This window comes from Rhipicephalus microplus, chromosome 2 (genome assembly GCF_043290135.1).
Source record: "Rhipicephalus microplus isolate Deutch F79 chromosome 2, USDA_Rmic, whole genome shotgun sequence".
Taxonomy (NCBI): Eukaryota; Metazoa; Arthropoda; class Arachnida; order Ixodida; family Ixodidae; genus Rhipicephalus; species Rhipicephalus microplus.
The window spans coordinates 297,964,098-298,207,890 of NC_134701.1; the positions used below are offsets into that span (position 1 = coordinate 297,964,098).

At 48.2% G+C, this 243,793-nt stretch overlaps 4 protein-coding genes across 8 annotated transcripts; 3 read left to right on the forward strand and 1 right to left on the reverse strand.

The window, feature by feature from the left end:
• The first annotated feature begins 31,384 nt into the window (after positions 1–31,384).
• LOC142795541 (uncharacterized) lies at positions 31,385–34,944 on the forward strand. The gene is made up of 3 exons (XM_075886076.1): positions 31,385–32,236; positions 32,368–33,368; positions 34,669–34,944. Exons 1-3 carry the CDS (start codon positions 31,933–31,935, stop codon positions 34,942–34,944), a joined length of 1,581 nt encoding a protein of 526 aa, XP_075742191.1. The 5' UTR covers positions 31,385–31,932.
• A 10,465-nt stretch (positions 34,945–45,409) lies between these two features.
• Positions 45,410–47,833, forward strand: Rcd1 (Reduction in Cnn dots 1). The gene has a single exon (XM_037429849.2). It carries the CDS (start codon positions 45,595–45,597, stop codon positions 47,758–47,760), a length of 2,166 nt encoding a protein of 721 aa, XP_037285746.2. The 5' UTR covers positions 45,410–45,594; the 3' UTR covers positions 47,761–47,833.
• Positions 47,834–49,035: 1,202 nt separating this feature from the next.
• On the reverse strand, positions 49,036–63,882 carry LOC119178637 (UDP-GalNAc:beta-1,3-N-acetylgalactosaminyltransferase 2). 2 transcript variants are annotated; one of them, XM_037429866.2, is made up of 3 exons: positions 62,928–63,882; positions 53,697–53,960; positions 49,036–53,596 (listed from the first exon to the last, which is right to left on the reverse strand). In XM_037429866.2, the coding sequence occupies exons 1-3, from the start codon at positions 63,776–63,778 to the stop codon at positions 53,443–53,445; spliced, it is 1,269 nt and encodes a 422-aa protein (XP_037285763.2). In that variant the 5' UTR covers positions 63,779–63,882; the 3' UTR covers positions 49,036–53,442. The 2 variants fall into 2 exon arrangements, with proteins under 2 accessions (XP_037285763.2, XP_037285755.2); XM_037429858.2 differs by having other exon boundaries at positions 49,036–53,631.
• On the forward strand, positions 63,092–242,418 carry ND-39 (NADH:ubiquinone oxidoreductase subunit 39). Of its 4 annotated transcripts, none has more exons than XM_075882384.1 (10): positions 63,092–63,131; positions 72,947–73,108; positions 125,544–125,641; positions 134,588–134,679; positions 145,212–145,374; positions 193,145–193,253; positions 212,448–212,592; positions 241,134–241,238; positions 241,299–241,368; positions 242,209–242,418. In XM_075882384.1, exons 1-10 carry the CDS (start codon positions 63,107–63,109, stop codon positions 242,386–242,388), a joined length of 1,149 nt encoding a protein of 382 aa, XP_075738499.1. In that variant the 5' UTR covers positions 63,092–63,106; the 3' UTR covers positions 242,389–242,418. The 4 variants fall into 4 exon arrangements, with proteins under 4 accessions (XP_075738499.1, XP_037285782.2, XP_037285789.2 ...); XM_037429885.2 differs by lacking the exon at positions 63,092–63,131 and adding an exon at positions 63,863–63,997; XM_037429877.2 differs by lacking the exon at positions 63,092–63,131 and adding an exon at positions 64,209–64,299.
• Positions 242,419–243,793: the final 1,375 nt, after the last annotated feature.

Below are 243,793 nucleotides of genomic sequence, written 5' to 3' on the forward strand. Positions count from 1 at the left end.
GACGGAAGTGCGACGCAAAAGCTTGAAATTTACATCAAATGAAGCACTGTGTTTTTGAAGGATACCCAAAAGGTCTTGCTTTTGCGCTGACGTGAGATCGGGATTTGTTGTGGCTGTTAAAGCAGCCGTCACAGCATCGTCATCAGTACTCGTAGAGAAAGATGGTGCGCCTGCGTGAAGGGGCACCAGAGAAAGTGGTTCGTTATCTGTGAAGCAAACCGCACTGGTACCCTGGGGCAGTGCAACAGGCAAAAAAGTAGGGTTAACTGCCGTAACTAATGCTCTGCCATCATGAAAGCGCACCAGGCTAGGAGTGATGGTAAGTCCACCAGGGATGTAGCGTCCACACGGTGCTAGGAACACATTACCAGTATTGATCTTATCTGATGTCAGGGTCAGAATATGCTCATTGCCTGGAGGAATAAAACAGTAATCAGCGGTGACAAAGCGCTGGCTATGAGCATCTTTATCGGACGAAAGCGCAGTATCTGACATACGAATGACCCTCTGACGGCAAGATATCACGGCTGAAGCTGAGGAGAGAAAGTCCCGCCCTAAAATGAGCGCATTAGTACACGATGACAGAACGAGGAATTGTATATGGTGAAGGATGCCCTCAATAAAAACTCGTGCTGTGCAAACACCAGAAGGCTTAACAAAAACCGCATTAGCACAGCGAAGGAAAGGGCCATCATACGGTGTCTTCACTTTGCGTAAACGGGAACACAAGTCCACACTAATAACTGAGAGCGATGCACCTGTGTCCACCAAGGCTTCAGTCCATATACCCTCAACTCACACTGAAAGTACATTTGAAGGGCGTTCCGGAGGAGTTTGATGCAGTCCGCCAAATGCAGCTTTCCCTCCTGAACCTGCACTGCTTAGTTTTCCGGGCGATGATCAGACGCCGTGGTAGCCGGACGAAGCGGTGACGAGGAACGGAGCATAGGTGACGGGGATCGACAGCGCGAGGAGCGGAAGGTACTGGCTGCGTCGAAGTCCTGGGGAGATGGTGAGCGGCATTGGTACAGTTGGTATCGGTGACGATGTTGTGGAGCAGGGGCGAACTCATCCCTCTAGAAGTTACCATAGCGCCGCCTTTCGTCTTGTTGACGTCGACGACAGAACCGTCAGATGTGGCCACGTGTTCCGCAATAATAGCAAATCGGTCGAGTTGGACGCCCGGCATGGAAAGAAGGAGGTGGTGGCCTTGGGGCGAGGGCATTCAGTGAGGGCTGCGTAGTTGACACATACTGTGACGATTGCTGAGAAGGTGACGCTGCAACTACCTGAGCGTATGTCGGCTTTGGAGTGGTATGCAAGCTCGGGACTTGCTCACACGTCATGGATGCCAGTTCTTCCCTGACGATGTTGCGGAGTCTGCCTGCAGAAGGCGTTATGCGGAGCTCATAAAACGACGAGGTGGCCTGGAGTTGCAGCTCCTAGTGGGCCATGGACCGTATCAACGCACGGAGCTCATTGTCATGCGTTGGCCTGAGATCTCCTGTGTCAGGTTGTAAACGTATAATTTGAAGGTCATCGAGTCGCTGACACGTACTGATGATATCCGCGACCGTGGTGGGGTTCTTTGCCGCTAAAGCGTTAAATGCGACGGCGCCTATGCCCTTGAGCAGGTGGCGAACGCGGTCATGTTCCGCCATCGAGCTGTCGACGCGACGGTATAGGGCGAAGACATCTTCAATGTACAAAGTATAAGACTCGCCGGAGTGCTGAACACGTTCAGCAAGCTTCCGTTTGGCTATGTCTGCACGGACAGAAGGGTTGGCAAATATCTAACGGAGCTGCTGCTTAAAGGTAGGCCAGTCCGGGAAATCTAGTTGATGGTTGAGAAACCATGTCTTAGCGACCTCCGTCAGATGGAACGGTACGCGGGACAGCTTCACAGAATCATGCCAATAGTCAATTAGCGCACTCACACGGTCGTACTCATCCAACCAGTTTTTAACGTCTTCACCGCGAAGGCCAGCGAACATCGGGGGATCTTTTTGAGGGGCGGCGACAGTCCATGAAGGCATGCCCAGGGGTGTAGGCGGTGTAGATGGAGCCGTGTTGTTGTGCTCGTCTTGAGACATGACCGTGGGCTGACGGCGGAGACGGCGACCCGACCGGAGCTGCAGGGATGGTTAGTAGTCGAAGTTAACGAAAAAGCGCGGCAGGGAGAGGACCAGGGGACCGGAAAGCACTCTCCACCACTTGTAAGGCAACGTTTTGGCTGCAAGACACTTCTTTTACTTGCCGCGCCTCTGCCCCACAACACAGGTCAGACTGATGATGATGAGTATGTACATATGATAAGATGACGCGCGTGAATAATGCTCACAATATATATATATATATATATATATATATATATATATATATATATATATATATATATATATATATATATATATATATATATATATATATATATTGTTACGGGAAGGAGACTGACTCAGAGGGGTAGTCACCGATGTATTTACAACCGGTTAGGCGGGCAGCGCCAGCCACACAGATTAGCTCGTGCCAGTCTATCTGCTTTGTCTTCTTCAGCTCCATGAACTGGCACGTAGCATTACCCCCGACGGCGGAGGCACCGTCCCGGTGCTTTAAAGGTCGTTATCTGACGCATTCTTGTAGGGCTTGATCCGCGAGACGTGTACGATATCACTGGGCCGCATAGTAGATGATGATGGACAGATGGCGCTGATCTCGTAGGTGACAGGTGTTACTTGACGCAAGATATGGTAGGGTCCTGTGTAATGAGGCAGAAGTTTTTCGGATAGGCCCAGCTGACGATGAGGGGACCAGAGTAAAACAAGGGTACCGGGAGCGAAATGTACATCTCTATGTTCCATATCGTACCGACGGCATTGGTTAGTTTGCGACGCCATCAGCCGAGCGCGAGCGAGCTGACGGGCATGATTGGCTCGCGCAATCGCGTCGCGGGCATACTCGCTGGTGGACGAGGTGTGAGCTGAGATGACTGTGTCCAGTGGTAAAGTCGGCTCTCTTCCGTACAATAAGTAGAACGGCGAAAAGCCCGCTGTGTCGTTACGGGATGAATTATACGCGAAAGTTGCGTAGGGTAAGGCAAGGTCCCAATCTCGGTGGCCGGGCGGCACGTACATAGCGAGCATATTTGTTAAAGTGCGGTTAAATCGTTCCGTGAGACCGTTTGTTTGAGGGTGGTAAGTGGTTGTCAGTGTGTGTTGCGTGGAACAAGAACGCAGAATGTCGGCGATGACTTGGGATAGAAATGTACGGCCACGGTCTGTGAGAAGCTGTCTCGAAGCACCGTGAATCAATATAACGTCCCGTAACAAGAAGTCAGCGACGTCGGTTGCACAGCTGATCGGTAGAGCTCGCGTAATAGCGTAGCGTGTAGCGTAGTCTGTAATAACGGCTATCCATTTGTTTCCCAATGTTGATGTGGGAAAAGGACCAAGCAGGTCTAACCCAACACGGTAAAATGGTTCCGCGGGTATGCCAATTGGTTGAAGATGGCCAGCGGGTAGCAGCGACGGTGTTTTACGACGTTGGCATAGGTCACACGTGGCAACGTATCGGCGTACCGAACGAGCAAGGCCTGGCCAGAAAAAACGGCGCCGGGCGCGCTCGTACGTGCGGGATGCGCTAAGGTGTCCAGCCGTGGGAGCGTCGTGAAGTTCGGCAGAACACAGCGGCGCAAATGCTTAGGCACAACAATGAGAAGGTCGGGCCCGTCTGGTCGGAAATTGCGGCGGTATAGCACACCCTTTTGAATGACAAAGTAGCGGACGGAAGCATCATTTGTGGAGGATTCCATACGGCTGATGATGTCAAGCAGCTCTGGATCACGCTTCTGTTCTTCCCCAATATTAAGGAAGTTGGACACTGACAAGATAGAGTTCTCCGTGGGCTCGTCAGTGTCCTCAGGATCATCAGCAGGGTACCGGGAGAGGCAATCGGCATCACGGTGTAGGTGGCCAGATTTGTAGACCACCGAATAGGAAAACTCTTGCAGGCTCAAAGCCCAGCGACCAAGGCGGCCTGATGGAGGTCCCGCCTGCGGTTCTTACCTTGGGACCTCCCAGTAAATCTGTACCCATGCACTTTTCCATGTTCACACTTGATGAATAAAGATGATGATGATGATGATGATGATGATGATGATGGATCTTTCAGGGAGTTGAGCCTGCAGAGTGCGTAGTGGTCGGTAACTACCGAAAATGGGCGTCCGTATAGATAAGGTCGAAATTTCGCCACCGCCCATACAAGAGCCAAGCACTCACGCTCCGTTATCGAATAGTTACGTTCAGGGGCGGATAGGAGGCGGCTGGCATATGCAATAACGCAATCATGGCCATGTTGTTTCTGAGCCAGCACTGCACCAATGCCATGCCCACTTGCATCTGTACGGATTTCCGTAGGGGCAGCAGAGTTGAAGTGTGCCAGATTCGGAGAGGTAGTGAGAAGAGCGACGAGAGTCGAGAACGCAGAAGCCTCTTCGGAGCCCCATGAAAACGGGACTTCTTTCTTGAGGAGCTGCGTAAGCGGCCTGGCTATGAGCGCAAAATTTTTCACGAAGTGTCGGAAGTGGGAGCATAGTCCGATAAAGCTGCGTACATCCTTCGCAGATCGCGGTACAGGAAAGTTTTTGACGGCGCTGATTTTTGCTGGGTCTGGTTGTACATCGTTGGCGTCTACTAAATGGCCAAGCACTGTGATTTGATGGCGTCCAAAGTGACATTTGGACGAGTTGAGCTGCAGGACAGCGCGACGGAAGATTCCCAGGATGACTGAGAGGCGCTCTATGTGAGTTTCGAATGTCGGTGAAAAGACGATGGCGTCGTCCAACTAGCACAAACAGGTGGACCATTTGAATCCTCTGAGCAGGGAGTCCATCATTCGTTCGAAGGTGGCTGGAGCGTTACAAAGGCCGAAGGGCATGACCTTGAACTGATATAGTCCATCGGGGGTGATGAATGCCATCTTTTCACTGTCCATTTCATCTACCTCTATCTGCCAGTAGCCGAAACGAAGGTCTACGGAGGAAAAACAGTGGGACCCATAGAGGCAATTAAGCGCATCATCTATTCATGGCAGAGTGTAGACGTCTTTTTTGGTAATTTTGTTTAGGTGTCGATAATCCACACAGAAACGCCATGCACCGTATTCCTTGCGGACTAGCACTACAGGAGAGGCCCAAGGACTGCAGGATGGCTCAATGATGTCCTTGGCGAGCATTTTGTCGACCTCACTTTGGATGATGTGACGCTCGGCCGCCGATACCCGATATGGACGCCTATGAATAGGATGCTCATTACCAGTGTTTATGCGGTGGCTCATACCGGTAGCTTTCCCCAACGGACGGCCGCTGATGTCAAAAACGTCGATGTAGAACAGCAGAACCCGGTTTAGCTCATCAGTCTGCTGCGGCGTTAAGTTGGAAGCGATCATCGTAGTAATAGCGCTGTCGGAGCAAGTGGCAGATTGATGTTGAGCGTGGGGGTCAGAAGGGGCGGCCATCGCGAATACATCTACCGCAGTGTCTTCTAAGGTGCAGAGCAACGCCAAAAAGATCCCTTGTGGCAAAACTTGAGGTGTCAAGCTAAAGTTGACAACTGGGAGGCACGTAGAATTTCCTGCGACGGACAGAATGATGTGTGGTAATGTAATGCCACAGCTTATGAGAACATCGGTGATAGGGGTCAGAACATAGTCACCGTCAGGAACTGGTGGTATTGAGACGTGCTCTATGTAGGTCAGTGTCTGTGGAGGGAGGCGCGCGTGTCCCGTTGTGCAGAGGCGACTCAGCCGTTGTGTAAGAGGTTCTGTTGCGGGCAAGATTGGCGACATTGGGGGGATGGAGCGGGAGTAGCGGAGTTCAGAAGCAGGTTTCTGGGCAAAATGGTCGCGGCTGGTCTCATGGCGATAGGCAGGACGTGCATAGAAGGGACGAGAGGACGGTTGTGGTTGTGTATCGTGCAGCGTGTATCGGGGCTGGTAGTCGGTGCGGGGAGGCGGTGAGATAGAGTGAATTCCCAAGCTGGCGATTTCCTGCCGGACGACTGCTTGAATGAGAGGCAACGTAATTGGTGGAGAGGGGTCAGGGGACGTTGGTCCCACCTTAGCTGGAGCAGCTGCTTCAAGCTCCCGCCTGACGATTCGCGTCAAGTTGTCACAGGTGCCTGGTGGATGATATCTGTCGAGACATGAGGACGCCGCGGTGGTGTTCGGGAGGCGCTGGAACTGATGGGAGACGCGTCTGCTTTTAGCTTGTTGGAACCGCCGGCATTCTTGAATGATCGCATCAACAGATGACACATTGTTGAATACCAACAGGTTGAAGGCATCGTCGGCGATACCCTTTAGGATATGCGCAACATTTCAGGTTCAGACATATTTTCATCAGCTTGGCGGCATAGTGAAAGGACAGCCTGAATATAATCGATGTAGGGCTCCGTGGAAGATTGTGCGCGAGTCGACAACTCATTTTTCGCAGCTTCACGACGACCAGAGATGTTGCCAAAAAGCTCACGGATCTTTGCCTTGAAGCTGTCCCAGCTTGTTATGTCATGCTCGTGGTTATCAAACCAAACACGAGGGGTTCCGTCGAGGTAAAAGATGACGTCTGCGAGCATAAGAGTGGGATCCTAACTGTAAGTGGCGCTGACGCGTTCGTAGAGGCGTAGCCACTGGTCGACGTCGGAACCCTCGCTGCCCGAGAACACGCCGGGGTCTTTGAGCGCGGGAAGCGTCACGAAAGTTGTTGCGGGCGCTGGGTTGACAGGTCGGGCAGAAGGGGGAGTGACCGAAGAGGATGTAGCTGAGTCTTGAGTGGTCATGTTGTAAGCCGTGAGGGAGCGTCCGCTTCAGAGTTCCGTGGCGAGGACGGGGATCGCACAACTCCACCAAATAGGTTACGGGAAGGAGACTTACTCAGAGGGGTTGTCACCGATGTATTTACAACCGGTTAGGCGAGCAGCGCCAGCCACACAGATTAGCTCGTGCCAGTCTATCCGCTATGTCTTCTTCAGCTCTATGCACTGGCACGTAGCAATTTTGTGTGTGTTTAATGGGTACATTTAGAAATTAAATGGCTTGAAATGGCGTCACGCCAATAGATTATTTAGAAAGCTGCACAATTTCAGCTTTCGATACAAAATGAGAACTGGTTACAATGAATTTATGCATATTAGCATACATGCTATATTGCCACGTTTCATTCCTCAAGCTTTGTTATCGCCCCAATTGAGGCACTCTTTAATATGTTTGTATGCTTATTATGTTTTTAATAAATTTATTAAGTAATAAGCCTTTCAAAAGCAAGAACTATTATCTTCCGCAAAACTGGCATCATAAAACAGAGTCGTCACCAATTAATGTTGCCCCGCCGCGGTGGTCTAGTGGCTAAGGTACTCGGCTGCTGACCCGCAGGTCGCGGGTTCGCTCGCAGGTCGAGGTGTTCGAAATTTCCGGAGCCCTCCACTACGGCGTCTCTCATAATCATATGGTGGTTTCGGGACGTTAAACCCCACATATCAATCAATCAATCAATCAACCGATTAATGTTGTGACAACGTTACTTATACTCGGGTTTCTCGTGAAACGATCGAGCTCATGTAGGCTCATATAAGGAACACTGTGCTCTGCATATTGTGGAGAGTGCCGACAAAACGAGCGTATCATTTAATAGCAGTATTTTTACTTCTCTTCTCTTTGTAGTTAGCTGTATCCACGTATAATGCAATGCAGCTCAAAGCGCTGCTTGAGTGAGAAGGTAGGTGGATCTGTGCAAATTCCGATTGACATTTTCTTTTTTTTCGTAAGGGTCAGCAGGCTCTTAAAACAATGAATGTATCGACGCAATTTCATTGTGCCTGCATATTCACTCGTGCACCTTAGCGCGTAGCAGGTGCGTCCACTGATAAAGGCTCAGAAACGCATTAAATACGCGAAAAAGGAGCAATTAGACGCTTTCGCACGCTACGGTGCCCATGCTCCCAATGCAGACGCTCCGGAGATCTTCAGTACCATAGGACAACAGCGCCGCCGCTACTGTCACCCGCCGGAGAATCAGCCGAGATGCGGCGCGGCCGCCTCGTCCACTTTACTGCCCCCTTCTAGTACACTGTAACACCGATTCCAAGCCGCTGTGGCCAACATTTCTAGAACTGATTGATTGATATGTGTGGTTTAACGTCCCAAAACCACATTATGAATATGAGAGACGCCGTAGTGGAGGGCTCCGGAAATTTCGACCACCTGGAGTTCTTTAACGTGCACCCAAATCTGAGCACACCAGCCTACAACATTTCCGCCTCCATCGGAAATACAGCCGCCGCAGCCGGGATTCTAGAACGTTTCTAAAACTAGGTAAGTTGCAAAACTGATCGATGTTGCGCGGCGCCGCCACTGCCAGAGACAAATGTGGCGCTGCTGTCGCATCCGGATTCACTGACTGCATGCTCGCTCGTGTCACTCCCGTAACTTCTGTCGGCTGTGCATGTTACAGTGCGTCGCTATCAGTGGAGGCTTGTTTCTGCGTGAACAGTTTTGTGCTTCAGCGTGCCCTGTTCTGCTTTGTACGTGTTGCGTTCTCGGCTGTACGAATGGCTACAGGAAATGAGAGACACCACGACATTTCTTTTGTGCCCTGTGTGTACCTGAGCAGCGAGATGCATGGGACCTAGCTATTCCTCGTGCAGATAAAAAACTGCTCAGCACATCACGCGTGTGTGATATGCACGTTCATGAGGAGGGCATCCCGAAGACTTTCACTCACGTCATCGATAGTTAGGAGGTACAAATTACCAGAGGAAAGTGGGACCTCATCGGAAGATGCGTTCCACGGATATCCCAAGTTTGCCAGCTTACCTTTCAAAACCCGCGAGAAAGAAGCGAAAGCTGCCCAAGAGTGGGGTACTTTCCAGAATATCATCGGCGAAAAAGAATAGACTATCTTCGAGCACTGAGCTCGAAGACGGTGAAATAAGTTCCGACATGCCGTCAATGAGCGGCGTCATAATTTCGCTTCAAGGCATATAAAACGCTTGTTTGCCTGCTGCATGTTGGCGGAAAGTTGTTAAGAATGGTGATACAAGACGTCTTGTGGTGTTTATAGTGCTCAAAGAAGAAAAATGGTGCTATTTGTGGAGAAATGCGTAGTCGTCGCAGAAGGCATGACAGTCACCATTAGTAGCCGCCACCATCGCTTAGCCAAGTCGCCCGGCATTGCAGATACCATCACCCAAATGGCCGAACTTCTAGAAAAGCCGAAAGTGTGTTCATGGTGTCCCAATGCGTCAGCAGGAAGCCTCGTGAGTAATGACTAAGAAGTGCTCACCGACACCCTAAACTGCGGTTTCTGCTTGAAGCTTTGGCTTCAGCTGTGTTAAAAGGTTTCATTCGAGGAACTCAAGAAGAAGCAGAGGAAAGACATGCTTAAAAAAACCGCCGCACGCGCAGCTTTTCGACGGCCCAAGTTGCTAAAGAATGCGATTGACATGAAAAACAAAAAAAAGCTCACTACAGAACCAGACAAAAGCCACGGGATTGTGCCACGTAATTGTCATTTATTTTAGGCACGAAAAACACAGTCACAAGCGAGGATACAAGGCATTTAATTGGTTTTTTTGCCTAAAATTAATTGCGAACGTACACCAACTAGCAACTAACCGACAGATTCGTGCGTTATGCTATCAAGTATCGTTTATAGTGGGCAGTTCAGAAAGCCATATTTATGCTGTATTTGCCTTAAACCGCTAAAATATTACACAGTATCAACTTTCTACGACAGCACAACAAGAAATACCGATAATATACTGTTGGAAAAGTTCTTTCAAACGGCCGCCACGGCGTCCTGCCACGACGACAGCGTGTTTTCGACTGCTAGCGGAAGCTTGTTGCGCCGCCAGCGCCACCAAACCATAAGGTGTCTTGGCGCCGTGTGACGTGTCATCTGACGCGGGAAGTTTTGCAACACACCTAGTTCTAGGAACAATGGCTGCAGCAGCCGTCCGCCGGAAATTGTGAAGTGATCTGCTACTCCGCTAGGTGGTAGTGCGCGTGTTTACGAAAGTTCGGGCTGTCACGGTGGATGGACGTGTTTTTTAGCGCTCCGGATCGACTGCGCAGATAAATGTTTTTGCATGTTTTGAAATTGCCTTTAAAATTATAAGGCAGCGGTTGAAATCATCGTAGCACTTATTTTATGGTACAGCTTTTTCGGGGGCCAGTCACCAGGTATTTATTAGTTAGTGCGGGTGTGTGTGTTTGAATTTTCGTTGTTTTCTTCTTTTGCCACCCCGTGGGGGAGGTGCGCGTACATTGAACACGCAAATTTTTGTAGTAGAGCTTGGACTTTCTTTTTTTTCGTAGTGCAGGGCCCAAGTTTAGTCATTATCGAGTATAGGGACAATTGGTGTCAGAAAGACATAAATAAAAAGACTGTAAAGTGTTCAGGATGTGGAGTGGGTTTGAAAGTGGACCCAAGCGTAGAAGCGGATGGAGAAGAGGCTGACGCGAAGTGTAGGCAATGAGAAGTCGAGGAAAAAATTGAGAAAATGATGGTTGCCCAGAGTGAACTGCTGATGAGAATCGCCGAGCTCGAGACTGCGTTGGCAACAAAGCAAGAGAAAACGAGGGCAATGGGAGAAAGACTGAAGTCCGCCGAGGAAGCACTAGCGAAGCTGAACAAAGAAGCGGCCTACTGTGAGAACAGTAGGGAACCGGCCACCAGAACCGTGGAGAAGGAAGAGCAAGCAAGTTTGGAAAAAACAGGTTCAGCCGGTTCAATTGTCGCAAGGCCCAGCTTCAGCGAGGTAGTGGTGGGGCTGGGAGGGGACAAAGCAGCCGGCGTCACAGGTGCAAGTTGCCCCCATGTGCAGGACGCTCCAGCTGAAAAGTCACAGCATGTGATAACCGCCGGGGACTCGAATTTAAAGCGATGCACAGAAGCCATCAAAGAGAGGATACGAGGTGACAAAAGGGTTGGAGTAGGGGCGTTCCCAGGACGCAAGCTTGAAGCAGTCATGAGGCAAGCGAGCGCGAAACTCAAAACTACAGCTGATAGACGAAACCTCGTGATAATTTCAGGCGCTTTAAACGATGTCATAAATGAAGATACAGCAGGACTAGCAACCACACTGGCGAAAGGCGTCGATGACATGCGCGCCATTTCTCCTAAGGTACAGGTAGTGATATGCACGATACCGGAGGTACCGGTGCGTGATAGCAACCTGCAAAGAGCGATTGTCAACGCAAACCAATAGATATGGTGGATGAGTCGAGAGAAAGGCTTTGAGGTGGTGGAAATAAACAGAGAGGTGCATAGGTGGGGTGGTTTTCAACGAGACAGAATTCACTTCGATGTGCGGCTAGGTCATGAGGGGGGTTGGCGACTTGCAGGACGCGCAGTAGCTTTTTTGGGGGGCAAGCGAGCCCTTCGGGGTGCAGGATAGCTAGTAACGAGGAAAACAACCAGGGAGACTCTTCGACAGGTGGTATGGACAGATACGATTCCAAAGTGGCACCAATATCTAGATAGGTAGAGTCCGGGGCATAAATAGACGTAGCCACGAGCGCCGAGCCAATTCAGACATAGGGTATATTAACATGCAGGGTGGTAGGAACAGGCTGAAGTGGGAAGAGATAGAAGAACAGTTAAGGGAAGAGAGGCCGATGGTATACGGTTTTGTAGAAACACATCTCAGGGACATGGAACAACCTCCGAACAATCCGGACTACGCATGGGATTATTGTAATAGAACAGAAGGCAGCAGAAAGCGGGGTGGTATTGGGGCATTCATTCATAAAAGTACAGACTGGCAAAGGGTCAAGCAGGAGTGCAAGGAACATTTATGGATAAAAGGGAAAGTGGCAGGTGAAATGACACTTCTTGGTTTCGTGTACTTGTGGACGGGAGCAAAGGCCAGAGAGGAAAACCAGGCAGTGGTAGAGTGTATATCAAAGCACATTCAGGAGTTAGGAAGAGAGTGCGAGATAATTATACTAGGAGACATGAATGCGCACATAGAAGATATTGATGGGTATACCGACCCGACAGGCAAAATGATCATGGATATGTGTGAAAGGCTGGATTTGATCATTTGCAACAGTACCGAGAAGTGTGAGTGTGTAAATAACATGGGAGGCTGCAGTCGACGATAGATTACGCACTGCTGTCACATAGGATGTATGATAAGCTCAAGAGAATGCACATAGATGAAGGTGGCTCCAGAAGTCTGGGTAGTGATCACAAACGTATCACGCTAAATTTTGGAAGAGCAGTGAAAGTGGGAAGGAGACAAGATGATCAACTACAGAAAATTTTTTATACAGAAAGGCAAATTGAAATAGCCACTAAACAAATTGAGAAAGTAATCACGGAGGATAATAAGACAGTGTGGACATACACGAATCTAATTAGACTCTTTGAGCTAGAGCTTGCTAAGACAAGTCACCCCGGAAAAGAAGACACAAACCCAAAAGTTGGTGGGATGAGGAAGTTAAGCGAGCCATAGCAAAACGTCAGGAAGCGTCTAGGGAACACAGACATGCTAAGCAGCGGGGTGAAGCGACAGATGATGTTGACAGAAAATGGGAAACCTTTCTAAGCTGTAGAAGGGATGCATCCCTTCTGATCAATGAAAAGATTAGAAGAAAGGGAGCTCAGTGGCTGGCAGAAGTACATGAAAAAGATAGAAAGGCAGCTGCGAAATTTTGGAACATTCTAAACTCCCTAAGAAATGAGACGAGCCTAGAGCACAGTTTTATAACTACAGCCCAAGGTGCTAGGCTAGAAGGGGACGAAGCTATTGAATATATAAAAACATGGGTGACAGAAAAATTTCAACAAAGTGTAGTGGAGCATACGCACCAACGCGTATGCGCCTTCGGAAGACAACGAAAAGCCCGTGCTCTGATTGCGCGAGAACCTGTGCCGCTGGACACGCTGGACACGCTGTGACACGCTGGACTGGACTGGCACTGGTGTTCACCCCAGAAAGAGAGCGTTCCAGAAGCGTCTTCGTTCTGAACCGGGCTCGTCCCTTCGGACTCTTTCGGACGGTGGTTTGGCTGAGTTTTGGGTGAATTTGACCTGTTGAAACTAGCTAACGTTGCATATTACTTCTTTAAGCAATCGAATTAGTGCTAATGTCTAATTCATCTCCTGGCCAAGGGCATAGCCCTTGGTCAGCCTCCTTGCCTAATGATGAATTGCCATTGGAATATTTTTTCCGCAGTGGTGTTGGAAGCATCCCTGTTGCGCTGGTGCCCTCGAGTGGTGGGTTTATTAGGCTCAACAACCCGAAGGCGATCCAGGTGGGGTTGCAGGCCATGACGCCGCACTTTCAGATGATAAGTGATGTTCGTCAGTTCGGAAGAGGTGGTTTGGTATGCAGATCGTCAGATCCTTCGTGCGTTTCTGACATCCTAAAATGCAAGACATTTGCTTCGGTCCCGGTAAGTGCATTTATCCCGCCTCATTTAGCGTGCACTAAGGGAATTGTACGAGGAGTCGACTCTACACTAACGCCCGCTGAGACTCTGGAAAAGCTGTCTGATGCTGGGGTCATAGCTGTGTACCGATGCAACCGATTAGTTAACGGTGAGAAAGTCCCCACTGAGTCGGTTATTGCTACCTTTGCCGGCACTTCCTGTCCATCCGAGTTGAAAATATGGCCGCTAATTTTCAGAGTCGAACGTCTCGCTTCTCGTCCTCTCCAATGTCAAAACTGTTGGCGTTTTGGTCACAGTGCAGGGGGCTGTAAATCAAATTCACGTTGCCGCATCTGTGGCGATACCCACCCATCGAAGGAGTGCATCGCCGAAACCGAAAAGTGCTGCCTCTGTGCAGGAAATCACGCGGCCGATTATCTGAACTGCACCGCAAGGTCTAATGAAACGCAACTTCTAGAAATCATGGACAGACGTCGTTGCTCGCGGCGAGAAGCAATAACAGTTGTGAAGGATAGATCCTTTGGATATGCCGGAGTCGCGTCGAGGCACGAACAACTGAGTGAGACGAAGATTCTTAATCTTATTGAGGCTGCAGTAGAAAAGGCGATGTCGAAAGCGCTGGAACACATAGTTACGAGCGTGAGTGAGAGCATCTCTCAAGTGTTTTGCTCACAGATGACACAGCTGGCTTCTGCAATAGCAGTACCGATGGCCAAGTCGGCACCTTGTGCTGTGGAAGTTATACCGAATTCAGCCCCACAGCGACAATCCCGCGAGGAGAAAACCCCAATTTTGTCCGTACCTTCTACGTCGACCCACGTGGAGGATCAGAATGAAATGGACGTATGCCAAGATTTCAGGCGTCAGAAGCGCACTGGATCTCCATTAAAATCTCCTTGCCCAAACACAAAACCCAAAAAGGTCAGCGAAAATGCCAGTGCACTTTTTAAGGAGGGTATTTTAGAAGCTGCCGTTGCTGAAGTGTTTCGCTCGTCAACATAGATACCTTGAAAGTACTACAGTGGAATTGTAGGTCTTTGATTTCTGCTTCTACTGACTTACTTTGCTTAATTAATCAGTTATATCCGGATATAATCTTATTACAGGAAACCTGGCTTAACCCTGTTAAGAATTATCATTTAAACAATTTTAAAGCATTTCGGTTAGACCGTCCATCACTAGGAGGTGGTCTAATTATACTAGTCTCGAATAAATTTTGCCGCACAGCGAGCATAGCTTTTCAGCTTATGTCCACAGACTGTGAAATTTTGGCAATAGACCTCTGTCTGCCCGGGCACCACCCTTTTTCACTTATAAACGCATATTTTCCAACGGGTTTGCATACTACTCAACAATTAGATACTGCCTTAGCTAATTGCAAGAATGATTTCCTTCTGACTGGTGATTTCAACTCACATCATGTTTCATGGGGATTTCGAACAGACCATTCTGGTACTCTTCTGTGGGATTGGATGATTAATAAAAATCTTACCTGCCTAAATGATAGACAGCCTACATTTATTCGCGGACGGACACGATCGGTATTAGATCTCACGATTTGCAGCCCAAGTGTTTCAATAAAGTCTTGGAAAACAATTGATTTCTCTTCAAACAGTGACCATCTTCCTGTATACTTTGAAATCTCATGTGCTGTGAAATCTATTGAAAGGACAGAGAAAACATTGATCAATTACAAAAAATTTAAAGACTGCTTGCGTTCCAACATTAGGGCAGTGTCCAGTGGTCAAAATGAAGACCTCGGCAGAAATCTCTGTTCTGCTTTAAAAAACTCCAAGAACACTTCAGAATTTGTAATTGCTTCGTCGTCATCCAAAAGTGCCCAACCTAGTAGATGGTGGAATGATGAGTGCACACGAGATTATAGAAGAAGAAAAGCTGCATGGAAAAGACTTATATGTAATCAGAGTCCAAAAAATTGGAAGGATTATCAGTTCATTGCGGCAACATTTAAACGCACTGTATCGCGAGCGAAAGAGCAATATGACCAAGAACATTTCGAGTACCTGTCTAAATCAAATAACAAACGTGCTTTATTCAACTTCCTTCGTGGTAGGAAGAAGACCCCTATACCAGGAAACGTTGACTCAGTAGTTTACACCTCACAGGAACTACAGGAATCATTGAATCAGTTGGCTAAAGAATTAGAAAACAGGTTCTCAACGCATCTTCCTAATTCGGCTTACACAACAACCATCTATGACTACACAGAAATATCGGCTTCCGAATTAAATCAGGCTATGGAAAGATTGCCAAATGCAGCACCAGGCCCCGATGGAATAACAAATACAATGCTAAAAATACTTCACAGGGAATATCCGAATGATCTGTTAGGTCTCGTCAATTATTCCCTTAGAAGAGCATGGATCCCTTCTGAATGGAAGATTGCGAAAATTATACCATTGCTTAAGAAACAGGGGGCAGGCTATAATTTAGACAACATACGACCGATAGCCTTAACATCTAATGTAGTAAAACTTATTGAAAGGGTACTTCATGGTCGTATAATTAGGTTTATTAACGAGAAACAACTGTTGAGTTCTTCCCAAATTGGCTTTAGATCTGGATATTCCATATGGCATGCACATGTAGATCTGGAAAGTCGTATTCATATTGCCCGTCCCAAAAAGCACTTTGCGGCTTTAGTAACGTTAGACATATGTAAAGCATATGATAGTGTAGAGTATTCTATCTTGACTAATCAGTTATGGAGTCATGGACTTCCACCTTATATAGTAGCATGGGTGACGGAATTTTTAAGTAGAAGAGAATTCTATTGTTATCAAGGCGGTTTCTCTTCCTGTAAGCACAAGCAAACCCGAGGTGTACCTCAGGGGTCAGTACTTTCCCCGGTTTTATTCAACATATTGCTTAGTACCATCCCCGTTCATCCAGAAGTGAAAACCTATGTTTATGCCGATGACATTGCTTTCTTTGCTATGGCACATGACTTCCACTGTCTCTACACTATCTTGCAAACATATCTTAATAAAATAGAACATTGGTTGGATGGATTGATGTTGAACCTGAATACCTGTAAATGTGCTATTCTCGTTTTTCCAATTAAAGATCCCGTGCACATATCTATTAATTACAAGCTTCAAGATATCCCACAAGTACAATCATTGAAATATCTTGGAGTTATGTATAATGAGCATCTAAATTGGCGCCCTCACATTGAATACATCGCGACAAAAGCAGTACGCGCGATGGGCGTATTGCGGAGGTTGAGCAATTGTAGATCAGGTATGAGAAGAAAGGCACTTTTGATTATATATAAAATGTATGTCCGACCTGTGTTGGAGTTTGGCTGCATTCTTTTTTCTGGTGCGCCAGCCTACAAACTTCGGCCGCTCGTTCTGTTGGAAAGAGAGGCTTTACGGCTCTGCTTAGGACTTCCAAAGTATACTGCAAATGCAGTGTTATACCTTGAAGCACGAATACCAACCTTATTATGTCGCTTTAACATTCTTACTGTGCAGACCTTTTTACGACTATATGAAGCACCGTTTAACCCTGAACAAATTATTTTTATTTCCAATCCTGACCTTTTCTTCTCCGTGCATTGGCCCAGATTTACCAAACCACAAATAGTATTTGTTCAATCGTTACTTGAGCCCCTAAATGTACACGTTCGTGATCTGATTCCTTTAACTGAGCAACAAAATTCTCCAGAAATTGTTTACCATGATATCTTCCCAACTCACGCAAAGCTATTACCTACAGGCATTTTAAATGGTTTATTGCAGGACCATTTAAGTACTCTGCCAACAAATGTCATTATAGCAACGGACGCATCTCAATCACATGAAAAATCAGGCGTTGGAATATATTGCCCCGTACTTGATTGGTCATTTTCACTTCGCTTACCGGACTTTCTTCCTGTCTTTCTGGCTGAATTCATGGCAATAATGTTAGCTTTGCGAAAGGTAAATATTTCCATTCCAGTTGTAGCAGTCATAACTGATTCATTATCAGTGTGCTCTTCTCTGTCCGCATCTGGTCACTCACCTATAGTGAAACTTTTTAAATCGTTGATCCCCTGTCATCTCCGAAGTATTCATTTAATCTGGACACCTGGGCACAAAGGTTTGTTGTTAAACGAAATAGCTGATTCTCTTGCGAAGGCATCCTTTCGACACCAATTATTCCTATTTTCCCTCATACAGTATACATTACGGTGGTGCGATTTCGCACACTTAAAATCAGGCAAAATTTATCTGACCCTGCACTGACGGCTTCTCCAGAGTACAAACACTTGTTATTTCCCTGGCGCAGTGAACTGACTAAATCAAGGATGATGGAAGTTGTCATCACGAAATTTCGTTGCCGCGTTACCTCCCTCAATTTTTACTTGCATAGATCAGGCATATTGAATTCCCCTATGTGCATTTACTGTAATCAAGAGGAAACGATCAGTCATTTTTTATTACATTGTCGCCGTTTCGATTTATTCAGGCAAAGCATACTAGCACCACCTCTTCAAAGACTGGGCTTGCAACTATCACAACCTGATCTTCTTTCATTTGGAGCCTCTACACTGGGTTTCAGCCACAGGGATGTTTTATTCGCCGTTCAAGAATACATCACTGCGACTAAACGATTTTCTTGCTAAATTGCTGTCTCACTATTTTTCTTTTTTTTTCTGCAATCTTGATATCGGTATTTCAAATCAAAATTAAGTTACAAAAAAAATTGTAGGAATGACGCAATGCTGAAAGTTTAGGGCAAATTCACCTTATAATCGGCCAATCCCCTTCTTTGGGTACGAGCCATTTGCACAGGGAAACAACAACAACAACAACAACCTGTGCCGCCTTTGCCAGACTTGCTGTTCGCCCATTTTCCGTCGCGACCTCGTTGCGACTCCTCTGTTCGAATGAACATTATCGCATTTGGTGGAGGCTGCTGAGATCCCTAAGCAGACCTGGAGCTCCGCTCTCACAAGTTGGCCGAAAGACCACCGTACAACATTACTGACGCAGTCGCCAACCAGCCCATCCCAGCACAGCCAGCACCATCGGCTGCCTCGTCGAACTGCCCCGGTGCTACCCGTCAGCGGGACCCACCAATCTTCAGCAGCAGTGGTGAGCAAGACGTCGAAGACTGGCTCTCCTTGTACGAACGCGTGAGTGCCAGCAACAAATGGGACAACGACTCTAAGCTTGCCTATGTTATCTTTTACTTGGCTGACGTCGCCAAGCTATGGTTCACCAAACGCGAAACCGCCATCGCCAGCTGGTCCACCTTTAAGATCCTCGTGACCGAAGCGTTCGGCCGACCAGAGGTCCGCAAGCTCCGCGCTGACCAGCGTCTGCGCCACCGAGCCCAGCAGCCTGGCGAGACCTTTACTAGCTATATTGAGGATGCGCTCGACCTCTGCAAAAGTGTTAACTCATTTATGCCTGAAGAAGAGAAAATTCGACATATTCTCAAAGACATCGAGGATGGCGCATTCCAGATGTTGCTGGCGAAAAGCCCGACCACGGTGGCAGTCCTCGTAAGCCTGTGCCAGAGCTTCGATGAATTGCGTCGTCAGCGTTCCATCGCCCGACAGAGTGTCCTATCAACAGATTCGATCTCGGCCGTCGCACTCGCAAATGGCAACGTTCACCAAGGAACTCTGTCGAACCAGATTAAAGACTTCATCAGGGAGGAAGTCGCCCGACAGCTCTCCCTGCTGCCGCATAGCGACGCGCCAACGACAAGCCTCTCTTCGAATATGCAGCAGGCCATACGCACTGAAATTTGCAATGTACTCCCTACAGTTCCGGCCTCTTACCCATGCACTTCGGTGCCATCTGATCTCTCAACTGCTGGCTACGCACCAACTGCGCCGCCTTCACCTTTCAGCTACGCAGCTGTGGTCGCGCGGCCCCCACCGCATCCAGTCGCCTTATCGGCTCCACCTCCTCCGGCCTCGCCTCCAGTTTACAGGCCCCAACCTCGCTTTTTCCGTCCATCTAATGAGTGGCGCACCCGAGACAATCGTCCCATCTGCTTCGCGTGTGGCATCGCTGGCCACATTGCACGCTTCTGCCGCCGCCGTCCCACACCTGCGCACGCATACTTCGGAGCTCCTACCTACGCACCGCAGCAGACCACCACGTCTGCATATGAACAGAGGCACTCCGACTCGGATCGCCACCCATCGACTGCTCGTTTCCCATCACCTCGTCGCCGATCGCCATCGCCTATGCGTCGTCGACCACCTCCTGAGGAGGGAAACTAATCAGTGCAGTTCCGGAGGCAAGAACTGCACCTTGTGCGCAATTCCCAAGGCCTCTATTTTCGCCGCAAAATGTTGTTGATGTGGATGTTGAGGGAGTCGCCACATTAGCGTTAATTGATACCGGGGCCGCCGTTTCTGTGATGAACGCAAAATTTTGTAGGAAACTGAAGAAAGTGACCACATCTCTCACTGTCTTGGTGTTGTCCGCGGCTAGCGCGCAACGCATTCATCCCTCGGCTGTGTGTACGGCGCGCGTCGTCATCCGAGACGTTTTGTACGTCGTACAGTTTTTTGTTCTACCATCTTGCTCTCATGACCTTATCCTGGGTTGGGATTTCTTATCACGTCATGAATCATCGATTGTTCCCGTGCCGAAGTGTCCCTTGTGCCAACATGTGAATTTCCACCACCCGACCGCTCTCTTCTGCTCTGCAAACTCATCGCCGTTGACGACATCACCTTGCCTCCTGAAGCTTCGGTCCCTATTAGCCTTTCATGTGTGGCGCAACCTGACGGCACGGTGGTGTTTACGCCATCTCCGGTTTTTACTGAACGCAAGGGCATCGTTCTCCCATTTGCTGTTTTTACGATTGCGTCTGGTTTAACCGTAATGCTGGTCACCAACCACTGCAACTACCCCATTGGCTTACTTCGTGGTGAAACGTTAGGATATGTGCAACCTGTCGACCATATCGATGATATTATTCTTCCCGACGAAACGCCATGTCACATTGCTGCAATCACTCATGCGTCTGAGCCATCACGTTCGTCAGCCTTCGACAATGCTATTGACGCAGACCTTCCCCTCTCGCATCGCCGCCAACTTGTTGCTCTCCTTAACAAGTTTCCTTCTTCTTTCGACTTTCAAGAACCTGCTTTGGGCCGCACCACGACTATCACTCATACCATTGACACCGGCTCACATTTGCCTCTGCGACAGCGTCCTTACCGCGTTTCCGTCGAAGAGCGCCGCGTCATTACGGAGCAAGTAGATGACATGCTTAAACATGTAGTCATACAGCCTTCTCAAAACGCTTGGTCATCACCTGTGGTTCTGGTCAAGAAAAAAGATGGAACCCAACGATTTTGCGTGGACTATCGCCGCTTAAACAATATTACGAAAAAAGATGTCTACCTGCTACCACGAATAGACGATGCTCTTGACTGTTTACAAGGCGCCGAGTACTTTACATCTTTGGATCTGCGTTGTGGGTATTGGCAGGTGCCAATGGCTGAATGTGATCGCCCTAAAACAGCCTTTGTAACGCCGGATGGCCTATATGAGTTCAAAGTCATGCCATTTGGGCTCTGAAACGCGCCTGCCACATTTGAGCGCATGATCGACACCATCTTGCGTGCCCACAAGTGGAAAACCTGCTTATGTTACCTGGACGACATCGTAGTCTTTTCATTTGATTTCCCGACACATCTTCCTCGCCTCCACGAAATTCTGACGTGTCTAACTTCTGCAGGCCTACAACTTAACTCCAAGAAGTGCCACTTCGCAGCACGAAAACTAACTATCTTGGAACATGTCATCACAAGAGACGGTGTTCTTCCGGATCCCGATAAGCTTCGAGCTGTCGCTGACTTTCCGTTGCCCACATCACTGAAAGCCCTAAGAAGTTTCGTCCGTCTCTGCTCCTACTTTCGTCGCTTCGTGCGCAACTTCGCGTCCATCATCGCACCTCTCACGAGTCTGCTTTCCAACAGCAAAGGCATATCTGCATGGTCACCTGCATGTGACGACGCATTTCGCCAGCTGCGCCTCCTGCTGACCTCACCACCTATTCTTCGCCACTTCGACCCTGCTGCGGCCACAGAAATTCACACCGATGCAAGTGGCATCGGTCTTGGTGCAGTTTTGGCACAACGGAAAGGCACCCAAGCTGAATACGTAGTCGCCTATATGCAAGTCGCGCTCTCAAGAAGGCTGAATAGAATTACTCCGTGACAGAGAAGGAGTGTTTGGCCATAATCTGGGCGTTGACGAAGTTTCGCCCGTACCTTTACGGCCGTCCTTTCGACGTGGTCACAGACCACCACGCTCTATGTTGGCTGTCCACCTTGAAATACCTGTCCGGGCGCCTGGGGCGTTGGGCACTTCGATTGCAAGAATACGACATCCGTGTCGTATATAGTTCCGGTCGCAAGGATGCGGATGCCGATGCACTTTCGCGATCACCATTAACACCAGATGTGGCTTCTCTGTCTCCCCCTTTTACCACCTTGTCACCACTCGACACGACTGACATGCTTTCGGAGCAGCGTAAAGACCCATACCTTGCCTTGTTAGTCGACTACTTTACCGATCCGTCTGCTGTCCCTTCCACGAGATCGCTACGCCGGCAAGCAGCCCACTTTTCCTTACAAGACAACATTCTGTACCGCCGCAACTACATGCCTGGTGGTCGGAAGTGGCTCCTTGCTGTCCCAACTCATATGCGCTCTGACATCTGCATGAATTTCCATGCAGATCCCCAAAGTGCTCCCGCAGGTGTCCTGAAAACCTACGAAAGGCTGCGCCAACGCTATTACTGGCGAGAAATGTATCGCTTTGTGCAGAAATACGTTCAGTCTTGCACCACTTGCCAACAGAACAAGACACCTCCGCGGCACCTTACTGGCATGTTACAGCCGCTTCCGTGCCCGGCTCGCCCATTCGACCGCGTGGGTATAGACCTCTATGGCCCCCTCCCATATAGTAGCTCTGGAAACCGGTGGATTATTGTCGGAGTCGATCATCTGACACGCTACGCTGAGACTGCAGCTCTACCGGCAGTGACCGCCCACGAAGTTGCGCTCTTCATTCTCCGCAGCTTCATTCTACGCCATGGTGCTCCGCGGGAATAACTCAGTGATAGGGGTCGAGTGTTCCTGTCGGAGGTCGTCCAAGCTATCCTCGCTGAATGCAACATTATCCACCGGAAATCTACCGCATACCATCCACAGACAAATGGTCTTACTGAGTGGTTCAACCGCACATTTGGTGACATGCTGAGGATGTACACCTCCTCCGACCACACTAACTGGGACGCTGTATTGCCCTTTGTTACCTTCGCTTATAACACCGCGACGCAAGCGACTACCGGTTTTTTCCGTTCTTTCTATTGTACGGCCGCGAACCTTCCCACCCACTCGACACTATACTACCGTATCGCCCTGATGCATCTAAGTGCTCCCCGCTTTCGTAAGTCGCCAGATACGCTGAAGACTGCCGTCAGTTGGCTCGGTCTCTGACAAGTGAGGCTCAAGGTATACAAAAGACTCGACACGACGATGCTCACCGCATAGCTCCTACCTTTCGTGCTGGCTCCCTTGTGTGGCTTTGGGTGCCCCCGCACGTTCCTGGCCTGTCTTCTAAACTTCTGGCCCGGTACCATGGTCCCTACCGTGTCATTGATGTGACCTCCCCGGTGAATTACGTCATCGAGCCATTAACACAATTACCAGATTTGCGCCGTCGAGGACGCGAGACCGTACACGTCGACCGTCTCAAGCCCTACTACGACCCCCTCATTGTTCCTACTCCCTGAGTCGCCAGGATGGCTACCCTTCACCCCGGGAGTATTGTAGTGGAGCATACGCACCAACGCGTATGCGCCTTCGGAAGACAACGAAAAGCCCGTGCTCTGATTGCGCGAGAACCTGTGCCGCCTTTGCCAGACTTGCTGTTCGCCTATTTTCCGTCGCGACCTCGTTGCGACTCCTCTGTTCGAATAAACATCATCGCAAAAGAAGTACTTTATGCACCACATTAGACAAGGACGAATCAAGTGGTGCAATGGCTCCATTTTCACAACGAGAGTGGGAAAGGGCTGAGAAAAGGGTTCCTAGTAGTACATCAACAGGCCCAGATGGCATTCCAATTATGCTGATAAAGACATTGGGTCCGAAGTCCAAACAGGCTTTGAGAGAGGCAGTGAGCAAAATAATAATCGACGGTGAAGTTCCCGATGGATGGAAACTAAGCAGGATGAGCATGATCTATAAAGGAAAGGGGGACAAAGCTGACATAAACAACTACCGTCCTATAACAGTGACATCAGTGGTCTACAGGCTGGCGATGCAGATTATAAAGTAAAGACTGCAGGCATGGATAGAGGATGAAGGGGTGCTGGGGGAACTGCAGAATGGGTTTCGGAAACACAGGAGGTTGGAAGACAATTTGTTCTCACTAACACACTGCATCGAAATAGCAGAAAAGGAACACAGGTCCCTGTGGCTAGCATTTTTGGATACCAAGGGAGCGTACGATAGCGTGGTTCAAGAAGAATTGTGGGGAATATTGGACACACTAGGCGTGGAGCACGTAGTCACTAATCTTTTAAAGGATATCTATAAAGGTAACAACGTAGTTATAAACTGGGAAAAACAGGTATCCAAGCCTGCAGAGGTAAAACGGGGGCTTAGGCAGGGGTGTCCCCTGTCACCCTTATTATTCATGAGGTACCTACAAGAATTATAGGCCAAATTAAAGGGAAGTGGACTGGGCTTCAACCTCTCTTTAGTCAAACAAGGAAAACTCATTGATCAGGCACTACCAGCATTAATGTACGCAGATGATATAGTGCTAATGCCAACAACAAGGAAGATTTGCAGAGATTGATGGACATCTGCGGTAATGAGGGAGATAGGTTAGATTTTAGATTCAGCAAGGAAAAACCAGCAGTAATGATTTTCAATGTCAACAACGGTAGTGAGCTTAGAATACAGGAGGTCACGCTAGAGATAACAGATAAATACAAATATCTGGGCGTATGGATAAGCAATGGGACTGAGTACCTGAGGGAACACGAAATATACGTAACGACTAAAGGTAACAGGAATGCAGCAGTCATGAAAAATAGGGCACTATGGACTTACAATAGGTATGATGTTGTGAGAGGAATATGGAAAGGGGTCATGGTTCCTGGGCTGACGTTCGGCAATGCGGTCTTGTGCATGAGATCAGAAGTTCAAGCAAGATTAGAAATTGAACAATGTGGACGAGGTAGGCTTGCTTTAGGAGCTCACGGGAATACATCATATCAGGGAGTGCAAGGTGATATGGGATGGACATCATTTGAGGGCAGGGAAGCTAGCAGCAAGATAAAATTTGAGAAGTGATTGAGAGAAATGGGGGACGAGCGTTGGGCTAGGAAGGTTTTCAGCTACTTGTACATGAAGAATGTCGATACAAAATGGAGGAAGCGAACCAGGAAGTTGACTGGTAAATACTTAGAAAACAGCAGGTGGCCAACCCAAAAAGAACTATCGGTTAAGAAGAAAGTTAAAGAAACGGAGACTGCCATGTGGAGAATGAGCATGATTAAGAAGTCCGCACTAGAGATCTATCGAAGTTTTAAGCAGGAAATTGCCAAGGAAAGGATTTATGATAATACTCGGGGTAGTTCTCTACTGTTTGAGGCGAGGACGGGAGTACTGCGAACCAAGACATATCGGGCCAAATACGAAGGAGTAGAAACAGTATGCAGTGCGTGTGGAGAGGAAGAAGAAGCTGCCAAACACTTGATAATTTTCTGTAAAGGGCTTCACCCTATAGTTCAGGATAATGGCGCAGAGTTTTTCAAAGCACTGGGGTTTAGGGACCGGGAGGCCAAAATAGACTTTAAGCGGGTAGACTTAACTAGAAGGAGGTTATCTGATTGGTGGATAAAGTCAAGGCACGAGTGAAAATTAAACTCTTCACTGCACAGTACGAATTCTCAAACTCACTTTTTAAAGAAAAAAATTAATCTAGTTTTTAGTTCATTAAGTATTACGGCTTAGTGGCGCTAGCCACCGCCCGATCTAAAGGGTACAGCCATATCCATCCATCCGGGTACCCTTGCGAAGGCGACATACGAATGAGCGCGCGCTGCTCTCCGCTGAAATGCGAGTGGTTCTTAAGATAGAGAAAGAAAAAGAAAAGTGAGCCCCGTTATCGTCTGCTTCAGGAGCGACACCGCCACAGAGCTCACAAGGGATGGGGGTGAGGAGGGATAAAAAGGGTAGAAGTAAAGGTATAGAAAAGAGGAAAAGAAGCAACAACAAACTCAGGGGATAAGAGAGACAGGAAAGATGGAAACACGGTCACTGGAGTCCGAGGACGGGGTACACTTGCGAGAGATGTTGTCGGCGTCTGTAGATGGCGTAGAGCAGGTCCAGTAGGTCAGAACTGCACTGTCGTCGAAGACCGTCGGTTACAGGAGGTGACGTAGGGCCAGCCCAGTCGGCCAGAGCTACGATGATGCCGAAGGTCGCGAGCGCGCGGGCGCACAACCGGTCGGCACGGAATCCAGCGAGCGAGCCCCGCTGAAATCTCTCTCACGCAGTTACCCCCGAATGCAGAGATGTTACTTGACTCGTTCTTGACTCAAGACAGCCTTGCCGGTCGCCATAAATCGTTCTCAAACTCAAACCTTTTTTATTGAGTCAGTGTACGACACTACTTAAGATACTTAAGCCACGTAATTTCTTACGTGGCTTAAGTATCTCTATATTTTCTCGCCTCTGAAAACAATTCTTGAGAAGGCTTATGAGCGAGACCCGACACCAACTTTTGTGGATTTCGCAATATTGCGGTTTCTCACGGCAGAACTGCAGGGTTGTTACGAGATGTTGCGATTACTGGAAGGCTTCATATTACTTAGAGCATGTTAAGTTCGTTCATCCACGAGCAGAAACGTGCTGCTCCGCCGCGAACGCTTAAACTTGGGCGAGTCGCAGCTTAAATTCTCAGATGGCATTCAATTATTGGTTCCCGAACGTAGAAGTTTTAGCAGCCTACCATTGCTCATTAACCATATCCGTGCTGCAAAGGGTGTCCAGTGTAAACATCGTTGTCTGACTGAACGAGCCAAGAGAAAGTTGCACAATTTCAGCGGGTAATTTTATTAAGCAGATGCCTATCACTGTTTTTTTTTTCGGGTATTGTTCAACTCTGTCAGAGACAGCGTTTCTTGTTTACATGTATACTGCTGCATTCACGATTGTCAATAAACAAATGTAAGCTTACTTGCTTGGCGTGCTTTTTGCCAGTTGTGGCGTCTCGGTCACCTGGCGGCGTAGCGGAAATATTTGTAGTAACGTTAGAGAGCCGTGCACGCGAATACTACACCGCAATAGCAGCGAATATACGCCCATAAACCTGTGGGCGCGACCCCCCCCCCTCCCTACAACCAAAACAGCCACCCGATTGCCTTAGCGCAATGATGATGATGATAGGCCTACCAACGCCGTCTCTAGGCAACGCCTCCTATAGAAGATGCCTGCCGCATGAGAAGAAAAACGGCTGCCACACCCTTTTCCTCCTTTATTTTAGAATGTTCTCGGTCGCTAGCGTCACCTGTGGCGGACGGTGCAACAACGCAACACTTTGCATAGCCTCCGAAATAGCGATGTACAGCTGCAGGTCTTCAACTACTTTCGACTGACGCGCCCCTAGGGGCCGCAGATGAAAAACGCTCAGCTGGTACCATAGAGTTTCCCACAATACTTCTAGAAAGAACTCTGGCGCCAGTATCTAGGGGAGTTGCAACATACGGCGCTTAAACGAGCATGGGAATGATGGGTAGTACACACATTTGTCTAATTTTCATACTTCTGGCTCCGTGTGTGTTCGTGTAGCTTGGACCTGTTTTTTTACGAAAACATAAGTTAGCAATTGTTAACCGTTTGCACTTCACAACCTTATTCTTTTAAGCTTACTATTTTGATTCAAGTCCCTAAGTTCAAAAGGTTTCGTTTTTTATTTCTTTAAAACAAAACCGAAACATAGCAATAAACCAAGCCGCAAGTACGAAGACTAGGCAAATGTGTGTACTACCCTCTACCCATCACAGAGGACTACCCATCATTCCCAAGGTACAGTGCACTAGAGGGGGGCTTTGGGTAGTGTGTTCAGGAGCCGCGCGCGCCATGCATAGCAACGAAGCGGCGAATGTAGAAAGTCTCGGATGCAGGTGGCGGCGCTGCAGTCGCGTGGGCTAACCGTCTAGCTGAGCATATAGGGCACCGATTGGCAGCCCGCGCGGTGGCTTTTTTGGGGGGAGGCCAAACGTTCAAGAAGAAGGCGGACTGAGTGGAGGCGGTGGTGAAAGGCAGGAAGGAGGGGGCACTGATGCACGGCGGCGGGATCACAAAGGAAAGAAAAGGAAAATAAACCGGGGGATGAAAATTAGTTATATAAACATGCAAGGCGGCCGCAAGCAGGAAAAATGGATTGAGATACAAACCCAACTCGAGAAAGAAGAAATTGACGTGTACGCCCTGACGGAAACCCACCTGAGAGATATGGAGGAGTCACCAGTAATGGATGATTACGAATGGGTGGGGTGCAACAGGGCAGCGGGAGAAAGGAAAGGTGGAGGCGTGGGCATGTTGATTAGGCGAGGAGGGAATTGGCAGAGGGAAAATCAGGGCTGTAAGGAGCACTTATGGGTTAGTGGAACGGTGGGGGGAAAAAAGACACGGTTGGGAGTGGCCTATCTGTGGACAGGGAATGACGCCAGAGAACAAAATAAAGAGTGGGTGGACTGCCTCAGGAAGGACATAAAAAAATTTAAAGAATCTGGCGAGGTGATATTAGTAGGAGATCTAAATGCCCACATTGAGGATCTAGATGGATATACAGACTATAACGGTGCAATGGTTATCGATATGTGTGAAGAACAGCAACTGGTAATAGTTAACCGGGAACATAAATGCGACGGGCAGATAACGTGGCAAAGCGGCAGTAGACAGTCTTGCATAGACTACGGCCTGGTCTCAGAGCACACGTACGAGCGGTTGAACCAAATGACGATAGATGAAGAAGGAGAAAACAGTCTGGGCAGCGACCACAGGCGTATAATCCTGATATTTGACAGTGGGGGGGGCTAGGAAGAAAACACATGAGGTTCGGCTCCCAAACGTAAGCGAAAAGCAGATAGCAGACATCGTCAATAGCATCGAAAGAGAATTAGAAGCACAGCCGACAAAGGTGTGGGAATATGACGAGGTTGTTAGCTGTATACAAAAGGAAATAAACAAAGTAAGGAAAAAACACCGCTGGAGGGGTAAACGGAAACCACGAAGCTGGTGGGACAAGGAAATTAAACTGGCTATTGAAGAGCGACGACGGGCCTCTAGACTGCACAGAAAAGCAAAGCAAATGGGATATCAGGATGATGAGGTGCAGTTACGGTGGAGCCGGTACCGAGAAAAGAAATTTGAGGTGCAGAAACTAGTACAAGCGAAGATTAAAGCTGCGAGTGACAAATGGGTATCAGACATACGTAAGAAGGATAAGAGCGTCCCCCGAAAATTCTGGAACCATTTGAAAGCATTGGGAACGACGACTAAAGAGATGCAGACTCAGATACAGGACGGGGACAGTGACGTTCTCCTGGGGGACAGAGCATTAGAATACCTACATGGAGTGATAGGAAATACTTTCGGCCAAGCACGCGAGAGGGCGGCTAACTGGACACAGGTGGCAAATAAAAGAGTGGCAGATGAAAAATTTAATATCGAATTTTTGGACTGGAAAAAGGCAGAACACAGTGTTCCCAAAAGTACGGCAACAGGACCGGATGGAATCCCGATAGAGATTATCAACCATTTGGGACCAGCGGGACAGGCGCACTTGTATGGAGCCATCGAGCGCGCTATAAAATCCAAGAGGATTCCTGCGCACTGGCGCGAAAGTAGAATGAGTTTGGTATACAAAGGCAAGGGAGAAAGGGACAAGGCGAGCTCTTATAGGCCGATTACAGTCACGTCAGTGCTCTATAGATTAGCTATACAAGCCATCAAAGCCGAGTTGTTGAAGTGGGTTGAAAGTAACGGTATTCTAGGGGAACTGCAAAATGGATTTAGGCCGGGTCGACGCTTGGAAGACAATCTTTTCGTCATAACCCAGGCCATCGAAATTTCGGCAGCACAGGGCAGACCAACATGGCTACTGTTTTTGGACATAAAGGGTGCCTATGACAACGTGGACAGGGGATTGCTGTGGCATATACTGGAAGAGGAGGGAATTCGGTCGGAATTTGTAGGGCTGCTAAGGGCAATATATGAGGATAACAAGGCGCACATTACATGGGAAGGGCGTACATACACAGAGCCCGTGTACATTCGAAGAGGTTTAAAACAGGGGTGCCCTCTTTCGCCATTGCTGTTCACACTGTACATTAGAGGAATGGAAAGACGACTAGAGGAGAGTGGATTGGGCTTTGATTTGTCACACCGAAGCAATGGAGTGTTAGTGGAGCAACGGATTCCGGGATTGATGTACGCAGACGATATAGTGCTGCTGGCGGATAATGCGGAAGAACTTCAAAAACTGGCTGACATTTGTGGTGTTGAGGCAACGTACCTAGGCCTACATTTTAACCCACAGAAATCTGGAGTCATGGTGTTCAACGAGGAAGCTCATGTAGCACCAATAAGGATACAACAGGAAGACATACCATTAGTAAATAAGTACAAATACTTGGGGATCTGGCTTAATGAAGGAAAAGGCTACCTGAATGCTCATGAAGAACACCTCAAACTGAAAGGGAGCCGAAATGCAGCAGTAATGAAACATAGAGCACTTTGGGGACACAATAAGTACGAGGTAGTACGAGGCATCTGGAAAGGGGTAATGGTGCCGGCGCTCACGTTCTCTAATTCCGTATTATGCTTAAAGTCAGATATCCTGTCGGGGCTGGAGGTTAACCAAAAGGCAGTCGGCAGGTTAGCTCTGGGAGCTCACAGTAAGACTACAAACGAGGCTGTACAAGGCGATATGGGTTGGGCTTCATTTGAGGCGAGGGAAGCACAAAGTAAAATACGGTTTGAGGAGCGACTTAGACATTTAGATGAGAACTGGGCAGCCAGAGTGCACAGATACCTGTACCTGAAAAGTGTGGACACCCAATGGCGGAAGAGGACGCGAAAGCTGGTGACTAAATATAACTTGACCGCGGCAAATAAGCAAAGGGGGCCAGTAAAAAAGCAAGTGAGGGAAACAGAGACGCTCATGTGGAAAGAGAGGATGGAAAAGAAGGGATCGCTGGGAATCTACAAGGCAAGCAAACAAGAGATCCAGAAAGAGAACTTTTATGACAACAATAAAGGTAGTGCGTTGCTCTTTGAGGCGCGGGCTGGCTGCTTGAGAACTCTAACTTACAGGAGCAAATATTCGTCACAGGATGAGACATGTGTTGGATGTGGCATAAATGAAGAAACAATCGACCACATAGTCATGGAATGCCAAAAGATTCAGCCGGATAGAAATGGGGGGAAGGTCACACTTCCTGAGGCGCTGGGCTTCGCGGTTGATGGAAGCATTAACTGGTCAGCAGTAGGTATTACTAAGCAGCGGCTGGAGTATTGGTGGAGGAAAAGCAGAGAAGTCGACAAAATAACATTCCAGCCAAGAGTAGCAGCTGGGCAAAATTAAAAAGACGTCTGAGTTGAGGGACAAAATTTAAACTCGAACTATTAAGGTAGGCTAGATAGCGCATGCCGTCACCCCGATTCAAAGGGGAGGCCTTTAATCATCATCATCATCATCTGGCAGTAGCGGCTAGCCGCGGAACGGTGGCAGCGGCTTCCTCGGTGCGCAAACAGCTCGCGGTGTGCATGGGTGTCGTTTGGTTTTTTTGAAGTTTGAGCAGAAATGGCGAAGCGGAAACGAAAACGCCACTGCTTTGCCCCGGGGTGCCAGACAGGGTACAAGTGGACGAAAGGTCGGCAGCCGTCCCTGTTTTCTGTGTCAAAAGACGAAGAGAAGCGAAAACTGTGGGAGCGCAACTTGCACCGGCAAGACAAGAGCCTGGACGAAACATGTGCCGTGTGTGAGCTTCATTTTGAGCCATCGTGTATTATCACAGACTATGTGCACGTTGTGAATGGAGAAGAAGTGCGGATCCCGCGTGGGAAACCGGAGCTCGCCCCTGACGCGGTACCCACGGTATTGCCAAACGCTCCGGCGTATTTGTCAAAAAAAAGCAACGCAGCCGCGACCGCCTAGGAAAAGGTTGAACAATGACGCCCCTTCCCCAGTCGCCACGAAGAGATCCAGAATTTGCGCCCACGAAGAAGCCGGCAATTTGGATTCAAGTAGTGTCTGCTCGACTGGTGTAATGTCAGAACCTGTGCCCACTGTTTGCGGGGCATCATCCGCTCCCGAATATCTACTGGCCCTTAATGTGCCCTCCATATATTAGAGTTGCCATCGTGTGGCTGATCGCACATTTCCTCTCTACTGAAAGCTGAAAATGGATGGAAATGAAATTGCATCAGAGAGAGTAGTTATCTTTTCACACGACGGTGAGGATAACCAGCCCGGCGTCGCCTACACTGCCTACCTCTGGGGTCGAATGGTAGAAAAGGGACACGTCGCTGGACCTGGAGAAGCCGAGGATGTTCTACGAAACGTTGACTCGTACGCTGCGTGCAAAGGTGCCTTGTCAACAAAAAGCATGCAAAAGTGTGACCTGACAAGACGACTGCACGAGCAAGTGACTACCCACGAAGGCACCTATTTCAGCAAGTGCTGCGTAGGAAAAGGGCCATCAGAAGGTACGATTCATTGTTGCTAATTGGTTCTGTGAATTATCGATCAATTGCTTAAGCTTTCAGCTTCAAATATGTTAGTCTAGATGAGTGTACACTACGTCAGCAATGTCTCATTTTGTTACTGTGTTTTTCAGGTCAAGCATGCATCTCTTGCAAATACCTCAGAAAGGCCCTTTTGACGAGGCAGTCAAGGCTCAAGAGGTCAGTCAGGAGGCATGTCGTAAGCACTTCTCAGAAGCTCCGTTCGGCCAGCCAAAAGATCAGGAGGCTGTCGTCTCGATCAGCTAACCTCAAGGACGAGCTCCGCAGAATGCAGGAGGTAAACGCCTCGAAACCAGAAGACGTACTTCATGCTCAGATTGAAACTTTGCCACCAAAACAGCAACAGTGCGTCATGCGGTGTTTTTCAGCTGCGAAGAAAAGGAGCTCCAAGGGAAATGCCTACTCCAAAGACTGGATTTTAGAGTGTATTCTCATAAAGATGAAGAGTGCGAAACTCTATGAGCACCTTCGCAAACACAACATTATTTCCCTTCCAAGTAAAAGTACCTTGAAGCGATACCTCAGACTGTTCAAAAGCGGATTTGGATTTAATGAGAAGGTGCTGAAGAAACTAAAAGAAAAGACGACACACATAAGTAGTTTCAGAAGACGTGGTGGGCTCTTGGTTGATGAAATTAAGCTCTCCGAACATTTGACAGTAACTTCTACTGGACATATCGAAGGGTTTGTCGACATGGGCCCCTTCACGACTGATGGTCAAAACGTGCCCTGTGACCACGACATGATTGTCATGTTCGTTCCGTTGACAGGAAAATGGAATCAGGTTATTGGCGCCTTTGCAACGAGCTCCAATGTCAAAGGAGAGATGCTTGCAAAAATTTTGATTGAAGCAACAATACTTGCAGAAGCCAGCGGACTATTTGTTGATTTTGTAACGTGCGATGGAGTCGCGTGGAACAGGAAAATGTGGGACATCCTGGGAATTGGCGTGAAGTCGGGCAAGATCACCAGCAAGCTTCAGCACCCCGTTGATTCTTCCCGTTACCTTCACTTCATGTCGAATTTTCCCCATCTGCTGAAATGTGTAAGGAACACACTCCTCAAAGGTCCTCTCAGTACTCCAAATGGCAAGGTATGTGGCATGATATTGTGTTGTAATTGTGTGACACAGGGAATTTTTCGGGAACTTTTTGACAAAAAGCAACTTGAAGAAACATTTTGCTCTCTAAAGCCATGTTTATTAAGTACAATAGAAGAATGTAAATCAGCGTCTTGCTATACAGTGCTTCTATTTCATGTTTCCATCGAGCCTGTAAAGAAAGCGTACGAAATGGATTGCAACAACGTCACCCTGAAAGCTATGCCTGGCCTTACATCTGTGCACCTAAATCCTAACAATTTTGAAAAGATGAGAGTGAACTACGCCTTTCAGCTTTTTGGTGACCGTGTGATCACTGGTCTCCAGTTTTACAAAGGCAGATTCGAGCCTCCATGGGACAAGATTGACGCAACGTTGTCATTTTTCAGGTAAGGATGAAAATTAGAACTTATGTGTTGATTTTATCATTCTTGTTGTTCTTGCTGTTCACATAAAAGAAAAAAAAATAAACATTGCAGTTATGTACTTATTATCTTTCAGACTCATCAACAGCCTGATCACAACTATGACCTCACGCTTCTCTGAAGAAGCTCTTCGTCCTGGCTCCAAGGGTGTGCAACTGCTGAAGGACTTTCTAGATTTCTTGTCTCATTGGGAAACTCATGTAAAAGCAGAAAAGAAATGCATGCACGGTGCAGTGAATGTTGAAAAGGCAAAAGAAGCCAGTGGATTTTTAAGTTAATCAACTGCCGACGGTTTGAAGGTGACAATAGCGAGCACTCTTCACTTATTGGATTACCTTGCAGTGCATGGATACAAGTACATTATGACATCTCGGTTGAGTCAGGACCCCTTGGAAAACTTTTTTGGAATTATCAGGCAATCATTCGGCTCCAACAACCACCCCACACCGACACAATTCCTCATTGTCGTCAACTGTCTTTTTTTTTACAATCTTGCTAAGGTAGTTGGTGCAGGTAATGCCGAGCAAGTGCAAGGTAGTGAGGATTTAAATTCTCTTCTGAGCGCACGTTATGTTGGTGTTCCAGAGACTAGTGTTAGCACGCTTGATAAGTTCATTGAGTCAGGAGACTTGGCTTCAGCTGAACGCCTACTCCACAGGGTTCCTGTTGATCACAAAGCATGCATTGAACAAAGGAGTGACAGCCGACTCGTACATTATATGGCAGGGTATGTCGCTCGCAAGTTCCTTTACCGTAGCAATTGCGAGGAGTGCAGAGGTAGTCTTTTGGACAGCTCTGTCAACAACAAATACGAAGCATGCCAGTTTACCATAACGTGTGACAAGGAAGGATTGGTGTACCCCTCACAGGCAGTGTTTGAGGCAGTGAAGCAGTTAGAAGATATCTTTACTGTGCATTTCAGTCAAGAGAAGCTGTGCAGTGATAGCATTCTTGATGTGATGTCACTAGTGAAGTCGCAGTTTGGAGACAGTATCGGCTGCTCGCAGCATGAAGATGACCTCACAACTGAACTAATCAAGTTTTATGTTCTGACAAGACTTCATTTTTATGTGAGAGGACTGAATCAGTCACGAGCAGATCGCAGGAAGAAGAAACTGCACGGGAAGATCAGTCGTTGCTCATGAGTTTATTGCTTTACCTGTGAAATAAAAAGTTCGCATTGGTTACGAGGACCTTGCTTTTTTTTGCGCCATCTCAGCTTGTAGTCGCCCCAACAGCTAACTTTTGTTTGCGGGGTTTAATAGATAATTGCTTAGCGGTAGCTGGTCGAAGTTTTTTTTCCCCCAACCGGGAAGAGCCATAACCGGGAAGAGCTATTCTTAACGAAAATCAGTTGAATAGTAATTGCTGCGCAAATTTGCCGCGGTTCGCATAGCCGCCCGAGGTCGGTCGCCGCCAACGCGTACAGCCGATGCAGCCGTGGCGCCGCCTCGCGGCGTCGACGCGTAACGCGTCAGCCGACAACCTTTCCTGAGCACACTACCCAAGAGCCCTCTAGTGCACTGTACCCAAGGTCACTGAACGATCGCAGCGCCAGAGTGCCCTTTAGTTAATTTTGAGAAACTCTATGGCTGGTACAGCCCGTCGCCGTGATAATAGTCTCGATCGCGAGCGCTACCGCACTAGGTCGGATAAGTTAGTTCACAACGCCACCGCTACCCTTATTTTCGTTTCAATGTTATAGCACAGAACACCTACCAGTTTAGAGAACGGAAAGTGTACCTTTGGGCTGTTGTAACAAAATAACATGTAAATTAGCAGCGGTGGCGTCCTGAATTGCGATACTGCGAGGACAGATGGCGCTGTACAAACAGAAAGCGGAAACCACTGTTTTACAAAACGGCGTCGTGCATGGATTTTGTGCAGCACGTTGGGCTAGGGTTGCGTTGACGCCTACGGTTCTACAGGTTCCTTTCTACGCTTGCATGCCATCACAAAATTATTAGGTACAAGAAACTGTAAGCGACGACACAATGTGATCGTCGTTATCGCATTCCTGTAAAAGAATTGTGCCAGGAGACCCGACAGGGCCTCAACTGGCGTAGGCACAAGCAACGTGGTAGGTGAAATCATTTTATTGTCTGCGTAAACAAATAGACACAATTAAACAGTTTGTTTCAAATTATACAAAAATCAAAATACACAACTGAAAAGCTGCACAAGTGCATACACGCGTCGAAAGAGCTCTAAGCAAGAAATGGCGCTGAAATATGCGCGCTAACCGCTTACTGAATGACAATTTTCCTTCGGCTGATTGTTGGGTTGCTCGCTAAAGAAAGTATAAAAATAAGCACATCATTCGCCTACAACAGAATTGTAGGCAAAACGAGGCCCGTGTGCCTAATTTTAGGTGTACGTCAAAGCAATTTTCGGGGCCCTCCACTACGGCGTCTCGTGCATGTCCTGGTTTTGGGACGTGAAATGCAAACCTTTTAATATAATGAAAACTCGGCCCGGCTTCTGCACGGTAAACCTTATCGAGACGTACTAGCATGAGCATGATTGTATTGATCGCGATTGGCTCCTTGCGCATGCTGCGAAAGAAGCTAATCGCGATACATAAAAAAAATGCTATCAAAAGTGACCGGTGTAAGGCCAGAGTTCTGCTGGGCAAGGAGTCGAAATTTGAGCAAGGAGTCGAAACTTGCTGCAATAAATCCTGCTCAGAAAGCTCAATGAAAACAAGCCTTGAGGAAATAAAACTGTGCACGCTAGCTGGCGATGGCATTGACTGCAATTAAGTGGGCTGAGAGGAATCTCATCATGCATGCTTAAGGCGCCGCTTGGCAGTACGGCAAGTGCCTGGTCATGAATGAATTCCAGTTAGAATTGGTCCTGCAGTTGTACATTTTTCTTACAATGATAACACATTTGTCCAAAAGCACAAGTTCAAAATATACACTGCGAGAACAGCTTGCAAAATACACCACACATTTGATTGCCATTTAAACAGTACAGTAACAATACTCATGCAGACTCCTGTACAATAAAAAAAAAAGGAACACGAGACAAAGAACTGTGCAAGCAGCTTGCAACAGCACTGAAAATATTGCTTGGTTCACTCATTGCTGGTATTCCAGGGTTCCTGAATTTCTTGCTAAGTTGTCTCTTGCTTTCAGAACTTACAATGCAGTATTGAAGTTACGCTCGTGTTAAAACTCTCAGGTGATGAAACTGGAATAGGTTACAATTGGGGAAAGAGAGCAGCGTCTCAGTCGTGGAAAGCTCCCAGAGAAGCAGAAGAGTGGCACATAGTTCTGACCTACACGTGCAGGAGACTTATGAATATTAATGTTGTCAATGAAAGAACACCACATGCAGCAGAAAAACTGAATAGCAGTTACAAATTGAACTACCAACACTAAACCACGACACCAAGGAGGTGAAAGAGCAGTACAAATAGACATGGTGCTTGTAGTGTCTAAGAGCTACTCAGAAAATGAATGCAGTGACACCATCATGTAACTAAGAACAGTTACTACAGCTCAATACTTATGGAAGACTTAAATGCAAGAATAGGAAGAAAAGAAGTAAATGAAGCATTATAAAACTATGCACTTTAGTTATGGGTTAGGGAACGTGAAATATTAAGAAAAAGTAATAATTATGGTATGTAATGAACACCTCCAGAAATTGTGGTCAGACGAAAGAGGACATGGAAAAGCCTTAGTGAACAAATAAAAAGTGAAATGGTCTTCTGCTATGGTAACCCCAGCATGATGCACACCATGGAGGTAGTGGGCACAGGCTAAAGAGGTATATTGATTGATTTGTGGGGTTTAACGTCCCAAAACCACCATATGATTATGAAAGACGCCGTAGTGGAGGGCTCCGGAAATTTCGACCACCTGGGGTTCTTTAAACAGGCACACAAATCTGAGCATACGGGCCTACGACATTTCCGCCTCCATCGGAAATGCAGCCGCCACAGCCGGGATTCGATCCCGCGAGCTGCGGGTCAGCAGCCGAGTACCTTAGCCACTAGACCACCGCGGCAAGGCAGGCTAAAGAGGTCAAAGACTGCTTTTAACCTGAAGAGAACATGAACAAAAAAAAACTAGGCACCCTCTAGACAGCCTGCACAAAAGTAGGGATGCAGGAGTGGCATTAAGAACAAAATAAGATACATCAAAAGAATAACTAAGTATAAAAAATTAACGAAACAGTCATGCGATGAAAACTTGTAGCTAGCTAGTGACATTTCATGACATTGAAGGAGTAGACAACATGCTAAGCTATATAAAGACAAAAGCACACAACACTGACATGTGTAAAATTTCTGAACTTATTCAAGCAGTTTCGGAACATGAAAAGTAAGCTTTCCTAAAATACTGAAGACAACAATAACAGGTGAAAGCACTGTACCTCAAGAAATAAAGGAAGCACCAAAGCGGCATGAACCAAATGCATGCAGCAAAGGGTAAGCAAGGCAGCTAATTTGAGTTTTGCTAAAACCAATGCACTTATTAAAGTCCTGGTCACCTAAGTCAAGGCAAAGTCTGTCCCACACATTGAAGGGGGTCATTGTATTGAACGCCCCCATTCCCCACCTGGAGGGGAAAACAGTACATGCCTGTGCAAACAAGGATCAGCTGGAGGTATGGAATGGATACGAAGACATCAAATGTCATTATATAGCACATTTTGACCTCTAATTGCTGTGCTGATCATGGTTGGTGCTAAGCGTAGTGTCAGTGAAATAAGCTTAACATTTGCAGCAACTGTGCAGGGACAAAGATAGCACCTGGTTGAGTGCAAATAAGCAGTTGTTTACTCTAAATAAGTGCATTTTGTCAGTTCATGCACTAACATCAGTATTGTCCTAGCACAAGGCAAGCAGTGTAAAAAAAAAAAGCAGCACCCATACCAAGTAGGCTGCACTTTGCAAAGTGAACACTTAAAGCTGATTCCACAAAATATAGAAAAGCATGGTATACCTGTTATATTAGATTTTGATATTTCTTTTATTATGACCGAATAGCTAAAACTCACATTTAGTTTTCCCATAAAAATTTCTTTAAACCAAGGAAACGAAGAGAATCATTGCCAGGTGACAACCATTTCACAAAAAGTGCTTTTCGTGAATTCATGACCATGCTAACAGTGATGCAAGCTATATATCACAAATATTTTATTGATTCTCGAAAAACATCATATTTATGAAACTCTCATTTTTGGGGCACGATGTCTGCTTTTGTGAACTTCATAACTAGAACATGTTTACAGCACTGTTAGTACCTAATCGAGGTAATTATGATCTGCATTTTCATTTGTCTAGTGACTTTCGATGGAGTGAGAAAGATAACCGTTCGTAATTTTGCTGAAACGTTTTGAAGCTGCGCTATCACATTCTGGAAAAACATGTTGCATTATTTTGACCAGCACAAACTTGCAAAGTTTCCAAAATCGAGTTTTCATAGTTTCATAGCGTAAGTCACATCTTTTTTAGGAATAAAAGTACAAGAGCGCACTTTTTTGCTCAGATTTTACATAATACGTACAGTTATTTACGACAAGTAAAATGTGTTCCTTAAAAAAACTACTTCTTGAATGAAATCCAGTTTGAGTAGTTCGCGGCTTGGCTTGCATTCGCTATGAATGAGTCTAAAGGGAGCCCCTCCCGGCATGCCCTCCTTTTGTTCCTGTTGTTCGGCTAGACCAAAATTTATATCTTGGATACTAATCAGTCGGCTTTGCTAATGTGCTCGACAAGCCTTTGTAATTCTGGAAGAAAGAAGATATTTGCGATATATAGCGTCCATCGCTGTTAGCAAACCCACTTTTCGTAAAATGGCAGTCAGCCGACGATAATTCTCGATTTTTCTTTTGTTTGCTAAATTGTTTGTTTGAAAATAAACTGCGATTTTGAGCTGTTCGAATACGGGCATAATATAAAAAATTTCTCGAGAAAAACCTGAAATAACCATACCTAGATTTCTATCTTTCATGGAATCGACCTTAATTAACTGTGACTGCATTTATAGATTTCCTGATTCTGCCAAGTGATGTATCGCTTATTGTCACCTTACCAAGTGGCATACCCCTTTTGAGGAGCCCATTTTACCAAAACGTGCTAGTAGCTCCACCACAATCAGCACAACAAGTATGAGTCATAAAGCACCATTCAAATGACTAGGGACTTTGGAAAGTATAACTTTACTTGAAACAAAATACAACCTGCCTTCCCTTTTTCATGGTCACATGACACATGCAGCCCTTGCCTTAGAAATAAAAAATGGCATACATTTTGGTATGGCCACCAGAAGGCCTTCAGATTTTATAGGCTTTTCATTTTGGCGATCTTGGTTGTCTTAGATCACCACACAACTCTCCAGCTTCCTACCATAACCTAATAAAGTTATAGGGATTGAGTACTCTAAAAGGCAGACTCTGCAGCTAGCCTATATTGTAGTGAATAAATATTGCATTACATGCGCACAAAAGCATGGAATAGCTCGCTGTGAGGGTAGTGCACCTTCAGACACCAGCAATGAGTGAAACAACATTGATTGTGTGATACTGTAAGTGCAATACATATTGGGACTACTGAGGCACATAGAGGCGCCAAAGAAAATGCAAGAATGACTGAAGATCTGCAAATGCTAAGAAAACATGGGCATCCTGAAACATGATGAAGCTGCATACTTCAAAAACACTATAATTGGACAGTACAGGACATAAGTTTCCCACTTATGGCTGTTAATTAGGTGATACTGTAAGTGCATTATATATTGTGACTACTAAAACACATAAAAACCCGAACAAAATGCAAGCTTGACAGAGGATCAGCAAATGCTTAAAAACATGCACAATCTAAAACATGATAACAGCGCGTCCCTCAAATACACTAGAATTGGACAGGACATTTCACTTTCCCACCTAGGGCTGTCAGACTAGTTTTTGAAGTTTTCTTTTCGCAGCTGATTTCAATGTCTTAGCCTTGCTTAACTCAATGTTCTTGAATTTCAGGAACCACAGTATCCTTATTCGTACATATATTTGCAGGAACAATTTATGGCAGTCTCCACTGCAAAATGGCCCTTCGGGGATCTCCAGAGCCAGGTCGAGGAGTGTGCGAGATACTCCTACAAGGTGTGCAACAGCACTAATTTGTGCATTGAATAAGGCTTCCAGTTTATGAACAAAAGACAGTGCTGCCTGAGTTGGTACAGTGAGATGTCCTAGTGGCTTGCCCTCTATCTCCACTGCATGAAACATCATGTATACCTGACTATTCGAGGACAGTTCTTGGCTGCTATCCTTCAGCAGTACTGTACACTTCTCGCACGCCTTTTTCTTTAGGAAAGTGTGAACCAAATAGCCTGACACATAACAAACTATATTTGCCTCAAGCACATTAACTGTTTCATCTACTGAAAAAGAGGCTGTAATGTCTTCAAGGCTCTCTGTTTCGCTCTGCGCGAGATCTTGTTGCACAAATCTGGATAGTGCACAATCTGATCGAAAGAGCAACATATTCCTCAGCCTACTCAGAAGAGCAGCTTTGTCCTCCTCACAATTACTGTGGTCTGAAAGTTTAAAAAGTTTGCCCACAATAATATGCCTCAAGCCAGCAGCGAACTGGTATGTGTTAGGAGTTTCATTGCACCCATGCTGTTGGCGAACAATGCCGAACATATTCTCCAAGACATCTTGGTTCAAATTCTGTGTTAACAAGAATTCAAAATTGAACGATTCGTGGAGGTCTGACCAGAGCATGATTACAGCCTTTATCGTTATTTGCCAGCCCTGTATGGTTCGTGGTTGGCGAGGTGCATCAAATTTCTATGATTTTATCCAGGAAAGGCAGGATTCGAGGAAACTTATATGCTCAATTTTTTTACTGATAGCATGCCTCATCTTCCTTTCTTCAATTTTGACACACGAGCTATTTAAGGAGTCGAATATCTGGTCCATTCTTTCAACGAATTCTGCAGTTTTCATGGCCTGTGGTGGAAGAACTGTGAAGGCTACAAAAGCTTCCATGGCTAAATAAACACTGTTGCTGAAAACCTGCACAGCGAACTTCACTTTCATATTCCCAAATGGGCTCTCATATATATGTTTATCGGTCAACTTTGGGACATACTTCAACTTCAAGTGGTGGCTAGACTCGTACAATGTTTTTATGTACTTCCAAGACACAACATCTTCACCGATTTTAAGGTCATGTTTGCGCAAGTTGTTCCTTGTGCATTTTAGCAAATGAGGTACATCAAAAATAAAGTACACTTTTGTGCCATCCACAATAAAAAATGGACTATTGGGACTCGCTCCAAGTGTTTTGGCTATCACACAATTGCTCCCCCCTTGGTCACATATTACTGCTTTTACAGAGAGGTTGCATGATTTTAAGTTGCCAATTAGCTGCTTGAGCAAGAGAAGAAGGGGTCCCAAATGAACAGTGCCGTCCCCAGTTAAAAATGCCAGGGGTTGGACCCATTTTTTGCATATTCCTCGAACTAGCACAAGCACAGCAGTATTTGCCACACTGCCTGTCCTCTCTCTTCCATTATCGACGAACCCATGAATGACATCTTCCTTAGGGTCATACTGCAAGTTTCTTTTCAATGAAATTCATCAAATACCAAGCAACAAGCTCGTTCTATTAATGGCCAGTTTTTAGTTTGTTCTTTGATTAAATCGAGGATAGCAGGCAACAAACCAGGTTTAATGGTAATGGCAGATAGCCATGTCCTCAGCGTTCTCACAGTTGGAAGGCTCAAAAATTTGGAAAGATATTTATATGCCTTCGGACTTGAGAAGTATAGATTTAGGGCAAACTTCCTAAATGGCATGGGTCAACGCCTTCCATGTTTTCTGAGGGGTTGCAAGTGCACTTGTACCTTTAGCAGTTTTAAGAAGTCCTTGCTAAAGCATTTCCCAGCTTTAGCAATGAGCTGTGTATGCAAGACAGTACGCTTCACAGGCCTTTTCGTTCTGGAAATGACTCGACGAAGCCTTGTGATTATGTTGCTGTAGTGTTGTAGCTTTTGCTTCGTACGTGGGGTCCGCATTTTCCGGACTCTGCTCCTGGCTGCTCTTGGTGTGCCTGGAAAATAGATGTTGAAAGCAATGTAATGGAAATGTATAAAGCTAGCATACTTATTATCACTGTTGTCTCAGCAAAGAAAGGGGAAACTTACTCTGTATGGGTGAGGTGCCCACAAACTGCTGTCCTGTAGGTTCTGGGGAGGCTGTTCGAAAGGATGTAAATGCCTCGGATAGCACTACAAGGAGAAAGCCAATAGACCATTATTTGCATTGACTCAAGCAAGAGCAAGATTCTCATATGAAACACTGTATGAAGACAAGCAAGTATGACATGAAACTCACAGTCAATGGAAACAGGAGCCTTTGAGCCTGGTGGGTGTGGCTCGAGAGAGTCTGGTAGTTCTGGAGGAACTACATGAAGAGAGGAGGAAGGTCACATTGCACTCCTGCTCGAGCAGCTACACAGTAATGATAGAATCATTTCTATAGTTAAGCAAGCAAGGCATAGAAATTACCAGGCGGAGAAATCCTCGTCGTGGACGGCTGGGACTGGTAGTCTGGCACTTGTGAGAGCCCTAAAAAAAGAGAAGAGGCAGGCCGCATTGTGCAACTACTTGATGCAGCAAGAATAAGATGAGAGATAAGATGAAGGCATAGTAATTAACTGGCACAAAGGGCATGGGAGCCTGGGTAGTCTGGCATATGTGGTCGCTCTAGTGAATTAAAGTGGACATGTTAACATTGCATGAATCATTTCACAAACAGATGTTAGTGCATAAAAGGGGAGTCTTATTGGAATAGACTAATTATTGGATGTAAGGATATGTGAGCACTTAGATGTATTTCTGAAACTACATTGTTATGCAAGCTTTCGTAATGACCAAAAACACTAGGCCTGTGTATTGTTCAGAATTCTGGGTGTCAAAACTGTCAGCCAAGCCATCTGGTCTAAATTTGTGCATTAAGAGATTTACCTAGAAGATATATTTATTTAGAGGATGCGCACCCCGGAATAAAAATGTATAGGCACTGAATATGCTCACCTGAAGCACTTGGTGGTTTGCTATAACTGTGGTCAACACACACAGTATGTTGCTGTTGAAAGTTTCCTATGCCGAGTCGTGCAAAATGAAATAGAATGTCGGTAAGTGCTGTTGGTGGTGTTTTTTTTTCTTTGTCTGTCATGAATGCGAAATGGAGTATACTAAACGTATATAATGGACCGACAACCTTTCCCCTTATTTCTTACATGTGACTATTGTAAACTATACCACCCATAAATACTTAGCTCTGGTATCACATTTATGTGTGCAACAAATTGATTAGGTACCAGCCCACTATTGTTGGAGTGATCTGGTTCTTAAGGAGGTCATGTTTTATCACGCACGAAGTTTCCTCATATACACAAACAATCGACAGCAACTAGAGTTCCAAGCAAAGCTAGGTCGTTGAACAGAACGCAGGTTTTATTGGTGACATTATTGGTGATTCCGGAGGTTTCGCAGGCAACATACAAATAACGTTAATGGTAGCAAACAGACTCACCGGGGTGTGTATTCCCGGGCTTGAGACGGGTGTTCATCGGGGGAAAGCTTCAACGATCCCTTCGTTGCCTTGAAGTCAGCCGAATGCGCTTCACGAAAGCATTTAAACGTGTCGAAATAAACAGAACAAAACGAGTGTGTTAGACGCAGTGGCTCGAAATATTTACAGTGAAACGAAACATCGCGAGACCATTTCGATTGCATCGAAAACCGTAGCCTTTCGTTGGCCGCCACATATTTTGAAATGAGAGGTCCCATGTCGATAGGCTGCTGAAACTACAAGTCAATCGGAGCAAAGCTATTACAAAAAAATAGTGACGCAGCACTTAGCAAGGCAAATGAAACTGGTGTAAACTGCACTTTTTTTGTTTACGTGTAGCAATATACTAAGTAATAATATTTGGTTATCTAAAGAATATTTAGAGTTGAAACTTGGCCCTGACGAGGGCGCCTCTACAAGAAAGTCATCAAATACATCAAATACGAAGGTGTAGACACAGTGTGCAGTGCGTGTGGAGAGGAAGAAGAAACTGCCGAACACTTGATAATGTTCTGTAAAGGGCTTCACCCTATAGTTCAGAATGATGGCGCAGAGTTTTTCAAAGCACTGGGGTTTAGGGACCGGGAGGGCAAAATAAACTTTAAGCGGGTAGACTTAACTAGAAGGAGGTTATCTGAATGGTGGCTAAAGTCAAGGCACGAGTGAAAATTAAACTCATCACTGCAAAGTACGAATCCTCAAACTCACTTTTTAAGGAAAAAAAAATAAATGTAGTTTTTGGTTCATTAGGTAGTACGGTTTGGTGGCGCTAGCCACCGCCCAATCTAAAGGGTACAGCCATATCCATTCATTCATCTATCTAATAGCGCGAGTGGCAAGAGGGGTTAGTAAGTCCACTCAGGGTGTTTAAAGCACAAACGCGCCGTAGTTTTTTTTTTCTCCCCCTACAGGTGAGCACTTGAACTTGAGAGTTTCCGGGGCCTGGTCATAGGTACAGTTTCCCTTCTCTAAGTAGTAGTGTATAGGTGTTCTGTGGAATTTCGTGTAACTGTTCTGTGGTAGTAGTGTATGGTGTTCTGTGGTATAGGTGTTCTGTGGTGTACTACTGGTATATAGGTGTTCTGTGTGGGTACCGCTATCCGAACATGTCTGCGGTAGCTCACAACAGAGCTTTACTGTACCGTTTCCCTCTGAAAGTTATGTCGACGTTTGTGTGACCGTACCGCCATTCGGATATGTCCGCGGCAGCGCACCACTACCACTATGGCGATGGACGTGCATCGAGCGCCGAAATGTATCTGCATCGGCTCTCGGGCCAAGAAAAAGAGCCGCACATAGTGAGCGTCGATCACAGCTACGCAAAGGCGTGGAACGCCCACCCAGACTCGCATCATGCGAAACCAGCGAAGCTCCTCTTCATGAAGGATGTGTTCGTTTCCGAGGGCAGGAGCGGAGGCGAAAACGTGCTGGTCAACGTGGAAGCGTGGAAAGGCGCGCGCACGCGTCCGTACGATGGAAGCAAGACGCGCAACCTGATGAGCGAGTGCGAGCGCAGCGCGTCGCTTTCGTGCCGGCCGGACGCCTCGTGGGACTGTGCTGTGAAGCGGCTCGGCTGGACCGGTTCGCAGCAGCGGCTGTTCAACCAGGTGATGCGGCTGCTGCACGCCGACCGCTTAGCCAGATTGGCGTACTGCGACAACGCGAACGAGCCCGTTCTGCGGCGACTAGCGGTGGACCGCACGGCTCGCCGCTTGAGGCGCATCGTGGCTAGCTGGGACCTGAAGCTGCTCCAGTGGCTGCATCAGGTCCTGATGGAGAAGGCCGGCGTCTCGTATGTGGCGGCCTACTTGGACGCCCTGCAAGCCCTGCGGGCGCACCTGCCCCATCTCGTCGACCGACTGGTGGGCCACTCCATGGGCTCGGTACTGCTGCGCCGACCGTGGGACCCCGTGGCGCCGTTCCTGAGCCAGCACAAGCCCAAGCGACTGCCGTGCGCCCCCCTGCTGCTGGTGTGCTCCGGCGGGCCGCGGCCCCAGGTGCCCGGACTGCCCAAGTTCTGGAGCTCCCAGCTGTCGGTGCTTGGCAAGCTGGTGACCGTCGAGCCGACCATCGCCGCTGGCCCCGGCGCCACGCTCAACCAGGTGCTCGAGGCTACGGTGGCCGCGGCGCGGGCTAAGGTGCTCGAGCTCCGCAGCAGCTTCTCTTCGCGTCCCATCGTGCTCGTAGGCTGGATGGTGGGTGGCCTGGTGGCCTGCCAGGTGTCCTTGTTCGAATCGGTGGCGGCCGTGGTGTGCTTCGGCTTCCCACTGGTCGGACTGGGCGGACCGCGGGACGTGGACGACCCGGTGCTGGACAGCCACACGCCCACGCTTTTCGTGGTTGGCCAGAATGCCCTGTCATGCAGCATGGACGAGCTGGAGAACTTCCGAGAGCATATGAAGGCCGTCTCAGGCCTGGTGGTCGTCGGGGGAGCCGACGATGCGCTGCACATGTGCGCCCTCAAGAAACGACTCGAGGGTGTCACGCAGTCAATGGTGGATCGGTGCATCTTGGATGAAGTTGGAGCATTCCTACAGTGGGTGCTTAGTGCCCCCCTCATGGGTCCTGCCGGAAGCATGGCAACCACCGCACGACGGTGTTCGCCGGAAGTTGCCCGTCGTCAGGGCCGGCCATTCTATCACCCAGGTAGCAGCTTGAACGTGGAGCCTGGCTTGAAATCTAGCATCGTGGCGACAAAGCGTGGCTCTGGCCGCCGCATCGGCCGACCCCCCAAGCAGATCATCGAAAAATCCATGTTCAGTACTTTTGCAGCGTCCCTGAAAGTGCCCCTGCATGGCAAACGTGCTCCATCCTTGCAAAGTGACCCTCCCCCTGACGTGCCACTCAGCCAATCAAGTGAAGTTGACCTTATGCCGACATCCTCACTTTGGTCGCAGTCCCTTATTGCAGACCCTCAAAGCAGTCCCTGCTCTTCGCCAATGTCCTCACCCCTGAGTCGATTTCAACACAAGGACCTGAGCAACACGATACTGCCTGATGAGGCAAACCCAGCAACTAAAGAGGAAGGCAAATTTGTCAGCTTGGCAGACGGTGGTGTACGCACAAGCCAGCTAGAGAAGCCACTGAGTCAAGCCACGACAACACAGGCAGCGTGCCAAATGGTGTTGCCAGCCAGCGGTACTATCTCCATGGTTGTGACACCAACCAAGATGGAATTGCTGTCAGGTCATTCAGCGAGTGAGGCAACAATGCAGACAAGCAGTGCACTAGAAATGCTGGCAGAGGCCTCAAGCAATCACAGTGACACTGTGCAGGTCGGCATCCGACAGAAAGCTTCTCTACCTTCAACAGCAGCAACAAGAACAAGAAAAGTTCGAATGCCGCGCTTTTACGACAGCTAAAACAAACATCTGGGTGTTATTGTTTGTAGTGTAAGTTTGCCACAGTAAAACGATATCCCATGTCATACTACAACACAGTTGATTCTTCTCAGCTCCATCTATTGGGGCATAAAATTGTTCTTCAGCTCGGCATTCAACACAAGACAGTACACAATGCAGGAAGCAGCACAACAGATAATCTTTTTTTCTATACTACTGCAGTACTTGGCACTAACACCATTATTCTTGAGTAAACACTTCCATATTCTTTATTAAACATTAATATTGTTTGTCAATGATTTTATGAAGATAGCAGTGGTGCCTCCCTTCGGTGCTATTGTAGTTGTCAATTTTGGAATTGAGATCTGGACATCCATCCCCGACAACTACTTAAGTAAGTAACATTGAAGTATGTTTTTAACATGATAGAGCTTGTTTCGTAGAAATTCTGGTGTCTGTGATTGCGGGCAAAAAGTAATCTTTTCCGTGACCAAAAAATTAATAGTGTAATTGAGTAATAAAAAAATTAGGGGACCTTAAATATTAACCTTTAGGAATTGAACCCGATAGTAATATCCTGTTCCTAGTGCGTACTTCAAACACTTAGTGTATGAAACCTTTTCGAACTTGCTATGCACCCAGTACGTGGCCTTAAGGGAATAGGCGGAGTAGAGTGTGTGCCTTTTGCAGTTCGTGACCGGCTTTAAACCACGAGGCCATTATGATAATCACATGTTCTGATGCACGCTGGCAATGAGTGCTTGTACCACACATTATTACTGTAATCATCCATGTTGCATTGTGGGGCATGTATACAGTACGCATGTGTTTTTAAATCAAGAAAGCTACTTTCACTGCGTTTCCAAGTAGAGGAAGTTCTTTTCACTGTATTCACAAGCAGATGCGTGGTCGTGCGGTAGAAGATCCTGTTGTCACGCAAACGAACCGGGTTCGATCCCACTCATACCCAAAATTTTTTTATTTATTTTATTTTCAATATTCTCGATTTTTTGGTCGTGCATAAGATGATTTTTCACTCACAACCAATGATGCCGACGCCGGAATTTCTGTGGAACGAGCTCTTTAACGCTAGCGGGTTAAAAAAAGTTTGGTTCAGGTGAGACGTGAACTCGAGCCGTATGCATGGCAAGAAGGTGTTCTACCACAGAGCCATGCAATTGCTTAAAACTAGTTCAGAATGTTATGCGAACGGACGGTGACTGTGCTGTAATTTGAGTTGAGCAAAACCTTCCGACAGGACGCTAGATATGTGTACAAATGTAGCACGCACTGACATTTGTTGAACAGTCGCACATAATTTTATTTCTGCCTCAAGAAAACACTGCGACAGAGGAGCTACAGAAAAAGCTGTTCTAGACAGCGTGACCAAGCCACAGTTTCGAAGTACAAGGCGACAACAAAATGCAGTTCAAAGCGAAACCATATCACATGATCTCATGTAGGGAAAAAAATGCACTGCAAAATGAACTAGAAATATGAGTTATCTATGCTTTCGCGAACACAGTGTAAATTGCTAATTCATAGTAAAGGAAATATACTATTTTTAGTGCACAGAATGTTTGAAAGAAATCAGATAGGTTGAAGCGCTCTGTCCGGTGACTTCTTTCTGAAATGTTCTGCATGCTAAATAAACATGTTGGTTTTCTTTTTAAAATGCAATACCAACCAGCCCAAGTAGCCACTTTTGGTAATAACCGCAATAGCACATCTTAAAGACCATTATGTATCAAATGAAAGAAAAAAAAACTACAGAGGAAAGATAAGGGTGCTATTTGAATTTTTGCCAAACCCAAAATATATTTTCAGACACTATCTGCATCAAATAAAACTCAAACACCGGCAAGCTTTTGCGATGGTATAGTGCGCACCGTCCACTTATCACCATTGACAGGCGCGCACATCCTGTCGGTTGCTCTTCACGTATATGTGTGCCTTACACTGCGATAAGTGGATGGCGCCCACTATACCATCGCGAAGGCTTGCCGCTTTTAGGTTCTATTTGATGCCGATAGTAAATCCTTATACAAGGTAAATTCTTGTATAAGAAGTGTCTTGTGAGTGCAGGCAAACAGCTACTTCTGAGTGTATGTTGTGTAAATTGACCGTTTGTTTTCCACTAGATAAGTAAGATATCCTTTATATAACCTGTTGTGTAATGATGCCAACAGCAAGATGGGTGTTGCCTTGTGCTTGGGAGGATGGTGGCCCTGGCTAGTGCTATGCGGACCAATTTCAGTGGATGGTGCTTAACCCGACGTGACCCCTGTATTGTAAGAGTACGTATGTACTGTTTATAAAATTAGATAACCAGCACTGCAGCCACAATTGACATTTCATCAACATTACGCATGCATAGTTCTTTTTTTTTTTTTTTCAAAACTAGTTTCGAGAGCTGGTGTGGCTCTGCGGTAGAGCACTTGATTGCCACCCAGAATACTTGCGTTTGATTTCTGCTGTAACCCTGATAGTCATTCTTTTGATTCATCGGGTGAAAGGTTTTCTTAACGGTCTCACATTGAAATTACCGGTGTCTATTCTCGCTGCTTCTGAGTAGATGCAACTATCAATCACCTGTGGCACATACCAATGCCTGTGGTATTCGCCCATTGATGGATGGATGGATTAATATGGCTGTACGCTTTAGATTGGGCGGCGGCCAACTCCACTTAGCCGTAGTGCTTAATGAACAAAAACGAACTTTAATGGTGAAGTTAAGCACTGGCGCTTTGCAGTGAAGAGTTCAATTTTCACTCGTGCCTTGATTGTAGCCACCAATCAGATAACCTCTTTCTAGTTGATCCTACCCGCTTAAAGTCTATTTTGCCCTGCCTGTCCCTAAGCTCCAATGCTTTGAAAAACTCTGTGCCATTATCCTGAATTATAGGGTGCAGCCCTTTACAGAACATCATCAAGTGTTCGGCAGTTTCCTCCTCTCCACACACACTGCATACCGTGTCTACCCCTTCGTATTTGGCCCGATATGTTTTGGTTCGCAATACTCCCGTCCTGGCCTCAAACAGTAGAGAACTACCCCGAGTATTATCATAGATCCTTTCCTTGGCAATTTCTTGCCCAGAGATCGAGCGGAGTTACCGGCTGGTGGCCACTGGCTGAAGTGCACCTAGTATGTGGTGCACTTCAGCCAGTGTGTGTATTGCTCCCTGCGTTTTCTGCTAGACACATAAGGCTAGCAAGTGCGTGTATGTCATGCTCGACCTCGAAGGGTGGTTTGTGCCGTTCTGTTCGAGGAAGTTTAAAGGAGTACCGTATCAAAAATTTTGGCCTCTTGTTTTTTTTTTTTTTTGCTGCAATGTGTTTCTGGGGGCCTGTTACAGTTAGTCGTAGCACGACACATTGTTTTCTGCAGTGTCCTACAGATAATTGATTACAGGCTCAGTATTACGACCAGTGCTGACCCGCAGGTCGCGGGTTCGGTTCCCGGCTGCGGCGGCTGCATTTCCGATGGAGGCGGAAATGTTGTAGGCCCGTGTGCTCAGATTTGGGCGCACGTTAAAGAACCCCAGGTGGTCGAAATTTCCGGAGCCCTCCACTATGGCGTCTCTCATAATCATATGGTGGTTTTGGGACGTTAAACCCCACAAATCAATCATCATCAATCAATCAGTATTACGACCAGAGTCGGTTTCGGTTTCAAAAACAATAAGCCACCGAGTGCAACTATCACCCACATAGTGAGTGTAACGCTCGTCCATGTCTGCACACGGAACTGATACGCACTTCTCCGCAGTTTGCATCAAAAAGTTTTTTTTTTTTTTTTCGAACAGGAAATGGGACAGCAATGTCATTAAACACAAAGCTTTCGCCGTGGTCACAGACTCGCGAGAAGCTGCAGAGTCTTCTGGAGCAAACACGACCAAAGAAAAAGCAAGCTATGACGTCGTCATAACTTGCTCCAGCGTGGTCACGTGAGGGAAGTAGGGGGTCTCCAAGGGTTCCCTTTAAGGGTGTTAATAGCGCGATGGAGTTGATCACTCATGAAAGCTTCAAAATTGCTACAAAATACGTTCCAAGCTATGCTCATTGTTGATATTTTACAGATGATATATGCATGTTCACGGTAATTGATCCGCAGGCTATCTTGGCTGTGAAATTTTGTGTCAGTACCCCTTTGACTGCTTGTACCTTTGCCTGGCGCATTCTAGAGAAACATTTGGCCAGCTCGGCTGCATATGCACTGTGCGATAAGATCAGTTCGGGCACTTGCCGAGACTGCTAATGTGAGGGCAAAAGCTGGCTTCACTTTTGTTGGCAAGGTATTACGGGGACTTCCACTCCAGCAATTGCTCAGCATAGCTGCCACGAAGCAGATATTGAGACGGGAGCCGTGTTGAGAGAGGCAACTCTAGCTAATACCAACAGCTACTCTACTTCTACACAAGTGCAATGATACTGTCAGAGGCATCAAACCGAGACTCACCAGTGCTGTTTGCCGCGTGCCTAGGTGGAGAAATAAAGAAAGGATGGGGATTAATGAACAGTATCTCTACAATCTAAGATTTGCAGATGATGTAGTGCTCTTCAGCAATGGAAGTGACAAATATAATTATTGTCTTAGACTGCTGAAGACAAAGGTATGGGTTAACAGCCTGGCAAAAAAAAAAAGTGTGATTGACAGCCAACCTCTGGAGAAGAGCATGTATGCCTAGATCAATTACCAAAAGAAACTTCACCAAAGCATAAGGCTGCTGTCCCTAAAATGTAAAGTACATGTTCAGTGTATATTTACTGTTCTAACTTAGTATACGGTGTGGGGAAGCAACCATGGTTCCTTTCCCTCTTATAGCAGCCTAGTTGCAAGGACATGTCTGTCCCTCTTTCGAAGGGACCGGTCATCCCACAACCGGCGCACGCTATTCCTTTTCCTTAGCGAGGGAACGAACCCTCGTTGGGGAAAGGGACACTGGCAGGTTGAGATAAATGAGCGTGCCGACAGCAGTCTCTTGCGCCGGCCACCAGACAGAGAACCCCCGGATACCCCTGCGAGCCAAGAAATTCAGCTACCAAAAGCATAAGCGTCTACCCTTTATTACCTTAGTAGGGTGAACAGTCCCTCTACGCAACATTTATGCCTTATTGCTAACATAGCAATAAAAGTTTGTTATATTGGCCTAGCCTGTTGCCTTATTCGCTTGGACCCGTGTAGCTGTGATGACTCGAACTACAAGAAGGGGACACTAATCGTGCACGGTACGACAGTGTACGGCAGGAGCATTAGCTAGGATTCTGCACTAGCCGTGCATAGGGCGGACCCTCTTCAACGGCAGGTGTAACATCAAGAGATCGGAAAGCAGTAGAACTAGTCAGAGAAAAAACAGAGGTGGCTGATGTTGAGCATAAGGGTGTCATGGGACTGGTGGTCATGCAGTGAACCAGAGAGACGAAGGGAAAAGAATCCGAAAATGGAATTACGAAGTTTGCACTGAGCTAGCTTGCACAGGATGGGGTAAAATCACTGGGAGAGGAGTGGACATGAAGATGCAGTCAGGAACCAACATTTTTCATTAATTATCAGCAATTCATGGCTAGAGAAAAGGCCTCAAATTGATGGCATCGTGCCATCAGCAGAGCTTCTTGTGCTTTTTGAAAGTGGCCCACACTGTCTTGAGTTCAGTGGGTGAGAGCTGAGCCCTGCTGTAGGGTCGGTGCATGCCGTCTGGGCAGCTATAGCTGCATGACCAGTTGCGGGGCTCGTGGATGCGCCGCAGTGAGAGTGCCGCCAGCCAGATGCCCATGGAGACGTCCTCGCCCTGATAGCAGTGCAGGTAGTCCTTGTTCCTGGCCAGCCAGAGGACGACGTCTCTCGAGAGCACATACGCTGCACCACATGCAAACGCAGGGTAGATGGGTGCACTGCAAGAGCAGCACAGGTTTTTCAGCCCCTCTGCTACCATACATAGCATACCTAGGCCACTTACCTGTACTTGTGCTCAGCCCACTTGCCATAGCGAATCACTGGCCAATTGTGCCTGAAGTGACTCCACCAAATGTTTTGCTGCTGCGGCTGCTGCTTGGGCACACTGTTTCGCAGCCCTTCCAAGTCGACCAAGGAGTCATCATCCGCCTTCACAAGGAAGTCAAATTCAATTGAACGTTGCAGCAAGAAGTCAAAGAAATAGAGCAGCTTGCGTGGCAAATTACGGTACACATCGGTGATGGGCACCAGGGCAATGTCTCGATACCTGCACAGGCAGAATAATTGTTCGACCACTACAAATCTGCATTAGGAACACTTGGTTGAGATGCACAAAAAGCTAGGTTATAGCACAAAATGTGTTGCGCATTATTGAATGTGCTTTGAATTGCAACTGTATGGCTAGTGTCACGAGCATATGGACGATACTGACAGCAGCGTGGTCGCAAGAAGGACAACGGTGTTTATTGGAGCTCAGCTTATAAAGGCACCAGCGAACGCACTTGAGCAGACTGCGCATCACTGACGCGTATTCATGCTGATACAATCGGCACATGTGCCCGATACATCCTTTCTCAATTCATTGGACTCGTTTTATTGGTGAAAGCCAGACACAGCAAGGTCTGATAGTCCACGTTCAAGCATATTACAGTGCGACTCTTCATATGTGTGCTAAAATATACTCAAGCCAGAGAATAACATTTCTATTGAACCTTCGCACACTCTGCTAACATCTTAACACACGCACGCACACACACACACACACAAAAGCGTGCACGTACAACACAATATTTGGTTCATCCACCGAACTTCGCTTGTGTGTGAGTGTACAATATATTGATACATATATTTACTGTGCCCTAATGGCTAAAAAAACTCCAAAGTGTCTGATGACAACGTTGCAACACAGGCAAATGTGCAGGCCAGCCATAACCTTAGAAAGGCCTACTAGCATACTCATCATGTAACTAAAGCTGATAAATAAAATGATGGTGGTCATACCTGATTGATTAATTGATATGTGGGGATTAACGTTACAAAACAAATGCCGTAGTGAAAGGGTCCGGAAATTTCGACCACCCGGGGTTCTTTAACGTGCACCCAAATCTGAGCACACGGGTCTACAGCATTTTCGCTTCCTTCGAAAATGCCGCCGCAGCCGGGATTCGATCGCGCGATTTGGTGTTCATAAACCTAAAGCAGCCTAAGCCTAAAGCTGTAGTGAGCACAATTTTTATTGTTCAGCAGTGTGGAAAACAGCACTAGAATGAGGAACATAAAGCTGAAACAAATTTAACCCTTTCGGCCCTGGCGGTGTCAATGGACACCACACGAGAAATGGTACCGCCACGCCGAGAAATCGAAACAAAAACTCGCAATTTTTTGCCCAATGTGAAGTCTCGGCCCACCTACTGCCATGGACATCAGTATTCTCGTGTTTTCTCGAACACCGAATTCACAACGAAGAAGAAGCAGCGGCGACATCATGGCGAAAGCGGAGCCGGGTGAGTTCCGATTTTCTGCAATTGTAGCTACGTAATTCTTTTGAATTATGCGCCCAGTTTTTTGTATGTTGTGCCTTAGTAATACGTTAGTTGGAAGACGTTTGAGTTTTTTTGTTTGCACGTGCAGCATTTTTGCAGTGGCATGCTTTTGTCATGTACGATTTTGACACCATCAGCGCTCAACGGTTGCAAATGGCGGTGTCCGAGTCGATTGTGGTGCGTGTTTTAGACAAGCGATATCTGAACGAATGCTGACGTGGTATGTTAATTAACCTGTTTTTCTATGTTCGCAGGTGCGGGTATACCTGTGACTTTGTTTTATTCGTGTCACCGAACCCGTTACACACGGCTAAAAGCAGCAACGGACGCGCTGTTTGAGGAGCTCGACAACGGCAACCTATCCGACATACGACGGGGCATTCGATGAATCAGATGACGAAAGTGCGGTGCCTTGTGCTCCTGAAGAAGATCCAGTGGAGAGCGACACTGAAAGCTCCGACGACGAGTGTGCACTGAACACATCTGGCGGCTGGAGACGAAAATTATTCAAGGCGCCAGACTCAACTTACAAAGGCGATGTCCACGAAGCATCGGAACTCAGAGAGTTGCAGTCCCTCTACGAATATTTCAAAGGGTATGTGCCAAATCGTGTATTTCTGGAGCTGGCTGAAAAAACAAACCGGTACTCAGTGTTTCACGAAGGAAGCTCCATCAACGCCAACGAGGCAGAGATAAGGCGTCTAGTCGCACTACATCTTACAATGGGTGTTCTCCATTACCCGAGGCTCAGGCTCTACTGGAAGCCAAGCATGAGGTGCGATATCGTGGGGTCTGCAGGAATGTCGCGCAATCGCTTCGAAAAGTTGCGAAATAACCTGCACTATGTGGATGTGAATTACCCTGACGCTACTGACCGTCTCTGGAAAGTAAGGCCATTGCTTGATATCTTCCAAAGAAAGTGCAAGTCACTTGTAGCAGAGGAGCGCCTCTGCATAGATGAACAGATGATGCCCTTCAAAGGACACCTCAACATCAAGCAATATGTCAAAGAAAAGCCAAACCCATGGGGCATCAAAATATTTATGCTCTGCGGCGAATCTGACCTTGTATATGACTTTCTGCCCTATCAGGGGTCCACAACAAAGATCGAAGACCACACCAAATAGCAGTATGGTGTTACAGGCACAATAGTGCTGCGTTTACCTAACCGAATTCCATCTGGTGTGGGACACAAGCTTTTTTTTGACAACTGCTTTACGTCCCTGCCACTGCTCCGTGAAATTCTGGGTAAAAAAATATTTGCTGCCGGCACTATAAAATCGAACAGGTGTGAAAAGTGCCCCTTGAAGACTGAAAAAGAACTGAAAAAAAGCGGCCGCGGTTCTTCAGCCTTTCTCGCTATCCTTCGCAAGTTATGCGAAATGGCATGCACGTAGGGCACTACAGCAACCTTGGCTGCCTTAGTGGTGGCTGTCTGGTCTCCGACGTTTGCCCTTCCTTTCCTGCTTATATTTTCGGTGACGGTGAAAGGTTTTATCGGTCTACTGTTACTGTATAAATAGCATGTGTGATCGCAAATAAAACATTAGTTGCAAGTTAGCGCTGTGTGTGTCTCTCTTTTTGTGTCCTGGTCGTGATGCGCTATACCCTTATAAATGATGAACTGCAACCAACTAGCCCAGGAACGTGCCTTAGCAAATGTACTCTCGCTGCTTATGTGACATATTTAGGTGTATTTAAATATACTGTACCTCTGTTATGGCTTTTATTGCGAACAAGGTCCTTCCCATATCAGGTGCTGGAACGTCAGTAGACTTTGTGTTTTATGGGTCGGTGTATCCTTTCGTGTTTATGCTAAAAGCAAGAGTAATGCACCGTCTATTTTTCACATGCTTTTTAGCAGCTCACTGTAGTTGCAGCTGAAAGAGCGACTCCTTAAGCTTTGATCAATGGTAATGCTTACTTTTGTGACGGTCGCACAGACAGGTTTTTTAGAAATTCCCTGACCTTCCCATGACTTTCAGAAGGGTCCAAATTCTCTGACTTTTCCAGGTTGGTAGACACCCTGCTCGTACTAAAAGCGCTCGAAGGATGATATACATAGGTAGGTCATTACGTTTACAGTCAGATCATTTCATTACCTTACCAAATACCATTTTATCGAGTGCAATTCCAAAAGCGTCTTCTGAAAAAAAATTGTTGTTTGACGCCCCCTAGCTTAGTCGGCGCCCAACCAAAAACTCTCATAAGCAGGGAGGAAAACTTTTGGCAAAGAAAATAAACTACCAGGACGGGTTTAGAACTTTGAGAAACATGTGGAAATGTTTTAAGCCATTATCGTGATGGTCGGGAAAACCTAGATGATTTGGCATGGAATGACCCTACGGAGAAAAAGGTTCGTGAGGGGACGGGTACGTGTATGGTGCGCTGTGCCGCCCCTGGTTATGCCACTGGTCAACACGCTGTCTGAAGCAAAGCACGAGAATATGCACTCCTTGAGCTTCACAGCTGTTGAGAAAATGTAAGCTTTCAAGTGCCCTGAGGCACACTATTATTTTACTAGCGGCTGGGTCAAGATCTTAACGAACAAGATCTTAACAAGTGGCTCCAGGAAAGAAAAGCGGTCCTGTTGGGGAGCAGAGTGGACTACCTAACAAAGTTAATGAAGATCACAAGCTTACGAGATTTCTAGATGGCTGCAAACCAGGCTCATTTTTGTCCATACAGCATCTGTCTTAAGGCTGGCCAGGGTCGTTATCGTCCATTGGGTTTTTGTCTTCTCGCAGGAGCTCGCCTTCCACTGACTCTTGTAGTGTGCACATATCCCAAACGATTACGGTCACTAGCGTGGGTCCGATCTTAACGAGCCACAGGGCACGCGTTAACCGTCATCGTGGCAAGGACACGGTACTGCTCAAGGTCGCAACACTTTATTGTCTACGGTAACACCAAAACCCAGTACAGTCCCCGTTGCAACAGGGGCAGCGGGAATGCAAATAGGCTTATCCATGCCCCGGGCAAGAAGTACTACACAGGGTGCCGTAAGCACGTCTTCGTGGGCAAAAGTGACTCATGGGGACACCGGGACAAAAAAGCCTGATCGCTCGAGCAAGAGCGAAAAAAAAAACACCACTCGTATTGGCTTCCAAGAAGTACGGGCCGGCGTAGTATGATCATGCACTAGGACACAGCACCACTCTTCGGCCTAGCATTCGAAGAGTTGGGGGGGCGACGACAAAAGGTAAGTGTTCGCCGCGGGTGCAAGGTGCCGTAGGCGAAGTCTAAACGAGCCCCAAACAAAGCAAGCCATTGGACGGAAAAGAAATGCGTGCTTACCCCATTTCGTCCCGCAGGGATTTTTCCTCACAACCCGACGCATGCGCACAAAACGTCCGGAGGGACTTTGCGCACGGCGCCACAGTCGACATCCGCTACCTAGTGAGAGGGGTTAATACTTACTCCCGCTCTCCCAGCACGGCAGAGGAGAGGAGAGTCCCGCTACCTGTTGAGAGGGGTTAATACTTATTCTCGCTCTCTCAGCACGGCAGATGGCGGAGGAGAGTCATGTCAGGACATGAAAACGCAGAAAGAGGTGGCAAAGCCCGCGCAAAGGCAGCGGGCTAGCCTCGATTCCCACACTCTGTGACTGCAGCCACTGCCGCTTCAGCCTAGTCTTTTAGTAGGCGCCTAGTCTTTTAGTCATCGCAGTATGCACGGGCTTCGTGAAGCGTGGTGCATCCGAGCAGAAACGTCAGTGCTTAATCGAAACTCGTCTGGTCCCACAGCAATTTCTTATGCAGTGTTCCAGGATTTTGATTTATCAATGAAAGGCTTTCGAGCTCACCTGATTTGAAGTGGGCGCTGCAAACTCGGATCTTAGCATGGCCGATGCCGAGATTCGTGCGCCTGATAAGTGCCAGCCACAAACTAAGCCGCTTCGCGTTCTCGTGTGATCACACTGATTGAGGACGATATTTGGCAAGTGGAAGAAAGTTGTGTTTGAAGATTCCTGTCCCTTCTTCATTTTGCTGCAGTTGTGGTACCTAAATATAGTGTCAAGCCCCATGAAGAGTGATCACAGAAATGCTGTCATAAGTAATTAAGTGCTTTCACTGCCGCGGGGCATCCCTCAAGATGGAGGAGTGGAATCCCCAATCATGATGTAGGCGCAAGGCATGTTTACACTAGAAATACATAAAATAGAAACCCTCACAGTAAGAAATTAAGGTTTAATCAACACGACAATGGCAATAGCATTAAAGGTGGTAGGCCACTTTCAAAAGTAAAATTTTTTTCGCGAGATAGTTTTTTTATTTTTGTTTTTTCTACATGCTTGAACATTTTAAAATATGTAGCAACAAAAATGATCCTCATATCATCATTAGTTTGCGAGTTACAGCTAGATTTCTATACCCCATGATCGTATACCTAAACCACAAGTTGTTAGTTACGAAAGTAAGTGTTTTTCGTCTATATTAATAATATCCAAAATACTTCATGAATTTCATGTTGACTGTTACTTAAGAGGATGTCATTATATATAAGTTTGTGCTTCTAATTGTTTTTGAATCTCTAAAATCGGCTGCAACGGAGACGCAAGATGCTTGTGGTATGTTTGTTGTTCACCTTGGCTGGGCTACGCCAGGCATCGTTCTCCATTTCTTCCACCTGTCAATGCTGCAACGTGTGTGTTCTTAGGCCACCTGGACCATATTCAGACCAGCATAGCTAAGTGCAGAACTCAGAAGACAAGGAAGCGCAAGTTTGGTGGAAATTCCTACACGACAACGAGGCTGCCTCCTGACACGGGCGCGGCCGTTTCGGTGACCATGAGGAAGCTTGTGGACATTACGAAAACGTACGAGGCTCTGCTGGAGAATTCTTCGCTCCAAAGGGAACAAGCTTGTGGACATTGACATTCTTTCTTCGGTGTTTTCATCACTGACATGCCCTGGATGCATGAACCCAACGCTGAAGCTCCAGGAACACTCTCACCAAGGGATATGCTCAACCTTGTGGGGGTGCTGACACCCCACCCCTGTAAAGTTGTCTGCGCCGCGTGGCGCACGTGTCTCGCCCCAAGGCTTTATTTTGGTGGTGACCACCGCCAGGCGATAGATGGCGTTGTGTTCGCTTTGAGTACCACTGTTGGTAGAGTGGTAGCGCCGGTGGTGGCCCCTGGCGGAAGGCAGGCCTTGGTGGTGGGCGAGCGTTGAGCGAGCCTCTTCTGCGCGTGGCGGCTGCTGCGAACGGTTGTCTGTAGCGTGGGCCCCTGGTGTTCGGCACCGCGGGCTTCGCGCCGGGGTCCCACGTGGAAAGTCAGGCGTTTGGCGACGCCGCCTTGGGTATGTGTTAGTGTGTTCGGTGTGTTAGTGTGTGCTTATGTTATTGTGCGTTTAGTGTGTTACTGCGTTATGTTGTTTGTATGGTAGCGTGTTAATTGAAGTTTGTGTATCATTTGGTGGACGATATCGTCGTCTAAATTAGTTAATAAATCTATGTATGTGGTGTGCTTTGTACCGACCGCGTCTGCTTTGTCCGTTCACTCCAAGAGCGTAGCGTGGCGAGGCGCGCGTTTGCCTTGCGGAGACCCCACAACCTGTGCGGTAGTGTCTTCTGACTGTGGGTTCGAGCGTCGATTTGATACGTCTAGAAAGGTGGGACATGCTAATGCAAATAATGTTCGTCTTGTTTACGCGATGCGCCAGTTACGAAAAAAGCATGCAGACGCAGAAACGTTTGTTAGAGTCATAAACATACACGCTCCTTCTTGTCACTCTGCCTACCACAAATTATCGTCTCGGCTTTCTGCAGCGGCAAGAGAAGAGGCGTCAAAATCTATGGCTGATGCTGCTGTGGAATTTCGTTGTGTGGTGTTTCAGGTGATGACACATTGCACAAGCGTAACCATTAATCTTTGAACGGATGTGTGTCTGTAGTTTCTGTTGACACGGGAAAAGTCATTGATGTAAGGCCCTTTCTAGATCGTGTAAGTCTTGTTGGTAATTCCAAGAACTATGCCGCGATGAAAGGCGTGTATGGAAAGGAGAGTGTCCAGAAACGGGAATGCATTAGGCATGTCTAGAAGCGTGTTGGCTGCCGCCTCAGAAAACTGAAAAAGGCAGTGCGTTGTCTTGTGGGGGTACAGGAAAGCTCACTGATGCTCTCATTGACCGCCTGCAAAACTATTATGGCATTGCCATAAGGGCTAATGTGGGGAACCTTTCTGCAATAAAAAAAGCTACCCTTGCTAGTCTTTTTCATTGCAGCTCTACCGACAAGCAGCCGAGACATGGCCTGTGTCCACTTGGACCAAACGGCTGGTGTGGGTACAGAAGGGTTGAAGCACTCGGCCAAGGAAGGTATGTGCACAAAGGAGGACTTCCGAATAATGAGCTCAGCAAGGTTAAAACTGTGCAGCGATTTGTGCTCGGATGAACTTCTGATGAAGTGTTTGCATGGAAGGACACAAGATTCAAATGAGTGCTTCAATGGTGTGACATGGGAGCGGGCTCCCTAAGAGGTCTACGTAAGCTTGCTTACAGCAATATTTGCCTTGCGTGATACTGTGGCACACTTCAATAATGACAGTGTAAGCCCCCAAGACATCCTGAGGCAAGCTGGCATAGAGCCAGTGTACTACACGACAAAAGCTTGCATTGCCAGAGACCACAAGCGCATGCAGAATGTCAAACGCAAGTTAGCGGATGGAACGAAACGGGCCAGAAAGAAAAGAAGAGCAGCCACACAAAGGAAAGGAGACCATAATGCTATTGAAGAAGGACCCACCTATGAATCTGGTGCATTTCAGGACTTTGTGCAATGTTTCTAACACCATGTGCCCACTCTGAAATCTTTGTTGACGTTTTCCTCAAAATAAAAATTTGCTCGGAATCATGTGACACCAACTTTCATAACTTTTTTCTCAGCGCATGCTTTGAACTGAAATTTTGTACAATGTTTCACCACTTATATATCTGTGAAGTGAACTAGGAAAAGAAAATTTATCGATTAGTTTTGAATTCACAGCTGATATTGCAAACAAGTTCAACCTAAATTGGGACTCTTTTTTTGTCTTTTGGAGTTTTTTTAACATAACTTCCTTATTAATATTATTCATCCTAGTTCACTGCATAACTCCAATCTTTGGTTACAGAAATGCCAAAACTTTACTGAATTCAGGCACCCGTTAGTCACTTATCATGACTGGTGTAACTACCACTTTTCATTAAATTTTTGACAAAAATGGGCACCTAAAAAAGAAAGAATATTTTTCACTCTAAATGCCTAGGCAAGGTAAATGAGACAGGCTTGTTCTGACAAAGTAGTTATTTTAATCCTGGCTCCTCCGGTTAATTTTTTTTGTTTTTTGGGGGCGGCCTACCACCTTAGGATATGTTGAATTATTAGTTGTGTACATGCCACGTATTTGTTAACAAGACACATTTTCTTTTTCCCCGATTTATCCACTCCTGGCAGCACACATGGAACAGACCTTTTGAAGCCCATGCTCTATTTTGTGTATGTGATGTCACTTGATCTGCTCAGTCCAATAGCACACCTGTTTGTTGTTGGGCAATATCAACCGGCGTCAAAAACAGAGGCAGTGACCATGTATGACTTGTCGGAGGAGGTGGTCCCAACATAGTTGCCTACAATGACAGCACTTGTCTGGCGACGGGTTTCCTCGGTGTCAGACGAGGGGGCAGTTTCAGCGCGAGCGAACCCACCTGCGAGCCTCGCTGTCCAGCCGGCGCTGCTCTTCGTCCACCAACTGGTCCCAGACGGCCTGGCGCGTCTCGGCGTCGTCCAGGTGGTCCAGCAGGCTGGGTAGCGAGTCGGATACGACCAGGTGGACGCCGACGCCCGACACAGCGCCGGCCGTCCACGCTACGCTGTTCCTGTCCTCATGGTCCACGTACAGCCTCTCGAAGGTGACCAGGCCAGAGCCGTTGTTCCAGGCCAGTGGCGCCGAGCACGTCTCGCCCACGATCTCGCCAGACAGGCTGAGCACCCCTTCGAAGTTCCTGGCCAGCACGAGCCGGTCCACGCTGCGGTAGTAGTAGCCGCTCTGCTCGGCGCCCGTCTCGGCGCTGACCACCACCCTGCGCAGTATCTCGCGCGTGTTCGCGTCGATGAGAGCCACGGTGACGCCCGTGCTGCCGCTCAGGATGTCGCCGAGCACGCCCAGCCGCGACACGGACAGCGGGTGGTGCACTTGGAAGGCGAATCCCGTGTAGAGCGGTCGCTTGCGAGGAAAGCAGTCACGCGCCTGCGCCGCGGTCGCGTAGAAGTCCAGGTTCTCGTTGATGGCTGTCACGTTGGGCTCCCATCGCTGGCACACGTACGGATCGACGCGGTCCTCGGGCGGCACACGGCAGCCATCGCGGCCGACCACGAAGAAAGACTTGACGCGCGAGGCGCCGCTCAGCCATGTTTCGCGTGCGGCCGCGCGCCTCTCGAAGTTCTCCCGAGCTGAGAGCACGGCAACCAGAAGCACGGTGCGACGCGTGAAGTAGGCGTACAGCAGCGCCTGCACCACGATCGCCACGCACAGCCAGCCGACCGCGCGAGGGTTCATAGTGGCCGCCAACTGGACCGCACCACCACTCAAAACAACGCACCCTCGACTGCCGACACACGCTCTTTTTGAGAAAAAAACACAAAACAAATTAGCCAGCGCTTTCTTTTCTTGTACTGCACGTCGCTTATTTGCTTAATTTGACCCCGTTGCAAATGCTAGGTCTGCAGCTCAAAAACATGGCGGCTCCAAGGGTGCGACCGTGGATGTGCCTTCCGAGTGAGGTTACGTTTGCTAAATACCTCGGTACTTGTTCGCTCCCGATGGCTGTCATATTTCCCCAATCGTAAGGGAGATGTAGGCAGCCGTAAACTGTCGCATTAGTTCTCGAATTCGCTACCACATTGTGTCTTCGCCGTGTCTCGCCCAATACTATTAAGTTCAGTAGAAATTGGTTTCGCTCGTAATGTGGTACACGTGCAGTAAAATGTGTGCGCGCATTGTCATGGTTCAAATTTTCGTTCCGCAGTTATTTGAGAGAGCCGCCGCGCCTGTGTTGAGGGACGACCTTGTCCTGGAGGGTACGCCAGAAGCCTCGCATTGACCTGTTTTTATTGCGTATTGTACATTTTATTCATATACAAATTGGATCCCAGAGCCCAATCAAGGGCAAGGGTCTGTTTTTTTTTCTTCAGTAGTAGTTACATTGAGCTACCGAACAAATAGGTCATCCCCGGTGCAAAGCATTACAATAGCTTCATATATAATAGATACATAGAAACACAACACCAAATCCAAGTCATATTTATAAGTACAAACAATACCCTCGTAAGTTTTGTACTATGATTTGAAGGTACAAAGTGAAGAGTTAGAGAGTGCTGGTGCTATATAAGAAAATAATATAGTTTGTCCTCATGCAGGGTATACATCATGGTGTAGATAAGGTGGAATGTAATGAATAAGTGGACTTTGATATCTCACTACGCCAATGGCTGTAGGTTGTATGTCTAGCATGCATATGAAACTGCTCATGGTTCTGTCTTTGGCATGAAAAAAAAAAGAGCACCTAGTGCTCTGTTCTGTGCTATTGCGAGGGGTTTAGTGCATATGATGGGTGAAATAATGATATAGTCGGGAGGATTGGGACACTTTCATCATTACATATTGTCGCTAGGTGAAAATAACAGAGTACAGGACGACGGTGCGACCAGAAAAACGAGGTCTGTATTAACAGAACAAAAGAGCAGCCACTTCGACTTCTTCTTTCTCAGAGGAATCGTGGGTGCTGTCCACGCTCATCACTTCGTCGTCCTCTGTCTTCTTGCCCGGCCTTTAGCCGTGACATTAGCCTCCCATTCAAGAAAGCATCGTCCCGATGCTTTATAATCAAAGCGGTTTGTACTCGTTGGAAACGCATGAGTTCATTCGGCGAAATAAGGCTTCATGCGTACCACGTGCACAACTTCTGGAGCATACCTTCGACGCCTTGAAGAGTGCGCAGTATCAGGAACAACCTCATAATTAATGTCACTGAGACGTCGCAGAACTTTATAGGGACCGAAGTACCGTCTTAACAGTTTTTCTGAGAGGCCACGGCGCCGAATAGGTGTCCATATCCAAACTTTCTCTCCTGGCTCGTAGGAGACTGGTCGGTGACGAAGGTTGTACCGTCTTGCATCGTTCTCCTGCTGGCGACTAATACGTAGGCGTGCGAGTTGTCGGGCTTCTTCGGCCAGCTGAGTGATATAATCAGCATCCGTTTCAGCGTCTTCGCACTCGTGCGGCAGCATAGCATCCAGCATAGTGGTGACTTCACGACCATGAAGAAGGCGGAATGGCGTTGTTCTTGTTGTTTCTTGATAAGCCGTGTTATAGGCGAACGTGACATACGGCAAGATCTCATCCCAGTTTTTATGCTCCACATCGACGTACATGCAGAGCATATCCGCTAGTGTCTTGTTGAGACGTTCCGTAAGACCATTCGCTTGCGGATGATACGCCGTTGTTCGCCGGTGGGATGTGCCACTAAGTCTTAAAACTGTCTGTAATATTTCGGCTGCGAATGCAGTTCCCCTGTCAGTTATTACCACTGATGGAGCACCATGCCTCAGCACCACATTCTCTACGAAAAATCGGGCTGCTTCACGTGCCGTGCCCCTCTCCAAAGCCTTGGTTTCGGCGTAACGAGTGAGGTAGTCGGTGGCTACTATAATCCATCTGCGACCTGCTGATGAGGTTGGAAATGGGCCCAAAAGATCCATTCCGACTTGAGCGAATGGAGTAGCAGGCACGTCAATAGGATGGAGGAGGCCTGCTGGTCTGACGGGTGGAAATTTTCTGCGCTGGCAATCAAGGCACGTCCGAACATAGTGTTGAACGGTTGCCGTCAGTCGTGGCCAGTAGTATTTCTGCCTCACTCTGTACAACGTACGCATGTAACCCAGGTGGCCGGATGTTGGTTCATCGTGGCATGCCTGTAATACTTCGCTTCTTAGAGATGTTGGGACGACGAGTAAGTAGTCGTTTCCGTGTGGCGTGAAGTTCATCTTATACAGGACGTCGTTGCGCAAGCAAAATGACGAAAACCCTCTCGCAAACAGTCTAGGTACAGCTGAAGTGCGACCCTCTAAAAAACGTATTATGGGTTCTAGTTCGGGGTCGTCTCGTTGCAGCTGTGCGACAGTTGCCGTGTTTACAACTCCGACAAAGGCTGTATCGTCGTCATCTGCCGTCGCAGGTTCGTATGGCGCACGAGAAAGGCAATCAGCGTCTGAATGTCGCTTCCCCGATCTGTAGACCACCGTCATGTCAAATTCTTGAAGCTTCAGGCTCCAGCGCGCCAACCGTCCTAAAGGGTCTCTTAAATTTGTCAGCCAGCAGAGGGAGTGATGGTCGCTGACAACATTAAAAGGACGACCATACAGGTATGGGCGGAATTTTATAACCGCCCACACCACCGCAAGGCACTCTTTTTCCGTAGTGGAATAATTTTCTTCCGCACGTGAAAGAGTTCTGCTCGCGTAAGCAATTACTCGTTCGGCGCCATCCTGCCACTGCACGAGTACAGCTCCTAAGCCGACATTGCTAGCGTCGGTGTGCACTGTTGTCGGTGCGTCATCATCAAAGTGTGCGAGGACTGGTGGCTTCTGAAGGCGTTGCCGCAGCTCATCGAATGATTTTTGCTGCTCTTCATTCAATACGAATGCGACGTCTTCTCTGGTAAGGCGAGTCAACGGCGAGGCAATGCGCGAGAAGTTCTCAATGAAGCGTCGGTAGTAAGCACACAGTCCTAAAAACCGTCTGACGGCCTTTTTGTCAGTTGGCGCTGGAAAATTCGTAACGGCAGCTATTTTTTCAGGGTCAGGCCGCACACCTTCACTGCTGACAAGATGCCCCAGGAACAGAAGCTCTTCGAAGCCGAAATGGCATTTTTCCGGCTTAAGTGTTAGTCCGGCGGAACGGATAGCTTGAAATACTGAGTGCAGTCGCCTGACGTGTTCGTCGAATGTGGCAGAAAATACGATGACGTCATCTAAATACACTAAGCACGTCTGCCACTTGAGGCCTGATAGTACGGTGTCCATTAGCCGCTGAAACGTTGCCGGTGCTGAGCACAAGCCAAATGGAAGTACCTTAAATTCAAAAAGGCCATCAGGTGTCACGAAAGCTGTTTTTTCCCGGTCTCTTTCATCGACTTCTATCTGCCAATACCCACTCCTTAGATCCATCGACGAGAAATAACGCGCGTGCCGTAGTCGATCGAGTGAATCGTCGATACGTGGAAGTGGGTAGACGTCTTTTTTTGTCACCTGATTCAGCTTGCGGTAATCCACGCAGAAACGTAAGGTGCCGTCTTTTTTCTTCACTAATACAACCGGCGAAGCCCAAGGGCTTTTCGACGGCTGAATAACGTCGTCTTCAAGCATCTGTCGCACCTGCTTTTCGATGGCTTCACGTTCTCGCGGAGCTACCCGGTACGGGTTTTGCCTGATGGGTCTGGTCACGTCGTTCGTTATAATTCGATGTTTTGTCAGCGGCGTTTGACGGACCCTGGAAATCGAAGAGAAACAATCTTCAAACTTGTTAATAAGCGCATGATACTTTGCTTCTGCGCCGGCAGCAAACTTGGGCCAATATCAACAGATAGAGGTGCAGGGGTGAGATCAGTTGAATTATCTTTTTCAAGAGTTAGGCAGTCTGTCATCTCGGCGAGCTCTTCCACGTACGCGACTGCCATGCCCCTCGTTAGATGTCGGCGTTCAGAGCTGAAGTTCGTAATGAGGACGTGCGTGTGTCCGCATTTTATGCTTACGACGCCTCTTGCGATAGATAAACCATGGCTGAATAGCAGTGTTGGAATTCGCTCGGCGATGTTTTCAGAATCGCTCGACGTGTCACATGTCACAGCCACGAGTGCACTCGACCGCGGTGGGATGGTCACGTCGTCTTCGAAGACACGCAAGGGCTGACGTCGCTGGTCTGTACAGGGCACATTCGAAACTTGATCTGGGGCCGTCCAAAACGTAACCGATCTCTCAGGAATGTTGATAATGGCACCGTATTCCCGCAAGAAGTCCATGCCCAAGATCAGGTCTTTGCAGCACTCCGGTAAAATTACGAAAGTAGCGACGAAATCTGAACTGCCGATATTAATTCGAGCTGTACATTTGCCTGTCGGCGTCACCAATTGACCCCCTGCGGTTCTAATGTTTGGTCCCGTCCATATTGTTCTTACTTTCTTTAGGCAGTCGGCGAGTTTACGGCTGATAATAGAGAAGTCCGCACCAGTATCTACCAGTGCTGTTATTGGGCGTCCGTCTATACAAATGTCTAGATTGGCGCTTACGATTTCCGTTGATGTCGGTGACGTCGTATCGTCCTTGGTATCGTGCGTCGTACGATCCGTGGTATCATTCGTCATATCACGTCGTAGAGAAGATGTTGGGGGCATCTCGACGGGCGGCAACCTTCCCCCCAAAGGTCGCAGCTGTTAGTTTCCCCGACGAGGGCTAGGAGATCTGCCCCGGACCACCTCGGAGTACCTGCGCTGCGGCGGCGAGTTCGGTGCAGGTGAAGGAGAGCAGGGTCGACGATACGGCACTTCGGGTTGCTGTGCTTGCGGGCCTGCACTGCTGTCACGGCGGTTATCGAAATAGGCACGAGGGGAGGTTTGTAGAAAGTTTTGATGTCTACGGTCACGGTACGGGCAATGGCGAAAAATATGGCCGGCTTCTCCGCAATGAAAGCAAAGTGGTCGACGGTCGACGGTGCGCCACAAGTCCGTCTTACGGATGAATGGTCGACTGGTGGGCATACCTTGCGACCAAGATGCAGATGTCGGCGGAGTGTACATTGGCGCCGTTTGCATAGGCACGTTGGACTGTGGATACGGCTGCGGCGGATTGGGAGCTGGGGCCCACGGCTCGTTGTAAGGCCCTTGGCTCACGTCACGATAAGCCAGTGGTGACGAGTTATAGGACACTGGAGTGTGTCGACGGACAGCTGATGCGTAGCTCACAGACCGCTGGTCTGAGGGCGATTCGGGCAACGAAAATGCCTGGCGGAGTTCTTGCCGCACAACTTCTGCAACGCAAGCCATGGTATTTTCTTGCGGAGTCACAAGGAGGTTTCGGATCTCCTCCCGAACGACCTCACGAATGAGTTCGCGCAGAGAACACTCACTGCCGGCACTCAAAGCAGAGAGACTGGGGGATGTTCTGATTGGTTGGTCATGGTATCGGCGCCGTTGCTGCAGTGCTCGCTCGATTGTTGTGGCCTCTTTGACAAATTCGGCTACGCTTGTTGGTGGGTTGCGTAGGAGACCGGCAAATAGCTCTTCCTTGACGCCTCTCATCAAATGTCGGAGTTTTTTACTTTCAAGCATCTCGGGGTCAGCCCGCTGAAATAGGCGGGTCATGTCTTCCGCAAACATGGCGACGCTCTCATTTGGTTTCTGTGTGCGTGCCTCGATGAGCTGCAAAGCAGAATCACAGCGGTCGGTGTTTGCGAATGTCCCGAGAATTTGCTGCCGAAATTCTTCCCACGAAGACAGCGTTGACTCGTGGTTCTCGTACCACGTACGAGCGCTGTCTGCCAGAGCAAAGTAGACGCGCGATAGCTTTTGTTCAGTTGGCCAGCGGTTGGCTTTGGCGACTCGCTCATACTGGGCTAACCAGTCCTCGACGTCTTCATAAACCTCACCGTGGAAGGTCTCAGGAATTAGAGGCTGATCGACAGTAAGCTGTGAAGGCCCTCCGGTAGCCATTTCTCCCGGTACGGTGTGTTGCTGGAGAAGTTCGAGCGGGATCACCTCGGGACTAAGGCCTCGCTGTCGGCGACTGTAGCGGTGGACAGGAGTATCCACTGCAGGAACGGATTGCGGTGGTGGACTCGATGTGCTAGGGCGCGGAGGTGTCCCAAGCATCAGTTGGAGAAGTCCAGCACCTCCACCAATGTCGCTAGGTGAAAATAATAGAGTACAGGACGACGGTGCGACCAGAAAAACGAGGTCTGTATTAACAGAACAAAAGAACAGCCACTTCGACTTCTTCTTTCTCAGAGGAATCGTGGGTGCTGTCCACGCTCATCACTTCGTCGTCCTCTGTCTTCTTGCCCGGCCTTTAGCCGTGACAATAATTAGTTTTGTTGAATTTGAATGCGCAATGATGTTTGACTGGTTATATATAATGAAGATATGAACAAGTTGCAAAACTTGTGAGAAGCGCTGGTTCGTATGGCTTCTGGTGCAGCTGTAAAAAATAATTCGTGATGACTAAAAGCTGTCCGATTCCACCCGCCTCTGTGGGTGAAGTGAGACATCACTTAAAAAGATTAGGACCTATGTAATGCAGTGGTTTCTTCAGCAAACATTGTAAGCGATAGTTCAACATAAAACATTAAAAGGGGGTTGCACGAACTTTGTTGCACCGATAGTTTTTGACACTGGCTGCTTGATCACATTGATGGTAATTGATAAACCACCCATGTCTTTCTGAAAGGAAAGAACTGAGGGTTCTTCGTTACACAGAGACTGTGCACTGATGCTGACTTTTCATTACTGCCCTTGATTCTAGTGATGTAATGAACGCAGGTTGCGCACGGGTAATGTGCAATAAGCAGGCCCACTCGTTACACTATTCGCATTGTGCGACGACTTGTTGTTCTTTCGCTGCTGTAAAACGCTTTATAAGTCATATTAACGCGATTGCTTTCCCAACATCAAGCCTGCCTAAGGCAAGTTTGACAACAAGTCATAAGCACTGGTGTAGCTCAGTAATATAATACTGGGCTGGCACCCAGCGGACCCGGGTTCGAGCCCCACTGTGCCATTGACGCGTTTTTTTTTCCCTATTTCGTGCAATGTGGTTACAAACACTGTCAGCGGCGGCGGACAACATGCAACTGCACGTGACCCGAAAAGTGATCTCATAACAGCTTTCGCTGTAATATGCATACAAGAAGGCATAAACAGACCTTGACACCCCCCACCAAATGCGTAATCAATAATCCTGTAGATACGTAATCTCAGCATCTGTGAGAGCGATTGAAGGTTGGCTTATGCACCTGTCTCTAGCTTTTATGATTTTATGCACTTCGGCGATTTCATGTGTGCACTGGTCTCTGTGCCTCATTAATACAGTGGTTTGCCTCATTAATACACTGTGCCTCATTAATACAGTGGTTAATACAGAGTGGTCTCTGTGCCTCATTAATACAGTGCACTCGACTGTGCAGCCGCACTGCCAGCAATGGAGGGCAAGATGTTGGGATGGTGTATCTTTCAGAGAGCTAGCACGCTCCTTTAGAGGGACGTTGAAGCAACGTCCCGTCTGCTTAATGTCCATGCACCCGCATGTACAACCTTGAATCGCTCATACAGATGCTTAGATTACGTATCTACAGCATAGTTGATTACATGCCTGGGGGGGGTGTCAAGGTTTCTTTATGCTTTCATGTATGCATATATATGACACTTTTCCTCCATTGAACTTTCAGTTGTTTGCGCTTTTTTTGTGCACTTTGTTGTGTTTTTTTTTCCTTTTTGTGCGCGCTGATCGTGATCAGTATGTGCCAAATAGCTCAATTTGCCACTTTACTTTTCCCATAGCGCTCCACGCACCCACAGGGTATTCTGGGATTAGTTGAAAAAGGTCTGTTTTTATACATACTTAGCCAACTCTCGTTTGGTAGCTGGCAACGAATGACTTAATGGGAGTATCCGAGACAGTGTTCACCATATACATGTTCAATATATATAGTTCAATACACTCCAGCCAGTAAGTATGAATGATTCTAAAGGGGCTCTTAAATCCATTTGGTATGGTATATACACAACGAAAAGCTACTGCGAGTTGCCTTGAACTTGCCATTGTTAACTACTAACAACCAGTTCGACAACCGGGATTCACGGACACATGTACATTTTCACCTCCCCATGCTTCTTCCTTATTTTGTTTTTATTTACAAAACACCTGTTCCATCCTCACTTATAGAATTCGCCACAGTCCCCCTTTCCCCACTCTTACACCCAAGTATCCAATGTTGCCCCCCCCCTCCATTGTTAGGATGAAGGAGAGGGTACGAAGTGTAGACACGCAAGCGCTAAAGAAATTAGTTTTGTTCTAGCCTTGATGAAGACAAGTCCACTTGTCGAAACATCGGCTCGACAGAACCACTGTTTACGGTTTTTTCATCGCAAGCTTCAATGTTCCCCATCCTACCATTATGTGGTGGTTTGTCACTCAATTGTTGCCTGTCGATGTTTGCCAGAATACAAGAATTAAAAGGGCCCTTATTCCGACGAGTTTTGGCACGGCGTAGAGTGAATGCCACATACCATGACCAAATAACATTTCTTCGGCAGTAAGATGGCAAAAGAAGCATCTGAGGTCCCATCATGGAGAGCTCAGCTGAGGTGGCAGACTTTCAGTGGCCTGGTGGACTTTAGACGTTCCAGGATGGCCGAATGTTAGAAAATAGTGAGTGCGTGCACGAGAGCCACGTGCCCTGAGGTAGCTAGTGAAAGGGGACGATAATGTTGACAGAAACACTCATGCGCGTTTCGCTTGTGTGGCATTTGTAGCCTACATGGCATGTTGATTATTCTGTGTTAGTAAATTATTTTTTTTTATTTGAAGGTCTTGTGTGCTTCAAAGATGCCGCGATGACAACAAAATGATTAAGTACTATTAGTATGTACATTTGCTGATTAAGTAATAATAATTACAGAAGCGTTGTGCCAGCGGACGCACAGTTCGTCTGCCCTCGGTGGCGGCGGCCAACTCTCGTCGCTGCAGCGGGGCACTGGCGGCAGGAGCTCATTCAGTGGAGTCGTCTGCACTGTGTTTGGAGCCTCGGGATGCCTCGGCCGTTTCCTGGTCAACAAGCTGGGTTAGTAATAGCAAACACTACATCTTCTGCATGGCAATTTATTATCACAAGCATGGCGCATCTGATGACTTGGAAAATTCCTGACAAGGTGGGAAAAACATCCAGCTGAACTTGTGGAGCACCGAAGTGGTGACCTTAGCAAACAGCGATTCTACCGAAGTGCTGTTTCTCCGTAACGAGATTAGGTTGTCATCGTAGTTCGACGACCCTGCAGGGGCGCCTGCACAAGCACGCATTTGGTAAGTGGCGCCACCACGAACCTGAGCCAATGGAGGGTTTTGACCCCCTTTCATGCTTAGCCGTGTGGGGTCTTGCCATGTCCGAAGAAAAGGGGATAGTGAAGGTTGAGCTAATGCTGGGTGATTAGACCTTTAAAGGCCAACTCCGACGATTTTTTGAGGTCAGTGGATCTCAATAAAATTCACTGGTTACGTTCATTTGTACATTTGCATTATTCATGCCAAATTACAAACTTGAGAGTTCCACAGATTCTTTTCAAATGAATTTTATACCTTACCTCAAAATGCTCACCTTACTGCCAGTATTAATGACAACATTGTGTGTGTGACATTCAGTTTTGCCTGGCGGAAGTGACGAACTGATGTGCCACTGCAGCATCTGCTTGTCTGCTATGGATTGTGTAGGTTTGGCTGGAACTTTCTTGGTTGAGCGTGCGATCTCCTTTTAGTGTTGGTAGGCGTGCGATAGGTGCCAAGTGGTGTTGCGTTGTGAGCCACACACAATTCACCATTTATTCACATAGCAGTGTAAGCGTTTTAGCTGATCGCCTCGGACGGCGTGGGCAGGTAGTGCCATGTGGCAGGCATATGCGCAATCAGGCTGGTTCCAGCAGCGTCAGGCAAATCATTAGGTTACCCATAAAAGCACACTCGATTGGGATTCGGTTTTGGTATTGCGTTTTTTGAGTAATTAAAACTTATTCTCAAATTTTTTTCGCATTTCAGTTATCGGGCACACGAGAAGAGTGTCTAAAGAATACAAAAACACCATTATTCTGACATGGTTAAAAAATCGCCGGAGTTGGCCTTTGAGACCCTCCGGCAGAGGCAACACTCCCCTTTCACATAGACAGCACCTCTGGGCTGACCCACCCGGGAACCCGACAGTTGCCGTTTTCTGTCCCTCTCTCCATATCTTCGTCTTTCTCTCCTTTCGCCTTTGCTGTTTTCTACTCCCTTCCATTTACTTTCGTGTTTCATGGCGGCAAGGGTTAACCTTTTGTAGCTATACTTCTTTGCATAAACCATATTTGGTTTATGGTGACCCCGCTACTAACTGCAGTGGATGATCACCGCGAGTTCACACTTAGCGAGCCACAGGGCCGCGACTCCGTCACTTACTCCCGTGTAGCGCACCGCTCCGCGCGCTCAACTAATAAGGCGTTTAGTGTGGCGGGGCAAAACAGACAGTGTTACAATACAGAAATACACAACACTTCATTGCCTTAAGCGGCACCCCGAACAACAGTACAACGTCCGCTCCCGAAACGCGGTTGCAAAGGCACCCGCACGCGGACGTTCACAATAACGGGAAAACCGCGAGCACGTCGCAGCTGGCAATGGCGAGCTTTGACACGCCGGTCGGGAAAACGTCCCTCGCGGCTATGCTGCGCACTCTCACGATAGCCAATGGGCCTGGTCGCGAGTGTTAGGGCAAACCTCGTACGCGTAGGCCTACGGCAAGTGCGGCTCGTTGTGGTACGACCACTTCAAGCACTAGGCACCACTCTGGGCTTAGCATACGCTACCGAAGCCAGCACTCAAGTAAACACGCCTGCCGAGGTGTCAAAGGCCACCCCAGGCAGGCTACAGTCCGGCGATTCCCAAAGGGAACGCGGACGAAGGAAAACACGTGCTTAGCCGGCGCCGACCACGGAGAAGAGAGTCAGCTCCCTCGGCGCGCACGTAACTCGTGCTGCCCGCACGTGGCGCCATCTATCGCCACGTGTCGTTAGCAGAGCAGAAAAGCAAAAGGGTGTGGCCGTGGGGCGGAATGCCCGCGAAATGGTCGCGGGTGCGTCTCAAATCCCCACAGGGTATACAGTAATACCTCGTTAACTCAAAGTTGTAAAAACCAGAAAAAAATTTCGAGATAGATTTTCGAAATAAGCAAAGTTGCATTAATCGCTGGGAAAAACGAGCGCTTTTCAGAAAAGTTTGTTATAGGGCCTGGTGAGCGGCCCTTTAAGATAATGTTCTGTCTGTTTTGTTCTTCCTGTTTTCTTTTGTTTTTCTTTTTTTCTCTTATTGCTGTGAACATATATATGCTTTATTTATATGCCAACTTTTGTTTACTTATCCTTATTTTGTTCTATACTTGCACTGTTGCTTCATCTTTTTTATATTTTTATGTTGTTTTTCTCGTGTCGCTCCTGCTTTGGCTCTTACTTGAGCCTGCAGTATGTCATAAATAAATAAATCTAATGCCACCTTTCAATTTAGCCAATGTGACGGGCGTGAAAACTGCTGCCTGCTGTCAGTTGCTTGAGCTCGTCTGTGTATTTGTTGATGGATTGTTGTAGCATCAATATTCGGCTCTGTTGAGATGATTGAAGTTTTAAACATGCTTCAAACAGCACATGTTGCTGCTTGTTTTACCGGGTTTGTGGTCATTTTGCAACGATGTGAACGGCCTCGATATTTTCGTAACTCTTTGAGTTTCTCAAGTTAAAGGGAAAGTAGAAAGAAAAAGAAAAGTCCAACTGGTTTTACTGCAAGCCTCGATGCTCACAGCCTACATACACTGTGATGAACAGTAAGCCTCCCATTCAAATTAGCGCCACAAAAAGCCATGAGTGGTTAAAGGGGGTAAATTTAGCAGGCAAATAACTAAGGCCTGTGACTGTATGCAGCACCCAGTTTGTGTACAAATGCAGCAACTTCCAGGTTTGCAGTTGTGGGGGTGCTGACACCCCCCCCCCCTGTAAAGTTGTCTGCGTCGCGTGGCGCACATGTCTCGCCCCAAGGCTTTATTTCGGTGGTGACCACCGTCGAACGATAGATGGCGTTGTGTTCGCTTTGAGTACCATTGTTGGTAGAGTGGTAGCGCTGGTGGTGGCCCCTGGCGGAAGACGGGCCTTGGTAGTGGGCGAGAGTTGAGCGAGCCTCTTCTGCGCATGGCGGCTGCCGCGAACGGTTGTCTGTCGCGTGGGCCCCCCGGTGCTTGGCACCGCGGGCTTCGCGCCGGGGTCCCACGTGGAAGGTCAGGCGTTGGCGACGCCGCCTTGGGTATGTGTTAGTGTGTTGGGTGTGTTAGTGTCTGTTTATCATGTCATTGTGTGTTTAGTGTGTCACTGCGTTATGTTGTTTGTATGGTTTAGTGTTAATTGAAATTGATGTATCATTCGGCGGACGATATCGTCGTCTAAATTAGTTAATAAAGGTATGTATGTTTAGTACCTTTGTACCGACCGTGTCCACTGTGTCCGTTCACTCCAAGAGCGTGGCGTGGCGATGCGCTCGTTCCTCTCGCTGAGACCCCACACTGGCTGCCCAACGTGGAGCTCTTGGAGAATCGGACGATGGTTTTTGCGGTTCGGTACATAAATTTTGTTAGAGCCGGAGTAGAGTAGGCCTAGGGGGGACTTCTTTGCTAGCGTCGGTGGTGTGCTTTGTTGAGAAGCGAGGAGATTGGTTTTGTAACGTGTTTCAATTTGTCGGCAGGTTGACTTTCTATTTATTTTTTTTTTGCTCGCAAGTGTTATGATTTTTTGTTGTTGTTAGTTTTCAAAAACGTTGTTGAATTAGGACGAGAGCCATGCGGTCTGCATCCTGGGGTGAGCAAGGCCTAGAGCCCGTGGTTTGTAGGCCAGGCCCGAAGCGAGTGAGTACGGAAGCCTCGTGGGTGGTCCGATTTTCTGTGAATAGCTTCTTCTATCTCTTTGGGCTCAGGGAGCCGGGCCTCGTTTCTGACTTGTATTGCGGCTCGACGCCGAGGCGTCGTGACACCGCCCGGGGCGGTGGACGCCGGTCGCTCGGTAAGCTGCTGTGTGCGGCGAGCGATAGGGCCACCTCACAGAGTGGACGTCTCCTCGCGGCTGCCTCTTCTGCGCCTAGGCTGGGTGGATGCCGGTTGTTGTCGAGCGACTCATTAGGCCTAAGGCTCTGCGCAGCCGCCTGTCGCACGTGGCACAACTAGGTGGATCGTGGCGTTGAGGTGTTGCGCTCTGCTTCCCTCACTTTTTTTTTTTAATCTTGCGATGCAAGGGTTAGGAAAAGTGATTTTTGTTTTATTTTGATGGGCGTCTCGGCCGCCACCGATGTATTAGCTAGCAGTACTGACCACCGTACCACGTGGCTGAAAAGCCTGAAGCTCCCTCCCTAGGCCGCGCTCCATTGTTTCTTTCGAGTTTTGTTTTTTGTTGATGTATTCAGCGGGAGGGATGTCATCCACGGCCGGCTGTCCTGCACATCGTCAGCGTCACTGGCCAGGAATGCGGTCGTGAGGTCGCGCGATGGAGATGCCTGGGACCTGCGCAACTGCCTGCAGTCCGGCGCCCTCGCGAGTGCTGGTCGCAACTGCAAGACGTGTCGGCGCTAGCGACGGATCGTCGCGCCGACGGCAACGTTGCTGTTGCGGGGCCGGTACTGAGGTGAAGTCTAGCCGGACAGTGCAGCAGTGTCGACCAGCGGCGGTGTCGTGGTGCAAGGACATTATGGTCGTGCGATATGATTTTTTTTTTTGTTAAAGCTTGTGTAGCTAATTTCTAATTTCGGGATATGGTTTCATTTAAGGTTGGGAAAATGTGGGGGTGCTGACACCCCCCCCCTGTAAAGTTGTCTGCGCCGCGTGGCGCACATGTCTCGCCCCAAGGCTTTATTTCGGTGGTGACCACCGCCGAGCGATAGATGGCGTTGTGTTCGCTTTGAGTACCATTGTTGGTAGAGTGGTAGCGCCGGTGGTGGCCCCTGGCGGAAGGCGGGCCTTGGTAGTGGGCGAGAGTTGAGCGAGCCTCTTCTGCGCGTGGCGGCTGCCGCGAACGGTTGTCTGTCGCGTGGGCCCCCTGGTGCTCGGCACCGCGGGCTTCGACCCGGGGTCCCACGTGAAAGGTCAGGCGTTGGCGACGCCGCCTTGGGTATGTGTTAGTGTGTTGGGTGTGTTAGTGTGTGTTTATCATGTCATTGTGTGTTTAGTGTGTCACTGCGTTATGTTGTTTGTATGATTTAGTGTTAATTGAAATTGATGTATCATTCGGCAGACGATATCGTCGTCTAAATTAGTTAATAAATGTATGTATGTTGTGTGCTGTGTACCGACCGTGTCCACCGTCTTCGTTCACTCCAAGAGCGTGGCGTGGCGAGACGCGCGTTCGCCTCGCTGAGACCCCACACAGTTTTTGCGTTTAGTTCGTCAGCTCAACATGGTCGCTGTGCAAACAGTACCAGAACTAAATTAACAATGCGTTCTTCCTCTAGAGTAAAATGAAAGGACTGGTTTCAAAACGTTCATCATATCATTACACATCTGGAGCATTTGCAAAGTGCCTACAATGCGTTCACATCTGGAGCAATTTATGTTCGGTCTTGCTTGCTGATGGCGCTTTTTTTTTCTGCCCCGTCGCACCATGCTATCTTTTGTACTTCTCAAACACCAAAACGTAGAATAGTAAGGGGAATGTCACCTCATAAACGGGAAAATTGCGTATTAAAACTGGTGTAATTCGCTAGTTACTTGCCGAATCCATTCTCTTGATATTTTGTTGATGTTCTTTTATTCAAGAAAACAGCCTAAAATCTTATTGCGAGTAATATGACGTGCCTCTATTGGTGATTGTGCTAAGCTATTGAAAAACAACAATTTTTTTCGTCTGCTTATTCTACAGCGTGCTTTTAAATGAGATGAACAAGCTTCAGACAGAATGTAATGCAAGCAAAACTTTAAGGTAAAGCGTATCTCTGGAAATGTTTCTGACATTACTGAGAAATTTGTACTAAGGCTCTTGCTATAATACTTTTCCAACATGACACCATGCGTTGCGCGCGATCACGCACAGCCAGTAATGTGAAGAGTGTAGTGCTGTCGTCTTTTTTTTTTGATGAATCCTAGGTGGCATCACTTATACTAACACTAGTAACCCGCTAACGGAGGGTGCTAATGAGTATTTAGAGGTGTGTGTGCACATATGTATATATATATATATATATTTATATATATATATATATATATATATATATATATATATATATATATATATATATATATATATATATATATATATATATATATATATATATATATATATATATATATATATATATATATATATATATATATATATATATATATATATATATATATATATATATATATATATATATATATTGTGGGCATTTAGTATACCAATCCTCTTCATCTGTGCATTATCATCATTATCATGTGTTGCTCATGCATCTTCATCGTTGTCACGTATCATCATCATCTTGGTTCGTTCATCTCAGCTTTCGGCTGCCGGTTCCTCGGGCCTAATAAAGGCCTTCAAAACCAAGTCTTCATACGTGGTGGAGCGTGCTGTTAGATCCCTCGTCATCCTCTCGACCACTCTACCCCCTGGAGCTACGTTCAGGTCGCCGCTTGGGCCAGGTGTCCGGAAATATGTCCCACCAAGAAGAGGTCGGTGCTGCAACCGTTCCCACTCCGCCACCACGTGCCGCGCTTTTTCACGTCATTAAGAGCCTCCAGCGTGAGCCCCATCCCTTCGCTGGTATGCGCGGGGAAGATGTGGAGGAATGGCTGGACGATTTCGAACGTGGCGGCGCTGCTAACCGGTGGGATAACACCTACAAACTCGCTTAAGTGTCATTCTACCTCACGGGTGTCGCGAAGACGTGGTTCCTCAACCACTTCATCGACATCCCCGACTGGTCAGCCTTCAAAGATCAGCTTCGCCATGTCTTTGGCACACCGACTGTTTGTTCGGCTCTCGCAAAGAAAGCTCTCGCGACTAGGAAACGGCACATCGGGGAGTCGTATACATCCTACATCGAGGATGTCCTTTCACTTTGCCGCCGGGTTGAAACCCCAATGACAGAGTCAGACAAGGTACGCCAGCTTCTTAAGGGGATTGCACCCGTCGCATTCAATGCCCTTGCAATCCAGAATCCGGCTACTGTTACTGACGTTGCGACAACCTGTCAGCGCCTGGAAGAACTCGAGTATATGCGCCTACAACCGCACAGTGACGCGGCCCGTATTATGGCAGATCCAAACCTACGAGACATAATAAGAGTGATTAAACGCGAAGAATTAGAATCAATGGGATTCACACTACCTTCAGTGTGTCCCATTCAGTCTTCCTCAACGTCATTGCGGGATGTCATTAGGGAGGAGCTCACGTCCATGACCCACATGGCCCACCTGCAACCCACTGTCGCTCGTACTCTCCCATCGTTCTCGCATGCCGTCGCCGCACCATCAGGCACCGTCAGCTCGACGTCGCCGCCACCAACGTACGCGTCGGTTGCTGCCGCACCTCCCAGAAGCTTTCCCACGAGCTTTCCATCACCACCGCCTGAGCCATCATCTGTCCCTCTCACTGCTCTCTCTCCCGGTGCATCTAACACAAGCTACTACCCTCCTTATCGATCGACTCGCCCTACGTGCTATTATTGCGGCTATCGTGTTCACATTTCACGCTTTTGCCGCAAGCGCCAGCAAGATGAGCGCCGAGGGTACGAAATACGCGAACGAGGCTATACTGCAGGAGCCTTGTACCAGGGCCGTCGTTGTTCGTCACCGCCGCGTCGGTCTCCATCTCCGCCAGCATCCGGTGAACTACGCAGTAGTCATCGATCAACCAGACGCCGTTCACCATTGCCCTACCTCCGCTCCTCTTCTCCTCTTCAGCCTGCTTTCCTCGCTTCTGATCGGCGTCTGGAAAACTAAGCGATGCAGTTTTTGGAGGACAAACTGCATTCCAACACAGTACTCCAATTCCTCCAGTGCGCCCTTACAATACGATTGCAGTCTCAGTTGAGGGAGTGGATGTTGATGCTTTGGTGGACGCTGGGGCTGGGTTTTCTATTATTCGTGCTGATTTGTGTACCCGTCTTCGAAAAGTCACGTCGCCTTATGATGGACCAACACTGGTTACAGCCCAGGGAACAATGATTCGCCCTTCTGCTCTCTGTACTGCCCGTGTGCCAATCGACGACATTCTTCATCATATACAATTTGCTGTGCTATCTCCGTGCTCCCACGAACTCATTTTAGGCTGGGACTTTCTTTCATCTGCTTCCGCGGCTATTTGTTGTGCACAATGTGTCGTCCATCTTACTGACACAGACCACTTGCTTAGTGACGAAACCTACAGGCCACTTCGACTCATGGCTGCTGTAGACATCGAGTTACCCCCAAATGAACATCAATTAGTCACTGTTTTGTCCAACGACGTTGACCCTGGTGACATTTTGGTCACTCCATCGCCCCGTTGCCTTAATAAAGGCATAGCTCTCGCATCAGGTGTGGCTCGCTTCAACAATGGATCAGCTGTCCTCGCTGCTACGAACACCACACCAGATAAAATTTTACTGCCGCAAGGCACTACTGTCACCTGCGTTGCCGATCTGGAGCCTGTGTGCGTAGTGCCTCTTACTCCTGCCTCCCCTAAAGGTCATCCTGGAGATCATGCTGCTTCCTCGGCCTTTACAGCAGCCATCAACAAGGACTTGACAGACTCGCAGAAGCAGCAGCTGCTTGATTTGTTGTAAAAGCATGCAAACTCTTTTGACGTTCATTCATCCAGCCTGGGCCAGACAACTGCTACAGCACATCGTATTCAGACCGACGGAACATCCATTGTGCATCGTCGTCCGTACCGCGTCTCCCTAGCCGAACGAAAAATCATTGAGGAAAACGTAGACGATATGCTGCAACGGGAGATAATCCGACCCTCAACCAGTCCTTGGTCGTCTTTAGTGGTTCTGGTGCATAAAAAAGACGGTTCCGTACGATTTTGCGTCGATTACCGAGCGCTCAATAAGATCACTAGGAAGGACGTATACCCCATGCCACGTATCGACGACGCCCTCTATTCCTTACAAGGTGCTGAATTCTTTTCAAGCCTCGACTTGCGTTCTGGCTATTGGCAAATCCCCATGCACGAAGATGACAAAGAAAAAACTGCGTTTGCAACCCCGGATGGCCTATACGAATTCAATGTTATGCCGTTTGGTCTATGCAATGCGCCCGCAACTTTTGAGCGCTTGATTAACACCGTGCTGCGTGGCCTGAAATGGAAGGCTTGCCTATGTTACCTCGATGACATTGTTGTCTTTTCATCGACGTTTCCTCAACATCTGCAACGCTTGGACGAGGTCCTGACTTGCCTTGCGGGCGCTGGTCTTCAAATTAACACCAAGAAGTTCCATTTCGCCAGCAGATCTATCAAGGTCCTCGGTCATGTTGTGAGCAAGGACGGAATTCGTCCAGATTCTGAGAAAACAACAGCGGTGCTTCGCTTTCCTCGCCCTGACAAGCCGAAAGATTTGCGAAGTTTTCTTGGTCTCGCCTCTTACTTTCGGCGATTCATACAAAACTTTGCCTCCATAGCCGCACCACTCCATAAGCTACTTGCTTCTGGTACGCCCCTTCAGTGGTCTTAGGAATGTGAATCGGCTTTCGACAGGTTGAAGAGTGCCCTCACGACTGATCCTGTACTTTCTCATTTTCACGATGGTGCACCGACCTTCCTCCATACAGACGCTAGCGGCCACGGTTTAGGAGCCGTCCTCCTCCAGCGCGACAACTCTTCGCGAGAGCGAGTCGTTGCGTACGCCATCCGCGTCCTCTCCCCAGCCGAGAGGAACTACACGATCACCGAGAAGGAGTGCCTCGCCATCGTTTGGTCAGTGCAGAAATTTCGTCCCTATCTTCACGGCTGCCATTTCACCATTGTGACCGACCACCACGCTTTATGTTGGCTTTCGACACTCAAGAACTTGTCGGGACGCCTCGGCCGCTAGATTCTACGCCTACAAGAGTATGATTTTGACATTGTATACAAGTGTGGCAGAAAGCACAGCGACGCCGATGCTCTTTCTCGCTGCCCACTACCAGCGGCTCCCCCCAGCGTTTCCGCAATCACTTTGCACAACACACCCTCGGAGTCCACGTCTACGGCGGTTTCCTCTCTCGCTTCTATGGACCAACTGCCTTCGGACGACCCGCACGATTTTTCTTCTCGACAGCTGGCTGACCCATACTGTCGACGTATTATAGGCTACTTCACTGGCAGTTCCCGTCCACCTAATGCGAGGCTGCGTCGCCAACTCTCGCAGTTTAAGCTGGACAACTCGGTGCTGTACCGCAAAATTTACCATCCTGACGGTCAGCGCTGGGTTCCCGTTCTACCCCGATCGCCTCGGTCCGAACTCCTCAGAGCACTTCATGACCATCCGACGGCTGGTCACCTTGGTTACCACAAAACCTACGATCGCCTTCGAAGTCGGTCTTATTGGCCAGGTATTACCACTAGTGTAGCTCGGTACGTTGGGTCCTGCACTACCTGCCAATGTAGAAAACTACCCACATCTGCTCCAGCCGGTACACTACAGCCTCTTTCATGCCCAGCCACACCATTCGAAGTTGTAGGCATCGATCTTTATGGCCCCCTTCCAGTCAGTGCTGCTGGAAACCGATGGATAGTAACAGCCGTTGACCATTTGACGTGCTACGCCGAGACGGCATCCGTCACTACCGGTTCAGCTTCTGAAATTGCCGACTTCATCCTCCGAGCCATTATACTGCGTCATGGTGCTCCACGTGTGATGCTCAGCGACCTTGGAAGGGCCTTCCTCTCACAACTAGTGAACGAACTTCTTCACGTCTCGGGCACAACTCACAAGACTGCCTCTAGTTATCATCCCCAAACTAACAACCTCACTGAGCGATTCCACCGCACTCTTGCTGACATGATCGCCGCCTACATTCAACCAGACCACAAGGACTGGGATGTAGTTCTACCATTCGTCACTTTCGCCTACAATACGGCTATTCAGCGGACAACCGGCTACTCACCATTTTATCTAGTTTATGGACGCTCCCCTACTTCTTTCCTGGACGTCTCTTTCTTTACCTGCCATGCGGATTTATCTCCATCCTCTTCAGAGGAATACGTTTTACGACTCGCAGAGAGCCGCCAACGTGCTCATATAAACACTGAAGCCCGACAGCAAGACAGAAAGCTGGTTAATGATGAATTGCATCGTGCTTTATCCTTTCAACTGGAGACGAAGTGCTCCTTTTGACGCCTATTCGCACACCTGGTTTGTGCGACAAATTCCAGACACGATTTATCGGGCCGTACACAGTTCTTGAAGAAACTTCACCAGTGAATTATCGCGTGACGCCACTTGTAGCCCCAGCAGATCGCCGTTATCGAACTACTGAGGTCGTCCATGTCTCCCATATGAAGCCCTTCATGCGACGTTCTTTGTCCCCTTGACTTGCCGCGGCCAGGCTGGCCGCTTTCACGTGGGGGGAATCAGTGTGGGCATTTAGTATATCAATCCTCTTCATCTGTACATTATCATCATTATCATGTGTTGCTCATGCATCCTCATCGTTGTCGCTTATCATCATCATCTTGGTTCGTTCATCTCAGCTGTCGGCTGCCAGTTCCTTGGGCCTAATAAAGGTCTTTAAAAACCAAGACTTCATACTATATATATATATATATATATATATATTGTCATGACCAGGAAAGACGCTGGCGCTTCGGCGCGCGGGTAGCTAGAGCAAAGAAGAGAAGAACGAAGTCAGAATAAGAACAGCTGGCCCTGGACCGGGTGTTGTCTCTTGTTCTCTGTCTCACTCATCGCAATGGCGCAGTCGACGAAGAAGAAGTCTTACGTCCCGGCTTCGTCATCCAGGACAGCCGTGATAAGCGCCGCTTGAGAACGGCGTCAAGGCCTCCTCGGTGGCTGCAGTACACAAGGGACGCCGTCCACGCGTCCTTGGCTATGCATTCTGCCGTCAGCGCAAGCCGACAAGTGAACCCTCTGCGGGAAACCACGAGTACGTGTCTTCGTAGTTCGTCGGCAGTGCGGGCTTCTCCATCCAGGAACGCCGTTCACGCTTTTTCGGCGATGGAGTCAACAACCCAGCCGCCGCTTCAGCTGCCCATCGGACCATCAGTGGACGATGTCCATGCCTCCTCTGCTGTACCAGGGCATCACCCAATGGACACTATGCTACCACTTTGCGGCCATAATACGCAAGGGCTCCTGTTCTTTGGGAATGCTGTTCAAGCTTCCCACGACCTGCATTCCCTGTCCGGTACTCTTCCAACACATAAGTCGCCAAGAAACGCTGTTCATGCTTCCTTGGACATGCGTGTCACCACCGTGAGTACTACTAGAACCAGGTACTTCACGGACGCGAATCAAAGCGGTTCTGAAGCCTCATGCGACAGTGCCATGGAGCTGCGGCGTACCATCGCACTGCTCCATGCCGAGACTAACAAACTGACAGCGTTGATCGCTGAGCGAGCTCCTACAATGTTGCCAGTATTGTATGACATTAACGCAGTGTTGGATGTAGCTGCCTCACACGACCTTGAGGCAAGCACACCGAAGCAACGGAGGGAGCTTCGGTCTTCCCTGTCGAGCTCTCACACCAGCTCGACTGCTTCGCGTCGGTGATCTCTGCGTTGCCACCTGCCACCTCACAATCACCAGCTGTCTGCGAACTACCGGAATTCCACGGGGTCCGGAACGACGCCGACAGCTGGGTGGCAACCGTCAACGCGATAGCAATGCGCGAGGCCTGGACGGAATCTCAGAAATGCGTGTCACCACCGTGAGTACTACTAGAACCACGTACTTCACGGACGTGAACCAAAGCGGTTCTGAAGCCTCGTGCGACAGTGCCGTGGAGCTGCGGCGCATCATCGCACTGCTCCGCGCCGAGACTAACAAACTCACAGCGTTGATCGCCGAGCGAGCTCCTACAATGTTGCCAGCATTGTATGAGATTAACGCAGTGTTAAATGTAGCTGCCTCATACGACCTTGAGGCAAGCACACCGGAGCAACGCAGGAAGCTTCGGTCTTCTCTGATCGAGCTCTCACACCAGCTCGACTGCTTCGCGTCGGTGATCTCTGCGTTGCCACCTGCCACCTCACAATCACCAGCTGTCTGCGAACTACCGGAATTCCACGGGGTCCGGAACGACGCCGACAGCTGGGTGGCAACCGTCAACGCGATAGCATTGTGCGAGGCCTGGACGGAATCTCAGAAATGGACCGTGGCTGTAGACCGTCTTCGGGAAGGTGCAGCAGTGTGGCATCTGTATGAAGGCTTCAAGCAGCAGTCCTGGGTAGAGTGGAGCTCCAAGCTTATAGCTGCTTTTGGCCGGACACTCTCCGATCTCCCACCACTCAGTCCAACCTGACCGGTGCCGAGGATGGAGTTCAAGAAGGGTTCCTTCTCGAGGCTCCAGCTGAGCACTCCAGTTCTCCACATGAGCTTCCAGACTCGTCGCTGGTACCGGACCCAAATTCGTGTCAGCCATCGGCCACCCCGTCCTCTTTCGTGGGGGGAGATACAGAGGGGCACAGGGTAGCTGGACCCTCTGGACCCTCTGTAACAAGGAGCGACAGAGATGGCGGCGCAGAGGCTCCTGCGTCAAATCATGATGCCCAAGCATCGCAGCCTGTCCAGAACGCCGACGGCAATGAAGACTAGCGCCCCAAACTGTACCAATGGAATTGCCTGCTAAGCGTGCTGCGAGCGCCACGAAATAGCCATGGTCACCAACCAGAGTGTTCGACAGCCCCGCAAGGTGGGTCATCGCGTCCACGAGAGGGACCCCACAGACGCAGCCAATATGATGACAGCTTCACAGAATCTCTTGCCGCTGATTGCAAGACCGGCCGTGAATTATGTTTTCTGCCACACATCACAGAAGTTGCGTACCCACTCTCGACACCAGTCAAGACACCTAGCGGGTCTTTTGGGATACGCTTTCGGCAACCCTTGTCCGGCATTTTACGCCAGCCGCTGATTTTGCGGCCCATCCGAAGCGCGCTGTCAGGTACATGTTTGGCTGCTTCCCACAGAGAGTTTCTGCATGGCCGAGACCGACCAAAACAATGCAGCCAGTCTCGACTTCCCGATAGACTTGTGGCAGACTCCGGCACCCAGCAGGGTTCCAGCATGGCTGAGGCCGACCTCCGAGATGCAGCCAGTATCGACCACCAGATCTACTTCTGGCAGATACCCGGACCAAATCGCAGCATGGCCGAGAGCGTCGGCCACAACGGGGCAGCCAGTGCCGGCCGCCTGAGTCTACAGCACTCTTTCAAGAGACATCGTGGTGTGCAAAAAAGCGACCGGCTCGAGGCAGCCAGTGCCATCTACCGGAGACGCTTCCCCCAGACCGTCGCTTTATGTTGCATTGTGGTCTGGGCTGACCACCACGATGCAGCCAACCTTGCCCACCAAAACTTTGCCGCCAGCTGCGCGCACGCGCAGTCGTGGCCGAGTGTCATGACCAAGAAAGACGCTGGCGCTTCGGCGCGCGGGTAGCTAGAACAAACAAGAGACGAACGAAGTCAGAATAAGAACAGCTGGCCCAGGATTGGAGAGCGAGGGGGTATGAATTAATGCTACTGGAGGCTCTTGGTGTCTAGCCCAGCTGAACGTCGCATTCTCCTTTCGTTGCACACGACATGGTGTCAAAAGGAGAATCTGCATCATAGTAAAAATGCCCTTGGGCGAGAAGAACACCTAGGACAGCGAACTAACTGCGGCGACTGGTGGGAAAGCCATGGTCGCTTGGCCTAACTTAGTTTGGCAACTGGTCTTCATGTGGTGAACGATGAAGTTCGCATCAGAATGCTGCTCTACTGCATAGGAACTAAGTCTCTGGACATTTTGCGTTCATTCTAATTACGCGACGAAGACTATGCAAAGTACAACGTCAACATCAGTAAGCTCGACGGATACCTCATACACCCCGCCAAATAGCTGTACGAGAGCCTAAGGTTCCACCGACGTGTTCAACAGGCAGGCAAGACAGCTGACACGTTCTTCACGGCACTGGGGAATATGGTGAAACGCTGCAATTACTCTGCACGGGACGTAGAGGAGTGACTGGTCCGCCACCGTATCGTTGGCCTTCGTGACACGAAGTTATCGGATAAGCTATGCCGCAATCCAAAGCTTACGTTAGATGAAGCACTCATTTGTGTCCGTCAAGTGGAAGATGCAGAGAAGAAAAGAGCAAATCTTTCAGCGAGTTCGCCAGCGGCAATAATGCATCCCGAAGCGATAAACGTGGACGCAGCAAGAGGTGGGCAATGCAGTTGCCCCATTGATGCACATTTCTTCCCCTTGTGGATTTTGTAGCCGTTCCTTGCATCCACGCCCAGAATGTCCCGCACCCCGGGCAACATGCAACAAATGTGGAAAGAAGGGCCATTTCACAGTGGTTTGCCGGGCTAGCAAGCACTTTTCTATTGTGGAATTGGGTGCTGTGAGTTCTAAGAGTGAAGCGCGGGCCAAGTTCGTCTATGTTAAAGTGGACGGTAGGCCTTTACGTTTCGGAGTTGACAATCGCCCTGAGGTAGCAGTCGTCCCCAATACATTTCCTGGACTTCCATCATACCTTGAGGCGCCAGAAGGGAAACTCTCGGGACCTGCGTGACAATCATTGTACGTGCTGGGAACGTTCGTCGCCACTCTGCAGTGGAAGAACAAGTCGTTAACTCAACGACTACTTTACGGGCTTTAGTCACAGGTCACGCCATTTCTTGGGTTTCCAGCTATCTAGGAGCGGGGGGGGGGGAAAGGGGGTCAATTTCGTGGATTCAGTTGTCAAGACTTAAGGCAACCAGGCGGCATCAGACAAGCTTGCTGCTGTCAAGAGCATCGAACCTCCTGTCAACGTTGGTGGCGTCCGCAGGCTATTGGGTATGGTAAACCACGTGGGACCGTGTTTACCAGATCTATCAGAGGTGACTGCTCCCATTCGAGGACTGCTCTGCAAAAAAAGTGACTTGGTGTGGGGACCAGCCCAGCAGGTTGCCTTCCAAAAGTTGATAGACATGATGTCGTCCAACATCTGCATGGCTAACTACCACTCACTGTACCCGACCATCGTAACCCCAGATTCCAGTTCGTTTGGTCTAGGTGCCTTTTTGCTACAAGACCAGCTGTAATGGTAAGGGACGTTCGTCACTATGTTTGTTAATAGCGGACGAGAAAGGATTAACATCAACAATTGATGCGAACAAAAGAAGCTTTATATTGCACACTAGAGAAGGAAGTGACACTTTCTTGTTGATGAGCTGCGCGAACCAATGGCTCTGCGCCTCCTGCGCGGGGAACACGCCCCCAAGCAGCTGCAGCAGCCCGATGAAGGCCAGCGTCGGGTGCGGCAGGTGCGGCGGAAACACGTACTTGTACAGGCACACCTTGTTCTTCTCGGTTTTGTGCACTTCCTGGTCCAGGAATGGGAACGTCGCAGTTTGGGTCCCCGTCGTCCTGACATGATGCGGTCGTCGACGTGCGCGAGGGCAAGGGTGGCACGGCTGGAACGGCTGACGGCACACGGATGCGCTACCGTGTGCAGCGCCATTGAGCCGGACGTTGCGGCCAACCCAGCAGTCAGGGTCGCAACTCCTGAGGTCCAGGATCAGGCCACCGCTCACGAGGACCACACCCGGTAGGCCTCGCCCACGAACCTGCTCCCGGCCACTGCACCCAGGCAGGAGCCGTTTAGCAGGTCTCGGCCTTGGACCTTGTACAGGCTGACGGACTCGACCCCGAACAGGCACACCGGAGCTCGACCTGGCCGACACGTACGGGTCCCACGTCCGGCTCAGGAACGCTGCCAGGAGCTCGTCCTCTCGAGCGGCGCACCCTGAACCTCGCCCGGCTCCGTGGTCCTCTGTACACACGCCCGCGTCTCGCCAGGCAGACATCCCTTGCCGATGTGCGACGCTCTGGTGACACCGGTGCTTGATGGCATGGGTGCGACTACTGAGCAGTCAACCCGCATCGGAGACGCAATGCTCCATGCGGGGAATGGCCAGCCCGTCCAGCGAACAGCTTGCGTCGAGACGCGATGCTTGGCGCAACCGTGACCATTAGCCAGGCCACGTTCATCGCTGTGCCCAGCGGCTGACCGTGGAAACGCCTCGCCGAGATCCGCGATGCCCTCGCCAAGAAAGAGAACAGCAGGCCAGGCCGCGCCCCGAGATGCAGTACTCGTGCCGGCAATGCCGCCCCAGCTGGTAGTTGGACGACAGTAGCGTGGACAGCCGCGTTCCCTGGCCGGAACCTGGATCGCCTGCGTCCGACGCTTCGGCCCGTTGTCTCCCGTCTGCCGCTGCTTCGGCTCGTCCCCAGCCACAAAGCCTGCTGCCACGTAATGATCACACGTGGCCCAATCGTGGCATGCCACTTCTATGGGCCACCGCAAGACATCAGCTGATTGGCGCACAGCTGCCTCGTAATCGCACGTGCCTTGTCCCGCACCTTCGTCGTCGTCGTTTTTTCTCGAATCCTCACACCAGCCAAGCAAAGAGCTCCGAGCCGTGGCCTATGCATCACGCTCCCTCACACTAATAGAGCAAAGGTACAGCCAGGTGGAAAAGGAGGGCTTGGCAGTTGCATGGGCTGTCAATCGGTTTGACGAGTATGTCTGGGGCTTACACTTCATCATCGAGACTGATCACTTACCACTCAAGTCATTGCTTGTTTCCATGGACGTTGACGCTTTACCACCAAGGATTCAGAGGATTCAACTGAAACTCATATGATGTACCAGTACACAGTTCTGTGTGTTCCGGGAAAGCTGCTGGCAACAGCAGATACTCTCTCAAGAGCGTCGGTCGCATCAGCGTCCCCAGTGGAAGAAAACCAAGTGAAGTTGTACATCAGTGAAGTCGTCAGCAACATCGAGAAAGGCACACCAGTTAGCCTTGGAGCGGTTCGTCAGCACCAGTTGATGGATGGCGGGTGCGTTAGCTTCATGAAGTACTGCAGACAAGGTTGGCCCCGAAAAAACAAAAGTTCCATCAACCCTCTCGAAGTATTGGAAGTACCAAAGCGAGCTGACTGTATGCAAGGGACTGCTCCTGAAAGGAGGGTGTTGGATGATTCCGAAGGCTCTGTATAGGGACATGTTGAATCCTTTTCACGAGGGTCATCTGGGAGTTAACTATGTAAGACACGTGCGCGTGATGCTGTTTGGCGGCCTCATATAGGCAAACGTACTGTGTCCATGGTGGAGTCATGTGAACCTTGTGCAACTACCAGGGTCCAGCGTGCCAAGCCTTTGCTGCTAACACCTTCAATGGAGTACCCATAGCAACAAGTGGGTGCAGATTTGTTTTACATGGAGGGACGAAATTTCCTGCTGCTTATGGACTACAATTCATGCTATCCAGAGGTTATCACACTATGCAACACTTCCAGCCAGGCAGTTACAACGGCTATCAAGAGCGTCATGGCTCAATTCGGCATACTGGAAGTGCTTCGAAGTGATAATGGCCCCCAGTTCTCATTACACGAGTTTGCCAGTTTTTCCCAGAACTATAGCTTTTGTCACATCACTAGCAGTTCTGATTACCCTCAATCGAACGGTGCGGTGGAGTGGGCTGTCAAGACTATGAAGGATCTTTTCCGCAAGAGCAACGACCAGTTTTTGCACTGGTGGCGTATCGTAACACATCAGGTATCACTGGGTACTGCCAGTCCCAACTCCTCATGGGGCGAAGGTCACAGACACGCATTCCCAGAGACCAGGGCAAGCTTTTACTGGAACTACCACGACCAGATGTCGTCATCCAAAAGGACGCCTTCGCCAAGAAAAGACAAGCTAGGGCCTTCAACCATCAGCATGGGGCAAGAGAGCTCCAACGGCATTTCGTGCCTTTTTCCCCAGATCTCAGTACAACATTCCCAGTCTCTCTTCAGAGCCTGGGGCCAAACCAGGAGCACCAGTCAGTCAGGAGTAACCATCGCCTTGCCAGCACGATACAATTACCAGGGCAGAACCTGAAAACATCCCGCACAAGGTTACCAGATACGGGAGGCGTGTGGTCCCACCCAAAAGACTGAATTTGTAGATCCTCGAAGGGGAGATGTAGTGTTGTTGTATTTTGCTAGATGAATCCTAGGTGGCATCACTTGCACTAACACTAGTAACCCACTAATAGAGGCTGCCACTGAGTATTTTAAGATGTATATATAGGGTATTAATAAACAGTATCGGGGGCACTTTGTCTCCGGCCCAGCTGAACATCGCATTGTCCTTTTCGGCTCTGTTGAGATGATTTTCGTCTCTGTTGAGATGACAACAAAAAGCGTACGTATGTGCCTTAATTACAATTTTGCACATATTTATCCACCCAATGTGCCACCCAGCGTACTTAATATGATATGTTAGCGCTCCCATACTTTCTTAAAAAACATAAATCAAAGGGCCACAGAAGTGCAAAGAATTGCTCTCCTCTCCAAAAGTGTACCTTCCAGTACCATCTCTCTCAGGGCAATCTTTCAATGTCTGCCATGTTGTATTTACAGCCCTATAGTTCAAGAAAGCTGCGAATAGTGTGCAAAGTAGAGGCCGAACAGCTGTCAACCTGGATGCTTTCGTCCCATGGGACACCCTGCTCATCCTTAAGCTCATGTTCATTACACCTCTGTACATGATAATTGTGGCTTGTTTCACCGATGACTCGTGGGGCCCGTGTGCTCCCATTCAGCTTCGGGACGTAATGCTAGCATCGTATGCGGCAGTGATTGTGAAGCAGTGGTCCTACTCAATTACTGATAGACACATTTGTTAACTGTTCTGACGCTATGTGGTCACATTTAGGGATACCGATAGCCATGCTTGCACATCAAGGGTAGTCTTGAGTCACCACTTCTTGTAGGCTTTAAAATATTCAGGTTGTGAATAACAGCAACATATTCGAGTGCAGTTTGAAGATGTATTACAAACAGTGGAACCCCCGATTATACGACTTTCAGGGGACCAGGCAGAACCATTGCATAATCCAAACGTGATATATTCAGAAAACTTAGATTGCCGGCAGTCACACTCATGCTTGTCCAAAAATCTGGTGGTGCAGACTGCCTGAATAAGCCCACAACACGACCATGTGCCTATGCTAGGAAGGTAGATTAAAATATTCTTGCCAGTGGGAGCAAATGGCAGCATTACTTAGTTGAAGGAGGTGCAACCAAATCTTTATTGTCAACCTTAAAAAAAAATCAAATTCAACGCACATCTTTCTACCAGTGAATAGAGTCCGAAAATCGCCTACGCATTAAAATAAAAGTGAAACCATGTTGCCAACTGCTTTCCCTCTGAAGAGTCAGACGCAGTGTCATGGCTATCACATAATGGAGACGGACCACGAGTTTGTGTAGAGTGCCTTCGTGCGCTACTGAGCTAGAGTGTACTAGAACTGTTCAGTGGCATGACGGCACCTCGCCACCTGATGCCTTCTGTGTTGCCCACAGTGATGGCACTGCAGTCGATTAGTACTCAAAGCGCAGCACTCCGCGCGCAAGAACTGCTATGTGTTTCGGCTCTCCCGGTGCGCTTTTTTTTTAATGCAGATTTCTTGTTGCCTGCTCATCATTCATGTCAAGTGCATGCTGTCGTAACCCTTGAGGGATGACATGCCAAAGTACTGAATTTCAGCTCAGTAAGCCCTTGTGAGAGATTGAAAATTATTTATTTTCTTGAGGTTAAATCATTAAAATGGTTATTGTACGCATGGAAACTATGAAAAAAAAAAACCCGATTGGCACAGTGAGGCTTTATAGTCTCGGTATTATTACACACATTACCTGAAGTTAGATGTGCTTCAAGCAACTTTTCTGCTGTGAACATCGGCAGAAGTGCATGGTTTATACAGCTGGCAACACATTAATTAAAGAGACCTTGGCTTCGGTGGTTCTAACAATCATGTATATTGGGTGCTCAAATACCCTGTCAAAAGCGCATTGAAACAGGAGGCCGTAAGTACAGGGGAGAGAGGAAGGAAGTATAACCCCTTCACCCCAACACTTTTCATGCTTGTCAGGACCAAAAAAAAATCCTCTGCACTGAACGTTTACTGTTGTGAAAGCTGAGCATAGTGTGTGTTTTTACAAATGCGCAATGTAAATTTGACTTTTTTTACAGTATGAGGTTTCAAAAATATTTCAAGTCTGATGGGGTACATGACTGCCTACAAATAGCGACCATTCTAAGGGGGCATTTCACGGATATTGATAATGGGCGTGGCAGGGATGTGCGACTTAACCGCACATACTTTTGCATATATATGCTGTTATATAGGAAGACGTGCGGCATTTGATTTTCTACATATCTTATTTATCCTTGCTCTGGCATAGACGTCCACAGACGCTGTCGTTCTTGCTGGCGTCGTCTTCTCTCGTGCTGGCTCGAACACGCGGAGCAGCTGCGGCACAAATTCTTCGTCTTCTCCGTGACGACGACGGCTTGCCATAGGCATACCTGCCAAGTCTCCTGGATTGGCTGGGAGGCTCCAGGATTTTGACCGTTTTTCCGGTTGTACGGTTGTCATGAAAATCTCCCGGAAGTCGAAATTTCTGTGCGAGACCTGGCTGCTTAGACAAAAAAGCAGCTCAATCCACTCAAGGCTTTCGGACCTACCCCATTTTATTATAAATAAGTATTAGAGGCGTTCACATAAACGTACAGTAGAATCTCAGTGATGCGAAACGGCGGCAGCTACGAACTCTTGAAATTCGCCAGCCAAATTTTACTATGTTCATATTATAGAGTTTCCTGAAATTAACTAGAGGGGACTCTGGCGCTGCGATCGTTCAGCGACCATGGCTGTGTTCTAATTTTTAGACAGCACTACAGTGGCTAGAATAGGAAAGTGTGATGAGCGGCAAGCGGCACCTATGGAGCGCACTGAAGCCTTCAAGGAGGAGCCGCAGGGGGGCGCGCAGTCGTTTATACGTTATTTGCACGTGTCGGGCAGTTTCGTCGGGCGCGTTTGTCCACGTTTTTAATTGCTGTGGTATTCTGACACCAATTCTTCTGTATGCACTCTCATGGCACGAAAACAAAGTCATTGCTTCGTCCTGAGGTTTACTACAGGCTACAAGTCAGCTGAAAAAAAGCATGCGTTGTTCAGCGTTTCAAAGGATGAAGCTCTGTTAGCGCAGCTGCGGAGAGCGATCCCGCGCGCTGACAAGCTGCTTCAAGAAAACTCGGCTGTGTGCGAGCTCCACTTCGGCGAGAGGTACATCTCCCGGCACTTCGAGCACACTGGGAATGGCGAAATCGTCCTCATTGAAAGGGGTAGGCCCATAAGCATGCTTGCCATTAGGGGGGGGGGGGGGGGGGGCGAAGGTTCATTGCAGGGTGCCTCTTTCCTATTAAGTCAGTGTATGAGGCAGATTTTACACCCCCCTTTTAGATGACTAAAAGAATGCCCCTTTGCCTAGTCAATGTATAGAACAGATTTAGCGCCCTCTCCCAGGTGGCCAGCCCCATTTGCCCCCCTCGTGCGGACACCTATGGGTAGGCCTTTCGAAGAAGCTCTTCGCATTTGTAGATGCCCTTGAAATCACTTCTTCAAAGTGGTTTAGCAACAACAAGCTTCACAGTTACAGCTTGGAAGAGCTTGTTTCCTGCTTAGTATATAAAAAAAAATGTTACACTGGGCTGCGCACAACATGGTCCGAGCCTCACCAATCAAGTGACCAAGTTTTTTTTCTGCTCACCCGTTTGCCTTTTTACACAAAGGTACTCCACAAGGAGCGAGCATCTTCCTGTGAAAAAAAAGGAAGTACCTGAAGCTCAAGCGCTTCACCAGGCTTGCAGCGTGGTGGGGCACTTTCTTGTTCTGTGGGGCCCTTGTGAATTTTAAAACTTTTTCTTGGCGATAAAAAAGGACACGTGACGAATTATTAAAAATGCATTGTTGTAAATAGACAGTGAGTCACCACTGGGAAATGCGCTGTATGACCTGTTTGCAGAAAATGAAAGGTTTTCATCCAGATATCGCTCGTGATTCTAGTCTCTCAGTATGACGTTATGAATGATGGGGCTTTATTTATAGATTTGTGCTTGAGGAAATGTTGGTTCGCCGTGGAAGGTGTTGCAAGCAATGGCTCACAACTGAGTTCATCGTTCCACTCTTCTACCACTTCACATTGATATGCCGTCACGCGCTCGCTTTCGGCATCCTACTTGACGATATTTAAGTTCAGTCGCGCACCCGTGTAAGCGTCCTGTTTTTCAGAACCTAATTAACATATTTTCTCGGTCATCATTTGAGGCCATGCATGAGCAAAAAAAATATATTTTAAATGTTTCACATTGCCCGCGCGCATGGTTGATTCCTGTCTCTATGCAGCGCATCGCTGCCTTGGATGACGTGCAAACGTGTGCCAGCGCCATCTGGCAGTTTCCTCCCAAGGCATTACGCGCTAGCCGGTGCGTTCATCACTCTTTCCTATTCTAGCCACTGTAACAGCACGTAGACAGTCTACGCATACTGCTTAGAACATGGAGAAAGAAAAAATATCGGAGAGGTCACGACGTCATATTCGTGAAGCCACCACATTGCTAACACCCGCACTACCTTTTACCGGAGAAGCAGATAAACACTTCGCGATTTCCGGCGACCAGCTGCCGCAGCAGCCTTGAAAGTGGTGTTCTCTGCTCGCAGCGAGTCAATCCACGAGTGCTGCTTCTTTTGTGTGTTTCTTTAGAAAAACTGTGTGATGCCCAGTTGTAGTGCATACTTAGTGCAAATCGCGTGCACTGCCGAATGTACCTGGTGGCATTTTTCACGTTTGTTCGCTTCACTGTTGATGGCATTTGCATGCGGAGCTCTCAACTGTACGCCCCGTCGATTCTTGCTCATTGTGTCAACTGAGAACACGCACAAACTTTTTTGTTGTTGTAGGCATCGTGTCGCATATTTAGAATTGTGTCGTTCATATAGAAAGACAATGAACTTTTCTTGTTACCGGACTAAGTTTGTATGCATTGTACGGTGTGTGCTCACTGCATATTAGTTGTGTGCGCACTGGAAATACACACTTTACGTGCACGATCACGTATACAATACAGCTGTACCTTCTTACCGACGTGAAGTACGTCAAGTACTAGGCTGGCATTGCACGGAATAGCTACAAAGCAAGCTCTCAAAATTGTGCATTGCCACACTGACACTATATACGAGCAAAGAACTGCTAATCGGCCTGTAGATCAGGAAACATGGCTAAGAGAGAAAGAAAAAAAAGGCCTTCCGGCGAGCAGAACGCGAAAGTCACTGCCGGGTGAGTTCGAATACGATGATGAAAGGGCTGAATGATTTTCATTATGACACGTACCGATGCTTTCTGTGCCGTTGCGCAAAAACACTCCACAAGGTATTTCAGCACGCCACGCTCGGGCCTTCCACGCACGAACAGTCTTGGAAAGGTGTGCTCGCAATATTTTACTGCATGCAAATCGTACAATACGCCCTAACGCCGGTACTATAGAAGCGAAACAGGGCTGAGAGCACGCCGCGGTGCGTGTGCTGTTTTGTTTGCCCCATACTGTTTTGTTTGCTCCATAAGTTTGACGTCACTTCCGCCACACTTCTCGCAATGCATTGTGATAGGATAGGGCCTCTCGTTAGTTTTATCTTCCTCCACGTATCTGAGTGATTTGCTGAGCCGCCATCTTGTTTAGGCAGCAAATTAGCCTCCATCGTATTTGTTGTGGAGATAGGTTTGCACTAGGCTTACCTACTATGCGCAACCGTGTAGAGATGCGACGTCCTCCACTGCCGCTGCGTGCGAAAACGTTGCGGCCGGGTTTGTCGTTTTCTCCGGCACGACGCAGAAAACACGCACGAGGCAGGATAACAACAACAACGGGTTTATTAACCCAAGATGCAGCACAGTGCGACACTCACGGGCTTGCAGGCCGTATAGGGAACTCCGCAAGACCGAGCAAGTACGCTTGCCTAGGGTGCTACGACTCCCGCACAAGGGCCGAAGTCGTACGCACGAACGAGAAGCCGTGTGCTGAGCAGCGCGTCAACCTCTCGTGGAGGCCTGAAAGCATCTGTCGCGATGAGCGAATCGTCAGGCGCGACATAGCTCGTAGGAGAGAAGGATTTCACGCGCGGCACAAAGGGAAACGGCGCTGCGTTTTGACGTAGGCCCGCGCAGCGCACCAGCGTAGCGTGCCCGGACATGCCAGCGCAGGAAGGAGCCGACGGTTGACTGGTCCAGACCAAGAGGCGTTCTGGCAGTCCTCTTGGCATATGCCGGTGCTTATGCACGCCTGGGCTACACTGTTCGCGCGCGCACGGCAGCTGGGGAACGAGGCGCCAGGTAGGAGGGTGCTCTCGATTCCCACATTTTCTACGATGCCGTCTTCTCGAAGCTGTCTATTTTGGCCGGCTACATGAATACTGGAGTAGGACTTAAGATGGCCGCCATGGGATGGTATAGCGTACTAGAATATGGGGTATTGTGTTCAAGCACCCTTTTTCACCATGGATCGTGTGAAGCGGCGCACATGGACAAAAAAATCGTTTCTCAAGGTGGCGCTGCCGTAGCATGGGCTGGCAGGATTGTCAGCTCCGCGCCGCTCTGCCTTCTCGGGTGCTGTTCAGTGACCTGTTGCTTTTGTTCGCGCCCGCTTAACGAAAGTTTTTCTGGCTGTGTTTTTGCTTTCCACGCGACAGTGAGGCAATGCCGAATCATCGGCGGCAATGACACTGCTTTACACCTAGGTGGGAAACCGAGTATATCACTGGAAAAAAGGTGAGCAGCCGCCGCCTTTCGCTGTACCCAAAGACGAAGCACGGAGGAAGGTTTGGGAACAGAATATACATCGAAAGTATGGGACCTTGAACGAAAGCTGCTGTTTATTTGAGCTACACTTCGAGCCTTCATGTGTTCTCGGAGACTACGTGCACGCTATAAACGGCGAAGAAGTTCGTGTACCACGTAGGAGACCAGAGCTAATGCCGGACGCCGTGTCGATGTTACTGCCCAATGCTCCAAGCTTCTTATCGAAGAAAGCACCGTATCCAAAACCTCCGAGAAAGCGGAAGAGCTGGTCGGTCGAATCTACCACCTCCAAGAAAACTGTAGCACCATGTTTTGACAGTGAGGCTACTGATTGAGGTTCATCGATAGCCCTTCCTGCTGACTACATACCCGAGGTGGTGAACACTACAGGGACTGCAGCTTCGCTGGAACGCTTATTCAAGCTTTGTTTACCTTCAATTTATATGAGCTCGATCGCATTGCATCTCGTGTCAAAGAGAGCGGTAATTTACGTGCTGTCACGACTTCATTTTTTCTTGAAGGATATCAACCAGTCTTGAGAGGCAAAATGTGAAAAAAAACAGCACGTGAATATCAGTCGGTGTTCATAAAGGCACCATCGTGATGAAGTGATCATAAACTCATAATTGACGGAATGGCGACGAATTTGATTGGTGTTACTGCTCACTGCAGTATGCACGCTTGTAAATAAAGGGTTTTTTTCTTACAGTCTACAGTCTGACAGTGGTGCCAAGTGATGTTTCCTCTTGACTGTGCAGTGCAATATCCCGGCCACAGCAGCATTATTTTGGCGGGCACGTGATCGTTTAAGGACCCAAGATTGTCAAAATTATTCCCAAGTCTTCAGCTACAGTGTGCCTCTCAATCAAATGCCGGTTTTGTCACTTTAGCCACATAATTACAATTGCATGATGCAACTATCGGCAAGAATGGTGCCGTGCGCGTAACGAAGGAAGTCGAAGCTGTCGCAGTGTGCAGACTACGATTCGATATAGCAGTAATATAACAAGAACCTTTGGGGTATAGATGCTCCTTCGATACCTCGATCTTCCTCATTTTTTATTCGTTCATCAACTGACCTTTAAAAACTGCAGGCAGTTTCCTCGGGGATTTCTGCTTAGCCGTGGTTTGTTAATTCCTGCATTTGGACCGCGCATTGCAGCCTTGACATCTTGTTTGTTTTGAATGCAGTACGAAGACACCCATTCAGAAAGCTTTCTGAACACACCCATTCTCGGTAATATGCCAGGGGTCAGAGGAGTTGACGATCCGGATCCCCTCTGGAGATTGCCTACTGCAAGGTCCACTGAGGGTACGGAGTTCCAACCTCATAAGGTTATGGATAAACGTGACGAGAGATGTGTCGATCGGCACACCAGGGAAGATTCAGCCTATGCCGTGGAGAGAGCTACGAGGAACAAGAGTGAAAAGGAAAAGGAGGGCATCAAGGAGAACAACTCAGTTGCAGCCATGGACATAACTGCAGCAGAAATGGGGAGAATGCAGGAAGTGGACAGTACGCTGCGACAGTGTCGAGATTCAGGGCAAATGGATCTACTGTAAGAGGAGTCGGATCGTGCATAAGTTTGGGAAGCTTTCAGGGCTGCTGTGCAGAATAGTCAAGACCCATGAGGGAGGTGAAAAGAGACAGTTAGCAGTGCCGGTGAGTTTACAAAGGGCTGTTCTAGACTTGGCACATGATACTATTATGGCTGGCCATCAGGGAGTAGGAAAGACAACTAGTAGAGTCGCTGAAGAGTTTTTTTGTATGTGCATGCAAAGCGACATTAAAAGGTTTGTGCGATCTTTTGACACATGTCAGAGAACCACACCAAAAGGTTGGGTCTCGAAAATACCTTTGAGGACTATGCCTATTATTGAGCAACCTTTTCAAAGAGTCGCAGTGGACATTGTAGGACCTATAAAACCAGTATCCCATAGAGGAAATAAGTACATACTCACAACGGTAGATGTGGCTACTCGCTACCCGGATGCGGTTCCAATGAAAACCACGGATACGATAACAATAGCGGAGGCCTTGTTGAAAATGTTTACGCGGTATGGGGTTCCGAGAGAGATACTAACGGACAGAAGAACCTACTTCACCTCGGAATAGATGAGGGAGATATGTAGACTGCTGTCTATGCGACATCTCTTGACGACACCATATCACCCTATATGTGAGGGCTTGGTTGAAAAGCTCAATGGCACGCTCAAGAATATGTGGCGCAAGGTGTGCCAGGAGAAACCCAAGGAATGGGATCGATACCTACTGGCACTCTTGTTTGCATATAGGGAAGTGCCGCAGGCTAGCACCGGCTTTTCGCCGTTCGAGTTGATTTATGGAAGAGCGATCAGAGGACCACTAATCGTTCTGAGGGAAGTCTGGTCGAACACTGAATTGAAAGAAGAGCAAAAGTGCTCGTATGTGTATTTAGTAGAACTTCGGGACAAGCTTGAAGAAACTTGTCGCATCGCACGGGAGAGCCTCGCCGAGGCCCAGACATCATACAAGAAGTACAAGAAGCCGAAAAAGGGTCTTGCAGGTTGGGAACAAGGCATTGGTACTCCTACCAAGTGACAACATTAAGCTCACAATGAGTTGGAAGGGACCTTTTGAGGTGAAGAAGAAAGTGACTGATGTCGACTATGAGCTTGAAATTGGAGAAAGGCGAAAGGTACTGCTTGTCAACATGCTGGAAAGATACGAGGACAGGCAACCCAACAAAGCAGAGGACGTCGCAGGCATGGTTGTTACGGAGATGGAGTTGGGAGATTCATACGAAGAAGAAATACCCACATACAGCATAACCAAAACAATGGGTCGAGAGAAGGTGGTTATAAACCTCGATCTCAATGAGGTGCAGAGGAAAGAAGTGGAAGATGTGTTACAAGAGTTCGACGAAATCTTCTCAGACCTCCCAAGCAAGACGACGTTGCTCAAGTGCAGTTTGCGATTAACCACGGCGAGGCTAGTTCATGTAAAACAGTATCCTCTGCCACTAGCTGTACAGAAAGACATAGATATGGAAGTCAAACAGATGTTGGACCTGGGGATTATTGAGCGTTCCACATCTGTGTACAACTCACCTCTTGTGGTGGTAAAGAAGTCTGACAGGTCTAACACAGTCTGTGTGGATTTTCGGCATTTAAATAAGGTACTGGTTGATGACTCGGAGCCCATACCACGAGTTGACGCAGTATTTGCGAAGGTCGCGGGAAGAAAGTATTTTTCAAAGCTGGATCTAACTAAAGGGTACTGGCAGATACCCTTGGATGAAGCATCAAAGGAGAAAACGGCCTTCTCATGTGCACGAGGGTTATTTCACTTCAGATTCATGCCCTTCGGACTGAAAACTGCGGTGCAGACTTTCACTAAACTCATGCAAATAGTGCTGCATGGACTCCAAAACGTGGAGCATTATATCGACGATATGCTAGTGGCGACAAATTCTTGGCAGGAACATGTGAAGACATTACAGGAAGTGTTTCGTAGGCTCCAAGGGACGGCGATCACTGTGAAACCGACAAAATGCCAAATTGGGTTTCAAGCGATTACCTTCCTTGGACACACCCAGGGAATGGGACACATCGCAGCTCATCCTGACACAATTGAGAGGATACAGTCTGCATCGAGGCCATTGAACAAGAAGCAGTTGAGATCCCTCTTGGGCCTTACAGGCTACTATAGAGAATTTATCCTTCATTACGCGGATATAGTGAGTCCCCTTACCGATCTCACCAAAAAGAACGCGCCTAAAATACTGCCTTGGTCGGAATGTCATGAGCAGGCATTTGAGCAACTGAAGAGGTGTATAGCTGAACCCCCGGTCCTTATGGCTCCGGATCTCAGTAGGACGTTTGTTTTGCGAACGGATGCATCAGAAAGGGGTGTAGGAGCGGTACTTTCGCAGGAATCTGATGAGATCTTGCATCCAGTCTTGTACGCAAGCCGGAAGCTGAATGACCGGGAAAGAAACTACGCTACAGTGGAGAAAGAATGTTATGCTTTAATATGGGCTGTTAAACGATTTCACATTTATTTGTATGGAACCCAGTTTGTGGTGCAAATGGATCACCAGCCGCTGGAGTACCTGAACCGGGTGAAGCATAATAACGCTAAAGTCATGCGGTGGAGCCTTATCTTACAGTACAGTTTCTCGGTCCAGTAAATAAAAGGGAGAGACAATGTTGGCGCAAATTTTATGAGTAGAGTGATGAAGTAGGAAACTCTGTGCGGACACATTCCTAGTATCGTTGTTTCACTGCTGATGTAGGATGACAGTGAAGTGACTGTGACTCATGAAGATGGATGTGCGCGTTAGTCTAGGCAAGTTTAGCGGTGTAACAGTGAATTTAAGTGTGCCGTGCAGTGACGTGATGTGCCGTTAGGTGAAGTGTTGTGTGATGAAGGGAAGTGCTGAAATGTGCCATGAAGTGAAGTGCTGTGTCGTGCAGGGAAGTATTGTGCGGTACAGTGATGTGTATAGTGCTAGTGGAGACGACAGTTTTCGTGGAGCGAAAACTAAAAACACTGAGGGCCATTGCCAAGAATGACAAGATGAAGAAAAGAAGAAGAGAAAGAAGTTGTCTTGAATAGGTAAATTAAATGCTGGAATAAGGGAGAAGAGGACGAAAAAGAGGGCGCGGGGCGAGTGAGGAACATGAGAGCCGGGACGTGGCGTTCGAGGGGCCAAGGGCTGCGTAAATTCGGTCTGGGTCTCGCACCAGGCTCCCGCCCGAGCACCTGACTCGGCGAGCAGCGCAAGGAAGTACCGCTGTCCCTGGACGGCAATGGTTCTCGCCCGAGCACTTGACTCGGCGAGCAGCTCACAGAGCAACCGCTGATTCTGGGCTGCAGTTTCCCGCCCGAGCAACGACCTCGGCGAGCAGCCCCGGAACCACCGCCGACCCTGGTCTGCAGTGTATCCCGCCCGAGCACCTGCTTCGGCGAGAAACCACTGGGGCTACCGCTGTAGTGGTTATTCAACATCGTCGCCACCGTTGAGCATCGATATGGCGTGTCATCACGCTTGAGAGGGGCTCCCAGCGGACTGGAGGCCACGCCACAACAGTAAGCGTGAGAACTAGAAAATGCAAACGGTATCGGACGTTGAAACGCGCATCATTAAGACATTTCCTTTTCCTTGTTTTTCAATGTGTGCGTGTTTTGTTGTTGTTTTGGTTTGTGATATTTACGGTAATGAAGTGGGAGTTTCACCATCAGCCTCTATGATTCATTTTGCAACACCCGACGAGCCAACCAGGCATCAGCATATACGCGTGACACCGTGCCACTCCAGTCAGCCATCATTTGGAGCAGCCAGTCCATTACATTGATGACAGGAGCGCGTATCCTCGGAAGTCAGATATTTGGCTACACCCGACTGCGGGCCTCTGTGCTTTCACTGTGGTGAAGCGGATTTGTACTGCCAGTTTCTATACCGCCGCCTTGGGCTTCGCAGCTTCTCTGCGTACCCGCCGCCACCCCGCTACGGCCAGCAGCCCCGCGACATCTAAAGCTACCTCGCCCAGCATCCTGCACCACTACCCGCCAGGTGCCAGTCTCATTCGCTATCGCCAATGCTATTTTTATTGCTTCCCCAGTGGTATTCTACAGCGGGCTTTCCCAGTTCATGCCGGGAAAACTAAGCGACCTCTAGGGACGGGGTCACCGAACATCCAAGTACTGAAGACGTCCGATCGATGCAGAGACTTAACGATACTGATCTGACATCTCCTGCTGTTGTACAATACGACCGGCTTTCTCTTGATATACCAGTGACGATTGATGGTTATGCTGTTGACGCTTTAGTGGACTCCGGTGCCGACTACTCTATATTAAGTGAGAAACTGGCCTCATAGCTAAGGAAAGTAATGGCACCGTGGCACAACTTGTAGATTTGGACGGCTGGCAGCCATGTTATTACTTCACTGGGCGCCTGCACTACTAGAGTTCAGATCAAAGGATATACCTTCGTCACAAGCTGCCTTGTTCTACGCGAATGCTCCCATGACGTTATTCTTGGAGTTGAATTTCTGCAAGAATATGGTGCGATTATTGACCTGCAAGAGCATCATGTCACGCTTTCAGCTGACCGAGCAATCGATGTACAGGACGACGAACGGCATCACAACATACTTCATGTTTCTGCAGACAGCGTCGCGCTTCCTCCTTGAGCAAGGATCATGGTCGGCATCACATGCTGCAATTATAGCGATGCCGAAGCAGTGGCCAAAACGTACTTAGAGCACCTACGGAAACAAGACATCTGTGTAGCCAGAAGGGTCATACAGTCTAATGGTGGCCGATAGCAGTTGTTTCTTATCAATTTAAGCAACGAGTATCGACACCTCTTTCGCGGCTCTTCGACTGCTTTTGCCTACGAAATAGAAGAGATTCGCAACTGTTTCATATCGAAGGCCGCCGACACCACAGACACGACACTCGGTCATATCGACATCAATCCTGCGTCGTCGACCGATAATCAGACTGCGCTATGCGCGCTCTTGTTCAAATTGCAGTCCTGCTTCACAAGTTCCTCAAAGGTGCGCCAGACATCCATCATTCAGCACAAGATAATCACTTACGATGATGCACGCCCGATCAATCAGCATCCCTATTGCATGTCAACAAAAGAACGCGAAGCGATACGTTTGCAAGTTGGAGGAGTAAACATTTATTGAAACGGCATACTAAGGTTTTTGTGGGTGGAACCCTAATTCCAGGGCCCGACTGACCCACTCAGCCTGGTCCAAGGTTGCCCAATGGCTTCCCAGGTCCTCCTGGGTGAGTCACACCTCCCACGACCTTTCAAATTCGTTTCGTGTGATGAGGGATGAGTTGCCCTCTGCTGGTCTTTGTCGGCAAGTCCACGTGATGTGCTAGTGTGTCGGTGTGTCGCCTCACCAAGGGCAGCAGTCAGATAATTGAGATGGCCGGATTTCGCTAAGTGTGTGCATGTTGGGATATGTGTTCGTCTGTATTCGTCTCCAATCCCTGGATTGCCAGCGGGTGAGTTTACGGTGGGGTGGTGCCATCGTCTTCAGGGCTAGTCTGTAGCTCTCAAGGATATCTCATAGCAGCGTAGGTGTGAAGTAATCCGCCCGGGTCGGCTTGTCCGCAGTTTGGAAAGTTAATGCTCTAGCAAAGCGGTCTGCCCGTTCGTTTACTCCTACACCTTTGTGGGTGGGGCACCATGTGATGCCGTAGTCTTCTTGGAGGGTGGATCCTAGCATAGCATGCGTAGGACGCTCTTGGGAAGGACAAGCCTCTTGTGAATCTGTGAGAACATGTGCAGACTGTCTCTTGCACTCTGTTGCAGGGATGGCTAGTGCTATGGCTGCTGCTTCTGCTATGGCCGTGCTTTTTGTAGGTATTGTGGCCGAAGTGATCGCTTGGTTTCGGTTGGTAACCACTGCAGCAAATGTATTTTGCCTCTTTGGCTATGGGCTAGTGTCTGTATAGTCTGCCCGTTCGTTTCTTCCTACACCTTTGTGGGTGGAGCACCATATGATGCCGTGGTCTTGGAGGTTGGTTGGATCCTAGCATAGCATGCGTAGGATGCTCTTGGGAAGGACAAGCCTCTTGGGAATCTGTAAGAACATGGGCAGACTGTCTCTTGCACTCTGCTGCAGGGATGGCTAGTGCTATGGCGGCTGCTTCTGCTACGGCCGTGATTTTTGTACGTATTGTGGCCGAAGTGATCGCTTGGTTTCGGTTGGTAACGACTGCAGCAAATGTATTTTGCCTCGTTGGCTATGGACTAGAGTCTGTATAGTAGGTATCTGAGTTATTGTGTAGTCGTTCTACTGCTGCCGCCCTTGTTCGTCTGCGGCCGGCATTAACGTTGGTGTACATGTTTCTCGGGATAGGGGCGACGTATATGTGTTCCCTGTCTTCTCTGGGTATTTGATGCGTCTCCTCACCGCAGAACTGTGGTGACAAGGGGTAGTGCAGCCTCTTTAGCAATAGTCTGCCTTGCATCGTCGAGTTGAGCTTCTCTCTCTGCATGAACAATACGGCTGTGGCGTGTTCGTCATATGTATTATATACACACAAGCATTCTAAACGCCCTATGTCTGTGCAGTCTAGGAGGCCTAATGCAGCTTTGTAGGCAATGTGTTTAAGTGTGTTGGCCTGCTCTGCTTCCCATGTGCGTGTGAGTTGGTGCAGGAGAGCGCATGTAATGGGGCTAATGATAAAGGCATGTACCGACCTTCTGGTGTCTTCTTCCGTCACGCTCTCATTACTGCTATTGACTCGCTTTATGAGTCTCGCTATGCTCCTCGTTGTGCGTTTCAGTGTTTGTAGAATTAACGATGTCCTGCCTGTCTCCTCTATCAGCATTCTCAGCACCCTGAGTTCTGATACTTGCTTTATCTGGTTCCCATTTAGCTCCAGATTGAAGGTTGCAGAGCGTGTCCGGCGGGTGTTCTTGGGCCGAATTCGCATGTATTCAGATTTTTACGGCGCGCATGTCATACCTGCCGTCTTGGCATATCCCCCAATTGTATCGATTGCTTGTCGAGTGCCTTGGCGGTCTCCATAGGATCCTTTCATCGCCCAAAAAGTGATGTCGTCAGCCTAGATGGCTACTCCAAGTTCTTTGTCTTTCTCTAACATTAGAGCTAATTTCCACATCCCTATATTGAATATTAGGGGGGACAATATAGAGCCCTGTGGAGTGCCTTTATTTGCTATTTGAATATTATTATCTCTTAGAGTGCCCCATCCTATGGATGCTGTTCTGTTATTGAGCAAACTTTGAACGTAGTTGTAGATTATCTCCCCACAGTCTATCTCTTGTAGGGTAGTCAATATAGTGTCATGAGATATGTTGTCTAAAGCTTTGCCCAGGTCCAACGCAAACAAGATTCTGTTCATGCTTCCAGGTGGTGGTTTTAGAACTTTGTCGCGAAGGAGAAGGAAGATGTCTTGCGAGGAAATTTCCTTACGGAAGCCAAACATGCAACTTGGTAGGAGGTTGTTGTCCTCTAAGTACCTCTCAAGTCGTGTATGGATGACCTTCTCGAAAAGTTTCTAGAGCGATTTTGGTTTTCCAGACTTTAGTATCAAAATTATTTCTTCCTCCTTTCATTCAGGTGGTATGGATCCTCCTGTCTTCCTAATAGTGTCATTGAAAAAATTTGTTAGGTGCTCTAGTGTTTCGCTAGCTAAGTTTCTAATCGCGACACTTGTGATGTGATCCGGTTCAAGTGCAGTGTTCTTTTTGAAAGGTGCGCTGCAGTGCATACTTCTGCGAGTGATATTGGTTCATCAAGGGCAGGGTCTGCCCGACCCACATAGGGTGTTATAGTTGTTCGTGTCGGGCTTTTGCCCATGCACGTGGGTTGGAGTTCGTGAAAAAGGTCGCGTCTGAGCCTGCGTAGTCATTAAGTATATGCCTCAGCGTGTGGGGTCTCAAACAGGCAATCGCCACCATGCTCTTGGAGAGAAAGAAGACAGTAGACACGGTCAGAAGAAACCAAACGATGCACGCACATTTATTTAACTCAATTTAGAACGAAGATATCGTCAGCTGAATTATTATAAGATCTATTGTAAGAAACATGCTAGGACATCCTTACGCAATATTACCATCGCTTGACTTACCAAGAGAGCCCCCGACGCGCAACCCAAGGTGCCACGCCACACCATTGGGGACCCACGCTAGAGACAACCGTTCGCGGCAACCGCCATGCGCCGAAGAGACCAGCTTATTTTTCGCTCGCCGCTACCAAGGCTTGTCGTTGTTGGCGCTATACCATGATGATGATGATAGTGGTGATCACCGCTCGCATACATGCCTCCTATCACCCAGTAGTTGTAACCCGAAATACGGCTTTTGGGCGAGACACCTGGGCCTCGCAGCGCAAACAACTTTACAGGGGGGTGTCAGCACCTCTACATTCTCTTAACCTTAATTCAAACCATATTCCGAAAAACGAAGAAATCAGCTACACAAGCTCTAACAAAAAAATTACAACACATGTTCCTTCATAATGTCTGTGCACCACGACATCGCCGCTGGTCGACATTGCTGCACTGTCCGGCTCGACGACTTCGCCTCAGTACCGGTCTCGCAACAGCAATGTTGCAGTCGGCGCGATGACTTGTCACTCGTGCCGACATGTCTTGCGGTTGCGACCAGCACTCACGAGGGCGCCGGACCGCAGGCAGTTGCGCAGGTCCCAGGCATCTCCATCGCCCGCCCGACCTCACGACTGCATTCCCGGCCAGCGGCGCTGACGATGTGCAGAAGTCAGCCGGCCGTGGATCACATCACTCCCGCTGCATACATTCCAAAACACTCGACAGAAACAATGGAGCAGGGCCTAAGGAAGGAAGCTTCGGGCTTTTTGCCCACATAGTACAATGGTCCGTACTGCTAGCTAATACATCAGTGGCGGCCGAGACGCCCATCAAAATAAAACAAAAATCACTTTTCATAACTCGTGCACCCCAAGATAAGAAGTGAGGGAAGCAGAGTGCAACACCTCGACGCCACGATCCACCTAGTTGGGCCACGTGCGACAGGCGGTTCTAATAATATTAGATCTTATCACTATAAGATCTATTGTAATCAACACACTAGGACATCTTTACACAATATTACCATGCATTCCAAAACACGACAAACACAATAACACACCCGAGGCGGCGTCGCCAACACTTGACTTACCACGAGGGCCCCCGATGCGCGACCCGTGGTGCCACGCACCGGGGACCCACGCTAGAGACAATCGTTCTCCGCTACCGCCACACGCCGAAGCGACCAGTTTATCTCTCGCTCGCCGCTATAAAGGCTTGTCGCCGCCGGCGCTATACGATGATGATGATGATAGTCGTGATCACCGCTCGCGTGCACAACGCCCAGTAGTTGTAACCCGAATATTTCTTAAGATTGCCGATCTCTGCAAACAAAAGTAAGAGTTGGGTGGTTGTCTCCGGTCGTCCTTGTCAAAAAGAAAGGTTTCTGCGTTGACTACGGGAAGCTTAACAACGTGACCAAAAAGGACTTGTACCCGCTGCTGCATCTTGACGACACGTTGAGTAGACTTCGCCGTGTCCAATATTTCTCTTGTCAGGATCTGAAAAGTGGGTACCTGTAAATCAAGGTAGATGAGCGAGACCACGAGAAAACAGCTTTCGTGATTCCAGATGGCGTCTACCAATTTCGAGTGCTTCCTTTTGGCTTGTGTTCAGCGCCGGCAACCTTCCAGCGAATGATGAACACTGTCCTCACAGGGCTGAAGTGGCAGACTTGTCTGCCTACCTTGACGATGTGGTCATCTTTTTTGCCACATTTTAGAGTATCTTCACTGCTTGTGCAGTGTGCTGGAGAATATTCTATTGGTAAACCTCACACTAAAGCCACAGAAGTGCCACTGCCGTTATGAGGAACTCAAAATTCTTGGACATGTAGTGTCGAAGGTCAACACTAGGTTACTTTAGCTAGGTTCCACTGTCATCAAGAGGTGGTGGCACCTCTGACTTATATAAACACAATATATAAACAGGACTGTCACCAGAATAAAGGAGCTCTTGTGTAGCATGTGTCGAGCGATTTCGTTTTTTTCAAACGTGCCGTGTTGCTGACACTACAATCTGGCGATGAGTTTTTCGATCACACCACGATGGCTTCCGCCGCGCTCTCGCCGCCGCCTCCTTTTCTCGTCACCCCGGGCACTCTAGCCATGCCATGGACCCGCTTGAAACGCCTCTTTGAGAATTTTCTTCTCGCCTCCGGAGCTGCTGACGTGCCTGCGGCCCGCCGTCGAGCTGTGTTTTTACACTGCCTTGGCCATGAAGGACAACATATTTTAATGCGCTTACACCAACGCCCACTGCATCGCAGCTACCTACGACTGAGGTGTTTGTCGCTGCCTCTACTTCAACCGGTGAAGGCAAAGACCGTGGTGTGGCCCCCAAGCAAAAAGCGGCAGCGAGTAGCCCTGACGTAAACGACACAGCCTGCGATATTCTGGAACGACATTTCGCCGGCGCGCGCAATATTCGCCTAGAACGACATCACGTCCGAGAGCGCCATCAGCTACATAGTGAGTCCATCCCCGACTTCACCCTCGCGCTTCCCGAACTGGCAGCTTCTTGCAATATTGCTGAACAAGCCAACGATAATATGTGCGATCAGTTCGTTACCGGAGTTGCAGCACCGCAGTTGCGATGACGGTCGCTCTTGGAGGGCGACACGTTGACTTTCGACCGTGTCGTTGAAATCGCGCTACTCAGCGAGTGAGCTCAGCTGCAGTCAGAAGCTTTTTCTAATTCCATTGAGCGCATCACACGCCAACACCCACGTCAGTATGACGCTTCGGAACGAAGCACGCACGGTAGTAGCCGGTACGAGGCACGCCCCCCTTATCAGAGCCATCCTAGCTTGCCGCACGCTCGCCAAACAAGCTCGCCATCTTCAGATACCAGTGCTGCCGATGTTCAGTACACCGAAAATATGCAGACTTGTAATAATTGCGGCACATGTCACTGTGAACAGACGGCATGTCCCGCTCACGGTAGAACCTGATTCGCATGTGGCTGGTGTGGCCACTTCATGCGAGGGTGTCGTAGCTCACGCAGAGCATGAGGACAATGCCTGACTTGCTTCTAAGAAGTAGTTCCTGAACAAGATGCATCAGATATCATTAGCCTACTCACTGTTCACGAAGATGAGCGCAAGGGCGCTTACATTGATGTAGTAGTCATGCCAGTCGCCTCGAGCTCAAAACAGTGCGATGCTAAGTTTTTTGTCGACACGGGATCAGCTGTGTCAATTATAAAAGAACAAGAATTTCGAAATATGTTCGAAAGGGTTCAATTAACCAGCTCTGCCCTTACATTGTTAGATTTCCAACGCCAGAAAATCCCCGTAGTGGGCCAAGAAGAAACGGCCGTGATAGCATTTCGTATCACTCCTGGAGGAACTTCTCTTCTGGGTCTGGACGCGGTGCAAGCTTTAGGACCGGACATTGTAGGCCCACAGCTGCGCTGCCTGTGCATGGCTGCCGAAGCGTCAGAGACCATAAGTAAGAAAACGTCAACATCTGCGCATACGAGCGGCGCAGTTCCTGCGAGCCCACCAAAGCTCAATATGCCACCTTGGTTGTTGGCTAAGTTTTCACATTTATTTTCACCGGGCCTTGGCCAGGCGAAAGGCATCCAGCTTCAGGTGAAAATGAAGTCGTCAGTCCCTCCAATGGTGCAGAAGCTGAGACGCTTCCCTCTATTCCTGCGCAAGCCAGTGAGCGACCAGCTTTAGCGGCTCCTCTCCGATGATGTAATTGAAATGGCCAACGCCTATGAATGGATCTCTCCTATAGTAGTCCGCAAGAAAGATGACAGCATTTGCCCATGTGTTGACCTCAGAGAGCCCAACAAAGCAATTGTAGTTGATAGCTTTTCCCTGTCTCATACGGAGGAGCTACTGCACTCTCTTTATTTCTCAAAGCTTGACTTGGCCTCTGCATATTACCAAGTTATTCTTCATCCAAAAAGCTGATACCTCACCTTTTTTATTACCCACGACAACCTTTTCCGGTTTAAAAGAGTGTGCTTTAGATTGGCGTCTGCTTTAGCCGCATTTCTACAATTCATAACAACAATCCTGCTGGGTGGCAATGGGGTGCTCTGCTACTTAGACGATATCATAATTTTTGGCAGAACCGAGTCGGAGCATGTGAGAAACCTGGAGCAAGCTTTGCTGCGCATCTCTGAAGCTGGACCCAAGCTCAACGATAAGTGCATCTTTAATGCATCACGGGTATCATTTCTTGAACATCATGTCAGCGCAGAAGCAATAGCACCCCTTCAAGCAAAAGTTGACACAATGGTACGCACTGCCACCCCCACAGATGTAGGCATGCTGCATTCATTTCTCGGTCTTGTGGAGTATTATTCCAAGTTTATTCTTAACCTTGCTGAAGAGGTAGAACCTTTGTGTAGGCTACTTCGCAAGGAGGTTCATTTTCAATGGGATCTGGCTGCTGAACAAAGCTTTACAAAAGTAAAGGAACTCCTTGTACTGAGAACAATATTGCGAATGTTCGACCTAGCACTCCCAGTTGTTGTAGCCACAGATGCATCTGCATATGGCCTCAGTGCAGTAATACATCAAGTTGATAATCCATTCATTCGAATAGTTTCATTTGCATCTAGAACCTTGACAGAGACAGAACGGAAGTACTCGACAGGAGAACGCGAGGCCCTGGCCTGCCTATGAGCATGCGAGAAATGGCACATTTACCTCTGGGGACGATCATTCACTTTGGTAACAGACTACCAGGCCTTCGTATCCTTGCTGTCAATACAAAGCCCAGGACAACGACTACTGCGCATTGCAAGGTGGACTGCTTGGTTGCTGCGTTACAACTTTTGTACAGTTCTGGCGTGGGGAACACAACCAAATAGCAGATGCTTTGTCCTGGCTTCCTGTACCAAGCACAGAAGATGGCCTTGAGATTGGAAGAAATGGTGTCCATCGTAACGCCCCGCCGCGGTGGTCTAGTGGCTAAGGTACTCAGCTGCTGACTCGCAGATCGCGGGATCGAATCCCGGCTGCAACGGCTGCATTTCCGATGGAGGCGGAAATGTTGTAGGCCCGTGTGCTCAGATTTGGGTGCACGTTAAAGAACCCCAGGTGGTAGGAATTTCCAGAGCCCTCCACTACGGTGTCTCTCATAATCATATGGTGGTTTTTGGGACATTAAACCCCACATATCAATCAATGTCTTCAGTTCACATCAATGACCTCCGTATTGCCACAGCCAAGGATTGCAAGCTCCAGTAGGTTGCACAATTCGTTCAGGCTACATGGCCAACCATGAAAACATTGCCGTGTGAACTAAGACCTTACTATCAGGTGCGAGAAGAACTATCCGTGGTGGATGGTCCGTTGATGCGCTCAGAACGGGTTGTAGTTCTAGCCAAGCTCATAGCTGCATTCGTTCAACTGGCCCATGAAACGTACCCGGAAATACTGAAAACAAAGCAATGTCTCCGTGAAAAGTACTGGTGGCCAGGTGTAGACAAGCAGGTTGAGAGTGCTATCGCTAGCCGTGCAACTTGCCAAGCTGCAGACAAGAGTGTTAAGGGCTATCCCACTCCACTGCAGCCAGTAGCTCTTCCTGACCGGCCTTAGAGCAAGATAGCTATTGATGTTGTTGGGCCATTTGAACGTGCATCAGCTGACTGTCATTTTGTCATCTCTGTATTCAATTACTTCTCAAAGTGGCCGGAAATAGCCTTCTGCCGTGAAGCCTCCTCCCGCACAGTGCTTGACTTCCTCTTGTCGATATTTGCACGAGGAGGCTATCCAGTTGAATTCGTCTCGGATTACGAACTGCAGGTTACATCTCAAGAATTGAAGTCTTTTTTTCAAGACAGGGGTATCAAACACAGGTTTTTAGTTGTGTATCACCCCCAAGCCAATGGAGAGGTCGAAAGGTATAACTGTGTCCTCAAATCATACATTCAGTTGGCAATACTGGAGCAGCGCCCAATAAAAAATACTGTTACAGAGTACTTAGAAATATACAGAGCCACTCCTCACAGTGCCACTGGACTCTCTCCGTCAGTGCTTCTACATAGCCGGCACTTGAGGGCATCTTTGGATGCCATTGGCTATCCCACTGCGAACATCTTCGCAGATACCGCTCAAGAGATTTCTTCACTTCGCAAGAGGGTGAAAGCGCGCCAGTGTAAAAGCAAGGATTATGTTGACCGGCAGAGAGCTGCCTAAGTACCCAAGTTCGAAGTTGGAAAGTACGTGAGGGTCAGGAAGCTAGTCCCTGGTTCGAAAGGCACTCCCACTTTTGTACCTCCTTTGAAAATTCTCTAGCGAATAGGACGCTGGTCATTCTGCCTTGAAGAAGGTTGCACGTGGAACGCCTCTAAATTGACTGCAGTTCCCAAGGAAGCTTTGCCGCACCATGCGCTAAAATGGGACGACAACGGACACTCCAACGACACCGTGCGAAGTCCACAGACGCCTGGTAGAACGACTCGCTCTTCTGAGCTTCGCCTGCACCCTGCTCCTAATGTTGACGATTGTGATGGGGATAGTGCTTCAGTGCATGGTGATAATGATAATGCTCCTGTGGAAGGTGGTGGTGATTGTGCTCCAGTTGCTGCCGCCTAACGTGCTGGTGGACCACCAACTTTGCGTAGGTCCGGGAGAAACCCAAGACAACCCACAGGATTTCAGGACTATGTATAATATACCATGACATGGACAGTGACTCTTATGGTGACCCCGCTACTAATTGTAGCGAACGATCACCGCGGGTTCACGCATAGCGAGCCACAGGGCCGCTACTCCGAATTACTCGCGTGTAGCGCACCGCTCCGCGCGCGCTCACCTAATAAGGCGTTTAGCGTGGTGCAGCAAATAGACAGTGTTCTAATGCATAAATACACAACACTTTATTGCCTCTGGCGGCACCCTGAACAACAGTACAACGTCCGCTCCCGGGACGCGGGTAGCGAAGGCACCCGCACGCGGACGTTCACAATATGGGGAAAACCGCGAGCACGTCGCAGCTGGCAATGGCGAGCTTCGACACGTCGGTCGGGAAAAGGTCCCTCACGGCTATGCTGCGCACTCTCACGATGGCCAATGGGCCTTGTCGCGAGTGTTAGGGCAAACCTCGTACGCGTAGGCCTACGGCAAGTGCGGCTCGTTGTGGTACGACCACTTGAAGCACTAGGCACCGCTGTGGGCTTAGCGTACGCTACCGAAGCTAGTACTCAAGTAAACACGCCTGCCGAGGTGCCCAAGGCCATCCCAGGCAGGCTACAGTCCGGCGATTCCCAAAGGGGACGCGGACGAAGGAAAACACATGCTTACCTGGCGCCGACCACGGAGGAAAGAGCACTCCCTCAGCGCGCGCGTACCGCGTGTCGTGCCCGCACGTGGCGCTATCTATCGCCACGCGGTGTTAACCGAGCAGAAAAGCAAAAGGGTGTGGCAGTGTGGCGGAATGCCCGCGAAATGGTCGCGGGCGCGCCTTAGATCCCCACATCTTGCTCTCCTTAATTCACCCTATATACCGGTCTGCAAAGGCAGCCGGTCGTTGCCCATGCATGCAAAGGCGTCATGCAATAGGCAACAGCTAGCCTCAGCCTTGCTCTGCAACTGCTACTGAAGAAAAAAATAAAACAACACAAGAATACACTTGAAAAATACAATGGCTCCGCGGAAGAGGGGTAACGGGAGTTCATGATGGTCACGCAAGAGCGCGGCCACGGCTCGGAGGGGCAGCGTCACGTAATGTTTGACTTGGGTGACTGCGTGGGTGCGAGAGTGCAAGGGGAGGGTTCTGGTTGAGGCCCTGATGCGAGGAACGGGCTCACCTTCGTCTCGTCGATGTTGACGACAGCCCTGCGAGTCCGACCAACGCCGCCTCGGTGGAGGTTCGGATGGACCTCGCTGCGACAGCCGGCCCTTCTGCTGGAATAATGGTCGCCAAATCCACTGGCTGCGAGGCGTCCTGTGGCGTCGGTCGAGTCGTGCACAGCGTCTGCGACAGCTGGCCCGTGCAGGAGCCGTGATAGAAAGGCCAGCAGAGCTTATCAGCGACGGTCGGGAGCAGGGCACAACCGGGCTACCTAATGATCGCAGGTCTCCGAACATCTCCAGAGTCCAAAGTCGTGTAGGGGTCGGTGACTCCTTAAATTGTCGCCAAATGCACGCACACACGCACACACACCTCCGATGGTCGGGTCTTTTCAAAGGCGCACCGCAAAGGAAGCGCAGTGTGTCCTTTGTCCCTCTCCCCACGCTAAAGCACTAATTCACAATCCCCTCCTCCAGCGAGAAGAAAAAAAAATTCCGTCATATCCACGAAGTGAATGATGATGAGTGAGCGAAGCTCCGTAGGTAAACCTGGTAAACCATGAATCCTCTGTACATTTTGCCCACTCGATTTTATTACATCGCTCCCCCTAGCGTACGTCGCCGCACTAAATCGAACGATTGCCTTCAACCAATGACACGCGCCATATGTGACATCATTCCTATTTTATAAGACCTCGCGTCTTTCATCAACTACAAGTACCGCTTTCTAGTTTATAACATCTTGCATCTTTTCATCATCAGCTACAAGTACCACCATCTAGTAAACACTACAAGAACTAAACGAGAGGTGGCTACATACAGGAGACGCTACCGCCATCTAGTGAACACTGCAAGAACTAAACTAGAGGTGGCTACATACAGGGGACGCACAGCCCACGCCCTAAGGAGCTTCGCCCCTAAAAAAAAAGAAAACACGGAAAAAAACATCAAGTAAACAACAACACTCAAATGACAATCAGCAGCAATAACTGGGCAGAACAGACTTCTTTGCAAGCACTGGCTGTAAAGAAGTTAGCTAACTGAGACTAGAAAGTAAAAATGAGGGCCTTCGGTTGCGGAAATAAGCCCGCCGTTCGGCGCGAAATCACTAAGGTGACCGCTTGCTCAGATATTACCGGTGCGTGGTCCAAATGCGGTCCGCCGCGCCGGGTGTGCGCTGTTGCTTGCGCGAAGAGCCACTGGGCGCTGGCGCAGGCTCGTCAGACCTTGAAGCAAAGGCTTTCAGGTCTGCAATGTGGGCACGGCTGAGTTTTCCCGAAAGCGGGTCTTTTAGCAAGTATGCGAGTGGAGTCCAAGCTTTCTCCACTCGGTACGGACCAAGCCACTTCAGAGCGAGCGAAGTTGAAAAACCCTTGCTCGCATCGCTAAGAGCGTGGTTGCGCTTCAGGACGAGGTCACCTACCTTAAATGAAAGGTGGCGACATTTGCAATCGTACTGGGCCTTTTGCTCGGCCCTGGCCGATGCCAAACTCTGCCTCGCTCTACTGAGAGTTCGATAAGGCCTGTCCCGAAGTGTGGAATCGTAGGCAGAACAGTCTGCCGGTTGTTCTTCGTCTCCGAGCTGGCATTGCGTGACACTGGTCACCGGATTTGCCAACTCCCTTCCGAAATTAAGGAAGGCGGGAGAGAAACCAGTAGAGCGACTCTCGGAGGTTCGGATTGCAAATGTGAGTTCACTCAAATGGTCTGCCCAGTCCTTTTGACTTTCGGCAAAGGCCGCCAACATCGGTTTGAGCGTACGATTGGTTCGCTCCGTCAAATTGGACTGGAGGTGGTAGGGCGAAGTGGTGCACTGATCTATTCCTAGGGAACGGCACGTATCACCAAACACCCGAGCGGTGGAATACGACGCATTGTCCGTGATCAATCTTTTCGGAAAGCCGAACCGAGAAAACACTTCCTGTAGCCTCTCTAGCACCACTCGCGCTGCCACTTTCCGCAGCGGAAACAGCTCCACCCATTTGGAAAAATGATCAATAACTACCATCAGATGTATGAACCCCTGCTTACTCCTGGGGAACGGCCCCATTAGATTGCAGGTGGCTACTTGCCACGGACGCTCACTGACAATCGGTTTCATCAAGCCGGGCGGCTTGCCACCCCTTGATTTCACCGTTTGACAGACGTGGCAGGAACGGCAATAGCGAAAAATAACATGCTTCATGCCAAACCAAGTCACAACCTTGGTCAGTTTCGCAAAAACTTTACAGCCACTCAGGTGACCGGCAATGGGCTCGTCGTGAGAGGCTCGCAACAGTGCACCTTTCAGACTTTTGGGCACAACCACCTTAAACGGGTCCACTGACTCCTCATCGGTGGCTATGTATTTAGCAGGAGTCCATCATGGTCCAGCAAGTATGTATCCGCGGGGGACCCAGCGACACATGCCAGTTCCCGTCCCCCTGCGCCCGCCGCACTACCAGCAGCGTCTCGGCGCTCTGTCTTCCTTAGACCGTCGCTCAACTCGCGACAAAACGGATCATCTTGCTGGGCCTTCAGTAATTCTTGTCTGCTGAAAGCGATTCCCATTCTCCCATAGGGGAGCTTGGTATCGTTCCCACTCGGGACTGCAGCCATCGCCTCCGCTCGCATTGGCGTCGTGGGTTCGCTTCCCTTTCACTCCCCCTCTCGCCCGCTTCGCGGCGCGCTGCTTGCCTGGCCCGTGGAAAGGGTTTGCTCGTCGGCGCACTCACCCTTTTCTCCACTCGGCGGCTCCGCCGCCGTTTCGCCCGTTCCGCTCGCTTGCGCAAAGGCATCGTTAGCGGTTGTCGCACCGGGATCCAGGCTCCTGGTAGACACTGGGGCACGAGATAGCACGTCAGCTACCACGTTAGTGCTCCCCTTCCTATACTGCACTGAAAAGTTATAATGCTGTATTAGGAGAGTTACCCCTCTTCCGCGGAGCCATTGTATTTCTCAAGTGTATTCTTGTGCTGTTTTATTTTTATTATTTTTATTTTTTAATGCAAAAATGCACAACACTTTATTGCCTCTGGCGGCACCCTGAACAGCAGTACAACGTCCACTCCCGGGACGCGGGTAGCAAAGGCACCCGCACGCGGACGTTCACAATAAGGGGAAAACCGCGGGCACGTCGCAGCTGGCAATGGCGAGCTTTGACACGCCGGTCGGGAAAAGGTCCCTCGCGGCTATGCTGCGCACTCTCACGATGGCCAATGGGCCTGGTCGCGAGTGTTAGGGCAAACCTCGTACGCGTAGGCCTACGGCAAGTGCGGCTCGTTGTGGTACGACCACTTCAAGCAATAGGCACCATTGTGGGCTTAGCGTACGCTACCGAAGCTAGCACTCAAGTAAACACGCCTGCCGAGGTGCCCAAGGCCACCCCAACCCCAGGCAGGCTACAGTCCGGCGATTCCCAAAGGGGACGCGGACGAAGGAAAACACGTGCTTACCTGGCGCTGACCACGGAAAAGAGAGCGCTCCCTCGGCGCGCGCGTACCGCGTGCCGTGCCCGTACGTGGCGCCATCTATCGCCACGTGGTGTTAACCGAGCAGAAAAGCAAAAGAGTGTGGCCGTGTGGTGGAATGCCCGCGAAATGGTCGCGGGCGCGCCTCAGATCCCCACACTCTTTTGTAATTGTTTTTTGTGTAAATATGTATATATTTAGGGAGAGATAGATGTAGTGTCGAAGGTCGACACTAGGTTACCTTAGTTACGTTCCACTGTCATCAAGAGATGGCGGCAGCTCTGACGTATATAAACACGACTGTCACCAGAATAAAGGAGTTCTTGTGTGGCATGGGTTGAGTGTGATCGTGGTTCCCAGACGGGCCGTGTTGCTGACACTACAGTAGTTTGCGCCGAAGGGGTCTGGCTCAATCCAAACAAGCTTGCCGCTGTTGCTGAATTACTAGCTCCTGTCGATAAGAAGACCATCCAGCGCTTTCTTGATTTGTCTGCCTACTATCGAAGATTCATTCATGACTTTTCACAGATAGCGGAATCCCTGACTTGCCTTACAAGGGACGACTCACCATTTGTGTCGGAAAACGAGCAACAAGCAGTGTTTGCCGAAATGCGACAGCGCATGCAAGCAGCGCCCGTTCTTGCTTATCTCGAGGATGACGCTGACACGGAGGTGCATACTGACGCTAGTAACATTGGTCTTAGTGCAGTGCTCCTTCAGCGTCAAGATGGCATCGGAAGAGTCATAGCCTACGCCAGCCACTTCCTATCCTGTGCCGAGGCGAATTGTTCCACTACGGAGAAAGAGTGTCTCGCAATAGTGTGACAATTGCCAAATCTCGCCCGTACTTTTATGGTCGCCCAAGATAGTGACGGACCACCATGCCCTCTGGTGGTTTACAAACATGCGCGACCCTTCGGGACGACTAGCATGGTGGAGCTAGCGACTGCAGGAATTTGATGTCACTATCGTTTATAAGTCTGGCCGTAAGCATGAAGACGCTGACACCCTGTGCTGTACACCCCTTTAACTCATGAGTCAGGAAACAGAGGACGACGAAGGCTGCCTGGGAGCCATTAGCTCGTCGGACTTGAGCAGACAATAGCATGACGACGAAGAATTTCGACCAATCATCGATCATTTAGAGGGCCATGACACAACTAGCACCACGCCATCTGTTCTGCTCGTAGACGCCGTTTTGCCTGTGAGACAGTGTGCTATACAAGAAATACGTCCGTTCGAACGACCGTACTTACCTCCTGGTGGTTCCTCGAGACATGCGAGATGCCTCTACATGCCTTTTCGCTTGCCACGACGAACCCACGTCTGGACACCTAAGTGAGCGAGAAGTACTGTTGACCCGGACTTTTGGCAACTGTAAAACAGTACATCAAAGGCTGTCGGAAATGCCTGTGCCGAAGGCAACCATCTGTTAAGCCGGCTGGCTTACTTCAGCCAATAGAAGTACGTTACACTCCGTTCGACCAAGTCAGCATGGACATTCTCGGACCATTTCTCCTGTCTGCTGACTGTAACAAATGGGTGATCATAGTGATCGACTATTAACACGCTACGCTGAGACACAGGCAATCATACGAGCCATGACCTCTGAGGTTGCGCAATTTTTAATCTGCCACATCGTGTTGAGCCACAGTGCACCTTCTAGCATAATAACTAGAAACTGGATTATAGGCAAATGCCTATATTGTTCCTTGTGTTCCTGTCGTGCGATTTTGATATATGAGCATGAATTAGAGGTTAAGAAGGGCTTTCAGGGTGTTTTTATAGTGCCTATAAATGCCTATCTTCCAAATTCATGCCTACACAAGCGCTATTCAAGGCCAAACTCTGTTTTCGAGCATGGTGCTAAACCTTTATTCACGTAAAAAAGGCAACATTGATATTTCCAAACACTATAATAAAGCTGAACGAAGACAAAGGTGACATGCTGGGAGCGATTTGAGAAAGAGCATGAGGAGTGCAAAAGGCGCTATTTCTGCAGCTCTAAGTGGAAGCATGTCTCAGCGTCTGCAGGGGAAGGAGGAGAGAGAATTAAGATGGAGTAAGAAAATAAAAGCGACGTTTATGGCCGAGGACGTGGCGACCGCCTTCTACAGACAGTTATCCAGTGCTCTGAAGGAACTGAAGAACAGCCCTGAAAACATGGGTGTTGTGGTGGGAAAGGAGGAGTGGGTTTTTCTGGGCAGTTGAGGGTAGCTGGAGAACGAATGAAAAACCATGGAGAGCCATTCATGGATTGCTCTTGTTGATTCAGTAGTGGCAAAGGTTGCCAAATCGTTGTACTTTATACAGCAAAGCCTGACAGGTGCCGGCGTGTTTACAATCAACGGTGTATTTAGCATACGTTCACCGTATGCTTGAATATGCTTGTTTCGTATGAGATCCCTTGTCATATGTCTCTAAGTGACAAACATGAAAAAATATGGAACAAGGCTTCAAAGTTTGTCCTAAGCCATTACTAAAAAATGACAGCTGTAACAATATGAAAAATTAACTAGGATGGGAATTACCATCGTCGCGTCGTTTCATGACAGAATGAAATAGCTTATAAAGAGAACAAAGTGTGTGTTGTCAATGGAGGCGTGTTTTTGTTGACATTGTAACCCATCTGCTGGAGCACCTTCAGGTAAAAAATGTGATGTGCATGTGGCTTTTGTTTGTAATTTACTTTTTAAGCATCCCTCTCTAAGTGACATGATAGGTTGTAGTTAGACACTAGAAGTTCTTGTGTGCCCAATGAAAAGCATTCTACCACAGTGATTTTTCAAATTGGTTCGCTATGAGCCACCAAAGCATGATGCGAAAAAGCAAGCTTGAATTCCTCGCTTCTCATCCCATGTAGTCATCACAAGACTCATTCCCTCTCTGTTCTCTTTGGTATCGGGGCTAGAGAATCACATGATGAATACGCACCAAGGACAACATGCGTAAGCAAGGTTACGCGCGCGTGATGTGCCCCAGTCTACTTGTGCATGTATGCCATAGATGTTATGTCGTCTCCGCGTTCTCTGTAGTGTATTACCAGTTTCTGTGGAATGGATCAGTCAGTCCATGTACTTTAGCAAAGATCATGTATTGTGACCGCATTACGCCACGTCACTTCGCTGAAACTGCGTTCAGAGGCTACGCACCAAATACGAGCTAAGCGTTGTCGGGGTTAGTGAAGGCACAATGTAGGAACAACGACAACACGAACGCAAGCAAAATGGGATGGTACTAGTAGTAGTCACAGCAGCAGCATAGCAGAAGCAGCAGCATAGCAGCAGCATAGCAGCAGCAGCAGCATCATCATCATCATAGCAGCAGCATCATAGTAGTAGTAGTAGTAGTAGTTTTTGGCTCTCGTTTCCTGTCTGAGAGCCAATTAGTGAATAGCATTTTGAGAATATTCAAAACAAAAATAAAAATCATAACCTGAGATTATGTTTGCGTGTTTGTTTTATCATTTTTCACAGCCTTCATTCGTTATACTGATCTTGGAAGGGCAATGCTAAGACACAGGGAAAAGAAAGACATAGAGACAAAGAATGCTGTCTTTCTTTTTCCTTTGTCTTTGCGTTTACCTTTCAAAATGATATGAAGCAGCTAGCCCAAACCAAAGTACTGATCTTTCATGCTACACAACAGAACACACAAATCACACATGCCAAGTAATGTCACGTGCAACGCTCTTAATGACATACCATTTAAAATGCAGGATATAAAAGAGGCAGGACATTCTTCATCTGTTTTTCTAGATATAGCTAGTATTTAACAAAGTTCTGATGAAGAGCATACGATATTCGGCGTCAGCCCACCAATGTCAACAAAGGAGCGACATAAAAACAGGACCATTCCTTGCTGTTGTAGGTCACTCCCTAGATCGTGGTGTGCATGCCCGCGAGAAGGGAAGGTGGCATTCTTTAGAATTGGGCATTTTTCGGCGACTTGTCATTTTGCAAATCTTAACAAGAATGATCCGGAGTGCTCAGTGCACCATTACGCTTGTCAGCTCGAAATTCCCAAACCCAGTGATGGGCTCTTTAGGGTGTTCACCGATAGGAGAGGAATCGGTCCTACGCGATTGGACTCCTCTCTTCTTGGGTACCAGTGGTCTGGTTACCTGCTCCTGCACTGCCCTTCCCAGCGACAACGAAACAAAAAATACCCAAGAGAGTGTTAATTGAATGGTGGACACATGACGCACAATGCTAGACGATAAAACAAAAGACCATATACTGCAAATCACGCGGAAAATGCACGCCAATGTTCAATCGTTAGTACATTTATGCTATCATAAACAGTATACTTTTTTTTTTTGCTTCGTGTCGTAAATACAAGCCACCGACGTCGTTGTTTTGGGATATTTAAATTTTTGTAGAAATTTATTGTGCTTATAATTGGGATTATGAGGGCCTAAAACGTTATTTTACCTGCCTGTCTTTGGTGCCTAAAAAACACTTCTTTAGTGCCTGAAAATCCAGCCTCTAGTAATAATAGATAGAGGCACAGCATTCATAGCACAGCTTATGGATGAAATTTTCGAGCGAAGCAACATTAGACACCAAAAGACAACCGGATATCATCCGCAAACCAATGGGTTTACCGAGCAGCTTAATAAGACATTTGCAGACATGATCGCAATGTATATCGACGTACAGCACAAAACATGAGAGCAGATCTTCACTTGCGTGACCTTCGCGTATAACACCGCCACGACCACGCGATTCACATCATTTTGGCTTCTCTATGGCCGCGAAGTTTTTATGCTCGACTCCATGCTACCGTGTCAAGACGATGACGAGTTGGCAACTGACGCTGAGGAATTCGCAGAGCGTGCTGAGGAAGCTCAACAGCCTGCACGACTGCACATCGGCCAGCAGCAGCATGCAGACGCACGTCGCTATAATACACGCCACAGGGAAGTGTTCTACAACCCTGGAGACCAAATTGCGTGTGGACGCCCGTTCCCCGCTGACGCCTTAGGGAAAGGTTACTTAGCCGGTATTTCGGCCCATAAAAAGTGCTATTCCGTGTCAGTGACGTGAACCATGAAGTGGTCCAAACACAACTCCGCAGGCATGGACCAGGACATGACCAAGGTTGGACTTAATTCGGGTTGTGCACGTGGAACCGTTCATTGCGCGCTCGTAACTTTCTTTTTTTTTATCATTCACGCGTTTTTGTGTTTTATTTATTTTTTGAACTTGCTTGTTAGTTTTTAACTTGCCTGTTAGTTCATTGACCTTACTTTTCTTATTGTCATGATTTTTGTTTTCTACTTTCCTTTTATCTGGGTTTTCTATTTCCTTTTTTTTTGTTCATGCGCCTATGTTATAGAGCATCGGGGGGATGCTATGTTTTTTTCTTTTTCTCTCTTGTTCTTTTTGTCTTTTTTCGCTTTTTTCGGAAGGGAGGATAATGCCACCTGCATGTAATGGGTTGAGAGCAAGAGCGGCTCTCGCCTTAAAAAATGAAAGATCATCTGCTGTTTCTTTGCTTGAGAGACAGCCGCGATGGACGTGCTTTTCGAGAGCTGGCTAAATCTTTGTTAAAAGACCCCTGCACTTCTGAAGTCTTGTGACAATAGGATGAGGTTTGTAAATTATTAGGTATTCTGATTGTGTACGAAACTATCTAGCATTGCATGGGAAAGCTGTAGGTTGAAACTTTGTGCGGTGTTTGAAAGTGGCTCATCTCTACTCCTACTGTGCCACCAAGTGGTCAGTTGATATGTTTTGCTGTTGCTTCTGACTACTGTGTAATTACTGTAATTGTGAATCAAAAGAATTTTCCTTTTTTGCAGGCAAGATTGGCACCCAGCTTGTGTTGCCAGCGAGAACAAACCTCTACGATATGCAGCGCTTGAAACTTTGTGGTGACCTTGGCCAGGTGCTGTTTATGGTGAGCCTGCCATGGATTTAATCTTTCTCTGAAAAGAATCTAGAAAATGGGCTTCAACACATTGTGGACTGCATACATTAGCATACCTGCCAACTCTCCCGAATTTTTCGAGAGACTTCCGAATTTCGACCTAATATTCCAATATCACAAATGCTATTTCGAGTCTCCCAGAAACTGACTGCCACAGCTGAGCTGTTTTTTTAGATCATGTGCGTACGTTAGCCTTTTCTGCTGCAATAGTTGCGGCGCTGCGAAAGAGCACTGGCCCCTACACTTCTAGTTAGTTGTAACCATACTGTGAAGTACTGCTAAGGATATTGTTATGACCGCCATCGGTAGGCGCCATGCTGTCGCTGAGAAGCGTGGCCGGGCAGCGTTCCCACGCATGGAACCCCAGTTTTCTTGGAACCAGCGTCGAGAGCTGACGGGGGAGCGGCGCTCTTTTAATCCTCAAAAAGGTAGCCGACTGGTCGGCTGCCTATGCCCGCCAGGTATTGTCCCTGCTAGCCGGAGGATGAGACGTCGTGTCGCCACGAAGCTGTAAGCCGTTCCAGAGAGGACAACAAAGACAGCGTCTTCCTTTGAAGAAACGGCGACCGCCGCCACAAAGTGCCCTGCTAATTGAGCGGACAGATTGGCGGACCGTTTGATGTCTGCTGTCCGAAGCTTGGGACCCCTCGACCAGCGACACACACGACGAGCAAGAGCCCCTCTGGCGCCACCTTTCAGTGCAGTGATCTCGACTCAAAATTGGATGTTCACGTGCGCCGTGCATGCTCGTACCCCTCACCTGTTGTGTGTGTGTGATTGGTGTTCCCATCAAGAAGGAGGAGCCCGACAGGGCTTATAAGGACGCTGCAGAGTGCGGGACGTCGCTCTGAACCATGTAACGGTTTAACCACCACGCTCGTGGTTTGTGAACTCTTAACCTCATGCTGTAAATATTTGTAAATAGTGCCATAAACCTGTTTGTTTTTTCGTATCCCCATCTCGTAAGCGCTCGTTTCCTCAACCCGAAGCTACACCACGCTACCACAAGAGACCGGGTTTTGTTTTCGTATCCTTCAGCGACCTTCCTTCCGACCCGCAACAACTGGTTGGCAGAGGTGGGATACGACTCAGCACCCCGAGTCACAACAACTGGTGATCAGCGGTGGGATCCACCACAACTGGGCGCAGCGGTTGGATTCGAAGCTACGAGTGACAACAACAGTCGGCCCAAGGGAAGCAGCTGGCTCGAGACATAGATCACGTATGGGTAAGTGCTTGGTTTTTCCTTTGAGTGAACCAGGTTCTAAAAGAGGGTTAAAATTTATAACTGGTAGTTAACTTTGCCGAAAGACTCAGTTTCGCCGTTTCGGAAAGTTTTTTTTGGAAGTAGCGAGCACTCAGTACGATCATGGACTTACGGGAGCTGCAGAAGTCAGACTTGTTGCTGTTGTGTGAGGAATTGGGGATCGATACAAAGGGTTTAGCACGAAAACCCATAATCATTCAAGCGATTAATGATTTGGGGGCTGATGATGAGGAACTAAGTGAAGAATGGGACCTCATCATCGAAAGAAAACTAAGAGCCGCTCAGATGGAAGGAAAGAGTGGAGACGAAAGAGAAGGCCTCAAGAGGAAGTTTTTCAAACAAGACTATGAGTTGAGTATGAGGTTGGGACCCCAGCAAGGAGTACTTCTCGAAAATGAGGCAGAGTTCGAGATGTCTAGGTACATGCAGCCATATGAGGTATCATGGGATATGGGCCTGTATCTTAGACTCTTCAAACGAAAGTGTAGCCAACTTAAGTGTGAGCGAGACACCTGGTCTCAGAAGCTACGCACGGTTCTGCCCTGTGAGGCAGTGGATGTTGTTGCGCGACTCAGTGAGCAGCACGCGAACAACTACGAAGTTATCAAAGCAGAGCTGATCAGAAGATTCGGAACTTCTGTTAGCAAAAAGAAAGAAAGACTCGCACCGGAGTCTGAGAGTGAGGCGCGTCTCAAAGCGCCCGAAGTTGAGGGGTGTCATGAAGCGCTAGAAACAGAGATCGTGCCAGAGAAGGGCCCGCGTATTCTAGAATCCATCAAGGTAGAGTATGCTGAGAACAAGGCCGTGGCCGGTCTGGAGGTGGGGACGATGTCGAAAGACGCTCCTTGTGTGGATGAAGAGGGTGCCAGCAGCCCTAATGGGCCCAGTAAGAGGCTGGAAACCTTCATGCCTCAAGAGGACGTTTCGACATCGTCAAATGTAGGCATGGATAGCGCAGTGGCCGGTGAGAGCAAGAACGCCATGCTTCAGCAGTGCAGCCCTATTATCGAGGTGATTTGCGAACATCGCAGAAAAAAAAAGAAGCGGAAGCGTTCGTCACTGCGTAAGCCTACGACAGGTCCCACCTTGTCACGAGAAAGGCATAGGGGTAAGCCGTTCATCCGTTTCAAGAGACGTCAATCGTGGCATTCATGGAGGCACAAGCGGCGAGCCAGGTGTGGAGGGGGAAAAAGAGGGACGTCACCCAAACGAAGTGCGCGGTTCAGTTCGACGACTTCGGAAAAGCGGCCTTTCCCGAAGGGTATAAGTCGAAAGGGCAGAGTGGCTAAATACCGCGCAGGGGTGAATACAAAGAGAAAATGGCACAGGTTCCCCCCCAGCTTCTGGCGTCACTTTCAAATTCCTGCGGGGAATAGGCCCAAGTGTAAAATGAGGTATGACGGCAGTGCACTGCTTAGAGCTTGTGCATTTTGTAGCCTCTGGCGTGCTCGACAACCGCCGGGAACACGACCCCATCGTGTGCGATTAAAAGAACCATGAGAAAAGGGGGCGGTCAGTATGAGTAACTTTTGCACAGGCGGGACAAATATTGTTACTCAGTGTTGCATCGGAAATGCAGACTTGAGCCACTTTAAATTTGGTAGGTTACGTGATGCGGTGGAAAATTTTCAGAAAGAAAACCGCCGAGCCAAAGGCTGAAAGTCAGCATCGAATTAGTTTAATCACGAGTGCGAAAATTTGCGTAAGGTAAAAACAAAGAAATTGTGTCATTTTTCTAGTTTTTTCAAAGGTTTAGTGTGACATCGTATGCCTTCACTGCCATGGGGATGTGGTGTGAATGAGCATTTGAGGAAGATGTTAGCATAAACCGAATGATTTTATAAATTGATTAAGTTTGGCGCGACACAGTGAAGTTGTCGTTGCGCGCATTAAGAATTGAAGGTCATTCGGGCACAATTTTAGCATAAAACCTGTGCATTATTGTGAGGTGCATTTGATGAGTATTGCACTTAGCATTATTTTTGTGTTGTACACGGTGTGTTGCAACGTAATGTAAGGATGAACGTTTAGACCATGTGTGAAGGCCTAAGCGTTTGGTTAGTAGTGCCATGAATTTGCAGCGCCGTAAGAATGAGAATAATTGAAAGCGCTCAGAAGAACTCAGTGTTTTGTTTTCTAATCAAAGGTGTTAGCAAAGGCAGGTAACTAACCTGCTAGAAGGCAGTGTTTGTTACTTTTTGTTGTTGTCTTCTTTGAAGAATGATTGATCTAGTGATCATGAGCAGATCCTCAAGCTTTCCCTAACCGTTGAGGTAGACCATTTGGTCACAGCTTAGGTTAAGCTTTCGGGAGGCTGGTGAGCTTTATGTCTCAGTGGTAGACAATTATGGGCGGCCGCAAACAAAGACGGACGTTCAGACAAAATTAGCGCTCACTGAATCCGAGTTACTGACTGATGCTCTCAGCGGGACAGAACCGATGAAAGTGGTCAGCGATGAAAGGGAGCCTGCTGTTTTATATCAGGACGACAATGGTATCAAGCAAAACTGCGCTTTGCTTGCGCCAGAATTTGGGCTCTCGTGAGATAATGTACTGCGCTTCAGGAAAGGAGTGCGCCTGCATTGTGTAGAGCATTCATCAGTGGCAGTGTTGTCTCAAGGGGGGGGGGGGGGGGGCTAAATTTAAAGTAGAGACAGACCAGTGTCTCCTTACTTGGCTGCAAACCGTGACATCAAAGAACAGTCGCCTTGTGAGGCGGAGCTTGATTCTTCAAAAATATCATTTTGACATTAGGTAAAAAAAGGGCAAATTGAATGGAAACGCTGACGCGCTCAGCCGCTCTTCATAAGCCATTCTGGGGTGCTCTTGATGTATCGAAATTGATATTTTCGTTTTTTTTTGTGCATCTTATGTAAATTTGTAAGGTAGCACGTCTGGTTTCTCAGCGCAAGTGAGTCCTGAGAGTTCTGACTGTAAGCTTTTGTTAAAGCTAGTAATCAAAATTGGTTTGCTATCCCTCTTTTGGCTTGGTTTGTTCGAAGGGGGCCGAGTGCTTGCTTGTACAGGTGGTCGAGTATCAGAGATGCTGTCGAAGATTCGGCAATCATCCGGACCATGCCACAAGCGAAGGCCAGTTACTGGCATTCAACTACTGACCCTTTCGTCGTCCCTGCGAGCAGCAGTGTTGACTGCTGCCCTCCGTGACTCATCTGGCGAGGGGGAAGCTGTTATGACCGCCATCGGTAGGTGCCATGCTGTCGCTGAAAAGCGTGGCCGGGCAGCGTTCCCACGCCTGGAACCCCACGCCTGGAACCCCAGTTTTCTTGGAACCAGCGTCGAGAGCTGACGGGGGAGCGGCGCTCTTTTAATCCTCAAAGAGGTAGCCGACTGTTCGGCTGCCTATACCCGCCAGGTATTGTCCCTGCTAGCCGGAGGATGAGACGTCGTGTCGCCACGAAGCTGTAAGCCGTTCCAGAGAGGACAACAAAGACAGCGTCTTCCTTTGAAGAAACGGCGACCGCCGCCACAAAGTGCCCTGCTAATTGAGCGGACAGATTGGCGGACCGTTTGATGTCTGCTGTCCGAAGCTTGGGACCCCTTGACCAGCGACACACACGACGAGCAAGAGCCCCTCTGGCGCCACCTTTCAGTGCAGTGATCTTGACTCAAAATCGGATGTTCACGTGCGCCGTGCATGCTCGTACCTCTCACCTGTTGTGTGTGTGTGATTGGTGTTCCCATCAAGAAGGAGGAGCCCGACAGGGCTTATAAGGACGCTGCAGAGTGCGGGACGTCGCTCTGAACCATGTAACGGTTTAACCACCACGCTCGTGGTTTGTGAACTCTTAACCTCATGCTGTAAATATTTGTAAATAGTGCCATAAACCTGTTAGTTTTTTCGTATCCCCATCTCGTAAGCGCTCGTTTCCTCAACCCGAAGTTACACCACGCTACCACAAGAGACCGGGTTTTGTTTTCGTATCCTCCAGCGACCTTCCTTCCGACCCGCAACAACTGGTTGGCAAAGGTGGGATACGACTTATCACCCCGAGTCACAACAATATGTAGGCACTCCAGTACCGCGCATCTGGGCGAAGGCCGGCGACCCCGCTCACCACCCTACCGAAAGAAGGCGACCACAACTTTTGCATCTGTGTGCCTTGCGGGATACGCTAGGCCTACGCTACGCCACATCCCTAGGCGTCATTTCTGTTGGTTACGTGGTTTTGGGAGTTTCATGTTTCCGCCAGTTCAGTTGGAAGGTCAATAATAGTTCCAAAAGTAAAGCGGTACTTGCAATTTTATCTGGGCTCTCACACAACTGAGTTTCTATGCTTTTTGACTTGGTGGAAAGGTGGCAAGTATGGATTCTGTATACCCTGAGCACCTGTGATGTAAGTGTTTCGCACCGTGGCAAGGCTGACATATATCTTCACAGAAGCATCAGAAGTATGTTTGTGCTGCAGAAAAGCAGGACAACAAGGGAAGTTTCTTCCAAAAGAGCTGCAAGAACAGTGAAATCAGCGTAGAATGCCTATCCGCAGGATTTCTTGTAAAACACAACTTTCCGCTGAACATTAGTAATCATGCAGGACCATTGTTTCGAAAAATGTTCCCGAAGTACGAGGGTGCAGACGCACAAGAACAACTGCCATCGTTGGGAAAATGGCTGCAGATGCTGAAAACAGTTTGCGGAGGTTTGAACTGAACCGTTGCGCATTCGTACTCGCAAAGCAACGACAGTGCTTCGCAAATGTCTCAGTCTCAATAATGTCAAATATGCAAAAAAAAAAATAATCCCCCCTCTCCTTTTGCTGCGGTCTCCCAAATTTGAATTCTGCTTGGTTGGCAGGTATGGATCAGTCTTTATTAGCAGTATAGACTTTTCCACCCATTTTTCGTGTGCATAAAATGCATACACTGGAGCAAGGCTTAGGGGCGGGGGAATTGTGTCTTCACTAACAGATGTTGCGATAAATTTGAAGAAAATGTATTGGTTTTGTCTGCTGCATGCTTCTGTGCAGTGCAGCGTAGGGACCAAGAGTTTATTCACAGGACAAATGCCTTCACATTTGCAGTATGGCTCTGGTTGTATTGTGCTGGACATAGACCCAAGTCACGTGGAATCCCATTTCTGTTGCTGCTTCATAAAAAGGTTCAGGGATGACAACAGCATATATGCCAACCCCAGCTTCAGCCATAAGTTAATGTGCCAATTGAAAAACATTTCTTAGCATCATTTCTGGCTCTCCTGTAACAGTCGAAAATGTTTGCCATTCTGTCCACACTTGTTTACAATACAACCTAAACTAGGACATATACTGCACCCCTTAAAAACATTTTGTCACTGGTTCTTGCTTGATTGCCTAAAATTTGAGAATCTACTTTGTGCGAATATGGAGCCAGCAGGCACAACAACATGTGGCAATTTTAGCAGAGGCTTTTCACAGTGGACCTTGCCAGTGATAGTCGCATGTAATGGTAGAGGGCTCCGGCGTGTCTACCGGGACAACACATGCCTGGCCTCAAGCACATCTACCGTCATCTAGTGGGAACAATGGCACCTAAGGGCCAGTCTTGTGTGTGTGAATGCAGCATCTTCATGTCAATTGGGCATTAGTTGCTCATATGAGGCATTATTCCAACTCAGAAGTGTCCCTTGGTAGCACCCATGTGTGCCCATCTGAATCGGGATAGCATGCGACACTGGCAATTTGTGACATCTGGTTGTGCCACAGTTCGTCACTCGCGTACTCAGCCAAGTGTTTACAGAAATGTAGACATACTTTCGGTAGAGATGGGAGTGTGCTAAACCGAGCATTGGTATCGAAAACGCCTTTTAGTATCCGTAGTCTATCAACGAAGTGGGAAGACCCGAAGCGTAAACCAGCAGCATCACTTATCGTGAACCAACAAGTTCTCTAAGACAGCAGCACACGATGGTAGCTATGAAGCGGGCAGTCGTTATTTAAAGACGTGACTTGGCAAGCTTTTGTGGTCATGCATCCTTCATGGTGCATGTTTACGTAGTTTTGTCGTTACCATTTAAAGAGAAAACTCTAAGTGCAGAGCAGAAGATTTACCTACATTGGTCAGCCAGCTGTTGGGCTGCTGTCTGCGTGACTTCTGGTCAGTTGTAATGGTGTAGTTTTTTTTTTTTTTTTGCTTGGGTATCGAAAATTGCACTGTGGGCAAGTTTTTTTTTCTTAGGCAATCACTTGCATTTCGAAGGTGAAATTTTGCTGGTAGCATTATCTCTAGACTGCCTATACAATGGCTTTCAGAGGTGTGTCCAATGAAAGGATGACGGGGCAGATGGTAGTGGCTGTGCAAAGACATGTGTTTTGTTGGCAATAGCACAACCGCGGTGTCTGCTTGTCATTGTCATGAACTACCACCTGGGAAATTTGCACGCAGAACTTTGGGCAGTTTTTCATTCACAGCCATGTCATGTGGCATATCTTGTAGTTTGCGGGCATATGTGTTAAGCAGAAAAACACTGCCGTTTAGTTCTGAGCAGGCATCCCCTCAAATTTCGCAGCGATTTCTAACGTGTGAGGTGTTCTGGCGAAGTGCTCCTCCCCTTGCTCATCTTATCATGCTCCGCACCCTGATCACACACTGTGTCTAGGCTGAATCTCGGAGCCCCTATATCCAACATTGGAGGAGCCTTTTTTTCGAAATTAGCCGAATTCTGAGCCGAAACTCGCTCAAATTAAGCTGTATTAGCACATCCCTACTCTCAACTTCTATCAAAACCAGTAATAATAAATTACTATCTATTAATCATTTACTATCACTAATTAAAGGAAAGTTGAGAGTAAGTAATGTGTATGCCAATAGAGCCCTATCTGAGATAGTTTCAGTTCTGGTCTTTTCCACATAATGATGGTACCTCAAATTGAGTGCACGGCGCTCAAGACTAGTATTTGCAATAAGGTTATGGCTTCTGTGATCTACTAGTTAGCAAAGGCAAGGCCTCCAAGACTCGTGCCTCTTGCTTAGAGCTGTTGCATAGTTGTGGGCTCATCATTGAAGGGGCTTTCATGCCATGCTTCCCATGGACTAATCGCATCACATTGCCTTTGTGTTTCTTGAACTGGTGTAATGTGACCTGTAATGAGCAAAAGCCAGAAGGCTTTTGAGGAAACCTGTGTGTACTTTGTTTTCAGAAATCCTGGCTTGCCACTGGGATCTTGAATTTTCATGCAGTTTCGAGAGAACAGCTTCCTCTATTTTCCCAGTAGCTTGGTGTGATCTGGAATTTTGTTTGAGGGAGGTTGAGATTGGGTGGTGGTGGGGGAAGGGGGCTTGTTTGACATTTTATGGTAATGCTAAAGAAAAGTTACAAGTTGTTCAAATGCATATTTTGCAAACCTGTGTATAACTTAGTCATTGGAATTTTTACTTAGCTTTGTTGCTTCAGAACATAGGTAATGAAACATGCCTCATGCAGCAGTTAAGCTGAACACCAAAAATAGTCCGACTTACTCTGTGCAGTAGTCAGCGACATGCATTTGGTTGAATTGTGACAGCATAGCAATTAAGACTGGCTTGGGCACCCTGCATATCATCATCATCATATCATGGACAAACTTTTTTGGGACTCACTGTATCTTTTTGGCCCTCCACAAGTATCTGTGCAGTGTGCCATCACTGACAATATTCGTTTTTTGTTTACTATGCAGCCATTTCACCTGAAAGATGAACTGAGCATTGCCAAAGCAATGAAGTATTCCAACGTGGTCATCAACCTTATTGGAAAGGATACGGAGACTAGGTATGCATTCAATAATGACTTGGTTTGGTTGTCAGTAGCTACTGCAGAAAGTGTCCATGGTGTTGCCCTACCTTCTTTTGAAGCCGATATGTGCAAGATGTTAAAGGGACATCAAAATCCCTCAAACACCACTCTTACCGTGACACGACCATTGGTGAGCAAGGAAACGCTCAAAAAGAAACTGCAGGTGGAAACGCAACCTTGAGATTCCCGTACCAGACACTGAGGTGTTAAAAGTATTGAAGGCATCGACTTGGTCCTATGCACCTTCTAATTAATGAAATTGAAGTACATTGTCATCAGTGAGTGCCATAGACTTAGCATACAAAGTTTTAGAAAATTTCATCGTGCCACTGTCACGAAAATACATTGTAGAATTTCTTACGTCACGTGCAGAGATCATGGTGTGAAACTTAGAAATGAAACTTCAACCTTGATTTTCTTTCGCAATTTATCAATGTCATTTTCTCTCTCTAGTGTCCCTCTAGCCTTTCGGATGTCGACTTGTGGGAAGCTGTTCTTCTTGTCCTGGCACCATGCAAGTGAGCTATTTGGAGAGGCTGAGGAGAAAGCACAGAGAGAATGCTGATTAGTGCCCAGGTTTTCATAAAGTGTTTTGTGGTTCTGCTGGCTCAATTTAGGGAAGTGAGACCTTAACAATGTACCTGAGAGAGGCACACTATTGTTCCATCCGGCTCAGAATCTAGCACAACTGAAGCTGCCTCGATGATTGTGTCACTGCAGGAGTGAATAATTTTTGTGGCACAAATGTTGGAACGAAGAATGTCTGCCTTTACAAAGGGCTGCCCCTGCAGCCTACGTGTGATTGTTCCACAGTCGATGCACAGCCCACTTGAAGAATCCCAGAGTGTGTGCTTCTAATCTTCTCTTCCCCCATCGCCCAGCTCACACTTGTTGCCAGCTCGTTGAGGGGGCACGGTTAGCGCACCGGGTGCTTTAACGCGCACTGTGATGCTTGCCCTTTTCAGGAAGTTTCTCTTGGGCCTTTTTCTTAGTACACTTCCTTAGGTTCACCAGTAGCACTATAGGCATGCATGCATACTAAATCTGCTGAGCCCCATTTTTGCCTTCAGGTCATCGCTGTCCGGGCTTAATAAACCCACGTTTGTTGTCGATCTGCCTTGGGTATTCTGTACTGTGTCGTAGGTGGCTCTGTAAAACTATTGACACACAATAGATTAGAGCTCTTCGTGTTTATACATCTCGGTGAATAGTGGAACCCTATGCACTGCATTTCACTGTGTTGTTTTTCGGTCAACCGTACTGTGCAGGTGACAGCGAGTAAGGGTGGTTGCAATCAGAAAATACAGTCACGATACTGAAGAAGTTGGTGGCTTAGTTTGCTGTACATATTAAGTGTGGTGCAAAGCTAACAACATGAAAAAGACAAATGAGCAGTGAACTACCAACTGCTGATTGCCAGCAAGGCTGCAAATGAAGAAAACTTGGGCGTGTCAGTACGATAGCTGTCACTTAAAGAGGGGTATCTCAGATTGATATAATGTGAATGAACTATTGCTAACCCAAACAGACCCACTCTTTCCAACATGAAATATGTCTTTCGCCGTTTGGTTCCTGCTCTTGCCAATAATCCGAGTCTGCTTGAAACGCGGCGTACATGGTCATGCCCTAACGTGCACCGGAAGATGTGCACCATCGCTTTTACCTATGCTATTGGCATGCTCCCTCAGGCGGTCATTAATACCTCATCCTGTTTGTCCGACTTGCCGTGGCTTAAGGGAATTCGGTAGACATCACCCATGGCGTACCACCCGAAGGGTTTCACAGGCCTCTTTTGGCAACCTTGCTGCCGAGCATGAGAGGTTCTCTGGCACAATTTAGTTTATTCTATATTGGGATCGGAAAACACTACAGGAATACCACCTTTTTCAATTGGCATACAAGAGCAAAGGCTTGGAACAAAAAGATGACTACCTAGAAGAAAAAGGCTAGTCTTTTCCTTTTGCCCCAAAAAAAAAAACATTCGCTATTTTGAATCGCCTTTTTCAACCTATGGCTCACTTTGTGCACATAAGGCAGCACTTGTGGTTTTGCACGCTCTCATTCTCTCAAGTACCCTTCCTGAGTACTGATTTTCAGTTTTCGTAGTAAGCACTCGGCGACGCTAATCAAGACCGTCCGAGGGAATCTAGCCTTTTCGAGTCTGCCAATCCGAGTGCAAAAGCTAAATTTTATCATGTGCACACATGACCTGTGCAACACAGATTAAAGGCAATGCAGAATGATCCCACACTTAACAGACTCAGAATACGCAAAATAATAAGGCAATAACGTTTTTGTACTGAGAGACAAGTATGCACAACAAACGTGATTGCTTTCCACAGCTAAAGAAATATCTAAAAATGGCAAACTGTTAGTCTGAAGGTCATGAGTCAAAGTTAGTCTGTTAGCATTCATCTTAAAGGCATCTAAAATGAAATCTACAATTCCATGTAAAGGCACAGGTCACATTTTATCTAAAACAACAAAAAAAACATTGACATACCTGAAAACAGAAAATGGACGAGATGAAGTAGAAACACATTGTAGACTAGTGCCTGGTTCATATGAGATAAAAAAAATGTCAGATAAAAAAATGGCATTTGTCTTGGGTCTAGTGTTGTGCCGGTTTTATGTGACATTTCTTATTATTTATGCACCCTCAAGTTTGTAACATAAAACGTGGGTCGGAAGTAAGCGGGGTCATTTCTAGAGGAACCTTGGAGCATGCATTTTCACTCCTCGGCTTCCTAACCTCGAACCCTCCCTCCAGATGGTGTTAAAAGAGGGATGTCTGGTTCCTGCCATTCGACATAGTCCGTAAGGATTCTCCAGTTCCTGCTCTCGCAGACGCTAGTTTTTGGAGCCCGGCTCAATTCTCATTTGATGGTGCCGGCGAGTGGCTGCCCAGGTGTGATGGTTAAGGACGTTCGTCACTATGTTTGCTTGTAGCGGACGAGAAAGGATTAACATGAACAATTTATTTGATGGCATGGGTGGAACAACTGACGGCGCACGGATACGCTATACCGTGTGCAGCGCCGTTGAGTCGGACGTCGCGGCCAACCCAGCAGTCAGGGTCGAAACTCCTGAGGTCCAGGATCAGGCCACGGCTCACGAGGACCACACCCGGTAGGCCTCACCCACGAACCTGCTCCCTGCCACTGCACCCAGGCAGGAGCCGTTCAGCAGGCCCCGTCCTTGGACCTTGTACAGGCCGACGGACTCGACCCCGAACAGACACACCGGAGCTCGACCTGGCCGACACGTACGGGTCCCATGTCCGGCTCAGGAACGCTGCCAGGAACTCGTCCTCTCGAGCGGCGCACCGCTTCATCTGCCTTCGTGGTCCTCCGTGCACACACCCGCGCCTCGCCCGGCAGAACGTCTCGCTCGTCCCTTGCCGATGTGCGACACTCTGGTGACACCGGCGCTTGATGGCATGGGTGCGGCTACGGAGCAGTCAACCCGCATCGGAGACGCGATGCTCCATGCCGGGAATGGCCAGCGCGTCCAGCGAAGAGCGTGCGCCGAGACGCGATGCTCGGCGCAACCGTGACCATTAGCCAGGCCACGTTCATCGCTGTGTCGAACGGCTGACCGTGAAGACGCCTCGGCGAGATCCGCGATGCCCTCGGCAAGGAAGAGAACAGCAGGCCAGGCCGCGCCCCGAGATGCAGTACTCGTGCCGGCAACGCCATCCCAGCTGGTAGTTGGACGGCAGTAGCGTGGACAGCCGCGTTCCCCGGCCGGAACCTAGATCGCCTGCGTCCGACGCTTCGGCCCGCTGTCTCCCGTCTGCCGCTGCTCCAGCTCGTCCCCAGCCACACAGCCTACTGCCACGTAATGATCACACGTGGCCCAATCGTGGCACGCCACTTCTATGGGCCACCGCTAGTCATCAGCTGATTGGCGCACAGTTGCCTCGTAATCGCACGTGCCTTGTCCCGCACCTTCGTCGTTGTCGTTTTTTCTCGAATCCTCACACCAGGTTACAGCAGTTCGAGGACTATGCCTTCTGCACTGGCATGCACACAGCCCTGGATGAGACAATAAATAATTAGGACCCTCCTTCACAGCATGAGTCGTCAGGCATGCATCGTCCTCACTTTATATTATGTCCATTGAAGACGGGTCTTACACGGAAGTTACCAGGTGGTTCACAAGCTACTTCGTGCACATTGTAAACGGGGTGTACAAAAGTGCTTGGTTTCGCAAGAAGACCCAACAACCAGGTGAAAGCAGGCTGTTTTCACGGACTTTCTGAACATGGTGCGCAAGTGTAATTATCCATCACTAGCCATAGAAGAGCGCCCTATATGCCAACGCTTTGTCATGGGTTTGGCAGATTCCCATCTATTGGACAAGCTATGCTGCATTCGAGCCTCTCTCTGGACGACGCACTCGTGCGAGCACATCAGGACGAAAACGTCGAATGTGAGAAACAACGCCTGTTCCTCAGCGCTAGGCAACTGCTGATGGCAGCTGTTGTGGACATGGCGACTTTGCATAAACTCACGCAGCACACAAGTGGACGACGCGACAGAGGGGACTCCGGCAACATTGCGTCACTGGACCGGCCTGACGGTTCACACACACAAGCAGCAGATTCCTTGGGAAGGCTCGTAGAGTTTCGAAAAGTAGCCTTGATGGGCAGTGCCGATTCTGTTCAGCAAATGAGGATCAGCGACAGGCCGAATGCCCAGCTACCCAAGTTGTCTGTCACTACTGCTGGAGGCGAGGCCATTTCCTGCAGTGTGTCGCTCAAAGAAGAACCTTAGATCCTCTTTGCTGCGGCGGTGTTTCAAAATGGGCTCTATGTTGAGGTCAAGTCAACAAGCACCCTCTGGACTTCAAAGTGGACTCTGGTGCCCGTGTATCTATGGTTCCAAGTACGTTTCCTGCCTGTCTAGTTATCTTCGATAAGCCATGTGGTGAATATTTTGTCAAACCCAGGAAACAATTTCTGAAGCTTCTTGACACCTTCGACATGGTGCTGTCTTAGAGAGGCAGGCTAGACCATCACCTCTATGCTGTAATGGACAAGAGCAGCCCCTTCTCGGCTATTCCGCTATCATTGCCTTTAAGCTTGTCGGCACTGTCACCCCAGCTCTACCAGATGCACCACCTTGTCAAGTCCCTCCGGCCCTTTTTGCCGGTCTGGACACATTCCCAGAGAGCATATGATCCGTATCGTGTCTGACACTGTACCGTATTATCTTAGCACATATTGGCATGTACCGATACTGCTACGAGACTTGAAATGAGCTCGACAAGGTGGAGCAGGAGGGCATGATGCGGTGTATTGAGAGCTGACAGACTGTTGCGCAGTACTTGTTGCCCCAAAGTCAGTGGCAGGCCTGTGTGTCATCATTATCATCGTCATCATCAGCCTGACTACGCCCACTGCAGGACAAAGGAATCTCCCATGTTCCACCAGTCAAGTCGGTCTTGAACTTGCTGCTATCCCCTGCAAAGTCGTTGCGCCTTATGGCGCAAACAACTTTACAGGGGGTAATAGCACCCCCATTTAGGTTACATTTTGGTTTAACAAGCGCCGAGCGATAGGTAGTGCTGTAATTGCGTGGGTTCACCATTATCATCATTATGGTTAGCGCGGTAGCGCTAGCAGTGCCGCCCAGCGGCCGTACAGAAAAGGTTCTGGACTGTCTTTGGTGTTGGGTCAGCGATCGGGATGCACGTCTCCTGCGGTTTGCGGGAGATGATACTGATGATTGGCTTCTGTGGGTCCTTTAGGGTAAGAACATCGATGATGCCGTCTTCGTGTTACCTTGTGTTCACTTGTTATGTTGATTGAGTCTATTGAAATATTGTATGATGTTGTTTTAGCGTGTCACTAATGACGTTTTCTTTTTATACGGCTGGCAATAGCGTTGTTTGTAAAGGTAGTTGTATAAATGTACCTGATGTTTTGGTTTGTCTGACTCTGTCTGCCGTGCCCGTGTGCTGTAAGAGTCAGCTCTCATTTCACACAAATTGCACACATTGCAGACCTTTGTCCGTTTTTTTCATGCAAAAGAAGCTTCGTAAAGTTTCCATTCCAGAAAGGGCTTCAGCAAAATCAGCTGGCCGGCACACGCTTTCATTCTCGCCACTGTATTACGGTGTCTCATCTCCCACCTCTTTCTCTGTGTCGCCCCACACAGCTCCCGCTACAATCTCGGCGACACTTTGCAGCTCGCAAGTCTGCACATTGTCGTCTATCGAGACAAACTCTGCGAACGGTGCGTTGGCATCACTGGAGAGGAGCTCCTCATCGATGGCCTCATCGATATCAGACACCAGAGAGTCATCTTCGCTGCATTCTGTAACCTCCTATGCAAGCTGCCACTGAAAACCGCACTTCCTCAAACAGCTGCTGACCGTTTCACTAGTCACACTGTCCCAAAAAGTGCTCAAGTCGTGCATTGTGTCGAGAAGCGATAAGTTCCTAAGGTCATCACCACATGACATGCGAGCAAGGAAGCGTCACACAATACATTCAATGCATGGAGGTCCAATCCAAGCTAAGCGAAAGGGGCAAGTGCTTGTGTCTGTGCTGTGGTTACACTATGGGGGCGATACAGGAGCTACACGGCTGCTTTCAAGTTGAAAGTAAATAATCATGCACTAAAAAACGGCGACAGGACTGCTGGTAGGCACTTAGGAGTTGACGCGTTTTGTGTTCGCTATTGGTGACGGCAGTAGCTGAAAGCCACCAAGATGCTCTAGGCCTTCAGTGTGTCTAAGACTGGGATGGATGGTGAAATTTTATTTTGACTGAAGGTAACTGTGGATGATACAGTGTTAGATGGCCATCAACCCAAGGTTGGCGTCATACACTAACCTTTTGCTGGCTCCCATTGAATGACAAACGCTAACACTACGCCTGCAAGCTTTGCGTACGAGATTTGAAAACTTTCTATTTGCTTGCAGCTTTTGTGCCTTAAATAAATCTTGCCTTGTGTTGAACCTGTGGTTTTATTGTCAAGTCTCGATTAGTACTGTTATGCCTGCGAGTCCACATCGAATGTCCGTGCCTCTGAAAAAGGCAATCTGTGTCAATGCCAGCACGCAAGCCCGCCTGACGCAAAAACTCAACGGCGTCATCACGCGGCGGTGCTTTTCTGTCGCGCACGCACAGCGAGCCCGTTGCAGCAATAGGCGTCTTTCTGTCTGGCAAGTCTTACGCAATGCCTGGCGAAGTCACTCGTCCTTGGCTGCAACCTTGCGCAGCGGCTCCGGATTCAATAAGAATGATGCGGCCCAGTGGCGACCCCATTGGAGGATTCTGACCTCACGACCAGCGGCGCTTCTGGTTGGACATTTGTTTACTCAAAGAATCCTCCCGGTGCATATAAAAAAAAGCCCTGCGGCGCGTTGCGAGCAGTAGACCTATGTGTCAGAAGAGAGAGCTCGGCTCTTCGAGTCTCTAAACTGTCGGCCCCAGTGCCGAGTTTGTAACGCCTCTGTATATATGCTGTACATAAACCTTGTTTAACTCGCCGTCATCTCGTCCGCTCGTCTATCAGCTCTGCGCAGAACCAGTCGCGAGCTGAGAAACCTACGCTACCAAACGACTGGTGACCTTCCCAGCGGAGTTCGAAGCAGTGGCACCTTCGGGACCCTGTTGGCGTCGCCGTCTTTCGTAAAAATACTTCTCAAAGCTTTTAGTTAGTTGCTAGCGTGAGAATCCCGATTTGTGGCCATTTTTTTGTGCGTCTTCGTAGGTTTTCGCAGAAAACGTCCTTTGCGTAATTCTCGCACACCCTATTTTTTTGTTGGTTTTCACGAAAAAATAGGGGTTGCAAGGATTATGCGAGTAAATACAGTATCTCAAGCTTTTTTTGCCAAGATGCCAGCTGAGAAAAACAAAAAAAACAAACACTGTGCGACTGAAAATAACAGGCGTTTTTTAAAAACTATTTGAAGACTGCGATGGCTCAAACGGGTCTGTGTGTGTGCATTTGTCTATGTTAGGGGTGGGGGGGGGGGCAATTGAGCACAGCAAAAAAAACGCTATTGCCGCGTGATGGCAGTCTGCCACTTGACCCTTCACAAGCACACAAGAGCTGTTTTTTCCCTACTCCTGAGTGAGAATTTTTGTTTTCGGAACGTATCATGTGACCACAGTTTGCCGCAATGCCGAATGTTGCTGCCAAATAATCGTATTTTCTGGGAACATCTTAAGCGGAGCGTATTAACACGTAGCTCCATGAAGGAATTCCCAGTTTTTGCAATTCCGAGTGTAGAAGCTGGGAAATCGTAATAAATGAGAACGTATAAATGAGGTTCTACTGAATCCAACACAATTCAAAAGGTGGGAGCAAGCTATTTATTGCAAAGATGGAAAGCTCACTGCCCAACAGAAAGTCTATGCCATTCAATTTGAGTATGACGACATTGTAAAGCAGCACTACTGCCATGTTTTGCTGGACAATGTTTTGATCTCATGCAGAAAGTTGGAGCTCGCACTTGGGACTCTACCACGCTTGTTCTTCGCATTGTCACCCCATATATCGAAGCCAAAAAGGTCATAACCATGGCGCTAATGTCCTCAAAAGTGCACGGTGCCCTTCCAAAGCCAGGTGCCCACTTTGGAGGAGCCGCCAGAAATCTAGACAAAGGGCAGGCGATACTTAGAGTTGCCTCAGATTGACATTTGATGAATTTTAAACTGTTGCGCTGCCTTCAAAGCAGTGAATTTTTTTACGTTAATGTATATTGCCCTGTGAACCAACACAATCGTCATGTGTTGTCCTCATCTTGCACTGCTGCCGCTTTACCGTCCCTGGACTTCCTGACCTCTTCGTCATCGTCGTCGCTGTCACCTGAGCCTACTGCACCTGCTAGAGAATAAAAGGTTCCAAATTGTGAAAACTGTCAAACGATACTCCAAGAGCTCCACGTTAGGCAGCTATTGTAGGGGTCTCGTAATGAGGTGCACTCTTGTAACAAACATGCTTGAGCAAATCAAACAAACATGTATATCTGCTTTTGCAAACGACAATATTGCCAGCCAAATCAAATATATCACTAGTGACACGCTAAACAACCGTATACAATATGTCAATATAATGCACAAACAATATACCAGCAAGGTACCACGAATGTGGCATCGAAGACGGTTTGCGCACCATGAGAAATCTATCAGAAACGACCTACGGTTACCATCTCCTGCCGGTCCTTGAGAAGAAGACCATCCATACGAACTGTCTAGCCCCAAAAAGCCTCCCTACTGTTTCTTGTGTGCTGGCCTGCTCTCTCTGTCACAGCAGTGCTGTGGCACTACTGGCTCCACTGCGCGAACCCTAACCTGCACAAACACAGTGCCACTTGACTTCTCGCTTGGCAGCCTTTAAACCTTACTGGGGTTAATGTGCGAGATGCACGTGCGCTGCATGGTGCAAATGTCTATACTGGGGCACAATATTTAGGGTAAGAGAGCAGAATCTAATGACACAAGTTTGCACTGTGTAAGTTTGCATTCTCCTGCGTTCTTTTGTGCTAAACCTAAAGGAAAAAAGAAAAAAAATGCCAGGTCTGCGCTGAAGGTGCAGGAGAGTCATGGCGAAAGCTAGAAGAGCATCGTTTCAGCGCCTTTTCTAAACATTCATTGGGTAACTGCTGCAATCACATTTGCTTGATGTCCACTGCGGCATTCACAATAAACTTTCAAGGTAGTAGGCCGGAATTTGCTATGCTATGTTTCGTGATTCTTCGGGGAAATGCGGTATTCACTAAAGTATTGCAAGGAATTTTGTGCCAATTATTCATGCAGTGGCTGACGACGATGAGGAATTATGCCTGCAATGGGTATGCGCCACAGTTAACAGTTGAACAAAAACAAGCTTTTGTAATGGGTTGGAGTATTGGACGACCCACTTGTTGCGCTACTTGTATTGTGCGACGACCGCTTGTTCTTTTGCTGTTTTAAAACGCTTTATAAGTCGTATTAATGCGATTGCTTTTCCGGCATCAAGCCTGTCTAAGGCTAATTTGCCAACAAGTCACAAGCACCAGCGTAGCTCAGTGGTAGAATACTGGGCTTGCGCCCAGCGGACCTAGCTTTGAGCCCCACTGTGTCATTGGTACTAGGTTTTTTTGTAACTTTGCGCGATATGGTTACGGACACAGGCGGCGGACAACTACGGTGTTGTGCGAGGCACGAGTTGTGATCTTTTAACAGTTTTCGTTGTAAAAGTTCTGAGGTGATGACATGGCTCTCTCCAGCAGCCAGGCAGGAATGGAAATAATACTGTTAAGCAAATTTTCGCAGCTGTGCCACAGCTGTGCTTATACTTTGTGCATTTGAAAAATTATTTCCAGTGAGAGGTCCCTTCAGTGGGGTCATTTGACGATGATTTGGATTGGTAAAAGCACTGTTTCAGTGAGTGCAGGCAGGCTGAGTCAGTGGCTGCCTTTCATGCTCATCACTGATGAGGAATTCAGAGCTTGCATTTTGGGCTCATACTTGTAGAATGAATTTGTCTGCTCCCTCTTGTGTGCAGCAACTTCACCTTCAACGAAGTTCACGTCAAAGGTGCTGAGAGGATTGCCCGCATTGCCAGAGAGAGCGGTGTGGAAAAACTCATCCACTTCTCTGCTCTCAATGTCACGGAAAATCCCAAGCCCATCATAAAGATTGGAGGGTCAAAATTTTTGGCGAGCAAGGTGAGACTTGTCTACATTCGTCGTTCTACAGTTAGACCATATGGTGTACTACAACATAGAGACAACACGCAAAGCATTAATCTTTTAGAACATTCAGCGCACGACTTTAAGGTCATAGGGCAAGCATGTACTACATCTCCTGTGATACTCCTCACTCGCCTTGAAAAACTGGCATATTTTGACTGATGATATAAGTAAACTAATGAACTCAAAGTTTTTTGTAGTCCTTATTTACCATACTGATGCTCTTTTTTGTCCCATATGCTGATACTATTTCACATTGTCCTGCGCACTGTGCAAGGTATGTCGTGCAGTCGACTCCGCTTGTGCTAAACATCAGCTATTCTGTCACCATAAAGCTGCTCTGCGCAAGCTTGAAAGGGCACTAAAGTCAAATAACAAATTATGTCAGAGTGAAAGCTCATTGTATGGCAGGGTCTAAAACGACAATATCATCTACAGCAGTGCTCTACTTGCCGAGAAATTAAGGTAAATGCACGAGAACACATGCGTTACGATAGGACATTCGCAAAATGATCCCAATTATGTCAGAGGTACCACCTACAATTAATCAATAGTAATCAAACTAGCTGCACTAAATAAAGAACCTTCCGTGCATCAAGAGACATAATAAAATGCTGCCTGTTTATTTCTATTTGATTCATGGAAAAAAGAACTGCCAGACGTTACTATGGGGAATGGCGCGAGTGGTTCAAAAGTTCAATTTTCGCCTGGTGAAACTGGTCAGATTGTGCCATCTAGCAGGGGCCAGTTGAACCAAGCACGTCTGCCATTTTACAAGCCATGGCAGGAAATTGTTCAATGGCTGTTGTTGCTGTTCTGGCTCCCACTACTTTTGTTCTGCTGCTACTAGTGTCAGCAGTCACACAGTAAAGCCGGGCAAAGTTGTGCACGGCAACAGTGACATGACACGTTCTGCTTGAGACGAGTAACTTGAAGTGCGCCAACCCGATTCAGACCACTTAAACGGGATTTTATTTCAAAATAAACACTTCCTTGGCACAAAACACAGCGAGGTTTCTGGACCGCTATTTCAATAATCGTTCACTTAATAGTAGTTGCGTCTAGTGTCCCTTTATGCTTTTTTGCCCTAACATTATAAAAAGAAGCTTTTGTGCACCTACACAAGTCGGAAGATTCTTGCAAGGACATCTGAAGAAGCTTCTGACCGAGTGGGAAGTTCTGAAAAAATTCATGTGTAGACCAAGTGTTCTCTGTGTCACAAACTGTAATAGTGTTTCTGAGTTTCCATGTTTACATCAAAGATTTGTTTTATTTGCTTCCAAGGAATGGTTTCCTGGCTACTATAAGTAAAAAAAAAACAGTGAAAGATGCAAAGGTGGAAGTGCTTCGCCAATTGCACCATTCTGCGCCAATCTCACCTGTTTTACTTGCTTCCATGTAATGGTTTCCTGGCTACTTTAAGAAAAAAAAAACAGTGAAAAAAAAAACAGAGGTGGAAGTGCAGCCTGCGCATAAACAGCAATTTTCGTGATAATTGTTGATTGGAAGTTTAAAATGCCAAGTTTAGCGGAATATTATCGTTAACCGAGCAACAATGAGCGTTGGCTACACCAATGACGCAGCCGCATCTGTATCCAGTAGAGTTTGATCACGTTGTAATTCGCTTCATTCGTGGGGCTCTTATTAGTGTATTGCCGTGGTTTCCCTGAAAAAGTGATTTCATTAATACGAATAACTGTTTATTATCTAGTAATACAGTGAAACCTCGATGATTTGTACCAGTAGAGAATGTGGCACAATCATGCACTAAATGGCACTGCGCGTTTACAAGTGCAAATGTGCATCTCCAGGTGTGCCCCTTCACTACCAATAAACGGACACAGTACCACAGCAGATGTCATTCAGAGTACCTACCAGAAAGTCTTCCTTTTCGCCAGAGTGCAGAATAGATAGTACGGCACTTCTGCACGGTTTGTTTTATCGCGCGCAGTGGCGACGTCAAGGGTCTGGGATACAGATAGACTGAAATAGTGAGAGAATGGACAATGTCGGCTTTTCGCGATACATTTGTGTGCTTATTTACAACGATATAATGCTAAGCGACATTTGCAATTTCATTGATATACAGAGCGGTCGCCTAGACTTGGATCATCTCCTGGTTAGTTGTGTGCAGCGCAGCTCTTACACTTCCTGCTCCGTCGCTGCTGGGCAGCTTCCTGTACTGTGCCCACAGATTCGCTGTACGAATTGCTCGTCCCCACTTTGCTCCAGGCCGAGCACAGATGAGCAGAGTAGTGTGCTAAATTGGCGTCGGTATAACAAACGTCTGCTAAGCGAAGTGTGCCGCAATTAGGGTACAGTACGTTTCACACATCAGGTGCAACGCTGCGGAGGCCAGTGACACTCCTTGTAGTAGATACATTCCCATAAAGAAATAGCTCTATGTTTTAAGCACCGAGAATATATTTCTTTTCATTCCAGGCTTAGTATGAATGGGCATGTTTTGTATCACACATAAACACATACACGCACGCATGTGGTAAGTATGTGTAACTCATTAGTACTGATTGTTTAGCAAAAACCATTGGAACTTTTTCAGCAGCAATAATTTTGATTGACGATGATGTTTGACCCTAGAAAGCTTTTTTTGCAGAAGAAAAACTAAGGCTAATTCTCCCAAATGAAGGTCACTTTGTTGTGCTGTCAGAAAGCTTGTTCGCTAGAAAGGCCAGTGCAGTCATTGAAAAGAATTTTTAAAGAGCGATGGTGGAAATTGCCAAAGTTAAGAAAAATGCACTTCGTCCACTCTCGAGTCGGGACTGGACGCCGTAGCAGTGAGTGTCTAGGAGGCAGAAGGAATGCAGCTTGACATGTTTTTTATTGCCAAAATGCACAGGAATGACCTTCATTTTCGGGCAATAGTATCAGAGAGATGCACGTGGCTGGAAATGGTTTTCCACTTCCTACAAAGACATTTGACTGGTTTGAAAATTGAATCCCTTATCGCATCCACAACTCCCAAGCCTTGGTCGATTTTCTTCGGAACTATAATCCTTTACACCTGTGTGCGGCGAGCATCGACGTGGAGGACCTCTGCTATTCGCTTCCACACCGTAAAAGGGTGTATAACACAACATAGCGATGAGTTGGAATTTCGGTCAAGGGGCTTGTTAACGATGAAGTCTTTCTTGGAACGGCTCATGATATATCTACTCTCTACGGTAGTTGGTGTAAGCAAGGACCTTTGTGTGCACAGGGTGGGGGGTATGTGTATTGGGTTGGCTATAGCACCCATTCTCAGGGACATATTTCTCAGTTATATTGATAGGAAAGGGTCAGAACATTTAGCAGGGACCGCAGAACACATCTTTCATTGTGTCGACAACAATCTAGTGTTTGTACAGAAGGATAATTACAACCAGAGCGTTATTAATGTACTTGAGGTTTTTAGAGAAAATGCTCGTGAGTTGAGGTTCAAAATAGAAATTCTAAGAGACAAGTCGCTACATTTTTTGGATATAAAAATGCCCTTTAAAGCAGAACATGTGTGCTGGTGTTACAGTCCACGAGCCAAGATACCGCAGCTAAGTTTCGCATCCGGTAACACAAAAGTAATCAAACGCATAATAGCATTGTCTTGCTTGAATCCTCGCTGCTCCGATAATGTGTTCATGAGCTATGTTCCAGCTTTCAGGACCAGATACACAGACTTGGGGCAGCTGGGTGCCACACCTATGTTTAGAACACTGTTTGTAGAAAACATATTGCAGTAAATAGAGATATGGCAAGAATCCCCAAAAGGTTGGAAAGTGGACCTAAGAAGCTTGTAGTTTTCCCATATGTTCAGAGGATGTGCCATGGCTTGAAGAACATAGCAGTGAGGTATGGCATAACTTCGGTGTTTACAGCACCCAACAAGCTCTTAAAGTTGTGCCCACGACTTCGAAAGATGGTGGAGTCCTGCAGTATGCAGAGTGAAGACAGCTGCCAGATAAGGCACAGCCATTGTTACTGTTCTTGCAAAACAGGAGTGGTCTACCAGGTTCTGTTCAGTTGCGGCCGGTCCTGCATTGGGCAGTCTGGAAGGTGTACAAATACCAGGTTGAGGGAATGTGTGATAAAAAACTAGACTACTTGAAGAGCTCATGTAATCCTGTGCTGCAGATGTGTGAAGACACAGCCTGAAGCTTTTTTTTTATCTTGTTTGTTTTTTGATGAAGTAAAGTTGTTGAACATGAGCACTTAGTTTTATCTCGTTAGTGTTCAGGCCCCATTCAAGTCGACATCTACGATTCTGGTAGATGAAATGCATCTGGTTGTTTCAAATGAAACATTTAGTAAATGTTTTCACTTGGGGTGTCCATTTTTTGTTGGTCTGCGTGTGTGTGTTGTGTGAGAAAAGTCTTTGCTTAAGAAAAAGCACTGTCACGATGTGCTTATCTCAAGTCGTGCATGACGCTGACCACTCCGCCCACTCTTTGCAGGAAGGGAGGCAATTTACCATCAGTGTATGCACACTGCCTGTGCGATATATTCAAGGTTACATTAGGCGAACCACTCAGACTCATGTCTTCATTTTACTTTTAAACTAGGCTCCCGTATAGGAGCCCAAACATATTTTTTGTGTGTGTTTTAAAATTCACTTAGCCCCGGTTTCTTAGCTTCACCATGCACCTATTCCTAGTCACATATTTTTATCTGGCAGTTACAGTGCATTTGCACTGCTTAAATTGACTCCCCAGTTATTTATGAAGAAAAGATCTGTTCACTTAACTCTGTTGTTACCGTGCGAAAACAGTGATATTTCATATGTCTCGGGAAGAAAGTTTTTGCCAGTTTGAAAAGTACTCCAGCACGCATTGCAGCATACCAATCTTTGCGGAATAAAATGCTCTTTCTCAAAAAGATATGTTGTAGAGCAACAATAATATAATAACAACAACAGAGGCGACTCGGCCGTTGTGTAAGAGGTTCTGTTACGGGAAAGTGTAGACGGAGCGTACTGGTCGAACAGTTTATGAGGGCAGAATGCGCGGGCAGGAAGTCGAGGCCTATTACGTCATGGGGGCATTTATCAAGGACGGTGAAGAGAACAACTGTGTGTCGATCCGCAATGCGCACACGAGCGGAGCACATTCCAACGATAGATGCTATTCCACCATCCGCAACACGAACGAACTGAGTGGTCGCAGGTGTGAGAACCTTCTTGAGCTTGCGGCGAAAATCACTCGTCATCACGGACAAGAGCAGTGACATGTACGTCGTCTACTTGTACGTCTATGAGGTTCTGTTTTTTCTGTATCGTCAAAAGAGGATTTTCGGTCAGTCCGAGCGATGCAGCGCCACCTTCGGGGGTTGCAACACTTAGTTTTCCGTTGGAGAACCTCGTGGGAAGGCGGGGGAAGATGGTCGGCGAGGCTGTGGAGAACGAGACTGGCGACGTTGGGGGGATGCGACGAGACTGGCGACGTTGGGGGGAGGCCTAAGATTACGTCGTGGGGGCATTTATCAAGGACGGTGAAGAGAACAACTGTGTGTCGATCCGCAATGCACACACGAGCGGAGCACATTCCAACGATAGATGCTATTCCACCATCCGCAACACGAACGAACTGAGTGGTCGCAGGTGTGAGAACCTTCTTGAGCTTGCGGCGAAAATCACTCGTCATCACGGAAAGTTGGGCGCCGGTGTCGACAAGAGCAGTGACATGTACGCCGTCTACTTGTACGTCTATGAGGTTCCGTTTTGTCGGTATCATCAAAAGAGGATTTTTGGTCAGTCCGAGCGATGCAGCGCCACCTTCGGGGGCTGCAACGCTTAGTTTTCCGTTGGAAAACCTCGTGGGAAGGCGGGGGAAGATGGTCGGCGAGGCTGTGGAGAACGAGACTGGCGACGTTGGGGGGATGGAGAGCGGGAGTAGCGGTGTTCAGGAGCAGGTTCTTGGGCAAAATGGTCGCGGCTGGTCTCATGGCGATAGGCAGGACGTGCATAGAAGGGACGAGAGGACGGTTGTGCAGGAGGACCCCAGCGACTTCTGCAATGGCGAGAAATGTGCCCGATTCTGTGACACGAGAAGCGTATCGGCTTGTCATCGTGGGTTCGCCATGCGGACGGATTACGGAACGTTGAGGGAGAGCCTGTCGGGAAGGGAGGTGCAGGCGTGTATCGGGGCTGGTAGTCGGTGCGGGGAGGCAGTGAGATAGAGTGAATTCCCAAGCTGGCGATTTCCTGCCGGACGACTGCTTGAATGAGAGGCAACGTAATTTGCGGAGAGGGGTCAGGGGACGTTGGTCCCACCTTAGCTGGAGCAGCCGCTTCAAGCTCCCGCCTGACGATTCGCGTCAAGTTGTCACAGGTGTCTGGTGGATGATATGTGTCGAGACACGAGGACGTCGCAGTGGTGTTAGGAAGGCGCTGGAACTGATGGGAGATGCGTCTGCTTTTAGCTTGTTGGAACCGGCGGCATTCTTGAATGATCGCATCAACAGATGACACATTGTAGAATACCAACAAGTTGAACGCTTCGTCGGCGATACCCTTTAGGATATGGGCAACTTTTTCAGGTTCAGACATATTTTCGTCAGCTTGGCGGCATAGTGAAAGAACAGCCTGAATATAACCGATGTAGGGCTCCGTGGAAGATTGTGCGTGAGTCGGCAACTCATTTTTCGCAGCTTCACGACGACTAGAGATGTTGCCAAAAAGCTCACGGATCTTTGCCTTGAAGCTGTCCCAGCTTGTTATGTCATGCTCGTGGTTACCAAGCCTAACACGAGGGGTTCCGTCGAGATGAAAGATGAGGTTTGCGAGCATAAGAGTGGGATCCCACCTGTAAGTGGCGCTGACACGTTCGTAGAGGCGTAGCCACTTGTCGACGTCGGAACCCTCGCTGCCCGAGAACACGCCGGGGTCTTTAAGCGCGGGAAGCATCACGAAAGTTGTTGCGGGCGCTGGGTTGACAGGTCGGGCAGAAGGGGGAGCGACCGGAGAGAATGTAGCCGAGTCTTGAGTGGTCATGTTGTTAGCCGCGAGGGAGCGTCCGCTTCGGAGTTCCGTGGCGAGGACGGGAATCGCACAACTCCATCAAATATGTTACGGGAAGGAGACTGACTCAGAGGGGTAGTCACCGATCACCGATGTATTTACAGCCGGTTAGGCGAGCAGCGCCAGCCACACAGATTAGCTCGTGCCAGTCTATCTGCTTCGTCTTCTTCAGCTCCATGCACTGGCACGTAGCAATATTAAATGCGAAGCATTCCTTAGCGAACTTCGGCGAATTTGAGCATATATATCTATCTATCTATCGATATTATGTAGCTAGATAGATAGATAGATAGCTACAGATAGATAGATATCTATCTATCGATAGATAGATAGATAGATAGATAGATAGATAGATAGATAGATAGATAGATACATGCATGCATACATACATACATACATACATACATACATACATACATACATACATACATACATACATACATAGCTGTAGACAGACAGACAGACAGGCAGGCAGGCAGGCAGGCAGGGCAGGGCAGGGCAGGGCAGGGCAGGGCAGGGCAGGGCAGGGCAGGGCAGGGCAGGGCAGGGCAGGGCAGGCGTATAGATAGATAGAAAGAATAGCCGTCTACGACTTTTAGCTCTCCTGGCCGTTTTAATAATGGTATCGATACCCAACTTGGTATGGCATAACATGACTGTATAAAGAACATATTTGACAAGTCGTAACATGAAAATCATGACATGAATGTCATGACTTACATTTCATGGTCCTGCACCTCTTGCAGTGGTTTCGTTCACATGGCATGTTGCAAAAGTGGTATGGTATGACATGATTTCATGGCGAACACAAGCCACACACTCTAACATGAAAATCATGACATGTATGCCATGTAACAACATGACTACATGCCACGTTCATGACGCGCTCGTGGCCACTTCGCAAGCGTGACATATGCCAAATTTGGTATAGACCCTTTTCGGAAAAGGGCGCCCCTAGTGCCGTGGATGCAAACTACAGTCTGCTGCTTTGTGAGGGCACCGCAGCAGACGACGCAGGCTGTGTGTCCCAGCGACGCTGATGCACGTTTCTTGCAGGCAGGGCAGGCACGGAATAGCGATAAATAGCACGCTTCGTGCCGGGCCAGGTCAGTGGCCACGAGTTCGTCGTGAGAGGATCGCAACAGTGCAGCTCTCAGACTTTTTTGGGCATAGCCACCTTAAACGGATCGATTGACTCATCATCAGTGGCTATGTAGTTCAGCAGGAGCCCGTCATGGTCCAGCAAGTTGATTCCGCCGGGGACTCAGCGACACTCGTTGTTTCAGCCCCTATTCGCGCCGGCTGTAGAACAAGCAGCGTAACGGCGCTCCATCTCTCAGAGTCTCGAAACGAATCACTTTGCTGGGCCTTCAGTAGCTCTTCACTGCTGAAAGCGATTCCCAATCTCCCAAAGAAGGGAGTCTGTTTTCGCGCCCATTCGGGACTGCAGCAACCCCCACGTGCACAGCGTCACAGGTTCGCTCTCGGCACAGTGGCCTTCAGAAAGTTCTCCCGCTCGGCCGATTTGCAGTGCGCTGCTAATTGCACCCTATCCATTCTAGAAATCACTCCCCCGCAGAAAAGGAGTCATCCTCGCGACCTAAGGCACAGGTACGACTGGTGAGTCATAGTGCGGCTTCAGTGCAGCCCAGAGTGTATTAGGGAACAAACGGGGGTTAAGGATATCATAGTTGAAATCAAGAAGAGGAAATGGACATGGGCCGGGCATGTAGTGCGTAGGCAGGATAACCGCTGGTCGTTAAGGGTAACTAACTGGATTCCCAGAGAAGGAAAGCGGGTTAGGGGGAGACAGAAGGTTAGGTGGGCAGATGAGATTAAGAAGTTTGCGGGTATAAATTGGCAGCAGCAAGCACAGGACCGAATTAACTGGCGGAACATGGGAGAGGCCTTTGTCCTGCAGTGGTCGTAGTCAGGCTGATGATGATGATGACTTGCTTAGATAGCAGCCAAGGTCGTCCTCTTGGGGACTCCCCCTTTTCGCCGCTCTTTCGCCCCCAACGCTTGCATGTGCGAAGGCACCGTGAGCGGCCGTCGCATCGAAATCAAGGTTCTCGGCAGACAACAAGGGGGCACGAGATAGTGCGTGAGCTACCATGTTGGTTGTGTGTTCATCACAAAATGGGGCGACGACACGGATGGGTGCCCCATCGATAGAGGCGATGGCCTTTTTGTGCAACGCGGCATCCCTGTAGAAGGGTCAGTGGACAAAATGTTACGAAGCATGCATGTCGCGACGAGCCCGAATCGTGCAGGTGAACTGACTCGCTCAGAACTCAAAAGCTTTGAGTTTTTGATATCGCGTTGGGCGTCAGTGTAGTGACACGTATCCCGAAGGAGCACGGCCACAGCGTGGGTCCGGTCTTAGCGAGCTACAGGGCATGCGTTAACCATCGCCGTGACGAGAACACGATACTGCTCAAGGTCGCAACCTTTATATTCTGTGGCAACACCAAAACGCAGTACAGCCCACCAAAACACAGTACAGTAGAAAAGGCGACAAAGCCCACGCAAATGCGGCGGGATAGCCTCGATTCCCACAAACTGAAAGCAAACCTGCTGGAGATTGACTTAGAAGCCCCCTTCCCCACTTTATACATATGGTGAACCTGTTGAAAGGTCCTTTCATGGAATAATGTTTCCCTCACTCCTATCAAGAGCTCCCCATTTATTAGTTGGCACAAATTTCTGGCAATTATTTCTGCTCAGAAGTATCATTTTGCAAAAGTGACACCTTAATTTCACATTAGACTGCCACACATTCTTTTGATTACAGAACTTTGATGTTGCTGTAACACAGGGATGAGGGGCACGCGAATCTGTCAAGTTCACCAGCCAAGTGGATTTTCCTAACAACACACGCACATTATTTTCCACAAAGGTCTTTCAAAACTTGCTATGTTGCCAAAACGGGCAAATTCAGATTGATTTTGAAAGTTGAGTGCAGTGGCATACCAACTTTTTTGCAGGTGGGGGGGCACACCTACCTCACTCGTCAGCTAGGATATATTTATATATATATATATAGAATCAACAATGGGAGAAAAAGGTGGAAATAGTGATGATATAACTTCAGGGGCAAATTCAATCCTCACATACTGCGCCGCCGCCCCTCGGGTGAATTCTATACTAAACCGCCACTACAACATACTTAAACAGAGTAGTCGCCTCTCTGCCATTTTTCAGACTCCGCCCAAGGTGGTCTACCGAAGAAATAAAAACCTGAGAGACTTACTGGTCAGGGCGAAAACACACAAATCCGACCACCATCAGGGCTGTAGACCGTGCGGGAAACCTCGCTGCAGGGTGTGCACACACATGGTGACCACAGATACGGCCGAAGCCTCCTGTTCAGACTATGTGTACAAAATTAAAGACGACCTTAACTGTGACTCAGCCAATGTGGTATATAAAATTCGCTGTGAGGTGTGCAAACAGGAATATATTGGACACACAGAAACCGCGTTCCATTTGCGTTTCAACAACCACAGGGCACACGTAAAGGGCCTCCCCGATTTGCCGTTCTCCAAACATATCAATCTTCCTGGTCACTCTTTCGAATGCGTAAGTGTCATACTCCTACAATCCGGCTTCCAGAACACACGGGAGCGCGAACAGCGGGAGTCATACTTTATAAAGAAATTCAGATCACTTACCCACGGAATCAACGAGAGCCCTGGGCGACTGACGTGCCTCCGCGACGTTTCGTGAAACACAGAAATTGAATTACTCAATTAATTTATTTATACATACGTGAAGTCGCACACGCAAGTTGGTCAATATAGTGCGTGAAACTAAACGAATTCGATGCTACGTGAACCAAACGGCGTGTGTTAGTATTATTAGACTTTATTTTCATTTCTGAGTACTTTTTTAGTATTATTTATTTTTTATATATTTTTTTGTTTACGGTTTTGTTTGTTCATCCGTTACAAGAATACCCATTCATTTATTTTCAGTATTACTGGTTGTACATTTTTCTGCAAGAGAGGGCAGGTGAAGGGAGGGGGAGAGGGCACATTAGCTTTCCAACGTGGCCATTATTTTCCGAAAGCTGGAGCGGGTCGTATGCTTCTTGTGTGTGTGTGTGTGTGTGTGTGTGTGTGTGTGTGTGTGTGTGTGTGTGTGTGTGTGTGTGTGTGTGTGTGTGTGTGTGTGTGTGTGTGTGTGTGTGTGTGTGTGGCCCGATGCCGCGGGCCAGCCGCCGAACCACGTGAACTTAAACTCGATTCATGTGTGGGATGCGAGTAAGCGGCAACATGTTTCACATTTTTCCGTTTTTCTTGGTCGCCTCCGTTGGCGGCGTGTCTCACCTATACCCAGTAACAATGCCAGAATTACCCGCTCGTTTCCGGCGGCTCTCCGTCGCTCCTTTCTAGTTCCTCTCCTTCTTCTGCTTCTTGTTGTCTGTTGCTACCTCGTTCGCCCGTTTGTCTCTCTTTTTTTTTTCTTTGGAGGGTCTTTAAACTGTGAGGGTGACCCTCTGCTACGGGAACTTGTATCATTTCACTTACATCCTCCGAAGAAGGCTGGTCCACCAGCCGAAACTGTTAGGAATAAATAAATATTTTATTGTTTTGTTTCCTATACTGCACTGTTCTCGAAGATTATAACTTTTATTACGGTAGCCGGAAGGAACTCTGATCATCTATTTCATCTATATATATATATATATATATATATATATGTATATATACATATATATAATGATAAGAAGTATCACTACCAGGAAAAACAAGGGAAGCGCGGGTAGAGAATGAAGACGACGTTGCCTCCACTGCGATCCCTCTGAGTGGGTACGAGCCATGGCGGTGGAGATCATCATCATTATACTGTGATCGCGGACTCAGGGCCCATTAAAAACCCCCATTAAGTTACCTTGCCTTGTGTAACAATTTGGTGGAGGTGCGGGGTAGGACGAACCTAAAGACGGGAGCTTCACTACCAGGACTTCGTCGCAGCCGCCGCCTTGCCAGACTTCCACCTTCGCCGATCGTAATGGCCCAAGAGCAGTCATCCAACACTTCGAGGCCAACTCCGATGGGTTCCGTGCCGTACTACAGAGTGCCACCAAACTTCGGAGGGACATCAGGAGAAGACGTCGACGTGTGGCTCAAGAACTACAAGCGGGTGAGCAGAAGCAACGGCTGGGACTCGAACGAACAGCTCAATCATGTTGTATTCTCGTTGACTGACACCGCCCTCATGTGGTACGAGAATCATGAGGACATGTTCATGACTTGGGAACGTTTTGTTGAAGAAGTGCAGAAGTGTTTTGGTGATTCGGACGCAAAGAAGAAACGTGCGGAGCAGACATTGTCTCAGAGGGCACAGCTTCCAGGAGAAACATGTACGACGTACATTGAAGAAATATTGAAGCTGTGCAAGATCGTGAATGGGAGGATGTCTGAAGAAGACAAGGTTGGTCACGTTCTCGAGGGTATAGTCGAAGACGTGTACAATTTCCTAATTGGGAAAGACTGCTTGAACTCCGTGTCCGACGTGATGAAGCACTGTCGTATCATTGAATCCCTCAAGATGCGACGAATTTCTCCGAAATTCGGCCGCCTGTCCAACGTCCCCACTGTGGCTAGTGGTGAAACATTGCCGCCTAACGACCTTGCTTTGACCATACGGCAGATCGTCAGAGAAGAGCTGCTTCGATGTCAGCAGACCTATCATCGCTCCAGCGATTTTCAGGATGTGTACGTAAACGAACCAGAACGTGTGCGGACTCCTGTTTCTCTTCCACCATGGCAACCATCGATCAACGCAGCAGACGCTTATAAATATCAAGGCACACGGCAGGCTGGATTCCCCCGTCAACCAACTCTCAACTACGAACGAAGTTTTCGCCCGCCTGTTTACCCAACATCGCCTGCCTACAGTGCCCCTGAAGGGCGGCACCACTATCCCATGCCTTCCGAGAGGAGTCGTTACTCTGAGCAGCCACGTGCCCCTCGACCAATTCCGGTATGCTACAACTGTGGCGTCCCGGGTCATATTGCACGTTTTTGTAAGCACCGCCCATATCAGCGACAGTCTTGGCGCATGTCTCACCAACCTTTCGACCATCCAAACTTCACGTCACGAAAACCACGCGCACCTACCGGGTCACGCTGTTCCTTGCCGGCCTCTGATCGAAGTTTGATGCCGCCACCAGCTCCCCGTGCTCCACGATCGTCGTCGCCACGGCGACGCGCACGTACACCACCGCCGGAAAACTAGTCGTTGCGGCCAGTGGGGGTGAGGCCGCGAGATCACAGGTGCTATCTACAGATATACCCTGTCAGCGCTTATGTTGAAGAACAAAGTTCATGTAGTTGTCGATGGAGTGGCTACTATGGCACTTGTGGATACAGGTGCGACAGTCTCGGTGATGAGTGTAAATTTTAGGAACCTGCTAGGACCAAAAGTGATGTTTTGCCTGAACCGTGGGGTGACATTTCGTGGTGTAAGTGGTGACATGTTGTGTGCGGTGGGATATTGTACTGTGGGCGTCTTGCTGTGTGGCAAAATGTTTTGCACCAAGTTTGCGGTTATTCCGCAGTCTACACATGCGTTATCTTGGGTATTGACTTCTTGTGTGAGTGTGGGGCTACTGTAGACTGCAGAAGTGGGCATCTTTCTTTACACGGTACTTTCCCTACGGCGCTCTTGGAAAATTCCTGTCTGGAGGAATGCATCTTTTTCGTCTCCGTGGATACAGTCGTTCCTGTATTTTCTGCTGTGTGTGTTCCCGTGACATGTTCCAGTAACAACTGTGGCGCGTTTGATGCCACGCTCGAACCGATTCCCTTGGCATGCCTGAAGAAGAACATTCTCATTCCCTATTGTATAGTGTCAGTCGTTGACGGACGGGCAGGTGTGTGAACAATGAACAGATCCATGGAGCCTGCAATTCTGCCAGGCGGCATGAAAGTTGCGGCATTTAGACCCGAGTCATGTACGGCGCTGGTTGTGCTTCTTGATGCTACAAACCAAAATGAACATCTAGACTTAGAAGGTTCAGAAGATGCCCAATTGCTACAAATGGTCAGCAAGTCACTTGACCAAAACGAACGTCATACACTGCTCGACGTTCTATCTAAGCACTCGAAAGTGTTCGATTTTTCTAAAAATAGCCAAAGGCCTTTAATCCCAGCGTCCCGGATACGTCATCAGATCCACATTGAGTCAGCGCATCCCATTAGGCAGAAACCTTACCGAGTGGCATCATCGGAGCGCAAGATCATCAATGAGCAAGTCCAAGAAATGCTGGAAAAGGGAATAATACAGGCATCGGCAAGCCCTTGGGCTGCTCCCGTCATTCTAGTGAGGAAGAAAGATGGTACATGGAGATTTTGCGTTGACTACCGCCGACTGAATTCTGTTACCAAGAAAGATGTCTATCCACTGCCGCGCATCGATGACGCTCTAGACTGCTTGCATTCCGCGTCCTGTTTTTCATCTGTCGACCTGAGATCAGGTTACTGGCAAATTTTGATGCACGCAGCTGACAAAGAAAAGACGTCATTCGTTACGACCGACGGACTTTACGAGTTCAGTTATGCCATTCGGATTATGTAATGCTCCTGCAACATTCGAAAGGTTTATGGACTCTATAGTGCGTGGTTTAAAATGGCATATATGCATGTCTTACCTTGATGATGTCATAATTTTTTAACGTACGTTTGAGGAGCACAACACTCGCCTAGACCTCGTGCTCAGCTGCATTGAAAAAGCTGGCCTTGTATTGAATTAAAAAAAGTGCCACTTGGGCGAGCGACAGACATTGGTGTTAGGACATCTCGTTGACAAAGATGGCATTAGACCTGACCCACAAAAGACAGCGGCTGTTGAATCGTTCAAGCGTCCTAAATCTGTGAAACAACTGCGTAGCTTCATCGGGCTCTGCTCGTATTTCTGCCGGTTCGTACCCAAGTTTGCGGATGTTGTTCACCCCCTGACGAGCCTTCTACGCAAGAACAGCCCGTTTCAGTGGACTTCGGAGTGTGATGCCGCTTTTCACAAGCTGGAGTGTTTGTTAACTTCGCAGCCATTAATTCGGCACTTGAATCCTTCGTTGCCCACGAAAATTCACACAGACGCAAGTGGCACCGGTATCGGTGCCGTTCTCGTTCAGCATTCTGGCAAGAAGGAACATGTTGTGGCGTACGCAAGTCGTTCTTTAAGCAAGCCTGAACGCAACTACACAGTGACCGAACAGGAATGCCTTGCGGTAGTCTTTGCCGTGCAACGGTATCGCTCATACATCTATGGTCGCCCGTTCACTATCGTCACAGATCACCATTCCCTGTGTTGGCTGGTCAACCTTCGTGACCCATCCGGCCGCCTCGCACGATGGGCCATTCGTTTACAAGAACATGTCTTCACCATTTCATACAAGGCTGGCCGTCTACACACTGAGGCGGATTGCCTCTCCAGAATGCCGCTACCATCGACAGATTGTGAAGGAGATAACTTTGACCACCTTATCGCTTCTCTGTTGTCTGGCTTTCCTGATGCCGTGACTTTCGCCGCTGAGCAGCGTAGTGACCCAAGCTTGAAAGCTCTCTTCCCTGGAGCGAGAAATTCATTAAGCGAAGGCCGATTCTGCATCCGAAATGGTCTTCTTTACCAGAGAAACTTGTCCTTGACGGGCGCCCGCTTTCTGCAAGTTGTTCCTGCGTCCCTTCAAATGTCTGTTCTGCGTCTCACGCATGATGACCCCATCTCTGGCCATCTAGGCACCCCATGAACACTTAGTCGCACGAAAGAGCGGTTCTATTGGCCGAAAATGAGCAAGACAATTCAGAACTACGTGGCCAGCTGTACGCAGTGCCAGAGCCACAAGCGGCCCTCCTCGGGTCCAGTTGGTCACCTGCAACCTGTAAAGCCTCCCGGTTCCCCTTTTGAAAAGGTCGGCATTGATCTGATGGGACCATTTCCACGCTCCTCAAAAGGTAACCGGTGGATAATTGTATGCGCCGACTACCTGACGTGGTACTGCAAGACGGCTGCCTTATGCTCCGCCACGGCAGTCCAGGTTTCGGAGTTCCTGTTGCATTCAGTCATCCTCCGACACGGACCTCCTCGCATGATAATAAGTGACCGTGGACGACAATATACCGCTGATATTGTCGAATCATTACTTCGTTTGTGTGCCTCCAAGTTCCGACACTCAGCTGCGTATCATCCGGAAACTAACGGCCTCACCGAGCGCACAAACGGAACGTTGATCAACATGTTGTCAATGTACGTCGCCTCCGACCACAAAAACTGGGATGAAGTTTTACCATTCGTCACGTACGCCTTCAACACGTCGAAACACGAAACGACAGGCTACAGCCTTTCTATCTGCTCTAAGCTCACTCACCTCGACATACGCTGGACACTATCTTTCCTTTTGTCGTCCATGACGATTTAACAATTGCGGAAACCTTGTGTCGTGCGGAAGAGACACGTCGACTTGCCTGCTTACGTACACTGGCAGCACAAGAGCCCTCCAAAACTCGCTACGACAGTCAACACAGGCATGTAACCTATGCCCCCGGTGATCTAGTGTGGGTGTGGACCCCAATATGCAGATGTGGCTTGAGCCAAAAGCTACAGGCACACTACGCCGGTCCTTTCGTGACACTCCATCGTCTCAGCGAGGTCAACTATGAAATTGCCCGTGTCACCACTAGTGGCCGACATTCATCCAAGACAGAGGTGACTCATGTTGCCCGCCTGAAGCCGTTTACACGGAGGATGCAAGAATGACTCGCCCAGAGGGCTTCGTCTGAGACCGGAGGAATGATAAGAAGTATCACTACCAGGAAAAACAAGGGAAGCGCGGATAGAGAATGAAGACGACGTTGCCTCCACTGTGATCTCTCTGAGTGGGTACGAGCCATGGCGGTGGAGATCATCATCATTATACTGTGATTGCGGACACAGGGCCCATTAAAAACCCCCATTAAGTTACCTTGCCTTGTGTAACAATATATATATATATATATATTGTCACGTTACAACGTAACTGTAACCTGCTGATAATGGCACACAAGGACGTCAAACAGATTTGAACAACGGCAGTACGACTATTGTTTTTCTCTGCACGCGCATCCTTGTCCTCTTCTGAAGAGCGGCACATACAAGCATGCACATACAATCTGAGCCCTTACTCGGAAACTACGACGAATATGCCGACACTGAACTACACACAGACGCCAGTAACATCGGCCTTGGTGCAGTCCTCGTCCAGTGGCAAGGCGGCGTCGAACGCCCTATTGCTTATGCGAGTCGCATTTTATCATCTGCGGAGGCGAATTACACAACAACTAAAAAGGACTGCCTAGCTGTTGTCTGGGCAATAGCTAAATTCAGACCGTACCTGTACGGTCGCCCGTTCAGAGTTGTTACCGATCATCATGCGCTCTGCTGGTTGGCGAACCTTAAAGACCCTTCCGGACGTCTGGCCAGGTGGAGCTTACGCCTTCAGGAGTTCGATTTGACAGTCGTGTACAAGTCTGGCCGGAAGCATACTGACGCCGACTGCCTTTCCCGAGCTCCTCTTAAGACAGTGTCAGGTGATCACGATCTCGACGGCCGTTTTCTCTGCGCCGTTAGTGTATCCGACTTGGCCGAACAGCAGAAGAATGACTCCGAGCTTCGACAATTTATCGAATATCTCGAAGGCCGTACGCCGAATCCACCACCAGCATTCGCCCGCTCATCATCATCGTTCTGCGTCCGCAGAAATATCCTCTATAAAAGAAACTTCGACTCTTACGCGACTTAGTACCTGCTCGTTGTCCCGCCAGCGTTACGAGCCGACGTCTTGTCCGCCTGTCACGATGAGCCTTCCTCAGGCCACTTGGGATACACACAGACCTTGGCCCGGATTCGCCAACACTACTACTGGCCTAAGCTCAGTCGAGACGTGAAGCATTACGTGAAGACAGGTCACGAGTGCCAGCGCCGTAAAGCACCACATCAGCGCCCAGCCGGCTTTTTGAAGCCCATCGCTCCTCTGACACAACCGTTCCAACAAATAGGCATGGATCTACTCGGACCTTTTCCCAAGTCTCGTGACGGCAACCGCTGGATTGTAGTCGCTACTGATTACATGACGCGCTACTGCGAAACGAAGGCATTACAACGTGGCACCGCCATTGAGACTGCCCACTTTTTTATGAAAAACATCGACCTCCGGCATGGAGCACCAGCAGTTGTCATAACTGATCGTGGCACAGCTTTTACCGCCCGGATGATACAAGACGTCATGCAGCTTAGCGGCACAGTACATCGAAAAACTACTGCATACCACCCACAAAGCAACGGCCTTACAGAGCGACTAAACAAGACGATCGCCGACATGCTATCCATGTACGTTGACCAAGACCACAAAAACTGGGATGACATCCTCCCTTACGTCACGTTCGCTTACAACACCGCTGTGCAAGAAACAACTGGATTCACACCATTCCGGTTGCTTCATGGCAGGGAGGTCACTACAATGCTGGATGCCATGTTTCTACCAGACAGACACCAGATTAGTGTCAAGACGAACGAATTTATCAGACTGGCAGACGCGGCTCGTAAGCTTGCAGTCGAACGAATCCATAAGCAACAATGCATCGACTCGCTGCGGTACAACGCTCGTCGTCGCGATGTCTTTTACCGACCCGGAGAACGAGTATGGTTGTGGACGCCCATTCGACAACGGGGCCGGTCGGAAAAGTTCTTACGCCGCTATTTTGGTCCCTATAGAGTCCTCCGTCGTCTCAGCGAAGTGAACTACGAGGTTCTTGACGAGGACATGGCTCGTAAATCCCGCCGTTCACAACAGCCACACGTCGTCCATGTTTCGAGGATGAAACCATTTTACCAACGCTGACTATTCGTCACACTCCCTTGAGTAGACTTACAGTGATTGTGAACACCCCCTTGTGTACTGCTTATCGTGCGTGTTTTCATCTGGCAATAATGTTATGACATCGGGACGATGTCCTATGGGAAGGGGGGTAATGCCACTAGTACAAGTTCTGAAACTATTATTTCCACAGATGCTGGCATGCTTGTATGTGCCGCTCTTCAGAAGAGGACAAGGATTCGCGTGCAGAGAAAAACAATAATCGTACTGCCGTTGTTCGAATCTGTTTGACGTCCTTGTGTGCCATTATCAGCAGGTTACAGTTACGTTGTAACGTGACAATATATATATATATATATATATATATATATATATATATATTCCTCAAGAGGAAGATATATAACAGCTGTATCTTGTCGGTACTTAACTACGGAGTAGAAACCTAAAGACTTACAAGGAGGGTTCAACTTAAATTGAGGACAACGCAGCAAGCAGTGGAAAGAAAAATAGTAGGTGTCCCCATAAGAGACAAGAAGAGAGCAGAGTGGATTAGGGAACAAACGGGGGTTAAGGATATCATAGTTGAGATCAAGAAGAGAAAATGGACGTGGGCCGGGCATGTAGCGCATAGACAGGATAATGGCTAGTCATTAAGGGTAACTAACTGGATTCCCAGAGAAGGCAAGCGAGTTAGGGGGAGACAGAAAGTTAGGTGGGCAGATGAGATTAAGAAATTTGCAAGTATAAATTGGCAGCAGCAAGCACAGGACCGGGTTAACTGGCGGAACATGAGAAAGGCCTTTGTCCTGCAGTGGACATTGTCAGGCTGATGATGATGATGATATATATATATATTGTCGCGGGTTATAAATTACAGGGCGTTTATTTAAAAACACGAACAGTGGAACTTGTAGAGACGCTCTCAGAGAAGGCCGCTAGGATTGTCGTCTTCTTCACTTGCCTGCGCTGCGCCTCTTGAGCAAAACCGCGTTCTTCGTTGTCGTTGCTATCTCTCCGCTAAATGCACCTATGCACGCGACATTACCCTTCCGCCAGAGTGAGCGTCGTCCCGATGCTCAACAGGTAGAGATGCAGCCAGCGGGTGTTTACATCACTGAGAGTGGTAAAGTTTCATGCGGACCACGTGCACTGTCTCAGGCAGATGCTGGCGACGTTTCAAACAGCAGGAGGCGTCGGGCACGACTTCGTACGTCACGTCGCTAAGACGGCACAAAACCTTGTAGGGTCCGAAGTATCGGCGTAGGAGTTTCTCTGAGAGGCCTCTTCGTCGTACAGGAAACCAAACCCATACTCTATCTCCTGGTTGATAAATGACGAATCGATGGCGAAGGTTGTACCGTTGGGCGTCAAGTTGCTGCTGGTTCATTATTCTGACGCGGGCAAGCTGCCTTGCTTCCTCGGCGCGCTCAGTGAAGTCTGCGGCGTCTGTCTCTGAATCATTGCAATCGTAAGGCAGCATGGCGTCAAGCATTGTCGTAACTTCTCTGCCATGAATTAGCACGAACGGCGTCATTTTTGTTGTTTCCTGGTGCGCCGTATTATACGGGAATGTGATGTACGGCAATATTCGGTCCCAATTCTTGTGTTCCACATTGACGTACATGCAAAGCATGTCAGCGATTGTCCTGTTAAGTCGTTCTGTAAGCCCATTCGTTTGTGGGTGGTAAGCAGTCGTCTTCCTATGCGCTGTGCCACTGAGTGTAAGCACAGTGCGCAAAAGCTCGGCTGTAAACGCGGTGCCTTTGTCTGTTATGACGACAGCTGGAGCACCATGTCTCAGGACAATGTTCTCAATGAAGAACGTGGCCGCTTCAACTGCAGTGCCACTCGCGATTGCCTTGGTCTCCGCGTATCGGGTGAGGTAGTCCGTCGCCACTATAACCTATTTGTTGTCGCTGTCCGATGTTGGGAATGGGCCCAGCAGATCCATTCCGATTTGAGAAAACGGCGTTTCTGGCACTGGCACAAAATGTAATAGCCCAGCGGGTTTGACAGGTGGTACCTTGCGCCGCTGACAGTCAATGCATGTTCGGACGTAATTTTTAACCTCTGCTGCTATTCTTGGCCAGTAATATTTTTCTTTGATGCGTGTCAGTGTTCTTGTGAAACCGAGGTGGCCTGCAGTGGCTTCGTCATGGCAGGCTTGTAAAATTTCGCTGCGGAGAGCTCCAGGAACTACCAGCAGATAGCTTCTACCTGTTGATGAAAAGTTCTTTTTGTACAGAATTCCGTCCCGTAAACAGAATGACGATAAGTTCTTCGAAAACACTCTTGGTGCATTGGCGGCTCGTCCGTTCAAGAATTCTATAAGCGAGTTGAGCTCCCGATCATCTTGTTGTTGCCGAGAAATGATAGCTGCATCAACAACTCCTAAAAAAACCTGGGAAATCATCATCCTCTATAGCCGGTGATTCAATTGGTGACCTTGACAAACAGTCGGCGTCTAAGTGTTGCCTTTCGGACTTGTACACTACGGCCATGTCGTACTCTTGGAGCCGTAAGCTCCATCGTGCTAAACGTCCAGATGGGTCTTTCATGTTGGTCAACCAAGAAAGAGAATGATGGTCGCTTACGACTTGGAAGGCGCGGCCATATAAGTACGGGCGGAACTTCGCAACTGCCCAAACGACGGCCAGACACTTCTTCTCCGTTGTTGAGTAGTTGGACTCGGCGCCTGTCAACATTCTGCTAGCGTAGGCGACCAGTCTCTCCACACCATCTTGGCATTGGACAAGAACAGCACCTAGGCTCACATTGCTGGCGTCTGTACGGATGGCTGTTAATGCGTTCTCGTCGAAGTGAGCGAGGACAGGTGGAGTTTGTTGACGCTGTCGCAGCTCGTTGAACGAAGCTTCTTGCTCTTCACCCCATACAAATGCAATGTATTCCCTTGTAAGGCGGGTGAGTGGAGAGGCAATGTGTGCAAAGCCTGCTATAAATCGCCGGTAGTAGGCGCAGAGACCCAGAAAACGCCTGACCGCTTTCTTATCAACAGGCCTTGCGAACATTGCGACGGCTGCCGTTTTATCTGGGTCAGGCTTCACACCTTTGTGACTGATCACGTGTCCCAGGAACTGGAGTTCCTCGAAGCCAAAGTGGCATTTTTCCAGTTTGAGTGTGAGTCCAGCGGACCGTATGGCTTGAAGGACTGACAGTAGTCGCTTTAGATGCTCTTCAAACGTGGCCGAAAAAAACGATCACGTCGTCGAGGTACACAAGGCATGTTTTCCATTTCAGGCCGGACAGAATGGTATCCATTAGTCTCTGAAACGTGGCTGGGGCTGAGCATAGACCGAAAGGGAGGACTTTGAATTCGTAAAGCCCGTCTAGCATCACGAAGGCGGTCTTTTCTCGGTCGCGCTCATCTACTTCCATTTGCCAGTATCCACTTTTAAGGTCCATTGACGAGAAGTAGCGCACATGCCGTAGCCTGTCCAAAGAGTCAATGATCCGTGGTAATGGATAAACGTCTTTTTTTGTAACATGGTTCAGCTTACGATAATAGATGCAGAAATGCAAGCTACCATCTTTCTTTTTCACGAGTACCACTGGCGATGCCCAAGGGCTCTTTAATGGTTGGATTACATCATCCTCTAGAATCTTCTTGACTTGCTGCTGGATTACCTCACGTTCTTTCTGAGCGACGCGATATAGGTTCTGTCGGATCGGTCTTGCTGTGTCTTCCGTAATTATGCGATGCTTAGTCAGAGGCGTTTGACCCACTCGTGATGTCGATAAGAAGCAGTCCTTGAACTGGTCGAGCAGCCCCATAAGACGGCATCTTTCAGTCGGTGTTAGACTCGGACCGATATCAACTGGTGGTGTATGTGGAGGTGATTGAGCTGTGGCTTCCCCTTGCATTAGAAGACAGTCGTGAGAGTAGTCGAGCTCTTCGAGGTACGCCACAGCTGTGCCTTTACCGATGTGCCGGCGCTCATTCGTGAAGTTGGTCAGAAGCACCTCTGCGCGCCCATCCACTAAGCTGACGATGCCGCGAGCGATGGCGATGCCTTGGCAAAAAAGATGGGCAGTGATGCGTTCGGCTATGGCGTCTTCATTACAGTGCACGTCACAACACACGGAAACAAGACTACATGACAGTGGTGGCACGCAGACGTCGTCGTCGACCACACGTAACACCCTGGGTTCTTGGTCTGGATCTTGGGTCACAGACTTGTCTGCGGCGAATGTGATCACACCATCGCGTATGTTGACCACAGCACCGTACTCTCTTAAGAAGTCCATTCCCAGTATCATAGATTTGCAGCACTTCGGTAGGATCAGAAATGTGGCTACAAAAGCCACATTGTCAATCGTGAGTCTTGCTGTACGTTTTCCGGTGGTAGTCATTATCTGGCCTCCATCATTTCGGATATAAAGGCCCGTCCATTCCATCCTGACTTTCTTAAGTTCGTCTGCCAATCGTTCACTCATTATGGAGAAGTCTGCACCCGTATCGACTAAGGCCGTCACTTCAATGCCGTCAATCGTCACAGCGAGGTCGGCAGTCACAGTTTTCTCGGCGGAGTCTTCATCGTCATCTCTCGCGTGTTTCGGCAGCAGTGGGGGATTTTCGGCAATTCGACGGCTTGCAACCTTCCTACCAGAGGTCGCTGCTTTCAGTTTCCCCGCCGTGGGCTGGGAGACCGACCTCTGACGGCGTCAGCAAAACTACGGCGGCTTGGTGAACCAAAGCGAGCCGGGGATGGTGAGCGTGTCCGGAAGGTAGAAGAGCCTTCCCGCCTGCCAGCCTGGTCGTCGTCGATGGAGGCATGGTTTTCGTCGAACTGTCGGCGCGTAGCTGTAGGTGCACTACCGCGGTATTCAGCTCGGCGATGTGGGCAAAAACGGTAAATGTGCCCTGGCTCTCCACTGTTGTAGCAGAGTGGTCAGTGATCCGCAGTGCGCCATATGTCGGTCTTCCGCATGTAGGGTCGCCTGACAGAATCCTCCTGAGCCCAGGCTGCAACAGGATATGGTTCGAGGTACTGCGGCGCTGGCATGGGCGTGGGTCGACGATTAGCGTCTGCATAGCTGTATCCGTTCGGCTGGTAGGATACCTCTGGAGCCAATGGACGACGCACAGCGTCTGCATAGGTACACGAGTTTGGACGGTGCGGTGGAGCGGAATACTGCTGAGGAGAGGCAAACGCTTGTCGAAGTTCATGGCGAACGACTTCAGCGACGGAGGCTACCGTGGACTCCTGCTGCGGGGGCGCTTGTGACTGCAATGTGTATTTTGCGTTCTGCTTCGCGATCTCCTCACGCACGATCTGTCTAATCAGGTGGCGTAGACAAAACTCGTCGTTTGCGGTAAGCGGCGGCACCTGCAGCTGCGCCGGTGGCCGGGCGATCAGACTGTCGGTACCGTTGCTGCAGCGCACGCTCTATTGCCGTGGCCTCCCTGGTGAACTCGTTCACTGTTGTCGGCGGATTGCGCAAAAGACCAACAAATAGCTGCTCTTTGACGCCCCTCATGAGATGGCTTAGCTTTCGAGCCTCGGGCATTTTGGGGTCCGCGCGGTGGCACAGACGCACCATATTGTCAGCAAACATGGCGACGCTTTCATGCAGCTGTTGGGTGCGTCCTTCAAGAAGGCATTGTGCGTTTTCGCGTCGGTCCGTGTTACCAAAGGTGTCAAGAAACCGACGACAAAACTCCTCTCATGCCGTCAATGTTTCCTCCCGGTTTATAAACGACGTCTTCGCGCCGTCTTCAAGGGCGAAGTATACGTGGAAGAGCTTTCCCTCGAGGCTCCAGTAGTTCGATTTAGCTACCCGTTCAAACTGCTCAAGCCAGTCTTGCGCATCTTCGTTCGGCCGGCCATGAAATGGTTCAGGAATGCACATATTCTGGACCGTCACCTGTGCAGCACTCCTTGCCATTTCTTGAGTAGGGGTGGCTGTCGAAAGTGTTGCTCCCTTTAAAAGGCTGAATTCCGGTTGAAGACCTTGAAGGCGACGGCTTGAGCGGTGCACAGGCGTCTCCACGCGTGGCAGTCTCGTAGGGCTGGACTCGGGGCTTCTCACAGGGGTGCTGACCATGAGGTGGTAGTACCCAGCACTTCCACCTGTGTCGCGGGTTATAAATTACAGGGGGTTTACTTAAAAACACGAACAGTGGAACTTGTAGAGACGCTCTCAGAGAATGCCGCTAAGATTGTCGTCTTCTTCACTCGCCTGCGCTGTGCCTCTCGAGCAAAACCGCGTCCTTCGTTGTCGTTGCTATCTCGCCGCTAAGTGCAGCTATGCACGCGGCAATATATATATTGGTAGTACGAGTTGAGCGTTGAGTCCGCGACACGTTTATCAAGAAAACGAACACAGGTCATGCGCTCAGCTATCCAAATCACAGCTATCACGAGCACGAACCACGGTCCTCTTCCTCGTCTTTTGCATGCACTGCTAATTGCACCCTATCCATTCTACAAATCACTCCCCCGCGGAAAAGGAGCCATCCTGGCGCCCTAAGGCACAGGTACGACTGGTGGCTCATAGTGTGGCTTCAGTCGGTCGACGTGAACAGTCTCACGGCCGCGACGGTGGCGGTCTGTGGATGACTGTACGGGCTCAACAATATAGTCTACCGGGTATGCTTGACGCAGGATGTGGTAGGGGCCTTCATACTTATATAGTTTACCGGGGATGCTTGACGCAGGATGCGGTAGGGGCCTTCATACTTAAGCAGCAGTTTTTAAGAAAGGCCAGGAGCTGAGGAGGCAACGCGAAGCCACACCAATGTTCCAGGCGAATATGACTGGGAATGCAGGTTGGCATCATGGCGGTCCTTTTGGTGTGCTTGGTCTTGTGTAGTTACCGAACGTGCTAGCTGCCTGCATTCCTCCGCATAGGTGGCGACTTCTGAGAGAGTTGCAGACTCTGAAGTATCCGGGCGATACAACAGAATGGTATCCGTAAATGAGGAGGGTTCACGGCCATATAGAAGAAAAAAAGGGAGAAAATCAGTCGTGGACTGAGTGACGCTGTTGTACGCATAAATGACAAATGGTAGCATGCGGTCCCAGTTGGTGTGGTCAACAGATACATACATGGACAGCATGTCGCCTTATGTGCGATTGAAGCGTTCAGTCATGCCATTGGTTTGCGGATGGTACGCACTGGTCGTTCGATGAACAAGATTGCATTCACGCAGGAGGTCTTGTACGGCTTCTGAAAGGAACGTGCGTCCGCGGTCGATGAGTAACTCGCGAGGAGCGCCGTGGCGAAGAACAAGTTTGTGAAGAATAAATAAGCCGACTTCACATGATTTAGCCTCTGGCAGCTCGGCAGTCTCAGCATACAGTGTCAAATGATCAATAGCGACAACCACCCAGCGATTCCCGTCAGGTGTGTATGGAAGTGGGCCGTATAAGTCAATTCCGATGCGATCGAAAGGTCGGGATGGGCAGGGCAACGGCTGAAGCAATCCAGTGACGGCATGCGGTGAACTCTTCCGGAGTTGACATTTTGAGCATGAACGCATGTATTGGCGAACAAATCGGTACATTCCACGCCAGTAGTACTGCAACCGGAGGCGTGCATACATCTTCATTACACCAGCATGGCCGCATTGGGGGTCCGCATGGAACGAGGCGCAAATATCAGCAAGTAGATGGCGAGGAATCACCAACAACCACTTGCGACCTTCACTGAGGTCATTGCGGTGGTAATGTAGCCCATCGCGCATGGTGAAATGGCGAGCTGTGCGCCGCAGCGAGCGTCTGGCGGCACTCGGTGATTGCTTCGATAGGAACTTCATGAAAGACACTATCCAAGGGTCTTGACGCTGCTCGGATGGCATGTCAGCCCTGACCTGCGCCCTGACCTGTAGCCGATGCGGATGTCGTAGTCTTGGAGTCGTAATGCCCAACGGGCTAGGTGACCAGATGGGTCTTTTAGAGGCGACAACCAGCAGAGGGCGAGATGGTCAGTCATAACATCAAATGTCCGACCATATATGCAAGGTCTAAATTTAGCGATTGCTCAAACAATGGCTAGACATTCTTTCTCCGTGACCGAATAATTTTCTTCAGCTCTGGTCAGAGTGCGACTCGCGTAAGAAATGACGTACTCATCAAAGCCGGACTTTTGTTGCGCAAGGATAGCGCCAAGGCTGACTCCACTAGAGTCCGTGTGGATTTCGGTAGGGGCGTCTGGGTCGAAGTGATGGAGAATCGGCGGCGATGTTTATTTTGTTTATTTGTTTATTTGATACCCGCAGCGCCATAAGGCATTACATTGGGGGGAATACAACATGATTACAAGACAAAACACAAGCTCAATTTGCGGCAAGTACAGTACAGCCTATCGAGATAGTAGGAAGTACACTGAATACAGAACATAATGGAGATTGACAAAAATGTACGAAAAATGCCAGTGGGTAACATACAGAAAAACAAATACAATATGTATACTGCACAACAAAACACCCGTCATCAACTGAACAATTCACTTGATTCTAACAAAGAAACAAATGAATCACTATCAACAGCGGCAACGATCGCTGAAGGTAATCGATTCCACTGGGAAACCGTTTTAAGGAGAAAAGAATTACTGAACGCTGCTGTCTTACATTGGTACTCCCGCACTTTGTAAATGTGATCGACTCGTCCAGACACGTAATGAGGTGGAAAGATGTAACTGTCACGAGGAATACAAGTTCGAGATAAGTATACATCATGGAAAAGCTTCAGACGGTGCTTAGCCCGGCGTGTGACCAACTGTTCCCATCCTAAAGCTTGCTTGCAGCGCGTCATGCTGAAGTTGTGGCTCTTAATAATGTTTCTCAGGACATAACGGGAGCCTATGTTTTGCACTTTTTCCAATTTATCTTCATTGAGGGCAGTGGGCGGGTCCCACACGCTACTCGCGTAATCAAGTATCGATCGCACGCATGATTTGTACAGTAATTCCCGCGTGGGCTGGGGAAACTCACGCGTGTTTCGCCGCAGGAACCACAGCGATCTACAAGCCTTAGCTGTCGCATAATCAACATGACGGTGCCAACACAAAGTTGGCGTGAAAAATATGCCCAAATACCTGTACTCGGAGACTATTTTTAAGACCTTCTTGTTTATAGTATACGAAGGCGAAGTTTCAATCTTCTTTCTAGAAAACGTCATACACATTGTCTTCTTCAAATTAAGTTGCATTTGCCATTTTTTACACCATGCATTTATCTTGTCCAAGTCGTCTTGAACTGCGCCCCGATCACTTTCGCAGTTTATTGCTCTATAAACGATGCAGTCATCTGCAAACATTCTTATCAACGATTGTACGTTCAGGGTGATGTCATTAATATACATTAAAAACAATAATGGGCCCAATACTGACCCCTGAGGGACCCCGGACGTCACATTGGTAGTGGATGACTGTTCACCGTATAGACGACATACTGCTGCCTGGAATTTAGGTATTCTGCTATCCAGTTAATAACTTTCGGGTAAATCTTGTATTGGGTCATTTTCTGCAATAATAAATTATGGGGAACCAAATCGAACGCTTTTCTGAAATCCAAAAAAATGCAGTCAATATTGGTTCGGTTGTCCAGTGGGCATGCTACCTCATGATTAAATTCAATGAACTGGGTCACACAGGAATGGCCCTTGCGAAAGCCATGTTGGCGTTCATTTAACATGGAATTGGCTTCTAAATGCTTCATTATTGATGAGTATAAAACATGCTCGAAAATCTTGCATCAAACGGCTGTTAACGATATAGGACGATAATTTGAAACAATTTCTCGTGGTCCCGATTTGTGAATAGGTACAACAGCAGCCAATTTCCAATCACTAGGTAAGGCACAATCGCGTAAAGATGTTTCGAAAATTATTACTATATACCGAGACACTATGTGCGCACAGGATTTCAAGAGAGCGTTAGGCAGTCCGTCAGGTCCAGAAGCTTTTGATACATCTAGGTGCTTTAGCAGGGTTTCAACTCCTTGGCTATAAAATGCAATATCGTCCATCTGAGTCTTACCCAGAAAAGGTACAGATAAACGGTACGCATTTGCATTCGTTCCTGGTTCGGAAAAAACAGAGGTTAAATACGAATTGAAGCTTTCAGCTTTCTCAGCCGCACTTTCAATGACAACGCCATTCTGTTCCAGAGCAGGGATTAAAACAGAGTCCTTTTTCTTTCCTTTCACATATTTCCATAGTTCCTTTTTACTTTGCTGAAGTTGTGATTGAAATGACTGAAAGTATGCAGCTGTCGTAGCACATTTCAATTGAGACGCAGTTTCCTTAAGCTTACAAAAATTTTGAATGGACGGATTGCGCAAATGGTGGTGATAAGCCCTTTTCCGTTTCTGTGCTAAGGCATGTAACTCTTTTGTAAACCATGGCTTGCTTCTTTGACGCCTTTTAGATAGCAGCGAAGACGGCACGTGATGGTCACGTAATTCCAAAAACTTATGTTTGAAATTTGACCTAAGCTGCTGTACTGAAAGTGATTCTGCAAGTGTCTCAAAGACTACAAAGTAATTGTCAAGCTCGGCCCCGATTTCATCAGTATTTGCCTTCGCATAATTGAATATACGCCGGTTCTTAGTAGCAGTAGTATTTTGATAGCTCATGTTCATGATGCCCGCCGTGGTGGTCTAGTGGCTAAGGTACTCGGCTGCTGACCCGCAGGTCACGGGTTCGAATCCCGGCTGCGGCGGCTGCATTTCCGATGGAGGTGGAAATGTTGTAGGCTCGTGTGCTCAGATTTGGGTGCACGTTAAAGAACCCCAGGTGGTCGAAATTTCCGGAGCCCTCCACGGCGTCTCTCATAATCATATGGTGGTTCAGGGACGTTAAACCCCACATATCAAATCAATATCATATCATGTTCATGTTACAGACAACAGCTTCGTGGTCGCTAATTCCTGGTATGACTACTGTGGACAAAACTTTATTTGGTGCATTTGTGAAAAATAAATCAAGAACATGATTTTCTCTTGTGGGCTCCAGAACAGTCTGCGTAAGTGAAAATGAGCTAACAATACTGGCCATAGCAGTATATAGCCTGCTAGTAATTCCTAAACAGGCAGGCGAGCTGTGCCAATCAAGATTTGGAAGGTTAGAATCTCCAACGACAACAATGTAATCAGTTTTAATTACTTCTAATTGGCTCGTAAGCTCCGATAATGTTTCTACAGAGGCTTGCGGTGGGCGGTAAAAGGAGCAACCACCGCGGTAAAAGGAGCACACAGATAACGTTTTACCATTCCGAAGTCTTATTTGGCACCATACTGCTTCGCATGTGCTTTCCCGCACTATGGTTTGACACGACGCAACGCTTTCGTCAACCATAACAAATACGCCCCCACCACGGTTATTCCGATTTTTTTCTGAAGCATACAAAGTTGGCTGGGAACACTTCACTGTCAGCTACGCTCTCATCAAGCCACGACTCTGTTCCTATTACGACTAACGGTTTAACAGTTTCTAAGAGGCTACTTAGTTCATCAACCTTATTCTTAATACTGCGGCAATTGATTACAAGAAAAGATATTTTGCCGGACGGATCGCTGCATGATCACTTGCTTCGTACGACTTCTTCAGTACTCTTATCCTAAACATATTTGGTTTTGTTCCAAGTAGAGGGTGTTGTTTTTTATTATAGCCTGTGTGTCGTCAGTTTTTTGTTCCTGTGCGAATTTCCAAATCCGTCGCCTTATCGTTCGCCTTTGATTGATTTGTGGGGTTTAACGTCCCAAAACCACTTCTGATTATGAGAGACGCCGTAGTGGAGGGCTCCGGAAATTTTGACCACCTGGGGTTCTTTAACGTGCACCCAAATCTGAGTACACGGGCCTACAACATTTCCGCCTCCATCGGAAATGCAGCCGCCGCAGCCGGGAATCGAACCCGCGACCTGCGGGTCAGCACGCCTTTGAGGCGAGAAATCTTCTGATAGGCTGATATCAGTTTCTTTTAGATTCTTTGCACTCATCAAAAGCTCTTGTTTTTCTTTGTAAGATGCAAAATTAGCGATCACAGGCCGATTTTTTCCCGGGATGAATTTGCCGATTCTATGTGCTCGTTCGATGAACTGCGGTGTGATTTTGAGCATGCTTGTGGATATGTTTTTGACGTGCTTTTCCGACTCTGACCACGGTTCCTTGCTATCACTGTCTGCTATGCCATAGAAAATAAGATTGCATCGCCTACTGCGATTATCTAGGTCATCTACTTTTGACATCAGAGACTGCATACTGCGTTCTTTTGAGCATGCTTGTGGATATGTTTTTGACGTGCTTTTCCGACTCTGACCACGGTTCCTTGCTATCACTGTCTGCTATGCCGTAGAAAATAAGATTGCATCGCCTACTGCGATTATCTAGGTCATCTACTTTTGACATCAGAGACTGCATACTGCGTTCTTGATGGTCGCACAGCTTTTTACATTCATCCACTGCTGCTTCTACTTTCCGAAATCCAGCAACTGCAGATTCCAAGGACGACGTGCGCTTCGTCAAGTCTTCTAGGGCAGCTTTTTGTGCAGTTTGGTTTCTTTCAATGCTATTAAGCTGTACCCTAATTTTGCTTTGTCCGTCCAAAATTTTCTGCAGTGTTGCCGCATCAGGCCCCGGGTTCATTTTAATATTTCCACACAACAAGAGCAAAAGTAAATGAAAACTCCATCGCTTCAACAACTGGAACCACCGTTTTGTGCGACAATGTACAATAGAGTGCGACCTTACACAGTCATACAACACTTGGGGTGGAACAGGCAAAAGGAAAGGAACGAACTTCTCGTGGAGTCGTAAGTGACTAACCTGCATGAACAGCAAAAATTGCGTGACCGGCTGATCCATCGATGTGCCGGTTCCACGGCCAGTTTGTCGTCTGTCGCTTGCTCCCTTATCTACGGTGTAGTCGCAACAGGCCGCCTCCGGATCATCCCATTGTTTGCAGACTGGTATTGGGCACTGACTCAAATCAGAGGCTGCGCAGGTCTCCGTGTATTCTCGGTCGTTGGTAGATTCAACGCTGAAACTTGAAGAATCCTGGTTCCCTTGACTGTAAATAGGTGGGTGCTCCGACGTTGCAACACAGATAGCCTGCATGAACAGCAAAAATTGCGTGGCCGGCTGATCCATCGATGTGCTGGTTCCACACCCAGTTTGTCGTCTGTCGCTTGCTCCCTTATGAACGGTGCAGTGGCAACAGGCCGCCTCCGCATCATCCCATTGTTTGCAGACTCGTATTGGGCACTGACTCAAATCAGAGGCTGTGCAGGTCTCCGTGTATTCTCGGTCGTTGGTAGATTCAACGCTGAAACTTGAAGAATCCTGGTTCCCTTGACTGTAAATAGGTGGGTGCTCCGACGTTGCAACGCAGATAGCCTGCATGAACAGCAAAAATTGCGTGACCGGCTGATCCATCGATGTGCCAGTTCCACGCCCGCATGTCAGAAGATGACGTAATTTCACAAATGCGTTGTCACAGGTGGATGACCATGCCGAGATACCTTGGCTCTCAGCAAGAAGACGTGTTATACTTGCTGAAAGCCAAGAAGCAAGAAGGGATCATTATAGATGCCAAATCACGAATAAATCGTCGAAAATACGAGCATAGCCCTATAATGCTCCGGAGTTCTTTGAGTGTCGACGGCTTAGGAAACTCAGTGAGGGCGCGGAGCTTGTCTGGGTCTGGTAGAACGCTGTCCTTCCTGACAACGTGCCCTAAGATTGCAAGCTTCCGTGTGGCGAAGTGACATTTCTTCAAATTTAGTTGTAGCCCAGCCTGTGTGAGGCATTCCAAGACACTTGCGAGGCGCTCGAGATGGCTATCGAAGTCTTTTGAAAAAACCACGACGTCGTCCAGATAGCAGAGGCATGTATGCCACTTGAGACTTCGAAGTATGTTGTCCATAAGACGCTCGATTGTGGCCGGGGCATTGCAAAGGCCGAACGGCATCACATTGAACTCGTACAAGCCGTCAGGCGTTACGAACGCAGTTTTGGGGCGGTCGGCTTCATTCATGGGTACCTGCTAGTATCCTGACCGAAGATCAAGCGAAGAGAAGAACTCCGCTCCTTGCAAACAGTCGAGTGCGTCATCAATTCTGGGGAGTGGATGGACATCTTTGCGCGTGATCTTGTTAAGGCGCCTATAATCAACACAGAAGCGGATGCTACAGTCTTTCTTTTTCACGAGCACCACCGGGGATGCCCAGGGACTGTGGGACAACTGTGTGACTCCCCGACTAAGCATGTCAGTCACCTGGTCTTCAATAACCCGACGTTCGGCTTGAGAGACGCGGTATGGATGCTGGCGCAGAGGTGCATGGCTGCCGGTGTCTATATGATGAGCGATCGAAGTTGTTCTGCCCAAACTGGGTTGTTTGTTATCGAAAGACATCCAAAAGTGGCTGAGAAGCTTTAAGAGTTGCGTCCGCTGAACGCTGAGAAGGTCCGAAGCAATAGATGGAAGGAAGGCATCTGGGGTAGATGTGTTGGCCGTGGTATCGAGCTTAACGCTCGCGACATGGAGGCTTGCTGTGTGTCCAGGTAGTGAGTTAGGGCAGACTGAATCAATGTCCTCAAGTTTCCCTATACATTTTCCGTGGAACGTAGTGGTTGGGACCGAAAGCAGGTTCGTGACATAAATGGTTGCGGAGGAGTTTTCGATCATGATAAGAGCAAATGGGAGAAGAAAATGCTCACGGGAAGTGAATTTCGCTGACGGCGGAAACAAGGCATTAGAGAAAGCATAGTCACAGGAGATTGGCACAATAGCAGACAACATAGGTGGGATGTCCGTGTCCTAGGCGATGACGACGCGAAAAAAAGATGACTTGGCAGGAGCGATGTCCGAGATTGCTGATGATTCAAGCTGATAATTCTAGCGAGATTGCTGATAATTCAAGCGGTGCGTAGAAGACATGAGGGCGTTTAGAAGGGCCTGTGCTGTATGGCACTGCATGTGAAGGCCTTCTCGCGACGCCGGCATAGGTCAACGGCGTTGATACAGGCGGTGGCTGGTGCGTAGGCAGGAGAGCTTCGGAAACTTGCTCCTTAAAGGTTTGGCACATTGACGAGGGGAGTCCATGACTATTACTAGGGAGAAAGGGAGCAATAGACAATTGGCGGCAATTGGCGGGTAACCTCCTCGCAAATGAACTGTTGTATTTGGTGTGTCAATACTACCGGATTTGGAGAGATTGCGCCAACGGTCAGTGCTGACGTGCTGGTCGTGTCGAAATTGTGACATCGCGTAGAAATGCGCTGCTTTCGCAACTCGTTGTAGCTGTGGCAGTGCTGAATGATGTCTGTGACGGTTCGAGGAGTTTTCGCCACAAGCTTGTAGAGTGCATCGTCCTCGATGCCTTTCATGATGTGCTTGACTTTGTCGGCTTCGGACATGGCCGGATTGAAGCGCCGGCAGAGGCCTACGACGTCCTCAATGTAAGACGCGAAACTTTCTCCTGCCAACTGGGCACGATCACGCAAACGCTGCTCCGCGCAAAGCTTGCGCACTGCCGGTCGGCTGAATACGTCTGCCAAGGTCGTTTTGAAAGAAGCCCAGGTGGTAATCTCAGCCTTATGGTTGTTTTGTTTTCCTCCCGCGTAATAAACGCGCTCCATTTGTCCACTGCAGTCCACCTAACTGACAGCTGGTGCCTCCTATACCGTTGATCTGCTTCGTTTATTCTTCTTATTATTCTTATGCCATTTATTTTGCCCACCTCGGCTCATTCAACCAAAGCTCCGCGACACCCCTCAGGTAGAAGTGGACGCGACCGAGTTTGTCGTTATTGTCCCACCGGTTGTTGACACTCACTTTTTCAAATGAAGCCAGCCAGTCCTCGACGTCCTGTTCATCAGTGCCGTTGAATAGAACTGGGTCGCGCTCCCTCGGAATGCCGGGGCAGCGGAGAGCGGGAGGTGTGGCAGCATTCGGCTGTGCTGCAACGTCGTCAGGCATGATGGACGGCGGAGGTAGAGTCCGGCTACGGAGTTCCAGGGTGAAAAAGAGAACCAGCACCTTTACCACTTGGTAATACGCGTTCAGTTCGCGACGCGTTTATTAAGAAAACGAACACAGACCAAGCGCTCAGCGATCCAAATCGGAGCTATCACGAGCACGAACCACGGTCCTCTTCCTCGTCTTTTGCAGGCACTGCTAATTGTACCCTATCCATTCTATAATATATATATATATATATATATATATATATATATATATATATATATATATATATACATACCAAAAACAAAAGTGATGCTGGGTCCGGGTAAGATTATCCGTAGGAAAGAAGACGCACGTACGAAGCGATCTTATTGACGTTTCGGCCGCGGGTCCGGCCTTCATCAGAATACAGTTTATGGCACGAGTGCTGTTTCTATACATGTGCATATCAATAAGATACAAATATGAAGACCGGCATGAAAGGCGATATATGGGCATATATATATGCAAGTCACACAACTTGAAGGGCACCTGATACACGAGTAAAAAGATATCGTTTCCATGCGCGAGCACGTTGTTTACAAATAAAAGATAAAACGCATAAAAGATAAAGCACATAACATGAAGAGTAGTCCAACCGGTAATAGCAAGGGGAAAAAGAAGAAAAAATAATAAAATAACAAAAATCATAAAGATGTTACAAAGCTGCTCCGTAATCAACCGATACAGACAATGTAGTGCGACTTGCTGAGCAAGGTTGAAAAAAGATGGACAGGGTGATACAGGTTACGCAGATAAGCAACTAAGTTTTCCTACGTTTTCATTTAGACCAGATGCGAGGGCGTCAAACTTATAGATGAGGAATGATTCACAGGCTTCTCTATCATAATTTGTGCGGAAACCAGATTCTAGTAATGTGACCTGTAGATTTTCAACAGAGTGGTCAGGGAGGTGCAGGAGTCTTGAAATGGGCAAGTGGGGCAAGGTGTTAGCATGAGATTTATAGTTGTTAAAACGCAGTCTAAACGGCCCTTCTGTTTGACCAATGTACTGTATTTCACATAGCGTACATTTTATCATGTATATCACATTCTTAGAATCGTAGTCAAGATTGCCTTTGATTTTTAAGGAAAAGTTGGAACCAATACTGTTGACTTGTTGGCATGTGCGCATGTACGGGCATACTTTGCATGGCGATTTTCGGCAAGGATGGCACCCGATCGTGTCAGGACTGTCTGCTTTCGACGATGATGACGATGAGAGCATGTCTCGAATAGTTTTAGCTTTGCGATACATTGCTTCAGGTGGTTCAATGAAAATGGTTCTTTAGCGTTCACTTTGCATTAGAATATTGTGGTGCTTTCTCAGCACATTCGAAACACGCGGAACTGACGCAGAATGGGTAAGGACTAAGTTTGTCTGCGGTGAGGGAGTCGAGTTTTTAGCAGGGCACAACAACGTTCTACGATTATGCATGTCGGCATGCTTTATTGCGTCATCAATTAATTGCGGTGGATATTTTTGTTTGACTAGAGCATCCTTTAGTGTTCTGCAATTTTTTTGAAACTGATTGCTCTGAACAGATTTTTTTAAAACGTAAGGCCTGATTCTGAGGGATGCTAGTTTTGCAATGTTTCATGTGGCTACTGTCAAAGTGCAAATACTGTTGCCGGTCTGTAGGCTTCCTGTATAGAGCAGTGGATAGCTTATTATTCACAACCAAAATGCTTACATCAAGAAAACTAAGCGGTGATGTGGAATAGGTGTGAGAAAATGATATTGATGGATGGGCATCATTAAAGTCAGATATGAAGGAAAGCAACTCCTGTTCACCATGCGGCCAAATAAGGAAAATGTCATCGATGTAACGTTTATAATAAAAAGGTTGCAGTGCGCGGGTTCGCGAAAATTCACTTTCAAGCTGGCCCATGAATATATTGGCGTAGTTGGGTCCAATACGCGTACCCATTGACGTGCTGCTAACTTGGACATAGTGTTGCCATTCAAATTGAAAGTTATTTAGATCTAAAATGAGCCTGAGCAATACTGCTAATGTGTTGCTTTTGATAAATTTGCCCGGTGATGCTGCTTCATAGGACCTGGCGACTGCCGCTATTCCGTCTACATGCAGAATGTTGGTGTATAAAGACGCCACGTCTAGCGTGACCAAAAAGGAACCTTGAGGAATAATCAGATGAATTATATCAGAAACAAAGTCGGTAGTGTCCCTTACGTAAGACGGAAGTAATGCAGGGATACTACTGATCAGAGAATCGACATAGCTGGACAATTTTTCTGTGACAGTACCTATACCTGAAATAATTGGACGGCCGCGGTTGTTTATCTAGTGTATTTTAGGCAAGAAGTAAAAACGACCGGGAACAGGACTTAGGGGAATAAGAGAATGAGTCGCATTGTCAGGCACCTTTTTGTTTTCCAGAAGCTCTAGCAAAGTGCTCTGAACAAGAGATTTAAATTGTTCAGTGGGGTCTTGATCCAGGCGCTTGTAAAAACTTGTGTCTGCGAGCTGTCTTTGGGCCTCTGCTTCGTAATCAGACTTGTTCATTACGACAACAGCCCCACCTTTGTCCGCAGGCTTGATGACAATGTCGTTGCGACAGGACAAGGCATTTAGTGCTTTCATTTCAGTGGTGGATAAGTTACGACGAAACGGCGTTTGCTTTCAATACGACTATAGTACGTCTCGTTGTACAGCTTTGATATATATATCTAAGCATCTGTCTCGTTGTGAGGTAGGTACCAAAGTTTTCCAGAAGGTAGTGCGCTTATGGAACCATTTGTATTTTGCCGGTCATGAAAAAACTCGCACAAGCGTAACTTGCGGACAAAATTATCCAAGTCTTTCAGTAATTAAAATTTACTGTGTCCTTCTGTGGCGGGACAGAAATTGAGACCGCGGCACAGAACACTGCGCTCCTCAGCAGTTAGTACAATGTCTGAAATATTTGCTATATTGTTCTGCTCCTTGACGATATGTTTGTCAATGGAAGGTGACACAGAAGTATCGGGGTAAGCTTGTACCGGATTCGTTTGCAGAGGAACGTAATTGCATGCATTGTTCTGGCTAGGGCACCAAACACCGTCACGCGACATTTTCTTGACTTACAATGCGTAAATTTCACGATGCTTTTTAGATGCCAATGCCTCTAGTGCGGCGGATTCATTAGAGAAGATGCTAAAATTTGCTGATATTTGATTTTGTTGGTGCAAGATTTTTTTGCTTGAAGAACGATAATGATCAAGGGTAACTCGCGTGAGTTTTAGTGAAGCATTTCCTGATATGTTGTCTCACCTATCTATATTTTGCTGAGACATTTTAAATAGGGCTGGTTTCACAAGGATACGTAGACCCCTAGGTGCAACAGACACGGTTAAGTAGGTGTTCAAAGTATCTACATGTAGGTCGTTGCGAAGACGTTTTTCTGCAACCTTCCGTAGCCTTAAAAATTTCTTTGAACAGAGGCAAGAAGTGTTTTTACCGGGTGACAACGTCTTTAGTCAATCGGCAGGTCCCTGTCGCACGGCTTGGGTATGGCTGCGAAGCTTGTAGCGGTGACTACTGGCTGAGGGATCTGGAGGGTCCTTTGTTCAATGCGAAGGTCCAATTGACTAACCTCTTGTAGCGGAGTCTGTCAGGCAGCTTTTCGAACCAACCTTGTTGCGATAGTCCTGCATCACTCGCTCGTGGGGTGATGGTGGCTTCTGAGGGGAAGCACAACTTCTTGTTTGGCCAGTCACCAGTGCTGTGTCAGACGACTCGCGCACAACGATAGGCCTCCTTGCGTGATGCTGAGGTGGATCGGTGGGCACACTGTCCAACCAGGAGTAGGACATTGCGCTGGATCACTTGTAACAAATGTGCCGAATATGGCTCGCCATGAGCGAAACCCCTTCAAAGTTAGGATGCAAGCCATCAGCGGCCAGTACGCGGTGCGAAAGCAACCATTCGAAGCCATGATCCAGAAAAGATAACAGTCGAGAGCGGCAACACAAAATCTTTAGCAGAGCGTTGAAATAACACGCTTCACGGTTGAAGCAACGCATGACAGTTTCACCGGTGTGCTATCGGCGGCGGTTTCTGGTCCTTAATAGGATGAGGGTGGCACAGATAAAGGTGACTTCGGGTCGTTCCTTGGTAATATGGTTGATAACTTTACAGTAGCTGTCGAAAGCTTTCTGTGCTGAGGCTCGAAGTAGGTTGTTGGTACCTACTTGTAGGACGATTCTAGTGGTGTTCCGAGGCACTAGTGGTGTTCGGAGAAATAATAGTTTTCCGAGCGTTCCGATTCTAGTGGTGTTCCGAGGAATAATAGGACTGAATTTTCAGATACTAATATTTGTTTTCATGCTTCTAATGAACATGTTTGCTAGCTCTATCAACCTAGATAGAAGATGGGCATTCTACCGTATGAGAGGGTGCACTTGCAACAAGTGAATAGCCATTGCGCACATGCGCACACACATGTACACGTATCTTATGAGCGCTAATTGAAAGACAGCCTACTTCTACAGACAGAATGCCTTATATTGTTTGGTAATCCGTCTTCCCTCATCACAGCTTTGTGTGTGAAACACGACTCGCTACAGAGAAGAAAAAAATGAAGAAAAGGTCGGGAGAAAAACTGATGAGCAAGAAAAAACACCGTTTCACATTTTACGTTACGTTCATAGATTATTTCACCACCTGATGAAAGCTGCCAAGAGACACCAAGTCCTCTTTGTGTTTTCTACTACCTGTTAACTTTCGATGCACTGCATATCATGGAACGAAATTCACCACGTGCACCATTCCTGCTGTGATGCCACAAATGCTCGTATGCAGTTTCTGCAACGCCGCTGGTTGGGTGGCTGCTGGAAGTTACAGGCAGAGTCGTCGGCAGAGCAGTCCCTCCCTCTTCATAGTAGAGCTCATCTCTGCAATCCTAACACTTATGGTGACCCCGCTACTAACTGCAGCGGACGATCACCGCGGGTTCACGCTTAGCGAGCCACAGGGCCGCTACTCCGTTTACTCGCGTGTAGCGCACCGCTCCGCGCGCGCTCAACTAATAAGGCGTTTAGCGTGGCGCGGCAAATAGACAGTGCTCTAATGCAAAAATACACAACACTTTATTGCCTCTGGTGGCACCCCGAACAACAGTACAACGTCCGCTCCTGGTACGTGGGTAGCAAAGGCACCCGCACGCGGACGTTCACAATAAGGGGAAAACCGTGAGCACGTCGCAGCTGGCAATGGCGAGCTTTGACACGCCGGTCGGGAAAAGGTCCCTCGCCGCTGTGCTGCGCACTCTCACGATGGCCAATGGGCCTGGTCGCGAGTGTTAGGGCATACCTCGTACGCGTAGGCCTACGGCAAGTGCGGCTCGTTGTGCTACGACCACTTCAAGCACTAGGCACCGCTATGGGCTTAGCGTACGCTACCGAAGCTAGCACTCAAGTAAACACGCCTGCCGAGGTGCCCAAGGCCACCCCAGGCAGGCTACAGTCCGGCGATTCCCAAAGGGGACGCAGACGAAGGAAAACACATGCTTACCTGGCGCCAACCACGGAGAAGAGAGCGCTCCCTCAGCGCGCGCGTACCGCGTGTCGTGCCCGCACGTGGCACCATCTATCGCCACGAGGTGTTAACTGAGCAGAAAAGCAAAAGGGTGTAGCCGTGTGGCGGAATGCCCGCGAAATGGTCGCGGGCGCGCATATTCCCACACACTTCTGAGCAGATTGGTGTTCTTTTCTCATCAACCATCTTGTACATACTAGGTGTTAATCGAAAGGGTTCTGACCACAGCTGTTTGCACAGCGGAGGGGTCGAGAGTGTCACAGGGTGTTTAAGAAAGCTATGAGTCAATTCAAGAATCACACAGGGAGCCATCTTTCTATGACCATTTTTAACTTCTTTGTCTTCTCTCGTAGTCCTAGGTTGCACTCGTTTATTCTTCTTTTTCTGTGTACTCCCACCCCAGAGAGTTGCCAGCAATCTCTAGTTTGTAGAGTTTCGGCACCAGTATCTGCGTGAGTTAATCATTCTGTCTTTCGACTCGGCAGGCTCATTCCACACCGTCTTGTCCAGGAAACACTCCTGCTAAGAGACATCTTGAAATGCAAAGCTGCTCCACAGATACCGGTTCGTTCACCTTCAGGTTTTAAGTAGTATCTAATGGATAGTGGTGCGTGATCGCAGCTCTTCACGGTACGCTTGTTTCCGTCGTACTCAAACGTAATTGAGTAGCTTTTGACGGCACCTCAACTTGGTACGGCCCTATGGAGGAAAAAACGAGCCGCCATCCCCCATGGCAAAGCCCGCCGTCAACCTCTTCTTTATTCGAACACCCTGATTCTCATCTACTCCTATTGATTATAGCTCAACCCATGTGCCTTTAAACACGTTGACCATGATAACCTTCATTCTCACTCAGGAAGTTTTCTTGGAATGAAAGCTCGCAGATGAGACTATTCTAGAAGGATCTCGTGAAGCTATTTCTGAGGAACTTTTTCCTTGGCTTTCTCTTGCTTGCGTTTACCTTGCAAGCCTCAGCCTTGTGCCTCCGCCTTCATCTGGTCTGTCTCATTTGCCGCTGTGACACTGTGTTGGCATTTCGCAACTTCAGGGAACTAGAATGTGCTATACACATTCCTTTGAATATTGGCTTCTGCTGCTTTCTCGAAAAGTCAAAAGTTTCAGCAGTGCAAGGGGCTTGCTTTTGGGTCGTCATGGCTTTTTCTTTTTTTCTTCTATTTCTTCTCGCTTTGTGAACTGGCCTTGGTTTTCCTTCGTCGTTCACTTGTACGCAGGACAATGAGGACTATGTAATGTCTGCATCTGCCAGCTTTCACTTGGATGCGTCATTAATATCTCGTGGATGGCCGTTTTGGATCTACAGTCTTCCTCCTTCTCAATCATGTGAATGCTCTCTACCTCGAACATCGAAGTTGTTGTAGACGTCTTTTCATTAGCTTAATGGGTACACTCAATCATGTGAATGCTCTCTACCTCGAACATCGAAGTTGTTGTAGACGTCTTGTCATTAGCTTGATGGGTACAGCTTGTTGATGAGATCTCTAACGGGGGGGGGGGGGGGGAGGCCTTCTTTGTAATTGATACCCTAGCTTGTATGCTGCCATTTTGTCCTGTGGTTGACTCATCCAAGTTCTGTGGGACAAGATTGCCGTTGAAGATGTAATTGCTAGATTGCTGTGACATTGTCAAAGAGAGTACTTTATTCTGTGCTTCTGTTCTCGTACGTTGTCGTATTAAGTCTAAGTGTGTCTGCCGAGCCTTTGATGTATCTGCGATCTTATATTCTACTGTTACTTTCGCTCGAATAATCTGGTGAACGTAAACATCTGCTTCTCCCATCTCAGCTTCCAAACGATCGATATAAACTGTGTCCTCTACTTCTTTGTCAATTCATCTGAGCTAATCGTACTGGCCAATCGAAATTCAGTGGAAATTTTTCAACTCACATATTGATGGGTGATCAATATGCCGAAGACGTTCGATGTCTGAGATGACTTGCTTGACGACCTTGCGTACTTGACTCTGCCTTTCGAAGAAGGCCTCCATAATCCGGTTCAGTGTCGGTAGAGGGGAAATAAGTGGCTGGCCATGTCACAAGGTGAAGTCAGAGTCAAGCGGCAGCCGTCACAAAAGGTTCGCACAAGGAAGATCCGTCAGGTGTCGGACTGTTATTTTTTACGATCTGGGTCTCAGCGGTAGTTAGGCCTCGTATACAAGCATCACATAACGGCAGCTTCACGAAGTCCTCCATGCTACAGATGCGGTTGATACGTCATGAAATCTGCATGGTCTCAGCTTTGAAGGCGCTTTTTTTTTTCGCATTTCAAGGCACCAAAATGATGTGGTGGAAAAGATGAGTTGTCGTTGACCTCTTCTTTATTTGAACACACTGTTCTGATCTACTCCTAACAGCCCCGCCGCAGTGGTCTAGTGGCTAAGGTACTCGGCTGCTGACCTGCAGGTCGCGGGATCGAATCCTGGCTGCGGCGGCTGCATTTTCGATGGAGGCGGAAATGTTGTAGGCCCATGTGCTCAGATTTGGGTGCACGTTAAAGAACCCCAGGTGGTCGAAATTTCCGGAGCCCTCCACTACGGCGTCTCTCATAATCATATAGTGGTTTTGGGACGTTAAACCCCACAAATCAATTAATCGATATACCCCTAACGATGATAGCATCGCTCGTCATCGTTTACACAATATTCAACAAGTCCCAAGCTTATACTGTGAGCTTTCTAATCCAGAAGAAGCACTGAGTGAGCGCTTCACCAGCATATGGGCTGGGCATGATGAATATCCTTCTGTGGGTCTTCTCAAGTTTTCGTATCCTTTCTCTGAAGTATGCCACTGAGTCAAAACTGCTTACACTGGTCGATGAAAGGTTGACAATCTTGTGAGAAGGAGTGTTGATGAGCAGCTTTTCTGTGTCTACTAAAGAAGAGCCTATTGTAGAATACGACTGATTCCATGCGTTTTGAAGTGTCTAATATTGCATTTATTGGTGGGCACTTGCCAATAATGTACGACGATGGCAGTCAAGATGGAGCATTGGCTCCCAGCACCAGCGCTGTTCTCTCGGGAAGGAGCTGAAGAAAATGACCCACTAGGAAGGATTAAAAAGAATGGCTTGATACTGTGTTTTGAAGCTTTGCTACAATTACCCGTACTGAAAGGGAGCCACCTTACTACCTAACAGCTTGGCACCATGAGTGGTAGGCGTTGCGATGCTCCACCTTGACAATGTCATGCCCTCGATAGAACATGTGGGGAAATGGTTCAGTGGGCTCAAAGCAGTATTTGACTGCGTATGTTCATTTGAGGACAAAGTAGGGGCTTGTAGTTTTGAAGAGAGGCCAGTGGCAGGGGCCAAGAGCCATATGAGCACTCCAGAGAGGAAGAAAAGGGTGCAAATCTGATGGTGCCAATGCAAATGCTCTTCTGCCACCCTTGGTCATGTGTAGTAAAAGTCACATGCTTGCACTCTTTAAGGGTGGCTGTGGCAGAAACAGATGCACACTGAGATCGATCTGGCTTGTACGAAAGGATTTTGTCAATTGTGTGTAACAGGTGTCCGGGGTATACAGTCGAAGCCCGCAATAACGAAATCGCCGGGGAAACTGAAAAATTTTGTTTTTGCGAGAATTTTGTTGCCGCGAGTATGAAACACAAAAACAGTGATATGGCCAGCAGAACGAAAATTTATTGCCAGAAGTCAGTCAACTTACTTTGCTGACCCTTGCCATGCAACAACTTCAAAGCTCTCCCTTCGCACTGCAAAAAGTGATCCATTGCTACGTCGTCGTCATGTGCACCGAAGAAGGAGCGAAGAGGGTCCAGCGCATCCAAAACAACAAACAACTCGCGGGTTGTTTTGGATGCGCTAGCGCGTCATTTCTACCCGCAGTCTCGCTGTCAGCAGAGTTAGGGCTAAAGCCGACTCTGACGACGTGCCGCGCTCGTAGATTGTGCGCCTGTTCGTAGTAATCTGATCGTGCATCCGGTGCGGCCACTCTAAGTAATCTGACCGTGCCGCTGTTTACAGTTTCATTGCTTGCGGCGAAGCACGTCGTTACGAGTGCACTAGCGCGTCGTTCCTGCCCGCAGTCTCACTGTCGGCGGAGTGAGGGCTAAAGACAACTCCGATGACGCGCCGCGCTCGTAGCAACCTGACCGCGCATTCGCCTACTGCTCCTAACTAAAGCGTAATTATATCTTAAGTGATCATCGAGCCATGAACACAGCACAAAGTAGTAATTTTCTAGAGCCATGCCCTCACGACGCACAAGCAGCAGACAACAATCTCCTGGGGCGAGCATTGGGCCAATGGCGAAGCCAGCTGAGGCAACATGGTGGCCACAGCCAATCAACGGTCTCAAAACCACCTTCAAACATTTGCTTTTTGTGCGCTTGTTTTTAAAAGGAGGAGCCAGCTGAGGCAAGAAAGTTACACGGAGAAATGCTCTTTCCGATGAGCCCAAGAAGCCAGCGCCCCGCCATCGCGAAGCCATAATTTTTTGAAAATCGCTGTTTTCTCCCGATTTCCAGAACAAGTTTCGCTACCTAGGTTTGTGAAATGCATTTTTCGGAGCACTTCTGTGCGGTTTTTAGTGTAGATATTTTGGAATCAGGTAGAAAAAAGGTTACAGAAGCTGAAAACTTGATTTTCAAAAAATCTATTTTATTGCCATTTTTCGCGATCCCAAAGCCGCGTCCTCCCTTAAGTAAACAAAAATGGCGGTACCCACGCTAGCGCAGCAAAAGCAGACGTTTAAAAATTTTGAGCGCGCATAACATGCATACGAGCATATTTTCGACAGTTAACCTTTGGCGGGAGGGTAAAATAAGGCCCGCACAGTGGTAGAAAATTCGCTAATGCGGGATCACTGTCCAAAAACATTTTGTCGCCGCGAGATATGCAATACATGGGCTATGAACGTTCGTCGGGGATCCGGAAATGTTACGTTGCCGCGGGAATATCGTACTCGCGGGGTTTCCTTATTGCGGGTTTCAACTGTATTAGGAAAAAGGGTAGTGCTCAGAAGGGTAGTATTGTAGGCGTAGATGAGAGCAGAATGGCATCCTGATTTGTGCATCAGTGGCAACGATACATTGAGAGCTTGTCGCTGAGTGCGTGGTTAAAGCATTCAGGGAAGCCATTCGTAGGGCGATAAACAGCAGTTTTACAGTGAGCAACATGGCACTTTTTGAGAATGGCGTTGACAGTTTACAACTAAAAGACGTCGCACAAATAGGGGGAACAAGAAGGAGACACTATTAAGGGGTGGTGCTTCTGGACATATACTACTACGCGGAGCCATCTGGTATGTCGTGAGTTCCGTATCGCTGTGTGAAGTGGTGATTTGTGCGACCAGCATTTTATTTCAATGCAGATACCGCTTGGCGTGCTCGTAAAAGGTGTGGCTTCCTCATGGGTTCAAAAATGCAAATTTACAGTGAATAAAGTAAAATAAATATGACTGTCTTACTGGTGTGAGCTGCGTCCTGTGTCAAAGAGCTTATGCAAAAAATGAAGGCAGTGTTTTTCATATCTAACGTCGAAAATAAGAACACAACTGTAAGACTACATTCATTAGCAGTAGGATATGCGCAATTTCGCCCTGTAGCCTTCGCTTCATTTAAAAGAAAAAGTTGTTCGCAACTTTAGTTATTGGCATTCAGCTTTACAGGCTGTGATCTCATTTATGTATCAAGAACTGGCATATAAAGCGTATTGCCGATTTAGTCTTACAGGCGACTCAATAATTCAAACACGAAGGGACCTCTGAATTTCGTTTGAATTATCAAGAAGTTTGAATTATCAAAAGTTCTCCGATGACTCTGGGTGAGGTGACATCACAAATTTTGTTTAGGCATTGGTTTTATCTTATTTAAACATATTTCGTGTGTTTTTAAGCCCTAAATTCATACACTGAACAGAAAGCAGAGATGCAAAGCCCACAAATTTATTGGCCATTTACTGCTGATAAGACCGTCTTAAGAAACGGTGAATTGCAAACTGTTTCATTGCTATAGGTATGTGCATTCAACACAAAGCTCTCTAGACCAGTCGAAAAGCATCACTGTTTACCATGACTGTGCTTCGTTTCAAACATTTGTTTACTAGCAAAGCCTTTTTAATTGAAGGCCTCAGGTGCCTATTTTTATTTTTAGACATTTAGGATGATATAAACACACAATCTTTTAAATAGTAGTGGGAAAGCAGCTGATATTTTCTGTTATGGACCTGCAAAAAGTATGAATTAACCGAAGGATGGAGTTTGAATAAAGAGACTTTTAAATAAATTGAAAGAATAGTGGGCCGACCAAGAAATTGAATTTTGTTTGAATTAACTGAAAGTATGAATTGTCGCGAGTCTACTGTATTTTCTTTTTTCAACTTGACATGCAGGTCATTTAATCTGTTATCAACTGCTGCTTCAGCAATAGTTGCATATTACTGTTCTGTAATGTGGTGCTCCGCATCACTAGTTCTGTCTGCCAGAAGCACTGGCATTATAAATGTATAGCTCATTTTATGACGATAGTTCTTTCAATTTATGTTAATTGTTGTGTGTGAAATACCTTTCATAATAAACAATAATATTTAAGAGTTAGGGGAGGCTCAATTCAGGAAAATTCAGACAATGCGTTGAACTCCAGCCGTTCCGAAAATCCTGCCATCTGCTCCAAAAATGCCTGCTTCAGCCTAGCATTTTTAGGGGCGAAGCTTCTTAAGGCGGGGGTCTGTACATCCTCGACGTATGTAGTTGTGGGTAGCCACCTCTAGTTTAGTTCTTGCACTGTTCACTAGATCCGTGGCACTTATTTATGATGAAAAGATGCGAAATGTTATAGAACTAGATGGCGGTACTTGGAGTGTTCACTAGATGAACGGACGCACAAACGGTTCACGATTTACCGATCAAACCCTCGGAAGCCTTGCCCCGTCATCATCATTCACTCCGTGAATGTGCTGTGATTTTTTTTCTCCTCTAGAAACACTTCTGGCTGCTCTGTACTTTTCTTGCAACAAAAAGTAAAAGTCATAACTGCACCATGTGACTAGTACTTTGTATTGCGCACCTTCAAGCAAGCTCGGTGGCCAAAATTGAACAAAATTGTCAGCTGTGGTTGTTATCCTCACAGCAAATGCGGAGGAGATGCTTGTATAGCAGCACAGCTACTTTTACAGAGCCAAAGGGAGAATGCCCTTTTAAATGGTTGTCCGACTTTTTTTCTCTGAGTGTTCTCCATTAATATGTTTCGTCAAGTTACTGTTTGGTTTGTATTCACACAAATCACTGTGCTGGTGCTTAGATTTATTTGCCTGTTCAGCTGGCCAGATAGGATTCATGCAAAGGCACATGTCCAAAGGGGCAGAAACACCTTCAATCGATTGCCTCTATTCATGATGCAGTGGCTGGGAGAGCAGCTGGTTAAGGAAGCATTTCCTGGAGCCATAATTTTCCGTCCTGCAGACATGTATTCCCATGGGGATCACTTCCTGAGTTACTACGTCTCCAATTGTAAGTGTTACTCATAGTGCATGTGTGTTGTTTGACTTTATACGGGATGTGTGGCAGCATGTTCAGTGTACATGATGTTGTTCCCTAGCCAACCATGCCCATGTGGGGACAACTAGTGTAGAAAGTCGTGACGATGTGCCAAATGTTTTTGGGGAAACGGAGTGTCTGCCACCCTGCCTGTTTGGTGTGGAACATAAATGTTTGCTGTAGGTCAGTATGTGACAAAGTGATGTCGTTCTCCCATGGGAGAAAGAGCTGCGCTATTTGTACCATTGTGTGGCAAACTGGTTTACCTGCGCCATCCTGCTCCGACCAGCCCTGTTGCACCCAACTCTCTTATCAGTGCCATATTGTGCTGCGGCATCTTAATTCAGCTGCAACGGGCCCCCGAGCCTAAAAACGTGGCTGTTCATCAAAACAGTTATGTTATCCGTTTTATCAAAACTGTGATCACTAGAGCAGCAGCTGTAAACACTGATTATAATTTCGAAATGGATGCCCTATGCGCTATTTAGGCAGGCATCAGCCCAAATGGCTCTTAACCCTTTGTACATGCTGCACTCTCAACGAGGAGAGGCAGCCAGAAAAGCATCTCTCCAATGATATGTAGAGTTACGTGATATCAGATTCATAGGAATTAGCTGCCAGCTGTACTTTGTATAACGTAATAATTTGTTGCTATTGCATTCATTTCTTCGTCTTGCTGCTAAGCTGATTTTCTTTTAAAGCTTAATGGCAGCATTCAGAATAGAAAAAAAAATTGATGACGATACAATGATTTCAGGCTCCTGGAACAGTTTGGAAGACTGCTCATCAAAGTGTACTCAGTTCACCACAGTGCTGCAGTATACAGCGCTTTTAGACTCAGTGGTTCACGCTTGCGCATTCGGGTAAAGAAAAAAACGTTGTGGTCGGCTGTACATAACTAAAGAAGTTACAGCAACGGATCAACAACGAATGCGATAGCATGGTGATTCCACGTAATATCAATCAAAGCATGGCTGGTCGGCCTCTTAAATTTCTTTCAAAATTTTATGTACTGTTGCCTGATGAGTATAAAGAAGAGATCCGCGATTGGTTTTGCTGGAAAACATTATTTAGAAGCACCGTAAATCAATAACGTCGACGAAAAGATGGAGTGCCATGCTTACCTGCTCTTCTGTTCTTTTTTCGACCTTGGCAATGAATTACACAAAATATATTATAGCTATGTCCCTCAAATTTGTTTAGCGAAATATAGGCAAACTTGCGCTTAGGTTCAATTATATTTATATTCTCTGCATATTGTGCATTTTTAAATAAAAATTCTCCCTAAAAATGTTTTTTTTTTGCTTAGTTTACAGGCCTCTATATCGAAAAGGGCTGAATACAGAGCGGTGAAAATTCTGCATTCCTTTCTCAGCATGCTTATTTATAAAACTGCCTGAGCTTATAATAACACTTTTCAGTAAAAAGATGTAATCACGCTAAATTAAAAAAAAAAGAGCATGCAAGAACTTCTGACGACAATTACAAAAAGATTTTTTAATATTTAATAAACTTTCCCCACTTATTCTTCTGCACATCAGCTTTCACAGTTGATAAAAACATGTTGCATAATGTGGTTTCACTTGCAGTTACGGCCCGTGAAAAAATGGCCTGCGCAAGGTTAGGCAATTGTAGTTCGGACTTCCTGCCCGCTAAGTATGGAATGCAGGCGTATACTTCAGTTTATTAAAAGGCGAGCAGCTTTGAAATAGCTGTCGACTGCACTTAGGACACTAATTTCCAAATGATTTGGTCACGGGAGTGGCCATGAGTGTGGGATTACAGAGCAAGCGAACGCACACAGTCCGTGATCCGGTGTGAAGGGGGCCCATAGAATAAATCCTTTGCAGAAGGCTGAGCACAACATGTGGATCTGAAAATAGTATGAAATTGGTGATTGTGTACGGCTTTTCAATTTGTCATGACATTTGTGGGGTCTCGGCGGGGCGAACGTGCGCATCGCCACGCCACGCTGTCGGAGTGAACGGACACAGTAGACGCAATCGGTACAAAGCACACAACATACATACATTTATTAACTAATTTAGACGACGATATCGTCCGCCGAATGATACACCAATTTCAATTAACACGCTACCATACAAACAACATAACGCAGGAACACACTAAACACACAATAACAGGATAAACACACACTAACACACCCAACACACTAACACATACCCAAGGCGGCGTCGCCAACGCCTGACTTTCCACGTGGGACCCCGGCGCGAAGCCGCGGTGCCGAGCACCGGGGGACCCACGCTACAGACAACCGTTCGCGGCAGCCGCCACGCGCAGAAGAGGCTAGCTCAACCCTCGTTCACCACTAAGGCCCGCCTTCCGCCAGGGGCCACCGCCGGCGCTACCACTCTACCAAAAGTGGTACTCAAAGCGAACACAACGCCATCTATCGCCCGGCGGTGGTCACCACCGAAATAAATCCTTGGGCGAGACACGTGCGCCACGCGGCGCAGACAACTTTACAGGGGGGTGTCAGCACCCCCACATTCCCCCAACCTTAAATCAAACCATATCCCAAAATCAAAAATTAGCTACACAAGCTTTAACAAAAAAATGATATCGCACGACCATAATGTCCTTGCGCCACGACACCGCCGCTGGTCGACACTGCTGCACTGTCCGGCTAGATTTCACCTGAGTACCGGCCCCGCAACAGCAACGTTGCCGTCGGCGCGATGATCCGTCGCTAGCACCGACACGTCTTCCAGTTGCGACCAGCACTCGCGAGGGCACCGGACTGCAGGCAGTTGCGCAGGTCCCAGGCATCTCCATCGCCCGACCTCACGACCGCATTCCTGGCCTGCGACGCTGACGATGTGCAGGACAGCCGGCCGTGGATGACATCCCTCCCGCAGAATACATAAATAACAACAAAAAAAACTTAAAAGAAAACAATCGAGCAGGTCCTCGGGAAGGAAGCTTCCGAGTTTTTCGTCCACGTGGTACGTTGGTCAGTACTGCTAGCTAATACATCGGTGGCGGCCGAGACGCCCATCAAAATAAAAACAAAAATCACTTTTCCTAACTCGTCCTCACAAGAAAAAAAAAGTGAGGGAAGCAGAGCGCAACACCTCACCGTCACGATCCACCTAGTTGTGCCACGTGCGACAGGCGGCAGCGCAGAGCCTTAGACCTAATGAGTCGCTCGGCAACAACCGGCATCCACCCAGCACCCAGCCTAGGCGCAGAAGAGGCAGCCGCGAGGAGACGTCCACTCTGTGAGGTGGCCCTATCGCTCGCCGCACACAGCAACTTACCGAGCGATTGGCGTCCACCGCCCCGGGCGGTGTCACGACGCCCCGGCGCCGAGCCGCAATACAAGTCAGCAACGACGCCCGGCTCCCTGAGCCCAAAGAGATAGAAGAAGCTATTTACAGGAAATCGGACCACCCACGAGGCTTCCGTACTCACTCGCTTCGGGCCTGGCCTACAAACCACGGGCTCTAGGCCTTGCTCACCCCAGGATGCAGACCGCATGGCTCTCGTCCTAATTCAACAACGTTTTTGAAAACTAACAACAACAAAAAATCATAACACTTGCGAGCAAAAAAACTAAATAAAAAGTCAACCTGCCGACAAATTCAAACACGTTACAAAACCAATCTACTCGCTTCTCAACAAAGCACACCACCGACGCTAGCAAAGAAGTCCCCCCTAGGCCTGCTCTACTCCGGCTCTAACAAAATCCCTGTATTGAACCGCAAAAACTGTCGTCCGATACTCCGAGAGCTCCACGTTGGGCAGCCAGTGTGGGGTCTCGGCGAGGCGAACGAGAGTCGCCACGCCACGCTCTTGGAGTGAACGGACACAGTTGATGCGGTCGGTACAAAAGCACACAACATACATACATTTATTAACTAATTTAGACGACGATATCGTCCGCCGAATGGTACACCAATTTCGATTAACACGCTACCATACAAACAACATAACGCAGGGACACACTAAACACAGGATAAACACACCCAACACACTAACACATACCCAAGGCGGCGTCGCCAAACGCCTGACTTTCCACATGGGACCCCGGCGCGAAGCCCGCGGTGCCGAGCACCGGGGGACCCACGCTACAGACAACCGTTCGCGGCAGCCGCCACGCGCAGAAGAGGCTTGCTCAACCCTCGTTCACCACCAAGGCCCGCCTTCAGCCAGGGGCCACCGCCGGCGCTACCACTCTACCAACAGTGGTACTCAAAGCGAACACAATGCCATCTATCGCCCAGCGGTGGTCACCACCGAAATAAAGCCTTGGGGCGAGACACGTGCGCCACGCGGCGCAGACAACTTAACAGGGGGGTGTCAGCACCCCCACACATTCTATTGAGTAATTATGCTTGCTACTGCAAATCAGCAGTGATAAACACAGTAGTGATGTTTAAAAATTAGTGTTGTACGTGGGGAGTTTATTTAGGCACTATGGGATCAAGCTGTGATGTACAAGTCGGTGACTCTGCGAAAATTTTGTTTTTTTGAAATGAGCTCAGTGTGCTTCGAGTGGTAGTCTGCACAATAATTTTGCTAAATAGGAGCTATACTTTGCTGCCATGAAATGCACAGCAACAGAGCAAAGCGCGAGCACTGTCGGAGTCAAATGAGGTGTGTGTTGAGGAAAGGACGAGCCGCCGTGCCTATGGCGAAGCCCACCCGTCAACCTCTTCTTTATTCCGAACACCAGTCTAATCTTTTAATGATGATAACGACTATCTTCGTCGTTCACACAATATTTAATATCCTCCGCGCCCCCGCATTAACAGTTGTTGATGAAGAACACTAACACATACCAAGTTCGAAGCACACGCTGTTCAAGAGTACTTGTCAGTCCAGGTCAGTCCATGTGAGAAAATCCGTGATATCCAACCGCGTCTGCTTTTCCAGCTGTGCTTTCGGCGCTAGTTCCACACTCGTGCTTCTGAATGCATTGACCTTGATGAACCTGCATTGTCATTGAGCAAGTTTCGTTGGCATGAAAATTCGCAGATAGGACTCTTCCAGAAAGACCTCGTGTAGCAATACTTGAGTAACCTTTTTCTTTGCTTTCTGTTCGTTGCTGCATTTACCTTGTAACCCTTCTGCTTCCGCCTTTGTCTGGTCTCTCTCATTCGCCGCTGTTGCGCTTAGTCAGCATTTATCAACTTTGCCGAAATAAGACGTGCCTTGCACACTCTCTTCAATATTAACTTCTGTAGCTTTCTCGAAGAACCTAAGCTTTCAGAAGTGCAAGGGGCTGGCTTTTGTGTCATCGTGACCTTTTGTTTCTTTCTTCTGCTTCTTGTCGCTTTGAGAATGGACCTTGATTTTCCTCCATCGGGCACTTGTACGCAGGGCGATGAGGACTTTACAACATCTAAATCTGCCAGCCTTGGCTTGGGCGTATTCTCAACATCTAGTGAGTGGTCCTTAGGGTCTACTAAGTCTTCCCCCTTTTCAATCATGGGAATGCCTTCCACCTTGAACACTGGAGTTGTTGTAGATGTCTTGACAACAGGTTCATAGGTATGGCACGACTCTGCAGGCGGGGGCCGGGTCCTTGTAAGTAGTGGTTGTTCTGCGCAGGCTCCTTCGATGGTCGTTACTTCAGTCAAGGTCCTGATTGATTGGCTTCCACCACGCTCAAGATTATGTCCTGAGGCTGACTCGACTGGCATCTGTGCTACAAGATTGCTGTCTAATAGGCCTTGGCTGGATGTTGGTGACGCAGAGGGTGCCTTTCTTTCTGCTTCCATTTTAATCTGTAGTCTTTTTGTCTCCAAACGAGCCTGCCGTACTTTTAATATGTCAGCGATTTTATATTCGGTTCTGACTTTCGCTAGAATGATCTGACGCTCATAAACTTCCGCCTGCTCCATCTCGGTTTCCAAATCATTGATGTCAACTGCATCCCCTATCTCCTGGTCGATTCTTCTGAGTTCCTCATATTGCTCAATCGAAACTCGGTGAATACATCGTAACCCAGAGATTGGTGGGCAATCTGATTGCCGAAGACGTTCGACGTCTGCGATGACCTGCGTGACGGCCTTGTGTGTTTGACTCCACCTTTCGTAGAGGGCGTCCATGATCCAGTCTAGTGTCGGAAGTGTGAAAAGTCACTGGCCGGCCGTGTCACGAGGCGAAGTTGGAGTCGTCACGGCATCCATCGCAGAAGGTTCGCACAACGAATATCTGTCACTTGTCGTGCTGTCATTCTTCGTAATCTTGTGCATATCGGGCCATCGTCGTGAAGGGCGAGTCAGTACTGAGCCGGAGAAGACGTGAGGGCACCCGTCTCGCGAGCCTCCAAACGGTGCCTGTACTCACATCAGTCTATTGGTGCTCCTAGTGGTCTCAGTTGCAACCAGAGTTGCGCTCCCAGGTCTCGGCGGTGGTTAGGCCTTGCACATTAGCTTTAGCCACAACGGCTTCACAAAAGTCCTCAAGGCTACGACTGCCATCGAAATTCCTGAAGTCCACTCTGTCTCAGCTCCAAAGGGCCTTCCTCCCGGGTTTCACGGCACCAAAACGTTCAGGAAAAGACGAGCCGCCGTGCCTATGGCGAAGCCCACCCGTCGACGACCTCTTCTTTATTCCGAATGCCGGTCTAATCTCCTAATGATGATAGCGACTATCTTCATCGTTCAACCTACGTCTTCGGGTGTTTGCCTATGGCGAAGCCCACCCGTCGACCTCTTCTTTATTCCGAATGCCGGTCTAATCCCCTAATGATGATAGCGACTATCTTCGTCGTTCAACCTCCGTCTTCGGGTGTTCTGTGTAGCGAGTAAGATAGTCGGTAGCGACAATTACCCACTTGTTTCCAGTGTGCAAAGTTGGAAATGGTCCAAGGAGGTCCATTCCGATTTGTGCAAAAGGCATGGTGGGCACTTGAACTGGCTGCAACGATCCGGCTGGTTTTAAAGGTGGGGATTTTTGAAGCGACACTCTGAATTCCTGTACTTTCCTTCTCAGTGCTAGCTCATTGACTGGCTTCTTGCGTATCAGTTTCTGTCGTTCCTTCTTCAAGTCTAGGCGAATTCGAGACCGTATCATTCTATGGTCGCTGCATCTTACCTTGCCAACCACTTTTACATCCTGCACGATTCCTGGGTATGCACTCATTATAAAGTCTACTTCGTTCTTATTTTCGCCATTAGGGCTCCTCCATGTCCACTTGCGGTAGAAGGTATTCAAAATCCGTAAATTATTGCGTTCTGCGAATTCTACTAGTAGTTCTCCTCTGGCGTTTCTAGTACCGATGCCATAATCTCCTACTGCCTGGTCTCCAGCCTGCTTCTTCCCTACTTTTGCATTAAAGACGCCCATTACTATAGTATACTGTGTTTTTACCTTACTCATTGCCGATTCCACGCCTTCATAGAAGCTTTCAACTGAAGCGTCATCATGGCTGGATGTAGGCGCGTAAGCCTGTATCACCTTCATCTTGTATCTCTTATTCAGTTTAATTATGATACCTACCAACCTTTCATTAATGCTATAGTATTCCTCTATGTTGCCAGCTATGTTTCTGTGAATTAGGAACCCCACTACCAGTTCTCTTCTGTCAGCCAAGCCCCGATAGCAAAGGACGTGCCCATTCTCTAGCACCGTATAGACCTCATCTGTCCTCCTAACCTCACTGAGCCCTATTATATCTCATTTATCACCCTCTAGCTCCTCGAATAGTACAGCTAGACTTCCCTCACTAGATAAGGTTCTAGCATTAAACGTTGCCAAGTTCAGGTTCCAATGGCGGCCTGTCTGGATCCAGACATTCTTAGCACCCTCTGCTGCATTGCAGATCTGACCGCCGCCGTGGTCAGTTGCTTCGTAGCTGCTGGGGACTGAGGGCCGTGAGTTATTTGACGTATGCATGTGGGAGGTAGTGGCCAGATACTGCACCAGGATGGCCAATCCTTCTCTGGTGAGGGAGTGCGTTCCCGGTAGTGGTTACTGGTGAGGCCGCACCCCAGGACTCGTAATGCAGTTCCATCACCATGCGGATTCATTTTTTTAATCCGGTTGGGAACTGCGGGGCACCGGGATTTGAACCACAGACTTTTTGCATGCGAGGCGGATGCTCTAACCACTATGCCATCGCTGCTAGAGGCCATACTTGTGCCCTGTTCTGTTGTGTGCATGAAAGAAGGAGTCGCAACATTGTGGGTGCTGAACTGTTTTGCCACGCCGGTTGTGCTTCGTCGCAGGATGAAGATAGCTCTCTTCGATGAAGCGTCATGCAGCTCGATAGCTGCCCTAGTTACGGACCTCGCCACCTCTTCCTCTCCTTACGATATTCGCCATAATGAAGATCTAATGCTCAGTATAATCAGCAAGGCTCTCAGTACAACAGAACGGCAAGCGCTGGTAGGTCCGTTCTCGGCATGTTGCTTCTTTCGACATCAAACATAGAGATGCACCCCCTCAGTTACCCTCGTCCTGCACTCGTTACAGAATAGACACCGGCTTTGCACACCTCATCCACCAAAAGCCCTACCAAGTGTCATTCTCTGACCGCAAACTTATCGCAAAACAAGTAAAGGATATGCTGAACAAAGGTGTCGTGCAAGAGTCATCCAGCCTGTGGACAGCCCCGGTAATTCTTGTCAGAAAAAGAGGATGGTTCCTGAAGGTTCTGCAAGGATTACAAGCATATAAACACTGTGTCGAAGAAAGATGTATATTCCTTACCGCGGATTGATGACGTCATAGATTGCTTGCATGCCCCGTCCTATTTTTCAAAGCTTGATTTGCGATCCGGTTATTGGCAAATACGTATAACACTCACCAACAAAAAACTGCTTTCATAACTCCGGATGGCCTATTTGAATTTAATGTTATGCCTTTCGGCCTTTGTAATGCTCGTGCCTCCTTTGAAATATTTATGGACACAGTATTACGTGGTCTAAAATAAGAGATATGCATGTGCTATCTTGACGATGTTGTGATTTTTGGCCGCACGTTTGAAGAATACAACAACCGTCTCAGTCTTGTTCTCGACTGCATCAAAAAAGCCGGGCTGGTTCTGAATTCCTAAAAATGTCGCCTTGGCGAACGTCTAACTCGGGTACTGGGGCACTGTAGTGTACTCGTATCCCGAAGGATTACTGCCACTAGCATGGGTCCGGTCTTAGCGAGCTGCAGGGCACGCGATCATCGCCGTGGCGAGAACACGACACTGCTCAAAGTCGCAACATTTTATTGCTTGCGGCAACACCACATTGTCGTAGAGCCCGTTGCAAAGGCGCGGCGTCAAAGCAAATGGGCTAATCCACACCACAGGCGAGAAGCACTCAGGGGTGCCGCGAGCACGTCTCCGTGTTAAAAGTGATTCATGGTGGCACCGGGACGAAGGGCCCGGTTGCTCAAGCGAGGGCAAAGGTGCTCACCTTTGCTTCGGAAAGATACAGGTCGGCACAGTTTGACCATGCACTAAGACACCATACCACTCTTCGACCTAGCATTCGGAAGGGGGGTGACATAAGGTAAGCTTTCGCCACGGGTGCAAAGCGCTGTTGGTGAAGTCGAAACGAGCACCAAACAAAGGGAGCCGACAGACGGAAAAGAAAAGCGTGCTTACCCCCATGTCGTCCCTGGAGATAATCTCGCTCACTCCCTACGTGCGCGCACGAAACCTGTTAGCAGACGTTGCGCGCGGTGCCACAGTTGACATCCCCTACCGGGTGAGAGGGGTTAAGCGTCACTCCTCGCTCTCTCAGCGTGGCAGACCATGGAGGAGGGGAGTCAAGTCGGGACATTAGAACGGAGAAAGAGGCGGCAAAGCCGGCGCACAGGCGGGGGGGCTAGCCTCAATTCCCACATCCCCCTCTCCTAAAATTGCCCTTTACTGGTCTGCAAAAGCAGCCGGACGTCACCCATGCAGTTAAAATCACACTGCTATGAGCGACTGCTAACCTCAGTCCAGCCTTGTAAACTGCTGCTAAATAAATTATTACAAAGAAGAAAAGAAAAACATTAATAGTAAAATAAACACATGACACTATAACATGTTTGCCAAAGGGAGCACAGAAAAATAGGACTAGTGTTCGTGGTGCTGAATCAAGATAGCGTCCATCGCGTGGAGGTGGCGGCAGAACATGACAATGTCCACTGGGTGCGATGCCTGTGTGCGAGGTCAGAGGCACGGAAGGGGGCTCTTTGATTGTTTGTTGCTGCTCTTGATTAGTTGCGAGTCCGATAAACACCGCTTCAGTGGTGGTTTGGAAGCCCCGAATTTCTCGATGACAGCGGAACCTCGCTGGGAAGCCCGGCGTCGCCGGACATCACAGAGGCCGCACTGTAATTGGCTGTGAGGGGCCCTTGCGTTAGCCGGCAGCTGCTGTCAGCTGGCCTCGCACAGGAGCCATCCTGGAAGAGGAAGCAGGGCTTCTCGGCGACGGCATAGAGCAGGGCGCGGCGTCAGTAGTTCAGTGACCCCAGCACCTCTAATGTCCACGTCGACGGGATGAAACTACGATGCGCACTCTTCACGGGCACGCACTGAAATGTCACGCATTTACACACGTACGCACACACCGCTGACGGCTGTGTGAGCAAAGGCACAAAGCGTTCTTCGTCCCTTTCTCCACGCATGAGCATCAACATTCAAGGTCACAACTCCCATTGCCGGTAGACGAAATAAACACGGAAGAAAACGTAAAACAGACCAGTAATGACACTCAATATATGGCCAAAAGAACATAAAAACATCAAATACAATTGAACACTTAATATTAGACAAAAGAAACATGAAAACATAAAATACACATGAACACTTAAAGGAGAAACACTGGCAGCAAACTGGGCGGGGTCAACTTTTTTACGAGAAAAGGCCGTAAAGAAGCTAATCTATGCTGAAGCTAGACAGTGAACTGAGGGCTTTCGGTTGTGGAGAAGTCCACCGTCTGGCGCGAAATCACAAAGGTGACCGCTTCCTCAGATTATACCGGTCGAGGTCCGAATGCGGTCCGCTGCTTCTGGTGTACCCGTTGCTTGTGCGAAGTGCCGCAGTGCGCTGGCGCAAGCTCGTCAGACCGTGACGAAGGACTTCAGGGTTGAGATGTGGGCACGGCTGAGTTTTTTTAAAAGAGAATCTTTCAACTAGTACGCGCCACGGACGCTCACTGACAATCGTTTCATAAGACCGGGTGGCGTGCCAACCCTTGGTTCCACCGTTTGTTAGACGTGGCAGGCACGGAATAGCGATAGATGCCACGCTTCATGCAAGGACAGGTCACTACGTTGCTCACTTTGCAAAAACTTTCGAGCCACTCAGATGACCGGTCACGAGTTTGTCGTGAGAGGATCGCAACAGTGCGGCTTTCAGACTTTTTTGGGCATAGCCACATTAAACGGATCGATGGACTCGTGATTGGAGACAGGAACACTGAGATACATCAGTGGCTATATAGTTCAGCAGGAGCCCGTCATGGTCCAGCAAAATGAATCGCCGGGGACTCAGCGACACACGTTGTTTCAGTACCCTATTCGCGCCTGCTGCAGAACAAGCAGCGTAACGGGGCTCCATCTCTCCGAGACTCCCATCCCGGCTGCGGCGGCTGCATTTCCGATGGAGGCGGAAATGATGTAGGCCCGTGTGCTCAGATTTGGGTGCACGTTAAAGAACCCCAGGTGGTCGAAATTCCCGGAGCCCTCCACTACGGCGTCTCTCATAATCATATGGTGGTTTTGGGACGTTAAGCCCGACATATCGATCAATCTCTCCGAGACTTGAAACGAATCAGTTTGCTGAGCCTTCAGTAGCTCTTCGCTGCTGAAAGCGATTCCCATTCTCCCAAAGAGGGAAGTCTGTTGTCGTGCCCACTCGAGACTGCAGCAACCGCCACGTGCACAGCGTCACGGGTTCGCCCTTGGTCCTGTGGCCTTCGGAAAGCTCCACCACTCGGCCGCTACGCAGTGCGCCGCTTACCAGGATAGCAGTTAAAGTCGTCCGCATGGGGACTCCTCCTTTTCACCGCTGTTTCGCCCCCGATGCTTGCATGTGCTAAGGCACCGCAAGCTGCGGTGGCACTGGAATCCAGGTTCTCGGCAGACAACAGGGGGCAAGAGATAGCGCGTCAGCTACCACGTTGGTTGTGTGTTCACTACAAAAGGGGGTGACGACACGAACGGGTGCTGAAGGATGCCCGTAAATAGAGGTGATGGCATCTGTGCAATGAGGCGTGTCACGAAGCAGGCATGTTGCGATGCGCCCGAATCGCGCAGGTGAGCTGACTAGCTAAGAGCAGTCAAAAGCTTTGAGCTTCTGATTCCACGTTGGGCGCCAGTGTAGTGTACTCGTATCCTGAAAGATCACGGCCACTAGCGTGGGTTCGGTCTTAGCGAGCCACAGGGCACGCGTTAACCACCGCCGCGGCGAGAACAAGATACTGCTGAAAGTTGCTACAATTTATTGCCTGCGGCAACACCAAACGTAGTACAGCGTGTCGCAAAGGCACGGCGAGAAAGCAAATGGGCTAATCCACGCCACAGGCGAGAAGCACTACTTAAGGGTGCCGGGAGCACGTCTCTGTGGTAAAAGTGATTCACGGTGACACCAGGACAGAGGGCCTGGTTGCTCGAGCGAGGACAAAGGCGCTCATGTTGGCTTCGGAGAGATAGGGGTCGGTGCAGTTTGACCACGCACTAAGACACCGTACGCTCTTCGACATGGCGCTAGGAAGGGGGGCAAAGTAAGCATTCGCTGCGGGCACAAGGTGCTGTTGGGGAAGTCCGAACGAGCCCCAAACAAAGGGAGCCGACAGACGAAAAAGAAAAGCGTGCTTACCACGATGTTGTCCACGGAAAGATCTCTCCACTCGTGACGCGGGCGCGTAAAACGTCTCAAGAGACTTCGCGCACGGTGCCACTGTCGACATCTGCTACCGGGTGAGAGGGGTTAAGCGCCACTCCTCGCTCTCACAGCGCGACAGACCATGGAGGAGGGGACTCATGTCGGGATCTAAGAACGGAAAAACAGGCGGCAAAGCCCACGCGAAGGTGGCAAGTTAGCGCCGATTCCCACAGCACTTAGCCGACAAGGATGGCGTCAGGCCCGATCTTTGCAAGATAGAAGCAGTCTGCATGAGAACTTCGCTCATTTGTAGGCCTATTCTCATATTTCCGTCATTTTGTTCCACGATTTGCGGAGATCGTGTACCCGCTTAAAATCATCTTAGGACAGGATGCGACCTTCAACTGGACACTAGAGTGTGATGCCGCATTCTCGTAAGTTTGTACAAACGTCAGCACCACTGTTGCATCACTTCGATCCATCTTGCCCGACTGAGGGTATTGCCGTAGGGAGCGGTGCTTGTACAACGTCAAAATGGCGCAGAGCATTTCGTGGCATATGCCAGCTGTTGCATGAGCAAATCCGAGTGCAATTACACAGTTACGGAACAGGAATGTCTGGCAGCTGTTTTCGCCTAACAGAAGTTCAGTTGTTATCTTTACGGGAGGCCATTTAAGATAATTACCGATCATTCGTTTGGCTGGCTGGTTAGTTTTCGCGATTCTCTGGCCGCCTCGCACGTTGGGCGCTGCGACTTCAGGAATACAACTTTACGGTGTCGTACAAGAGTGGTTGTCGTCACACTGAGAAGAACTTCCCCTCCCGGATTCCTCTTGCGACTACCGACTCCGATGCTTAAAAATTTTGACGAATGCCTTGCTGCTGTTTCAAGCACATTGCCTGATGCGGCTGACTTCCAGAACGAACAACGTAGCGATCTCATCTTGGGTCCTTTTCTTTTGCTGCCGCCGGTACTTCCGAACACAGTGGTCGTTTTACGGTTCGAGACAAGTTGCTCTATAAGACTAACTACTCCAGACCTGGAGCATGTTTTCTGTTAGTTGTCCCCAATGTTCTACGCGCTACACATGACGATGTGACATCCACTCATTTTGACTTCACAAGAATGCTGCACTGCACGCAGGAACGCTTTTACTGGCCCAAAATGTACGAAACAGTGAAGCGTAATGTCGATAGCTGCGAGGCATGCCAATGTCACAAGCGACCCGCCACCGCAGCACCAGGTCCCTTTCAGCCATGAACACCACCCAGCACGCCTTTTGAACAAGGGGGAATTGACATATGGGTCCATTTCTGTTATCTAACAATAAGAACCATTGGATAATCCTCTGCGTGGATCTTTTTGCCCGGTATGCTGAAACCGCAGCCATTCCCTCTTCTACCGCTGCTTCTGTGACAGACTTCTTGCTCCAATACGTGGTCCTTCACCATGGCCCGCGTGTTATTATCAGCGACCGTGGCCGCCAGTTCACTGCTGATGCTGTTGAGGAATCGCTTCGCATGTGCACGACACAGTTCCATCTTTCCATTCTATCATCTACAGACAAATGGTCTTGCTGAACGGACAAACAGAACGCTGACAAACATGCTTGCCATCTAAATTTCCTTCAATCACAAAACCTGGGATTACATGCTGCCTTTTATTATGTACGCGTACAACACGGCGAAACATGAAACGAACTTTAGCACATTTTATTTGTTGTACGCCAGGTTGCCACTAAGCCCTCTGGGCACTTTCTTATCCTTTCTTCTACACAATGACGATTGTGTATAGAACACCTTGTGCCCAGTGAAAGAAACCTGTCAAATCGCTCTTCTTTGGACTCTTGCCTCTCAACGTCGTTCGAAAGAACATTACGACAACTGTCGCGAACCAGTATCGTTCGAAAAAGGTGACTTGATGTTCTTTTGGACCCGCAACGCCAGCATGAATTGTGCAAAAAGCTTCTGTCACGTGTGGGGGTCTCGAAATTGCCGAGCAAGCGCCACGCCAGGCTCTTGGAATGAACTGAGACAGCAGACACGGTCGGAACAAACGAAACGATACATACATTTATTTAACTAATTCAGACGATGATATCATCCACTAAATCGATACATCAATCGTTTTCAACACGCTAGGACATCTGTACACAATATTACCATACACTCCATGACAAACACACAATGACATGACAAACACAATAACACACCCAAGGCGGCGTCGCCAACGCTTGACTTACCGCAAGGGCCCCCAACGCGCAGCCCGCGGTGCCACATACCGGGAACCCACGCTAGAGACAACCATTCGTGGCAACTGCCACGTGCAGAAGAGACTTGCTCAACTCGTGCCCGCCACCAAGGCTTGCCTTCCACCAGGGGTCACCACCGGCGTTACACCATGATGATGATGATAGTGGTGATTAACGCGAACACGCCATCTGCCCAGTGGTTGTAACCCAAAATACGGCTTTTGGGTGAGACACGTGCACTACGCAACGCAAACAACTTTACAGGTGGTGTCAGCACCCCCACACACGGTATTCAGGCCCATTTGTAGTTTTGGAGCGTCTCAGCCAGCTCACCTATGTAATAGCTCCTCTTTTGTCCAATTGTCAACGATCGAGCAGAAAGCAGTTCACTCACATTGCTCGTGTAGTCTTTCTACCCTCCTTGTGTATCATAACTTGCCCTACTGGCTTCGTCTGCTTGCGGGGGAAGGTAACGGACATGTGAAAGCCAGAGAAGAGAAAGAGAGGAAGACGAAGGGGCTTGGCAAGATCGCAGTGTGCTATCGCGAACGACTATCGCTCACTTCTTAAAAGTTAAACCATTTCATCACAACTCGCTGTAACAATATGTTTAAGATAACCCCCTTCGCGTAGAGTTCATGACTCGGAGGTACACGCGTTTTTTCAGCTTGGCTCCCTGGCTCTCATGAAACAATTGAGCGCATGTGGACTCATATGAGCAACGGTGCTTTGAATATCATAGAGACTGTCGACAAAACGACCGTATAATTTAATCGCGGTTTTGATACTCCTCCTCTCTTTGTAGTTCACCAGTAGCCACTTATGGCCCAGCACAGCTCAACGCTGCTTGAGTGAAAAGCTAGGCGGATGCGTGCAAACTCAGATTGTATATGTATTTTTTTTTTTTGTGTGTGTGTGTGGGTTGGCAGGCCCTTGAAACAGTGAATGTCTCGATGCAATTTGGGCATGCCTGCATAGTCACTCGTGCACCATGGCGTGTAGCATGTGTGCATACACTCATAAAGGCTCGGAAACGCATTGAATGCGCTAAATACAAACAATTACACACTTTCGCAAGCTACGGCGCGCGCGCGCTCCCAGTGCAGACGCTTTTGAGATCTTCGGTACCATGTGACTACGGCGCTGCCGCTACTGTCACTTGCCGGAGCATCAGGCGAGATGCGGCGCGACCGCCTCATACATGTAGCAGCCATTGCATGAGTGTCGTCCGAAATTTCGCCTGAGACGTCATCTGGATGTAGCAAGGTCGATGCAGGCTGGCAGCATCCATCTGCGGTGACATTTTCAGCAACGCTGAACCAAAAGCACCCAGCTACAGCCCGCACAAGAAACGAGCAGATCGGTGATAATGCTTCGGTGGTATTGTCGTGTCCACTGATGCTTGCAGGAACGAGTTCTTTTTTAAAGCTTGATAGCCAGCGAGTCTAGGATGGGCTGGTGACGTCACGGTACGTGAAGAAAATGCACTGTAGCCATGCTCCATTTGTAGCAGCCGTCTCGTACGAGTGTCGTTCATTTCAGTAATGAAAATGTCAATTTTCGTTGACTACAGTAAGGCATTTGACACAGTGTCATAATAAATTTCTCATTAGAGTGGAGGCAATAACTCACGACCCTAATCTTACAGACTGGATACAAGACTATCTGAGCTTGTGGGGTCTCATATATGAGGCACGCTCTCGGAAATAACGGAGACAGCAGACACGGTTGAACCAAACTAACATCGTGTAGTATTCAACTACTTTTAAAAATGACGATATCGCCAACCAGCTGAATCAAATGCATCACTAGTGATCATACCCTAAAACACAACCTTACACAATAATCCGATGCACTTAATGAACATAACAACATACACAAGGTAACGCGAAGGCGTCACGGCTCATGTGACTCACCACAAGGAGTCCACGCGAAGCGACCTGCGGGGCTGTCCTCATGAACCCTTTGTGAGAAACGTCCAGTCGCGGCAGCCGCCATGTGCCAAAAAATACTCTCTCATGCTTTCTGTGCGGCCATCGAGTCTTGCAGTCGGACAGCTCTGCTGGCGCTACTAGGGTGGCTAAAAGCGAAGGTTTGATCACCGTGCAGAAAAAGTTTGCCCCATTCGTGTCAATGCCAAAAGGCAGTGCTGTTGTCAGGGGCACCATAAGCAAATGCAGTCATTGTCTGTGTTCGGCAGAGACAACGCTTCAGTGGAAATGCGTTACTGTATTATATAAAATGTTAGTTGATAACGCATTTTCTTAGTCATCGTACAGCTTGTATTGCGCTGTGTTATCATGCGGTTTTTGAGTACGGAGTACACAGCCGGGTTTTTTTTCAATGGAAAGCAAGCAGGCCTTTTGGAAATGCCATATTGAAGCACTACTACTGAGGGAGTGCGGTTTGTCTTTGCTGCAGTAGGCTTTCCTCATTTTATTTGTGGGCCTCATTACATGTGAAAGCAGAAAACTCAGTTTACACCAACCAAATCAGCATTAATATAAAGGGCCATTCACCAAGCCCTAAACCAAATTTTAGTAGACAGTGGAAGTTGTTGGGTGTCCGATGAGGAACACTTTGCCACAAAAGTTTTTTGAATCGGTTCATCACGAGTGGAGAAAATGGGTTTTTTTGAAGTGTCGCGAAACGAAGATGAGAGAAGATGAGCTCGAAATCCTTGCCGCTCCTCCGCGTAGCCTTGGCAAGAAAAATCTCCTCCCCATCCTCTCGAGCATCCGACCAAAAGGTCACGTGCGCATGACGTGCCCAAACAAGTCCAACCCCCGAGCACGCGAGCGGCGTTGCTTTATTGACCAGCTTTATTTTGTGGTCTTCAGCTTGTTTCTGCGGGATGGTTTGGAAACGCTGGCTTAGACGCGATAGAATGGTTGAGCACAATGAGTGCGCGAACGCGTAGGAGTGTTCTACTGCGGTCGTCTGCTCAATGCGCTGACCGTGGGGACACGAACGCACGCGAAACGCCGACACATTAGCCCCACATCTCGTTGCAATTCGCGAGAGAAAAATGGAAAAAAGACGCTCACATTCCCTTATTGCGTCCCATTATTTATCTAGAGCTTTATTAACCTCTTCAAACAACAAATTACCTAAACAACGCATGCCGTGTTAAATAATTTTTGCCATGTCACGTGCCACTGTTTGCAACGTCAGAGCAGAGTCGTCTACATAGAGGATTGACATCACTGCATTGCCGTGAACGTAGGGTCATTCATACGCGCACGTAATGCCCTCATTCTCTGGGCGCGCGCTGGCAGAAGGGAGGGGGAGCAGCGTTCATCTTGAAATTTGACCCATTTTCGCGGGGCGTAGCGTTGCAAATTTTGGCAGACGTGATCATGAATGCCTCATCTATGCAGTGCGCTTATAAGCTCAAAATTGTCAAACCTGGTGAGTGGTCCTTTAAACCATGGCTTATACGGTATTCGAATGTTCAGCAGTCTTTTCTTGCTTAATTGAGAAACCAAATATATAAATTCAACATGTTACTAGGTACAGAAACTTTATTGCGTACTATAGAATGTACTTTACCCTTTTCGATCTAATCCACCTGGTATGTTGTTAATATAATTACGCTATCTATAATTACGCTAATATATTTTCGCCTGATCAGGCGATTGCGATTTGCTTTGGGCGGTGAAGCTTGAGTTTCCTCCGGTTTTTAAAACAAATGCTATAAGATAACTGTTTAGGATGTTACCTATCTAACTGCTTATAAAAGCATCCTACAGCATGCCTCCCCTTCAAGGGAGAGGTTGCTTTCTTACTTCCGAGGCTTTTTTTGCACAGCCCCCAGTTTGCTTGACTTGTGAACTTGTCAAGCAGTTAATCTTTTTTCACAATGATGTTATGAGGGCTTCATCAAAAGCATTCTTAGCATAATGCAGTCGAATGACATAGGAGTTTTATTAATCTATTTTGTAACTTTTTAATGATGTGTGCACATTTAATGTTAAAATTTTGCCTTACTGTTATTAATTAGTTAAACAGCCCTGCAAAGGTAGCTCTGTGCATGCATCCTCTTCTTTAGTGTTGCTCCAAACTCGGCCAAACATTGTCACCTTTCATTGTGATTGGGGCATTGTTTTTTCTCTTTAAATTTTGCAGTGCGCAGGAATTTCACATACGTGCCTGTGTGGAACAAAGGCAAGGGGATCGTCAAGCAGCCTGTCTACACGGAAAATGTGGCTGAAGGTGTGGTCAATGCTATCTTTGAGCAGGGCAATGAAGGCTTGATTTACCAGGCCGTTGGGTGAGCACTGCTTCTGGTATAGCACACTATTTTTGCAAAAACACTTGGGCTCGTTGCTCTGAGTAAGGATTGGGTTGGAATTGAAACCATTTGCTTACAGTGGCTTTAGTGAGCTCAACCAAAGAACATCAGGCTGAACAATGCCTATGGTTGTACTCAAGGTACACATTTACTCTGCTTTTCATATTTTGCACACCAATAGCATCCAAAAAACAGTAGGAAGGGAAAGACAGAAGCTTGCGACGAAAAACCCATAGATAGGGGTTGTGTCAAGCCGACGTTTCGACAGGCAGACTTGACTTTTTCAAGGCTTGAGGAAGACAAGTCCGCTTGTTGAAACGTCAGCTCCAAGCAACTTCTGTTTACGAATTTTTCACCTCAATAACATGGAAGACTCAGTCACTGTGAAAATTGCTAAATATTTGCAGTAATAATAAAGGAAATTGAATTTTTTAAAACTTCCAGTGCCGCCTGTTTAACTAATTCCGGTGCCCCTTGTATGACTGTCTAGCCGGAAGTGGGCTTTTTCAGAAAACTGATTCTCACAGTGTGCACAAAGACAAAGGTCTTAAAATCGTGCAAACCCACTTAAGGTGGTGTTACTTATTCTCAGCAACAAGAGCAATGGTCTTTGCACATTTCTGTGTGAAATGAGACAAAAATAAAAGAATAATGATTCATGTGTAGCTTGGTGAAATTCGTAGTGGACCTGTGAATTGTTCTCGCTAAGACAGCATATGCACTGACTCTACCAAAATGATTGCTTCTGCTCTGAGAACTCCTCTGATGCACTGTTCCATGACGGGGTATGTGACCCCATAAATAGTAGTGAATGAATGCTCATTTTGAAAAGTTTGAAACTGAAATTGCATATAGAGAGCAAAGCACAACCTATAGGCCACTCAGATCTCATTATAATTAGGTTGTACCTTACATAAAAATAGGTTCATTATATCCAGAAATTCATTATAATATTATATTTCTAACATTATACCTATTATAAGAGTATTCTTCATTTACTTGGTTAACACTGATATTACGTTATATCCGGGTTCCAACACTGCCAAAGCTAGTGAAAGAGCGAGATCTTTCTCATAGTGTCCATGCATCGTAGAAAACTAGGCATTGCGTCAGCCTTCCTGTCATGATGGTTCTGGATTTCACTCGGCATTTGATCCGAGACCGGCAGTGGCGGCCGTTACAAGAAGGAGACGAGGCTCGCCCGCAGCGTCTCTTGATGCTTGTTTTTTTTTTTTTTTCCTCGTTGCACGTGCCCCGTCGCGACAAACTGACACCTGGATTTCCCACTGCCATTTGAAAACAGAGACACGTGCTTAGTTTAGCACTCATTCGTGACACTGCCCTTCACTTTAAGAATATTATCACATGATATTTAAACCCATCAGGATAGTATGCTGTGTCATTACTTTATTAATGGCTGACTTTACGTATTCAAAGAAGTGTTGAACCAAATGATCATCATGGCTCGATGTAGGTGCGGAAGCCTGTACCGCCTTCATATTGTAGTTTTTGTTTACCTTAATTATAATACTTGTCACCCTCTCACTGATGCTATAGTGTTCCTCTATGTTGCCACCGATATTCTTGCGTGTAAAAACCCCACTCCTAGAAATTTTCTGTCAACTAATCCACGGTATCATTGACTGTGTCCGTTCTTCAGGACTGTGTAAGTGTCACGTGTCCTCCTAACTTCGCTGAGCCCTGTTACATCCTATTTAACACCCTCTTATTCCTCAAACAGCACAGCTAGTTTAGTCTCACTAGATATCGTTTTAGCATTGAAGGTGGCCAAGTTCAGATTCTAATGGCGGACTGTCGGGACCCAGAGATTCTCAGCATCCTACGCTGCGTCGTATGTCTGACCGCCGCCTTGGGCAGTTGCTTTGCAGCAACCCTCTAGCGATTGACTTTAATGCCAAAGTAGGCAAGAAACAAACCGCAGACCATGCAGTGCTGAAATATGGCGTAGACTCTTGAAATGCCAGAGGGGATTTAGTAGAGGTAGCAGAACGCAGTACTTTACGGATCTTGAATATTTTCTTCTGTAAACAGACTAATCATAAGTGGACGTAGCGACATCTTAATGGTGAAACTAGAAAAGAAGTAGACCTCACTCGGTGTGCACACCCAGGCATTGTACAGGATGTAGAAGCAGTTGGAAAGATTCGATGCAGTGACCATAGAATGGTAAGAGCTCATATTCACCTACATTTAAAGAAAAGCAATGAAAAACTGATACGCAAGAAGCATGTTAATGAAGATGAGAGGGAAAATAGAGAAATTCGGAGTTTAGCTTTAGAATAGATTCGAGGCCCCAAACAAGGTAAATGACATTTGGGTAGACACAATGAATTATAATCTTACTAGTAACATGAAAGAGTTTGCAATGGAAGTCAGAGGCACAGTCACTAGACAGAACACTAGCAAACTATCTCTGGAGACGAAAATTCTGATCAGGTAATTGAGAAGTGCACGGAATACAACCAACCCCTATCCATAGCTTTCATAGATGACGAGAAGGCGTTTGACTCAGTCGAGACATGAGCAGTGGTGCAGGCACTACGAAATCAAGGCATCGACGAACCCTACATAAACAAATCCGAAAAAATCCTACAGCGAATATACAGCCACTATAATCCTTTATGGGGAAAGCAACAGAATTCCAATAAAGAAGTGTGTAAGGCAGGGAGACACGATCCCTCGAATGCTGTTCACCGCATGTTTACAGGAGGTTTTCAGGACCCTAGATTGGGAAGAGTTAGGAATAAGAGTTAATGAAGAGTATCTTAGTAACCTGCGATTCGCTGATGACATTGCCTTAATGAGTAACTCAGCATACGAATTACAGCTCATGATTGCTGAACTGTACACTGAAAGCAGAAAGGTAGGTCTGAAAATTAATATGCACAAAACTAATGTAATGTGCAACAGTCTTGGCAAAAAACAGCACTTTGTGATAGGTGGAGAGATGCTGGAAGTTGTAAAGGAATATGTCTACTTAGGACAGGTAGTAACGGCGGAGCCGAACCGTGAGAATGAAATAACTAGAAGAGTAAGGATGGAGTGTATCACATTTTGGCACAGTCCTTCAATATTTTTACTGGTCGTGAAGCTTCACCGTAACGCTATGGGAGAGCTTTGTGCGCTGCAAGCGGAGGCTGCGTGGCGGCGCTGCATCACTGAGCAGGGCATCGGGTAGACTGGAGAGAAGCTAACTTCTGGTGCCGCTATGGGGTCAATGCATAATATCATGACGTACCATCGCGTAGTTTTTCACCGTATGATTACTATTGTGCCTAGTGCGCTGTGCCTAAAGATCAGGAAGGACACCATATACCTGCTTGGTAACTGGTTGTCGAGCCGGTTACAAATGAAATGGCGAGAAAATCTCCGAGTTCTTGCTGTCCACAGTGATCAGCGGGAAAAGTGTAAAAGCACAATGCCATGACAAAAAAAAAACGGTAGTTTCACATTTGTTTCCCCGAATGTGCACGTGTGCAAAAAGCACTACGCTGAGAGTGGCATCGTTCGCATGGACCAGTCGTTAATCAGAGGCATTTTAAAGTCACCGTGCAAAGTTCTGGAACTTTTACTGACGCTGTGCTGATAACTTTCCATGGCTTCACGGCGTATCTGTATAGCGCAAAAAGATGCAGAGCTCGCCCGCCTATGAAGCGTCGACGGGAACTGTCAGCGAGATGGAGACTGTTGAGGCTGCATTGGACTTTGCATGAGCCCTCTTGACACAGCTGCATTGAATAATGACTCATTTAATGAAGGTGAACAAACTAGCCGCCTGTTCCTCGTTTCATGCCAGTAGGTAATATGGAAGCCCGATTAGTGAAATGCTCACTGTTTTAGTTTATACAGGCACTGAGATGACCAAAAGTGTAGAGGTGATATGCCGAACAGGCAAAGCAACATGCAGCTTCTCACTGTTCAAAAAAATCAAAGCACATATCTGTTACATGCAACCAAGACCTCAGCCCTACCAATAGAAGTTTGCTATGGTGTAGGTGCAAGAGGGGTTGCACCAAAATGCTGTACAGAACTTGCGCAAGCTGTAAAAGCGTAAAAAGTTAATTTTCGATATCAATGAGTCATGAGCACAAGAAGATAACTTTTTGCTTTGCATGTTGACGCTTCCAACACGGGGTACAGTCGGTCAATTTTCACATCTGAGATATGTAAGGCTTTCGCCTTTACAGTAAAAACGAAATAAAGAAGGATAGAGAAAACACAGCGTGAGTAAGCTATACAGCAGAGTAATGTACCAAGAAACTACATTGCATGGCCAACCAAACTTAGAACGCGCTACGGCACCGTAGTGATAAATCAACGCAAAACAAAAGACGAAAACGAGGCAAATGTTACGTGAAGTATTGCTTGATCCTCTTCACTGGCTAAATTAAAAGCACTTATTCATTCAAACTGGCCGTTGGTTTAATAAGTCTGAGACAATTTTAAGATATATACAGTCGAATCTCATTAATTTGAACACACTTAATTCGAACGTCCGGTTAATTTAAACTCACAATGAGGTCCCGTCAAAGCTATGTGTATGTCAATGGGCGAAAACGCCAGGTCATTCGAACGCACTAGCGCTTTTGAGGGTTAATTCGAACTTACCGTGCTCCGAAAATGCTCTCAGCACTCTGCCCAATCCCGCGGCGGCACCTTCGACCCCTCAACGCTGAGTACGAAGGAAAGGAAAAGGAAAAAAAAGGCTGCGGCGGAATATTTGCTCTCTCTCAAATGCTGATTTGTGACGCCCCCGTGTCACGCTTCTCCCTTTTCCGCCCCTGCAACGTAAAGACCCTTCTCCTTCCAACGCCACGTGCAAAGAGAGATAGAGAAAAATAAAGCTGTATTTCTGCAGCCCGGTCGGGAGCACAGCGCAGTGTGGTTCTCTCTCATGCACCGATGCCACGCTTCCCCCTTTCTAGTCCCTGTGACATAACCCTTCTCCTTTCAACAACGCGCGCAAAGAGAGCAAAAAAAAAAGCTGCTTTTGAGTGCTGGTTTATCTCAAATGCCGATCTGCGTCACCGATTATTTCAATTAATGACGAATGTCCTGTGATTTGTGAATAAATATAAATTTTCTTAAACTTCCCCCTCGTGTGTTAGCTCAATGCACATGCGCCACTGCATGGGGAGCCCTCCGCTTACTTAGCTTTCATTAATTCAAACTTCTTTTAATTCGAACAAATTTCCGGGCCCCTCTGAGTTTGAATTATCAGATTCGATTGTATCTTCGTATATAGAAACACTGAATGTATATATAGCCCGGAAGGTTGGATATGCGCTGTCAAAAGTTGCAACCACTGACGTCGGCAATGCGTTAAAAACCACCAGTCATTGAAAAACTCTGGATTGTACACAAATGATCACTAGGTGCTTAAAGAAAACAATAAGCATAGTCGTAGCATATTTTACTGTGGAATCAGCCTGCCGTCGAATTTTTAGCTTCAAGGCCTCATTCAATGCTAGATTTCACTGCATTAGAGCTTTCCCGAATTTCCTTAGAGCTGTTATCACTCTGGAGACGTATTCAACTTTCACAGCTAAACTTAATAACATTTCACAGCTGCGGTGCGTGCCGTACAATTGCAGCGCCGCTCCGATGCCCCGTCCTGGGTGAGGGCACCCCTAGCGGTTTCTCCTGTCTTTATATCAAACTTTCGCAGAAGCTTCATGACCAGTAAATGTATTGAAGGACTCTGCATTCGGCAAGCATTGTCAAATGATGAATGGCAATCTGCCGTTAACCCTCAAGAGGAAGGCACTGTATAACAACTGCAACTCGCCAGTACTTATCTACAGAGCAGAAACCTGGAGGCTTACATAGAGGGTTCAGCAAAAATTGAGGACAACACAGTGAGCAGTGGAATGGATAATTGTAGGTGTAACCTTAAGCGACAAGAAGAGAGCAGAGTGGGTCAGGGAACAAACTGACTTTAAGGATATGATAGTTAAAAGCAAGAAGAAGAAATGGACATGGACCAGGCACACATCAGGATATCCACTGGTCATTATGGGTAACTGACTTCCAGAGAAGGCAAACGCACCAAGGGAAGACAGAAAGTTAGATGGACCGATGAGATTAAAAAGTTTGCAGGTATAACGTGGCAAAAAAAAGCACATGACTGGGTTGATAGGCAGATCACTGGAGAGGCCTTTGCTTTGCAGTGGGCTTAGTCAGGCTGGTGATGATGAATATTCAAACCACACAAATGAGTGCGCAAACACCATGCACAAAAGGTCCACAATACAGTCCACTACACATGGCACATCACATTCTCAACAAACTTTCAATACAGTTTATATTACAGTTCAGTTTCACAATGCGTGAGCATAATCAATACAGTTTATATTACAGTTCAGTTTCACAACGCGTGAGCATTAACTACAAGACGATAAGCACAAGACTTGATCGCAAACTTCATATAAAAGAATGCAAACGTACAAGCTCTGCATTCACTATGCTGATACAGTCATATTTACATCACATTACCACAACAGACACTTTAGCTCACACGACATACAAATGTGACGCAGGATGATAAAAAACGCTGATGGCAGTGTTGGAAGCCTGGAACCTTCGATAATCCAGTGGGGAGCGGATGCAAACGAACGGCGATGTAGTCAGTCAGCGAGTAGAGTGAAAGAAGCGAGGGTCATTCGGTAAGTCATTGGGTTAGTGACCCTGAGGGTGGTAAATGAGTGAATAATGGTGATGTCGGCGAAGTTTTGTTATTGAAGTGTAGTCGATCAATGTGCAAGAATTGAGTGATGCCACCACAGAGCTGCGAAAGTTGGAAGTGTGTTGCCTGGAAGAGAAGCATCGCAGGCCGTCAGGACAAGGGAAGAGCAATTCAGCGCGAGAACTGTAAGTCGCACCGGTGTTCTACTATAAGACGCACCTGTTCACCCGGCCATCGAGTGCTGCGTCATAAGAAAGCACTGCGAAAATTCATGCATGAGGTTGCCGTCGCATTTGCAAGTTTCCAGCTGTTGGCAGACATGCGTGCGAGCTCTACCCAACAACACAATATTTTCAGTAAGAGGTATTTTTATTATTACAATGGCTAGCAGTCTTTCATCAAATTAATCGAAGTATTCTTCTTCAGAGTTGCTCACGAATAGCGCAGCTATTTCAGCCTGTATTCTCGGCACGTCACTGTCATCTTCCGACCCGCTCGATTTGGACTCTTCAACATCAGTCACGCAAGGGATCGAACTCGCCTTGCAAAAGCCCGCCACAATGGTTTTATCAATTATTGAATTTCATGCTTCACTCAACCATTTTGCCACTTTGTCAAACTCGGCACGTGAGCCCTGTTTTTGTGAAGCTGTGTTCACCCCTCGATATCCATTATTCCCACAAATGTCGCAGAACGGCCTTAAAGCTGCGATTACCTAACAGAAATATCGAGTGGCTAAAGAATCTTGGTCATGCCGCCAGGTATGATCACAGGCCAACAATTCTTTGAACCGATCTTTTTTTTTTTTGACAACGTCGGTGAAATGTGCTCGCATGCTGTCCTTCACCAGCATTTCTGGCTTCACGTGGAAGAATCCGTTGGGTCAACGTGAGAAACAGCGGTCGAGCCACACACCCATCATTTCTCCATTCATCCAATGCTTAGTGTTGGCCTGAACCACCACTGTAGAAGGGGAAATACATTTCGGCAAGCTTTTTCCCATAAAAATAAGAATAAGAGGCACCCTGGTGCCGTCCGCACAGCAGGCGAGCACAACGATGAAGTGTAATTTTTGGTGGCCTGTTGTTCTGACAGTGACAGTTTTTTGGCCTTTGTCGGCGATTATTCTCTCCAGCAGGATGTCGAATAGAAGGGCAAGAGTAGGGGCTAGTTGGTTGAACATTGTTGAGACTCACACCGCGCTGGAATTAAACACACAAATAAAAGACACACTGAAACACAGGTAGGACACACACGAGCGCTCGTGTGTGTCCTACCTGTGTTTCAGTGTGTCTTTTATTTGTGTGTTTAATTCCAGCGCGGTGTGAGTCTCAACAAGGATGTCGAAGGTCAACGGCACTTCACCCATGTTGACGATGTGGCTTGCGCTGACGTAAGGCTTCACAACTTCCTCCCGCACAAATGAGCGTTCCAGCTGCACCTGGAATTCGCCAGCAAGCTGTAATGCAGGCTCTCACGACTAGCCGATTCTGCCGCATCAAGCGGAAACACCACGACGGACCACCATTGAACCCCACAGCATCTGTCTCCGTTGCCAGAGTCTTCAGGCTTAGCTGCACTGTTGCTCTCAGCTGCGCTGTCCTTCAGCTCACTGTTGCAGCACCAACATTCGCAGGCGACACGAGGTTTGGCCAGCGTGCCTTCTTGCCGCGGTTGGCCTTCTTTGTTCAGTTCATTGTCCAGACGATGCTTTGGGCTTTGCGGCAGTCGCGGATCATTTTTTCAGCACGATTTCCGTGTTCTACTGCATGTTCAACTGCGTGCAGCTTGAACTTGGCACCGAAAATTCGCTGACTTTGCTTTCCATGAAGCGCTATATTGTCATTGTCACATTAGTGAGGCTGCTGAGTCTACGCCACTACGCTACGATGCTGTAACGACGCATAACAGATGCTAAGCGCAGAAGTCAGGAGTGCGACGACGGACGGAAGTGACGGCAAAAGTAGCAGCTCTCGAGTCCTAACTCGGCTTTCATAATTTATAAATTTTGTGGGGGAGCACGTGCGCCCAGCCTCGCTTACCCTTTTATGGCAGCGCGACATCCTAGTTGCGGGGACATGACTGTGCCTTCAAGAGTCAATAAAGCCTCTTGCGATGGGATGGAACACCCTCGCGGCCAGCACTTGTGATTGCCCCTTTCACGGCGTGCGGAACGGGTTTCTCCTCTCTCAGCGATAAAAGGCATTAATCTTGTCAGGGAGAAGGAACAAAACTAGCGAACAAAAGTGAACAAAACTAGCGTGCGGACACCCCGCCGCGGTGGTCTAGTGGCTAAGGTACTCGGCTGCTGACCCGCAGGTCGCGGGTTCGATTCCCGGCTGCGGCGGCTGCATTTCTGATGGAGGCGGAAATGTTGTAGGCCCGTGTACTCAGATTTGGGTGCACGTTAAAGAACCCCAGGTGGTCAAAATTTCCGGAGTCCTCCACTACGGCGTCTCTCATAATCAAATGGTGGTTTTGGGACGTTAAACCCCACAAATCAAAACTAGCGTGCGGACGGCCGCACGCTCTTTCTGGCACCGGCCTAGGAAGAAGGAGGTCAAACCCGCAACCTCCTGCGAGCCGAGGACGACAACGACCAAGGGGTAAGCGTCAACAACTTTATTATCTGTCTCTTTACGCGACATTTTCGCACTATTGCTAACGTACAGCAATAAAGTGTGTTGTTGACCAAGCCTGTTGCCTTATTCGCCCGAACCCGTGTAGCTGCAATGAGACTAGCTACGGATTGGAGATTTTAATTGTGCACGGTACGACTGTGTGCAGCTAAAACATTAGCTAGGCTTCTGTGTCTGTCGTACATAGGACGGACTCCCTATATCTGGCACCCAACGTAACGAATTCTGCAACGCGGCTAGTTTTGTGGACGCGAGCAACTACTGACACTCCCCCACACGTAGGATAACAGGCATGTCAGAATTCCAGGATTTGTCAATGTTATCTGATGTCACCTCGCAGAGTGGGGATCCTTTGGCTAACGCGGGGGCACTGTTAGGACTTTCTGACAGCGTAGCTTTTGGTTGTTTCACGCAAGATGATCAGGATGGTGCAGAGACCGCATTAGCAGAGCTTAGGCCTACGACGGAAAACCTCATGCATGGCGCTCTGGCATTTGCGACGCGAACAGAGAGGCACCGCCACAAGTTGCTCCGATACGCGCCGCAACTGTAGGCGAGTCCGTGACCAGCAGTTTGCCTTCGAGCTAAGTACTCTTACAGAATGCGCTATCAGTTACGCAAAGCTTCGCGAGCGTCTGAAGAACACAGCGCATGCTCGCATGCAGACTGTGCGACCACGTGTCAAGGTAGACATACCTACCTACACGAGTTACCACGATTGCAAGAGCGCCAACGAATATGACCGGTTGCTCTATTATCAGCAGGCGATGGGGCTTTCTGACGCCGAACTTCTCGAGCGCGTGGTCCCAGTGTCACTCACGGAGCAAGCGGCCCGATGGTTCCAACTATTTGGACATTGCGCCCGCACGATAGAAGAGTTTTGCGGCGAATTCCTCCCTACTAATTATGAGTGGCGTTTGAGGAGGGAATAGGAGCTAGGCACTCAGCATCCAAATGAATCTTTGCTGGAGTATGTACGGGCGATGGACGAACTGTATCGTCTCGCTAAACCTCATGCCACTAACGCAGAAAAGTCAAGCGCGTTACGCGAGAAGCGCACCCGGCTTTTGCGGTACACTTCAGGGGATGGAAGTTTGCAAACCTAAAAGAGCTCGCCACAGAGGCGAAGCGCATACAAGGGGACATCCTTGCTGCGCGATCGTACCTACGGCCATAGCGTAGTCAATCAAGCCTCCTTGTGCGTGGAATGGTGGCGCAGTAATTCAGAAGCGTTTAGGGGTAATGCCTCAGCATCGTTCGCTGATGAACAGGTACCATGCGGTTGGGAGCTGTCGGACCGCGCTTTGGACCCCTACGCTTACGCGCTCCGTATGCCCCACGCCGCCCCCGTGCATGACATTCCACGGTAGGAGCGCGGTCGACACAAGGCCTAACAAGGGGCGCAACCCAGAGCGAGGACCACCTGATCGAGGCGACTTACGGTCTAGCCGGCGTGGTTTCCGTGGTCCTTGCTATCGGTGCCGTGCACCGGGGCACATCTCGCAAATGCGACCGCACATTGGGTAAGGAGCAAACACGTGGTGCGGCAAACGGACAGCGCCGCCGGTGATCCACATCGGACCCCGCGCCGAGATCAATGATCCCACTGATGCGTTGGGATCACTTGCACCCTCAGTCTGTCGTGCAAGTGATGCCGTAGACTCACCCGCGCCTCTAATCGAGTTAACGATAGCTCGAAAGAAGTTCGTAGCACTTTTGGATACTAGGGAAAGCGCTTCTTTATTCGGCGACATATTGCACAATCTTGGCGAGAACACTATCCGCTTAATACAAAGCAACACCATCTTCCACCTTGCTACGGGCACAGCACAATCGAGCGGTTTGGCTAAGCTAGTCATTCGCTGGGATAGACGCGGGAGACGACAGCGTTTCGTGCATATTCTTAGGCTGTCAATGTCTCTAATCTTGGGTCGAGACTTCCTCGCCAAGTCGGGTATTGTCATTGACATTGCAAATGGCAGTTACCGAAAGCAGGACGGAGACGCGCTAAAGCTTTTCTCGAAAGCTCTTGCATTGACAAAAGCGTGCTAATCGCAGAGAGAGGCGCGAGTACGCGGGGAGGAAAGCCCGCCGAGAAAGCAAGTATCTAGCCTGCCGGAACAATGTGTTGCACTGCAGGGAAGGGCAGTGCCCCCGCTTTTGGTAGAGGCACAGAGCCTACTAGAAGGGGTACGAGCGCAGCTGTTGTCGCTGTTGTACGAGTATGATGCGATTTTTACTGACTGCCTCAGCCGCACTAAGCTGGTCAAGCATCGAATTGACACAGGTGATGCATGACCTTGGAAATGCAGTCCCCGACCGATCAGCTTGGCTAAGCAGAAAGCACTTGACGCCGCCTTGGACGAACTCATCGACACAGATGTAGTTGAGAGGTCAAACAGCCTCTAGGGTTTCCCGGTAATTCTAGTTACAAACAAATATGATACATATCGCCTTTGTGTAGACTACCGCAGGCTGAATGAGGTTACGAAGAAGGTCGTGTACCCTCTTCCTTCCATTTAATCGCTAGTATCTAACCTAGGCGGGGCGAAGTATTTCACTACACTCAATTCTAGCCGTGGGTATTTTCATGTTGAGATGGACGAGCGGGATATAGAGAAATTGGCTTTCACATGCCACAGGGGACTTTTCCAATTCAGGAGAATGTCTTTCGGCTTGGTGGGAGCTCCCGCTATGTACCACAGGCTAATGGACCATGTTCTGGGAGACGCAAAGTGGCAGCACGCACTCTCATATCTAGACGATTTAGTGGTTTACTTGAAAACGTTTGAGGAGCACTTGCGCCACTTGAGAGACGTTCTAGAAAAGCTGAGGTCTGCGGGCATCACTCTAAACTCGAACAAAGCTCACATAGTGGCCACCCGAATAAATTATTGGGATTCACCCTTGACGAGGGTCGAATTTCACCGAATAAGGGTACGCTTGAAAGGATAGTCAGCTATTCATCGCCGAACAATATTGGTCAGCTGAGGCGCTTTTTGGGGATGGTGAACTTTTATTGGCAGTTCATTCCAGACTGCGCGGCAGTGCAGGGACCTTTGACAAAGCTCTTGAGGAATGGCAAGCATTGGGCTTGGAGCCAAAAGCAGGAGGCCGCACTGCGTCGCCACGAAGTTTCTGGCCAACACGGCCGAACTGCAGCTACCCGATCTGAACAGGAAGTTTGTGATTCACACAGACGCAAGCGACCTGGGCTTTGGAGCAATTCTGCTTCAGGAGCGTGGAGATTTCCTCTGACCGGTTGCGATCGCGAGCCATACGTCAATGCCGGCAGAAATGAATTACTCGGTAACGGAAAAAGAGTGTCTTGCTATAGTTTTCGTAAGTTTCCGTAAGTTTGACTTTTTCATAGACGGAGTTGCATTCGTGATTGAGGCTGACCACATGGCGCTCACGCGGTTCAGGCTCTTGAAAGAACCAAGTAGCCGCCTGACACGTTGGGCATTACTGCTGCAGCGTTACGACTTTACCGTTCGCTGCTGCAAGGGGCAGAACAATGCCACGGCTGACGCGCTATCGCGTGCTCCGGTGCGACATGAGGCAAGTCATGAGACTAATTCGGAATGAACTGAGAGCGAGACACTCATGCTAACGGAAACAGTGGAGCAAACGTTAGTTGAAGGCAAAAGCGTGAACCATGTAGAGGCTGTCGTTAGCGCAGGGACCGTTTTCAGCAGAAGGGAACTGTTAGAAGCTCAGCAGAAAGAGCTATTTTGTAGAAATGTGTTCGACGAGCTCTGGGAGCCGGGTGGTATTGAGGCCACCGCCCACATGTGAGAAACTGGTATTGCTGTCGGTGTAAAGCGCTTGGCAACAGCTGATAGTGCGGTAAACGCGCTGCATTGATATCTCCTTGATTCTGACGGCGTCCTGCTGAAGTAAATCCCATCTGACGATTACACAAGGGAGTCATTCAAAGTCGTGATACCGTGCACGTTGAGGGGAGTGCTTCTTCGCTACTTTCATAATGTGGAGATAGGTTTGCACAAGGCTTACCTACTAAGCGCAACCGTGTGGGGATGCGACGTCCTCCACAGCCGCTGCGTGTGATGACGCTGCGGCCGGGTTCGTCGATTTCTCCGGCACGGCACAGAAACCACGCATGAGGCAGGATAACAACAACAACAGGTTTATTAACCACAAAATGCAGCACAGTGCAACACTCACTGGCTTGCAGGCCGTATAGGGAACTCCGCAAGACCGAGCAAGTACGCTTGTCTAGGGCGCTACGACTCCCGCACAAGGGCCGAAGTCATACGCACGAACGAGAAGCCGCCTGCTTAGCAGCGCGTCCATCTCTCGTGGAGGTCTGAGAGCATCTGCCGCGACCAGCGAATCGTCGGGCGCATTATAGCTCGTAGGAGAGGAGGACGTCACGCGCGGCCCAAAGGGAAATGGCACTGCGTTGTGACGTAGGCCCGCGCAGCGCCCCAGCGTAGCGTGCCCGGACATGCCATCGTGGGGAGGAGCCGACGGTTGACTGCCCCAGACCAAGAGGTGCCCTGGCAGCCATCTTGGCGGATGCCGGTGCTTATGCGCGCCGGGCAACGTTGTCGGCGCGTGTGCGGCAGCTGGGGAACGAGGCGGCAGGTAGGAGGGCGCTCTCGATTCCCACAATGACTAGTGCATTGCTGGACATGTGAGTGCCCCTAAGACTTACGCTAAGTTGTGTCACCTCGCTAACTGGCCAGGCATGAAGCGGAATGTAATTCGCTACGCCCGTTCATATGGTGTGTGCCTAAGCGTTGTTATGCCTGCGAGTCCACACCGGTTGCGAACGTCCATGACTCTGAAAAAGGCAGTCTGCTTCAAGACCAGCGCGGGAGCCCACCTGGGGCGAACAACTCAACGGCGTCATCACGCGGCCGCATCGGTCTGTCGCGCAACGCACAGCGAGCCCCCTCAGCCCACGAGCCCGATGAAGCAATCGGCGCCTTCCAGTCTGGCGAGTCTTACGCAATGCGTGGCGACGTCACTCGTCCTGGGCTGCAACCACGCGCAGCGGCGCCGGATTTAATGAGCATGACGCATCCCAGCGGCAAGCCCCATTAAAGGATTCTGACCTCACGGCCAGTGGCGCTTCTGGTTGGACATTTGGTTACTCATAGGATCCACCCGGTGCCTTAAGGGGAGACGCGGGTCGAAAAGTCGCGTTTTTTTTCCAAATTTCACCTTTTCTGTTTTTTGTTGCTTTATCATCTTTATACATTATATTTTGACATCTGAAAATATCACAGCGAAATAAGCATCAGAAGTCAGTGAAAAACGCGTCTGAGTGAGCGGCAGTGACGCGCGGCATCACGAAATTTACACAAAACGGGCTGCTGTTCGCGTGCTCGCGGGGCCGCGAAGAGAGCTGTCCGCCATATTGCGGCCGCTGGCTCGTGTAGAGTTGTCCTTACTCTCCACGATCCCGGTTCTTGAAGTCTCGTACGTTCACGAAAAATCTAAAAAAAAAGCAACAAAAACAGTCTTTTCCCGCCGTTTCAAACCGCGCGCCACTAACGCAGGGCCGCCATTGGCTGACAGCACCCGTGTTTTCTTGCCGTAGTTCGCTTCACTGTTTTCCGGAGTTATTTTTCGCTGTTTTCGTGCGATGGCAAGCCCGAAAAAGGCCGTTGCCGACCATCGGAAATACAGAAGTAAGAACAAGTTCAGAGGGAAGCGGCGGAGGACGTACAAGAAAGCCACCGCCAACGAAAATGTCCGCGACGGGCCAGCGGCCGGTAGGCCTAACATCGACCACGGCAACGTCGACCATGGCAACTGCGACGACGAGATCAACGCTGCAGTGAATTTTGTGAGTGCATCGCAGAAAAAGATCGCGTTATTCGAAAACGACGTCAGGCCGATTGCCGATCGTGCCGAAAGCGTAGTGCTGTGCGAGTTGGGTGCATTGACGGCCGTCGTCGCAGGCGCGGCATGCCCCGTTTGTCACGAGAGTAAACTCGCAGTTCGGGCACCGAATAAAAAGCGGAAAGGCCTTTCGGCGTTTCTGGAGCTACACTGCGAGAATGCGGAGTGCTCGGAGAGCATCCTTTCGTCCGCGTACTCGTCGAAGCGGGTCGCGTCAGATGGCGGCCGCGGTGCAAGCAGAAGCTACGACAGCGGGAGTTCGCGTGACGCCTTTGCCGTGAACCTGAAAGTGGTGCTTGCAGCGCGTGCCGTCGGTATCGGGCATGAGCAACTTTCACGATTTTGTGCAGTAGTTGGATTGCCAAACCCTATGCACCATAAGACCTTCCATGCTATCGGCAAAAAGATTCACAGTGCGGCAGTGAAGGCTGTCTGTGAAAACATGCAAAGGGCACGCAGCGTCACCAAAGAGGTGGCTGGTAACAGTGACGTGCCAGTCATGTTTGACGGCACATGGCAAAAAAGAGGCCACAAAAGCCACAATGGTGTGGGAACTGTAGTGTCCTTGGACACTGGTTTGTGCCTGGACTATGAAGTGCTTTCCAACTTCTGCCTGGCGTGCAGTTTGCATAACGACATGGGAGGCGATGAAGAAACATGGCAGGCGTTTCATCATCCCGTTTGTGAGAAGAATTGCGACTGTTCTTCGCATGCCATGGAGGCCGAAGCTGCAGTGCGCATTTGGCAGAGGACTGTGGACTATGAGACACCCCTGCGGTTCACCATCTTCCTAAGCGATGGAGACAGCAAGGCCTACAACGGGGTCTGGGATGCCAACGTGTACCCTGACACTCCAATTGAAAAAGAGGAGTGCACCAACCACGTGGCGAAACGTCTGGGCACCGGCCTGCGGAAGCTGCCAACGCCACTTCCACGAGGGGAGAAGCTGAAGGAGACCACCATCCAGAAGCTTCAAACTTACTTTCAGGTGGCCATTGTGAACAATCGGGGAAATGTCCACAAGATGTACACTGCCATATGGGCCTCATGTTTGCACTCGTGCTCAACAGACGGTGCTGGAAGTCACAAGTTCTGTCCTGCAGGCCCAGACTCGTGGTGCAAGCACCGACGTGCTGAGGCGCAGGGCCAGCCTGCACCGTGCCACACCCCCCTCCTGACCAAGGCCCAGGGTTTGGCAGTCCTCCCAATCTACAAGCGTCTCACAGATGCGAAGCTGCTTGCCCGGTGCCTCCACGGCAAGACACAGAACGCGGCCGAGTCCCTGAACAGCAAAATATGGCTGCTGTGTCCAAAGACCCGGTTTGCTTCCCGGACTGCTGTGGAAACAGCCACAGCCATTGCAGTCCTGTGGTTCAACCGGGGCCACGCGAGCTTTGAAAAGGTGCTGGAAGAGCTTGGGGTGCTTCCTTCGGAGGCCCTGGTTACCCTCAGCGACCGCCGAGACAGCATGCGCATGCACAAGATGAATGTGCGTCAGACCGCTGAGGCGAGGGCACACCGTCGCAGTGCAGCCAAGAGGGCCCGGGTGGAAGAGTCCTGCCGCACCAGCCGGGAAGGGAAAACCTACGGTGCTGGAGAGTTTTAGACAACTGATATTCCCTTTGGACATGTGTGTATGTGTTCAGCACAAGTTTCGTGCTACTGCGTTTTTCATTTTTGTAAATACAGACTTTCAAACTTTCAAACGCGTTTTTCTCATTTCGCAATTTTGGCCAATTTGCATTTTTTGCGGGAAGTGTTTCGGGCACTTAGAATGGTCATACGACGACGAAATTTGGCACACACATTGAGGAGAGTGCGTAGGGTGCCGATATCTACTTGAATCAGCACAACCTATCAGCTGTAAATATCTATTAATAAATTTAATGGTGGTCGAGTGGAAAAAAAAGGGTACTTTGCTACACAGATGTTTTTTTCATAGTTTCAAAGTTGGAGCACAATTTCTAGCTAGATATCGGCACTCTATGGCTAATAGGGAGCAAAAGGAGCCATTGAACAACTCTCTGCATGAACATTTAGTATGCGCGAAAGTTCCCGGAAAACTTATCAAGTTTCACCATTACTTGAAACACAACTCCCAAACTATTGCACTTATGTAAAAACTGATTACAGATTTGGAATCAGGAGGAAAAACTGCATCAGTGGTCCAATTTCTGAAGCTCTAAGTTGAATAACAAAAAAAAGTGCTTTCGAGGAGCGTCTCCCCTTAAAAACCGTCCTGCGGCGCGTCGCCAGCAGTAGACCTATGTGTCAGAGAAGAGAGCTCAGCTCTTCGAGTCTCTAAGCTGTCGGCCCCAGTGCCGAATCCGTAACGCCTCTGTATCTATGCTGTACATAAACCTTGCTTAACTCACCGTCCCCGCGTCCGCTCGTCTATTAGCTCTGCGCAGAAGCAGTCGCGAGCTGAGAAATTTACGTTACCAAACAGCTGGTGACCGTGTCGGCGGAGATCAGAGCAGTGGCGCCTTCTGGACCGTGTTGGCGTTCCCGGCTTTCGTAACAGTGGTGGCAGCTGCGGGATCGGCCGGCGTCAGCGGCATCGATGCGGTGAGTGCCTGATGTTTTTCCCTCAGTTCACCAGACTACTCTAGCACAGGTTATAGTAGTTTAGAGAAGAGCTGTGTGAAGCATTAGAGTGAGCTTTGATGGCTTCAAGCAAAGTCGAAGCGCTTTGAAACCAAAGTTAATGCGGAGGGTATAAACACGGCAGTGTTAAAATTGCTTGCGCGTCTTGCTAGTAGTCTTATAGTGGGTACAGCAAGTAGATTCTTAATAGGGGGAAACAGCAAGAGGCTAGTGTAAACGATGGAGAACCTTAAAGTGAAGGAACTCACCAAAGTTTGTGAGGAACTCGGCATTACATTGGGCCGTGCAAAACGGAAGCAAGGGATCCTTGGAATCATGAAGGATGAAGGAGTGTCGGCTGAGGAAGTCGATGAGGCCTGGGCGGATATCAAAGCACGCCGCGAGGAGGCTTAAAGGCGAGAAGCTCGCGAACGTGAAGAAGCTGAAAGGCGAGAAGTTCGCGAACGTGAAGAAGCTGAAAGGCGCGAACGTCGCGAACGCGAGAAGGCCGAGAGACTGGAGCGCCTCGAGTTGAAACGAATAGAATTGGCAATCCTGCAGTGTTTGCAGGCGCCTAGCGTAGCTTCCCCGACAGTTTAGGTCAGCGGTTATAGAATTCGGGACCAACTGCCATCTCTTGTAGTAGGCGAGGACATGGCGAAGTATCTCGTCAAGTTTGAACATGTCTGTGAGCGAAATGCTTTGGAGCGGTCTCTTTGGGAGCAGAACCTGTTAGCTCTTCTTCCCGGCGAAGTGTCCGACGCGATAACGTGCTTGTCGAGAGAAGTGTTTGAAAGCTATGACGAGGTTAAGGAAGTGCTTTTGAGACAATATAAGTTGTCACCCGAGGCTTTCAGGCAAAGGTTCCGGTATGCTAAAAAGGTGAATGAGTCACACGTTGACTTCGCGTTTCGTCTTAAAGCCGATTTAATTGAATGGCTCAAGGGCGAAAGTGTTTATGACGATCGCAATAAAGTGGTGGAATGCATTGCATTGGAGCAATTCTACCGCTGTATCGAGGAGGATGTCGAGCTTTAGCTGCAGGACAAACTTGGTGAAGTACAGCTAAACAAGGCAGCAGAGTTAGCTGAGGAGTATTATACTCGTCGAAAGTTGTATAGCAGGGCAGTGCGCATTGAAAAGCATGAAAGGAAAGAGGGCTTTTCAAAGAAACCTGATCAACGGAAACCCGCTCCGCACAGTAATTTCAAGAAGGACCTGCCTCTTACGAAGGACATGTAGGGGAAGGGCAAACGGAAGCGGAGAAATCGAGTGCGGTCCCCAAATAATCCACTGATACCACACGGGCGTTTGAATCACGGAAGCCGCTAATCTGCTACAACTGCAAAAAGGAAGGGCACACTGCGATAAACTGTAAGCAGAAGTTTGCTTTCGCAACAATCCAAGAATCGGAAATGAACATGCGGTTTTTGGAGCCATATCTCCAAGAAATTAGTGTGAATGGAAAAACGTGTCGAGCACCTCGAGACTCAGCGGCAACCATGGATGTTGTCCATCCTTCGTTGGTGTCTCCGGATGACTTCACAGGAGAATGCACGTGGATTATGCAAGTCGCCGAGGAGCAGAGTGCTTGCTTATCAATCGCTATGGTTGTCATTGAAGGCCTGTTCGGTAAGCTTCGCACCGAAGCGGCTGTGTCTGCCGCGCTTCCCGATCGTTTTCCTTATCTATTTTCTCAGAGCAGCTTCTCAAAGAGCAGGGTAAATCGTTCTTCTCCAACTTGGCGTTCATGGCCCTCACGCGATCGCAAGCACGGAAGCTTTCGCAGGAACTTGATCTTGTTCAATCTGGCGATGCACCAAGTGAAAAAGCTGCTGGTCTGTGTGACCTTGACGGCGAGTCACTAGAACCTCAGACCGGAAATCCTTCATGTGAGTCATTTGAGCACTCACTCGAGCGGCCCATCGCCGAAGCGACTGGCGCGGTCTCCGTAGGTGGAGGAGACGACAAGGTGCCATTGAGTCGGAGCGAGAGGGGTGCAACGCTCTTGCCTGTAGCAAAAAGTTAGAGTGAGCTGTTAAGGGTTGATCGAGAAACGCTCATTTGAGAGCAGCGTGAGGACCTCTCGATTAATATGCTAATGAAAAGTGTAAACTTGAAAGAAAAGAAAAAAATGTTTCCTTTTTTGAGAAAGCGGGACTCCTGTATCGGAGCTACAAAAATGCGCAAGGTCGCAAGTATGAGCAGCTCTTGGTGCCACAAAAGTATTGTCGCCAACTATTGGAACTGGCGCATAAAAACGCGTGGGCAGGGCATCTCGGCATAAAAAAGAGCATGGCTAGAGTTTCCCTTGAGTTTTATTGGCCGAAATGCTGGAAGGACATCGAAGACTTTGTACGCTCATGCGACACTTGTCAGAGAGCGGGGAAATCCACGGACAAGTGGAAGGCACCCATGAAGCTTGTGCCAATTATCACAGAACCTTTTCGGCGCCTAGTAATTGATATCGTCGGGCCATTGCCAGAGTCAAGGCAAGGTTGTCGGTACATCCTGACGGCCCTCTGTGTAGCCACAAAATTTCCGGAAGCGATACCACTTAAGGAGCTCAATTCTCTCATGTCGTGGATGCACTGCTATCTATATTTGCATGCGTCAGATTTCCTTCTGAAATCCAATGTGACAATGGTAGTGTCTTCACCAGCTGCCTTACCTCTGCCTTTTTGGGTAAATGTGGAATAAAAGTAGTGCTCAGCTCGATCCATCACCCGCAATCTAATCCGCTAGAGTGTATTCATTCCGTTCAGAAACGGATACTGAGAGCTCTTTGCTTTGAGCACAAATGCGACTGGGAAGCGTGTACTCCTCCCGCTATGTTCGCTTTGAGATCAGCTCCTCATGAGAGCACTGGTTTTATCCCTGCAGAGCTTGTGTATGGAAGGAGTTTGAGAACACCATTGCGAAAGCTACGTGAGTCCTGGGAGGGATTCGATGAGGACCCTAATGTAGTTGCGTATGTTCTGAAACTCCTTCAAAGGCTTGGAAAAATCAAAGATTTTGTGGAAAGCCTCATGAAGGCTGCACAAGTGTTGTGAAAGGAGTACTACGATAAATCGGCGAAGAAGCGCACTTTTGAAGTAGGTAGTCAGGTAATGCTGCTGCGGCCGTCCAAAAAGAAAAAGTTTAAGGTTCATTGGGAAGGGCCCGCCAAAGTAATATCGAAGCTTTCCGATACTAATTACTAAGTGAAATTAGGAAGGCGGCCAAACAAAATTTACCACAGTAACTTGAAACCATACGTTCAACGTCAGGCGGTCGAAAATCTGCTGTTGAATGCTTCAGAGGAAGAGGGAGCAGAAACTTTGAGTTCTAGTGATGTAATCGAAAGGGGATCGGAGATAATCTTGGAGCAGTTGAACCTAGAGCTTAGGTTAAGTGAAGTCCAGCTGGAACAGGCCCTAAGCGAAAAGCCCGTTCTCATGGCACCCGATTTCTCTAAGAGATTTGTGATTCAATGCGACGCGAGTGATCGCGGCATCGGAGCTATATTGTGCCAGGAAGACGTTCTGGTAACGAAAGGCCAGTTTTGTATTTAAGTCGAAAACTCCACGGCAATGAAGAGGCATACAGTACCTCTGAAAAGGAATGCGCTTGCCTTGTGTGGTCCGTTCAAAAGCTAACTTGTTATGTCTCCAGTTCGAGGTTTGTGGTCGAAACGGATCACTGTCCTCTAACTTGGTTAAATAACATGTCGCCTTGAAAGTGGCTGGTTACTGAGGTGGAACATGATACTCCAACAGCACAACTTTGAAGTTCGCTACAAAAAAAAAGGAAAGCTAAACGCTAATGTAGACGCATTAAGCCGTGCGTTTTAGCTAGTACCTTCTCCACCTTTCGGTTTCTGGCTGGCGATTCGGGGCAAAGTTTTGTCCTCATCACGGCCTTAGCTGAGCGCTCTCGTCCTCAGAGATTTCAAGGGGCCAACTTTATGTTCTATTTCGTTATGTTGTTGTACGTGTAAAAATTTGAGTTCTCATTTTAAGAGTATTGTGTCCCACATGTGAGTCTTGATGTAGAGGGAACGAAATTCCGATAGACATGTAGCTAGGTATATGTTGTACTATACTTTGTCTGGTGTTCTGTCGGGTGACCGAGGGCACTTGCTTGTGTCGTGTGTTGTCTGTTGTCGAACCGTTTTTGACAAGTTGCAGAACCATCGACAAGTGCTGAGGTCAAAAATCGTCAGAAGAGACGAGCGAAGCTGGCCGGTAAGTTGTGGCGACAAGCCAGTGGAGCAGGGATCCGTCCTCAAGAATGGGATGTGTTCACGGAATGAAGTCTGAAGCTGCATTCTCCTCATGGCCCTGGAGGCGACCCTGGAGGAACCTGGCGAACGAGCGCGCCTGACGTCTGAGCCACGTGGAAGCAGCTCGTCTTTCCGGCACATTTTCTGGCGGCAGGGGTGCTGTTATGCCTGCGAGTCCACACCGAACATCCATGCTTCTGAAAAAGCAATCTGTGTCAAGGACAGGCGCGCGAGCCCACCTCACGCGAACAACTCAACGGCGTCATCACGCGGTGGCGCCGGTCTGTCGCGCAACACGCAGTGAGCCGCCTCAGCCCACGAGCCCGTCGAAGCAATCGGCGCCTTTCAGTCTGGCGAGTCTTACGCAGTGTGTGACGACGTCACTCGTCCTTGGCTGCAACCACGCGCAGCGGCGCCGGATTTGACGAGCATGACGCGGCCCAGCAGCGAGCCCCAATGCAGGATTCTAACCTGGCCAGTGGCGCTTCTGGTTGGACATTTGGTTACTCAAAGGATCCACCCGGTGCCTTAAAAACCGCCCTGCGGCGCGTCGCTAGCAGTAGACCTTTGTGTCAGAGAAGAGAGCTCGGCTCTTCGAGTCTCTAAGCTGTCGGCCCCAGTGCCGAATTTGTAACGCCTCTGTATCTATGCTGTACATAAACCTCGCTTAACTCACCGTCGTCTCATCCGCTCGTCTATCAGCTCTGCGCAGAAGCAGTCGCCAGCTGAGAAACCTATGCTACCAAACGGCTGGAGACCGTGGCGGTGGAGATTGAAGCAGTGGCGCCATCGGGACCATGTTGGCATCTCTGTCTTTCGTAACAGCGTCAAGCCATGAGGCGGACATCGGCCCAGCCTCATGCAGCTGATTAACAGTCAGACTCCCTGGCAAATCGCGGCATGTAACATAGCAGAAACCCGTACCCCACAACTCCTAGCAGAAACAAGTTCTTGCTGGTGATTACGGATCACTTCACTAAATGGGTGGAAGTTTTCCGCCTTAGGATGTTGATGGCTCGGGTGATCTTAGAGAAGTTGATAGAGGTTCTCACCAGGTTCTGGTTCCCTGAGCAGTTGATTACTAACAATGCATCTTATTTCACTGTGAAGGTGTTTGTTGACACGTGCGCTGCATTGGGCATTAAGCACAAGAAAAGAACCACCTACCATGCTCAGTCGAACCCGACGGAGTGTGTCAATCGCAACATCAAGCACATGCTTGTTACGTTCTCTGAAAGACATAAGGACTGAGATACCTACCTTTCAGAGATCGGTTTCAGAGATCGGTTCAGAGATCGACCGTGAATCGATCGACTGGGTAAGCGCCTTCTTCTCTGAACCTGGCGAGAGAACTGCCGAATCCGATGGAGACCGTACTCGCGGATTGCAGTGGAGGGCCACTGGCGACATCAGCACACACTGTATACACAACGCAGCTGCACGAGAAGCTAGCGGAATCTTTACATAAAGCTCGGCATAATCTCAGCACTGCTAGGGCACAGCAGAAGGCGCTGTGGTACCGCACACATCGGAACGCACACTACGAAGTGGGCGATCTGGTGCTGTGGCTCCATCATGTTCTCAGCGATGCTAGCAAGCAGTTTGCTGCCTCGCTGGCATCGAAATGGTCAGAGCCGTATCGAGTGGGAGAGAACGTTTCCTTGCACGTTTATCAGCTCGCGGACATGAAAGGCAAACCAAGCGGCGGATCGGTGCATGTATGTGACTTGAAACGCTACGTGTCACGGGAAAAGTACGAGGGCTACAGTCAGTCTCCCTTCAAGCCACGCGCGGTGGGCGAGATCGCTCGACACCGAGTGAGGAACCCAGAACTGCGTTACTTCCTGCGTAACAGGCGAAGACAACTCTCCACGGCAGGCCGCATTTGATATGTTTGACGGTAGATGCAAGGGTTCACGTGCAACACATGTGCGATTGTTAACCTGTCCTTTTTTCTGGGTCTACTTTCACCGAGCAGATGGAGACACGAAAGATAAAGAAGTGCCGCCGGAACAGCTCGGACAGGAAACCACTCCTCTCGTAGGATCACCTCCAACAACATTCATGTCGTCATTGCGGCCCCACCTAACCAAGCAACGCCACTTCCAACCTACCCCATCGCCCTCATCATCGAGCGTTTACGCAAAAGGTGCCACGGTTGTCCGGGTACCCTTATGGCCTCTGTTACCTCGAGGCCATGGCGTGGCACACCAAAGATGAGACTCCTGAGCCCGCCAGACCAGCGGAGCTGTGACCCGATGCGGCAGCCCAGACCATGCTGGAGAGGGTAGCCTTGGGCCAGTGCTGAACGATACATGTCACAAACTGGCTACTCCTATTCGCCACTAGCACCCTGAGTGGAGGAGGTCAACGGGGCGTGGTCCGGACCACAGTGATACCGGCACCGGATCCAGGGCGGCAGTAATGGCAGCGAAGGCGACAGCAGTGGCTGTAATGGCATAGAAGGTGACAGCAGTGGCGATGACTGGCCATGATGCAAGTGGGCACGGAAACAGTGGTGGTGGGTACTTTGGATGCAATGGCGACAAGTGGGGCACCGGCAGCACCCACGGCAGAGGGCTAACCGCAGGAGGGCACGGATTTGGACCCTCCGTCCTATCTTTCCTCGATGATGAATGACAAAATGCTCTCATGTTGCAGTCTCTGTCATTCGGGGGCCTTCTTCAGGGGGGGGGGGGAGGAATGGGGGGGAGCACGTGCGCCCAGTTTTTCTTACCCTTTTACGGCAGCGCGACAGCCCGGTTGCAGGGACATGACTGTAGCTTCGAGAGTCAATAAAACCTCTGGGAGGAAATGGAAAACCCTTGCGGACAGCACTCGCAATTTCCCCTTTCCTAGCGTGCGAAATTGGTTTCCCTCCCCTAAGCGAGCAAAGGTATTACTCTCGTCAGGAAGAAGGAAACCGGGTCAGTGGACAGAACTAGCGTGCGGCCGTCCGCACGCTCTGACACCGGCCTAGGAAAAAGGAGGTCGAACTCGCAACCCCTTGTGAGCCGAGGACGACAACGACCACGGAATATGGGTCAACACCTTTGTTATCTGTCTCTGCACACGACATTTTATGCACTATTGCTAAGGTATAGCTATAAAGTGTCGTTTCGTTAACCTAGCCTGTTGCCTTATTCGCCCGAACCCGTGTAGCTGCAAGTAGACAAGCTACGGATAGTGGACGTTAATCGTGCACGGTACGACTGTGTGCAGCTGGAACATTAGCTAGAATTCTGCGTCAGCCGTACATAGGACGAACCCCTTACAATTTAGAAATACCTGCATATTTTGACCCCTCTTTGATTATTTATTCTCTGTGCTAAGCTATATCAGTTGTGTTATTTCTAGAGAGTTAGATTACGGCTGTGTTTTATTTTTTCATAAAATGTGGCTTGTGTGCACGGCAAAAGAGTACATGGTGATATCCAGGCTGCCGAAGCCGCGGCGTCAAACCCGATTTTGACTGTATATAAGTTGCACCGACGAAAAAGTCAGAAAAAAAAAAGCACAACCCATACACGGAAAAATATGGTAGTGCGAATGTTTTCTGGAAGAGAAAGTAACACATGTTCCTCCCCTAAACATGTGTTGATTGGGTTTCTAACAGACAGTGAGGTCCGCACACATAGCCTTGAAAGTCCTCGAATTTTTGTCATGTAAGCAAGTATTAATTGTGTTACAATTTGTAATCATGTCCCCTATAGTTTATTTGGCGTTATTGTCTGTTTCTTATCATTAATATTGTGCATCTCTTAAATTTACATGCTGCTTATATCTTTTACACAAAAAAGTACAAATATTGTAAACACCTGTCATTAGTGGATCCAATCATTAGTGCTCATCTTTTTTTTCACTTTGCATGTTTCTTTATGCTCAAACTGAGCTGTACCATAATGCAGCTCGCCCTATTTACACTTTTTGTCAGGGGGCGCTCCCATCTCTTATAGAATTCTAGTTGGGAATGACACTTCCATGTGTGTCACCTATCATCTGCCATGCTTGCTTTGTCACTTGCGCATCCCCACAGTGAGCATCTGTGTTGTGGTGAAATCTGCACGTGACATTCTTTTGTGTAAACTGACTGGTAGGTGGTCTTCTTTGCATTAAAGCAGCATCCCCTGGTTGCACATAAATAAGCACTATATGAACTAAAAAGTTGCCGGCCTAGGGTTGTATTACTCAGGAAGATCTCAAACTGCATTTTGTCTGCACCAAGTCTGCTCCAAAACACATTTTCTTCTGCATGAATTATGCTCCCCAATAGCTTTTATCCTGTTCCAAAAATGCTCTAAATCTTAAAATGGCTGTGCCACCGCTGAATAAGTAAGTAAATCTTGCACATGCAGTCATCGAAGTGCTGCTACAACTGCTATAAACTGTTCTTAGATAGAAACGCTGCTTTATGCTGCTCCAGAGTTTTTATTTTTGTTAGTAATTGCTCTAAATCTGCTCTGAAATGGCATTGAGAGAATCAAAATTACCAAATTTTAAATCTTTGACGAACTCATAAGTCCTAAAAAAAACTGAAATGAATCTGCAAACTATCGTCCTACTGTGCTACTAGTGTGCATCATTATTAGCTCTGATCTCATTTATGCAACAAAAACTGGCATAATAAGCACATAGCTCAAATGCTTTTATCTCACACCTATTATGTACTTTTATTTGGCAATAGTTATATGGGACTGTGGTTATTTTTTAAAATGTGGTGCTTAACTTCAACGGTTTTATTTGATTTTGCCACACATACTAGTATTTTAAATACGTTACTCATTTGACAGCACATTTTTTGAAAACCAGTCATCTCTTTGCTTCTTGATACTTGATTGTTGTCAGTGAAATATTAGCATTTATGAGATGTTTCAGCAATCTCTCAATTGGTGTATGGCAAATTTTGTATCTGCTCCTGAGACACCAATAGCTTCTCCAGAGCAGTACTTTTTCAAAGTAAAACTTTTGCGAAGTAAAAAGTCACTTCCATCACTGTGCATGTCAAAGTGAGCCTTCTTGCCCACCACAATCAACATCTTGTTTTACTGTCGTTGAAAGTCTACACAACTTGCTGACACGTTGCCTTTTTTTCTATTATTTCTAATGAACAAGCTCCAAATTAAAGAGTATTAATCACTTGGGCCCATATTCATAAACCAACCTTATTTTTATCTCCAGTTTTTTATATCCATTTCGTGCCGTTGGCACATTTCATAAAAAAGAAGTAGGATGTAGTGGAGCAGTGGTAATGGTGCTCTGCTGCAGACCCCGAAATCACAGGTACAGTTCTGGCTACCATGGTCACATTTCATGGAAATGAGATAGAGAGGCTCGTGCACTGTGCCACTGCGGCGTTTCTCATAGTCATATCTTGGTTTTGGAATGTGAAACCCAGATATTATTGAACAAAGTAGGACAGTATTCACAATTAAATCACATAAGCTTAAGCTTCTGCAGATCTGAGGCATGCTCGCAGCTATTGCGCGGGCTTTTTTGCTGCACTTCTCCTTTCTTGCCTCCTCCTCTCATGCTCTGATGATGGCTCGTGGCAATAGATGGCGCCACAGGTGTGGCACGCGTGGTCTCGGGCTGCAAGAGTTGGAAAGTCACATGCTCGCAAGAGAACGCTATTTTTCTCTCCTCGGGCAGCACACAGTAAGCACATGTTTTCGTTCCAGTCTCGTTCCCTTTGGAAATCGCCGGACTGTAGCCTACCTGGATTCCTTGGCATTCTCGGTGGGCGTGTTTACTTTGTGCTAGCTCCGGTTCTGTGCGATAAGCAAAAAAGCAGTGCCTAGTGCTCATGCGGTGTTGCACTACGCTGAGCTGCCGGAAGCCTACGCGTACGAATTTGCCCTCGTGAACAGGCCATCACAGGAGGGCTAAGCATAGTCACGAGATACCTTTTCCCGAGAGGCCTGTCAAAGCTCATTATTGCCTGCTGTGACGTGCTTGCAGTTTCCCCTTTTGGTGCACGTTCACGTTCAGGAGCCCTTTGCACCCCGCGTCCCGAGAGCGCACATTGTACTGTGTCTGGGAGGCCGCCAAAGGCAATAAAGTGTGTGTTGTTAGATTGAACACTGTCTGTCTTGCCGCGCGGCGCTAAACGCCTTGCTAGATAAAGCATGTGTGGAGCAGTGCACTATACGTGAGCCGGGAACGGTATACACAGCTCTGGCTCGATAAGCCTGAATCTGCAGGGCTCGTGACCACGGGAAGTGCAAGAGATTACCACAAGTTAAATGTAAGATAAGGCTAACGTTGGCTTTTTGAATATGGGCCTTAGAATGCCTGAGACAGGAACACATTGTTCTACAACATAGTGAAGTGAAAAGAATTGAAATATATACCTCCACAAGGCTGAGCAACAAGCCCAGGTGCTAACCAGTAGTGTTTATGCAGTGGCCGCATTGTTTGTTGTCTTAGTGACCTCTTCATACACTTGCAGGCCTCGTCGTTATGAACTGGGCGAGTTGATTGACTACATGTTCAGGGTGATGCGAAGAGAAGTGGGATACATTCGCTACGACATGCGTTTTGACCCATTTTTCTTGTAAGTAACTTTGTGGGCCTGTTTGAGCACTTGTGATCAGCTGTATTCATGCTCTTGTAGGTTGCGTGTGCAGCTCCTTGAGACGTTTGGCTTCAAGTATCCACACCTGTCGTGGGAGAGGTTGGAAAGGGTATGTATGAAACTGAAACTGGTGGGCTCAGAAAGTCGAGAGAAACGTTTTCTGAATAACAACTCGCCCCTAGCTAAAAAATTATAGTAATTGTTACAGCACCATATGATTCTTATATGCTATATAGGCTGTTGGTAGTACTAACAATGGATGTGCACACACAAGTGCTAAGCTGCAGCCTTGAAAAAGAGAAGTCTGCTTGTCAAAATGTCAGCTCCAGCACCCAGTCCTTGTTTACAAGTTCTTCCCCTTTCTCCCTTCTGTTTTAGTTTTTACTTTAATTGAAAAAAAATTTACTTTAACGGATTTTACTGCTGTTGGTCCAGAGGCATTGATATCAGCAATGCTGTTGTTCTGCCAGGTCATCCCCAGCCTGAACACAAGGGAAGTCCGGACTCCCCTGACCCCTCCATGATTTACGCCAGTGATGCTACTATACTGCTTGTATACTAGCTGCATACTAGCATACTGCATGTATTATAATAAATATAAATATTTATAAGATGCTTAAATAATGCTTTAGGCTTCAGCAATCTTTATGAATGTCCATGTGCTCTGAATACACTTAATAATTGCCCTTAACTAGCATTTTTTTTTGCTTCGAAGGCACTTAAGGCTGCTCCAAAGCACAATTTTTTTCTGTTCCAGAATCTGCTCTAAAAACCAAAATGTTGCTTCTATCACTGCAGTGGTGTCTTACTTGATTTGAACAGCTGAGTCTGAATACTGCTGCATCCTTCCAAGCTTTTTTGTGCAATATTTTAGAGCATGGCCATACTTTGGACAGTTGCGTTTTATTTGACTGGGTGTATAAACCAATGATATGTTTTCCTCTCCTAGGAGCACACGTCGGATGTTGTGTATTATGAGCACCCAACCCTGGAAGACCTGAAGGTGTCACTCACTTGCGTTGAGGACAGGTTCCCGTTCGAGCTCAAGTACTACCGTGAGGCTGCATACTACGACCCAGATATTGCCCAGTTTGAGAAAGTTAGGCCTCCGCCAGTCATTCTCGATTGATTCTGTGTTACACAACAAATAAACAGGTCTCTGTGTTACACAACCATAAACAGGTTCGATGTAGCTGCCGGTGCAGCTACATCGAAGAGACCTCAGATGATGGTGTTTCAGTGCAGACGCGGTGCAGATGGTGCAGGTGCAGCGTCATCGCGTCTCGTTTTTTCTCCTCTCAATCGAGGGCGCTGGTGCATTGCCCGTCATCTGCTCTGTGCGCTTGCAAGGCGTGTCGTCGGCTCTGCGCCCGCAAGGCCCGTGCTAAAGCACTGAACGAGCCCAGGCCGGGCAAGGCAGTGTTGGATCGGGCCCCGGCTGGGCCCGGGCCCATGAGTTTCGGGCTCGGGTCTTATATACCGGGTGTTTGAAGATATCACATGAAGGAGGCATCCGCACTCTACCTGCGTTATTTCCTTTTATTTTGGCAGAAGGTATCTTCAGATGTGCACAAACAATAATTACGGCAGTAAATGAATCAATTAAACAGTTAACTTTTCACGCAATTTAAAACTATTAACTTGTCATTGAAAGTGTTTTCGAAGTCAATGGTAGATGGGTTGTTTGGTGCACTGGCTTTGGTTTCACCAGCTAAATCAGTCAGATTTCATCACTCCGCAGTGATTACCAGTGACCGTTTTTTGAAAATTTCTAAATAGCTTAGACTATTCGTAGAAAGAATTTTAACTCGCCCGTTTGTGTCGACCAGCTATTTCTAGTAGTTAAAAGGTTCATTGTTTTAATTTATTTAATTACTGTCATAATTAGTGCAGATAGAAGCTGTCATCATTCCTTCCATTCACAGCAAGATCGCTGAATCTTCAAAGACGAATAATCTTCGTTAAGTTATCATTGCAGAAGGTAAACCATTGGCGGATGCAATTGTTTTCCTAAGCACCACCTGCGATTTCTGAGTAAGTCTTTTGATTGGATCAGACTGATTGTGAAAAGTAATGCCAAATAACAGCAAAGTCCTTTGGGTGTCGGGTAACAGAGCGTTAATCGCTATTAACACGTAAATGGAGTGGACTTTCCAAGTACCCTAGAGCTTTATACAATAATACCTAGAGAGGAATCTGGCGCTGCAATCATGTACCTCCATGGGAATTATGGGAAGTACAGGCTTCAGATTGGATAGGGTTAGCTAGCGAACTGTCTACAGACTTTTTTTTACAGTTTCAGTTTCGTTCTTCACGCAGCGCAGGTAGTTGGGCGTGGTAAAAAGCGTGAAACAGCGCCTTTTTGGTTCAAAGAGGCTGAAGACCACTAGGTCTTAAGTTTGCTGCGACTTTGAAGCTTTACAAGACGTATTTGACAGTTTAGAAGCGTTGTCCACTCACCGCTGCGCATAGATGTAGCACCTCATGCCAGTGCATGACATTGCATTGAGTTCATGTTTTTTCCTGAGCGTACC

Coding starts and splice junctions, on each gene's coding strand:
- LOC142795541 (XM_075886076.1), top strand. CDS start 31,933: ATGGATGGAAATGAAATTGCATCAGAGAGAGTAGTTATCTTTTCACAC. Junction 32,237..32,367: donor AGGAAAAGGGCCATCAGAAG/GTACGATTCATT, acceptor TGTGTTTTTCAG/GTCAAGCATGCATCTCTTGC. Junction 33,369..34,668: donor TCAGTACTCCAAATGGCAAG/GTATGTGGCATG, acceptor TACCCCTCACAG/GCAGTGTTTGAGGCAGTGAA.
- Rcd1 (XM_037429849.2), top strand. CDS start 45,595: ATGTCCGCGGCAGCGCACCACTACCACTATGGCGATGGACGTGCATCG.
- LOC119178637 (XM_037429858.2), bottom strand. CDS start 63,778: ATGAACCCTCGCGCGGTCGGCTGGCTGTGCGTGGCGATCGTGGTGCAG. Junction 53,961..62,927: donor CTGGACAGCGAGGCTCGCAG/GTGGGTTCGCTC, acceptor CTGCCTGTGCAG/GTATCGAGACATTGCCCTGG. Junction 53,632..53,696: donor TGGGCTGAGCACAAGTACAG/GTAAGTGGCCTA, acceptor CTGCTCTTGCAG/TGCACCCATCTACCCTGCGT.
- ND-39 (XM_037429877.2), top strand. CDS start 64,224: ATGGTTCAAATTTTCGTTCCGCAGTTATTTGAGAGAGCCGCCGCGCCT. Junction 73,109..125,543: donor TTTCCTGGTCAACAAGCTGG/GTTAGTAATAGC, acceptor CCTTTTTTGCAG/GCAAGATTGGCACCCAGCTT. Junction 241,239..241,298: donor CGTTTTGACCCATTTTTCTT/GTAAGTAACTTT, acceptor ATGCTCTTGTAG/GTTGCGTGTGCAGCTCCTTG.